This window comes from Moschus berezovskii, chromosome 10 (assembly GCF_049115385.1).
Source record: "Moschus berezovskii isolate FMDL1 chromosome 10, NW_MosBer_1.0, whole genome shotgun sequence".
Lineage (NCBI taxonomy): Eukaryota > Metazoa > Chordata > Mammalia > Artiodactyla > Moschidae > Moschus > Moschus berezovskii.
This window is the reverse complement of record NC_142469.1, coordinates 66,924,053-67,136,550: the sequence shown is the minus strand read 5'-3', so window position 1 is coordinate 67,136,550 and position 212,498 is coordinate 66,924,053. Positions and strand designations below refer to the sequence as shown.

At 44.1% G+C, this 212,498-nt stretch overlaps 2 protein-coding genes, 1 non-coding gene and 1 pseudogene across 6 annotated transcripts; 1 reads left to right on the top strand and 3 right to left on the bottom strand.

Annotated features, from left to right (window-relative positions):
* Nucleotides 1-18,454: 18,454 nt before the first annotated feature.
* On the top strand, nt 18,455-201,568 carry ANKRD6 (ankyrin repeat domain 6). 4 transcript variants are annotated; one of them, XM_055433189.2, is made up of 16 exons: nt 18,455-18,635; nt 141,913-142,176; nt 164,937-165,035; nt 172,749-172,847; nt 173,989-174,087; nt 178,044-178,142; nt 179,852-179,950; nt 182,589-182,687; nt 183,055-183,132; nt 187,455-187,559; nt 188,859-188,993; nt 189,300-189,485; nt 190,415-190,567; nt 197,201-197,314; nt 198,189-198,315; nt 199,486-201,568. In XM_055433189.2, the coding sequence occupies exons 2-16, from the start codon at nt 142,057-142,059 to the stop codon at nt 200,061-200,063; spliced, it is 2,190 nt and encodes a 729-aa protein (XP_055289164.2). In that variant the 5' UTR covers nt 18,455-18,635; nt 141,913-142,056; the 3' UTR covers nt 200,064-201,568. The 4 variants fall into 4 exon arrangements, with proteins under 4 accessions (XP_055289164.2, XP_055289166.2, XP_055289167.2 ...); XM_055433191.2 differs by lacking the exon at nt 164,937-165,035; XM_055433192.2 differs by lacking the exon at nt 179,852-179,950.
* LOC129561375 (U6 spliceosomal RNA) lies at nt 55,131-55,234 on the bottom strand. The gene has a single exon (XR_008686989.1). It is a non-coding gene; the product is annotated as a U6 spliceosomal RNA (small nuclear RNA).
* On the bottom strand, nt 123,097-124,048 carry LOC129560926 (calponin-3-like; annotated as a pseudogene).
* A 2,613-nt stretch (nt 201,569-204,181) lies between the features above and the next one.
* LYRM2 (LYR motif containing 2) lies at nt 204,182-208,449 on the bottom strand. The gene is made up of 3 exons (XM_055433576.2): nt 208,319-208,449; nt 207,699-207,839; nt 204,182-207,006 (listed from the first exon to the last, which is right to left on the bottom strand). The coding sequence occupies exons 1-3, from the start codon at nt 208,361-208,363 to the stop codon at nt 206,926-206,928; spliced, it is 267 nt and encodes an 88-aa protein (XP_055289551.2). The 5' UTR covers nt 208,364-208,449; the 3' UTR covers nt 204,182-206,925.
* Nucleotides 208,450-212,498: the final 4,049 nt, after the last annotated feature.

The window sequence follows — 212,498 nt, the reverse complement described above, 5'->3', positions numbered from 1 at the left end:
TAGAACACCCCGCGGATGCTGAAGCGCCCCAAGAAGAAAACTCGGGAGACATGCACCGCAGAGGCGGCGCTGTCTCCATGGCAATTGCCTTTTAGTGCGCATTTGCGGTTCAAAGTGCTTCCCGCTGAGAAAACGTACCTACTGTAGTCACTAAGCAGGCCTATCCAGCTATAAACATTTCTGAAAAAATAACATGCCTCGTGGCTGACTAGCTTGGATAATTCCTCTACAGCGTTTGGGGGAAGGTCTCAGGTGTATGATACTCGAAGAGGCTATTCATAGCCACCTCCTCTTATCTCATTGTTGCATAGGGTGTAATCCCAAATCCCCAAATAAAATGTTTCAAGGGTTTTTTTGAGGGGGGAGAGAGAAGGGGTTAAGTGGGGAGGGGAGACAGTTCTCGCATAGGAATAGCTGCAGTGTGGGGGTGAGGCTAAAACCTGCATTCCTCTGCAAGCTTTTCACCACAGGACAAACTGTACCCGCCCTTTCTGGATACTGCAAAAAATCACGTGGATGAACTTCCTTCTGTCAAGCACTTCGAGAAGGAAACCAGCTGGCCAGCAGGGTGACCCAGATCCCACAGGTGCCAGCAGCTCAGCAGGTGGTGTGAGAGAGAAGAGGAGGAAGAGCTGAGGTTGGAGGCTCCGAGGGCCTCAGGGTGCTGCCTCTGTAGGAAATTCGGATGGAGAACCTACACTATGCTAGGGACCTGGGCTCAGCGGTGAGGTTGGGGGCCTCCATGCAGGCTCAGCACACTGTTCCTGCCCTGGAAGAAATCCCAGTCTAGCAATTCAAGACTCCTGTCCTGGATTTTGTGTTTTTGCCTGGATAATCCCAGGGACGGGGGAGCCTGGTGGGCTGCCGTCTATGCGGTGGCACAGAGTCGGACACGACAGAGGCGGTTTATCATCAGCAGCAGCATAGGTGGATGTGGTTACATCTTCTAGGAGGTGGCTGCTTCTAATTGGGAAAGGTCCTGGGATTTTCCAGGTGGAGGCAGTGTGAACATGTATGGCTGTTTCAGTTAAAGTCCTTCCCAGGGGAAAAATAGATGGCACAGGCAAATATTTTAATTTAAAAGGCCTTTTAAATTAAAAGGGACAATTTACTAGGCTGTGGACAGAGTTTAGGAATCCACACAGGGATTAGTAACAGTGAGAAGAGATTATCACCCCTAAACTAGTAGGTGTAAAAGAAGAGTCCTGGACAAGGGACACCAAACAGGAGCTATAGCTGATGAAGAAGCAGCCACTGCCGGAGCCACATCGTGTTAAGGGGACAGAAATGAGAAGGAGAACCCTAACCTCTCTCCCGTCCCATTCTCCAATCTCCTCCAAGAGCTTTCCATTGGCCAAAGCCAGCTGGATACCAGAGGGCTGGAGAGGCTGGAACCTAGTTCGGGACAGAGACATAGGGTAGGGAGGGCAGAGAGTGGGTTACAGTGGTGGGGTGAGGGCAAGAAGTATACCCAGCACAAGCAGGCTCTATTTGCTCTTATCAGAGGAAATTATTTAGGGGCAATTTTCCTAGTCTGTTTTCATCCACCCTGTTTAATTCACATCTTCCTCTGTACCTGGGAGGAAGGCTCTAACAGAGTGGGTTTAAGACTTTCAGTTATCCCAGAACAAATCACCAGCCTGAGGAACTGTTGAGCTGGCCTGATTCAAACTGCAGAAGGCCCTACAAGTCAAGAAGGCAGTCCAACGTCAGTCCAGACAGGTAGGACATCCTTTGGGCTGGTTGCTGAGTGTGTGTGCCCTGGGGACCCAGGGGTTCAGGCAGGACAATTCCTAAGCCAAAGCCCTTCTTTGCCTGAGACCAAGATTCCTGAAGGTCCTTTCCCTTCCCTCAAGTGAGAGATCCTGCACGGGGGGTTTACAGAACACCAGCAGTAAACTGGAGCACTTTTCTCAATAGAACATTTGAGAATTAGAACTTTCTTGAGGAAAAAAAAAATCTATGAAAAAAATCAAAAGTCAAATTCTCAGTTATGCTCCACCCAAAGGTAGATATAAAGGTTTAAGAGATTCAAATTCATTGTCCTGGAATTTTCCTGATGGTCCAGTGGTTAAGAATCTGCCTGTCAATGTCGGGGGTGAGGGTTCAATCCCTGGTCTGGGAAGATCCCAGATGCCTCAGAGCAACTAAACCCGTGTGCCACAACTACTGAGCCCTCATGCCTAATGGCAGAGTAGCCCCTGCTCCCTGAAACTAGAGAAAGCCTGCATGCAGCAACAAAGACCCAGCACAGCCAAAAATAAATAAGTAAACAAATTCACTGTTGCTTCAGAAATGTACAGTATTGACGAAGTTTGAGCAAACAGAACAGGAAAAATCTTTATTGCTTTTTTTATTTCAATACTGTCAGCTTACAAATAAGAAACAGGTTGAGGAAAGAGTAACATGGAAATTTACATTACCATATGTAAAATAGCTAGCAAATGGGAATTTGCTGTATGGCTCAGGAAACTCAAACAAGGGCTCTCTATCAACCTAGAGGGGTGGGATGGGGCGGGAGATGGGAGGGAGGTTCAAAAGGGAGAGGATATATATATACCTATGGCTGATTCATGTTGAGGTTTGACAGAAAACAGCAAAATTCTGAAAAGCAATTATCCTTCAATTAAAGGAAATAGGTTGAAAAATATCTTAGAAGTTTTTAAATTGTAAAAGTAAGTATGATTTCTTTAAGAATTTAAATAAAAATGGAAAGACACTGGGACTTCCCTGGCGGTCAAGTTGAGCTTCCAAACTTCCAATGCAGAGAGGGGTGTGGGTTCGATCACTGGTCAGGGAATAAGATCCCACATGTTGCACAGCACCACCAAAAGATTTTTTTTTTTAATGAAAGACACTAAACACTGAAAGCCTTGGAGACATGCAGTGTGGGATCTCCTCAATGAATAGGCTACTGCCTTCATCACTCTGGCCTGGAGCTCAGGCTCTGTGCTGTCTCCCCGGGAGAGTGGTCTCAGGAATGTGAGGATTTGTCTCTGAAGGTACTCATAGTTTTCGCTGCTGTATGTAACCATGGCAGGTTGCCATATACCTGATAGGTACTTTATAAATGTTTATGAAATGAATGAAAGAAAAGAAGGGAGGAAGTTACACAGTAGTCTCTGCACAGACCTGGAATGTTTTTGAGAGAAACTTCAGGAAGAAGCAGAAGTCACATTTTTCTACTTACTCTGAGCTCTGGGAAATGCCACAGTGAGGTAAAATATGAACTATGCACCACAAGCGTGCATCCAGGCTGAGCACAAGTGATGCAAGAGATGATGCCCCTCGGGTCTTCATCCCTTCAGGACTGCCTGAAGATGTGAAGGAATTATAGTATAATGATTATTAAATGTTTATTCTGTTTTTTCTAGGGCTTTCCAGGTGGCACCAGTGGTAAAGAACGTGCCTGCCAATGTAGGAGACGCAAGAGACGCGGTTTCGATCCCTGGGATGGGAAGATCTCTTGGAAGAGGAAACGGCAGCCCACTCCAGTGTTCTTGGCTGGAGAATCCCATGGACAGAGGAGCCTGGTGGGCTACAGTCCATAGGGTTGCCGAGAGTAGGACATGACTGAAGCAACTTAGCACACATTTTTGCTAACCTTTTCTAAAAAACTCTTTAACTTTATAGCATCATGAAAGAAGAGCTTTGTCTTTTGCCAAAATTTTCTAACTAATATTTATTATTTTCCATGAATTAAGAGGCACTCTTCCAAAATAATATGGTCTTCAAAATATTCCCATTAAGTAATATTATTGTTCTTAATTTACAGATAAGAAAAATTTTCCCAAGGTACCACATGAAGTAGATGTTTATATCATTTTGGAATGCAGCAGGCCACTAGATCTTATTCCTATTTAACAACCTAAAGCTAAAGTCAGTTACATTATGGCCTGAAACTGAAAAGGAGAAAGGGGAAGAGCTGGCTCCCAGTCTTCTAGGTAAAGAAGCAGCACACACATAGACACTCAAGAATGAGTCTGTCGTTTCAGGCCGTTAATTTACAGAATTCACTGAAGGGAAGGGACAAAAGAAAAACTGAAAAGCTTCATTAGTAAATTATGTGTCATAATAAAATTGTTATTTTGTCATCAGACCTTTTATTAGGAACACCAATAGCAAATGATTTTGTTCCCTATCTGGTTTATATGCTGAGTTAAAGTATAACATCTAAGTGTTATTTTTGTTTAAAATTTGAATTTTAAAGGCCAGAAGTTTGTGCCCTTATTTTAGTGAATTATTTTGCTGTTACCAGTTAGATGCCTTGTGACAATGAACATAAGAGCTATTTAAAAGAGACCTGTACAATTTAGGCAGAATAATTGCGGTCCTGAATAGGGCGAGCAATTACATGCAGCATGCATCTTAGGGTATTCTGAGGCATCTGATGGCATTGTGCCTGGTTCCTGGGGTTTACATGTTGAAAGCCTTTCAGACTTTCTTTTAAAATAGGTATTTAAAGCCATTAATTCTCTCTTGAAGCAAACAAAGGAAAGAGCCATCTACAGAATCTTGCTGGACTCCTGCTTATCTAAGAAAGCCAAATTTTTCAAGAGGGCACCTCAGAGTCTGTGGTTCTCCTAAGACAGCTGATTCCCCGATGAAATTATTATAAATCATTAAATCATCTCCAGTGAGGCAAACCATTATTTTTTATTATATTTTATAAAATATATTATAAAATTATATTTTATTAAAGTAATGTTTTGATATTATATGAACATGCACATGGTAAACAGTCAAACAGCATAAAAGAATATCCAATGAAATGTTAGTCTCTCCTTCCACCCCACCCAGAGTCTCTTGGCTTCCCTCCACAGAGAGAAACACGTTGCTTTAATGTGCAAACATATTCATGGCCATTACGGAGATTTCTACTTGATAACTTCATCTCTTTTAATAGTCTACAAATATTTTTTTAATGGACATAAGGACAATTATACTTTTAGGTCTGTACTTTGAAGGAGGTAAACAGAGGCAAGAGAGTAACTGGGGATGAAAGAAGCAGCCTGATTTAGATGGGATCACCAGAGAAGACTTTTCAAAGATGGTGACTTTGCTGGCGGTCCAGTGGCTAAGAGTCTGAGTTCGCAATGCAGGGAGTCCAGGTTTGATCTTTGGTCAGGGAACTAGGTCCTATGGCCACAACTAAGAATTTCCTACATGCAACATCAAAGATACCACATGTGGCTAATAAGACCAGGCAGAGCCAAATAAATAAAAATAAATTTTTTAAAAAGTTGACACTTGAGTTGACCATGAAAGAGACAGAGAGCAAAGTCAAAGTCAGAGTGGAGCGTGTTCCCCTGGAAGGTAACTCCACAGTTGGAAAAACCAAGGAGAAGTGAAAGTGTTTGGTATTGGAGGGACAAAATGTCAATGTGATGAGAGAGGAGGAGGGCGGTAGGCTGAGAAACAGGTAGTCTTTTCCACCAGGATAAAGAGTTTAGATTCTATTCCAAGTGCCACTGAAGCACTGAAGAGTTTTCAGAAGAGAGGTGAAATGCATGGCTTACATTTCTAAATGTTCACGCTGGTAGATTGTTTCCAAAGATGGCCACGACCATCGTGTTATCCCACATACCCTCTGCAGGTGTGACTCTGCCACTCCTCCCGCCTGTTTTCCCTTCTTTGAAGTGTGGGCAGGCTCTGTGACTTGCCTTAACCAGTAGAATGCAGCCACAGTGACAGTCACGCTGTGCAACGTCTGAGATTGGGCCAGAAAAGACCATGTTACTTTTTTTTTCACTTTCTTGGTGCCTTCTTCAGCCACCTTGAAAAGAAGCCCAGGCTAGCTTCCTGGAGAGGCCCATGACAGAGAGGCTCTGAAAGATGCCAGAGCACAGGAGTAAAGAGGCCCAGTATCTCAGCCATCCATCTGAGGGGCCAGGCATGTGGGTGACACCCTCTTAGATTCTCTAGCCCCAGTTGCAGCCACATGAGCAAGTTCAGCTCACTCTGGATGAAACACAGACTTGTTATTCTGGCTGAACTGTGCCAGGAAACCCACATAATCATGAGCAAATATTGATAAAAAATAGTTGGTTTTTTAAAGCTATTAACACATGGGTTTGTTACATAGCAGACAATAACTGATGTACATATTCTGGCTGATGCGGGAAAAATGGATTGTAGATTTCAGGATGGAAACATAAATAACAGATCACTTTAGCAGTTCATAAATGAAATGAATAGAGAAATGGAAAATGAGAGAAGTGGATAAATTTTATATAAATTTTGGAGGTAGACTAGATCAGAATTTATTGAAAGCTTAATTAACATGAATGTTCAGCGAAACGATTACTACCAGATATTTGATTTAAGTAACTAGATGTATGGTAATGCCATTTATTAAAAAAGTTAAGACCCAGATAGGAGCAGGATTGAGGGATGGGAGGTGAATGAAGGTCCTTGATTTCTAACATTCTAGTTACCATATATTGTCACAGGGAAAGCTACCTTAATCTTGTAATTTTGGCCATTTTTTAGATGTTTATCACATTGTCTTTGGTATAAATCATGAATTTTTCCAACTACAAGCCATGAATGAACTAAAGATTATATTTGCAAAAGTTCCAAACTAGTGAGACAGAATGGCTACATATCGACTTCCATAAAAAGTTAACTTTCTATTCAGATGGACTTTTACGGACAAGCTTCTGACATCAATAGTGCCATAACATGAGAGCAGAAAGCTCTGGACAGTAGAGTCAGCCAAACAGAGGTTCTAACAGCTTCATGTTTGTAGATCAGTTTGGACTTCACAACCCCAGCCTTGGCTGGGACAGTTACCCTAACTGCAATGAGGTAAGCAAATTCTTCAAGACAAATGACCTTATTTAAAATCCTCAAGAATGAAGGAGTCTCCAGGATGGTGGAGTAGGAAGACCCTGAGCTCACCTCCTCTCAGTTCAGTTCAGTTCAGTCACTCAGTTGTGTCCGACTCTTTGAGACCCCATGAACTGCAGCACGCCAGGCCTCCCTATCCATCACCAACTGCCGGAGTCCACCCAAACCCATGTCCATTGATTTGATGATGCCTTCCAACCATCTCATCATCTGTTGTCCCCTTCTCCTCCTGCCCTCAATCTTTCGCAACATCAGGGTCTTTTTCAATGAGTCAGCTCTTTGAATCAGGTGGCCAAAGTATTGGAGTTTCAGCTTCAACATCAGTCTTTCCATTGAACACCCAGAACCGATCTCCTTTAGGATGGACTGGTTGGATCTCCTTGCAGTCCAAGGGACTCTCAAGAGTCTTCTCCAACACCACAGTTCAGTTCAAAAGCATCAATTCCTCAGTGCTCAGGTTTCTTTATAGACCAACTCTCACATCCATACATGACCACTGGAAAAACCATAGCCTTGACAAGATGGACCTTGGTTGGCAAAGTAATGTCTCTGCTTTTTTTTTTTTTGTCTCTGCTTTTTAAAATGCTGTCTAGGTTGGTCATAACTTTCCTTCCAAGGAGTAAGCGTCTTAATTTCCTGGCTGCAATCAGCATCTGCAGTGATTTTGGAGCCCAAAAAAATAAAGTAAGCCACTGTTTCCCCTGTTTCCCCATCTATCTGCCATAAAGTGATGGGACCAGATGCCATGATCTTAGTTTTCTGAATGTTGAGCTTTAAGCCAACTTTTTCACTCTCCTCTTTCACTTTCATCAAGAGGCTCTTTAGTTCCTCTTCACTTTCTGCCATAAGGGTGGTGTCATCTGCATATCTGAGGTTATTGATATTTCTCCCAGCAATCTTGATTCCAGCTTATGCTTCATCCAGCCCAACATTTCTCATGATGTACTCTGCATATAAGTTAAATAAGCAGGGTGACAATATATAGCCTTGACATACTCCTTTTCCTATTTGGAACCAGTCTGTTGTTCCATGTCCAGTTCTAACTGTTGCTTCCTGACCTGCATACAGGTTTCTCAAGAGGCAGGTCAGGTGGTCTGGTATTCCCATCTCTTTCAGAATTTTCTACAGTTTATTGTGATCCACACAGTGAAAGGCTTTGGCATAATCAATGAAGCAGAAATTGATGTTTTTCTGGAACTCTCTTGCTTTCTCCATGATCCAGTGGATGTTGGCAATTTGATCTCTGGTACCTCTGCCTTTTCTAAAACCTGCTTGAACATCTGGAAGTTCACGGTTCACGTACTGTTGAAGCTTGGCTTGGAGAATTTTGAGCATTATTTTACTAGCGTGTGAGATGAGTGCAATTGTGTGGCAGTTTAAGCATTCTTTGGCATTGCCTTTCTTTGGGATTGGAATGAAAACTGACCTTTTCCAGTCCTGTGGCCACTGCTGAGTTTTCCAAATTTGCTGACATATAGAGCGCAGCACTTTCACAGCATCATCTTTCAGGATTTGAAATAGCTCAACAGGAGTTCCATCACCTCCACTAGCTTTGTTTGTAGTGATGCTTCCTAAGACTCACTTGACTTCACATTCCAGGATGTCTGGCTCTAGGTGAGTGATCACACCATCATGTTTACCTGGGTTGTGAAGATCTTTTTTGTACAGTTCTTCTGTGTATTCTTGCCACCTCTTCTTAATATCTTCTGCTTCTGTTAGGTCCATACCATTTCTGTCCTTTATCGAGCCCAAGAGGCATGAAATGTTCCCTTGGTATCTCTAATTTTCTTGAAGAGATCTCTAGTCTTTCCCATTCTATTGTTTTTCTCTATTTCTTTGCATTGATCACTGAGGAAGGCTTTCTTAACCTCTCACTGCTATTCTTTGGAACGCTGCATTCAGATGGGTATATCTTTCCTTTTCTCCTTTGCTTTTTGCTTCTCTTCTTGTCACAACTATTTGTAAGGCCTCCTCCTCTCAAGGACGCACCAAAATTACAATTATTCACAGAGACACTGTTGATGAGAAAGACCAGAACCTGCCAGAAAAGACCTTCCATAAGATACAAAGAAGGAATCACAACAAGACAGGTAGGAGGGGTGGAGTTGCGGTAAACTGGAGACCCGTACCCTTGGGTGAGCAACCCACAAACGGGAGAGCAATTACACCTGCAGAGGTTCTCCTCAAGGGAAGAGGAAACTGAGCCCCCATCAGTCTCCCCAGCCTGAGAGTCCTGCACGGGAAAGATGAGGCCCCAGATAGTTTGGCTTTGAAGGCCAGTGGTGCTTACTTTTGGGAGACCCAGAGGGCTCTGGAAAATACAGACTCCACTCTTAAAGGGCACACATAAAGTTTCACCTGCTCTGGGACCCAGGGCAGGAGCAGTAATCTGAAAGGAGCCAGGGTCAGAGCCACTTGCCAATCTTGGAGAGTCTCTCAGAGAGGCAGGAGGAACCTAGAACTCATTCTGGAACACAGACACTGGCCGCGGCCTTTGTTGTGGGGCGCTCATTCTACCACGTGGATGTTAGTGCTGGCAGGAAATTTTGGAATCCTCCCTCTAGTTTATTAGCCTCAGAACTCTACCCATCCCCCCTTATTAGCCTGAGGCACCAGTACTGGGATGTTATGCCCAGCAACTTCCTGGGGGCTGTGTCCCCACTCACCAGCAGTCAGGCTGCCTTAAGAGCCCCTGAACCCACAGCTTCCCAGGACATAGTCCTATCCAACAGAGGACCCAGGTCCTGGCCCCACACACCAGGCACAGGAGCTCAACCTGGGACTCTCAGGGCCCTGCAGCCAGAGACTCCCAGACCCGGCTCCACTCACTGGTGGGCAAAGACCCAGGAACACCAGAGTCCTGCAGCCTGCCATGGCAGGACCCGACCAACCCACCAGCCGTCCAATACTAGCTCTGGGACCCCTAAGCCCTGTAGCTAGAGACCCCAGGACCTGGATCGGCTCGCTGGTGGGCTGGCACTATCCCTGGGGCCCAGCTTCACCCCTCAGTAGGTGAGAACCAGTCCTGGGATCTCCTAGACCCCAACCCCATCCACCAGCGTGTGGACATAAGGCCTAGGACCACAGTCCCACAGCCTCCTCAGGACATGGCCAACTCACCAGTCCCAGGACACTTGGACTCCAGACTCTAGCCTTGCCCACCAGAAGGCCAACTCCAGTTCTGGGACACCTTGGGTCCCCAATCCAGGGTCCTGGGATCCAGGACCATCTCCTATGGGCTGACACCAGCTTTGGGACCGCCCAGTGCTCCACAACCAGAGTACCTGAGAGCTGGTGCTACCCACCCAGGAGCTGGCACTAGCCCTGGGCCCACTCACCATTAGGCTAATATCAGCTCTGAGATACCCGACTCCTTAGCCAGCCACTCCAGGATTCAGCTGTACTTAACCAGTGGCCAGCACCAGCTTTGGGAGGTGCTAGCACCCGTGTCAGGAACTGGTCCCTCCCACCAGAAGGTCAACACTAAATTTGGGGATACTAGCCCCACAACCACCCATCCCAGAATCCAACTTTGCCATTGGTGTGCCTGTATTAGCCCCAAGACTTACTGGGGTTCTCCAGCCAGCTCACAAGCCAGACCCTATATAAGGCAGGGCCTGGCCATCAAGCAGACTGGAAGCCAGCCACTGAAACCAGAGCGCCCCTAGTAATCAGCCTACCAGAAAAGGGGGAATCCCTAGACCATGCAGGCTGGTGGCCAGAGGGGAGTGCGCTGCTGGGACACATAAGACATCTAAAAAGGCCAGTTCTCCAAGGTCAGGAAACAGAACCAACCTCGAAGGTACGTAGAAGTAAAACCAGCAAATTAGGCAGAGTGAGGCAATAGAGAATATGTTCCAAATGAAGGAACAAGTTAAAACCCCAGAACGAGAACATAAGTAAAGTGGAGATAGGTGATCTATCTGAGAAAGAGATCAAGGCAATGATGTTAAAGATTATCAAAGAACTCGGGAGGAGAATGGATGGACAGAGTGAGAAGTCAGATTTTAACAAAGAGTTAAAAAATAAAAGAGAAGCACCAGATATGAAAAATACAATAACTGAAATGAAAAATACATTAGAAGGGAGACTTCCCTGGCAGTCTAGTGGTTAAGATGCCCAGCTTCCACTGCAGGGGAGCTGGGTTCAGTCCCTGATCGGGGAACTAAGATCCCACATGCTATGAGGTGACGCCAGAAAAAAAAAATTAGAAGAAATCAATAGTAGTATACATAACACAGAGGAACATATCAGTGAGCTGGAAGATAAGAGTAATAGAAACCATTGAAGCTGAACAATAGCAAAAAAGGATAAAAAGAAATGAAGAGAGTTCAAGAGACTTCTGGGACAACATCAAGTATGTTAACACTCTCATTATAGGGGTCCCAGAAGGGGGAGAGAGAAGGAGAAAAGGGAGAAAACATATTTGAATAGAAAGAGCAAAAAACTTTCCTAACCTGGGACAGGAAGTCTGGGAATTAGAGAGTCCCAAACAGCATCAATCCAAAGACCAATACTGTATAACATCACTTATATGTGTAATCCGAAAAATAAAACAAATGAATGAATATAACAAACCAGAAACAGACTCACAGATACAGAGAACAAACCAGTGGTTACTGGGGCGAGGTGGGGGGGCAAGATGGAGCAGGGGATAAAGAGGTACAAACGATTACTACTACATATAAAATAAATAAACTATAAGGATATATTATACAGCACAGGGAACAGAGCGGATGAATATTTTAAAATAACTTTACATGGAGTATAAACTATAAAAATTTTGAATCACTATGTTGTACACCTATTGGTGAATTCAGAAGTTATGTCATGTTCAGAGGATCCCAGGAATGGTGTCTCCGGATATTTCAGGAGATAAAGCTTCGTTCAAAAGGGAACTTGGGTTTTTCTCCTCTCTGTCCTTCTCACTTTTCTCTCTGCATGAAAACTGGCTTTCTGTGCTTCTCCCAGCAGATGGCAGGAGATGGCTGCCTCACCTTTCAGGCCCAGTGATGGTGGGCTCAGGTTATGGAGCTAGACTATCCAGGTTCAAATCCTGGCTCCAGCACTAACCAGCTGTGTGACTTGGATCAAGAAACTTAACCTCTCTGTGCCTCGATTTCCTCATCTCTCACGAACTGTTGTTAATGTTATATACCTCAATATGATTGTGCTTAGTCGCTCAGTCATGTCCGACTCTTTGTGACCCCATGGACTGTAGCCCACCAGGCTCCTCTGTCCATGGGGATTCTCCAAGCAAGAATACTAGAGTGGGCTGCCATGCCCTCCTCTAGAGGATCTTTCCAACCCAGGATCAAACCTAGGTCTCCCGCATTGCAGGTGGATTCTTTACTGTCTGAGCTATCAGGGAAGCCTTGCCTTTAAAGGTGAGCACTATATAAGTTTTAACTATTATCTTTGATTCCTAGGCAAGAAAATCTGGTTGGGGGACTTCCCCAGTAGTCTAGTGGGTAAGACTCTGCCTTCCAATGCAGGGGTATGGGTTTGATCCCTGGTCAGGGAACTAAGGTCCTATATGCAGTGAGGTGTGCCCAGAATTCAATGGGAATTTGCTATATGGATCAGGAAACTCAAACAGGGGCTCTGTGTCAACCTAGAGGGGTGGGATGGGGAGGGAGATGGGAGGGAGTTTCAAAAGGGAGGGGATATATGTATACCTATGGCTGATTCATGCTGAGGTTTGACATAAAACAGCAAAATTCTGTAAAGCAATTATCCTTCAATAAAAAATAAATTAATTAAGACAAACAAAAAAAAGAGGCACTTGACTGTCAAAGTTTTATAAGCTGGGAAATTGATTACATGATTTACCCGTGATCACACACTCATTTTTCTACTGGGTAGTTGATCTTTATCATAATGATTAATAGAATCTCCTTATACATACATACATATATATATATATATATATATACAAATCTTATTGAGTTTCGGCCAGTGGTCCACTCCTAACGGCCCAATCATACTTTACACAGTACTGTATACTGCTACTCCTTCAGGGCATATATCTAGCAGCTACAATTTAACATTTGATTGAGGACTGTATTTACCACTAGACTTCAGGACCACTGCTTGTGCTCACCATTTTGTTCTCAGCGCCTAACACAGCGGTCAGAATCTCTAGGTACACCATTTACATTATATTTTCTATGCAATATGGTAGCCTGATGGTGGTCCAGTTTCAACAAATATGCTGAATGAATGGTCCAACCCATTAGGGCTGAGGGTGTAGCTAGTGGCTACAAAGGCCTACCTTCATGAGTGGGGAGGCAGTTCTGAGCAAAAGGAGATAAGCTCAACAGAAACTTCCAAATACACCTACCCTTTGCTTCACGTGGCCAGGCACAGGGAATACAAAGTCAAACAGATGTCAGGCAGAGCTTGTGGGCAGCATAATCCCCCTACCACTTTGTCCTTAGTTTGATATCCCTAAGTGTTCTTGAGTATCAACATAGCCGCTGAAATAAGCCCAGGCACAGAGGCTGAATCATGATTGTTTACCCTGGGTATGATAATCACCCCTCATTTCTGGGATCCAGTTATGATCAATGACATGTAAGGAGAAATAAATTTAAGGGGCAGCTGAGAAGACTGTTCTTGAATTAAAACACAGTGGGAAGCACTGTCCCTTTTTCCTGCTTAGATGTCAAGCCAAAAACAAAAGCCAGTAATGAGGTGGTACAGTAGCATAATAAAGAATCTAGGTCCAGATATTTTATTATGTAAGTTTTTACATGTTTAAACTGCTCTAGACAAGCATGCTCTTTCTTGCAGCCAAACACTTTTTAACTGATAAACACAGTCCCTTTATCTTCATAACTGAAAGTGAGCAGGAGAGACAAATCAGATAATCAGTAGCTTAAGATCAGAAACTCAGAAGGATGCCCACTACCATCACTCCTCTTCCACAGGGTACTGTAAGTGTTTAATTGCATAATAAGATAGGAAAAAAGACAACAGTATTGTGACACTAAAAGCATGTACTATCCATAAAAGAAAAAATTAAAAACTTTTTCTCAGCAAAGTGTCTGTTAAGAGAATGAGTGGAGTAAAATATTCATAAACCACATATCTGACATGGGGCTTACGTCTAGAATATGGAAAGAATTTTCAAAACTCAACAGTAAAAAAAATTCCAATTAGAAAATAGGCAAAAGACATGAAGAGATGTTTCAACAAAGAGGCAGGGGTGCCAAATAAGTACATGAGAAGATGTCCAGACTTTCAGCTTCCAGTATTGACCAAAATGATCAGTAAAAAGGGAAAGAGGCAAGGCATCTGTTTGTATACCTTTTAGAAGACGGAAGTCATACCTTTGGCCACACCATGCGAATCTACGAGAAAAGTGATGTTGCAGACATCAAGGGAATGAACCTTGTTCAAAAACGAATGCCCTGCTAAGGTTCTCGATGGCAAAACTGGAACAGTCATGCTGAGGGTTAGCCAGCATGCTGTTGGCATTATTGTAAACAAACAGGTTAATGGCAAGATTCTTGCCAATAGAATTAATGTATGTATTGAACATATTATGCAACCCACGAGTTGAGGTAGCTTCTTGAAATATGTGAAGGAAAATGATCAGAAAAAGAAGGAAGCCAAAGAAAAGGGTATTTACGTTCCACTGAAGTTTCAGCCTGCTCCACCCAGAGAGGCATACTTTGTGGGAAGCAGTGGAAAGGAGCCTGAGCTGCTGGAACCCGTTTGCTATGAATTCAAAACTCAGTGTCTGTTTGCAAACGTAAGATGAATAAAGAAGATGTGGTACATAGATACAATAGAATATTGCTCAGCTATAGAAAGGAATGAAATTGGGTCACTTGTAGAGATATGGATAGACCTAGAGTCTGTTGTTAACAGAGTGAAGTAAGTCACAAAAACAGATATCGGATATTAACACACACAGATGAAATCTAGAAAAATGGTTCACATGAACCTATTTGCAGAGCAGGAATAGAAACACAGACATAGGAACAGACATGTGGACACAAGGTGGGGAAGGGGAGGGTGGGACGAACTAGGAGAGTAGCACTGACATATATTCACTGCTGCTGCTGCTGCTGCTAAGTCGCTTCAGTCGTGTCCGACTCTGTGTGACCCCATAGACGGCAGCCCACCAGGCTCCCCCATCCCTGGGATTCTCCAGGCAAGAACACTGGAGTGGGTTGCCATTTCCTTCTCCAATGTGTGAAAGTGAAAAGTGAAAGTGAAGTCGCTCAGTCGTGTCCGACCCTTAGCGACCCCACGGACTGCAGCCTACCAGGCTCCTCCATCCATGGGATTTTCTAGGCAAGAGTACTGGAGTGGCTTGCCAGTGCCTTCTCCGCATATATTCACTACCCTGTATAAAACAGATAGTGGGAAGCTGCTGTATAACAAGAAGCTCAGCTTGGTGCTGTGTGATGCCCTAGAGGGGTGGGATGGAGAGGGGTTGGAGGGAGGCTCGAGAGGGAGGGGATATATGTGTACATATAGTTGATTCACTTCGTTGTACAGCAGAAAGTAACACAATACTGTAAAGCAATTATATTCCAATTTAAAATACACATAGATTTTTCAGGATGCATGTGACCAGCATAGGGACAGGAAAATGTAACAAAACAGAGCACCTAAAACTGACCCATAAATATTTGGAAACCATTATAAGATAGCTCTGGCACTGCAAATGAGAGGAGAAATTGAATTTCAGATGGAATGTGAAAGGCAAAACTTTACAACTTTCAAAGAAAATATGGGAGAATGTTTTTATATCCTTGGAGCCAAGAAGGATTTCTCAAAACCCATAAATTAGGGCAAAAGACATGAGAAATTAACAAAAGAGAAAACAAGAATAGTTAGCAAATGTTAAAGATGAACAATTATACCTATAATTGGAGAAATGCAAATCACAGTATTTGATTTACAAATTTGTATTTGAAATACAAATTACAGTAAGAAATCATTTTACACCCACAGGAAAAATAAGCACTGGCAGAGATGTAGAGCCAGGGGACTTTCATACATCACTGCAGGAATTAAAATTGGTACAAATGAGTTAGAAAACCATTGGTATTACCTAGTATGTAAATTTGAACATACTTGTACCTTCAGTTCAGTTCAGTCGCTCAGTCGTGTCCGACTCTCCGCGACCCCATGTACCTTAAGACCCAACAATTCTACTTCCAAATATGTATCTTAAAAACTCTTGCACACATACCTCAGAAGAAATATTTAGAAATGTTCATAGCAACACTGTGCAAAAGCAAAAACTGGGACAGTGTCCAACGCACTGAAAGTAACCTGGGCAAATAAACTATGATAGCTTCTCTCAATGAAATACCACATAACAGAGAAACTGAATAGCTGAATCTCAGAAACAGAATGCTAAGTGAAAAAAAGCAAGCTGAACCGGAATGGTGAAGAATGATTCCACTTAGAAAAAAGGTCAGAAACAGGCAAAACAGTGTAGTATTTAGGGCTACATACATTTGTGGTAAGAGAATTATTAACACAGAAATATGGATGGCTGTTGCTTTTGGAAAACAAGGAGGGTATGATCGTAGAGGGGGCATTTATGAATTTTCTTGAATGGGAAGCTTTAGCAAGGGCAGTTTCAGGAATGGAAGGCAGAACGGTGGTCTGAAGGACCAATTGCAGCTAGTGATGCAAAAGAAAGTCAGTGCGGTCAGCTCGTTAAAGAAATGTTGCTGGAAATAGGAGCCAATTAGTTGGTTAGATGGCATCACTGACTCAATAGACTTGAACTACAGCAAACTCCAGGATATAGTAGAGAACGGGGAAGCCTGGAGTGCAGCAGTCCATGAGGTTTCAGAGTGGGACACGACTTAGCAACTGAACAACAACAATATTCTAACAAGGTAGTGAAAGCTATCATTGGTAGAGCCAAACTTTTCCTCATGAAGCAGAAGGAGAAGGTAGTGAGGTGGATGTGTGAGGTTGGCTGAGATGGAACTGGACAGAGGGGCAGAATAAACTTGCAGGCTGCCAGCCTTCTTCGCACACAGGGAGCTTGAGGATTCTCCTTTCACGAGATGCCGAAAGACCGTGTGTCCACTTGGAAACAAGCAAGCATGATCTCCAAACAGCTCACCCACTGTCTGCTTTGGCTCTCATGAGGGCCCTCTGCCAGGAATTCCCATTAATTAAGGTCTGGGAAGAACTGCAGACCAGTCAGCTCCCAGGAGCATTCGAAGGTCTTACAGACTGGCTTCTGTTCCTTTCAGCAGGATTAATGTGTGATTGCTTGACTACCCACGAACGCAACTTCAAACTCCATCTCATCTTCACTCTGTGGTGATCTCATAAAAGCCTCCTAGAGGAATGGAGCACTCTGTTTCTCTGGATGTTTATTCAACGGACTAGCTTGGAAAAGCCTTTAATCTGGAAAAGTGTAAGAAACAGTCACACTGAAAGGTAATGGGTACTTTGACCTTGGGGGATCACCTAGCCCTCACTGGTGACCTATCTGGAGAGAAATTCAGAGCTGATGGGCAAGGAAAAGAAATGTATTCTTCTAATAGCTCGTGATGGGGAATGACAGGGATGGGGACAAATCTGAAGAAGGCCAAAGGACACTCAGACGAGAGGTTTCACATCCTGCCGAGTAAAATTCTAGTTATGACTTTGGGATTGGGGAAGTTCGGAAGTAGTGGAAAAAAATCAGGCACTTACTCTTCCCTGGTGTGCGTAGGACTGTTTAGATTCATTCTGATTGATGTTCCTTGAAGGAGAGAGGGAGACATTTATCTTAGGAAAACGTAGGAGATCATCACGTTTCTTTTCCCCAGGTCTATTTCACAGGGAATAAGAAAAAAAATCCGGTTAAAATCAAGCTCAGGTAAGCCGGAAACTCCATTCTGGGGTTTCACCTCCCTCTCCATCTCCCTGTGTTCAGAGAGGAGATAACCTGTCACGCTTCTTCAAAAGGTTGAATGAGATCCTTCCTACTCATTCACACATTCATTCAACAATAATTTATTGAGCGCTAGCTGTGTTCAGGGAACTCTTCCAGACACGGAAGAAATAACTGAAAAATAGACAAAAACAGACCGAGTTAATAGTGTATGAAGCGTGATTCGAATATAGGAGGCTGGACCGTTCAATGCTTCCTATTTCATTAAAAGATGCTTCCGACAAGCTACTAACCGACAAGCTGTTTGGAATAAAGACTTCCTTTCTTCTCTTCAGCTTTCTAATGAATCTGGATCTTTCATCATTGTTGTCTAGCTGCCGTTGAGACATCTCAGATAAGTGAACCACGAATACATTGAAATACACACTTGGCCACAGGTTGAAGGATGGTTTCTCCTCCCGAATCCCCTCTCCCTCCTAACAAACCTGGCAACCTCTGCTCGGAAAACTTCACCTAATTGCATGCCCCGGCTCCTCTCCCTCTTGATAAGGAGGCCTCTCGCAGGCGCCGAAGGCGCGGCGGCCGGGCAGGGAGCTGGCTGCAGGGCGAGGCCAGCGGGAGGGCTGGGGGGCCCCCTCCTCGCCCCGGGCCGCCGCCGCGCCCGAACCGGCCGCTGCGGGGCGCTGCGGCCCCAGCCTCCGAGCGCGCGCGGGCGGGGCGGAGGGCCGAGCGGGCGGCGGGCGAGGCGGCTCGGCCACAGGTAACCTGCGGAGCGGCGAGCGCAGCCCGGCGAGCGGCGGCAGGAGGCCGCCGAGGCCCAGGGGCCGCCGGAGCCAGCGAGAGCCCGTGCCCACCGGATCCCCTCGCCTCCTACCCGGTCGCCAGCATCGGACCCTGCGGCACGGAGAGAACGGTACTGTGTGACCTCGCCGGCTCCTTTCCAGACCTCTGTTTCTCCGAGGGCCGGCGCCCCCTCCTCCCGGTGTGTGTGGGGGGCTCTGATCCGGGGAGGACGATGTCGCTGGTGGGGGCTCCCCCGATCGCTGTCTGTTGGGGAAGAGTCCCAGACCCAGCGCGACGCCGCCTTTCCTGCGGCCTCCGGGGAAGCCGTCGCCGGAGCTTGGGGGTGGGGGGTCCTCCCCGGGCACCTCCCTTGTCGCTTTCCTTCAGTTGCTTCCCTCGAATACAGAACTTGGGGGAGGGGGCAGAGAACTTTCTCGCCTTTGCACGTCCCCTTCCTCTTGCTCCAGTGAGCTGAAAGAGTTTGTAGAAAGTGGTGGTGGTGGTCGGGGTGTGTGTGGGTGCCTGAGGGGAACAGGGGTCCCCAGGTATTCCGCACGCGGAGACCCGGCAGTCTTGGGGCGTAAAAGGAGGGTCTCCCCTGGTCGCCAGCGGCCCCCGCCGCCCCCGGGCCTGCGGCCGGCTTCGGAGTGACCGGACTTGGCTGGGACGCGCCTGCAGCCTGGTCCCTTCCCTCAGCCCTTCGAGGACTGCAGAGGGGCGCAGGCGCCGGACCGTGGGGGCTCTTCTGCCCCGGGGAGCTCCGATCTGGCTGGAATTAAGCTCTGTGAAGAGTTAGCAAGTGGCATGTCCCAGAGCTCGAGGAAGCGAGCACGTTGTTTGGTCTGAATTTGAGACATCAGTTCACCGACACTTGTCTTGGAAATTTCAGTGTGGCGCTTCCGGTAGATTTGAGGTGGGGAAGGGGAAGTGGCGTCTAATACTTGTTACCAGAGAGGGTCAGTTTCCTAAAGCGGGTCAAGCATGTTTTCCCTCAAGCGTGGTGAGATGGTGTAAGTGGTGGTGGAAGAAGTTCCCTTTGGGGTTATGAGACTGAGTCTTGATGCGTCTTGTTAGCTGTGTGACTTTGGAAAATTCACTTTTTTAAGCCTCAGGTAGACTGAGTGTATTTGTACATAGCCTGGTAGTACTGTTGTAGAAATTAAATGTAAGTGAAAAGCTTGGCATAGAGCTCTTGAACGTTGGGCATCCTTTCTTTGAGCCTGTGGATGAAGATAGTCATTTCACATTTAGGTAACATCTACTAGGCCAATGTTAGTGGGAAGAACTTGGGCAATGAATACAAACACACCTGGGTCCATGGTGGTCCCACAGTGTACTGATGGTCTCAGAGGGGAGGGGGTTCCATCCTTAAAATAGCAATAGCAACCTTGGTTCTCCTGGTGTCCTACCTGCCGACCACACGTGTTTATCTTCCATCATCCTTAGCAGCTGCTTAATATATTGTAAATGAAGAATGTTTTTAAAAATTAAAGATCCTAATTAGAAGAGTTTTCTGCACTCTAGGTCATAAATGAGGAGGGGAGAGAGGAAGAAGGATGGAAAGGAATAAGAGCCCAGGAAAACAAGTGATGGCACATTGGGAGATATAAACCAAAGGTGATAACAAAATGCCAATTCGTTAAGTCCTGGTTCGGTGGTGGCACCAAAAATTAACCTTCGCTTCTCACTCACACCCATCAGCCTCTCCAGAGCCCCTCCAGATAAGTACATAATCCAAGTAAAAGCAGACAGTTTGCTTAGAGACAACTCTGCCTAGAGACAAAGCACACAGCCAGCTCCCAGGGCATGCATATGCTGAAATTCTGGGGCCGCCACTATGAACTATAGCGTGCATTCAGAAAGCAACAAGCGGAGAAGTACAAATTAAAAAATAAGAACAGAAGACACACCCAGGTACCCATCACCCAGCTGAAGAACCAGAGCATCCTTAGAACCTTGTAGCCCCGAGCACTCCTCCCCATGGCATTCCACTTCTCTTTTATCTCCCAGAGGAACCACTAGTTTGGCTTTTGTGTTTATTTCCCATTGCTTTTCACGTTTAATATCTGATATGAGAAACTCTGTGGAAGGCAAGTTTCTAAATAACCATTTTCACAGTAACCTGGAGCCTGTAGAACTTAAAAGCAGGATATGGAGAGTAAGACGCAAACCACAAAAAAGCTGAAAGTATCAAAGTGCTGGGGTGAGCAGTCTCTCTGTCACGCTTTGCCCCTGGTTTCTTTGGCAAGGCTTTGCGGGTGTGTTCTGTCTGTATGGGGGAGGCCCAGTCTCTTCAAACATAGCTTGGAGGCTATAATTTTGAAAGCTTTGCTTGAGTCTTTAAGAATTGGAAAAACAGTAATTTGCATGCATGTGTTTTAGAAGTCTTTAAAAAAATACCAATTATCCAGAGGACATTGTGTTGGGATTTGAAGGATTAAGCCAACTGAGAGTGACCTTTAAAAACGGTTTTAACCTAAATTCTTCTTTTTCTGGTTGTGATGTTTGTGTTCGGGACTTTTAAGTTATTTCTTTGGGTTGACTCACAGCTCTCCTTTGTGAATTGCACACTTTCAGTCACTTCTTGGTTAATCAGAGATTCCTAAACTTGGTTCATGGTGTCCTTTGTATCTCAGTAATTCTTTCACAGTGCCCCTAGTTTTCGGTAGCTAGTAAGTAGTTAGGTTGAAATAACGTAATAAGTATGTATATCCTAACAACATAGAAGCTGTTTGAAGAAAAATGACACTCATAAACTAAGAGAAAGAAATTTATATCATTCTTAAATAACCACAGTTTCAAATGGGATTGTGTGTCTGTGTGTGTGTGTGCACACTTGGAATCAGATTGGATCCCAGTCTCATTTCCTGTCCCACATTAATTTTTCTGCAGCGCTTGCTTTTTATCACAGCAACCACTGAAAACCCACGCTTTGCAGAGATACAATGTCAGTGGTAGGAATGTGATAGGATCTGATTTGGAAACTGTGAACTCCACCAGCCTGTAGGTTCAATGTCCAGCGTGTTGAGTGCGCTGTGTTTCCCTTGAAATTTTCAGAAATCCTGAGTTGTCCCTGTGAATTTGCTACAGCACTCCCAGTGCCGTGGTGAACAGTTGAGGAATTGTTGGTCTAAGATAAAACCAGCTCCCCAGGGGATACCAGTTAACTAAGGAAGGTGTCTGCCTGAAAAAGCCCCAGGTTAAGCTTCTGTGTGGGTTTCCCAGGTGGCTTAGTGGGTAAAGAATCTGCCTTCATGGAGATGCAGACAGACTTGGGTTTGATCCCTGGGTCAGGAAGATCCCCTAGAGGAGGGCATGGTGACCTAATCCAGTATTCTTGCCTGGAGAATGAGAAGAGCGACCTAACACACACTATAGCTTCTGTATGCAGTGGGCTGCATCTTGGTTTTCTCCTATATGACACAGAATTGGCTAGAGCCTTCCTCATAAGACTCTTTAAGAGAATTAAACTAGATAATATACATAAAACCACCTTTTAAAGACCTGGAATACAATGGAGTCTCAAGAAATAATAGCTGTTTTAATGGTTGTTATTATGTATGTGAGTGCTCAGTCGCTTTAGGGGTGTCTGACTCTTGCGACCCTATGGATTGTAGACCACGAGGCGCCTCTGTCCATGGGATTCTCCATGCAAGGATACTGGAGTGGGTTACCATGTCCTCCTCCAGGGGATCTTCCCGACCCAGGGCTCGAACCCTCGTCAGTTACGTCTCCTGCATTGGAAGGCGAGTTCTTTATCACTAGCGCCACCTGGGAAGCCTGGTTGTTACTATGCTGCTGCTGCTGCTGCTGCTAAGTCACTTCAGTCGTGTCCGACTCTGTGTGACCCCATAGACGGAAGCCCACCAGGCTCCCCCGTCCCTGGGATTCTCCAGGCAAGAACACTGGAGTGGGTTGCCATTGCCTTCTTCAATGTGTGAAAGTGAAAAGTGAAAGTGAAGTCGCTCAGTCGTGTCCGACTCTTAGCGACCCCACGGACTGCAGCCTACCAGGCTCAACCATCCATGGGATTTTCTAGGCAAGAGTACTGGAGTGGCTTGCCATTGCCTTCTCCGGGTTGTTACTATAAATAGTACCAAATCAGTGTCCAGTGATGGGTATATGTCATTGCCCATATTTAAGAATAGTGGGTGCTCAAAATCTCTGTTAGTAAACTATGAAGTAGTTTACATTATAGGATGATTTATTGTTTTTTCAAACAGAAAACTCTAGTTTACTATTGTGACGATCTTTGATTTTATTTAGACCATCTTTGGAATACTCATTTTCAGGGACCACCATGAGCCTTGGTTTGGGATGAGCAAAGATTAGTGCACTTCTAAAGGGGGTATGGCTGTCTTATGTCTTGTGAAGTCTGAACATAGGTGATAGGCTGGGAAATGTTTCAAGTAGGATTTAATTTCTGCATATACTTTTAGCACAGAGAGGCAGATAATCTTTTCAGATGATATATATATATTTTTTTCATTGTATTTATTTATTTTTGGCTGTGCTGGGTCTTCATTGCTGCTCACAGGGTTTTTCTGGGCAAGCTGGGCTACTCTCTAGCTGCGGTGCGCAGTTTCCTCACTGCAGTGGCTTTTCTTGTCCCTGAGCGTGGGCTCTAGGGCTCTTGACTTCAGTAGTTAGTTATAGCATGTGGGCTCCGTATTGCGGCTCTCGGGCTCGAGAGCACAGGTTCAATAGTTGTTGAAGCACACCGGAGCAGTTGCTCTGTGGCAGGTGGGATCTTCCTGGATTACAGATTCGAACCCATGTCTCCTGCATTGGCAGGCGGATTCTTTACCACTGAGCCACCAGGGAAGCCCAGATGATATGGATTTTATTAAATTGCAGAGCATCCCACGATAATGCCTATCAATAAGAGATACTTGTTAGTCTTCCAAGGAAAGGCTGACTTGGATAACGATGTCACAGATGGCTGTCATAGTTCCTTTTAAGAAACAGAACTTTCTTCCCTTGTCCTTTGCTTGTCCAGATCCCAAGTCTAAGCTAGGACCGAGTGATATTTTAACAACTTTGAAGAATACGCTCAAAAATACATTCATCATAGTGATGTTTCCTTAGCGTAGTTGTAGATTATTATTGTTGTGTTCTTCAGTCATTTATCATCGGGAAGCCTATACAGAAGCGTAGGTGATACTTCCAAATTGACCTTAAATTTTTTTTTTTCTGTTTGTTTTGGTTTATCATGTTGAGGGTTTTTTCCCCCTCTATAAAATTTGGGTATATTTGTGTGTATGGGAAACTGTTTGAGTCTTCTGAACTGATTATTCTGTTTTTCCTTGTCATGACTATCTATAGATTATCAGCATGATTTTTCTTTTTCATATCTTGCTTTGGTGTTAGGCGGATTATATTTAATACTGAACATCTTTTTAAAAAAATGTTCATGGCTGACTTAGCAATGTTATATTTGTTTCAGGTATACTACATAGTGATTCACGATTTTTATAGATAATACTCAGTGTCTTATGGTTTTAGGGTATAAAGTAGAAAACTGCATTGTAGATATTGAAATGTGGATTAGAATGAATTGCTTTCTTCCTTTTGTCTGCAACTCTTACTTAAAAGAAAATTGAGCCAAGGAGCAACTAAGCTCGTGTGCCACAACTAGAGAAAGCAACAGGCAGCAATGAAGACCTTCACAACCAAAAATAAATAAAATCATTAAAAAAAAAAAAAAGAAAATTGAGAGTCAGAAAATTTGAGCATCAATTTAACTGTTAGAATCTGATATTAGCCACAGAATGCTTTATGAAATGCTTTACTTTTTTAAAAAGGTTGTTATCCATTCATGGTGATGGTGATTTAGTTGCTAAGTCATGTCCAACTCTTGCAACCCCATGGACTGTAGCCCACCAGGCTCCTCTGTCCATGGGATTTTCTAAGCAAGAAAACTGGACTGGGTTGCCATTTCCTTCTCCAGGGGCTCTTCCTGACTCAGGAATCAACCTGGGTCTCCTGCACTGCAGGCAGATTCTTTACTGACTGAGCTACCAGGGAAGCTCCATCCATTACAGTTATTATAATTCTTATGTAGTTTGTTGGCTATATTTCCCATGTTATACAATACATTCTTGTAGCTTATGTTTTACCTCATAGTTTGTACCTCTGAGTCCCCTACCCCTACTCTGCCCCGCCCTTCCGCACTTGCCTATCCCCACTGGTAACCACTAGTTTGTTGTCTGTATCTGTGAGTCTGCTTCTTTTTTGTTTGTTTGTTTTAATCACTAGTTTGTTGTATTTTTTAGATTCCACATCTAAGTGATTATCATACAGTGTTTGTCTTTCTCTACCTGACTTATTTCACTTAGCATAATGCCCTCCATGTTCAGCCATGTTGCTGCAAATGGCAAAATTCCATCTTTTTATGACCAAATAATATTCCATTGTGTGTGTGTGTGTGTTGCACATCTTCTTTGTCCATTCATCTGTTGATGGACACTTAGGTTGCTTCTGTATCTTGACAGCAGTTGTAAATAAGGCTGCTATGAGCATTGGGGTACATGTGTCTTTTTGAATTAGTTTTTTGTGTCTTTCAGATAAATACCCAGGAGTAGAATTGCTGAGTCACATCGTAGTTCTACTGTTAGCTTTTTGGGAAACCTCCATACTGTTTTCCATAGTGAGTGTACCAATTTATATTCCTACCAACAGTGTACAAGGGTTCCCTTTCTTCCACATCCTTGCCAGCATTTGTTATTTGTGTTCTTTTTGATGATCGCCATTCTGACAGGCATGAGATGATATCTCATTGTGGTTTTGATTTGCATTTCCCTGATGATTAGCAATGTTGAGCATCTTTTCATGTGTCTGTTGACCATCTGGGAAATCTTAATATCTTCATATACAATTAGGAAAGGGTATGTAAGGATGAAAAGATTTAATTTAAATTTGGGAGTTTATCGATAGCTAAATGGACTTAATTTCTACATCAGTGATTTGTTGTTTTCAGTTCAGGAATGGAGATTATGGGAAATATTTCTGTCCATGAGAGTAAAAATCATTCTTTTTTAAAAAATTGAATTTAATGGAGATACCAGCAAATAGCAACCAAAAATGGAAAAGAGTCCAAAGTAAACTAGTATTAATAACTAAACAAGAATCAGCAAGGTTTTTTTTGTTGTTGTTGTTGTTGATTTTTGGTAAAGGACATATGCTTTGAGTAATGTTTCTAAAAGGAATAAATACAAAAGAATAAGGTCAATTTTCCTAACAGATATTAAGTAGATAAGAGGTGAAAACAGAACTTAGTTCTCTTTTAGTTTTCCACATCAGCTCTAGGAATCCTGCTGTCCATCATCTTGATGAGTTGGGTGGAGGGGCATGTCCGGGGTCTTGGGGAGGACGGAAGGACATCAGGAAACATGGTGTGGTCCAGGCTGCCAACTCACTGTGGAGCTCTAGACAGTTTCTGAGAGCGTCAGTTTTCTCTTCACTGAGGGGGCTAGACCAAAATATTGCTTTAAAAAATGTATGGTTCTGTGAAATTATTCATATCCACAGGGTAAAATCAACATTCTTTTTCTTCCACACTTCTGAAGGTAGATGCCGTTGAGTCAACCTGATGATCTGTGGACCAGAGAGAACTACTGAGACTGTTAACTTGACGTAACCTGCTGACTTCCTTTTATTATGAGCTTCGGTCGCTTACTGTGTTAAGTCCTTTCAGACTGTTCATGCCTGTATTCACACTCGGGAATATAAATCCAAAATACCATTCTATTTCAAAACCTGATTCCAAGGTCAGAAAATTTATACCTTTATTTCTGTAAATTAGAGTTTTCAGTTTTTAAAAATGTCAGCATTTTATTCTAACTCTGGGCAAGTCCCACAGAAATCTGATATACAAGGAAATTGCCTCCAGGTGACAAGTCTGGCAAGTGTTGGGTTTTTTCCCCCCTTTGCATCTTTACAGGACTTTTAGACTTATTAAAATGAACATATATTCAGTTTATGATCATAAAAATAAATATATCAGGTATTAATAAAAAACTATAAAATCACACAAGAAAATTCAGCATTAATCATATGTATTACCAAAAAAAAACCACTTTGTTCCCATAGTGGAACTATTTAGATAGTCTAGTAACTAAAATATTTGCTTAATAGGAGGTAAAAATGTAATAACTTGAGATGGGCCTATTTTATCATGGTTAAATGGTAGTGATTTGAATTTATTATTGAGGATAAAAATAAACCAAATCATGAACAATTTGACTTGGAAAATTTCAGTTCAGATTTTTCACAAAGCTAAATTTTTTCTCTTTCTTTGTCAGGATAACCTGTCTCATGCCAGTCTTTAAAGTTACTTTTTAGCTAGAAAATACCAAGTGAACAGTAAGTCCTAGCATGAAATTCTGGATTTGACCCAGTTTAGGTAGAATGCTGAAATGCATTGTGTACTATTTTGTATTATGCCATATATAGTCTAAAATATTCAAGTACCACAGAGCAGACTTCTTGAATACACATATATGGATGCATTTGAGTATCCTAGTTATGCCCTATATTTACAGGTTTGGTTAACCTTTGATTAAGAGGCATGCACTTCAGAGCTGATCTTACTGGGTAAGATGCCTGGTTCTGGCACCTATTGGTTGTAAAATTTTTGACAGTTTACTTAACTGTCCAGCTGCCTCAGTTTCCTGACCTGTAAAGTGGAGGTTTGATAGTTTTGTACTCTGACTATGGTGATAGTTACATGAATCTGTGAATGTGATAAAATTCATAGAACTGCACACACACATACATACCCTGAGCTCATGGGAAAAGTGAAATTCAAGTAAGTTCTATAGTTAATAGTATTATACCAATGCCCATTTCCTTGTTTTGATAACTGTACTCTGGTTATGTAAGACAGTTGGAGAAGGAAATGGCAACCCGCTCTAGTATTCTTGCCTGGAAAATCCCATGGACGGACTGTGGCAGGTTTACAGTCCACAGAGTCGCGAAGAATCAGACACGACTGAGCGACTTCACTACGTAAGACGTTACTGTTGGGAGATAGGGTACATGGGCACTCTCTGTACTATTTTTTATTGTGATGTACATGACATAAAACTCACCATTTCAATAGTATTTTAAATATGCAGTTCAGTGGCATCAGTTTCATTCTCTTTGTTGTGTAACCATCACCACTGTCAGTCTCCAGAGACTTTCATCATCCTGAACTGAAAATGGGTACCCACTTAACAATAACTCCCCAATCTCATCTCCCCCAGACACCTGGTAACCACTGTTCTACTTTCTTTCTCTGTCAATTTGACTACTCTAGATGCATTATATAAGTAGAATCATGCAGTGCTTTTTCTTTTGTGTGTGGCTTATTTTACTTAGCATCATGTCTTTGAGGTTCATGTACTATTTTATTTTGCAGCTTATGTGAGAAAGTACTATTGTTTCAAAATAAAGTTTTTCTTCTATTTTCTTTTTTTTGGCTGTGCCATGCAGCATGCGGGATCTTAGTTCCCTGACCAGGGACTGAACCGGTGCCTGTTGCTGTGGAAACACAGAGTCCTAACCTTGGACCACCAGAGAATTCTCTCAAAATAAAGTTTAAAAAAGAAAAAAAGAAAACAAATATTCTATTGATGGTGCCCCACTGCTGTACTGCACCAAGGCATAGAGGTTAGGGACAGTGCAGGATGGCCAGGAAAGCCAGGGAGTGACATTACTCTCTTTCCTTCCTCCTCCTTATCCCCAGTCATAGGAGAAGAGATGAAGGAATAGCTGTGTTCTCTCTTGCATAGGGAAGAGTCTGCATTATTTATTAGTAGATTGCTGTATCAACCTGAGGAGAAGCTTTTAAATCTCCCACTATAATAGGGATTCCTGGGCTTCCCTGATGGCTTAGCAGTAAAATATCTACTTGCCAATACAGCAGACCCAGGTTCAATCTCTGGGTTGGGAAGATTCCCTGGAGAAGGAAATGGCAACTCATTCCAGTATTCTTGCCTGGAGAATTCCATGGACAGAGGGGTCTGGCGGTTAAGAGTCCATAGGGTCGCAAAGAGTTGAACATGACTTAAAGACTAAACAACAACAACAAACTAGGGATTCTTAACCTGAGGTTCAGGACTGATGGACTGCAAAGGCTCTTAACAGCTTCCAGAATTTAGGTGTGAGTAGTTAATGCTCATTTGTATATATGAAAGGGGAAATATCCCATAACTTTCGTTATATTCTCAAATGATTCCCTAATCCCAAACAGTAAACACTACAAGAAAATATAATTTAAATATAATTTATAGAGCTCTTCTCACCCCATAACAAGCTTTTTCACTTGGGTGTCTTAGCCCCTTTCAGTTTTCTGGTGTATCTTTCCCCTTACCGGGCTCCAGAGGCTTTCTTTCTGTTCAAACCTGGGAGAAGCATAAACAGTTCTTTTCCCTCAGAGCTCCAGTGATTCTCTCCTGTGTCCTACAAACTCCAGCATCCTCAAGTAGCCCCAGAGTAAACCATCTTCAGGTTTCCAGTGGGCAGAGGTGGGACTGAGTGGGACTCAGACTCTCTGGAGAAATTGTTGTTGTTCAGTTGCTAAGTCACGTCCTACACTTTGCAACCTCATGAATTGCAGCACACCAGAGGAGCCTGTTGGGCTGCCATCTGTGGGGTCGCACAGAATCGGACAGGACTGAAGTGACTTAGCAGCAGCAGTGGGCTTTGCTGTCCTTCACCGTCTCCCAGAATTTGTTCAAACTCATGTCCATTGAGTCAGTGATGCTGGAAAAATAGGAAGAAAATAATATTTGAGGTACACAGCTATGGAAAACTCAGGAAGTGGTTCTGAATGACTGAGGTTCAGTAGATTCTGCCCCAGGGCGTGCAAATTTAATTTTCAGATTGTTTTCTGGTTTACAGTGTGTTCAGTTCAGTTCAGTTCAGTCGCTCAGTCGTGTCCGACTCTCCACGACCCCATGAATCACAGCACGCCAGGCCTCCCTATCCATCACCAACTCCCGGAGTACACTCAAACTCATGTCCACAGAGTCGGTGATGCCATCCAGCCATCTCATTCTCTGTCGTCCCCTTCTCCTCCCGCCCCCAACCTTTCCCAGCATCAGAGTCTTTTCCAGTGAGTCAACTCGTCGCATGAGGTGGCCCAAGTATTGCAGTTTCAGCTTTAGCATCAATCCTTCCAATGAACACCCAGGATTGATCTCCTCTAGAATGGACTGGTTGGATCTCCTTGCAGTATAAGGGACTCTTCAAGAGTCTTCTCCAACACCACAGTTCAAAAGCATCAATTCTTCGGTGATCAGCTTTCTTCACAATCCAACTCTCACATCCATACATGACCACAGGAAAAACCATTGCCTTGACTAGATGGACCTTGGTTGGCAAAGTAATGTCTCTGCTTTTTAATATACTATCAAGGTTGGTCATAACTTTCCTTCCAAGGAGCAAGCGTCTTTTAATTTCATGGCTGCAGTCAGCATCTGCAGTGATTTTGGAGCCCAAAAAAATAAAGTCTGACACTGTTTCCACTGTTTTTCCATCTATTTGCCATGAAGTGATGGGACCAGATGCCATGATCTTTGTTTTCTGAATGTTACAAATATATTATAAATGTGTCATACAATACATTCTACCTTGTGGCGTATCCAGTGGTTAGGTGAGCTATTGCAATGATGTATTGTTATAAAAGATGTTAGGTATCAGAATTTATTTAATAAATAGAACTCCCGAGTCCTTCAGACTGGTTTTTAACTCATATAAATGGATTGCACAAATGGGAAAAACTGTAACTTGCAAGTTTTTCTTATACATTGATTCTTTAATCTTGGCATTCATCTTAGAAATCCTTCAATAAATCGTGACTTGACTCATTTATTCAACTCAAGTATATTCTGTTAGAGTAGGCTAACTGCTGTAACAGATGTTTCCAAATCTCAGTGGCTTAAGCCAGTACAAGTTTACTTCCATCTCACTAGAAGTCCAAATAGTGGTTAGGCAGCTCTCCTGGTTAGCTCTTCTTCAACTGATTTGCAGATAAAGGGTCCTCCCATCTTGTTATACCGACATGAACAAGGTGATTTCCAGTGTCCCTACAGGGGTGAAGAGAGGGTGGGAAAGGCATACCAGAATAACTCCCTCCACCAGCAAGTAAAAACATTACTTCTACTCACATTCCATTGGCCAGAACCAGCTCAAATCCCCACCTCAATTTATGGAGGCTGGGAAATCTATGTGCCTGGGTAGACAGCTGCTTCTGAGCAATAGTGATTTACTTTAAAAGGGGAACACTCATGTACACCCGGGGTGGATTCATGTCAATGTATGGTAAAACCAACCAATAGAATATTGTAAAATAATTAGCCTCCAATTAAAAAAATAAAAAAATTAAAGGGGAACAGAGCTCTTTGATGGATAAGTAGCCATCTTTTATATTAATATGCTAGTCTTTTAACTGGTCAGTTCAGTGTAACTGCTTCATATGATTTATTTATCACTTTCCAAACAGCTATATATAAAGTGTTATGTCTTTGTAGTGTAAGGTGTGGGTGAGACCTTCCTACAGGAAACAATTTTGTCGTAATTCTTGAGTAAATAGAAATAGGATTAAACCATCTAGTTTCATACATTTATTAGGGAATGAAGTGTATTTTATTTTATTTATTCAGAGTCATCCAACTCCCTAGAGAATTGCACATTTGAGAAAGATGGAACAGAGGAAGATTAGCCAAGAACAAGAATATGCATGTCTCATTGGGTTCATGAATGTTCTTGTAATAATTTACTTCCAGCTGCTGGCAATAGGCAAGCATGAAAATTTTCCTCTTCAGTCTTCACCATGTGAAATATTACGCCGTCATAAATTAAGTGCAACATTTACTTATTTGCTCTTGTTCTTGTTCAGTCACTAAGTCATGTCTGACTCTTTGGAACCCCGTGGACTGCACACCAGGCTTCTCTGTCCTCCACTATACCCTGGAGTTTGCTCAAATTCTTCTCCATTGAGTTGGTTGAGTTCCTCTCATCCTCGGCCACCCTCTTCTTTTGCCTTCAGTCTTTCCCAGCATCAGGCTCTTTTCCAGTGAGTCAGCTCTTCGCAATAGGTAGCCAAAGGATTGGAACTTCAGCTTCAGCATCAGTCCTTCCAATGAATATTCAGGGTTGATTTTCTTTAGGATTAATTGGTTTGATCTCCTTACAGTCCAAGAGACTCTCCAGAGTCTTCTCCAGCACCACAATTCGAAAGTCATCAATTCTTCAGCACTCAGCTTTCTTTATGGCCCAACTCTCACATCCATCCGTCCATGACTAGTAGTAAGTAGAGAACCATAGTTTTGATTATACAGACCTTTGTCAGCAAAGTGATGTCTTTGCTTTTTAATATGCTAAGTTTGTCATAGCTTTCCTTCCAAGGAGCAAGTGTCTTTTAATTTCATGACTGTAGTTACTGTTCAAAGTGATTTTGGAGCCCAAGAAAATAAAATCTTTCCCTGCTTCCACGTTTCCCCCTTCTATTTGTCATGAAGTGATGGAACCAGATGCCATGATCTTAGTTTTTTGAATATTGAGTTTTAAGCAGCTTTTTCACTCTCCTCTTTCACCCTCATCGAGAGTCTTTTTAGTTCCTCTTTGCTTTCTGCCATGAGAGTGGTATCATCTGCATATCTGAGGTTGTTGATGTTTCTCCCGGCTATCTTGATTCCAGCTTGTGATTCATCCAGCCTGGCATTTGGCATGATGTAAATAAGCAGCGTGACAATATAATGGAAACTAAAGTTGTAAGATTTGGCCGTATTTATTTACTTGAAACTATTTTGTGCCTAGGAGGATGCCATTTGACTATATCCAGCATCTGACAGCTAGAAATGGAGAATATTGAGGGATTAGGGAAAGGTTGGGGGCGGGAGGAGAAGGGGATGACGGAGAATGAGATGGCTGGATGGCATCACCGACTCTGTGGACATGAGTTTGAGTGAACTCCGGGAGTTGGTGATGGACAGGGAGGCCTGGCGTGCTGTGATTCATGGGGTCGCGGAGAGTCGGACACGACTGAGCGACTGAACTGGAACTGGAACTGGAATAAAATATCATGTGAAAGATCCCAGTACCTAGTTGGAGTCATAGAGAAAGTGGTCCACAACTTAGTAGTTACATCAATTATACGGGCATATGGGCATATCTTGTTTCATTGCTCTTTGTTTTATTGTGCTTCACAGATACTGCATTTTTTTACAAATTGAAGGTATGTGGCAACCCTGTATTGAGCAAGTCCATCAGCTCCATTTTTCCAATGGCATTTGCTCACTTTGTGTCTCTGTGTCACGTGTTGGTAATTCTTACAATATTTCAAACTTTTTCATTATTATGATGATGTGTGGTCAGTGGTCTTTGGTGTTACTATTGCAAAAAGATCATGACTCATTGAAGACTCAGATGATGATAAGCATTTTTTGGCAATAAAATATTTTAAACTTTTTAAATAAATAAAATACTTAAAATTAACGTATGTATATTTTTGAGCCATAATGCTATAGCACACTAAATAGACTACAGAGTAGTATAAATATAACTTTTATGTATCCTAAGAAGCCAAAAGACTGCTGTGACTTGCTTTATTGCAGTATTCAGTTTATTGAGTGGTCTGGAACCAAATCCACAATGTCTTTGAGGTCTGCCTGTAGTAATGTTTCATTTATCCACTCGTAGTTGTGATTGGGCTGTTTTCCCTAAAGAAGAAGTGCCAATAATTAATATTTACTGCCTTTTAGGTCCTAATTTTTTTGCATTTTTTTTCTTTTTTAAATTATGAAAGTATGGGACTTCTCTGGTGGTCCAGAGACTCAGACTCCACTCTCCCAATGCAGGGGGCTGGGGTTCGATGCCTGGTCAGGGAACTAGATCCCACATGACAAAACTAAGACCCAGTGCAGTCAAATACATACATAAAACTAAAAAAATTAAATTATGGAAGTATGATAACACATTTACAGGATACTTGGAAAATACAGAACAAAGTAACATATAGTTCCACTATATATTACAATTATTTTTTAAGTAGATAAATAAAGATTTTTAGTTGGAGTTTCAATATCAAACTCTCAAAAATTAGTAGGATGAATAGACAGAAAAGTAGAAGGATATAGTAGACCTAGAAGTACCACAAACCAATTCAACATAATTAAGATTTATATAATTTTTACACAACAGTAGGATACAAATTCTATTCAAGTTCCCATAGACTATAAACCAGGAGACACTGGACCATATCCAGGGCATAAACAAGGTGCAAAAATTTCATGGTCTAAAGGTATTGAAATTTATACAGAGTCTGTTCTCTTAGCACTGTGAAATTATGTTAGAAATCAATCAAGAGATATTTGAAAATAACCTGCATATTTTCAAATATAATGTGACATTTACCTAGACAGATTTTTGACTTAGCCATTGAAATCCTCAATAAAGTTAAAAGACTGAAAAAACAGGATGATTGCAGAGAAGAAAGCATTTAAATGAGGAATTAATATCAACCTTATTTTTAAAAAGATAATTATATTTTATGGTGCCGTGTTGGAATTAAAGATGCGCTAGACCAGAGAAGGAAATGGCAACCCACTCCAGTGTTCTTGCCTGGAGAATCCCAGGGAAGGGGGAGCCTGGTGGGCTTCTGTCTATGGGGTCACACAGAGTCGGTCACGACTGAAGTGACTTAGCAGCAGCAGCAGCAGACCAAAGGTCAGCAAACTATAGCCATGGGCCAAGTCTAGCCCACTCCCTGTTTCACAAAATTTTTTAGAACATAACCATACCCCTTGAATTCCATCCTGTCTGTGGCTGCTTTCACACTATACTGGCAGAGTTGAGTAATTATTGTAGAGACTGCATGACCCACAAAATGTAATGTATTTATTTACTATCCCTTTACAGAAAGTTTGCTAACGCTTTCACTAGACTTAAATTAGTATAATTTGGGGGACTTCCCTGGTGGTCCAGTGGCTAAGACCTTGAACTCCCAATGCAGGGGGACCTGGTTTCATCCCTGGTTGGGGAACTAGATACCACGTGCTGCAATTAAGAGTTCCTATGTCACCACTAAAGATAGCTAGAAGATCCTGCATGCCACAACTAAGACCCAAGCAGCCAAATAAATGAGTAAGTAAAAATAAAATATTTTAAAAATCAGTGTAACTTGGTTTGAGGTGACTCTGCTTCTATGGGCTTTCCTGGTGGCTCAGGCTGTGAAGAATCTGCCTGCAATGCAGGAGACCTGGGTTCGATCCCTGGGTTGGGAAGATACCCTGGAGAAGGGAATCCTAGTTAGGATTTACTTAATCTCTGGCCCACAGTTTACCATTGTAGTGGGGATAATAAAACCTACCTATCGAGAATCTGAAGTAGATTTTAAGTGATCTCACGTAAGTTACTCAATTGATCTTCTAGTTAACAATCTGCTAGTCTGTCTTCCAGTCTTTAGATCAATCTGTTTCCAGCTCACCGTGCATAAGAATCATCTGGGAACTCTATTACAGTTCAACGATGCCCACCCTGATTCCTCAGGGTCCTGATTCAGCAGATCCAGGGAGATGCATGCGTAATAAGCACCCCAGATTTTGATGGAGGACCTTAAGTAACTCAGACCCTTGTGGCAACTTGTCTTTGGGTCCCTAAAAATAGTTTCTCTGGTAGCTCCAAATATGCTTCTTGACTCACCCCAGAACTGAAGCCTTGCCTGCTAGATAGGAGAGCTTGGAACTGAGAGGGGAATGCCCAGCGGCATTAGTCATCAGCATTCTGAACACGTGCAGAGAGACCCGGCCGTGGGCTTATCATAGAAATCAAATCATTCACTGCCTGACCGCACCTATACAGCCATCTGCTGCCTTGCTTCCAAATAGAAATAATGATCGGGATGTTGGCACTGGGTCTTCAGAAAAAGTGACTGGTTTACATTGGAGCTCCATATGCCTCTTGATGCTAAAAGGGAACAAATTAAAGCTAAAATTAGCATTGAATCCCTGGGTTAGCTGTCTCTTTTTAAAATTGAAATAAAAGTTAGTAGCAGAAGTTACCATGAAAGGAAGAATCCAAGTGCAGATGTTTTATAGGTGCTTTAGGAACTGATGCTTATTTAATTATTTATAATTTCCTTAATCTCCAGAATGTATTGTCCTAGGTTACCTGATACTTAATGAATGGCTTGCTCACTGAAGTCTTTGTTTTCCTCCATTTGCTGTTCGAAAACTTAGTACAGTAAAGAGCTGTAAAGCCAGTCATGAATAGTAGCAAAATCCCCTGGCACCTGTTGGGTTTTTATACCATATGGAAAAAAGTGAGGACCCCCCCCCTCAAAAAAACCTCCAAAAACAAAAACCAGAAAAATAAAAACTTGAGGAATCGAAGAACTTAGCACTATCAATATTTAATATGAGTGGAGCTGTGTTGCTGTTCAAAAGCAGTTTTAAAACTGAGGGTCATGTGCCTTGAAACATTTTCCATCTTTGCTACCCTGCTGAAACAAATCCTGGATGGTTGATTGGATGTAAGCCAGGGTATTTTGTACTTTGAAATGTAAGAAAAGTAAACACTTTATCATCCAATGAGGGACTTGCAGCTAATTAGATACCTTCCTGTTGGGAGATGTCTTGGGAAACTTACCTCAAAAGCATATGCTAATAAGGATTTAAAGAATCCTATGTAAGATTATCAAAGGATTTCTTTCAATAATGAGTTCCCTTAGACTTGGGATATTTACTATATGATCAGAATTACTAATCATTCAAAATATACCCTCTTTAAGGGAGCCCAGAATTGCCCAGAACGTAGGAATACCATAAAGGAATAAGATTCTCAAAAGGTTGCTAAGTAAATAACCACCTTCTATTTTTATTAAAATGACAATGTTAGATCATTCCTTTTCTTCCCTGCAAAATATGCAACAGGTTTAATTTATCTCTCCATAGCAGAATTTCTTTCCTTCCTATTACTAAACTCTTGAGAAAAGGCCATTTTGAAAAAAAATAAGGCTTCCGTCTTTAAAAATTGATTATTCTGATATACCAAAAGCTAACTGTCTTGATGCTTAGTGCATTTCTGTCTTTTTAAATCCAGAATTCACAAATTTAAATTCTTCCCTTGGTATTTAATGACTCATAAACACTAACACTGTGGTTATGACTGACTGGTTGTGTTAAAAGTGACCATGCTTTTGTGCATCTAGAAATAGAACATGATATACTCTACCAGATTTTGCCCCAGGATGTCTGTGCACTTTCTTATTACGCCTCTCTCTCCTGCTGCCTTTGGAATTCCCTTAACGTCAGAGACATTAACTTTGAGGGTAAGCAGGTAAATCTTAAGAGACTTGGAGTATTTGCTCTGAATTTACTAACCAGCTAAACTGGATGGAGGTTGATATCTCAGTTATATAAGGCATACATTTTGTTATTCAAAATGAAAGTTGTGCTTCAGTTCAGTTCAGTTCAGTTCAGTCGCTCAGTTGTGTCTGACTCTTTGCGACCCCAGGCCTCCCTGTCCATCACCAACTCCCGGAGTTCACTCAAACTCATGTCCATCGAGTCGGTGATGCCATCCAGCCATCTCATTCTCTGTCGTCCCCTTCTCCTCCCGCCCCCAATCCCTCCCAGCATCAGAGTCTTTTCCAGTGAGTCAACTCGTCGCATGAGGTGGCCAAAGTATTGCAGTTTCAGCTTTAGCATCAGTCCTTCCAATGAACACCCAGGATTGTTCTCCTTTAGAATGGACTGGTTGGATCTCCTTGCAGTGCAAGGGACTCTCAAGAGTCTTCTCCAGCACCACAGTTCAAAAGCATCAATTCTTTGGCGATCAGCTTTCTTCATAGTCCAATTCTCACATTGTGCTTACAGTGGAGAGAAAACATATTCCCCAAATCAGTAAGCCGATAAAAGCCATGATGGATTTTGCATGAAAAAAGAAATGTCAGAGCTTGTTAGGGTATTTAAATGAGGGGAAAAATTCTATGTTATAGTAATCAATCTAAAAGGAAAAATGAAAAAGAATGAATGCTTGTACGGGTATAACTGAATGACTGTGCTCTACACCTTAACTAACACATCATTGTTAATCAACTATACGCCAATATAAAATAAAAATTTTTTGTTTAATTAAAAAATAATGAAAGGAATGACCAAGTATTGATTATAACCTAACCAGATACCATGGGGCTTCCCTGGTGGCTTATTGGTAAAGAATTTGCCTGCCAATGCAGGAGACACAGGTTCAATCCCTGGGTCGAGAAGATCCCCTCGAGAAGGAAATGGTAACCCACTCCAGTATTCTTGCCTGAGAAATCCTATGGACACAGGAGCCTGGAGGGCTATGGTCCATGGGGTTGAAAAAGAGTCGGAAACGACTTAGTGACTAAACAACAACCAGACACCATAAATCCACAGCAGCACTGTCTCAGCCCCACAGAATAAATGGCATTCATTAAGTTTGAGTGTATTGTTGCCCTAGGATTAGGGAGGCCAAACTGTTTTACTGTTCTCTGCAAAGCCTAATCTCTACCTAAACAATAATTCAGGAAGAAAAATGTTAAGGTCAGTGACTTTCTGCTTTCCTACGTATTTGTCTTTTTCTTTCTGATTAGCATTAGGAAATGTATCTTAAAGCCCCAGGCCTCCACATTCAAACCTGGCTGAATGAACTCTCCTGGGAATGGACAGTACAGATGGCCTTCAGGAGAAGTCCGCTTCACGGGAGACTGGCAGGCTTTAAAGAGAAGAGTGAGACCTGGCTGCCAGGATGCTTAGGTTCCAGTTTCACATCTGACCAAAGCATTTGTGCCTTCTGCCAAGTCACCTTCTTACTTCTGTGGCTTTTCTTTTCTTTTAGAAAGGTGACCAATGGCCCAGTGCTTCAGATGGGTCCTCATTCACTAGTCCCATGCCCTTATGGGTTTGAGTCACAAAAACATTTTTCACCTTAACAGATTATACCTTTATAACGGCCACTCTCGTCAGGAAATCAGACTTTGCCAGTCACCCCAGAAGCCCCTCCTTGGGCTGCATCTCAATCATAACTCCCTCTCTCCCTCCAAATTAACTACAGGCCACCCTTGCCTGAGCTGTGGTGCTATAAAGAAAATAGAGCAAGCTGAAACCCGGATCCCAAGTGTTATTTCCCCAGTTGTGTCTGACTCTTTGCAGCCCTATGGACTACAGCTCTCCACGCTCCTCTGTCCATGGGATTCTCCAGGCAAGAATACTGGAGTGGGTTACCATTTCCTTCTCCAGGGGATCTTCCTAAACCAGGGATCAAAGCTGGGTTTTCCTGCATTGCAGGCAGATTCTTTACCATCTGAGCTGCCAAGGAAACCCTGATAGGCTATCTTAATAAGCAGTGGGGAAAATTTCGATTTTAGTAGGACCTTTAAATGTTTGGCCAAAACATTAAAAACTATTTTACTGTCTGTTACAATTGTATAGGGAAATTTAAAAATGCCAAAGTTTTGTACACTGTAATTTAAAACATTAGCAACATTGAATATTAGACTTGTATTTTCTTTGTAAAATCTTATCAAGAGTAGTTTGGTTTGCCTTTTCCCATCCTATAACTTATGATACAGAACAGGCAACTTTTCAGAATTTATTTTATTGATATATAGTTTATTTACAATGTTGTGTTAATTTCTTCTACAGCAAAGGAACTCAGTTATACATGCAAACATATACAGACTCCTCTGTCCATGGAATTCTCTAGGCAAGAATACTGGAGTGGATAGCCATTCCCTTCTCCAGGGGATCTTTCCAACCCAGGGATCAAACCCAGGTCTCCTGCATTGCAGGCACATTCTTTACTGTTCTGACTCTGGTCTCTCAGTAACACTGCAGACAGATTTAGCTGGGGCTATGGTCATCTGAGAATTTGGGGCAAGGAGGATCTACTTTAAGATGCTCGCTCACTTGGCTGGCATGTTGGGGATGGCATGTTGGTGGGAGCCCTCAGTTCTTGCTATGTGGCTGCTTGAATGTCCTCACAGCATGGCAGCTGATGTCCCCCTGAGTGAGTAATCCAAGCGATCTAGACAGAAGCTGCAGTGGATTGTCACCTTCACCATGTTCTATGGGTCACATGGATCCAGTCTTGGTTCACTGTTGAAGAGGATTCCACGAGCGCATGAATATAGGAGGTATGGATCTTGAGGACTGGCTGCCATAAATTGGATGGATAATGAATGTCATCCTTTTGGGAAACCTGTTTGCAAATTTATACCTTTCAAATGCTTGCATATCTTACAAGGCATGTCATCAAAGTTAAACATACTAAATGTCTACTTTATGCTTAATGAGTTAATATTTTTAAGAGTTTTCAAGATAACATTTTATTGTTTTTATGTTTGTCTAAAACCATTATCTAAATACATCTATTAGTAGATTTTTCTTCAACTTGATCATTCCTTTGAGATACTTTACTTTGTCTTTAAAAAAATTTTTTTTTTTAACTTTTTAATCTTTAGGCCACCGTGTGTGACCTGTGGGATCTTAGATCCCTGACCAGGGGGAACCCTGGCCCCTTTATTGGCAGCATGGAGTCTTAACCACCGGACCACTTGGAAAGTCCCCTGAGATACTTATCTTAATTGATGGATCCTAAACTCTAAAATGAGAAGGCAATGGCACCCCATTCCAGTACTCTTGCCTGGAGAATCCTAGGGACGGGGGAGCCTGGTAGGCTGCCGTCTATGGGGTCGCACAGTCGGTCACGGCTGAATTGACTTAGCAGCAGCAGCAAACTCTAAAATGTGGGAGTTTCAGATATCACATAAGTCTTTATGTGAAGTAGGAGATTTTACTAGAAATGATAGAACAGCATGTGCTAAGAAGCAGGAAGACTCTATAAAGAGGAGGAAGCAAGTTGAACAGGGGTGAAGGTGAGTAGTGTGGAGAGTGTATCAGTTTATAGGAGAGAATAATATTGGTGTGAGGTGGAATGACTTATGAAAGGTTATAAATTTGTGCTACAGTTTTTATTATGTGCTGTTTGTAGAACGATAGTTACCTAAGTGATTTTGTGGTATGAAGTATGAGATTCATGGCTTTATTAAATCAACTTATGTCCAGACGTAAAGCTAATGATAATGCTTTAAAATTTACAAATAGCTGAGGAAAGAAGAGAAGTGAAAGGCAAAGGAGAAAGTGAACGATGTGCCCAACTGGATGCAGAGTTCCAGAGAAGAGCAAGGAGAGGTAAGAAAGCCTTCTTAAGTGAGCAATGCAAAGAAATAGAGGAAAACAACAGAATGGGGAAGACTAGAGGTCTCTTCAGGAAATTTAGAAGATACCAAGGGAACATTTTATGCAAGGATGGGCACAATAAAGGACAGAAACAGTAAGGACCTAATAGAAGCAGAAGAAATTAAGACGAGGTGTCAAGAATACATAGGAGAATGATACAGAAAAGGTCTTAATGATCCGGATAACCATGATGGTGTGGTCACTTACCTACAGACAGACATCCTGGAGTATGAAGTCAAGTGGGCTTTAGGAAGCATCACTACAAACGAAGCAAGTGGAAGTGATGGAATTCCAGCTGAGCTATTTAAAATCTTAAAAGACAATACTGTTGAAGTGCTGTACTCAATATGTCAGCAAATTTAGAAAACTCAGCATTGGTCACAGGACTGGAAAAGATCAGTTTTCATTCCAATCCCAAAGAAAAAAAGGGCAGTGCCAAAGAATGTTTAAACTACCATGTATTTGCACTAATTTTGCATGCTAGTAAGGTTATGCTCAAAATCCTTCAAGCTAGGCTTCAGCAGTACATGAACCAAGAACCAACATTTGTTGGATCATAGAGAAACTAAGGGAATTCCAGAAAACATCTACTTCATTGGCTACTCGAAAGTCTTTGACTGTGTGGATCACAACAAACTGTGCGAAATTCTTAAAGAGACAGGAGAACCAGACCATCTTACCTGTCTCCTGAGAAGCCTGTATGCAGGTCAAGAAGCAATAGTTATAACTTTACATTCTTTTTTATTGTTGAGTAATATTCCATTGTATAAATACCACATAGGATTAAAAATTTTTTAATAACCCATATTCACTTGTAATTTAGTATTTGTTAAATAAAGATGTTTTGGGTTCATTCATAAAGGAAAATTAGGAACATTGTTAAAATATGATATTAGTCTAAGTACCTTAAGGTGTTATAGTTTGACTCTCTTACAGGACTTCACACAGCTGCAGAAATGAGAGCAGTATCCAATATAGACTCTTGTGAGTACAATATTAGAAATGATGTTATTGAATCTTTATACCCCTGGAAGTTTGTCTGATAAATTGAGTAGTTGTAACACTGAGTTTCATACAATTAATATCACAAAAATAAAACTAAGAACTAATATATGTGTATTCCACCTCACTCTGCAGGCTCATTAGAAGTGATTCGTTGCTAGTTTCAAATATACAGTGAAAGAAGTTTGCAGTGTCTGTGTTCATTTGGGATCAGGCTGTTTTGCAGAGTCAAGGTTATGGAAATTTATCTGTGGCAGAGATGGGTGAATAATGAACAGTTCTTTCTAGACACGTAATACAAGCTCCCTGTTGGCTTGTGTCTGTCTGCCTTAGTAACAAAGATGTCTCTGTGCTATGAGATAAAGACCTGGAGTGAACTGACTGCCTGGTAAGGGCTAAAAGCACTTGTAGGACATGGAACCACAGAGACTCATTATGATGACTAAATTGCTTATGAAATACCAGTACTCTGAAGTCCTGATTGGAGTGGGCTTCACACGTCTGTGTTCTGTCTTTCCTATTTCATATGCAGCGTTTTGATTTAGACATAGAGTGAGGTCTTTGAATCAAACAAAAAATGGTAGTCTTTGTGCAATTCCTACAACAGACTTCTGTTTGATCTTTTGTTATTTGAACCTTTTAATTATTTGCAGAGATATTTTAAAACACAGAAAAGTACACAGGCACTCAGTGTATTGACCACCAAGATGAGTTTTTAGTTTTCAGTATCTTGCTTCACAAAATACAAGCATAACGTCTTTCAACTTGTACGAAACAGGACTAGAAAAGTGAAGAACATAGATCCCTTCCAAGACTAGCTTTTATTTATAGCTGTAGCTTCTAACTTTATTTTAGTGCTTTATAAACTCAACAAATCCCACTACTTAACATTAGCAATAAATTGCACCTTGTTTACTTCTAACCTTTACTTGAAGCTTTTAGTATAATTGATTGGACACCTGCTTTTGCACATCTTCAAATGGTTATAAGTTATATATCAAATCCATTCCAGAGGGGTGTGGAAGAAGAGAAAAAGAAATGGATCTTATTGTCTTTTTAAAATGATCCTTTCTTCTCTATCTGGGCATCCCTGGTGGCTCAGCTGGTAAAGAATCTGCCTGCAATGCAGGAAATGTACGTTTGATCCCTAGGTTGGGAAGATCCCCTAGAGAAGGGAATGGCTACCCACTCCAGTATTCTGGCCTGGAGAATTCCATGGACTGTATAGTCCATGGGGTCGCAAAAGAATCGGACACAACTGAGAGACTTTCACTTCACTTTCTTCTCCAGCTAATGAATCTGGATAATTTTGAAACGTCAACCACTTTATGTAATTGTTTTTTTCCATTCATTGTGCTGAGTGCTTATCCCATTCAATACAGAGACTCATGCCCTTCACTTCTGGGAATTTTTCTTCCATCATTTCTTTGATAATTCACCTTTCTTCTTAACCTGTTTTCTTTTTTAAAACTTCTGATATGGAGAAGACCTATTGAATTGAGACTCTTTTTGCTTAACTCTTCTGTCTCTATTTCTGTCTCTGTCTTTTGGTTGTATTTCTTGGTAGATTTTTAAACCTTGCTTTCATTCCTTCTATTAAATTGAAAAAATTTTTTTTGTCAATAGTAGTTTTATTTCCAAGAAATCTTTTTTGTTCTTTAATTATTTTTTCATTTTAGCTTCTTTTATAATACTTTCTGTAATCTCTGAGGATACTAATTCAGGTTTTTTTTTAATATACATTTATGTGGCAATTTATATAGATTATGTGGCAAAACCATCATAAAGGCAAAAAAAACAAAACACAATATTCAAATAGTGCTTATACTTTGGGGATATGCTTGGAGTGGAGCATAAAGAATATTGTCATTGGTTGTGTCCTATTTTTTAAATTAGGAAATGGTTAATCAGAGAAATGCAAATCAAAACCACAATGAGATACCATTTCACACCAGTCAGAATGGCTGCTATCCAAAAGTCTACATGCAATAAATGCTGGAGAGGGTGTGGAGAGAAGGGAACCCTCTTCCACTGTTGGTGGGAATGCAAACTAGTGCAGCCACTATGGAGAACAGTGTGGAGATTCCTCAAAAAACTGGAAATAGAACTGCCGTATGATCCAGCAATCGCACTCCTGGGCATCCACACCAAGGAAACCAGAATTGAAAGAGACACATGTACTCCAATGTTCATTGCAGCACTGTTTATAATAGCCAGGACATGGAAGCAACCTAGATGTCCATCTGCAGATGAATGGATAAGAAAGCTTTGGTACATATACACAATGGAGTATTACTCAGCCATTAAAAAGAATGCATTTGAACCAGTTCTAATGAGGTGGATGAAACTAGAGCCTATTATACAGAGTGAAGTAAGCCAAAAAGAAAAACACCAATACAGTATACTAACACATATATATGGAATTTAGAAAGATGCAAATGATAACCCTGTATACGAGACAGCAAAAGAGACACAGATGTATAGAACAGTCTTTGGGACTGTGTGGGAGAGGGTGAGGGTGGGATGGTTTGGGAGAATGGCATTGAAACATGTATATTATCCTATGTGAAACGAATTGCCAGTTCAGGGTCAATGCATGTTACAGGATGCTCGGGGTTGGTATGTGAGGATGACCCAGAGGGAGGATAAGGGGAGGAGGGAGGTGGGAGGGGGGTTCGGGAAGGGGAACTCATGTACACCTGGGGCGGATTCATGTCAATGTATGGCAAAACCAACCAATATAATATTGTAAAATAATTCAGTTCAGTTCAGTTCAGTCGCTCAATCGTGTCCGACTCTCCGCGACCCCATGAATCACAGCACGCCAGGCCTCCCTGTCCATCACCAACTCCCGGAGTTCACTCAAACTCATGTCCACAGAGTCAGTGATGCCATCCAGCCATCTCATTCTCGGTCGTCCCCTTCTCCTCCCTCCCCCAACCTTTCCCAGCATCAGAGTCTTTTCCAGTGAGTCAACTCGTCGCATGAGGTGGCCAAAGTATTGCAGTTTCAGCTTTAGCATCAATCCTGCCAATGAACACCCAGGATCGATCTCCCTTAGAATGGACTGGTTGGATCTCCGTGCGGTACAAGGGACTCTCAAGAGTCTTCTCCAACACCACAGTTCAAAAGCATCAATTCTTCGGCGATCAGCTTTCTTCACAGTCCAACTCTCACATCCATGCATGACCACAGGAAAAACCATAGCCTTGACTAGACGGACCTTTGTTGGCAAAGTAATGTCTCTGCTTTTTAATATATTATCAAGGTTGGTCATAACTTTCCTTCCAAGGAGTAAGCGTCTTTTAATTTCATGGCTGCAGTCAGCATCTGCAGTGAGTTTGGAGCCCAAAAAAATAAAGTCTGACACTGTTTCCACTGTTTTTCCATCTATTTGCCATGAAGTGATGGGACCAGATGCCATGATCTTTGTTTTCTGAATGTTGAGCTTCAAGCCAATGTTTTCACTCTCCTCTTTCACTTTCATCAAGAGGCTTTTGAGTTCCTCTTCACTTTCTGCCATAAGGGTAGTGTCATCTGCATATCTGAGGTTATTGATATTTCTCCCAGCAATCTTGATTCCAGCTTGTGCTTCTTCCAGCCCAGCGTTCCTCATGATGTACTCTGCATATAAGTTAAATAAGCAAGGTGACAATATTCAGCCTTGACGCACTCCTTTTCCTATTTGGAACCAGTCTGTTGTTCCATGTATAGTTCTGACTGTTGCTTCCTGACCTGCATACAGGTTTCTCAAGAGGCAGGTCAGGTGGTCTGGTATTCCCATCTCTTTCAGAATGTTCCACAGTTTATTGTGATCCACACAGTCAAAGGCCTTGGCATAGTCAATGAAGCACAAATAGATGTTTTTCTGGAACTCTCTTGCTTTCTCCATGATCCAGCGGATGTTGTAAAATAATTAGCCTCCAATAAAAATAAAAATAAAAAAAAAGAAAAAAAATTAGGAAATGAGTTTTGTTATGACCTTCATTCCTTATATATATTAAATATATTACATAATCTTTTATATGTGTCGAATATTTCATAAAAAATGAGAAAATTTGAAGGAAACTCCTTGTATCCCATCTTGTGAGAGTAGATGTTTGACAGTGTTCTGTACCTGGAATCAGGGCATTGACTCTTTGTAATCATGACCCACCCTTTCAGCTCAACATGCAATTGAGAAATGACAGGGCTAAATGAATCAGCTTAAACAGGGTAAAGTGTAAATTGAAGTGGCTCAGTTGTGTCCGACTCTTCGCGACCCCATGGACTGCAGCCCACCAGGCTCCTCCGCCCATGGGATTTTCCAGGCAAGAATTCTGGAGTGGGTTGCCATTTCCTTCTCCAGGGGATCTTCCCAACGCAGGGATTGAACCTGGGACTCCTGTGGTGCAGGTAGACTCCTTACCATCTGAGCCACAGTGAACACTATAAACAGGGTGGTTATGCATAATTCCTTTGGATACGTTCTTGGCAGGATGCTCCCTGAAGTCACAGATTCTTGCAGACACCATCTAGTCTTCCCCGTGATGTGTAACAGATACCTCCACCAGCTCCTGACTTCAGGCTGGTCTTAAATTTCATTCTTTGCCTTCTCCATGGTGCCTCAGGCACTTTTGCAGCACCTTTACTGTCATCACTTACATATCTCTGTAAGCCATTTTGAGTCAAAACTGTTTAACTGGACAGGAAATAAAGTCAGAAAGAAGCCTTAGCAGAGTAAAAGGGGCGGCTGGTAGGGAAAGCCCAGTACTGCACTCACTGCCCACTGGGGAGAGCTCGTGGGCGGGGCCTGGCCAGGACGTGTGCATCTTCCCTCTGCCCTCACCTCAGCCCGGCAATGATTCCCCTGAGTGCGTCTGTGGATGTGCTTAGGTTTTAGTACTAAAATGGTTGAGCCAGAGGCCATCATGAATCAGAGCGAATGCGGCGCCGCTCACCACATACAACTGTATGTAGTCTTTCAGTTTCTCCCCAGTGTGTGTTTGTGTCCACTCCGGTACCAAGTGGTTCCAAGTCCCAAACCTCAGCAAGTGTCCCCCTCTGTAAACACCAAGCTGAGGCTTCTTCCCCTCCCCCCGATACAGTGGTCACTGCTTTCCCCCTGGCTTTCCAACTTCCATACCTGTGGAAATCTCTCCCTTGCTTTTGGCCACTCCATGTTCTATTCCTGGCCTTCCAGGTGGCGCTCCTGGTCGAGAACCCACCTGCAATGCAGGAGATGTAAGAGAGGGGAGTTCAATCCCAGGGTCAGGAAGATCCCCTGGAGGAGGGTATGGCAACCCACTCCAGTATTCTTGCCTGGAGACTCCCTTTGGATAGAGGAGCCTGGTGGGCTACAGTCCATGGGGTCACAAAGAGTTGGACACAACTGAAGTGACTTAGCACACACCCATGTTCTATTCTTTAATGTGGCTTATCTTTATTCTTTTTCTCTCATGTTAGTGGGGTCTTTGTTGGGAGAGGAGATAGGGGAGGTGTTTCATAAGCTTTCTTTTTTTCTGCCAAGAAATGTTAAAAATGATTAAATTATGTTTTTCTTTTCTTTTTTTAATTGAAGTATAGTTGTTTTACAATATTACATTAGCTTTAGGTGTACGATATTGTTATTCAGTAAGCTTTCTTTAATCAGAAACCAGTATTAACATTATGAGGCATTTTGTCTACCTCCACCTCCATCTTTTTTCTTTTTTTTCTTTAGCTTTATTGAGGTATAATTGACAAAATTGTACTTTATTTTTTGGTAAGATATTTAAAGTGTACACCATGATGATTTGATATACATAGACACTGTGAAATAATTACCATATCCATCACCTTACATGTTAATTTGTGTGTGTGTGTGAGAATGTTTTAGGTCCTATTACTCAGTGAATTTCAGTTATATGTGTTATCAGCCATAGTCACCATGTACATTATTTGATCCACAGACTTTATTCATCCTATAACTGAAAGTTTGTACCGTTTTCCTGACCTCTCCATATTGTATTCACTCTCTTCCTCCTGGCAACCTCTTCTCCTTCTAGGAGTTTACTATTTAAATATCTATTTATTTATAATTTAAAAAAATTTTAAGATTCCATGCGTAAGTGAGATCATGCAGTATTTGTGTTTCTCTTTCTGGCTCATTTCACTTAGCATAATGCCCTCCAGGTTCATTAATGCTGTTGCAAATAACAAGATTTCCTCCTTTTTCAAGGCTGAAATTTATTCCACTGTGTGTTGTATGTATTTTCTTTAACCATTTATCCATTAATGGACACTTAGGTTGCTTGCATATCTTGGCTATGGTGAATAATGCTGCAGTGAGTATGGGAGTACAAATATCTTTTGGAGATACTGATTTCGTTTCTTTAGGATATATACACAGAAGTGGGATTGCTGGATCGTATGATAGTTCTATTTTTATTTTTTTGAGACACTTCTGTACAGTTTTGCATAGGGACTGTCCCAATTTACATTCCCACCAACAATGTACAGTTCAGTTCAGTTCAGTCGCTCAGTCGTGTCCGACTCTCCGCGACCCCATGAATCACAGCACGCCAGGCCTCCCTGTCCATCACCAACTCCCGGAGTTCACTCAAACTCATGTCCACAGAGTCGGTGATGCCATCCAGCCATCTCATTCTCCGTCGTCCCCTTCTCCTCCCGCCCTCAACCTTTCCCAGCATCAGAGTCTTTTCCAGTGAGTCAACTCGTCGCATGAGGTGGCCAAAGTATTGCAGTTTCAGCTTTAGCATCAGTCCCTCCAATGAACATCCAGGATTGATCTCCTTTAGAATGGACTGGTTGGATCTCCTTGCAGTATAAGGGACTCTCAAGAGTCTTCTCCAACACCACAGTTCAAAAGCGTCGATTCTTCGGCGATCAGCTTTCTTCACAGTCCAACTCTCACATCCATACATGACCACGGGAAAAACCATTGCCTTGACTAGACGGACCTTGGTTGGCAAAGTAATGTCTCTGCTTTTTAATATACTATCAAGGTTGGTCATAACTTTCCTTCCAAGGAGCAAGCGTCTTTTAATTTCATGGCTGCAATCAGCATCTGCAGTGATTTTGGAGCCCAAAAAAATAAAGCCTGACACTGTTTCCACTGTTTTTTCATCTATTTCCCATGAAGTGATGGGACCAGATGCCATGATCTTTGTTTTCTGAATGTTGAGCTTCAAGCCAGCCTTTTCACTCTCCTCTTTCACTTTCATCAAGAGGCTTTTGAGTTCCTCTTCACTTTCTGCCATAAGGGTAGTGTCATCTGCATATCTGAGGTTATTGATATTTCTCCCAGCAATCTTGATTCCAGCTTGTGCTTCTTCCAGCCCAGCGTTCCTCATGATGTACTCTGCATATAAGTTAAATAAGCAAGGTGACAATATACAACCTTGACGTACACCTTTTCCTATTATAGGGGTCCCTTTTTCTCTGCATCCTTGCCAACACTTTTTGTCTCTTGCCCTTTTTAAAAAATATATTTTTATTTTATTATTTATTTTTGGCTTAGCTGGGTCTTCATTGCTGTACATGGGTTTTCTCCAGTTGCAGTGAGCAGGGGTTTCTCTTCTTGCAGAGCATGGGTTCTGGGTGGGAGGGCTTAGTAGTTGTGGCACTCTGGCTTAATTGCCCCGAGGCGTGTCACATCTTCAGCTACCAGGGATCAGACTGGTGTCCCTTGCATTGCAAGGCAGATTTTTAACCACTGGACCACCAGGGAAGCCTCTAGATTTGTTCTTTTTGCTCAAGATTGCTTTTGTTATTTGAGGTTTTTGGGGTTTCATACGAATTGTTTTTGGATAAATCTTTATAATTGAAGGAGCTCATGTTAACTAGTCTCATTAGTTAAGGCAATCTTTTTTAGGTTCACTTTTGCAAAACAAATGTTTGATATTATGTATCTATATACTGGAGATATGGTTCAATCTAATTTATGTTAGGTGTAAAACACAGTCCTCTAGTAATAGTGGCTCATCTTTAATAAGCTTTGAGATAGCAGAATAAAATACTTCTTTATGAACTGTATCTGAGGAGATCCATTATTGATCCCTGAAGTTAAAAAGCTGTCATTGTTCTTTAGTAAGATAATTTCATCACTAGTGGTGATATTCTATCTAGTAGTACAAATTCCTACTTTCATTGGCAAAACTTGTAACCTGACCGAGTGTCTAATTTTAGAACAACAGATGGCTGGAGCTTGCTTTATATTGATTAGTAATATTTTTTCTTCTGACACACAGAAAACTTTTCTTTAGTCCCTTGCAACTTGATCATCCATGCACCCTTACAGAAATCTCAGTGTGTCCTATATGGCTCAGAATATTATCTACAAGCACTTACATCTGTCAGGCTTTTGTTTGGAGGCCAGAGCAGGAATGTCACATGATACACAGGAAATAGTCCTCTAATCTTGCCTATTCACACGTGACGCACCATAGTTTGTCATGCATCTTTTGTGTTTTAATTAAAACAATTTTTTTTTCCTATGTTTTGACCGTGAATGCAGCCCTTGGATGTTAGTTCCCCGATGAGGGATCACACCTGTGCCTTCTGCAGTGGAAATATAGTCTCTTACCACTGTCCCACCAGGGAAGTCCTATTTTGCATTTTAACAACGCCTTTCCAAGAACTGACATTGCTTCAATCTAAACGACTTTGTAACTTCCTTAGGGGAAAATTAGTATACATTTTTTTTTTTTTACGAGGGAAATGAAAAATATTTTATTTTACGCTGGATTGTGAGTTAATATGTCTAGATAGACTGTTACTAGCCAGAGCCAGGACCAAACTCTGGTTCAGCTTGCTTGTTGCTCTGGAGTCAATGTTGGAGAGACAGGGGTGATGAGAAAAGAGGCTTTACCTAGGAAGCCAGCACCTGGGGAGATGGTGGACCTGCATTCCCCCAAATCACCTCCCAGCTGTCAGTTAGGGGTCAAAAGGTTTTAAAGGAGAATTTGGGGGACTCACTGACAGTGAGGGTGCCAGATACGAGCAGAACAGCATAGTCAACAACGACTGTCGTCTCGAAACTGGTCATGCAGCAGTCTAATCAGTGTCACCATGATCATTTTAAGCACAGTTAATCTCCAGCCTTAGGGTTGATGTGTTCCTGTTTCCTTGAGGCCTGTTCTTGGAATTGTGCAAGCCACAGACTCAGTACTGCTCAAGACAAAGCAACTTACGTCATGGCTACAGTATGGTCATCCCATGGTTAGTTTTTTCCCTCTGGTGGCAGTTATGCTAAGCTGCTAAGTCACTTCAGTCGCGTCCGACTCTGTGCGACCCCATAGACGGAAGCCCACCAGGCTCCCCCGTCCCTGGGATTCTCCAGGCAAGAACACTGGAGTGGGTTGCCATTTCCTTCTCCAATGTGTGAAAGTGAAAAGTGAAAGTGAAGTCATTCAGTCGTGTCCGACTCTTAGCGACCCCATGGGCTGCAGCCCACCAGGCTCCTCCATCCATGGGATTTTCCAGGCAAGAGCACTGGAGTGGGTTGCCATTTCCTTCTCCAATGTGTGAAAGGGAAAAGTGAAAGTGAAGTCATTCAGTGGTGTCCGACTCTTAGCGACCCCACGGGCTGCAGCCCTCCAGGCTCCTCTGTCCATGGGATTTTCCAGGCAAGAGCACTGGAGTGGGGTGCCGTTAGTATCTGCAAAGCAACGGAGGAATGTGCATCAGACACTCTTATCTGTGTCCTTCAGTGAGGAACTGCAGATTCTGTGACTCTCTTATCTTAATCATTAATTGCTTAATCTTGCTCTTTCGTGACTCAGGGAGGCCTGGGAGACTACAGCTTTTCTACAAATGAGAGACAGGGGATTCAGAAGGGCTTTTGTATATGGGAAGGCCTCCCTGCCCCCACTGTAAAGTCCTGCTCTAAGACGTCTAGGCGTTATTTGTGGGGGAGGAGACCTGGGGGCCTCCTAAGTGGCTCGGTGGAAAAGAATCTGCCTGCCAGTGCGGAGATGCAGGAGATGCATGTTTGATCCCTGGCTTGGGAAGAAGATCCCCTGGAGAAGGAAATGGCAATCCACTCCAGTATTCTTGCCTGGAGAATCCGAGGGGCCGAGGATCCTGGCGGGCTACACACACAGACACAGACACAGACACACACACACACTTCTCAAATTCTCAAACACACACACACACCATTCTCAAATTCTCAAACACAAACACATACACCGTTCTCAAAATCTCAAACTTTGGGTACCACTCTTCTGCTCTCTTCCCAGACCATCACACACACACACACACACACACACACACCATTCTCAAATTCTCAAACACGCACTGTTCTCAAAATCTCAAACTTTGGTACCACTCTTCTCCCTTCCCAGACCATGACAGTTCCTTGAAAATTTCTTTCCTATTCCTAAAAGCCAAGGGGTGTGTGTGTGTGTGTGTGTGTATTGAGGGCAGGGAAGATGGTGATAGAGGAGCAAATACTGTAGGTGACTTTTCACATAATCTTGAGTGAAAACCTGAAACAAAAAGGGACAACCTGGTGAGAAGCAGAGAACATCCCGCCTTACCACCTGTCTCCCAATATGCTCTGAAAATTCTGGCCCACAAAGATATCCTCTTTCTTTAAGAATTGGTAGTGCGTGTAATTATAGATTACCTGGCATTTTACTTGAAATTGCTTTTTAAAGGTGTGTCATTGCAAAGTGGTTAAGAGATCATACTCTGGAGCTAGGGCAATTTAGGACAAATCCTGGTTTTATGAGGTACTAGCTGTGTGACCTTAGACAAGCGACATAACCTCTGTGTGCCTCAGTTTCCTCATATGTAAATTGAGGATAATAATAATATCTACTTTACTGTTTTGTTATGGGTAAATTACTTAGCCAGCAACACTAATACATATTCATTGGAAAAGTAGATAGTGGAACTTCCCGTGTGGTCCAGTGGTTAGTTCTCCATGCTTTCGCTGCCCAGGGCCCAGGTTTAATCCCTGATTGGGGAACTAAGGTCCAACAAGCCATGCTGCACAGCCAAAAAAAGAAAAAAGAAAAGTAGATAGCGTAAAAATTAGCAGAAAAAGAGATAAACATCTTCAATCCTTCCACCTGTAGGTAACCACTATTACTATATTGGTACATACCCTTACATGTTTTTTGTAGACAACATTAAGACCATACTTTCAATGTTATTTGTAACTTTTCCCCTTAATAATATATCATGAACATTTGCCCATACTTTTTAACATCATTATATCTAAAAGAAAACTACATTGAAGCTTTAGGTGGCTTCCAGATTGTCACTTTTACATGAAATGCTTTGGTAAACAGTTTTGTATGTTAATCTCACTCTTTTTTTTTTTTTTGGCTGTGCCATGCAGCTTTTGGGATCTCAGTTCTCTGACCATAGATTGAATCTGGGCCCACGGCAGTGAAAGCCTGGAATCCTAACCATTAGGCCACCAGGGAACTCCCTCATCTCACTATTTTCCTTGAAGAGAAATGAAATTGCTGATTCAAAAGGCATTTGTTTTTATTTTTAAGGCTTTTGACACATATTGCCAAATTGCCCTCCAGAAACGTTCGCTAGTGATGTGTGAGAGTTTGTTTTCTTGTCCTCTTGTCATTAAGGATTGTTCTAAATTTGTTTTTTGGCTGCATTGTGGCCTGTGGGATCTTAGTTCCTTGACCAGGGATCAAATACATGTTCCAGGCAATGGAAGCTTGAAGTCTTAACCACTTATCCACCAGAATTAATTCCCTCTTAATTTTTTATTTTAGATTCAGTTTTATAGGTAAGAATTATGTCTTCATTGTTTGATTATGAAGAAAACTGAACATTTGTATATGTTTTTAGCTCGTGTTTATTTTTCTTTTCTGTGTATGTGAAATGCCTTTGTATTCCTTGTCCATTCTTTTTTTGGGGAAAGTATTAACTTTCTTGTAAAGTTTCAATTTGTAAGAGATCTTTATGTTAAAAGGCTATTGATTGCCTTTATTAAAATATTTTTCTCCCAAGAGGTAAAGTTTCAACAACTTTATTAATCAATTTGATACTCTATGGTTAGTGAATTAAGCTTCATCCATGAGTTCCCTAAGAGAAAAACTATAATCAGTTGATATTTATGTTATCATATATAAGGTATATTATTTATAAACACAATTGGGAAGTCTCTTTATTTTTCCCTTCTGAATATACCATACACTTGCTGGTGACTTGATTTGGAGTTTGCTTTGTGAGTGAAATTACTTCATTCATTCTGATTATGTATTGTGAATCCTGTTTTGTGCTTTATCTGTAATATCTTTTTTTTTTTAATTGAAGTATGTAGTTGATTTACAGTGTTATGTGTTAGTTTCTGGTGTACAGCCCAATGAGATATATATATGTATATATATGTATATCTGAATCTATATATATACACACACACACACATACATATTCTTTTTCACATTTATTTCCATTATGATTTATTACAGGATATTCAATATACTTCCATTTGTTATATAGTAGGACTGATGCTAAAGCTGAAACTCCAATACTTTGGCCACCTCATGCGAAGAGTTGACTCACTGGAAAAGACTCTGATGCTGGGAGGGATTGGGGGCAGGAGGAGAGGGGATGACAGAGGATGAGATGGCTGGATGGCATCACCGACTCGATGGACATGAGTTTGAGTGAACTCTGGGAGTTGGTGATAGACAGGGAGGCCTGGCGTGCTGTGATTCATGACTCTTTGTCGCAAAGAGTCGGACAGACTGAGCAACTGAACTGAACTGAGCTGAGGACCTTGTTGCTTATCTCTTTTATATATAGAGTAGCTTGTATCTGCTGCTGCTAAGTTGCTGCTAAGTCACTTCAGTCGTGTCCGACTCTGTGAGACCCCATAGACGGCAGCCCACCAGGCTCCCCCGGCCCTGGGATTCTCCAGGCAAGAACACTGGAGTGGGTTGCCATTTCCTTCTCCAATGCATGAAAGTGAAAAGTGAAAATGAAGTCTCTCAGTCGTGTCCAGCTCTTAGCGACCCCATGGACTGCAGCCTACCAGGCTCCTCTGTCCATGGGATTTTCCAGGCAAGAGTACTGGAGTGGGTTGCCATTTCCTTCTCCTTGTATCTGCTGCTGCTGCTGCTGCTGCTAAGTCGCTTCAGTCGTGTCCGACTCTGTGCGACCCCATAGACGGCAGCCCACCAGGCTCCTCTGTCCCTGGGATTCTCCAGGCAAGAACACTGGAGTGGGTTGCCATTCCTTCTCCAATGCATGAAAGTGAAAAGTGAAAGTGAAGTCTCTCAGTCGTGTCCAGCTCTTAGCGACCCCATGGACTGCAGCCTACCAGGCTCCTCCGTCCATGGGATTTTCCAGGCAAGAGTACTGGAGTGGGTTGCCATTTCCTTCTCCTTGTATCTGCTAATCCCCCCCAAAATATGGACTGCTTAAGAATTTGCTTATCATCCTTGCGTGGGGGCCATGCTAATCTCTGTAGCATTCCAATTTTAGTTATATGTGCTGTGGAAGTGAGCATTATACTTGTGATATCTTAATGGATTCCTCAAGTATTACCAGATGCTGTCTTGGTGTTTTAAACTCTTAGAGTGAGCCACAGTGCTTATGCCCTGTGTTTATCGAAGAACTTGCTGTGTGGATAGATCAAAAGTTGAGATGGAAGGCCCACAGATTTTTGTGATTCTAGAGCTGAGGTTGTAATGCTTAGTATACAAATAACCAAGTAACTTGAAAGGTGGATTCTTAGAGAGACTGGAACAGTTGCCAAAGATGAAATGGTTGAGCAAGAGCTCTCTCTGTGTAGGGCAGATCGTTGCTGCTCAGGCCTCCTGTGGGTATAACTTCTGAAAGCTCATTGGAGGACTCATCCCTGTAGCTTTCTGAGGCTTGAATGGGAAGTATATATTTTTGCGAAACCTGGAAATTCCCTTAGAGTACAGTTTGAAACTTTACTCATACCTTCAAACACATTCTGGAGTTTAAAATAGCTGTAAAAATTCCTGTTCCCCGACAGAGTTCCCAAGGCAGCGTGTCTCTCCTTCCATATTCTTTACTTCCTAAGCTTCCCCCTCAACCACCACAAGCCCCCCTCTCCGCCCCCACCAGCCATCTGAGGAGACATCGCTGATGGCAGAAAAGCCTTCTGAAAACCACTAGGTAACTCATGCCACGCGTGTGTGGCTTTAGGGTTGACAGATGATTTTTTAAAATAGTTTACCCTTTCACTCTAAGGAGATTTTTGAAGTTCTGATCAGGGAGTCTAAAAATTCACATTTTACCTAATCGATGGTGAGGAGGGTGCCTATCTTACCTGTCTGGATTTTTTTTTCAGTCAAACTTTAGTGAAATATTCTGTATTACCTATAATCTTTTATTTAAAAGTGAGAACAGACTATGAGGAAATATATAAAGTCTGTTTAAATCAGCAGAGCAAAAATCATGTTCTTACCAATGTTATTTATAAATATTGAGATGTTATTTATTTAAGTATGATAAATATATTCTATTTTTGATGGTTGAATGTGAAGCTTGCTTAGAATTAAATTTTTTATTTTCATTTTTCTGAGTGACTATGACTTTTTCTAGCCAGCCTAAGGGGTTTTATAATGTTTCTCTGGCCACTTAATCTGTATTTAGAATTTTTAGTAGTACTTTCTGAAAATTTCCAAGGCATATAAAAATTTGTGTTACAGACGTGTTTCTTCATGATTCTTCCTCCCTTGGTCTCACCGTTCCCCACCTCCATCCCTTCAATTCCTCGACACACACACCCCCTAGACCCCCCAGTTCTGGATCAATTTATTTTTCGCCTCATGTGTCATGATTATTGTACATTCAGCTCTAAGGCTGTCTCTCAGGTTTCGGATTTCCTTCAGGAGAACTGTGCCCTATTCCTGCCTCACTTTCTTATACCCGGCATAAAAGTAAGTTACAGAAGTAGAGGAGGAAACATCTGTTTGTAAAACGTGATATTTGAGTAAAATTCTAAATGCGAACTGGTGAACGGCAGAGCTTCATAGAATCAGGTCAGCCTTTCTTGGTTGGGTTTCCCGTGGGTTTTAATGCTGCATGGTTCAAGCCGTGTGTGGACGCCTTCCATCGCGCTTTCATGCTGCTCTCTCCTTCTGTTGCCACCATTTAAATTCACAACATCAGCTCACATCTCTGGCCCATTAACTGTTCACTGGGTTTTCCCTGCCTCTGTGGTCAAATTCCTTCAATCTGCAAATCCCACAAGTAGCGGTTGGATGTATATGTCTGGACATTGTTAGGAGTGGGCTCACTGTGCTGCCTAGAATACCCCCAGCATGATGGTCCTGACTCTCAGCCTCTTCAAGCCTCTTTGCTGTGAGAGCCACATTAATTTTCTAGTCTTATCACCTGCTGCTCCGTGACCCCCCCCAGATTCTACCCTGTTGATCTGACAAGCCTGACAGTCCCTGAGCGGGTATTGCTTTTCCTCTCACCTGTCTCTATGCTGAGAAATCTGACCCACCTTGGAAGTGGCACCATCTCCTCCTGCATTACTTTCCAGATCCCTGCCGTTGGCAGCGTTCCTCTGCTTTAGGCAGCTCCGGTGTCACTCATCGGGAATTATATTTACATTTGTAGGCTCTTATCTGCCTTGCCGGAGGGTAGGAACCAGCTCATTCCCTGGACACACTCAACCTGCTTGGTCTGCGGTGCTCAGTCTTTCATCCCCTCTGGTTCTTCCCCCCGTCACCGTTCTCATTTCTCCTATTGTAAAATAACAACTACTGCGAATTCTCCTTTTACCCAAATTCCCTTCTAAGTATATTCATCTCTCTCTTTTCTTGCCGCCATGATTTTTTTTAACAGAAGAGACTGGCTTTATTGATTTTCCTGATAAAGTTCATTGGAGAAAAATACAAATAATACAGAATTTGAAGAGGGTAAAAATCATCCAAAATGCCATCACCCAGAGATAAATTGCTTTTTACTAAACATCCGGTCCCATTTCACACATAAACACACACACTCTTGTGTGTGATACACAATTTTATATCAGTGAAATCACAGTGGACATACTGTCCAATGAGCTCCTTAAAAAAATTCAGTATTTTGGGGACATCTTTCCATGTCAGTTCATGTTAATCCTCATCATTTCTGTAAGCAGTTCTCAAGTAGTCCATTGGATAAAAAATTATTTAGCACCTTTTGATGAGGATACCCATTCTTTCCTCATTTTTCATTTGTATTGCTAATACTGTGGTTAGGATTCTCCAGAAAACCAGTCAATCCTAAGGGAAATCAACCCTGAATATTCATTGGTAGGACTGATGCTAAAGCTGAAGCTACAATACTTTGGGCATCTGATGCGAAGAATCGACTCATTGGAAAAGACCCTGATGCTGAGAAAGATTGAAGGCAGGAGGGGGATAACATAAGATGAAATGGTTGGATGACATCATCAACTCAATGGGCATGAATTTGAGCAAACTCTGGGAGATGATGAGGTACAGGGAAACCTGGCGTGCTGCAGTTTTCGCAAAGAGTTGCAAAAAGTCAGACACGACTGAGTGACTGAACAACTCCAGAGTAACAGAACCAGGGGACACACACATGGAAACATTTTTATAATTGTTTTATATATTTTATATATAAATTTTATAATTTAAAAATTTTATATAATTATAAATTATTATTTATAATTGGCTCATGTGATTATAGAGGCTGAGAAATCCCAAGAAATCCCGTGGAAAGCCTGAGAACCAGCAGGTAGGCAGGCCTCAGGCGGAGAGTAGGTTTTCTCTTGCTCATCCTTTTATTCTATCAGACCTTCTAGGGAGTGGATGAAACATTAGGGAAGACCATTTACTTTACCCAGCCTACTGATTCAAATGGGAGTCATATCCAGAAACATCCTCATGACACCCAGAATAATGTTTAACCAAATAGCTGGGTATCCAGTGGCCCAATTAAGCTGGGACAGAAAATTAACAATCCCAGTAGTGAATATCTTTATATAGCTATTCTTAAACTCACCCCTCTCTTCCCATTATCCCTTTAAAAAATATATTATTTATTTATTTGATTGTGGCATGCAGGGTCTTTTGGTTGCAGTTCGTGGGATCTAGTTCCCTGATCAGAGATTGAACTTGGGCCCCCTGAGCTGGAACTGCAGAGTCTTAGCCACTGGACCACCAGCGAAGTCCCCCCATTATCTCTTTAGGATAAATCCTGCATGTGAAATTGGTGGGTCAAATGTGTGTGTATTCTAGATGATTTTATTGCCCATCGGAAAGGTAAAGTTTTCAGTGGCTTTTCCACTGCCCTCACCAACATGAACGTTGCTAAATCATCCTAATCTTTGCCAACTTTATGGTTTAAAAAGATCTTTCTTTTTTTTTTTTTTTGCAATTCTTTCAAGAGTAAGATTGAATATAATTTTGTAAGTTAATGTTTGCATGTATTTGTGTTTTCCTTCAATTAGGCTGACTGCTGTGTACTGGACTCTTTTAGGGTCCTAAGTCGAAATAATTCCAGTCTTTAATGGAGCTTTTGATTTCGTGCGTGTGTGGAATTGCCTAATCAGATCCTCTGTCCATTTTACTATTTGAGTGTTTTGTCTTTATTCATTGACAAGAACTTTTCAAAAATTATGCCTGTAACCACATTTCAAACTCTGGTGCTGGAGAAGGCTCTTGAGAGTCCCTTGGACAGCCAGGACATCAAACTAGTCAATCTTAAAGGAAATCAACTCTGAATATTCATTGAAAGGACTGATGCTGACGGTAGTTCAATAGTTTGGACACCTGATGTGAAGAGCCTACTCATTGGAAAAGACCTTGATGCTGAGAAAGATTGAGGGCAGGAGGAGAAGAGGGCAGAAGAGGATGAGATGGTTAGGTAGCATCACTGACTCAATGAACATGAATCTGAGCAAACTCCAAGAGATAGTGAAGGACAGGGAAGCCTGGTGTGCTGCAGTCCATGGGGTCTCAAAGAGTCTGATTCAACTTAGTGACTGAACAACATTAATATATATTATCACAGTTTAAAATTTTTGGCTTTTCAGTTTTAAGAAAGAAGAATGGAGCTGGAGGAATCAAGCTTCCTGACTTCAAGTTATACTACAAAGCTACAGTCATCAAGATAGTATGGTACTGGCACGAAAACAGAAATATAGATCAATGGAACAAGATAGAAAGCCCAGAAATAAACCCATGCACCTATGGGTACCTTATTTTTGACAAAGGAGTCAAGAATATACAATGGGGCAAAGACAGCCTCTTCAATAAATGGTGCTGGGAAAACTGGATAGCCACATGTAAAAGAATGAAATCAGAGTACTTCCTGACACCATACACAAAGATAAACTCAAAATAGATTAAAGACCTAAATGTAAGAACTAAAGAAATCTTAGAGGAAAACACAGAGAGAATGCTTGATGACATAAACCAAAGCAAGATCCTCTATGACCCACCTCCTAGAGTAACAGAAAAAGCAAAAGTAAACAAGTGGGACCCAATTGAACTTAAAAGCTTTTGCACAGCAAAGGAAACTATAAGCAAAGTGAAAAGACAACCCTTAGAATTGGATAAAATAATAGCAAATGAAACAACTGACAAAGGATTAATTTCCAAAATATACAAGCAGCTCATACAGCTCAATACCAGAAAAACAAACAGTCCAGTCAAAAAGTGGGAAAAAGGCCTGGATGGACATTTCTCCAAAGAAGACATACAGATGGCTAGCGGACACATGAAAAGATGCTCAACATTGCTCATTATTAGAGAAATGCAAGTCAAAGCTACAATGAGATGTCACCTCACACTGGTCAGAATGGCCCTCATCAAAAAGTCTACAAACAATAAATGCTGGAGAGGGTATGGAGAAAGGGAACACTCTTGCACTGTTGATGGGAATGTAAATTGATACAGCCACTATGGAAGACGGTATGGTGTGTCCTTAAAAAACTAGGAATAGAACCACTGTATGACCCAGCAGTCCCACTCCTAGGCATATACCCTGAGGAATCCAAAACTGAAAGAGACACCTGTATCCCATTGTTCATTGCAGTATTTGCAATAGCTAGAACATGGAAGCAACAGAGATTTCCATCGACAGATGAAGGGATGAAGAAGTTGTGGTATATATCCACAATGGAATATTACTCGGCCATAAAAAGAACACCTGTGAGTCAGGTCTAATGAGGTGGATGAATCTAGATCCTATTATACAGAGTGAAGTGAGTCAGAAAGAGAAAGATAAATACCGTATTCTAAAACATATAAACGGAATCTAGAAAAATGGTTCTGAAGAATTGATTTAGAGGGCAACAGTGGAGAAACAGACAGAGAGAATAGACTTATGGACATGGGGAGAGGGGAGGAGAGGGTGTGATGTATGGAAAGAGTAACGTGGAAACTTACATTCAGTTCAGTTCAGTCGCTCAGTCGTGTCTGACTCTCCGCGACCCCATGAATCACAGCACGCCAGGCCTCCCTGTCCATCACCGACTCCTGGAGTTCACCCAAACTCATGTCCATAGAGTCGGTGATGCCATCCAGCCATCTCATTCTCTGTTGTCCCCTTCACCTCCCGCCCCCAACCTTTCCCAGCATCAGAGTCTTTTCCAGTGAATCAACTCGTCGCATGAGGTGGCCAAAGTATTGCAGTTTCAGCTTTAGCATCAGTCCCTCCAATGAACACCCAGGATTGATCTCCTCTAGAATGGACTGGTTGGATCTCCTTGCAGTCCAAGGGACTCTCAAGAGTCTTCTCCAGCACCACAGTTCAAAAGCATCAATACTTCAGCGATCAGCCTTCTTCATAGTCCAACTCTCACATCCATACATGACCACGGGAAAAACCATAGCCTTGACTAGACGGACGTTGGTTGGCAAAGTAATGTCTCTGCTTTTTAATATACTATCTAGGTTGGTCATAACTTTCCTTCCAAGGAGTAAGCATCTTTTAATTTCATGGCTGCAATCAGCATCTGCAGCATCTGATTTTGGAGCCCAAAAAAATAAAGTCTGACACTGTTTCCACTGTTTTTCCATCTATTTCCCATGAAGTGATGGGACGTATGTAAAATAGATAGCCGACAGGAAATTGCTCTATGGGTCAGGAAACACAAACAGGGGCTCTGTATCAATCTAGAGGGTTGACTTTGGGAAGGAGATAGGAGGAAGTTTCAAAAGGGAGGGGATATATGTATACCTATGGCTGATTCATGTTAAGGTTTGACAGAAAACAGCCAAATTCTGTAAAGCAATTATCTTTCAATAAAAAATTAAAAAGAATTTGGGGGCTTTTATGATTAATATGGAAAGGCCTTTGTACTCCTAAAATTGTAAAAATATTAATCAGTAGTTTCTTCTGGTATTTTATGGTTTTCTTTTTTTAATTATCATTTATTTTTTATACTTACAAATGGACATGAGTTTGGGTAGGCTCCGGGAGTTGGTGTTGGACAGGGAGGCCTGGCGTGCTGCGGTTCATGGGGTCGCAAAGAGTCGGAGACGACTGAGTGACTGAACTGAGCTGAACTGATATTATAGATATTGTAACATCTATAATTTTGCTTTCATTTTTGCAATTTCTTTCCTTTTTTTCTTTAGCTGCACTGCAGTGGCATGTGGGATCTTAGTTCCCCAAACAGGAATTGAACCCATGCCCCCTGCAGTGGAAGCATGGTGTCCTAACCAACAGATTGCCATATAATTCTCTATTTTTGTACTTTTTAATAGGTAGTGACCTCTTTGTTTTCAGTGGCTGTTTAATTCATTGGTACTGCTAAACAGATATATGGATTGCATTATTTCTTCTTTATTAGCTGAACTGTAAAGAGAAACTTTATCTCGTTTACTATTTGGTTCACTATTTTGATTACTCATTTACTATTTGGTACAGTTCAAAATAGGACAGGTAGAATAAATCTTAATTCTTTATCAGTTAGATTTTATAGGAGCTTTCTCATGGTAAAACTAGTGTAATCTTAGTCTACTGCACAGAACACAGTGCCTATTGAAATAGCTTCTTGAAATACCTTTCTTTTAAGTAAAGGTGTAGAGATTTGCACAAGATCCTATAGTGGATTAGGTAAGAGGTTGTGTAGTTCCACCTCTTGTTTTTTTCCTAAATGAGAAGTAACCGTCTCTGCCTGCAGTCCATCCTTCCTCCCTCCCTTCCATCTCCAAACACATAAATATAAATGCCTGTATGTGTTATATATGGACATGTTTATCACTTCAAGTTCCAGTCCCATACGGTCAAACTCTAGGTGACTGTGATTGGCCCAGAGTTAGTGAATCTATCGTACATGTCTGCTGGGTGAAGGAGCCCCTTGGAGGAGCAGGAACAGCTAGTTATTGGAGGTCACTGTGCTTCTTGGATCTTCGCTTGTCTTTGGCAATAGTTCTGCTTCACAGTGGACCTGCCAAAAATTTGCTGGGTGCTTTCCTGTCAGTCCCTCTCTGGATAGCCTGCGCCAGGAGTGTGGATACACCACCTGGGGATTCAGGCGGAAAACTTAAGGAGGACAGGTGCTGACACACCTGGCTCCAGGTTAGAAGGGGACGATTTTGCCACCACCGTCTCAGCATCTCACCAAGTCTCCCCATCTCTCGGCATCTCTGGGATATGACTGGCTTCCTCTACAAGACAGGACAAATCACACTGTTTCACGCTGCTTGCTCACTGCCCCCAAACACCCCATCTCCCCAAACAACCAAACTCATTCACTCTCCTGCTCCCACATCTGCTGATTGCTCAGGCCAACTTGTAATGTCTATGTAATGGCTCTGTGAGGAGGATTCAGGTTCCCAGGTACCTGTGCTCACACCTGGCCAGGAAAAGCCCTAGAGGAAGAGAGGCCACTGCCTGCTTCCTGACCTCTCACCTGCCCCCATGGTCACTGGCCTGTCGTTATGCATTGCTTCTACTTCCTTTGTGGTTAATAGAGACTCTTTAAATCAGACATTGTCGATTTTGATATTCCTGATCAGGCATCTCACATTTTGAATTCAGGCACACTGTAAGTTTTTGCTCCCTTGCCTTTGTTTTTCATTTTTATGTAATCACTGCTGTAGGTCTAGAGAATTGACTAAAACTTGTTTTTCTTCATAGATATCACTTCTTGGTTTTTCTTTCCATATAAAATCTTGTCTTTATTCTTATCCTTCTAGAATTGCCTAATCGTAAGTCTCACCAGAGAATGTCTGTGTCCCTGATGTATAGTGTTGATTTTAAGAGAAGAAGGCAATGGCAAGCCACTCCAGTACTCTTGCCTGGGAAATCCCATGGACGGAGGAGCCTGGTAGGCTGCAGTCCATGGGGTCGCTAGGAGTCGGACACGACTGAGCGACTTCACTTTCACTTTTCACTTTCACACATTGGAGAAGGAAATGGCAACCCACTCCAGTGTTCTTGCCTGGAGAATCCCAGGGACGGGGGAGCCTGGTGGGCTGCCGTCTATGGGGTCACACAGAGTCGGACACGACTGAAGTGACTTAGCAGCAGCAGCAGCAACATTATTTTGTAAAGTAACATCTCACATTACCAGTGCGAATGGTGTTTTAAAAAATTTGTTTTCTAAGCAACTGTCAGTCAAGTTAATGGTGGGACTTGAGGCTTAAAAATTGACATCTTGTAGGGAATTCCCTGGAGGTCCAGTGGTTAAAGCTTAGGCTTTCACTGCCGTGGACCTGGGTTCAATCCTTGGTCGGGGAACTAAGATCGCACAAGTCATAGCAGTGCAGACAAAAAAAAACAAAAAAACAATTGACAACTTGTAATGCTGTGTATGAAGAAGATGCAGGAAGTAATGCTTAGCTGCCAGACTTCCCCAGGTGTCCCCCATGAAATACTTTGCAACTCACCCAGCTTCCTTTTATCTTTTGCTTCTCACCTCTAAAGCTGTCATTAGCTTGAGGTCGAGAAAAAAATGTTCAGAATGTGCAGTGGTCCACAAATAGATATGATCAGTGTTCATAAAGATGCTTTCATTGACAAGTTTTAAGTATCAATAACTTGTAAAATTTTTTCTCTTCTTTTTTAATCTGAAAATTGCCCACTACATTGTTAATTGAATATAGTCTAGAAACAAGCCTAATTCATTAATTTCATTTTGGTTTGAAATTATTTGTGCTTTTACTCTGCCTCCTTTATAGCCTACACTGAAGAGATATAATTTAACCTACATTGTTGATCTGATCAGAATATTTGTACTTTGAGTCTACCACTGAGGGAGTCAATGTAAAATGAGAAATTTGTCTTCCTTATAAATTGTCAAGACTCATTATGTAAATACGAACAGATGGATGGAAACACACTTATTTAGGAGACAAACCCTAGGAACCCAAACCTAAAGATCTGGACATTTCCTGTTTAAGCAAAAATAAGAAAAAATGAGAGCATATATGGCTCCCATTCTATGACTGTTTTCAAATAAGAGTTGCTGTACTTTAAATTCTGTTTGTGAAGCTGGGAGCTAAGAAGAAAACAATCTAAAACGTGCATATTTCAACTAAATCTGTATCTTAGCATCTGTACTGGCATGCATATGATTGGAACATGTAGAGTTGAATCAACACCCTTGTTTCTGGTTGGTTGCCAGAAATAAAGACATCAAAGGAAATAGTAAACCGGGCAGTGAATCAAAGCTGCATGAGCTTTCCATTTAGTAGTTATTGTAAGTCTCTCAACTGCTTTCTAACTGAAACTGTACTTCCCATAGCCCCCTGCGAGAAAGGGTCACCCTAGCTAGACCAGGTGTTCATTCTTGTTAACCTTTACTTTGTACATATGTAGAATTGTTTCCTAGATGTGGAAATGCACAAAGGGAGTGAAATGTTAATAGGTTTAACAAATACTGCCAAATTGTCCTTTAGAAAGGGTGTATCCATGTGCACTTCCACCAACAAGTGAAGGTGAAACTAACCTGTGAGTTGTAACAAATACTGTGGGTTGTTGGGAGCCAGACAAGACTGAAGTTTTGCCAGTCATCTTCTAGTCAAGAAGTTGATTCTTGGAATGGCTGAAAGCTATTTCAGACAGTGTAAAAAGATTTACAGATATTCTTAGAAAAGAACATTTTCTAAGAATACTTAGAATACATTTTCATAAATACCTTAAAATGAAAGTATATAACTATATTGAATCTTTAAAAATAACACATAACCCTATTTTCAATAGATACTCATTTTTGCCAATTACTGTCGGCATATGGATATATTTTACTGGTTATAATTCGTATAATTTACTGTGGTACAATTATTTTTTTTTCACTGAACTGTCTCATAAGCTGTTTCCTGTTTCCGTATGTTCATAACTGTCGTTTAAAAGCTAAATTTTGTCATTGTACCATCTAATTCAGCTCTTAATATTGAATATTTAATATACAACCGAATACTTAAACTGCAAGTTCTTAATTAAGATGTATTGGCTTGTTCTGGTTATGAGAGTAATATAATTCATTATTTAAAAATTTGTAAAACACACAAAAATTAGGAAGAAATACCGAAAACTCTTTCTCTAACTTCTGTTAATGAATTCTGTGAGCATTATATATTTTTTCTTTTCTTCCCTAATATTTTATTTTGCAGTTTGAGAATATGCTATTTGTGTAAAACATTCATTTTTACATATTTCTAAACTCGGGTTTTTTGGCTGTACCATGTAGCATTTGGAATCTTAGTTCCCTGACCAGGGATCGACCCCATGCCCCCTGCAGTGGAAGCGCAGATTCTTAACCACTGGACTGCCAGGGAAGTCCTTAAACCTTTAAAAATACCATTTTTCTGTTTTAAAAAAAGTGGAAGGTGCTTTTTTTTTTTTTTCCTGACTATAATAGTACTACTACAGAAAATTGAGAAACAATTCCAGGCATCCATCATATCACCCTGAGGCATATACCACTAATATTTTGGTTTATTACCTTCACATTTTATTTCTTTAAAGAAAATTTGAGATCTTAATTTGGGGATGGTCATGGACTCTAAAAACCATGTTAAGAACTCTTACTCTATACATGAATATACCCCTTTTTAAATTAAGCATTATAAAACAGGCGTTTTAAAATTGTTGTGAACTCTCATAAATCTACACATTTGCTGATAATTATGGGTTGAATTGTGTCCCCCTAAAATGCACTGTGAAAGTCATAACTCCCTTTATCTCAGATTGTCACCTTATTTGTAGATAAGCTCTCTATTGAGGAAGTCATTGGTGTGGGCCCTAGTCCAGCATGACTGGTATCTTTATGAAAAGACGATATTTGGAGACAGACCCAGATGGAGATGCTATCCATTCACAGGTCAAGAAGAGAGACCTAGACTGGATCCTTCCCTCACAGCTCTCAAAAGGCATCAACTCTGCTGACACTTTTATTTCAGACTTGTGACCTCCAGAATCATGAGACAATTTATTGTAACTGTTGTTTAGGTCACCAGGTTTGTGGTATTTGGTTATGGCAGCCCTCAAAGGCAAATATGCTGATTACATATATAATCTTACATAATATAGACGTTTGGATGCTGATTTACTGTGCTGGGTTGGGAGTACTACACCAACAAGTCACGTTCCCTGGCTTTGAGGTGCTTAGACTGGCACATAGGAATTGAACCCTGCGGTCGTGCTGTGGTGGGCAGTGCTCGGCGTCATGGGAGCCCAGAGCTGGCCCAGGGGTGACAGCAGATTTCCCAGGAGAAGTACCACTTGAGCTGAGTTTGGAAGAACCATTGGGAGCTTACTTAACATTTCTATTGTTGAACATTAGGGTGTTTTTACTTTCCTGTGTTTTTCAATTATTTCTTTAGGATAGATTCATGGCAATGCATTACTGAATTGCATAACATCCTAATGTGAAACTTGAAACATCATTTTTAGGGCAGTATAATATTCTAGTGAGAGGATGTTTCCAGGTTTATTGAATAATCCTCTTTTATTGGATAAGACTCTCCCTGATGCTGTTTCCAGTTTTGCTATTATAAATAATGCTGTCAGGAACATCTTTTTGCAGAAAGCTTTCCCCACAATTAGAAGTATTTCCTTAGTGATAGAATCCTAGAAATAGAATTACAGTATCAAAAAAGTCAAATTATTTTTCAGAAATGCTGATTTACATTCCTATTAGTAATCAAGTAAGAATTTGTGAACATATCCGTTTTATTATAATCTTTTATACCCTTTGGGGGCTTCCCTCATAGCTCAGTTGGTAAAGAATCTGCCTGCAATGCGGAGACCTGGGTTCGATCCCTGGGTTGGGAAGATCCCCTGGAGAAGGGAAAGGCTACCTGCTCCAGTATTCTGGCCAGGAGAATTCCATGGACTGTATAGGCCAGAGTGTGTTAAAACAATTCAGTACTTCCCTCTTTTGAAGACTGAAGCTTTCCTAGGAAGCAAAGTGAGATTTGTGTTATTTGGGATGGAACACCCCCTCCTCCTTAGATTCTTTCCTCCCCCTGAGAAAAACCTGCTTAAAGGGCATTGCATCAACACAAACCTGCCCACACAATTTCTGTGCTGGCTTCTCACCAGCAGATGTGTGCATTGGCCTCTGCTTATACTCTCTTAGCTCAGTGCTTATCTGAAATCTAATTGTCCCCAACGATCAGCCTTCCAAGTAGGCTATTTCTGTTCTATTCTGAGCTTTTTTCAAAAAGACTCTTGTCCTCTGCATTTTCTTAGACCCTAAATGTTGGCAGAGTATCTACTGTCATAAACAAAAACCTCACAATCATGGTGACATGCTAGACCTATGTGGGCATGAAGGAACCATATAGGAGTGATGGGGTTCTCAGTGAGAGAAGAGTTTGCTAGCAAGCTTTGTATTGTAGGTGAGGAACTTCCCTGGTGGTCCAGTGGCTAAGACTCCCTGCTTCCAATGCAGGGGGCCTAGGTTCAATCCCTGGTCAGGAAACTAGATTCCACATGCCCCAACTAAGAGTTTGAATGTCTCACACAACTAAAACTTGGTGCAGCCAAATAAATAAATATCTTTTTTGCTCTTTAAAAAAAAGTGTGTGTGAGTATATTTTATTCACTAACTAGATAGTGAATATCAAGGAGTCACCTTAATTAGTTTTGTGTTCTCTGCCCCAAAGGTTGCCCTGCATATTTAATTGATGCTGAATAATCATTGATATAATTTTTAAAAATGCCCCACTAGTTACTTAAAAAACTTTGCTCTTGAAGTCAGGGGAAAAAAACAAAGTTGCATAGTTTAAACACTACAGAAGCACATATGTGGAAAGTATAAATCTCTTATATTCCTATCCCATGAAGATGAACAACCATGATCTGCAATTTAGGATGTTTCTCCAAATTTTTTTCCTAGCATTTAAAAAATATAATGATGCTTTACCTCAGTAACAATAAATGAAATACAGAGTAAACAGAAGCAAGATTCCCCCCATCCTGTTCTCAATGACAAAGCAAAACATAAAAATACAGACTGATCATGTCTGTGTTGTGGTCAGGTAAGGAAAATGGCACACTGGTAGGACAGGGGAGGGAGAGTAAATCTATTTGGAGGATAATTTGTCAGTAATTACCAAAATTTTATCCATACATACCTTGTGCATTTTCTCTGCTGACTTTAGAAAAGGAAGAATGTTGAAGCTGTTTTATAATAATGTTCTTAGGTGATGTGCCAGTGTATTGGTGGTGGCGGTGTGTGCATGCTCAGCCGTGTCTGACTCGGTGAGCCCACGGACTGTAGCCCGCCAGGCTCCTCTGTCCATGGAATTTTCCAGGCAAGAGCACTGGAGCGGGTTGCCATTTCCTACTCGAGGGGTTCTTCCCTATCCAGGGATCCAGCGCTTATCTCTTGTGTCTCCTGCATTGGCAGGTATCTTCTTTACCACTGTGTCACCTGGGAAGCCCAGTGGTGGCGGTGGTGGTAGGGTGTCTACTGTATGAGGAGGCTTGAAATCTCTTCTGAATCTGCTTGGTACTCAGAACAGTGCTGGGGGCAATGTGGGTCAAAGCGGTTCTCTTGATTCTTTCCCAATGTAGATGGAGAGAGAAGCCTTCCTGGGGAAGAGATTTTTAAGGGGGAAACAGTCCCCCTTAAGGAGGTCCCCTCAGTCCCTGCGGACACTTTCTGAAGGCGTTCCCTAGAACTCCCTCCTTTCCTTTGCTTCTCAGTCCTAAATTAGCAGAGAGATCCTGACCTATGAAATATTCATAAGATTCAATTGACCGTAAAACACTTTGTAAATGTAAGTGCTGTAAGTGACCCAGATTATATCAGCAACTTTTTGAGAAATGGGAAGAGGAAGGAGAAGGAAGGTAAGGGAATGGATCCAGGGAGCCAACCTTGCCATTTTCAGACCGTAATAAATGGGTCACGGATCTGCACTTTTGTAATTTCAGAAATGACTAAGGCTTGGACTGTTTTTGAGCATCACAGGAGTGGCTTCAACTCAAGATAAATCAGTCTTTGTACTTTACACAGATTATGCCACTTTTTAAATCCATACATATTGTTTTCGTAGTCATCCTGTTTCCAGCTCGAAAGATCCTGAGAACCCACAGGTAGTCAAGGTGGTCTTCTCACATCAGAGGCTAAGTAAGGAAGTCCCTGAAGGCAGCTGGTTTGGAAGGAGTTTCTGCCATCACCTCTCTTGGGGAGAGGGAGGATGGGGTAGGTCTAGGGGTCTTGCAGGACAGCAGCCTTGGGTCTGACTCTTGGTGGGGTGGGGGTGGGGTGCAGAGGCAGTGTTTGTCACTGTTAGCTCTCCTCAGCATATGCAGATGCTGGCTCCATCAAGCCATCAACTCTTTGTTCTGCTGGCTGGAGCCCCCAGAATAAATCTACTCTGTGTGTCCTTCCCATACCGCAATGGCGTTCCCCGCCCCCACCATGTCTAAATCACTTCTTCCTCGCAGGACAGGATTCCTAGGATTTCTGCCCTCCTGGTTACCCATTCTCCTCTGTCAAATACTCCGTGGACCCTCTAGTCTTCCCCACCCCCCTCCTCGTCCTTACGGCTGTGTTTTTATAACAAATCCTAACACTGTTAAGTTTGTTCAGTTTCTTGTTTCTACATATCACATTGTCTCATATTGACTTATAAGTAAACTAAAACCCCAGAGAAGTTGCTTTTTGAGTCTCAGTGAAAGATGGAAACCTCTATTTCTCGGAACTTTTTTTTTTTTCCTTTCAGCTCATTTTTTTTTTTTCCAAGCCAGACAGACTTCTTTTGGAATTCTGATTCTGTTGGTCTTATCTAAAGCATTCATCTCTCCCAGCGTGGTGTCCGCGGATCATTTGAAAAGCCTGTGATGTATTTACCTAGACTCAGGACTCTGAAGAGGGTGACAAATCCTCCATGACGAGTTTGCCAGATGCCTGCTGGCAGCCAGTGGCTTCCAGGCTCCTTGGAGAGAGAGGACCAAACCCAGGGCCTGAGTGCTGAGGGGCCGGGTCGGGGGAGCTTTGGTTTGACTATTGACATGCAAATGGTGAGAGGGGCCTGAGGCGGATCCTTCCAGACCCTCGCGCCATCCTTCAACCACACAAAGCCCAGCCCTGACTGGCTGCAGGCTGTGCCCTGTGAGGCACCTGGCATCCTGGCTGCAGAGGTAAGTCCCAGATCAGCTCTGCTGTAAAACTTCTGTGTGGGACGGTGACTGTGGACTGGAAATTTCCCCAGGTACATGCAGTGGCAGTGGTCTCTTTGGATGTCGGTCGACAGAGGGTCAATGAAGGTTTTTGAAATGAAAAAGAATACTGCTGCTAAGTCACTTCAGTCATGTCCGACTCTGTGTGACCCCATAGACGGAAGCCCACCAGGCTCCCCCGTCCCTGGGATCCTCCAGGCAAGAACACTGAAGTGATGATTAATTGGATTTGGTTTAAGAAAAAAAATCATATTTGCCCACATGCATGTGCATATACAAAACTTGATGGTAGATGCTAGTTTCAAAGTACTTTTTGAATTTTCCCTGAGATTTCTGTAGCATTGTTTTTGGCATATTGTTTCTATAGTCCCTCGGGCACAGCCCATCCTCCCTTCTTGTTTTTATAGTAATGGTAAATTGTGTGACTCACATAAGGAATGTCATTATGTGCTTTACAAGTTAGAGAAGTGAAGGAAAAGTTATACACCATTAGAAGAATTATATGAATAATTTATGAATATCCTCTACTAACGAATGGAGGTGCTGAAGTCTGTGCTTTTTGCCCCCTCTCTCTCTAAGACTAAAGTGGAAGAATTTATGTAGCTATAGTGAACTAAATTTGACATGTGAATTATAAGAGTTATATGTGCCAACTAAAGAGTGTCTCTTGACACCTAGCTCTGTGGGGATTAAGTCATCAGCCACAGCTGGCGCTGACCTTTAGCAGCCCCCGAAAGGAGTTCAGGACAGAGATCAGGAGCAAGACAGTCTGTGCTCTGGGAGAAGCTCGCAGCATAGGACTTCCTGTAGTTAGGTATTTTCAGGAGAAAATGTTACGAACCCAACTTGGTGCGTCTTCTCATACCTGGAAAGGCACTGAAACTGTTAATGGAGACATCTGCTCCTTGTGACGCAATGGCAGCCTGCAGAGCTGTGTGCTGGATTGCATGACCCGCTCTGTCCCATCGTATTCACTGTGACCTGCCCCCACGCCTCTTCAGAGCAGCTCCTCAGAGCTGGCCGAGAGACCGTCTCCCGGGCTCTCGTCCTCAGAAAGTCCCCGAATACAGCTGCACTCCGAGCTCTTATGTTGTCCATTTTTTCAGTTAACATTGTCACTCTTTGGACTGATTTTGTGACGAGTCCTTTAAGAACTAGCAAGAAATTATTTAAAATATAAGTTGAGATTTCACATTCAGAATGAGTGCTAGTTTGAGTTAGAGTATCTTGATTTAAAAAAAAAAAATCTCAAGGGAATTCCCTAGAGGTGCCTTGGTTAGGACTCTGGGCTTCCACTGCAGGAGCACAGGTTCCATCCATCCTTGGTCAGGGAACTAAGACACCGAATGCCCTGTGGCCACCCCCAAAAAAAAATCTCCAACTAAAAGGTATTTGGTAAAAGCTATTGTCGGTCACGACTGAGCGATTGAACTGAACTGAACTGATCCCATGTAGGGCTCAGTTCCCTGACTGATTGAAGAGATGGTGCTTTAAGGAAAACATTTTGTTAATAAAATGCAAATGTTTCCAGACCTCTCTCTCCTTCTTTGGTACGGATATTCTTGGCAGTATGAGTTATGTGTACAGTGCATCCCATAGCCTTGAATACTGGTTGTTAGTTCAGACACTTCTTGGTCCTATTAGAGTAATTATGATGATAGAATTAAGCTTCCATACCAGAATACCCATAACGAGACTGAAAAAACAGCTCGGGCAGTCAGGCTTAGATCCAGAATCCATAAATCCTATCAGTGAAGTGTGAAGTTTGTTCTTAATTTTTAAGGATCTTGTGCTCTAAGGTGCAGAATTAGGTACAATGGAAAGAACACAAAACTGTTATGAGACATCTAGCTACTTCGGTGGCCTGGGCAAATGACTGACTTCCCTGCCTCAGTGATGGACCAGGTCAGTGGTTCTGGGCTAGGGTTGGCATGTCCTTACAGGTTCCCTCGGGAATGTTGAGGGGGAACATTTCAAATTGTTGCAGTGTATGGAGGCACTAACGGTTGAGGACCCCAGATACTAAAATCCTGAAATGCCACCTGGTCCAGGGAAGAATTGGTCCACTCCACATGCCAGTGGTGCCCATGCTGACGGACACGAACCCAATGTCTTCTCTGAGGTTCTTTCAGCTGTTTCTCTCAAGGTCACAGGCAGAGCATTGAAAGCGTCTTGAATGATGTCCTACTATTACACTTAGCATCTGTATCCCACGTGTGTGTACGTGTGAGCTAAGTCGCTTCAGTCGTGTCCGACTCTTTGCAACCCCAAGGACTGTAGCTCTCCAGGCTCCTCTGTCTGTGGTATTCTTCAGGCAAGAACACCGGAGTGGGTTGCCATTCCCTTCACCACGGGTTCTTCCCAATCCAGGGATCAAACCTGTGTCTCCCATGTCTCCTATATTGCAGGCGGATTCTTTACCGCTGAACCACCAAGGAAACCCCCGTATCTCACATTTGGTGTCAAATGCTGTGTTGTTGGGAGTGAGGACAGATCCAGTCATGCTGGGTCAGGATGCTCAAGCCATGGCAGCTCGGATTCAGAGCTTCGTTGCTGGGGAGTTCCCTGCTCTAAGCTCTTCCCAGACTGTTCAAATGCAGGTACAGAGCTGGTCTGGGTGTTTTGGTTGGCTTTGGATTGCCTTTCATGCCCTCCTGTCCTCAAAGGGAAGAAGACCATTCATTGTGGCCCCAGGCCTGGCCTCCAAGGCCCGGGAGGCTGTTTCAGCCAACTGCCCTGCTTCTGGGCACTATCCCCTCTGTTGGGAAGGGGGTTATCGTGAAGACAGGTGCCGCCCACAGGTCCACCCGCCTGTTGTCACAGGCCAGGCTGGAGGCCCTGATGACACATAACAGGATTTGAGCTGGAGTAAAGATTCCTAGGGAGTATGAATTCTTAGATAGTTTAGTGTGATTAAATTTTTATTTGACAGTCAAGTGCTATTAAATCAAAGTCCCACAAGAAAGCTCTTAGGCTTATCTTTGTGTAGAAAGCAATAGAAGTGTGAGTGACTAATCCTCACTAGAAGTTGGCTGTGATGTTGTATATATGTGCCATCTTTCTAACTTGTAAGATTACCTCGAACGTGTTTTTTAAGTGATGTGTTGTTAAAAACTTAAAATTCAAGTATATAAAAATACCAGTAGTTAACTTTGATATATATCCTGCTTGTTTTTACAATTTTACAAAGTTAGGGTTACAGTATGTGATATTTATAACTTTCCATGTTCATGGCACACTGTCTCATGAAAATGAGATATTTCTATGCTTCTATCACACCTATATTACATCATTTTACATGATTTCTAGTGATCCATTGAGAGGACAGAGCAGAGACCCTAGAGTCAGACTCTGGGTGCATACCTCAACCTTGCCTCTTATCAGCTGGGCAAGTTATTTAATGGCTGTGTGTCTCCCCCTAGTTGTCTGTAAAATGGGGAGAATAATCATACCCGCTCGACTGGTCTGCTTTGAGAATTAAATGAGGAGATAGATGTTGAGTGCTTAGAATAAAGCCTTGCATAAACACTTACTATATAGCATCACCTCCTCAGCATCAGCGGCGTTCCATGGCTGAACCATCTCTACTTACCCTTCTGATATTCTTGCAATTAAATCCTTTCTGATCTCTAGAGTTACTACTTCTGGGTCAGTTTCTGAAAGTGGGATTTCTGGGTCAGAGATCAAACCACAGTTAGAGGCTATGGATATGTATTGCTGAATTCTCCTCCTTTCTCAGAATTCACACCTATCAGCTTTTCTCAGCTGAATTTAAAAAAACATTCAGCTTGGCTTCCTTCTAATATCCTGTGTGTTCTGGGACCTTCCCCTTCCAATAATGGGGAATATAAACTCATATAATATTGCTGTAGGGCGAGTATAATTAAGGAAATGAATTAGCCACAAAATGACTTCCATAAAGCATGCCACAGTCAAATAAAAAAGAAGGCAGTTCACCTCCATTTGGTACTTCCTGTGCTCTGACTTCTCCATTGATCAAGAATTGTTTATGTGTGGGAAAAAGTAATATGAAATGCGTAAGTGTAGTCCTCAAGCTCTCTTCCCCTCCAGCCAAATTTAACTTCTAGACATACCTTAAGAAAAAAAAAAATTAACCTTCAGCAACCTGATAGGAAATGTACATGAAATTAGCCGTATAACTTGTAAAACATTAGATTGGTCCCTTTATTCTGTGTTAATGTGAAAATCACTCACTTATTGCATTTACTTTTACATTTACCATGACAAAATTGTTGTAAGTTGGTGTATACAGAGATGGGATCCATATTGTTTGCTCCTGGACCTGGAAGTGAGAGCTGTGGCCCAGGTTCCTTGTTCCGCAGGCCTGTCTTTGCCAGTTGCTCAACTCAGTTCTCCCACCCGTCGTCTTGGTCAGGTGGTTGAGACCCCACTGCCCAACATGACCTGGCCTGGCCTTTGTATGTTTCATTGCTGGATGAAGCCTGCTTTTGTGTTGTTCTCAGCAGTCCAGCCACCTGCATTAGATGATAAACACGAATGCAAACATGAACGTTTAAACCATGTGACCCAGCACAATTATGAGGAAGATGTTTGATTGATTCTGAATATGTTCAGTTTCAGTTCAGTTCAGTTCAGTCACTCAGTCGTGTCCGACTCTCCGCGACCCCATGAATCACAGCACACCAGGCCTCCCTGTCCATTACCAACTCCCGGAGTTCACTCAAACTCATGTCCACAGAATTGGTGATGCCATCCAGCCATCTCATTCTCTGTCGTCCCCTTCTCCTCCCGCCCCCAACCCTTCCCAGCATCAGAGTCTTTTCCAGTGAGTCAACTCGTCGCATGAGGTGGCCAAAGTATTGCAGTTTCAGCTTTAGCATCAGTCCTTCCAATGAACATCCAGGATTGATCTCCTTTAGAATGGACTGGTTGGATCTCCTTGCAGTACAGGGGACTCTCAAGAGTCTTCTCCAGCACCACAGTTCAAAAGCATCAATTCTTCGGTTCAGTTTAGAATCTCATTAATGTTACCAAATGCAAGTTTGTGTGCCTGACGCACAGTGAGGCCAAACAAACTGAAACGGAGTTTGGAGCAGAGCAAGATTTGTTGCAGGGGCCAAGCACGGAGAACTGGGTGTGTGTGAGGGTGGAAAGGTCTTGTGCTCAAAATACCCTGAGCTCCCCGAAGAGTTTCAGCAAAGCAATTTTAAAACCAAGGTGAGGGACAAGGGGCTCTTAGGGCATGTGGCCCACTCGTGCACAGTTCTCTGATTGGCTGATGTTGGGGTAACTGGGTGGTTAACGTTATCCTTACGCTCCCAAGGGTCTGGGGTCTCATAATCATCAGAGAGTTAATTTCTTCCATTTGTTGGGGGTTTTAGCATCTGTAAAACAACTCAGGAAGTGTAATGATATCAGATATCATTACCTAGACACTTCAGAGAGGAGCTATAGCAGAGGATATGGGGGAGGGGTCTGTCCCAGGCAGATCCCACAGGGCCCTGCACAGTTATATTAGGAGCACAAAATGTGAAAATTCTCATCGAGAATTCCAGATCTCCGAAAATATATCTTAGGACCCCAGAACTATGCTCGAGAAAGGTTGACTCAGTTTGCAGACACTGTCCAAGGTATTTCTGATAATTATTGGCATTCCCAAAAGAAATGTGGGTTACATTTTTATTATTTCTTTGAACAGAACACTTGATTTACTTTTGTGCAAAGATAGTGGCTTTCAGACTTTTTGACTGTGACCCATTAGAAGAGATACATTTTACATAGTGACCTACTGTGTACATACATTTAAACACATGCAAGGAAACAGTTGTTTCCCAAAATCCCTGCACCACACTCTGATATTTCTAGTTCTGTTTTATTCTTTAAAATGGTGTTTATGATGGTACTGATGAACGTATTTCCAGATCAGCAATGGAGATGCAGACATAGAGGACAGGCTTGTGGACGCAGTGTGGGGAGGACAGGGTGGGACGAATGGAGAGAGAAGCATGGAAACATATGTATTACCATGAGTTAAACAGATAGCCAGTGGGAGTTTGCTGTATAACATAGGGAGCTCAACCCACTACTCTGTGACAACCTAGAGGGGTGGGATGGAGTGGGATTGGCAGGGAGGTTCAAGAGGGAGGGGACATATATACCTCTGACTGATTCATGTTGATGCATGGCACAGACCAACACAATATTGTACAGTAATTCTCCTCCGATAAAAATTTTTTTAAAAACTGGTGCTTATGACCCACTAACTTACTTCCATGACCCACAAATGAGTCTGCAGGACCTGCACTTTGGAAGTCCTGTTCCTGAACTTTGTCACGGGCCTTTATCACAGGAAGCCTGTTGCCTTCCTCTTGGTGCTGAGCCCCGGGCATCACCTCTGGTCAGATCTCAGGGCCACAGGGCTGGTTTGGCAGTGGAGATGGAGCCCCATGTGCTGGCCGCCTGGGCACTTGAGCAGCTTCGCTCCTGAGGGCATTCATCCTTCCCTGGACTGACTGCAGCAGCTGACAGCTCCATCTGAGTGGGAAGGTTTAAAGAAAGACAATAATTCAATTTGAGTGCCCCTGAAACACGTCTTTGTCTCTGCTCTTGACAGAACAGAAGGAAGTTGTTCATTATTAAGGATGCCAGCTGCCCGTGGGTTGATGTATCTGTAGCCAGGCTGGCTCACTGTCAAGTCGAGAAGGTAAAGAGCTAGTTTCCCAGTCGGTGTGTTTCAAAGGAGGGCAGAAAGGATTTCCCTAAACATGTCTCCTCAGTCCCTCGTGCCTAAAATTTTACATTTAGAAGTTCATCCTTTTTCAATCTTACAGGCTTTTTGGTTTCCCAGCTCAACATAAAAATATCCTTAAGGAAAGAGAATACCTTAAGATTGCATCAGATAACATTTGATGAGGATTTGAACAGCCACTGAGAGTTGGGGGGCGATGGTGCTGCAGCAGGAGGCGGGGAGCCTAGAGGACTGTGGTCAGAATGGAGGGGCTTCAGGCTTTTGGAAGTTTCTGTGTCTAATGATAATTTGAAAGCTGCTTGAAAGCATGGTGCTCTTTAAATGTTTTTATGGGAATTTTATGAAGACCTCGTGGCTTGGAGCAGCTTCAGCAGGGTTTAGAGATGAGGGAACTGATCCAGATGATGACGGATGAGGGATGAGGGCACCCTCCAAAAGTGACCAGAGCACTTGCCACTCAAGGATTATGTGGCCCGTATAACACCATAACCCATTGAACACAATGGGTTTGTATTTTTGTTTAACAGATTGTCTGCAGACGTGACTTAAGTACGCCATCCAAGGTTCTCATTTTATTTTGTCCAGTGCCTTCCAAACACCTTGTACATATTTAGCCCTTTTTCCTTAATTGTAGCTTTCTGCTTGGTCAGATTACCACAATTTGATTGCATGCCAGTTTACTTTTCCAGCTATTGGTTATGATGGAATTTAGAGATAGAAAAAGACCTTAGTGATCACCTGGGTCAATGTTTTTCAAGCTGTGGTTATCAACCCATTCCCTGGTCATTAAGTCGGTCTCACGGGAGTTACTGCCAGCCCCTGTGGGTTGAATGGGTGAGAATCCTGTAAATATTTATCTTTCCCACCGGGCATTGTGCGACACATAGGTACGCCCCCCGATGAGTAGCAATATACACAACCCATTTCTTGGGATACAGATACATTCTTGCTCTTGTTTGCCAAATATGTTTATCAAATTAAGCACCTGTTTTTTTTTCGGTATGTTGGGGAGGGGCAGGGGGTACAAAGGTGAGGAAGGTGTAGACCCTGCCTTTGAGATGCCCAGGTGGGAAGACAGGCATAAAAGCTTACTGTGACACAGTGTGCTGGCTCCCCTGATGGGAACATGAAATTCCTCCTCCTTTCCTAGGGGAACACCTGCCCCGGGGAGGTCACACTTTGGAAAAGCAGCAGTGAACACAGTGAGAAGAAGCTGCAGGTATAGCTGTGAGAAGGACAGATGAACCATCCTCAGCTTCAGAAAACGAGACCAGGAAAGGCTTCTGGTGAGCGGCGATAGCTCAGCTTGTTCAGTACAGTGGGTTGAATGCTAGCCCTCGAATCTCCATCCATGGCCTAATCTCTGGAGGAGGTGAGGAAGGGATCCTTCCCAGAGCTCCCAGAGGAGGGACTGGCCTGCCCACACCTGGAGTTTGGAGTCTGCCCTCCAGACCCTTGAGGGCATAAAAGACTGCTGTTTTAAGTCACCAGGTTTGTGGCAGTCTGTTATGGCAGCCCTAGCAAACATAGGTAGGAACCACAGAAGTGGGGGTTGTGCCTGGAGAGGGAACAGGGGCGGGAGGCAAAGCCCTGTGTCGGGAGAGAGGCGGGCCGTCCGGCCAGAGCAGAGATTTTGTGAAAAGGAGTAACAGGAGATAGGGCTGCAGAGTTGGTATTGGACTCCTGGCCTTTGTGGTGGTCTGAATAATGCCTTGTTTACAAAGGCTCATCTGATGAGTCATCGTGCTGCCTCTCGGGTAACGGCTCCTAACATCTGATGGCCCGGCAAAAAGCACAGGGTGAGGTTTGCTTATTCCTCTGGCGGCTACACTCTTGTGTGAACACGTGGAAAATGCCAACAGTCACCGCGCGCTGGAGACGGTGACACCCCCCACCCCCAGGGCTGCTTTTTAGTCACTTGTCGTGTCTTATTCTTTTTTTTTCTCCTCCCCTCATCTTGAACTTGTATTTCTCACCGCCTTTTCCTAAAAAGTTATATTTTTACGGCATTTTATTTCCTTGAAATTGTCAGTTAATGTTGAGCTCATTTCTGTGATGTGTAGTGAAAGTGAAGTTGCTCAGTGGTGTCCGACTCTTTTGCGACCTCGTGGACTGTAGAACCCCAGGCTCCTCAGTCCATGGGATCCTCCAGGCAAGAATACTGGTGTGGGCTGCCATTTCCTCCTCCAGGGGATCTTCCTGACCCAGGGATTGAACCCGTGTCTCCAGCATCTCCTGTATTGCAGGTGGATTCTTTACCTCTGAGGCACCTGGGAAAGCCCTTGAGTATATTGCTCCTCAGTATGTTAGCTGGCTGCAAAGCCCACTCCCCACTTTGCTATGGTTTGTACCTCCCCAAAATTAATGTGATGAAACCAAATGCCCCATGTGATGGTCTTTGGAGGTGGGGCCTTTGGGAGGTGATTAGCGTTTGAGATGGAGTCCTCATGAATGGAGCTGCTGCTCCTGCTGCTGCTAAGTCACTTCAGTCGTGTCTGACTCTGTGTGACCCCATAGACGGAAGCCCACCAGGCTCCCCTGTCCCTGGGATTCTCCAGGCAAGAACACTGGAGTGGGTTGCCATTTCCTTCTCCAATGTGTGAAAGTGAAAAGTGAAAGTGAAGTCGCTCAGTCATGTCTGACTTGTAGCGACCCCATGGACTGCAGCCTACCAGGCTCCTCCGTCATGAATGGAGCTAGTTCCCTTATAAAAGAGGCCCAGGGAACTCCCTAGTCCCCTCCATGTGAGGACACAATGAAAAGGCACCATCTGTGAACCAGAAAGCCAACTCTCACCAAACACCAAATTGGCTGGCACCTGATCCTGGACTTCCCAGCCTCCAGAACTGAGAGAAATGCTGTTCTTTAGAAGCTGTCCTGCCTGTGGTATTTTGTTATAGCAGCCCACACGGACTAAGGCATACTTCTCTGCCTACGTATTAGTTTCCTGTGACTTGTTGCAACAAATTCTCACAAACTGGGAGGAGTAGAAGAGTAGCAATGTGTTCCCTCAGAGCCCTGGAAGCCAGGGCTCCAGATTCCAGGTGTGGGAGGGGCAAGCCCCCTCCAGAGGCTCTCGCAGGGTCTGTTCTTGACTCTCCCAGCTAGCTGGGGTGCAGTATTTCTTGGCTTGAGGCCGCATCACTCCAGTCTTTGCTTCTGTCTTCACGAAACTGTTTCCTCTTGTGGTTGACTGTGTCCCCAGACACCCTCTGCCTCTCACTTATAAGGATACATATGATTGCATTCAGGACCCAAAAGGTAACATTCGCTCTTTGGCCATGTGGGGTTATACTCGCAGGTCCCAGTCTTAGGGTGTGGACGTAACTTTTTTTGGGGCTACCGTTCAACCCACTAACCGTTGTTAAAGGAAAGATTATTATGACACAGGTTAAAATGGGAGGAAAGGCTTTATTCAGGAATGTTGTGATAGGTGTCGACTATTACTGTAGGGGAGAGAGACTGGGCTCCACTCTGAATGTGACAAGAACAGATGGGGTTTTATAGCCAAAGCGGGGGTGGAGGGGAAGTTACTAAAAAGAGACATCAAGGGTAGGAGGAATTCTTGCTAAACTAACAGAATTCTTACTGAAGGCCAGCCAGAATGATCAAGTATCACCCAAGGAATGATGGGGGAGGGGATGAAGAATTTGATCAGGTATTGAGGGTGATCAGATATTAAAGTGGGAAGTATTAAGGGTCCTAAACTGACTTGGCAGGCCGGACAAGGATGGGGGAGCACTGTGAGCTTGATGAGGAGAGAGTCTTTGTCACAGTTCTCTTAAGCAGTATTTTCCAGACTCAGAAAGACCATAAAAGCCAACCCAGATTCTCACTGAGCTCGTGCCCCTGGGGGAGCTTCACGCTGCAGCTGCCTAATTGGAAAAGTGGCTCCATGCAGGGTTCTCCTCTCTTGTCGCCTGCAATCAATCTCTCTTGCCTCTCCAGACCCCTTGCCATGTGGACCTGCTGCCTTCTGTAGCAGGATCAGTCTGCAGGACCCTCTGCTCCCCCTCCATGCCAACCCTGCCCCACCCAGCCCCTCCGCCCACCCCACACCTTAGAAAGCAGCACCTGCCTCTCCCTGAATGTTATTGTTCAGATTCAGCCCATGAGGGCTGATGTTAGGGAACTCACTGTAACATCAGAGAGACTTTTAGATAAATCACTGTGTGGGAAGAGGAAACGGATTACTGCTGTGGGGCTCAGCCTGGAAACATTTGGCAGCTGATAAGAAGCCCTGCGGTCATTCTAAGGTCCTGCTTTGGCAGGAACCCTGTGTGTGGCTTGGGGGTGGGGCACAGCGGGTCTTACTTCAAGCCTGGTATCCATAGTGGGGAGGTTGTCTGGGGAGCTCTTCCATAGCAGGAGAGAAAAGGGGTCTGTCTTCAAAATGACCTCATCCCTCTGGGTAGGACCATGGGTGGAACTGCGTCCAAATCTGTTGTTGGACTGACATCTGGGCAGGTAGTTGCTGGCCTGTGTCTTGCCCTGGAGACAGGTAATAAATCATTAAAGGTATTTACAGGTAGTAAATAAATGTCGGCTTAGTGACTCCCTAAATAGCTCTGCTTGTGAGGGGACCAGGAGGCCCTGCTTCACCGTATTTTCCAGGACTTCCACAGGTACCTTTTTTTTACTACAGGATGAGACAATAGTGGTTTTTTTATTGTCAAACCAAAGCTCTCTTCTTGGGCTTTTCAGGAATTCAGTACCCTAATTATACTGTATTCGGCTCATGTTTATTGAACCCCAGCCCTGTCCTGCGGTTTGTCTAGGACACTTCTTTTTTTTAATCTCACTTAGCTTTTTACTGCCTTCAAATTACAGGTATTATTTTCTTCTTTTTTTTGAATGAAGAAACAGGCTCAGGAAGGTTTTGACCTGCCCAGATTCTTAAGTCTAATGACAGTGGAGTCAGGATTGGAACCTGGGACTGGCGACTTCAACCAGTGTGCGTGCTCAGGGTCCCCCCAAGGACCCCCATTAAAGATGGGACAGAGCCTGGAGCTGACTGGGGGCTGCCTTAGGTCTTCAGTATGTCATACTGAGCCTGTTGAAAATGAAAACTCTGAAATTGTCCTTCTCCGGAGGCTCAGTGGGTAAAGAATCCACCTGCCAATGCAGGAGACACAGGAGGCCCAGGTTCAATTCCTGGGTCGGGAAGATCCCCTGGAGGAGGAAATGGCAACCCACTCTGGTATTCTTTCCTGGAAAATCCCCGTAGAGAGAGGAACCTGGTGGGCTGCAGTCCATGGGGCTCCAAAGAGTTGGACACGACCAAGTGACCAAGCACGCAAGGATGCTGAGACGCAGTGAGACAGGCATTCGTGTATGTTGCCGTTGGTGGCATTGGGAGGTCTCAAGAACACTGAAGAGAGGGATTGTTAGCAGGTAGGTTTTTGTTATTGTTGTTTTGGGTTTGTGTGGGGTTTTTTTTGTAAAAACTTAGGAGTTTCATTTGGGAAGACAATAGTTGAATGAATAACAGAAAGAATTGTGTATAGGGAGGGGTGTGGGGTCATCCAGAGTCCTTAGAAGGCGACTTTCTCTTGGTGTGATGAAGGGCTGTCAGAGGGCCCAGTAAATCACAGCCAGGACCCCGTTTACAGCAACCCCGCCGTGTGCAGACTGAAGTCAGTGTGCAGACTCGAGATGTGGGCAGAGACGTGCTGTGAAACCAGGGGTGGGCTGCACCCAGGCCCTGGAAATCTCTCTCCCCTCTTCTTTCCCTTTAGAGGAATATGCCCTGGGGCCGTTTCAAATTTAAATCCCACTATGTGTTTTTCAAGTGACAACAAATAAACATTAAGTTTCAGAATTTAAGAATTTATGAGGTGTGTAAGTAAGAGGTTTGTCCCAACATCTAAGCGTAAGTCCTAGCAGTTATGGTTTGATGGACAATATTGATAAAAAATTAAAATTGTGTTACTTCTCACTTTGCAGCAGATAGAGCTTCTACCCCAAACACAATGCCCCTGCTCTGGAGGACTTTGGAGCTTCCTTTATTCTGTTTTAGCTCAGCTGATAAAGAGTCCACCTGCAATGGACCCAGTTTGATTCCTGGGTTGGAAAGGTCCCCTGGAGAAGGGAATGGCTACCCACTCCGGTATTCTGGCCTGGAGAATTCCATGGACTGTATAGTCCATGGGGTCACAGAGTCAGACGTGACTGAGCAACTTTCACTTACTCTGTTTTGGTGTAAATTCTAAGTTGTCAGAAGTCCTTTCTTTTACCAAAGAAAATGAAATTAATTTTCCTTACTAGGTGGGTTTCAGTTCAGTTCAGTCGCTCAGTCGTGTCCGACTGATGTAATTTTGAATGGATTAAATTCTCCTGAACGTTAAAACAAATAAAAAATTCCAAAAAACAAAAATTGTTGCTGGCACAAGCTGATAATTTAGGATATTTAAAACTGAATTACAACCTTTAAACCACATTTAGTTTTTGCTTGTCTTTTATTCGGCATACTTTGTTTTTCTAATTTCCTACTTTGTGACTTTCTAAACAGAGGGTTTGAATCACCTCCTCCTTGTCTGATAAGTTCCTGCTCTGCAGAAACGCTGAACTCAATGATTCAGTTGCACCAAGCAAAGACTTTGTTTGCTATTTTTCTCTTTCTCATTTTTAGATTTGTAGGAAGGCTACAAGAAATGGTATGTGTCACTAGATGCTGCTTTTCTATGATGTTAGTTCAGAACCACTGAAATCCTTGGAAAGTGTCCTTTTGTCAAAATTGTCTTTTTTTTTTAACCACTTCTGTAAGCCTTATCTTCCTAAGTGTAGTACTGACATGTAACAGTGGTCGCATTTCTCTCTCTTGCTCTCCCTGTCTTTGGAGTTATTTTTGTGATATGTTTATTGAGGTGTGACTCACAAAGCATAACACTTACCCATATGTTGTACAGCCGTCACTACAGTGCAGTGTTAGAACATTTTCCTCACTCCTCGTAGTTTGTGCCCATATGCCGTCAGCCCTCACCCCCACCCCTAGTTGCGGGCACCATTGGTCTTCTTTCTGTCTCTTATGTTTTGCCTTTTCTAAAAATTACGTATAAAATCATATAGTATGCACTTTTGTGTTTGGCTACTTTCATTCAGCTTTTCTTTTCTTTTCTTTTTTTGGCCATGCCCCATGGCATGTGGGATCTTAATTCTCTGACCAGGGATGGAACCTGCATCAGAAGTGCAGAGTCTTAACCACTGGACTGCCGGGGAAGTCCCCCTCATTCAGCTTTTTTTTTTTTAAGGTTCATCTCTCAAGTATGCATTAGTATTTGTTCTAGAACTGTTAAAAAAAAAACAATTTTCTATTGTTTTTTAAAAATCTATTTTCTGTTGTAGCAATTTCAAAGTTAGAGAGACTGGTATAGGTCACCCACGTGTGCCTAACTCCCATATTCAAAAATCAGGGATTTAGGAGTCAATCTTGTTTCATCTTCTGCCCCGCTTCTTTGCCTTTCTCTCCCACACTCTTGGATTGCTTTGAAGCCATCCTAAACGTGCTGTTACTTTGTGAATAGTTTAATATATGCATTTGTATTTATCTCTTGCTTTTCTACAGTTAAGGACCTAATTATCTTTAGAAAAATGTGGGCACTTGGGTAACGGAGAAGATAAAAGAGCTAAATTTGTAGTTTAGCTAAAATATAACACTTCCGCTCTGTTCACGGTGCTTCATGTGGCAATCTCCCGTGTGATGTATAAATCCTGTGTGCCTACCAGATCTGCAGTATATAATTACAACACTTAATTCAGACATCAGTCCATAAGGATAACAGATTTCCCTTCCAACATTTTTAAGTGTGGGATTAACACATGCACACTACTATATATAAAACAGATAATCACAGGGAGCTACTGTATATTGAACTATATTCAATGTCTTGCAAAGGAAATAAAACTGAAAAAGAATATATGTATATGTATAACTGAATCACTTTGCTATACACCTGAAACTAAACATTGTAAATCAACTATAGTTCAATTTTTTTTAAAAAAAAAGTAATATACTTTACCCAAGTTTGCCAATGGTAACACCTGGTACAAAACCATTCCACAGTATCAGGACAAGAATATTGACTTTGATACACAGTACATATATCACCCTCTCCTTAAAATCTAGCAACCACTGGTCTGTTCTCTGTGTCTGTAATTTTGTCATTTCAAGAATGCTGTACACATGGAATCATACAGTAGATGACATTTTGGTTACATTGGCATATTTCACTCAACATAATTCTCTGGGGATTTATCCAGGGTGAAAAAAAAGAGAAAGAGAAATGTGTTACGGAGAATAAGTCTTCTGTTGCAACCTGTTATGCAGAAAGGTAAAAGCAGATAATTTCAAATTTGCTAATCGGAAATGGTGACCAAGGGGAAAATACTCTTTGGTCATAATTTCTGTTGATGAGGGGCCCAATTGCCTGTGGATGAGATGGAGTTTTATTTAAACTGGAATAGGCAAGAAGAAGTAAACTCCTACAGAGCTTTGCTCCTGCATAGACATCCGTTATTTGCAGAATTACTGAATATAAAATAAAGGCTAGCCTCTTTGTGGAATGTGCACACAATTAGATAAAGATTCCTATAGCAGCTGCTTGAGGCAGGCCATCCTGAAGCGCATTCCCAACCACCTTCTCCCTTGCCTTCCTCTGTGATGGAGACTGGAAATTTGAATGTTTAATCTTCCTAACCACTTTCTAGCTAGGGGTGGCCATGTGATGCCGATGAGATAGGGCCAATTCTGCTGAATAAAAATATATATGTAAAGTAGAAAAAGTCTTTGACTCTTTTGCCTTCTTTCTACATGACACCTAGATGTGACACCTGGAGATAGAGCAGCCACTTTGGCATCATGAGCTGATGTGAGGATTAAAGCCGTCACACTGAGCTTGACAAAATATAAAAACAAAGGGAGCTTGGGTCCCTGAGTGTACTATTGAACTGTTGCCCATCTTAGACTGCCTTCTTCAGGGCTTCTTCGTATGGGGTGAAAATAAGCCCCTATGTCACAAAGCCTGGTTAGTCAGGTTATTATTATTGCTATTTTGTTGTTGTTTGCAGCTGAATGCATTCTTCTTCGGTGATATTGGTGTATCTGTAGCTTTTTTGCCACCTCAGAGCACTTTTCACACCTAAGGCCACTCTGGACCTGGGAAATTTTAAGCCAGGAAAGTCCCAGATAATTTCTAGTCCAGCGGTTCTCAACCAGGGGGTAGAGGTCTCAGTATTTGTGGGTGCCACTGGTATTTAGTAACTAGAGGCCAGGGTACTAACAGCCTGGGTGGCGTGGAGCAGTCCCATAGCACAAATGTTCCTGTTCCAAATGCCAGAAATGCCTGGTAAGAAACACTGATGTCATCAACTTCCCTGACTAGTCTTAGGACTGATTAGAGCCAGCCCAGGACTCTGCAGACCCTGCTGCACTGATTTGAGCAACCTGGAGGAAGGCCCCTTCCCACCCGTACCTCTCTTAAGTGTAGCCTGGCTTCCCTCTCACCTCTGTTACAGTGCCCTCCTTGATGCTTCAAGCCTCCAGCATCAGGGTGCTTTTCAAGTGGGGGATTGATGGCCCTGCAAGCTAGGGAGTAAGGGGAAAAGCCTGAAGTGCCACTGAAACCCCTAACGACCCTGCAGAGCCACACTGTGAAGAGTCTGAGGCATCTGGGCCTGGAGTTTGTTAGTTTTAGTGCATTTGTCTTCCAGGCAGTCCTACTATTAATAGTATCATGTGATACTTTTTGAAATAAGTAAAAAAAAAATGCATTAAAGATGAATAGTAGCTGAAAGTGGAAGAGTCCTGGCTCTGGCACCAGGTGCATCTTCTTCCAAGCGTTTTCACAGGTAATAGGGGTGATGGCAGAGCAGCCATCTCCCAGGTCCTGGGTGGAGATGAAAGGGGATGTGGCCTGGGAAAGCACTTTGGGAATGGTAAATGGCTTTATATTCTCATTAGAACAATGATGCTTTTAATGGCTTTGGGCATTAATCATAGACAAGGTCATGTAACAGGACCGTGGGTTGCAGTTTAAGTTTCTGTTGATTCTTGTTTTATTTTGATTTATTAGGTCCAAGGGAATTGATTTCAGGCCAGGGCAATGGGTTGAGTAAGTAATAAAGATGATAGGGACGCACTTAGCAAAGTCAGGACTGTGCCCAGCTTAGTCATATTTTTTCCAGCACAGAAATGCACAACTTTTACTGTATCTGAAAGACTTTGCTGGGAATGTACCTCAAGATGAGGCTTGCATATGGGGCCATTTCTTAGGAGTTGATTTTTCTGCATCCTAATTGCAGAAAGCATTGTAATTAGAGTGCGTCTCCTATTTTTTTTTGGTCGCACCATGCAGCATGCAAAACTTCCCCAACCAGGCATTGAAGCCACACTCCCGGCACTGGAAATGCAGTCTTAACCACTGGGCCACCGGGGAAGTCCCAGAATGCTTTTTACCTAGTACATAAATGCTACCTGCAACATCAAGGTGTCAGTTCAGTTCAGTTCAGTCGCTCAGTCATGTCCGACTCTTTGCGACCCCATGAACCACAGCACGCCAGGCCTCCCTGTCCATCACCAACTCCCGGAGTTCACTCAAACTCATGTCCATCGAGTCGGTGATGCCATCCAGCCATCTCATTCTCTTTTGTCCCCGTCTCCTCCTACCCCCAATCCGTCGTAGCATCAGAGTCTTTTCCAGTGAGTCAACTCGTCGCATGAGGTGGCCAAAGTATTGGAGTTTCAGCTTTAGCATAAGTCCTTCCAATGAACACCCAGGATTGATCTCCTTTAGAATGAACTGGTTGGATTTCCTTACTGTCCAAGGGACTCTCAAGAGTCTTCTCCAGCACCACAGTTCAAAAGCATCAATTCTTCGGCGATCAGCTTTCTTCACAGTCCAACTCTCACATCCATACATGACCACGGGAAAAACCATAGCCTTGACTAGACGGACCTTGGTTGGCAAAGTAATGTCTCTGCTTTTTAATATGCTATCTAGGCTGGTCATAACTTTCCTTCCAAGGAGTAAGTGTCTTTTAATTTCATGGCTGCAATCAGCATCCGCAGTGATTTTGGAGCCCCCCAAAATAAAGTCTGACATTGTTTCCACTGTTTCCGCATCTATTTCCCATGAAGTGATGGGACCAGATGCCATGATCTTTGTTTTCTGAATGTTGAGCTTCAAGCCAACCTTTTCACTCTCCTCTTCACTTTCTGTCATAAGGGTGATGTCATCTGCATATCTGAGGTTATTGATATTTCTCCCGACAATCTTGATTCCAGCTTGTGCTTCTTCCAGCCCAGCGTTCCTCATGATGTACTCTGCATATAAGTTAAATAAGCAGGGTGACAATATACAACCTTGACGTACTCCTTTTCCTATTTGGAACCAGTCTGTTGTTCCATGTCCAGTTCTAACTGTTGCTTCCTGACCTGCATACAGGTTTCTCAAGAGGCAGGTCAGGTGGTCTGGTATTCCCATCTCTTTCAGAATTTTCCACAGTTTATTGTGATCCACACAGTCAAAGGCTTTGGCATAGTCAATGAAGCAGAAATAGATGTTTTTCTGGAACTCTCTTGCTTTTTTTACGTAGTATATAAATGCTACCTGCAACATCAAGGTGTAGACTTGTCTAATTGAGATCCTTTAGGGAAGCACCAGTATGATTCCTATTTTCAGTGTTTCACCCTTTAAGAAGGGGCTTCCCTGGTGGCTCAATGGTAAAGAATCCGCCTGCAATGCAGGAGATGCAGGTTTGATCCCTGGGTTGGGAAGATCCCCTGGAGGATGGCACTCTAGTATTCTTGCCTGGAAAATTACATGGACAGAGGAGCTTGGCAGGATCAGTCCAAAGGGTCGCAAAGTGTCAGAGACGACTGAAGCGACTTAGCACACATGCGCGCGCATTCACCCTTTAAGGAACACGTGCTTATAAAAACAGATGAAAACTTTCAGCAAAACATCTCTTGGGTCTGCTCTTCCTGGAGTCCTTGAGGCTTGATTAATATTTGCATTCAAAAGGGAAGGTCCTTATTGGCAAATAGAGCACGCACACCAGTCCTTGGAGGGTCGATTATTTAGAACTTCTTCAGCTTAAACATTCTCTGGATACATTTCTTCGACTCCCAGCCTTGTGAACGCCCCATCTTATTCAGAGCTCGGCCTGACACCCTTGTCTCTAACCTTCTGTCAACTGTGTATCCTGCAGCATCCTTGCATCAGAGCAAACTATTTCAGTGACTTGAGGAGGGGTTTCAGTGGTGACATTGTCTGGGAAATCCTTGAAAAAGATGTTTCTTACTCTGGAGTGAATGGGCCTTTGTGTGTTGCCTAATACTGAGCGCTATAAAGCAGGTTCTTCTTTTTCATTCCTTTTCATTGAAAGGGCCTCATGGTGCTGAGTCTTTGAGACAGAAAACAACAAAATTCTGTAAAGCGGTTATTCTTCAATCAAAAAAAAAAAAAAGCAAATGGAGCGTAGACTTGAACTGTGTGCTGCAGATAACCCTGTGCCCCAGCACATCCTGACCTGCCCCATTTCTCTTTTTCTTGAATTTAATGGGTCTGGTTTGCAGAATAGATTCTCAGGTATTCGCCTTCATTGGTTTTTGGCTGAAAGTTCTAGTTGGCTGCCGCTGTATATACACAATTAACACCATTACTTAGTCCCTGCATTCTCATTAACATTAAATTACACTTGCCTTAAATTTTAAAAAATTCTATTTCCTCACTGGTTATTGGATGTTAGTAATGTTTTCTAATGAGGTCTGCCACATTTCCTCACAGCAATAATTAGAATCATTACGATAGCAGTCATATCTGGGATTTACACTGCCTATTTACTTAAATTTTTATTTTTGTTTTCATGTGTATAGTCATTTTAAATAAAATAATATTCCAATAATTAATAATAACCATAATAAGAATAATCTAACTGTAATTATCTCAGGTAGAATAACCATTTCAGCATCTCAATAGAGATATGAAAGGATATAAGCCCATATCCCTGGCTACCAGGCTGACAGCCTAGTCTTACTTGTTTTTTGAAACTGTCTGGGCAATAAATAAATATTTTGAGAAAATAGCTATTAAAGCATATGTAGATTCGATCCTCGTGTTCCTTACCTGACAGGACCCTTTCAGAGCTTTTGGCTCTTGTCGAGAAAATATAGCAATTAAATCCCATTATGATAATAGCTACAGAAATGTAGGCCTTACAACGTGGCAGGACTGTTCTAATCCTGTTATTTATTTTAATACACTTAATTAAAAACACAGAGATCTCAATATGTGGTATGACTAGAAAGCCTGCCAATCTCTAGCTAATGGTCTGCCTCCTCAAAGAATTATTCCATTCAACAGAGAGGGGTGCACCTGGGGTGGTTCTCACAGGACCGTGCCCATCCTTTGCTTCCGCTGCTCCAAGTTCACTCCAACCCAGGCGGTAGCCCCTCCATCTCCCTATCCCCAGCTTCCTGCTGATGCTGCAGGAACCCCTCTACCAGCTGCAGCCTGCAGGCACCAGAGGGCTTGGCTTGGACCCATCCAGTCCTTGCAGCTAGAATCTGGAGTCATCTGCAGGAGCCCTCTTGCCGAGGTTAGGGACCAGTTTACAACTGCCATGCCTGTTGGGCCTCCCAGGTGACTCAGTGGTAAAGAATCTTCCTGCCAGTGCAGGAGACGCACGTTTGATCCCTGGGTTGGGAAGATCCCCTGGAGAAGGAAATGGCACCCCACTCTGGTATTCTGGCCTGGGAAATCCCATGGACAGAGGAGTCTGGTGGGCTACAGTCCGTGGGGTTGCAAAGAGTCAGACATGACTGAGCAATTAAAGAACAACAATAATGGTGCCTGTCAGGCGATGCCCAGCTGTTTGCATTAGAACATTGGTTGGCCTGATGCTTTTTAGCTGCTGGGGCTCTTAAGGCAGGACTGGAAAGAGGACAGGGAAAGGGGGTCCCCCTGCCTCTAAGTCATGCTCTCTGCCTGCTTAGGAAGCAGTGTGGACAGGCCCAGGGTGGAGGAGAGGACAGAAAATCTTGAGCCTGCTGCATCTCTAATAGCCCTCTGGAATGTAGAAGGGGGGTTCTGGGTGCCCTGCATGGAGCGTGGACTCCTGGGTCAGATGGAAGCTGAATTTGGCCCCTAGCACTGCTCATCACTACCTCTGCGGACAGGGACAAGCTAACCAGTCCCTTAGAGTCGTCATCTATTTGTTCAATTCAAAACAGTTCCTGCCCTTGTGGAGCTAGAGGAGGCTGAAACACAGCAAACAAAATAAATAAATAATGCTCGGTGCTAAGGCCACAGTCTTAAATGAGGTTGTCAGAGAAGGCATCACTGATGAGGCAACATTTGTGCCAGTCCCTGTAGGGGTCGAGTGGGAGGGCCATGTACATTCTGTATAGAGGGACAGCCATGCAAAGGTCCTGTGGCAGGGGTACCTGGTGTGTAAAAAGAGTAGCAGGGAGGCCAGTGTGGCTGGAGTAGAATGAGCCAGGGGACCAATGGTTGTGATCAGAGAGGAAAGAGGAGGACTTTGATCCTGGAGAGCTCTGTAGACATGGTGCAGACCTGGGCTTCTGGGCCATATGGGAAGCCATGTTCAGGCATGGGGGTAGGGAGCTTGAAAACGTAGAAGAGTAACACGATCTGGCTTAAGGTTTCCTTACCTTGGCAGTTGTGATGAGGGATAGTCGGGGAGAGGGGAAGGGCTCGAACAGGAAGGCCAGGCAAGAGGCTGTGCAGCCCACAGGTGAGACAGGATGTGGTGGGGGAGTGAGTGCAAGTGGTCAGATTGTGGATGTACTGAGTAATATCTGCCTGATGGAGCGGTTGTCGGGTTAAATGAGATGCACACAGCTTCTGCTGGCATGTAGTGGGTCCGTGGTAAAGGCCAGCTGCTATTGTTGCCTGTTTTCTTGCAGGACAGTCCTGACACACACAGCAGTCAGGTCAGGGCTTTGTCCATCTGGTCAGCTGTAGCAGTGCTGGGACTGGAACTCAGAATTGCTGGCTTTAAACCAAATAGAATGCCCCCTGCCTTTCTCTCCCTGCAGATCTAAATCCTGAAACCAGGGGAAGCCCTCGAGTAGATCACACAGGAAAGAACGCTGCTGTCATACCTGACATGGTGTGAGCTTTGACGGTGAAGAACCTGGTTTCCACATCCCGTGTGTTCACAGGCAGTGTCATGGCTGATCGGTCTGTCACGTCTACTTGAGTTTGGCCTTTTCGTTGGGTTTTCCTGGGCATCCTCCACCCACTGCAGGCAGTGGGCCTGACCCTCCTCCAGGACTCTGATTCTTAGGCTGCTCTTCAGCCATGCGCCTAATGGGCAGTTTCAGCGCTTGTCACCCATCCTGAAGTTAAAAGATTGAGCTTTAGAAAGTAAACGGAAGAGGGATAACTGCCTTCCCATTTTTTGATCATGTCAAAAGATATAGGATTTCCGTCATGAATAAGTACGCATTTAGTGCAGGAAACAGAAACCACTCTCAGGACTTCATGCAGGAAGAGATGGGAATTAAGTGGTCACAGACTTACTGGAAGGGGCAGAGCCCTGAGGAGCCCTAGCCTGTGCCCAGGGTGATTCCCAAAAGTTTGAAGAATGGGCCCACCAGCAGACTCCCAGCTCAGAAGATGTTAACTGGGACTGTGGGTTCAGAAACCCACTCCCGGCGTGGGTTTCAGGGAGCCGACAGCCTGAATGGGGAGGGGCCAGCCATCACCACAGAGAATGGTTCTGGAATGTGGTTGCAGAAAACCTCCCATCTTCCCACCTTGCTTCCCAGCCACTGCTGTACAGGGCAGGCCTCTACTTGGCTTCCTATTTTGCGCAGGTGCCTTCAGTTGGATCGCAGCCCAAACTCTAACTGCAGGTGTGGGGTCTGCAAAGTGTGGTTTTTGTTTTCTGCCCTCCAGCCAGGAGGAGGATGAGGTGAGGTCAAACATGCCGCCTCCCCGTCTCCGGTGACATCCCGCTTGCCTGCAGTGGGTATGGCGGGGCCCCTCCTTCCGGTTGTGTTAGCTTGGCCTGTGTTGAGAAGATACCACCCGCAACGTAAAACTCTGCATTAAACACCAAATCCAACTGTCAATATTTTCCCAGCTTATCTTTAGTACAGTGCTGTGTACTTTGTAATGGAGGAGCTCATATAATCAGTTACATTGTGGTGACCCTCTGATGTCTGTAAAATAAACAAAGTAGACCTGACAATCAGATTTTGGTTTATTTAAATTTGGAGAAAGTACTGAGCCTGCATTTCTGTTTATCACAAAATGCTTTTATGGTTCATATCATTGCTTAAAAAGACTAGGCTAGTCAAACTGTTTATCTAAAATGACATGATCAACATTTGGTATGAACAGCACTTTTAGCAGACTGTTTTCACTATAAAAATACGCAGGAGTGAGTGTCAGGTCCAAGTAAAGGTTTAACAAAAACAGGAACTGACATGACACTGCTCTGACCAGTCTGAGTGCTCCGGAGCCCTGAAATAGCCATTTCTTGCAGCTTTGTGTCGAGTTCATTTTGTAAAAGTTAATCAAATTTCTCTAACCATTACCTGACAAAGCAGCAGAGAATTAAGCTGGCCTATTAGTTTGGGAGCTATATCAGACAGAATGAACATAAACCAGAGCCCAGATAGGATAGATGGCTGCTGGTGACCTCATCTGAAGGATAGGTTACTTTTGCTATAATAGTAAGTCCAAGCAGTCATGGGGGCTTCCCAGCAGTAAAGAATCCGCCTGCAATGCAGGAGGTGCAGGAGACATGGGTTCGGTCCTTGGGTTGGGAAGATCCCCCTGGAGTAGGGCATGGCAACCCACTCTAGTATTCTTGCCAGAAAAATCTCACAGACAGAGGAGCCTGGCAGGGCACAGTCCATGGGGTCACAAAAGAGTCAGACATGACTGAAGTGACTGAGCATGCATGCATCAGTCATGGGGTTCCTGAAGAGTGCCCTGGATGATACAACAGAAATTGGCAGATCTATGTCTCTCTGAAAATTGGCGGTTGGGGTAAAAAAAATCAGTAAAATGCCACATATATATCTAATACTACTTTATATACCCAAATAGATAGTTAAATATATAGGGGACTTCCCTGGTGGTCCAGTTTGATTAAGACTATGCTTCCAGTGCAGGGGAGTGGGTTCAGTCCCTTGTTGTGAAAGTGGGATCCCACATGCCACAAGGTCAAAAAGTGAAGTAAAGTCAATAACAGTAAAAATATAAAATGAATCACATTTTAAAGATATCTGTTTCAAAGTACACTGTATTCCTTGGTAACCCTTTTAAATCGTTCTCTTCTGTCGTTCAGGAAACATTACTGCAGTTGCGTCATGGACTTTCAGCCGCTGTTTTTTTCCTGTGCAGCCTGCACTTTCCCTCCAACATTTGATTATGAAAATTGTCCTGTGTACAGGAAAGCTGAAAGAATTTTACAATGAACATCTGTATAGCCACCACCTAAATTCCACCATCAATATTTTATTAAAATTGCTTTTTTCCCTACAGTTATAGATGCGTTACCATCTACAGTCAGGTATTTATTGCTGCATAGCAAATTACTCCAAACTAAGGGCTCTTTTTGGCCAGTCCTCATGGCTTGTGGGATTTAGTTCCCTGACCAGGGATTGAACCTGTGCCTCCTGAAGTGGAAGCACAGAGTCTTAACCATTGGATCACCAGGGAATTCCTGGAGCTTATTTAAAACAATAAGCACTTATTATCTCACTTAGTCCTTATGAGTCAGAAATTGGGGAATGGCTTCTCTGAGTTGTTCTGGCTTGAGGTTCCCTGAGAAGCTGCAGTCTGGACATTGGCCAGGGGTTACAGTCATCTGCAACGTGACTGGTGCTGGACAGCTCACTTCCAAGAGGGCTCACTCACATAGCTGATGGCTTGAACCTTCAAAGATGGCACAAGGCAGTTTCAAGTGGGTGCTGTTCAGACTGGTGGTTGCCAAGGGGCAGCGGGTTAGGGGAGGGATCAAGTGGGAGATGGGGATTAGCAGATGTAAGCTTTTATATAGAGAATGGATAAACAATAAGGTCCTACTGTATAGCTCAAGGAACTATATTCAATATCCTGTAATAAACCCTAGTGGAAAAGAATATAAAAAGAATGTATATATGTATGTATAACTGAATTACTTTGCTGCTGCTGCTGCTAAGTTGCTTCAGTTGTGTCCGACTCTGTGCGACCCCATAGATGGCAGCCCACCAGGCTCCCCTGTCCCTGGGATTCTCCAGGCAAGAACACTGGAGTGGGTTGCCATTTCCTTCTCCAATGCATGAAAGTGAAAAGTGAAAGTGAAATCGCTCAGTTGTGTCCGACTGCTAGCGACTGCATGGACTGCAGCCTACCAGGCTTCTCCATCCATGGGATTTTCCAGGCAAGAGTACTGGAGTGGGTTGCCATTGCCTTCTCCAGAATTACTTTCCTATCCAGCAGTAATTAATACAACATTGTAAATCAACTATGCTTCAATTAAAAAAAAATTATGTGTAACAATCACAACTATATAACCTAATATAAAAAGTTACAATCACAGGGAATTCCCTGATGGTCCAATTGTTAGGAGTCCACGCTTTTACTGCTGAGGGTGCAAGTTCAGTCCCTGGTCAGGGAACTAAGATCCTGCAAACCGTGTAGTGCAGCAAAAAATAAAAAGTTATAAACACAAATGTACACCTAAGCTTGTCATTAAAAATATGAAAACATTTTATCTGGAAGTTTTATACAAATTAAATATTTAGTATCTTTCCTTATTTTAAAAAAATGGGTGCTATTGACAGTAAGTAACTCAGAAATGATGGAGTAGGGCTGGAGGATTCAGGGAAAGCTTTGCCCTAAAGGTGAGACTTGCCTGGTATGGCATTCCAGCCAGGGCTGACGCTAACCCCAGTGCAGAGCGAGAACTTCAGGTGTAGTGGGAAGCAGAATGAGACCCTGCTCCCAGACACACCCCTGCTTCCTGGGACCCTGCTCGCAGACAGCGGGGCAGGAAGGAAACGTGGACTGGATTGCACTGGGGAAGGCAGCTTTAATGGCTCCTAACAAACAGGAGGGGCCTCAACTCCCCAGACTGAAATCTTTAGATGTGGTCGTTAATGTCTGAAATATAGCAGCATCCAAAAACTTCCTTTCCTAATACACAGACATTTTTATTCACACACTCAGTGTATTCCTTTGATGTTGAAATATTGTGGATGGTTCTCTGCTCTTTAAAGCTTCTTTCTATTGAAAGCTTTTTTTTTCCCCCTTGAAGCACATCTTTCTAAATTTTTTAAAAAATTATTTCTTTGGCTGTACCAGTTCTTAGCTGCAGCATGGGATGGCGTTCCTTGACCAGGGATTGAACCTGGGCCCCCTGCATCGGGAGCACAGAGTTGTAACCACTGGACCACCAGGGAAGTCCCCCCTAATTTTTCAATGTGTATTCCTGTTCCTGACCCCAGAATAGGGCCAGACTGGATAACAGAAACATCTCTGGGAATGCTTGGCTCCCTTAAACCAGGAGGATGATAGCTACTGCTCCTCTATCACAGGTGAAGCTCCCACCCAGGACACTGGTGGGGAGGCAAAGACAAGGGGGTGCCTCCTGAGTGCTGTGGGGGGCGGTTTGTTGAGGGTTTTGGGGCCCTCACCCAGCGGTGGAAGGAGAGCTCACCCTGCCCTGGGGGAGGTCAGCTGCCCTCTGAGTGCCTGCCGACCCCCCTCTGCTTTCCTGGGAGGTGAGCCTCTTTCTTGGACATGCACCCAGGATCTGCTCCTCTCCTGGCAGCTTCCTGGTGGTCGGTGGGCTGCAGTGGGAGCTCTTCCAGAGTAGTTGGGGTGGAGAGATTGGCCTTCCTGAACCAGGTAGAGAACATATCAGTGTCCTCTTGATTGAAATGGGAGGATCCTCCTTTATGGTCAAAGAATAAAGAGTACAAACAATGAAAAATACCTTATCAAGCCAAGTCAGTGACCCATGAATCAAAGAATCCCAAGTCTTTAGTGCTGGGGAATGTTGACAATCACCCTGTACAGCCCCTCTTTTAAAGAGAAGAAAGAAACCTGGAAGCCAAGGAATGGGCCAGCTGATTTGAAGCCTAGCCAAGTAGGTCCTGGGGCTCCTGGTTCTCTGCTCATAAAGGCCACTGTTCATTTTGTACCCACTTTTGTGTGTGTTGGCTTCTATGCTGGCACTTCACACAGTGCGCATTCATGAAGTATCTTACCCCCCAAAATAAAAGCATTGCCTTAAGAATTATTTTCCCGAAATAATAGTTACAAGTTGTATAGTATTTATGTAGTGCTTATGTGTAGTACTTATTTGCCAGGCTCTAAATTCCTTCCAGATAAAAATTCTTATTTAATCTTCTAACCATCCTAGGAGGTACGTATGATTGTTGTTGCTGTTGTTGAGTCACTAAGTTGTGTCCAACTCTTGCGACCCCATGAACTGTAGCCCGCCAGGCTCCTCTGTCCATGGGATTTCCCAGGCAAGAATAGTGGAATGGGTTGCCATTTCCTTCTCCAGGGAACTGAGGAATCAAACCCATGTCTCCTGCATTGCCGGCTGATTCTCTACCACTGAGCCACCAGGGAAACTGGTAAATATGATCACTATCCCCATTTTCTGGATGAGAAAACTGAGGCCTGAAGAGATCACGGTGACCTCTCCAAGATGAGCTGGCTGTACTACCCATGCTATTAACCCCACTTGACCCTGATTCCCTGTGCAAACATCAGTACTGTTGACTGAATCTTCAAAGCTTTGTTTTCTAGGCATGTGATAGGCTTGTGCGTCCCACCTCCTTGCGTCTTTGGGGCTATGTGACTACTTGTGGCCACTGAGTTGTGAAAAGTGTGTTGTGTCCCTTCTGCGCTAGATCGTGTTACCACTATTGTATGATCCTCCAGATATGTTTTTCTCTTTGCCCTGGAGACTTGGTGGTTTGTCTGTGAGCCTGGGCAAGTCAGAGAGGAAACAGAGCTGCAGCCAACCCTAGGTGGACAGAGCTGGGGTGTGAAAGAAACCGAGATGTGGGGGCTGTTTGTCACTGAGTCCATCCTGACTGATGTAATCTCTGATGTGCCTAGTATTTCAAGAAGTACCTTAGTAATTTTCCCTGGTGGCTCAGACAGTAAAGAATCTGCCTGCAATGTGGGAGACCTGGGTTCCACCCCTAAGTTCGGAAGATCACCTGGAGAAGGGCATGGCAACCCATTCCAGTATTCTTGCCTTGAGAATTCTCCAACCAAACAGAAAAGGTTCTTTGGATCATTTGATACTTTGTGTGTGGGTCACTGACTTTCTTAGAATGTTGGAAAAGGTTGGGCAAATGAACTCAGGTTATGAGAGTAAGAAAATGTGGTACCTCTTCTCATTTTCCTGAAAGTCCTTCAGCTTCCACCTGTCCAATTGGTTGCATAGCCCACCTGTCCAATTGGTTGCATAGCCCACGTAAACATCAGGCAGTTACCTGCACAGATGCATGAACAGGAGTGTGCTGTGTATGTTTGGCTACAAATCTATCAGCATTACAGCAGATAGCAAAGACTCAAAAAAATATCACAGCAGTTATTACAGCTATGAAAGATGAAAGACAGGTAGGAGTCCAAGGTCACATGAGAATGATCTTCTGTCGACAGTTCACTGTTTGCTGGATTATTAGTGGTTTTTCTGAGCCACGTGGGACCAGATGGCCAGATGAGCGAAGAAGTATTGCCTTCGGATAATCCTCGCAGTTTGGTGATTAGGACTCGGTGCTTGAGAGCCTGGGTTCAATCCCTGGTCAGAGAACTAAGATACCACATGCCTCGAGGTGCAGCCAAAAAGTGTTCCCCTAGACTTCAAATTCCAGGCTGCAGAATGGAAGGGGTGAGCACACCCAGCTCTTGTGTCATGTGAACAGAATGGTGCATGTTTTTAAAAGGCTGCCAGTTATATTAGCTTTGATTATGATAGTGTTGCTGTTTGTTTTGTCTTAGGAGAAAACAGCAAGTATGTAGCTACAAGAAAAATTTGCAAAAATAAAAGTTTCTCCTCCCACATTCTCTTCTTTAAGATGTGATTTCTTAAGTATCACAGTTACAGCATACTGAGAAATATAGGGGTTTTATTTAACGTTGCTCTGGTTTTCAGAACTTCATTTTTTAAAAATTAAAGTATTCAAATTCAGTTTTTTTGGTGGGGGGCTGCGTCGTGCAGCATGAGGGATCTTAGTTCCCTGACTAGGAATGAAACCCAGGCCCTTGGCAGTGAGAGCACAGAGTCCTAACCACTGGACTGCTGTGGAATCCCCCAGATTGAGTACTTTTTGAGCATCTACTATGTGCCTAGATGGGGCTCTAGTGGTCCTTTCCCTCCTGGGGCTCACAGTCCATCCCAGGAGACAGAAGTTAAACAAGAAATGACAAGTCTCCTCAGAATCATGAAGAGAAACCCTCAGCGGATTTCCCTGGACGTGAGGGTCAGGGAGGGTCTCCCTGGGGAAGTGACACCCAGAATCAGGCTTCAGAGACGAGTGAAGATTAAACCAATCAAGGAGAGACAGAGAGTTCTAGATGAGGGAAGCGCACGTTGCCAAGGCAGGACCTGAGAGCGTGGCAAGCCCCAAGAGGTGAGGCTGGGGTCAAGGGGCCAGTGCCTCCTGTTAAAAGTTGTAAGTTGAATCCTAAGGGCAGCCAACATGCTGTGAAAGGCCTTAAGAATAGAAATGACAGAATCAGATTTCTGTTTTTTAAAAGAACACTCCGGCCTCAGTGAGAAGAAACCAGAGAAGGTGAAATAAGCCCGGTTGACAGGCCCTGGGACCGATCCAGGTGAGTGGCAGGATGACGGGAGCCTGGGCCTGGGTAGTTGCAGTGGGGCTGGAGAGAACTGGATGGATCAGATCTTGTTCCCTTTGTAAAAGTAATGCGTTGTTTTTCTCATTACTTAAATATTTTTCTGATTAATTTTTGGCTGTGCTGGTTCTTCTTTGCTGTGTGGCCTTTTCTCTAGGTGAGGTCAATGGGAGCTACTCTGTAGTTGCGGTGCATAGGCTTCTCATTGCGGTAGCCTCTCTTGTTGCAGAGCAGGGGCTCTAGGGTGCTCAGGCTTCAGTAGTTACGTCTCCTGGGCTCCAGAGCACAGGCTCACTAGTTGTGATGCGTGGGCTTGGTTGCTTCTCGGCATGTGGGATCTTCCCAGACCAGGGCTTTGAACCTGTGTCTCCTGCATTGACAGAGTCTTTACCACTGAGCTACTGGAGAAGCCCTTAAAAGTTTTTCTAAGAGAAAATTTTGAGAAAATGTATAAGCACGAAAAAGAAAATCACCTAATCCCGTCTCCCAAGGAGCAGTCTTATTTCTTCAGTATAAACCCTTCCAACCTCTCTTGCAGGCATTTACAATACACATTAATTGGAAAAGCATAATTTATATGTTAGGTATACATTGTTTTATAACCTATACTTAAAAAAAAACTTAATGTACTTATTTTTTAGGCATGCCCCACTGCTTGTGGCGTCTTAGTTCCCAGACCAGGGATTGAACCCAGGCCCTTGGCAGTGAGAGCACAGAGTTCTAACCACCGGACCTCCAGGGAATTCGCTAATCTATACTTTTAATAAAATCCTTTCTAGCTTCCCATGTAAGTTCTTTGGACTGTGTTGGCAGTCGAAATGCCTTGGTGTGAGTTTGTACATTTCTCCAGAAAGAATCCCCTATCAGTGTATATAGATAAACTGAGCGCCTTTTTTTTTTTTTAGTCCTTGTTTTGTTCAGTCGCTCAGTCATGTCCGACTGTTTGCGACCCCATGGACTGCAGCATGTCGGTGTTCCCTGTACTTCACTATCTCCCGGAGTTTGCTTAGACTCATATTCATCGAGTCGGTGATGCCATTCAAATCTCATCCTCTGTCACCCGCTTCTCCTCCTACCCTCAGTCTTTCCCAGCATCAGGGTCTTTACCAGTGAGTCAGCTTTTCGTAGCAGGTGGCCAAAGTATAGGAGCTTGCGCTTCAGCATTCGTGCTTCCAGTGAATATTCAGGGTTGATTTCCTTGGTCCTGAATCTTGTTAATCCCTGGCCTGAAAGAATCTGTACACAACCCTGGGAGAAGCGTCCCTGGGAGATGCTTTGTAGAAGCTGCAGTCCCCGGAACTGTGGTGTAGGGCAGGCAACCACCATTCAGGGTTTCTCGAGGCTGTCGCCAGGGCAGGGGAGGTGCTGATGGCACTCAGCTGCATCTCTGGATGGTCAGAGGGAAAGGGCGTCAGAGACTGAGAACGAGCTGCCAAACAGCTTCCTGCAGAGTGAGCTGAGGCCGGCACCTCTGCTGAAGGGGAAAGTAAGAAATGAAATACTGAAAATAGCACACTGTTATGTATCAAATCTGTCTCAATTGAAAAGGGAAATGAGATAATTTGGGGGTGTCTCCTTGAAACAGTGTGTGTGATGACCCTTCTTAATAGGTCATTAAACAAGCTGATATCCTTCCAAATTAGGAATTGTTTGTCATCCCTGTTCGGTTTGTCACTCTCGCTTTGTCAGATATTTTTTTTGTCTCTGCCAAATCTGTAGAAGGAATTCTAGCTTCCTGGGTCAGCAGTATCCACCAGTGGCCTGGGAGATTTTTATAGGGCAGCCCCTGAAGATTGAGGGACTAGCGTCTCTTGGTTCTAGGAACATTTCTTATAGAATTTCTCCCTCCTTCTCTTCCAGAAGAGTTCAGGAAGGAGAGTCTCACGACCTTGAGCTGCACTTATTTAGATGGCACCCTCCTGGTCTCAGTATCTAGCCCCAGCACTGCATAAGGAGGAAGGGGTCAATTCTGGTGCCCCAAAGCCTGGTCCTGACCCTCCTGAGATGCAGCCTTCAGCACATCAGGGGGATCAAAGATGCACGTCACCAGCATCCCTAGGCAGCGAAGCTGGGATGACCCTCTATGTACAGGGTCCATCTTGGTCATATGGAGATGGCAGGTTTCCCCCTCAGAGCTGGAGTGGCCTCTTTAGCCTGTTGTTTTATTCTCCCACAATTAACCATGTTAATTTGTGCCAGGGCGCTGGAGGGTAGGCCTCAGGAGAGGATGATGTTTAAGGAGCTGCGGCACCTTGGGCAGCCAGTCTTGCATTGGACAAGATTAACATCTTCCTTTTCTTTTCTTTTTCTGAAGCAAAATAGATAACGTATAAGAAATGGACAGGAGTTTGAGCAAACCCTGGGAGATGGTGGACAGGGAAACCTGGCGTAAGCGTGGGGTTGCAAAGAGTGGGACATGAACTTAGCGACTGAACAACAAATTATAAGAAATGATGAAATTCACCTGTGGTGGTGATTACCACCTTACCGAAAAGAGTTGTTTAACTTTTAGGTACACATGTGTCCCAGGTGACCTCTGTTTCTCTTTCCACACTCCCTGGGCATTCAGGCAGGAGGGAAAGTGGTGGCAGCTTTGAGAGGCAGTTTGCCTTTTCGCATTTGTGCGCAGTTGTCTTCGTGGGATTAGCTGGGGAGGGCTGGCTCTTGGTAAATATAAAGAGGGAATTTGCCTTCAAAGATTGTCCTTCAGAGGATCTAAGGAGATGTTTCAAGAAGGCTTTTTCTTTATTTTTTATTGAAATATAGTTGATTTACAGTGTTGTGTTAATTTCTGCTGTATGGCAAAGTGATTCAGTTACACACCAAGTCTTATATATATATATATATGTTCTTTTTCATATTCTTATCCTGGGTGGTTTTTCCCAGGATATTGTAAACAGTTTTCTGGGCTATATAGTAGGACCTTGATGTTTAAAGAAAGTTTTTTTTTTTTTAATTATTTTTAAACTGGAGGATAATTGCTTTACAATATTTTGTTAGTTTCTGCCATATATCAACATGAATCAGTCTTAAGTATACATATGTCCCATCCCTCATGACCCTCTCTCCCACCTCCCACCCTATCCCACCCCTCTAGTTTGTCACAGAGCACTGGATTTGAGTTCCCTGCATCATACAGCAAATTCCTGCAGGCTAATTTTACGTATGGTTTTGTGCCTGTTTCAATGATAGTCTCTTAATCAGTCCCACCTTCTTTTCCCTCCCCTGTGTCCACAAGTCTGTTCTCTGTCTCTGCATCTCCATTCAATTCAGTTCAGTTCAGTCGCTCAGTCGTGTCCGACTCCCCGCGACCCCATGAATCCCAGCATGCCAGGCCTCCCTGTCCATCACCAACTCCCGGAGTTCACTCAGACTCATGTCCATCGAGTCGGTGATGCCATCCAGCCATCTCATTCTCTGTCATCCCCTTCTCCCGCCCCCAATCCTTCCCAGCATCAGTCTTTTCCAGTGAGACAACTTGTCGCATGAGGTGGCCAAAGTATTGGAGTTTCAGCTTTAGCATAAGTCCTTCCAATGAACACCCAGGATTGATCTCCTTTAGAATGGACTGGTTGGATCTCCTTGCAGTCCAAGGGACTCTCAAGAGTCTTCTCCAGCACCACAGTTCAAAAGCATCAATTCTTCGGCGATCAGCTTTCTTCACAGTCCAACTCTCACATCCATACATGACCACGGGAAAAGCCATAGCCTTGACTAGACGGACCTTGGTTGGCAAAGTAATGTCTCTGCTTTTTAATATGCTGTCAAGGTTGGTCATAACTTTCCTTCCAAGGAGTAAGCGTCTTTTAATTTCATGGCTGCAATCAGCATCCGCAGTGATTTTGGAGCCCCCCAAAATAAAGTCTAACACTGTTTCCACTGTTTCCCCATATATTTCCCATGAAGTGAGGGGACCAGATGCCATGATCTTAGTTTTCTGAATGTTGAGGTTCAAGCCAACCTTTTCAGTCTCCTCTTTCACTTTGATCAAGAGGCTTTTGAGTTCCTCTTCACTTTCTGCCATAAGGGTGGTGTCATCTGCATATCTGAGGTTATTGATATTTCTCCCGGCAATCTTGATTCCAGCTTGTGCTTCCTCCAGCCCAACATTCCTCATGATGTACTCTGCATATAAGTTAAATAAGCAGGGTGACAATATACAACCTTGACGTACTCCTTTTCCTATTTGGAACCAGTCTGTTGTTCCATGTACAGTTCTGACTGTTGCTTCCTGACCTGCTTACAGGTTTCTCAGGAGGCAGGTCAGGTGGTCTGGTATTCCCATCTCTTTCAGAATGTTCCACAGTTTATTGTGATCCACACAGTCAAAGGCTTTGGCATAGTCAATGAAGCAGAAATAGATGTTTTTCTGGAACTCTCTTGCTTTGTCCATGATCCAGCGGATGTTGACAATTTGATCTCTGGTGCCTCTGCCTTTTCTAAAACCTGCTTGAATATCTGGGAGTTCATGGTTCACATATTGCTGAAGCCTGGCTTGAAGAATTTTGAGCATGACTTTACTAGTGTGTGAGATGAGGGCAATTGTGCAGTAGTTTGAGCGTTCTTTGGCATTGCCTTTCTTTGGGATTGGAATGAAGATTGACCTTTTCCAGTCCTGTGGCCACTGCTGAGTTTTCCAAATTTGCTGGCATATTGAGTGCAGCACTTTCACAGCATCATCTTTCAAGATTTGAAATAGCTCAACAGGAATTCCATCACCTCCACTAGCTTTGTTCATAGTGATGCTCTCTAAGGCCCACTTGACTTCACATTCCAAGATGTCTGGCTCTAGGTCAGTGATCACGTTATCATGATTATCTTGGTTGTGAAGGTCTTTTTTGTATAGTTCTTCTGTGTATTCTTGCCACCTCTTAATATCTTCTGCTTCTGTTAGGTCCATACCATTTCTGTCCTTTATCGAGCCCATTTTTGCATGAAATGTTCCCTTGGAATCTCTAATTTTCTTGAAGAGATCTCTTGTTTTTCTATTCTGTTTTTTTCCTCTCTTTCTTTGCATCTCCATTACTGCCCTGCAAATAGGTTCATCAGCACCATCTTTCTAGATTCCATATATATGTGTTAATATATGATATTTATCTTTCTCTTTCTGACTTACTTCACTCTGTATAGTAGGCTCTAGGTCCATCCATCTCATTAGAACTGAGTCAGATGCATTCCTTTTTGTGGCTGAGTAATATTCTATTGTGTATACGTACCATAACTTCTTTATCCGTTCTTCTGTTGATGGACATATAGGTTGCTTCCATGTCTTGGCTATTGTAAATAGTGTATGTATGCTGGGGTACATGTGTCTTTTTCAGTTGCGGTTTTCTCAGGGTATATACCCAGTAGTGGGTTTGCGGGGTCATATGGTAGTTTTATTCCTTGTTTTTTTAAGGACTCTCCATTCCCACCAACAGTGCAAGAGCGTTCCCTTTTCTCCACACCCTCTCTCCGCATTCTTCGTTTATAGATTTTCTTGATGATGGCCTTTCTGACCGATATGAGGTGATATCTCATTGTTGTTTTGATTTGCATTTCTCTAATAATGAGTGATGTTGAACATCTTTTCATGTGCTTATTAGCCATCTGTGTGTCTTCTTTGGAGAAGTGTCTGTTTAGGTCTTCTACTTTTTGATTATGTTGTTTGTTTTTCTGGTATTGAGGTGAATGGTATTGAGCTTATATATTTTGGTGATTAATCCTTTGTCAGTTGTTTCATTTGCTGGAAGACTTTTTTTTCTGATAGTGGACCAACTTATGGTTGGAGGACTTCAGGGTCTTTCAGAGATACACATACTTAGGGTATGGACTTCCCAGCTGGTGCTAATGCTAAAGAATCTGCCTGCCAATGCAGGAGACGTACGAGATACAGGCTTGATCCCTGGGTTGGGAAGATCCCCTGAAGGAGGGCTTGGCAACCCACTCCAGGATTCTTGCCTGTAAAATTCCATGGACAGAGGTGCCTGGTGGGCTACAGTGCATAGGACTGTAGAGAGTTGGACATGACTGAGTGACTGAGCAAACACACACACACACACGCACACACACACACACACACATATACTTAGGTATGTCATAAAAAGTGACAAAGCCAGGCACGGAACTTTTCAAAAGAAGAGCTGAGACATTCTGCTCTATGGCCACAAGAGGACTGTTCTTTTTTTATATTTATCATCCTGATAACTCATTCCTTTCCTGCCCAGAGAAGAGTTTCCACTCCTTTCCGGATCTAGAATTCTCCCTTTTAACCGTAAATGAAGCTGCGGAAGGTCTGATGTCACAGGGTCTGTGGTGTGCCAAGGTTGCCACACCCACACCTCTCTCTGCGCAGTTTTCTCAGTGGCTGGAGCAGCTGGTTATCATTTATTCATTTGACAACCACTTAGGACACCACCGTTTTCAGTGCTGAGCTTGTTGAAATAAGTACATTGAGGTCACTACCCTTGAGGAGTTTACTGCGTGAATCAGTCTCTTGGGCTGGTTGGTGTCTAATGTCAGATACTGGTTCTAATGCTACGTGATCTTACCTCTAGTGTCTAATAATGGTGCAGTCTGTTCGGCTATACAGCATGTTTCTGTAATAAAATGAGCTCATATGCAATTTAAAAGTGAATAACATCAGTTCATATGCTTCTCACCCTATGGAAGAAGAGCCAGAGTAGCACTTTAGAATTATAACCTTTATAATTCTCCAACCAGCAGGAAAGGGAAATGCCTTCAGCTGAACTTCTCATCCACAGGAAGGAGCTCTTCCTGCTGTTTTAAGAAAATTAAAAATGGGTGCCTGTGCCCAGAGCTCTGTTCCTAGAGACATGGACCCCTGGCTTTGAGGGCTCCCAGCTGGCAGCAGACTGTACATCCTCCTATCTGGTCTGGCACTGGAAAACCAGCATCTCCATCCTGTCGGGTCTTTTTGTACCTTTAATATTTTCTGCAGTCACCTCTTGCTGCCACAGGCTGCTGGTTTGCTTCTGAGGCACACATATTGTGTGTGCGTGTGTGTGTGCATGCACACATGTGTATGCATGGTCTTGTTACCATTGATATTTTTAAAATTTAAGTATAGTTTACAGTGTTGTATTAGTTTCTGGAGAAAGCTGATCGCCGAAGAATCGATGCTTTTGAACTGTGGTGTTGGAGAAGACTCTTGAGAGTCCCTTATACTGCAAGGAGATCCAACCAGTCCATTCTAAAGGAGATCAATCCTGGATGTTCATTGGAGGGACTGATGCTAAAGCTGAAACTCCAATACTTTGGCCACCTCATGCGACGAGTTGACTCACTGGAAAAGACTCTGATGCTGGGAAAGGTTGGGGGCGGGAGGAGAAGGGGACGACGGAGAATGAGATGGCTGGATGGCATCACCGACTCTGTGGACATGAGTTTGAGTGTACTCCGGGAGTTGGTGATGGACAGGGAGGCCTGGCGTGCTGTGATTCATGGGGTCGCGGAGAGTCGGACACGACTGAGCGACTGAACTGAACTGAACTGAACTGATTAGTTTCTGGTATACAGCAAAGTGATTCAGACATATATATATATGTGTGTGTGTGTCTGTATTCTCTTTCAGATGACTTTCCATTGTAGGTTATTACAAGATATTGAGTACAGTTCCCAGTGCTATACAGTAGGTCCTTATTGTCTATCTGTTTTATGTATAGCAGTGTGTAACTGCTAACGCCAAACTCCTGATTGGTTGCCATAGGTTTTGTTAGTGTATGTGCTGCTGCAGCAAGCCTGGTTACCGTTGGTTCTGAATGATCTTTGAGGGGTCCGATCCATGCTGTATTTCCCCAGTGCCCTGATGCTGACTTCGGGAAGGCCTCGAGGGGTAAACATTCTTACACTGACGTGGGGGTTCTGAGCCTCCCATTCCCTCCGCTCAGCCTGGCCCAGCACCCTTCCATCTGTTAGCCCTCAAGGAATAGAGCGCTGGAAGTCCTGTGCCGGGCTCTGCAGCGTGGCCACAGCCGGAGACAGGGACTGAGGGGTCCTGACCGGGTCTCAGTGGCTGTCAGTCGGCAGGGGATTTTACAGTCCGTTTACCGTTTCCTGAGTGGGGCCCAGAGTGAGGCCTGTAAACTATCTTAATATGTGGGAAGGGAGGACTGTTTGAAATCTTTTTTTGTGTGACCTGATTCTGGGGTGACCTTAAGTGAGTAATAAAACCCTTCAGTGGCAGCAGGGAGTTAAGGAGCCTAGTTCCTACTCAAAGAGACAGAGCATCAGTGGTCCTCACTTGGCACAGTGCCCAGACTGCATCAGGCCTTCCACTTACAGCATTCCAGCTTGGGACCAGGCCAGCCCAGCAGGAAGGGCCCAGGTTGGAGTAATAAGTAAAGGATGTAGGAAACGCGGTCAGGAGGACTTGCTTTTGAAAATGTTCCCAAGATACACGTATAACCTGATGCTGAAAGTCAAACCTTACGCCGGGTGGAGAGGTTCCACCAGCAGCCCCACGGAGCTCTCCTGGTCCCTTCACTCCTCATGCTGTGCAATGGAAGACCATTCAGAAAGCACAGAGGGTGTTCTGAGGAGCAAGTCTATTTGTTCATCTTCTGCATTTGAACGTCAGGGGTTAAAAAGATGGTTGAGATTATTTGCCCCACACAGATCTAAAAATGCCATCACGGGCATTCATAGGAGGCTTTGCTAACCTCAGTCAGTTTTAGGAGTTGTAAGCCAGGGAGACCTGATCTCTGTTGCTTTGTGACCCAGAGAGCTTGTCTGTGGAGACAGGAGGTGGCTCAGTGTGCCTATGGCCGTGCACCCCCCAACCCTGCCCAGTGGATGGAGAGGTGTGCTCCTGTCTGGGAATTCAGCCAACACTGTGATCTGTTCTTTCTCTTGGCTCCTGTGTTCACGGTTATGTCACTGTTAGATAGAGGAATCAATAGAATGGAAGATATGGGCAAATAAATATGTTCCAACTGGAAGAAGCAGTGAATCCATTGTACTAGCAAGTGCTTTCCTTGAAGGAGAATTATCGGATGCTTTATCTCACTTTTCTAAGAGAAAAGACATTATTATCCAATCACACGGATGAAAACTGCTTGATATTTCTCAGATCCTTCTATTTCAGCATCTCCGCATCCTTATCCCAGTCCAAGCCTCTGCATCTGAGATGGTGCAGCGGCAGTTGTCCCGCTGATAACCCTGGGCCCTACCGTTGCCCCGTCCCTCCGCTCTTCATGGCGCACCACGCGGACCATTTCAATATCGCTGATCTGGCCGTGGGACTTCCTCTTAAACGCCTTCCCAGGGTTCACATTGCCCCATACACCTTCCTTGCCTTCTCATCCCGTGACTGGATCACTGGACCTTTGAGTGGCCTCCACCCACAACACCACGTCATCCCTCCTTATTCCCTGTATTAGTCAGGTTCTCCAGAGAGACAGACCAATGGGGTGTGTGTGTGTAAAGAAATTTATTATAAGGATTTTGCTCTTGTGATTATGGAGGCTCGCAAATTCAAAATTTGTAGACTGGGCCAGCAGGCTGGAGACCCAAGAGAGCTGATGTTTCAGTTCCAGTCTGAAAGCAATCTGCTGGAGAATTCTCTTTTTGTTCTAGCCAGACCTTCAACTAGATGAAGTCCACCCACATTATGGAGGGCAATCTGCTATACTCAAATCCCCTGACTAAATGCTAATCTCATCCCCAAACAGCCTTCCAGAAACATCCTGAATGTTTGACTAAATATCCATGCACCCTGTGGTGCAGCAAGTTGACACATAAAATTCACTATCACACTTCTCTTTGCTTTTTGTCATCTGTCCACAGCTTATCTAGTGTGCTACACTAATTCTAGACTCAGGGGCTTTGTGCAAGCTGCTTATTCCACCTGGAGTGCCTTTGCATCTGGAATTCCACTTCCTTAAGGGGGCCTTCCCTGATCTCCCAGGCTAGGTTCATTCCCTCAGCTATACATATTGCTAGAGTACACTAGTTCAGTTCAGTTCAGTTCAGTCGCTCAGTCATGTCCGACTCTTTGCGACAAGTTTCCCTTTAATATCACACTGAGAATCACTTGCTCAGTGCCAGCCTTTCCCACTAGACTTTAAGTTCCATGGAGGCAGGAAGCATTTCTGATTTGCTGTTAACATGCCTGACCTTTATTACCTTTTCAAAGGTCATCCAGTGAATGAATGAAAGAAAATACTAATAGTTTACACTGTATTAAGCACTTACAAGTTATGAGACTCTTAACATACACACATGCAACCCTGTGAAGTACATATGATTATCTTCACTTTTACAGAGGCCCATGGAAGTTAGGGACCTTGCCTAAAGTCATGTCACTAGTCATATAGAATCTGGGCTTCAAATAGAATGATAATAAATGTACTTGCTAGTGCTTACAGCTCTTAATAAGGGTCAGGTGCTGTGCTGTGTATTTGACAACTTGTAGCAGCCTGATGTGGTAAGGAGCCCATATGTGCCCCAAGGTGTTCCCTCCTGTTGGATTCACTCTGGAAGACCCGCTTCCATATGTTTTAGGAACCCAGAATCTGGAATTTGTGGGGAGGCTGTTCCCTCTTAACTCTAGGGTCTTCTCTAGACCATCTTCAGTTGTCTTTTCCTCTGCCCCAGTAAACAGGGGCAAGTTAGCAAGTCTGCTGGCCAAGCCGACATCCAGTTGAGGAACAGTTCTGCTCTGCCCTTCTTGAAGGTATTTCTAGTCTGTCCATGAACCCCCTCGCCAGCACCCACCGTGAACGCATGTGGGTGGAGAAAAGCTTCTCTTCGTGATCACAGTACTCTCCCCAAAGCAACTGTCTCTCCCTGTCTGCCACTTCTGTATGCCTAGTGGGATTGTGGGGTAAGCCAGATCCTTTGAGTGACCTGGACAAAGCGAGTCCAGGGATGTCACATAGTACCTGGTGCCAATAAGTAGTAAGGTTTGGCTTTCTGAAATCCAGTATATATTAATGCATGTATTTTTGAGTCTCTGTGTCTTCTCAAGATGACTTGAAAATACATTTACACCCCCAGGATATGGGGGGATTGTTAGCTAAATGTCTATTTCGTTATGTTAAATTACAGACTGATGTCCTAGGAGATTGAATCCCCTGGAGGATGGAGCAGGTCTTTTTTTGTTCCTGTGTCAAGTTGCAATATTAATAATGCAGCCACGTATGGCTCGACTATAGAAGAGTTTAATTTTCAAAGACAATTAGACACTTTTATGGCTGACTTGAAGCATTTGTCCCCAACCACTGAGTTGTTATCGTGCTGCCTCCCTAACAGGTTCTTGCTGACTGTCAAAGGAGAGATAAGTCGGGGGAGGTACAAAGCTTTTCAATTAATTTATGATCCTGTTAGGTGTCAAGCCTGTAATTACTCTGTGACTATTGCCTTTGCCGAAAGGAAAAAGCAGTTCATTGAAAACCTGTTTTATGGAAAAGTCCTTTTCTGAACTTGAGAGGTTTGTCTATCCCTCCAGAGCTGTGAGTGAGGAGGAATGAAGATTTTGGCCTAATCTTTTTTCTAACCAGTGAGTTTGTACAGCACTTTTTGATGAATAAGAATTTGTTTAACAGAATCTTTAGATACTTTTTATTTTTTGGTCATACCAAGTGACATGCAAGATCTTAGTTCCCCAACCAGGGATCGAACCTATGCCCCCTGCAGTGGAAGCGTGGAGTCTTAACCACTGGACTGCCAGGTTAGTCCCTTATTTTTACATTCTTGACATATCGCAGACAATTCATTCATTCATTCATTCAGCGAATATCTGTAAATGTTACTGTGCCCAGGGACTGTTTGAGGCTTGGGGATAAAGTGAACATGGGAGAGACCCAGTGCATGGGAGAAGCCCCAGCCCCCTTGGAGCTCCCGCTGGATGGGGGTGACTGGAGACAGACAATATGCAAATAAGTAAATTAATGAAAATGATTTCACATGGTGTTGACTGTTGTAGAAAATAGAACTCGGTCATGTGATGAAGTGTGTGCACTTGGGGGAGGGGGTAGCTAGTTCTATCTGAACCACCCAAAATATTGTAGACTTAGGGACTTGCTGCCTGAGGAAGGTTCCCCATTCCCATCCCTGCTGTCCGCACCACTGCAGAGTGGTGCCGCCCACCTGGCGGGTGGGAAAGGTTACCTTTGTGAGATCCTGGCAAACTTTTAGCGGGACTCTCTTTGGATTCCTCTTTCAGCTAAATAGAGCACAGAGCTTCTTTAGGGAAAAGAGAAGAAGGTATTGCAAGTTTTAAACAAGAGTAGGGTTCCCCAATCGCTGCCTCAATCAAGTTCATTAAAACTGAGTGTATATTTAAAACTTCCTTATGATTAACTGTGCTATAATGTAAGTAGTAATACTTGAATGTCTCCACTATGTTGAAAGGCATCTTGATTTAGGAGAAAGGGAGTCATGTACCCTCTAAACTTTTAGCTTTCATTAAGTGTAAGTAGTAAATCTCAAATGCCTGTGGTATAAATAAGGTAACATTTCTAATTGTTAGCCACTCTAGGAAATAAATATTTGGCTTGAAAAGCTCTACTACTGTATACTGTTTGCATGTTTCCCCAGCTGCTGTGTTTTGATAGCTGGGGCAATAAGATTAAACCAGACACAAGTTAAAAACACACACATGCACACACGGAAAGATCAGTGCAGAGATCTGAGTTTGTGCTTTTGGTTTCACTGATAAATACAGAACATGATGTACATATGGTGTCTGGCTGCGTTCCTCCCCTGTGCCTGGTCATAGCGTACCCAGGACCCTTTAGCAGGGTGCTCTACAGAGAACCCCTGGCAGTAGTGACCAGTATGATTTAGGGCCTTGTTCTGTGTGGAGAGCAAATTTAAGTAAAAAATGCATGTATTCTGAAGGAATGCCATCTGTTTGGCCTAATTGGAAAAGTTGATGCCTTCTTTTTTTTAGTATTTATCTATTTAGTTGGCTGCATTGGGTCTTAGTGGCGGGATTCTTCATTGTGGCACTCAGGCTCAGCTGCTCTGCGGCATTGGGAAGATTAGTTCCCTGACCAGGGATCGAACCTGAGTCCCCTGCATTGCAAGGTGGATTCTTAACCACTGGACTATCAGGGAAGTCTCAGTGAATGCCATCATGAAGCTAGTTAGGCACCTTCCAGCAGTTGAGAACAGTTGCCCTAGAGTTTGGCAAGCAGGTCACATCCTGACCCAACCTCTGGCTAGCTGTGCAATCCCAGTTAAGTGGTCTGACCTCTCTTTGGTTTATTTCCTCACCTATGGAAGGTGGGTATTCACAGGGCCAACCCCTGTGCTGTCCAGAGGTCTTAAGTGAAGACCTTATCATGATGCATGGTCCAGGGTTAAAAGGTCCACCACTGTTATCTCTCTTATCATTCCTACCATCATCTCTACTGAATTCCACCTGGTATCCAGATGGGGCTACTTTTGCCCTTTGGTGTTTGCTCTGCTGCTGTGTCTCTGTAAAGCAGCTTAAAAGCTACATCTCCAGAAATGGAGGTGCTCCTTGGAGGAAGGTTATGTACTGATGTGAACTTGCCTCTAAGGGATTCTGCTCCCAGTCTCAGAGCAGTGGAATGCACTCTTGGTGAAATACTGCCCGACAGTCCTCTCTGTGGCCCTGATGTGCAGAGAAAGACACGTCTGGGAATTTTTAAAGGAATGTAGCTGATCCAGTAGGAGTTGTTGCAAAGGCTAACCTGAATGTATGTGCATTCACACACACACACACACACATAAGTGTATTGGAGGGCTTCCCTTGTGGTTCAGACAGCAAAGAATCTGCCTGCAGTACAGGAGACCTGGATTCAGTACCTGGGTTGGGAAGATCCCATGGAGGAAGAAATGGTTATCCACTCCAATAGTCTTGCCTGGAGAATCCCATGGACAGAGGCGCCTAGTGGGTCCTTGGGGTCACAAAGAGTCAGACATGACTGAATGACTAACACTTTCACTTTCATAACTGTATTATATTTATAAAGTTAAAAAATATATTTTAGTATATGTCTGTGTGTGTGTATATATATATATATATAATTTAATGGCATCCGAATTGATTAAGTAAAATGAATGACCTTATGTTGTGTAGGGAGAACCTTGGAAAGTAAGCCAGTAGGCCGGTGAGCTTTCTGTGTTTTCTCTAGTCCATACTGCAAAGCTGGGCAAGATGGGTACATTTTTTTCCTTTGTTCCATCTGAAAATGTGTGTGATGGATGCAAAGAGATATTTGTTCATTGCCACATTATTTGTAACAAAAATAAAAAAAAACTGTAAACAACCTAAATGATTATCAATAGAGGAATGTCTAAATAAACTAATATTCCACAGAATCCTATTACCACAGTTTTTTTTAAAAAAATCAAGTTGCAAAGAATTAATATAATATGATAATTATTAAAATGCACACACACACAGCTGTATACCATTGAGAGAATATGTGTTTGTGCTTTGTGTATATGTGTGTGTATATACATGCCCACAGAAATAATTTGAAAAGGATGTCATCAAACTGGGAATATAGTTTCCTACAGGAAGGAAATTGGGATGAAGAGAAGGTGAAATTCAAGGGGAATTTTTCTTTCACTGTCATATTTGAATTTTAATGTACAGTGAGAAATTACATATGTATTACTTGTACGGTTAAATTTAAAATAATTTCTAAAATAGATGTGAGGACAACTCTCTTAATTCAGGCTGCTATAATGAAAACTGTAAACTGGGCGACTTAAGTAGCAGACATTTCTTTCTCACAGTTTTGGAGGCCAGGAAGTCCAAGGTCAAGATGCTGGGTGATTCTGGTTTTGGCAAGGACTCTCTTCCTAGCTTGTGGACAGCCACCTCTTTGCTATATCCTCAGATGGCAGGGAGAGAGGAGACTCTGGTCTCCTCTTCTTGGAAGGGTACTAATCCCCTTATGGGGCCCCACCCTCATGACCTCATCTAAACCTAGTTCAGTTCAGTTCAGTTCAGTTCAGTCGCTCAGTCGTGTCCGACTCTCCGCGACCCCATGAATCACAGCACGCTAGGCCTCCCTGTCCATCACCAACTCCCGGAGTTCACCCAAACTCATGTCCACAGAGTCGGTGATGCCATCTAAACCTAACTACCTCCCAAACCAACTTCCCAATTCCATCCCGCTGGGGATTAGGCTTCAATACATGAATTTGGGGAGACACAAGTATAGTGAATAGCACCAATCTGCAGCTTTTGAAAAGCTCCATTGCAGAATGTAAAGTCATGTACTTGTGAAGATACCACTTTAATTCTCACTCCAGGACCCTGGTATTTTTCAGATATAACAGCCAGTGAGTGATATTTCTTCAACCAAAATTCATGTTCCATTTAGATTCTAAGTGTTAGGATGACTAAACAAAATGCACAGTGTACCCATAGTTAGACTTTGGTCTGCAAAGGACTGCTTTTCTAGTGGTCTTTTGTCATAGACAAATGGCTCTCACTAACTACATAATGAGTATCTACTTTTTGCAAAGCACTGTGAAGGCAAATAAGGGAAGAATAAGAGTAGAGTATTACTCCTTAGCTGTAAGAATTTTTCTGTGTCACTGTTTGGGTGAACTGTGACACCTGAAATTTTTTAAGATAATCAGTATAAGTAATTCAGTGTTAAATCACTTTGCAACATATTCTTCTTAAGGCAGAAATTAGCTGAAGGTATTCCTAATTATAGCCTGTTAATTTCAATTTCAGAAACTGGTGTCATTTTTTTCCCCCTTTTCTATTTGTCTAACAAAGTTCTATTTCCGGTCATTAAGAAGCGGAGAGTTGGACACAACTGAGCGACTGAACTGAACTGAACTGAACTGAAGAAGAAGGTAACTCTGTGGGAAGAGTAGGGATTTCATTTGCCCAAATGAGTAACTTTTAACTACTCAATTTCAAGTTGCGAAATGTCTATTTGTTCTTGGGTTTTTGTGGTATTTTATATTCAGCTTGCTTGATGTTGGGCAGAATTTAGGTCACTAAATACCATGGAAATGCAAGGAATGTCAGACATGACAAAAAGCTGTTGTAGTTCCTTCATGTGTGTGCTTGCTAAGTTGCTCAGTCGTGTCCGACTCTTTGCGACCTCATGGACTGTAGACAGGCTCCTCTGTCCATGGGATTCTCCAGGCAAGAATACTGGAGTGGGTTGCTATGCCTTCCTCAGGGGACCTTCCCACCCAAGGATCAAACCTTCATCTCCTGCATTGACAGGCAGATTCTCTTACCAATAACACCACTTGGGAAGCCCATAAATGTTCCTTCATACCATCTTCTAAAGGCAAATATACTACTTTTTATTTTACCTTTTTAGTCTGCCAACTGTTATGTCGGGGACAGAGTACTATTTTGTTTTACAGATGTAAGAAAAATAGCATCTGTAGATCTTCCTTTTCTAGAGTTGGTGTCCTGAGTCTTCCTAGGGAGCCATTGTGAGGGTTCTGTTAGTGTCTAAGTTTATCTCTATGTACTTTACAGCTGGAGGCTGGGGAAATACCCACAGATGCTTGTGTGGACCTGCTCGACTCCCTGTGAAACAGATGTGGTCACAACTCCATTTGTCACTGGGACTCTGTAAGCCTCCACTCCAACTGGAGAACTCCCTTTTAGGTCCCATGGGTTCAGGGTCAACTCAGATCCAGTCCAGCACAAAAGATTTGGCATCCACTTTCCCCAGTGCCAAAGATCCTCATAAGCAGTTACAGATCTCTGTAGCAGGACCAGTGAATTCTTTATCATATGTACTCTCTGGACGGGTTCCTCTCCAAGGAGACCTAGCCTCTTCTCTTCCAGTGGCCTGTGAACCTGTGGATTATAGCAGCTGGTGTCAGTCTTCTGTTCTCCAGCTCACTCTCTCTCACTTTTTGATTTTGTTGTCGTTTGTTTTTGTTTACTTTTTCTTTTTAAATTTTATTTATTTGTCTGTGACAGGTCATGGTTGTGGCATGCAGGATCTTTAGTGGGATCTAGTTCCCTGATTGGGGATTGAACCTAGGCCCCCTGCTTTGGGAGCATGGTGTCTTAGCCACTGGGCCACCAGGGAAGTCCCTCCAGCTCACTTGATTTTTTTTTTTAATACAAGTCGAATAACACCCCTAGTCAGTCCACCCATCTTGCCTGCAGCTGATCCATCATGGCCACAGGTTCCTAATGATCAAAGCACCCTGTTTGTCACTCTGACCTTGCTTTTGATTATGGTGTTTACATTCATCTAGACTCTGATGCTTAGTTGTCACCACTTGGCCTCTGGTTTTTTGGAATCCTGTCATCCTCCAAAAGAGCCCAACACCAGGTAGCATCTCCCATGTCAACTCCAGCCAACGGAGACCAGAACCATTGGATATCTCACTGGTGCTCTTACCCTTTAGAGAAGGGAGCAACATCTTTGTTTTTCTAGAATCACGGTCAGCTGTGCATGTGTGTGCTAAGTCGCTTTCAGTTCAGTTCAGTTCAGTCGGTCAGTCGTGTCCGACTCTTTGCGACCCCATGAAGCACAGCACGCCAGGCCTCCCTGTCCATCACCAATTCCCAGAGTTCACTCAAACTCATGTCCATTGAGTCGGTGATGCCATCCAGCCATCTCATTCTCTGTCGTCCCCTTCTCCTCCAGCCCCAGTCCCTCCCAGCATCAGAGTCTTTTCCAGTGAGTCAGCTCATCGCATGAGGTGGCCGTAGTGTCCAACTCTTTGCGACCCTATGGACTGGAGCCCTCCAGGCTCCTCTGTGCATGGGATTCTCCAGGCAAGAATACTGGAGTGGGTTTTCATGCCTTCCTCCAGGGGATCTTCCTGACTCAGGGACTGAACCCAAGTCTCTTATGTTTCCTGCGTTGGCAGGTGGGTTCTTTACCACTAGTGCCTCCTGGGAAGTCCCCATGGACTAATAATTAGCCATGCTGACCATCTTTTCATGTGCCTTTTGGCCATCTGCATTCTTCTTTGGAGAAATGTCTGTCTAGGTCTTCTGCCCATTTTTGATTGGGGTGGGTTTTTTTTTTCATATTGAGCAATATGAGCTGTTTCTGTATTAATGGAGCTTAATCCCTTGTCAGTTGCATCATTTGCAAATATTTTCTCCCATTTTGTAAGTTGTCTTTTCATTTTGTTTCTGGTTTCCTTTTGCTGTGCAAAAGCTTTTAAGCTTAATTAGATCTCATTTGTTTGTTTTTGTTTCCATTACTGTAGGAGACAGAGCCAAAGAGATATTGCTGCAGTTTATGTCAGAGAAGGTCCTATTGTTAATTTTCTAGGTTTCATCACTGTACCAAACTTTTATCACCTTGTTTTCTGAAGGTTATGCTATTTTTTAATTGATGTGTAGTTGATGCATAATATTATCTGTTACAGGTGTACAATATAGTGATTTTGTCACTTTTAAAGGTTGTACTCCATTTATAGTTATTCTAAGATATTGGCTCTGTTCCCTGTGCCGTAGAATATCCTTGTTGCTTATCTATTTAATACATAGTAGTTTATAGCTCCGGAGAAGGCAATGGCAAGCCACTCCAGTACTCTTGCCTAGAAAATTGCATGGACAGAGGAGCCTGGTGGGCTGCAGTCCATGGGGTCGCTACTAGTCGGACATGACTGATTTCACTTTTCACTTTCACACATTGGAGAAGGAAATGGCAACCCACTCCAGTGTTCTTGCCTGGAGAGTCCCAGGGACGGTGGAGCCTGGTAGGCTGCCGTCTATGGGGTCGTACAGAGTCGGACACGACTGAAGCGACTTAGCAGCAGCAGCAGCAGTTTATAGCTCTTAATCCCTTGCCTCTGTTCTGCCCCTCCCCTGTCCCCACTGGTAACCACTAGTTTGTTCTGTGAGTCAGCTTGTTTTTGTTACATGCACTGTTTTGTTGTAATTTTTAGATTCCACGTATAAGTTTGAGTCTCACCAGAACCATCTGAGATCATTATTTTATTATCTCTATTTTACAGTGTAGGAGACTGAGGCTTGGAGGGCTTACTAGATGATCTGTCCCTGCATCATGTATTCAGCAGATGAAAGTCAAATTCACATCTGATTTCAGTAACTTAGTCAAGTTATTGACTCGTAACTTGATGTTCTTTAGAATTGTTACATTTCACATATCATAAAATTCACTCTTTCAAGGCATACAATTTAGTGGATTTTATTATATTCAGAAAGATGTATAACCATCACCAGTATCTAATTTCATCACCTCAAAAAGAAACCCCAAACTCACTCATAAGCCATACCCCATGCTTCTCTCTCTCACCTCCTCTTGCACCCAGCCATCTATTTCCTGTCTCTATGGATTTGCCTATCCTGAACAGTTGGTATAAAGACTAGCATACAACATGTGACGTTCGGTGTCTGGCCCTGCTGGCTCAGATGGTAAAGAATCTATGTGCAAGGCAGGAGACCCTGGGTTCAATCACTGGGTCAGGAAGACCCCCTGAAGAAGGGAATTGTTACTCACTTCAGTGTTCTTGCCTGGAAAATTCCATGAACAGAGGAGCCTGGTGGACTACAGTCCATGGGCTTGCAGAGAATTGGACACAACTGAATGATTGACATTTTTTTTTTCTATTTACTTAGCTTAATGTTTTCAGAGTCCGTCTATGTTATATCAGGTATCCGTGGTTCATTCCTTTTTATGCCTGAACAGCATTTCATTGTATGGTTATGTACAGCATTTATGATTGACATTTGAGTTGTTTCCACTTTTGGTGATGAATAATGCTCACGTGGCACCTGTATGACTTCACTGGGCTTTTACTTGAAAGCTTGTCTTCTTCTCAAAATATGAAATAAAATACAGTAGTTTCTGAGGCAGTGTTTAGAAGACTTCATACTATGGAGAGGCAGGCTCTCTGAGGGGACTTGTCCTTTGGAGCTTTGTTACTATTTTGATGACCTTGTCCAGTGGAAAGCAGTGTTGGGAAACACTGAGTCTCAGCGTGTGGCTGGAGAGCATGTGGTTTACATGGTAATCATCGTTATGTTTCCATTTCCCTTTCATCTCCCATCACTGGAATACATTCAAGTGCTTTTTAAGTCTAATTTGAGAAAAACAAGTCATGAACTAAATGAGATGCCATTCTCAGGGTCCTCTGTTTTCCATCATTTGGGTACTTGCTGTGGGCTCAGAGGATGGATGGGCTTCCCAGGTGGCACTCGTGGTAAAGAAACTGCCCGTCAATGCAGGAGATATGAGATATGGATTCAATCCCTGGGTTGAGAAGATCCCCTGGAGGAGGGCATGGCAACCCACTCCAATATTCTTGCTTGGGAAAATCCCGTGGATAGAAGAGCCTCGTGGGCTACAGTCCATGGGGTCGTAAAAGAGTCAAGACAGGACTGAAGCAACTTGGCACGCAAGCATGCAGTGGGTGGGTAGTTTGTTTCTCTGTGGACAGCGCAAGGCTGCTGTTGAGCTAAGCAGGAGGTCTGCACTGTGTTGGGTCAGCCTTCTCTGCTGGCCGTTTTTCAGTTAATGATACTCCGGCAGTGATTGTTCTTTCTCAACATATTTATTAAAAAATAATAGCAAAAACGAATTAGAGTTGAAGGTTTATTCTGTTTGCATGACTTGTTGATGGCATGGACTGCTTCTCAGTGGTGATAGGAACCCAGCGCCCAGCAGTCCTGCCTCCAGAACTCACGGAGATCAAGAGGGTACATTTGAACGTGAGAAGGATGCATAGAAACATCTGTTAGTGGAACAAATGTTTGTGTACCTGGACCCAACAATTCCACTCTAGGTAAACATGTGTATTTGTGAAGTCTCCTGAAGAAATGAGTGTAGAATGTTTACAGCAGCACTGTTTTCAATACACAAAACACAGAACTACGCAAAAGCTCATCAGTAGAAGAATGGATACATGAACGGTGGAATATTCATTCACACAGTGGAATATAATATATGTCAGTGAGAATGAAAGGAGTTTTCACATGGTGGAATATAATATATGTCAGTGAGAATGAAAGGTGTATAACTACAAACAGCAATGTGGAAGAAGCTCACAAATGTAGAGTGAAAGAAGCCAGGCGAAAAAGAATACGTGAGCAGAATATGAGGTTCAAAAATCGGCAGAATTAAGCTTCACATAAAAATTCAGGACAGTGGTTACCCTTGGGGTGGGGGTTGGTTAGTGGTCAGAAGTGGCATGAGTAGGGCTCTGGGAGGCTTTGCTAATTTATTTTCTTGACTAAGCTGCTATTCACACAGGTCTGTTCTGTTTTGTTTTTTTTAACCCCCACACTGATCAGGACTTTATTTAAAAATTAGTAAACAATACTGTAGAATCATTGATATGTCAATTTCTAAAATCCTGCATCTTAAATTTAGTGGGCAATAGACCAGTTAGTCAGTGGCTCAGTGGTGAAGAACCCACCTACCAATGCGGGAGACACAGGAGACGTGAGTTCAATCCCTAGGTCAGGAAGATCCTGTGGAGAAGGAAACGGCAACCCACTCCAGTATTCTTGCCTGGAAAATCCCATAGGTAGAGGAGCCTGGTGGGCTGCAGTCCACGGGGTTGCAGAGTCAGACTCGACTGAGCATGCTCATACAACTGAGCCTACACAGTTAGCTATAGGCATGAGTTTAGTCTTCCATGTAGAAACCAGATACTAAAATGTAAAGAAAAAAGCTTCCTATTTGAAAATACCAGTTTAAGTAGAGGACTGTAAAAATGCGTAGATGTTTAATAAAAGAATTGACTGTACAGGAGTACTCCCTTTCACATTATTCCTTTTTCCTTCATATGCGAGTTATTGGTTCTGCTGTAGGATTTAACTCTCACGATACTAAAAGGCAGCTATTTAGGGAAGAGGCAGAAAAAGGAATGCACGTAAGGCAATATTTCCGTTAGGTACAGTGAACATAATAGTGTTTTCGGAAGGCAAGATTAAAATTACTCAAGGCTAGCTTGTTTTTCGGAGAAGGCAATGGCAAGCCACTCCAGTACTCTTGCCTGGAAAATCCCATGGACGGAGGAGCCTGGAAGCCTGTAGTCCTTGGGGTCGCAAAGAGTCGGACACGACTGAACGATTTCACTTTCACTTTTCACTCTCATGCATTGGAGAAGGAAATGGCAACCCACTCCAGTGTTCTTGCCTGGAGAATCCCAGGGACGGGGGAGCCTGGTGGACTGCTGTCTATGGGATCGCACAGAGTCGGATACGACTGAAGCGACTTAGCAGCAGCAGCAGTATAGCTTGTTTCTCACTGAATAAAAGCAATAGGCTAAACACAGAGCTCCTCCGTGAATCTAATAATCAGTGCCTTGGTCACCACATTGGTAATCTCTGGGGTAGTCATCTCAGTACTCACTGTGAATATTCGTCCGGGTATTCTGCCTGATAATGACTGTCACTGATTTCCGACTCATCCGTTCCTGTTCCTTGGTTTCCACAGGCTCTGTGGGAGCAGCATGTACTCTTGCTGCCCAAGTCCATACACACTCATTCCTTTCTGGGAAGCAACTTCGTTGGTACCTACCTGTAGAAAAATTGTGGAGTTGCCCACGGGTTGTAATGTTAGCTTCTAGATGTCCCTTTGGGTACCCAGTGCTAACATTCCTGCCTGCCTGGATCCTTTGTTGGTGCCCATTTGCCGACTAATTGTGGTCTGATCCAGAGGTTTGTCAGTTTGCATTTGGGGATCACAAAATGCCACCTCCTCCCATAGACTGTCTTCCCTACTCGCTTGGCGCATTTGTTGGCTCCCATCTACAAACCGGTTACACTTTGGCCAGCTTCTAATTTTCCTTCATCAAAACATCTTGTTTTCCTGCGTACTTGGCTCCAGTATCAATGGTTGTATGGAATCCTTTTGTTTGGGTCAGACCTTCTAGGGCCATGAGCATCGTCTGAACCTGGGTTGTGTTTTCATTCTCCGAAAGATCATTTGCTTAAAATATGTCATGTGGCCTCATGCTGTAAGTTTGAATAGCTTTAATCAAGTTGCCGTATTCTCCAACTGAGGCCAGTCTGATGAGGACTCAGTGACCTTCCCTGAGTCTGGCTGTAGCTTGTTCATGAGTCCACAGAGGATTAGGCTGTGTTTTAAGTACAGCTGGAAGTTGGTGCCAGTGCTTATGCTGTCACCTCTTCTGTCCAGTAGCGAAGATCTTCTTCTGCCCAATGATCACACTTGGAGGCGATCCTATTCTTCCCCTCGGCCTAGAGCCCATGGGAAGGGCGCTTGTTGAAGTGGGTCATGATGATTCGGGCGACAGGACGAGGCTGAGTTCGGGCCTGGGGGTTCCTCGCTCTCGGCTTCCCTGCTCCTGGCCCTGAGGCGTGGCTGCACCACAAGGTGCTCGGAGCCTGCTCCTCTGGCTGGCGAAGGAGTCGCTGGGACTCAGGCGGCAGGATGCGGGCCGCGCCTTGGCTACTCAGTTGAACAAGGTCCTGCAGAGCCTCCTGGTCAGCTTTGGAGTCTCGCACAAACTAGGTCTGTTCTGTTTTTGAAAGTTCAACATGCTGTGCACCTAAGATTTGTACACTTTTTTGGTAAATTATACATTTAAAAATATAGAATGTAATATATGCGTGCATGTGTGCTAAGTTGCTTCAGTCCAGTCCAACTCTTTGTGACCCTATGGGTGGTAGCCCTCCAGGTTCCTCTGTCCATGGGATTCTCCAGGCAAGAATACTGGAGTGGGTTGCCATGCCCTCCTCCAGGGGATCTTCCTGACCCAAGGATCAAACTCAGGTCTCTTACATCTCCTACATTGGCAGGCAGGTTCTTTACCACACCTGGAAAGCCCATAAAGTGTAATGTGTGTGTATATGATTACATATGGATATATTCATATACATAATTGTTACCAGGTTTTCTCCACCTCTAGTTTTCATTCTAAAATAAAACACTGTAGGGACTTCCCTGGAGGTTCAGTGATTAAGACTCCTCACTTCCAACGTATGGGGCAAAGGTTCAATTCCTGGTTCAATCCCAAATGCCACACGGAACACCAAAAAATAAAACATTGTTAAACATGATACACACTATGGAAGTGTGATAAGTACATCCAATCAGAAGGAATCCCTGCATTCATTCAACAAATTCTGATGAGCAGAGACTGGGCCGGGTGGATGGCTCCTAGCTTGGGAAGGAGTGGGAGGTGGGAGGGATCGGGCAGCACCCCCACGTCCCATCAGTGGCTGCATCCTCACCGGGGTGTTCACTGTCTTCTTTCCCTGCTCCTTTGTTCCTCCCTCCCACCTCCCCACTTTTACCCTTCTTTTTCCCTCTATTGCCTTCCCCCCACCATGCTCATTGTTTGACATTAGATATGAACGATCGTTGAAGAGGCCATCTGCCTGAAATTGGAGACTGCACAGTACTAGCCTCGCCCAGGTTTGGGGTAGGGCTGTTAGGACAGGAACTGTTAACTCCGGAGAGCGTCTGTGGATTCTCTCCAGGGACTGGGTCCCAGGCCCCTGAGAGCAAAAAGAGCCAAGCCCAAGAGTGAAAGCTCTGACACCGAGCCTAGTAGTGAGGCCAGGCTCAGGCTTTGCTGAAGAGAGAGCCTGGCCTCGTGCTCTTAGAGACCGTCAGAAGGGGGAGGGCACGGGCTTCACCCGGACCCTCACACAGAGGGGCTCATAGTGTGTCATTCCTGAGGTCATCCATCTCCTGAAGACTGCTGAAGCTCAACTAATTAAATATAGTTCCATTATGGAAATAATCTGACAATAATAATGAGAAAATCCTGCGAGACGTAACTATTTTAAGATTGTTTTAAACTCTTGGAAATGAGTATCTCTGGGGCCAATTCTCAGCATATAATAAGCAAGTCAAGGTCACTGTCGTTGCCGCTGCCTTCACCGTAGGAACCTCTTCTCCTTGTAAAAAGGAGACGCAATTTTAATTTCAAATAATGCACCATGACTGATTATGATGACAATGTGGTGTGTTTATCATGGGCTGTAATTATGGGTGAGAGACTTTCACGGAGCAGACTTGCTCATGGTTCATTTGTGGCTTAAACTTAACAATATGAACACTCACCAATTTGAGAGAAATTCTCAGCTGGGAAATAACCAGAAATACCGAGGCTGAGGGAGAGGTTGGCGTGAGGGAAGCTGACTACCAGTGGGACCTTCCTGGGTAGCCCGCCTCTTCCTCAGTGGCCCTCGCCTCCCTGGGGGTCGGAGTCCCCAGGTGGGATGTGTCTTCTTGAGCCGTGGACTGTGCGTCTGCATGTGTGTGATCATCGGTGTGTGAGGAACGTGAGGACAGGGATAGCTGCAGAGCCTCCCAGGCACCCACTCCACTTAAAGTCCTGATTCCCCTTGTTTACGGAGAGGGACGCTTGCTCCCAGCAAAGCTCTGTGCCCAAGCCAAATGCTGCATCATGCTGTGTGCTGAGCAAGGCTATGGGATCTCCCTGGGGCAGCCCCTGGGAACTCTAAGGAAAGGTGAAGGCGTAAGAGATGCAGGAAGGACTCTAATTAGAAAGTTCGTCCTCCAGTAGGCTTCATACATGCACACAGGCCCACCTGCCTGAGTGCTTACTCTGTGTAAGTACTGTGCTACGTGCTTGCCATCCCCTCCTACAGCAAGCCCTTCTAGCTGCCCCTTGAAGTTAGTTGTTGTTTAGTTGCTAAGTTGTGTTGACTCTTTTGCAACCCCATGGACTGTAGCCCGCCAGATTTTTCTGTCCATGGGATTTGTCAGGCAAGAATACTAGACTGGGTTGCTATTTCCTCCTCCAGGGGATTTTCTCAACCCAGGGATCCAACCTGTGTCTCCTGCATTGGCAGACATATTCTTTACTGCTGAGCCGCCTGGGAAGTGGCTCATGAAGTCAGCAGCTACCATTTTTTCCCCATCTTACAGTCGAGGACATTGAGGCCCAAGGAAGTTCTATAACTTGCCCAGAGTCATGTAGTTCGCTCTGTGGGTGGAGGGTTTCAATAGACCCTCTTCTCCTCTTGCTTCTTCCCAGTCCTGCCCCCACCAGGAGGAATCAGAAGGAAATTGAGATGAGGGGGCCAGGTGTGGAGTTTCTGCAGGCAGGGGTGTGTATGCAGTACCGGCCTTTCCAGACCAGTGGTGATGGGCACTGTTACCATCAAATCACATCTAACCATGACATGCTGCTGAGAGCTGCACATTTTAAGAAGAGTTTTGGACATTGGTATATATAAAAAAGAAAACCAACAAGGATCTACTGTATAGCACAGGGAACTATACTCAATATTTCGTTTTTTGTGTGTGTATATATATATATATATTCAGTATCTTGTGCTTGTGTGTGTGTGTACAACTGAATTACCGTGCTGTGCACCCAAAACTCACTTTATGGTGTAAATCAACTATACTTCAATGAAATAGTAAGTAAAGATAAGAAGTTATTGGAGAAAGCTGTGTGGGTTAAAGGTGATGGGGTGGGGGAGGATGCCATGCATCATAGCATCTGGAGTTTCTAGGATCAGATGGACATATGGTCAGAAATTCTTCAGTGGGGGTCTTCTCTGGTTGTCCAATGGCTAAGACTCCATGCTTCCAAAGCAGGAGGCCTGAGTTTGATCCCTGGTCGGGGAACTAGATCCCACCTGCCGCAACTAAGACCCAGCTCAGTCAATAAGTTTTTTTTTTTAATGAAATACTTCATTGGCAGTGTCATTGCCTAAACTGGGACCCCTGCGATGAAAACCAGGTTTAGCCAAGATAAAAGCAACCATTTCTGGAGGTTCACTTAGTGGACATTGATCGACAAGATCAATCTGCATGTGGCTGGTGGAGTTTAAATGGTTTCTCCCTGAAGGGTCATGGTCTTGAGAGAAGGCTATGTCCTCCAAGGAATATAGCGGAAGAATCTGCTGGGATTACACATTACAGTGGCAAATCACAGTTGGTGTTTACTGCCGAGTAGATGACACTCCTGTTAATCCCAGACTTCCCTTTGCCTTATTTGGGGTCGTGTTTGTGGGGTTACATTTGGACACTTCATTCCTAGCTAGCAGAGCAGCTTCCTGTTTTGTTTTTTTGTGTGCAAAATTGGAAACTGACAGCCCGATGTGGCTTTCTCTCCGTGTCTCCTGTAGGGAGGCTGCGAGGATGCAGCCTCAGTCGGCTGCTGGCTGGAGCGACCCCAGTGAGGGCGGCTGTCCATCCTCGTACGTGAGCCATTGCTTCCTGGCATCCTAGCATCTCCTTCCTGAAAGGGTGGGTGAAGGGTGTTTTGTAGGAATATGTCATCAGTAGGTGGGCTTCCGTCTATGGGGTCACACAGAGTCGGACACGAGTGGGGTGACTTAGCAGCAGCAGCAGAACACTCTCAGCCCCTGGAACCTCATTGTCCCTCAGACAGCAGTGAGGGACCCCTTGGCTACAGTATCATTTATACGTGTTGAAGTGACATAATGGAGTCCTAGCTTTTGGCCAGGAAGGTATGGATGTATGTGAGTGACTTTAAAAAAAGAAGCACAGCCTGTGATGTTGATTGATCCAGACAGGCCATTGGTAAAGAGTTACTAAGCATCCATTATGTATAAGGCATTTGTACTCGTTTCCTGTGGCCATGTAACAAATCACCGCAAACTAACTGGCTTCCTACAACAGAATTTATTCTCCCACGTTCTGGAAGCCTGAAGTCTGAAATCAAGGCAAAATCTTCTGAGAAGGACACCTCGAATCAGGTTTGAAGGATAAGCAGGAGTTTGGGAAAGATCTAAAGGTCATTCTAAGCAAAAAGAACAGGATGGTGCTTTAAGCGAAGGTACAGAATGGGTGGGTGGATGGATTGTCAGAAGAAGAGGTGGTACAGACCGGCTGAGACCAGACCACGCATGGGTTTGTGCATCCCTGAACTTTGTGCAGGGGGACTGTGAGTCACTGAGGATTGTAGCAGAGGAAAAACACGATCACATTTGTGCCGTGCAAAGTGAGTTCTGACACCAGTGATCACATACACCGAGGCGGGGGAGGGAATTGAGCAGGGAGACCAACATGGCAGAACAGCTTCCACCTGCAAACTTTAGCCCTGTGAACTCCAAGTCCCCTGGATGGTTCGTTCACACGAAACTATCTTTGTGAGGAGGAGAGGTCCGCAGACAAGGGAAAATAATTGGCACCAAAGGCCCAGACCCCACCACCCAGCAGACCCCCACCACCCAGCAGACCCCACCACCCAGCAAACCCCTACCAGCCAGCAACCCCCGCCACCCAGCAGACCCCTGCTTGGCAGATAGGCACGGTGTCCACGGCTCCTCCTGCGTTGCAGCTCAGCTGTCTGTGCTCTGACTTTGCCATCTTGAAACAACTGGAGGAGAAGGCTGAGTTTGTCATGACTCCCTTTGTTTTAAAACTAATACATCAGGAGGGGGAACGTACCTGAAGTTGGCTCAGTGTCCTCTAAGAGGAGAGAGAATTTAACCACTGTTGGCTCAGTGGCTGTCTGTCTTTCCTGAGACTCGAGCTTGAGTAATCCTGCCAACTCTCTGGTCAGGTTGGGCTGACCTCTACAAAGTTATCTTTTATCCAAGATACATTTCGGGCCAATGTATGCTGCTGCTGCTAAGTCACTTCAGTCATGTCCGACTCTGTGCGACCCCATAGACAGCAGCCCACCAGGCTTCGCCGTCCCTGGGATTCTCCAGGCAAGAGTGGGTTGCCATTTCCTTCTCCAATGCGTGAAAGTGAAAAGTGAAAGTGAAGCCGCTCAGTCGTTCTAACTCTTTGCGACCCCATGGACCACAGCCCACCAGGCTCCTCCGTCCATGGGATTTTCCAGGCAAGAGTACCGGAGTGGGGTGCCGTTGCTTTCTCCGTGGCCAATGTATACTCACTGTGTGAATCCTGAACGTTAGTCTGGCTTTGGCTTCTAACCAGTTCTTAGGCAAAAACTCATCTACAGAGGCAGATTCTGTTAGGCAACAAAAGCTTATATCACCTCTTTCATCACAACTTCTTAGTTTAGAAGAATTTCAGGAAACACTTTCAGCATCAGTTGGAGACTACTGTGACAGTTCAGGTGAGAAATGATGACAGCCTGAGTGAAGGCTGTGGCAGTGCAGCTACAGATGAGAGAACAAGTCAAGAATAGTTAAGCAATAACTGTACAGCCATGCTTAATATTTACTGAGCACTTTGTATGTGCCAGGCTGGGATAGCCTATGTATTATCTCATTCAACCTTTGCAACAACCCAGCTAGGGGTTATTATTTTCTCTGTTTTATACATGAGGAAGCAGGCTTAGCATCAAGTAGGTAATTTGCCCATTTTAAGTGGCAAAACTGGGATTTGAGCCCAGAAAATCCGACTTCAGAACTTGCATTTTATTTTTTTATAAATACTTGTTGTTTATTTATGGCTGCATCAGGTTTTAGTTGCAGCATGCAGTATCTTTGTTGTGGCATGTGGGATCTTTCGTTGCAGCTCGCAGACTTCTCTCTAGTTGCAGTACCTGGGCTTAGCTGCCCTGCGGCATGTGGGATCTTAGTTCCCTGACCAGGGATCGAACCCACCTCCCCTGCCTTGCAAGGCGGATTCTTAACCACTGGACCACCAGAGAAGTCCCCAGAATTTGCATTTTAAATCTCTGTCTTACTGTCTCAAACCAGGAGGATTTGGTAAGTTGTTGGATGTGGGGGTGGGGAAAGAAGAGTAAGAGGAAAGGTAGGGTGGTTCCAGATGAGGGAAACAGGCAGGCAGATGGAAGACGGGGCCCCTCATCAAGAAGCGGACACAGGGATGGGAATGGGTTTGGACAGAAGAATGGTGATTTGGCTGTTAGCCTGTTGATGGGGAACATCTGAGTAAGATGTCTGTTAAATGGTTGGGCGTTTAAAAAAAAGGGAGCTTTAGAGAGTGATTGAGGCTAAAGAAGATTTGAAGCAATCCGTTTCTAGGCAGCAGAGCAGTGTGTGGGCAGCAGGTGTGGGGGATATGTCGGTACTGAGATGTTCTAGAGAGGAAAATGAGCAGAGAAGACAATACGAGAATCTCAGGACCTGAAACACTTACGGGACCAGTGAAAGAAGAGCCCTTGGATGAAGAAATAGTCCACGGATGGTAGGAGCATGAGGAGAGAGTGTGTCATGGAAACCAGAGGAGGAGGAAGTGTGATGAAGGAGGAATGGTAGCAGTGTCTAATGAAACAGAGAAATCACGTAACGTGAGAACTGAAGGTTACCTTTGCGCTTGGCAGCTGCTGCTGCTGCTGCTGCTGCTGAGTCACTTCAGTCGTGTCCAACTCTGTGTGACCCCTTAGACGGAAGCCCACCAGGCTCCCCCGTCCCTGGGATTCTCCAGGCAAGAACACTGGAGTGGGTTGCCATTTCCTTCTCCAATGTGTGAAAGTGAAAAGTGAAAGTGAAGTCGCTCAGTCATATCCAACCCTTAGCGATCCCACGGACTGCAGCCTACCAGGCTTCTCCATCCATGGGATTTTCTAGGCAATAGTACTGGAGTGGCTTGCCGTTGCCTTCTCCGGCTTGGCAGCTAGTCAATGTAAAATCAGCTGTTACAATGCAGATTATTGCAACAGCTTTGGAAGGCACTACAGCAGTTTCTGGGCTTCCCAGGTGGCGCTAGTGGTAAAGAACAGCCTGGCAATACAGGAGACTTTAGAGATGCAGGTTCAGTCTCTGGGTTGAGAAGATCCCCTGGAGGAAGGCACGTACTCTTGCCTGGAGAATCCCATGACAGGAGCCTGGAGGGCTCCAGTCCATAGGGTCACACAGTCGGACATAACTAAAGTAAATGGGCATGCAGCACATCAGCTTCTTATAAAACTACACACTGCCCTACTGTATGATTCAGCAATTGTATTCCTTGGTATTTATCCAAATGAGATGAAGATTTACATATACACAAAAATATGCATATAGAGGTTTTTAATTGAAATATAGTTGACATATGTATCAGTATTGTGTTCGTTTTAGGTGAGCTATACAGTGATTTGACATTTACATACCTTATGAAATGATCACCACAATAAATCTAGTAACCATCTGTCCCCATACAAAACTATTACAATATTATCGATGATATTCCTTATGCTGTATATTACATCCCTGTGGCTTATTTACCCTTGGATGTTTATAGCAGCTTTATCCATCATTGTGAAAACTTGAAAGCAACCAAGATGTCTTTTAGTAAGTGAATAGATAAACTCTGGTACATCCCTACAATGGAATATTATTCAGCACTAAAAAAAAGTTATCAAGCCATGAAAAGACAGGGAGGAACCTTAAATGCACATTACCAAGTGAAAAGAGCCAGCCTGGAAAGGAGACATATTGTATGATTCCAACTATGTGACATTCTGGAAAAAGCAACACTTTATTAAAGACAGTAGAAGGATTCATGGTTGTCAGGGGTTGTGGGGGAGGGAGGGATGAATGGCGGAGCACTAATCCAATGAAGCTATTATTAATGTATGATACTGCCATGGTGGATATATGTCGTTGTACATTTGTGCAGACCCAAGGACCTGTGCAGCACAGAGTGAACGCTATACAAACCACTGGCTTTAGTTAATGAGTCAATATTGACTCATCAGTTATAACAAATATACCACACTCATACAAGATGTTAATAATAGGGGACACTATAGTGAGTTCGAGGGCCAGAGTGTGGGTTAAGAGCTATAAGGAAGCTCTTTATGCTTTCTGTTCAGTTTTTCTATAAACCTAAAACTGCTCTAAAAAGTAAAGTGTACTAAGTAAAATTGAAAGAAGGAAATGCAAAAGGAATTAAAAAAAGCAAAGGAAAGAAGAAGAGAAAGCTGTATACATTCTTGAAAGTGTAGCATGAACCCATAATTATGACTAATCCAATCCTGTGTATTTGAGTTCCAAGCTGTATACAAATCTGACCAGTCTCTCTTCTTACCAATATCTAGGGTTCCCATCACACATGCAAGTTACTGTCCAGTGTCTTTGGCATGATGTGAAAGTCCTTCCACAACCTGAGTTTTGCACTGTCACCTGTGATCTTTGCCTGTGTGTTATAAACTCCAGCTGCAGCGTCTCTGTTTATTTATATCTATATTTTTTAATTTTTATTTTGGCTGCACCAAGTCTTAGTTGCGGCAGGTGAGGTCTTCAGTTTTGGATGTTTGCAGCATGTGTGGTCTAGTTCCTCGACCAGGGATTGAACCCAGGGCCCCTGCATTGGGAGCGTGGAGTCTTAGCCACTGGATCACTGGGGAAGTCCTGAAGCAAGTCCCTTTGCTCCTCTTCCCTACACTTTCAGACGACTCTGCCTTTGCTCTTGGCTCTTTCCTCTGCCCATGCCCTCCTGCACTTCTCTCCCTAACAAAATCCTCTAGTCCTCCAAGACCCAGCTCAACTCTGACCTTCTCTGAAAGAACGTTCCTGACCTCCTTTCACCCCAGCACACCAGGCAGGAAAGCTCTCTTGCTGAGTTTCCGGAGTTCTTTGTGACTGTCTCTTCAATAAATGCTTCATACACCACAGAATCGACAACCACAGCATGGGGGATGGTTTAGCAAGAAAACTGGGGGTAGAAAGAAGCCAGATCAAAGCAAGTTGGAGTGGGTAAGAGCTGTCATATGGATACATGGCAGGTAGACTACTCTCTGAGGTTGGTTTTACTGTCATTTGGTATTGATTGTGTAGGGTTACCTTTAGCATTTGTGGTTTTACCCAACAGAGGTTGAGGACAGTGAGAAGAAAATTCTGGGGGTGGCTATGGTGCCATCCAGTGCTGACACACCTCTGTCACTTGAGATTGGTAATTCTTAGGGTCCCAGGAGCTGCTGTCCTCTATTTGATGAGGAAGAGAAAGGGAAGAATGAATCCACCCCCCATTTGTTATCTCTTGGAGGTTTTGCAGCCATACCCTGCTTAATCTTTGCGGAAAGGAAAAAGGAAAAAGTCAACCCCCAAAAAAGCAAAACAAAAAACTAGTTGACTTAGTTGGCACCTCCTCTATTTCTTGTGGGATCCACAGACTCCTGAAGACCATTTAATACTTAGGAAAAGCAATTGATTATTAGCTTTTCTAGCATCTGTTGAACAGACATTAAAGGCTAACTATGTTCTGGGAGAAGGCAATGGCAAGCCACTCCAGTACTCTTGCCTTGAAAATCCCATGGATGGAGGAGCCTGGTAGGCTGCAGTCCATGGGGTCGCTAAGGGTCGGACACGACTGAGCGACTTCACTTTCACTTTTCACTTTCACACATTGGAGAAGGAAATGGCAACCCACTCCAGTGTTCTTGCCTGGAGAATCCCAGGGACAGGGGAGCCTGGTGGGCTTCCGTCTGTGGGGTCACACAGAGTCGGACATGACTGAAGTGACTTAGCAGCATGTTCTGGGAACTATGCTAGGCACTGGAGATACAAGATAAACAAAATAGGGTTTCTGCCTTCAAGGAGTTCAGTGTAACCAGGAAGACCAACCTTGAGCCATGCCAGCAAATTACAGAGTGAGGGGAGCTCAGGTCTTAGTCACTAGGGCTACTATTACAAAGTACTGTAGACTGGATGGCTTCAATGGCAAGAATTTATTTCTTCGTAGTTCTTAAGGCTGGAAGCCCCTGATCAAAGTCCAGCAGAGTTTGGTTCTGATAAGGATCTTCCTGGCTTGCAGATGACTGCTTTTTTTGCTCTCCTTACATGGCGTTTCCTATGAGCATGCTTGGAGGCAGAGGTGCAGGTATGAAAAGAGAGAGGCGGGGGAAAGAGTAAACATGGAGACTTTTTGGTGTCTCTCCTTGTAAGGACACTAATCCTATCAGATCAGGGCCCTACCCTTAGAACCTCATTTTACCTTGCTTATGTTTGTGATTCATGGGGTTGCGGAGAGTCAGACTCGACTGAGCGACTGAACTGAACTGAACTGAACTGACTGATGCTTGTGTTCAGTCGTTAAGTCATTTCTGACTCTTTGCGACCCCGTGGACTGTAGTCCACCAGGCTCCTCTGCCCATGGGATTTTCCAGGCAAAAATGCTGGAGTGGGTTGCCATTTCCTCCTCCAGGGGAATCTTTCCTGACCCAGGGATTGAACCCATGTCTCCTGCGTGTCCTGCATTGACAGGAGGATTCTTTAGCACTGAGCCACCTGGGAAGTCCTGTTTTACCTTAATTGCCTCCTAACGGCTCTATTTCCAAATATAGTCACACTAAGGGTTAGGGCTTCAGTACATTAATTTGGGGGTGACACAATTCAGCCCATAGCAGGGCTTACAGAAAACTGTAGGAGAACAGATCAGCAAGTGATCATCTTGTCGCAGGGGAGACGGAGCAGCAGAAGGCTCGCAAGTGGATGACATTGCATCTGGATTGTGGGGCATTTGCTATGCTATGTGAGTGCCCAGCCCCAACTTGGCAGCTCTGGTGATCTAGCAGCACCAGACAACCAAAAAGCAATTATCGTTGCCCTATGTAAAAAGCAGAGGTTTCTACATCACAAGCCCCTGTCAGTCACATCTTTATTCAGTGGTGTATCCTTGTACCGCCGGTAGTATTTTGACATTTGTCAGTAGCTTTTCTTGATGGTGGGGTATGTCATAGGTTTCCTGAATAGTATCCAGATGTCACTCATCTTTCATTGTGACAACCTACCTATGCTTCCTGAGGAGGTGATTACTTGAAAAATCCAGTAAATGTGAGATTCAGAAGAGAATAGTTACTGTACGTGAGATGTTCTCAGGAAATCAGCATAATTGTTCCTTAGCTGTGATGGGCTTGCTCAAGACTCGCATCTCCGCCCCTGCCTTTTGCAGACAGCACGTGTGCACACCAGGCTCATGAGCACCCGGTGTTGTCCCGTCCTCATCAGCAGTGTTGTATGGAGGGTCCCTGACTCTGGAGTCAGCTTTCTTGGAAGGAAACGTCCCAGGACCTCTGAACCGCTCCTCACTTTGAACTTCTGTCACATTCGGTGTACAGCTCTCAGCTGGCATCTGGCCTTTTGGGCCATAATCAAGACTGATCAGGGCCAGATGACGGGTTTCTTCAAAGTAGGGAGCGAGTCACATGCATCTGTGTCCTAAGCTCATTGGTCCTCCAGTAGTCGTTGCAGTAACCCAGCAGTGATCACTTTTGGCCAAACTAGTATAAAGGTCTTGCATGAAAAATAGGAATATCTTTCTACTGGCATTTGGTCTCCCCAGGGGATTAATTTTCGCTGCAGCACACCAGCCATGGTCGCTGGCTATTCTCCTGCCCTTGTATAAGCCGAACACTGGCCAAAGCAGAATCAGCCCCCTGCCCGTAGGAGCTGCTACCCTCGGGGAAATGGGGGCAGGGCTTTGGGCAGAAGGAGTGTTCAGAGGGTTCTTGTTGACAGTCATTTTCCCATCTCCAGGACCAACAATTCTGGCTTTAGAGATGAGGGGGGAAAATAGTAATATTAACACAAGTCAATCTCAACCCCCTCTTCCTTTCTGTGATCACTCAAGTTGGGAAGTTGGTTTTCTGCTGCTTCAACAAGTGGTCTGGAAGATGCACCTGCGACGTGGAGGGCCATTGACAGCCCTTGAAAGAGCTCCTTGTCTTCTCCCTTCCCCTTTGCCTGCAGAGACTCTGTTCAGAGGGGGATTTCTGAGACAAACTATCAGTTCACAAACACTGGGAACAGTTTCTCAACCAGCCCCTAGTCTCCTGTGCTGCTGCGGTCCCTGTGTTGGAACCCTCTGCCTAAAGGGCTGGGTTGAGAGAGTCTCTGGGTCTCTGCTGTTCCCACAAAGTGAACCTTTCCCTAACTGCTGTCCTAAAGGCAGTTCCTTACAGATTCAACTCTTCTCGTATCCCCTCTCCTTTACAACCTGTGCATTCATCTCTCTTTTACTGCTGAAAGAATGCAGACTTCGTTTCTCTGTCGTCTGAACATCATTGACAAGCATTTCACCCATCTGTGAATTATTCCCTGACTCTTTGATCAGAGCAGTGTTATGGGTCCTCTGCTGGCAGGAGGGAGCAGTCCAACAAAATCTGAAGACCCAGGACTTTCAGAAGCTGTGGTGGGCAGACTAGGAAGCCACAAAACATTGCGAGCTAGATGGATGTCCTGGTACGCTTTTCTTTTCGATGTGATGTGGCCAGTGCTGGCTGAGGAAGCTCAAGGGGAAAAGGCAGCGAGCATTGTAACGTAAATCACTGCGGACCCTTGGGCGTGACAGTGCTAGGAAGCTAATGATCTCCAAGAAAGAGCTGACTGTGATTTTTCCAGGAACAGAACACGATGTAGAACGGGGAGGACAGACCCCCCCAGATGTGAGTACAATCTCTTCTCAACGCAGGGTTTGGACCAGTAGCAGCAAAGAGAGTTATCTTAACTGATGGTGCTCTCTAACCAGAGTGCCTGTGGACCATCTCTGGGGGGGCTGTGGGTAATGCCTGGCTGGGACTTTTGTGTGCAGATTTCTTCTAAAATATTTTTGCCTTGTTAGGAGACTGAATGCAGTAGCTTTGAGATATCGGTACCAGGGGACCTTGTTATAAATTTTCAAGAAAGCCCCATAGACCTTTTGCTATAAAAAGAAAACGGATCGCGTCACAGACCAAGCAGCTGTGTGGTCCCCTGGCATTTGATGAGAGACAAAAGCACTGACGAATTGGAAAGCAACAGAAAATGGGGTAGTGGGCCGGGAGGAAGGAGATAAATCTTAGGAAGCTAAATTCCTTTCTCAATTCATGATGCTCACTGCATATTTATGACTGTGCATTTATTTCCTTTCTGCTTAAAGAACTGGCAGCTTGTTTGCATTTAAGTTTTCTCTCCTGTGTAAAATGCTGTGAAAGTGACAAAGAGAGATGTGATTGATAGACTTGGGGCAGAAATTCCTCGCCGCCAGCAATGGGAAGTGTCTTGGATAATAGGTGGTCTATTTGGGAGCGAAAGCTCACATTTAATGAGGGAATGGGGCTGTACAGCCTGGGTACCCAACAGGTAGGCAGTAACTCTTTGATTGCAGACTGCTCACCATCCGTCTATATTCCTCTGCCCTTCCTACTCACTGCTGGGGGTCCGACATCATCTTTACCCCCTTGCCAGCCCAGTCACTTCTGCCTGGTCTGATCTGTCAGTTCAGAGGTGTCAGAGGAAAGGAGAGTATCCCCTCACTGCAGAAGCATGGGGATCATTGTTCTGGAAGAGAGGTCGGGACACCGAAGGTGTCTGGCAATGATCATGCGAGAGGTGGAGAGGAAAATGAGCCCAGGGTGGAAGTCACAAAGGAAGACTCAGCCACTTTGATCCCTCCCTCAGCCCCTCTCTGCTGTGTGTCAATGAAAATGCAGGTGAATGCTGGAGGTCCTTTCAGTGAGGCGATTACTGGATTTAAATTGAGTGTGAACTTGAGATCCCCAAGGTATGTGGGTGCATCCCTGTGGGATACAGGGACGGTGCTGACAGCACAGTAGAAACCAGGAACCTGGAATTCTGTTCCTGCTTTTGCAGGCAGTTTTCTGTGCCCCTCTGGTGGTGGTGGTAGGGGGATCCAAAATTCCATGAGAGACCTGTCCTAGAGGCACCCTCAGCCTCAGGCAGGCTGTGTGTTGGCTGTGGTGGAGGGGGTGGGTTGGGGTGGGGGCATTTCATTCTTAAGTAGCTGCCATTGAATTTTTCTTTTTTTAATAAATGACATTTCTACTTGGCCAACATTTTCTCAGAAAGGTAGTGTCTCTCCCTCTTTAAAAAAAAAAAAAAGGAATAGTGACGTGTGCTGAATTTGTAAAGCGTTCTTTACCAAAGGTAATCACGGGCTATCTCAGTAGCTTGCAACCATGGCAATCCGTGTACCTCAGCTTTTGTCTCAGTGTCTGCGAGGCAGAATTTATTGCATGGGACAGAAGGGAGGGAGGGAGCGGCTGTTAGCATAGACAGGCCCGCTGACCCGTGCTTCCGTTGCTGGGGAGACCGGACGGCACTGCTGTAACCTCAGCTGATGGCCTGCAAGGAGGTCTCTATCCACAGGAGTTATTAGCTGCGGAGTGAAGTGGTGAAATTGTAGCCATGATGATAATATTTGTATGAACTGGGAATTGTACTCGAGACTCTCGAATGCTCGTCACAGGAGAGGTTTGGGAAGGTGAGGGTGGCCTTGTAGGTCGTCTGCACAGAAATGAGTGAGTCAGTGAAGAAGAATGTGGTTGTGAAACAAGAGCATTTAGGCAGCCAGAGCTAATTGTCTGCGTTTTCATGCCATTGGGTCCTGGAGTGCTTCCGCAGGGTTGGGGCAGACAGAGCAGAAGCTCCATGTAATTGGTGTGAAGACAGCACGCTTTACCTGAATAAAGAGACAGCGCGCACAGTATCCTGAGTTGACAAAAGCCACTGAAAGCACTCCCAGACAGGGCGACCTTCTGGGAAGCATAAAGCCCAAGCTTCGGTCTTTCAGGGCAACCCTGGGAATTTCCAAAGACTTTTCCAGCTCCATTTCTGTTTTTCATCTCAACTTTATTCTTTCTTTGGCTTATTCATTCAACAAAGATTTCAGGTTCATCCCAGAGATTTCTGACCATGGCGGAGGGAAGGGGTCTCCTGCTTGTACCTTCTCCAGGTTTGTTGCACTTCTGATGAGCCTGGTGATCAGAACAGCATGGGTTTGTGAGGGTTCCTTCTGCCTCTTTCCAGGCTTTTTTTTTTTTTTTTTTGATGCCTTGCTTCGTGACCTTTGGGATCTTAGTTCCCAGGCCAGGAATTGAACCTGAGCCCTTGAAAGTGAAAGCATAGAGTCTTGACTATTAGACCACAAGGGAACTCCCTTTCCTTGCTATTCTTTACCCACACTTTGGTCAACAGATGGATGATGGAAATTTGGTCATTTGCAAGCTGAGCAGGGGCTTTGCAGGTGGCGCTAGTGGTAAAGAACCTGCTTGCCAATGCAGGAGATATAAGAGATTCAGGTTCGATCCCTGGATTAGGAAGATCCCCTGGAGGAGGGCATAGCAACCCACGCCAGTATTCTTGCCTGGAGAATCCTCATGAACAGAGGAGCCTGGCAGGCTATAGTCCAGAGGGTCATAAAGAGTCGGACACAATGGGTGATTTAGCACAGCACAGCACAAGCTGAGCGGGGATAAGAATAACCTTTCTGAAGTTGTACTAGTCACATTTGACCAATGATTTCACATAATAAAATACTGTCTTTAGTCCCCACAGTCCTGTTGTTCTCCCAGCCACCTGGAGTGTTTGGTGACATGGCCCACCTGGATGTTAAGGTGAGGGAGAATCAGAGCCAATTCCTTACTCTTTAGAGATTGAGAGGAGCGTGGGGTTTGCCTGGAAACCACTGTAAAGAATGTCTGTACCTTCTGGGTCTTCAAAATTAGAATGTGTGGTAGGGCCTTATGCTACAATATTTTCTTTCCATAGCCCATGTTGGTATTTTTAATAAGTACATTTGAAGACAAAAAGAGGCTCTTACTTTCTGCTGTCCTGGTAGGAATGGATCACAGAGTCTTAAGCATCCTTTGGCCCCCAAAACCTTCACCTTTGACATAGTACCAGTGGTTTTGGTTTGCTCTAATAGTGGCCCAGGGCTCCCAGGAGGAGTCAGTCTTTAAAATTCTGTTCATTTGGCATTTGGTGGAAAGATCAGTTTCAGTTTACCGCTAGTACTACCCCCACATCAGTGCTCTGAGCGCACAAACCTGTGGGCGGTTTGTGTTGGCACAACCCCTCCCTAGAGTAACTGTGCATGCTAAGTCACTTCAGTTGTGTCTGACTCTTTGTGACCCCATGGACTGTAGCCCACCAGGCTTGTCTGTCCATGGGATTCTCCAGGCAAGAATAGTGGAGTGGGTTGCCATACTGTCCTCCAAGGGATTGTCCCAGCCCAGGGATCGAACCTGAATCTCTTACGTCTCCTGCGTTGGCAAACAGGTTCTTTACCACTAGCACCCCCTGGGAAGCCCCAGTAGTAACTGTTCAGTTCAGTTCAGTTCAGTTCAGTCTCTCAGTCATGTCCGACTCTTTGCGACCCCATGAATCACAGCATGCCAGGCCTCCCTGTCCATCACCAACTCCCGGAGTTCACTCAAACTCATGTCCACAGAGTTGGTGATGCCATCCAGCCATCTCATTCTCTGTCGCCCCCTTCTCCTCCTGTCCCCAATCTTTCCCAGCATCAGAGTCTTTTCCAGTGAGTCAACTCTTCACATGAGGTGGCCAAAGTATTGGAGTTTCAGCTTCAGCATCAGTCCTTCCAATGAACACCCAGGATTGATCTCCTTTAGAATGGACTGGGTGGATCTCCTTGCAGTCCAAGGGACTCTCAAGAGTCTTCTCCAACACCACAGTTCAGAAGCATCAATTCTTCGGCGATCAGCTTTCTTCACAGTCCAACTCTCACATCCATACATGACCACGGGAAGAACCATAGCCTTGACTAGACGGACCTTTGTTGGCAAAGTAACGTCTCTGCTTTTTAAAATATGCTGTCAAGGTTGGTCATAACTTTCCTTCCAAGGAGTAAGCATCTTTTAATTTCATGGCTGCAATCAGCATCCACAGTAGCATCCGTTTATTGCAGCAGTTATTGGCCAGGGGGTGGCCCGGGCCTGCTCCCAGCTCTCCAGCTGTTCCAGAACTCAGGAACGTGCACTCTGAACAGTGAGAAAGGATGAAGATAGAGAATGGCAGGAAATGCTGGGAGAAGGTCCATGGATATAATCCTGTCCTCAGGGTCTCTGTGGGCTGTGGTCCATGGGCACCCAACCAGCCAGGGGAATAGGCATGTTGGCCTTGGTGAACCCACAGAGCACAGTCCAGAGGGCCCTTTGTGGTCACACTCAGTGTAGTTACCTGCAGAGGGTGAGCCTGGAAACCAGGCTACATTCAGGGGATTTCATCGGGTCTCTGAGACCCTCTGTTTTCTGCAGAGCAGACCTTGCAGTTCTAGCCCTAGTGGTCAGGAGGCAGTAGGGGGTGGGGGTGGGGGATGAGGGGTAGGGTGGTTCAGCACCCTCTTTGCCTTCCACTTGCAAGTTCAGGGTTTGCTCTGCAGAGGGTGCTTCCTGAGTGTCCTGTCTCCACTAGTTCCCCTCCCCAGCAGCAAGCAATCAACAGATTCCCTAAAATCAGGGTGGGGATATGTGGCCTGTCCCAGGTGCTGAGTGGCGCTGATGGCAGCTTTGTTCTGTAACCCCCAGGTCCCGAAGATGGCATAGTGACGAAGTCACCTTCTGATGATCAGAGCGTCTTTACCCGAGGGTGCCTGCCTGGGCCCGTGATGTCGTGTTGAGCTGAAGGAACTTGTCTACCACTTCCCCGAAAACGTCTTTCTCTCCTAATTCATGAGCCAGCAGGATGCGGTCGCCGCGCTTTCAGAACGTCTGCTCATAGCTGCGTACAAAGGCCAGACGGAGAATGTGGTTCAGCTCATCAACAAGGGTGCCAAGGTAGCAGTTACCAAGGTAACGAGAGAGTAAACACTTCAGCCATTCCCTGGGGAAAAGCCCATGTCTTAACCATGGTCCGTAAAACTGTTGTGTTTGGTTCACAGTCTTCAAAGAACTGACTGTCTTTTTCCCCCCAGTGATGGAGGTTTGGGGAGAAAGAAGAAGGATTAAAAATGCTTTCATTGCTGTCTTTCAAATGGAGTCACTTGTAATTAGCATTTGACCCTCTTTAAAATCACAGCAGTCCGTGGGGTTGCAGAGTCAGATACAAGAGTGACTGGGGGGCACACACAGCACAGAATCACAGAGTGGCTTTTTCTCACTTCTTTAGCCAAATAGACAAGAGATCTCTCTGGAGAATTTGGGGCACAGAAATTGACTGGGTAGAGTGTTTACATGTGAATGACATTAAGCCTCTTGGGAAGGTTTGTGGGTGGGTCAGCCACTCCAACCTTGTTGGTCCCGTCTGAACAATGATGGGCTTGGACCAGGTGACCCTCAACCTCTTTGGACTGATTTCACTCAGGTCAGTGATATGTGTAGCAAGCTTTGGAGGGCATTCCTGACCCCTCAACAACAGAGGACACACAGGCCCAGGGGCAGCTTTGTAGCAAAACTGAGGTCAGGCCAATTCTGCCTAGTAGGGTGACAGGTGCAAATCCATGGACGACATAATACTGATGGCAAAACTTAGTATTGCTCTGACCACTCTATAGAACCTCTTAGAAGAGGTTCTCTTTGCACACCCACTTTAGGGATGAGGAAACTGAGGCACAGAAAGATCGCAGTAACTTCAAGGCCCAGGGGCCCCCACCTGCTGATTGGCAGAACTGCAGCTTGGACCCCGTCATGGCTCCAAAGCCCCCTGCTCCAGACCACCCAGAGAGAGACAGAGTTTCTCTGGAGAGAGGCAGAGTTTCATTTTTCAAACAGTAATGTCTGTTAACCTCTGACCTCCTGTGGCAAAGATTAGCCAGCTCACATTTTCAGCTACTCATGTGCAGTCTCCGTATTTCATGCTTCTGACGTGTGCTTTTTCCAGCACCACCAGGCAGTTAACTCAGTTCTGATGGCGTCTCTCTGAAGAGAACATCAGATCTCACGGGCTGAGGACTCAGTCCCACAAAACACCCCACCCCTCACACCAGCCCCTGACACCGGCTGCAAGGCCAGGTTGTCTTCTGTGCTTCTGACTGACTGGCTGGAAATCAGAGGCTTCCATGATCCTCCTTGGGTTGAATTAATTTACCAAAGCAGCTCACAGAAATCAGGAAAACATTTTACTTACTAGATTACCAGTTTATTATAAAAAGATGCAACCCAGGAACAGCCGGATGAAAGAGATGCAGAGGGCAGGGTGTGGGGAGAGGGCACTGGGTTTCCTCCCCCTTCAAGCACACCATCCTTTCAGCACCTCTGTGTGTCCACCAACCCAGGAGTTCCCTGAACTCTGTCCGTTGGGTTTTTATGGAAGCTTCATTACATAAATGTTGTTGACTAAATCATTGGCATTGATGATTGACCACTGCCAGCCTCTTTTGCCTTCCTGGAGGTCAGTTCAGTCGCTCAGTCATGTCCGACTCTTTGTGACCCCATCGACTGCAACACGCCAGGCTTCCCTGTCCATCACCAACTCCTGGAGCTTATTCAGATTCTTGTCCATTGAGTCTGTGATGCTGTCCAACCATCTTATCCTCTGTCGTCCCCTTCTCTTCCTGCCTTCTTTCCCAGCGTCAGGGTCTTTTCCAATGATTTTGAGTCAGTTCTTCACGTCAGGTGGCCAAAGTATTGGAGTTTCAGCTTCAGCATCAGTCCTTCCAGTTTCCTTTAGGAGGGACTGGTTGGATCTCCTTGCAGTCCAAGGGACTCTTAAGAGTCTTCTCCAACACCACTGTTCACAAAATCATCAGTTCTTCAGTGCTCAGCTTTCTTTACAGTCCAGCTTTCACGTCCATACATGAATACTGGAAAAACCATAGCTTTGACTAGATGGACCTTTGTTGGCAAAGTAATGTCTCTGCCTTTTAATATGGTGTCTAGGTTGGTCATAGATTTTCTTCCAAGGAGCAAGTGTCTTTTAATTTCATGGCTGCAGTCACCATCTGCAGTGATTTTGGAGCCCAGGAAAATAAAATCTGTCACTGTTTCTATTGTTTCCCCATCTGTTTGCCATGAAGTGATGGGACCAGATGCCATGATCTTAGTTTTCTGAATGTTAAGTTTTAAGCCAGCTTTTTCACTCTTTCTCTTTCACTTTCATCAAGAGGCTCTTTATTTCTTTGGTTTCTGTCATAAGTGGTATCATCTGCGTAACTGAGGTTATTGATATTTCTCCCGGAAATCTTGATTCCAACTTGTGCTTCATCCAGCCCGGCATTTCTCATGATGTACTCTCATGATGTACTTATAAGTTAAATAAGCAGGGTGACAATATATAGCCTTGACATACTCCTTTCTCAATTTTGAACCAGTCTGTTGTTCATGTCCAGTTCTAACTGTTACTTCTTGACCAGCATACAGATTTCTCAGGAGGCAGGTCAGGTGGTCTGGTATTCCCATCTCTTGAAGAATTTTCCGCAGTTTGTTGTGATCCACATAGTCAAACGCTTTGGCGTAGTCAATAAAGCAGAAGTAGATGTTTCTCTGGAACTCTCTTGCTTTTTCAACGATCCAATGGATGTTGGCAGTTTGATCTCTGAAGGTCCAGAAAGTGGAACTGAAAGTTCCAACCTCCAATCACTGTTGGTTCCTCTGGCAACCCATCCTTAGGGCTTTCCATCACTCAGTGCTCAGTTGTGTCTCTTTGCGACCCTGTGGACTGTAGTCACCAGGATCCTCTGTCCCTAGGATTTTCCAGGCAAAATACTGGAGTGGATTGCCATTTCCTACTCCAGAGGATCTTCCCAACTCGGGGACCAAAGCTGCATCTCTTGCGTCTCCTGTGTTGGCAGGCTGATTCTTCACCACTGCACCACCTGGGAAGCCCAGGGCTTTTCATAAGTTATCGTGTTAACATAAATTCAGGTGTGGTTGAAAGGGATTTATTATGAATAGCACACACCTTTCACACTTATGGCTCTGGAGCTATTTCAGGAACTGACAGAAGACCAGCTATAAGAACAAAAGATGCTCCCATTGCTCTCATCACTCAGGAAATTTCAAGGAGCTGTAAGGAGCTATAAGCCAAGAGTGGAGACTAAGAGCAAATATATATTTCTGATTATAAGTCACAATCACAATGCTGATCTCTAGAGAGAGAAAATCTTTGGCTACTGAAAGGTCTCCCATTGGACTAGCAGCACTCTGACCTAGGTGGTGACAAGGTTGTGTGGAATCCAGGGTGAACCTTCACTCAGGCCCCAGCATGGTCTCCCCACAGCTCTTTAGGCCCCCGGCAGTCACATATGGGAGAAAGTTTAAGAACCCTGTAGTTAGGGCACATGTGCACACATTTTAACTTTGCTGTGTTTGCTAATTGTGCAAGTTGCTTACCTTCTTCGAGCCTCAGTTTTCTTACCTGTAAAATGGGTATAAAAATACCAACTTTTCAGAATTATTATAATAGTAACTTATTAAAGCTCTTAACACATAGTCTGCAATTTCTTTTTTAAAAATTAAAAAGAAAAAAAATAAAAAAATAAAAATTAAAAAGATTTTTTTTGTTTATTTGGCTGTGCCAGGTCTTAGTTGTGGCATTTGGGATCTTTAGTTGTGGCACATGGGATCATGTTCCCTGACCAGGGATGGAACGCAGACCCCTAAATCGCGAGCTCAGAGGCTTAGCCACTGAACCACCAGGGAAGTCCCTGCAAGTTCTCTTTTTTAAACAGACTGCTTTTGCTCTTTAAAACAGCTTTATTGAAGTATAACTTGCATGACAAAAAATTTACCCACTATAAGTGTGAAATTCAATAATTTTTAATGTATCTGCAGAGTTGTGCAACCATCACCATGTTCCAGGGTTTTTAAATTTTTATTTATTTTTGGCTGTGCTGGGTCTTCACTGCTTTGCTTGGGCTTTTTCTAGTTGCGGTGAGTGCGGCCACTCTAGTTGTGGCACTCTCCCTCCTGGCCCCACCTCCCCAGGGTTCACTGCAGAGTGGATGGGCAGAAAACAGCAGGTGGCAACATGGGGGGGGCACAATATGGAGGGTAAGGAAGAAAGTGAGGGAGCAAGGGGTGAAAAACAAACTAAAGACCCTGTGCAAACTTCATAATATCATGTGTATCTAATTTATATAAAATGTTATATTTGCATATATGTTTATGCACAAAAAACTTAGGAAAGAGTCGTATTTATATTGACCAGTTACATCCATTGATAAATGAAAAAGGCAAGTATCGAAGTAGTAAGTGATAGGTATAGTCCGATGCATTTTGGTTAAAGCACAAATCCACTGCTCTCTGCAAACATGCTTGTGTTTGTGTGAATGTGGAGGAAAACTGTGGAGGAATACAGGACACTGTTGATGCTGGTTCCCTGGCGGACAAGAGGATTAGCTTCGCCTCTAAAGATGTTTCCATTGTATTATTTTGCTCGTTAAAGCAAGCATATATCACTTTAGTAATTTGTGAAACATGAAATCAAGTTTAGAAATAGGTGTTGAGTGCCTGTGCCCGCACTGGACCAGTGCTGTATATTTAACACCTTGTTGAAATCCTCACAGCTCAGAAAGCCTGCGCTCTTATCCATGTGATACTTGAAAGGGGCAGGAAGATACTCTAGCAATTAAATTACTTCCCTGGAGGCTCAGATGTAAAGAATCTGCCTGCAATGCAGGAGACCAGTGTTCAATCCCAGGTTGGGAAGATCCCCTGGAGGAGGGCATGGCAACCCACTCCAGTATTCTTGCCTGAAGAATTCCATGGACAGAGGAGCCTGGTGGGCTATAGTCCATGGCGTTGCAAAGGGTCGGACTCGACTGAGCAGAGAAACGAACCAACCTGGGCAGGAACCAGCCTGTCTGGCTCTGAGGCTCACACTTTGGACAGCGCCTGAACTGTTCCTTCAGCACCAGCCCAGGGACCCCTCCCCAGCTGCTTCTCCCCATCAGAGCACACAGGGAAAGAGGCCATCGTGTGGGAGGGACTTTTGCCAGTGGGACTTCTTTCTCCCCATCCCCAGTACCACACTTAACACCATTGCCAGGGTTTTTAAGCAACTTCAGAAATTCCTGGTCAAGGAAATGTAGTGCAGAGGGTGTGAACGTGGACCTAGGAGCTAGACTCGCCTGGGTTCAAATGTGAGCTCACTTACTAGCTCTGTAATCTCGATCCCTTTGTGATTCATATTGTCACCGCTAAAATGAGGATAAAGTAACACCGGCTACCTCATGTGGTTGTTTCAACAGTAACTGAATCCATATGCGCAGGGGACTCAGAACGGCACCTGGCATGTGGCACGAGTTGAAAGTGGTCATTGTTATGAGGTGGTCCTGACGATGCAACCGCCAGCATCTTATGGTCTGAGAGTCAGGGTCTGAGCACCAGGCAGAGTCTTGAGCAGAGGACACAGGCTGGTCAATGTCCTCACCTGAAAAATGAGGCTAAGCCCCACATTGTGGGGTTGATATGAGGATTAAACGAGAAGACAGCTGTGGAGCCCAGTGTCCAGCATTGAACGAAGAGAGAACTCTACTTCCGTCTTGCCTGCCTGCCTGCAGTGATGACTTGCCAGGTCTCTACAATTGGCAAGAGCCAGTTCCTTAAAGTGAACCTCCCCCCATCCAACCTGCTGAATTGATGAACATATTGGGGAGTGCTGTTCAGCCACAGGAAGGACTGAGCTACCAGCAGAGGACAGAGCATGAACGAATCTCAAAGCCATATGCCTTTGAAGCCAGACACAAAAGCCTACATGCAGTGTGATTCCCTTTGTACAACTTTCTTGTTGCTCAGTCGCTAAGTCATGTCCAACTCTTTGTGACGCCCCCCAACATGCCAGGCTCCGCGTCCTTCACTATGTCCCAGAGTTTGTGCTAACTCAAGTCTGTTGAGTCGGTGGTGCTGTTTATCTAATTTTGTCTAACATGCTATCTAACCATTGACTTTACCTTTATCTAACATGCTATTTAACCATTGACTTTTTCAGTTCAGTTCAGTCGCTTAGTTGTGTCCAACTCTTTGTGACCCCATGGACTGTAGCACACCAGGCTTCCCTGTCCATCACCAGCTCCCAGAACTTGTTCAAACTCATGTCCATTGAGTCGGTGATGCCATCCAACTATCTCATCCTCTGTTGTCCCCTTCTCCTCTTGCCTTCAATCTTTCCCAGCATCAGGGTCTTTTCCAGTGAGTTGGCTCTTTGCATCAGATAGACAAAGTGTTGGAGCTTCAGCTTCAGCATCAGTCCTTCCAATGAACATTCAGGGCTGATATCCTTTAGGATTGACTGGTTTGATCTCCTTGTTATCCAAGGGGCTCTCAAGAGTATTCTCCAACACCACAGTTCAAAAGCATCAATTCTTCGATGCTCACCTTTCTTTATGGTCCAACTCACATCCATACATGACTACTGGAAAAACCATAGCTTTGACTAGATGGACTTTTGTGAGTAAAGTAATGTCTTTGCTTTTAAATATGCTGTCTAGGTTGGTCATAGCTTTTCTTCCAAGGAGCAGGCATCTTTTAATTTCATGGCTGTAGTCACCATCTGCAGTGATTTTGGAGCCCAAGAAAATAAAAGTCTGTCACTGTTTCCATTGTTTTCCCATCTATTTGCCATAAAGTGATGGAACTAGATGCCATGATCTTCATTTTTTGAATGTTGAGTTTTTTCACTCTTCTCTTTCACTTTTATCAAGAAGCCCTTTAGTTCCTCTTCACTTTCTGTCATAAGGGTGGTGTCATCTGCATATGTGAGGTTATTGCTATTTCTCCCTGAACAATCGAAATTGTAGGAACAGAAAATAGATGAGTGATTGCTAGGGACCAGGGATGGTGGAAAAGGACGACTGGGAAAAAAAAAGGCGAGTGGGAATTTTGGGAAGCAAATGAAATTCTCTATTTTGCTTATACTAGTGATTTTGTATGATTCTATACATTGATCAAACACATCAAACTGAATGCCTAAAAAGGATGAATTTTATTGAATTTTAATTATGCCTTGTTTTTTTTAAATAGCTGTTCTAAATATAATCATTATTATGTAAGGAAATAAACTTAAAGGGGTTTAATATCATTTGTTTGAGAGGGGTAAATTTCCCTACACCCTCCCCCCTAAATTTTTTGGTTTGGTCTAATAATTAAATTGACACAAGACAGAGTAACAGGAGGAAAAAAAATAACTTAATTCATACACACAGAGGTGTCATAGAAATGGGACACCCCTACCCACCTGCCCCAAAGTGCCCAAAGCAGTTTATGTGTCATTTTTAGACAAAGAAACAATTATCTGTGAAAGTTTAACAAAACAAAGGGGCTTGTGCTTGGGGTAGCAGACTCATGAAGAAGCTTGCTTATACTAAAGCTTCCTTAGCCTAGAATTCTCTAGCTCTGTTGGTAAGGATGCTTTTTGTCCTCCCAGTTTATAGGGAGGATTCCTTCATGTAGATATATTTCCTGCTTGCAGAGAGAAAGAGCAGGGGTCAGCATGTCTTTTGACAGTAATTTCCCCCACCAGCCATTTCTCAAGTAGCTTTAATTCAAAATAATCAATGTGCATTGAGGCATACTTTGGGCAGCCTGTTCTGGGCCTCGACACATTCATAGGTTTGTGGCTCCTGTGGAGATTTCACATCAGGGCTCCCATTACTAGTGAACAACTATGCTCCAATTAATATAAACTTTAAACTTTTAAAAAGAGAGCTGCAAAGGGTTTGAATTTAGTAACTTTCCCAAGCATGACACTTGATCGTGTCTGCATAAATTAAGATGTGCAGGGCTGGTAGACACTTCCCGGCAGCCTGTCCCAAGAAAAGGCTCTAGCTGATCGATGATACATGTTCACAGCCTCAAGAAACGCAGCCGAAACAGTGAAAACCAAGGATCTTTTTTGTTGTTTGTTCATTTGCTTTGGTTTTGAATCCATGAGAGTGTGTTTAATATTGGACTTAATGGAATGAGTGCCTGTTGGTCTGTGGTCCTTTCCTTAAAGCTGCCAGTCCCTAAAAGGCAGGCAATGGGAGAAGCAGACACTTACAAGGCCTTTGGTTAGGTGAAAGTGTCCACCTGAGAGAATGTGTTGTCTGTCATAGGCTTCTTCCAGAAGACTCCGTATACCTGATTAAAAGAGAAAAAAAATTGTTTTTTAAATTTTTTGGCTGAGATGCACAGCATGTGGGGTCTTAGTTCCCTGACCAGGCTCTGAACCCTAACCCCCTGCTGTAGAAGATCGAAGTCTTAGCTACTGAACTTCCAGGGAATTCCCTAAAAAATTAAATATTTTGAACAGGTAATGCATCCATGTGGCTCTAAAACAGAAAGTATGAAATGTTGATAAGTCTTTCTCCCACACTGTCTCCCAGCCTCTCAGTGTCTCCTGTTCTGAAGGCAACCTGTGTTATCTGATTCTTACATTTTTTTCCATGGGATATTTCATGTGTATATGTGTAGATGGATGTGTCTCTATGTGTATCTCCATGAATTGTTTCTGGACAAATGGTAGGATACTATATATATCCTCCTTCCCTTTGCTTTTTCTTTTTTTTAACATTAGTTTATTATTTGCCTGTGCTGGGTCTTAGTGGTAGCACGCAGTATCTTTGATCTTCATTGCAGCATGCAGGTTCTTTTAGTTGTGGCATGCGGGCTCTAGTTTCCTGACCAGGGATCAAACCTGGGCACTTCTGCATTGGGAGCCCAGAGTCTTAGCCACTGGACCACCAGGGAAGTCCCTCCCTTTGCTTTCTTCAGTGAACTGTAATTGGCTTCGCCTATCCCCTGTCCACGGGCATATTAAATTATGTTAATTGTCTGTTCTTGGAAATTACTCTGCAGCGACTGACCTTGTCCTGAGGTCTTCTTGAACAGCGTGGTTCTGTCTGTGGGATGGCTTTCTCTAAGTGGCACCGATGGGGCAAGGGCATGTCTGCACTTGTCATTTTCACAGCCGGAGCAGAATTGCTCTGCATGGAGCTTGTGCTGGTGTCCACTCTCCCAGCGCCGGTAGGCGCTGCCCTTTCAGTGCGCTGTGACCAGTGCTATACTGGCCCCTCCTTCCTCCCTCTCCTCCTGGCCCTTCTGGATTTATCCTGCCTCTATTGCATCCTCACCAGGAGCTTTCTGCAGGGGCTCTATTTGGCTTTTGAACATCTCCCTTTTGGCTTGGGGTTAATAGAATTTTCTCTTTTCCACCTACACTGGGTTGTGTCTAATGACAACCTCCCGGGAGTCAGGGAGAAAAGCAAGGGGTGGCTGATGTGAGACCAGTGGTTGGAGTCCCCACAGTCTCCTCCCCTTCCTCACCCTTCGCTCACAGCCGGCGTCCAGGGTCCCTCCCCAGGCGGCCTGAGACTCTGCATCTCACGCCCAGGAGCCAGTGTGTTCTCATCTCCCTAGTGAGGGCGGAGCCTGCGCAGGGCTGATATGGCCCAGTCCTTCTCTTGGATCCACACACTCTGTAGAGGTCCTGTGGGTGTACACTTACACATCAGGTCAAACAGAAGATGTGCTTTTTGTTCTACAACAGCTAGAAGCATCGCCCTGCGGGAGGAACATCTCAGCTGGGAAAACTCAGGCCTTTGTAGTTTATTGTTAGAAATCAAGGAAACTTGACATGTGGTAGTAATTCTGAGGAACTGTTATAAAGTGAACACATGTTCAGATTTTATTTAATTAATCCATTAGTGAGAGAACCAGTAAGATGTTGCAACTGGTTCAAAAGAGAATGCAAAGAATTACAAATATGCAGGTCTCAGGAAAGCAGAAATAAATTTGCTTATTAGATATAAAATTGGCTGGGATACACTGAATCTGCTAGACATGACTTATTGGCATCAACCTCAGGATTCTAAGACTTACAAAGTTGTGAAATAGCTCAAAGATAAGGAAGATAACCAGGAGATGACCCGGGATAGCGCTGTGCCTGAGACAGGACTCCTAGTCATCTCTCTCTTTTTTACTCATTTTATATTTTAATTTTGTTTAAAATATTTTCATTTCAAAAAATTATAGCAAAATATGCATAACACAATATTTACTACTTTAACTATGTGTAAGTGTTCAGTTTAGTGGAATTAAGTGTGTTCACATTTTTGTGCAGCCATCAGCCCCGTCCGTCTCCAAAATTCGTCTTCCCAGATGGAAGCTTGGTACCCGTTAAACCCTTCCTCCCCATTACCCCCTTGCCCTGGTCGCTTGCAACCACAGCCCCACACTCTGTCCCTGTAGTTTTGTCAACTGTTTAAGAATCTCCCAATTTTTCCTTACCAAGAGTAGAGGCAGTGAATCACATTCACCGTCTCTGTGACCCTGGCCAAGTAGTTAGTAGCCTCCTTGAACCTTGGTTTCTTGTCTGTGACATCAGCCTATCCTCGGGGATTTGTTGTGCAGATCCATCAAGGTAATCCATGCAGTGTGCTTGTATAGTGTAACAAGGATGTCAGACAAGCTCAGGGGATGGTAGTTATTTTGATCATAATCACTGTTTCTTCACTGGGGTCCCCAGAGGCACAGGAGTTCTCTGTAGATAGGTCAACAGTTCGCAGTATTGACCACATGTGTGATCACCTGGAGACCTTTAAAAAATACCAATGCCTGGTTTCTGATTGAATTGGTATGGGGTGTGACCAGGTTTGTTTCAGAGCCCCAGGTAAACGAGTCGCTCACTGCTCCAGGCCTTCCTCCCCAGGCTCAGGAGGGGAGCCCCTCGTGAGTGGTGGGGCAACACTCTGTACTGAGCTGTGGGCGAGTCAGTGGTAGACGCCTGGGATCCACCGTGCTCTTTGTGGAACCCCACAAAACAGTGGTATTCTCAATGCCGTGATACAGGCTAGAAACAAGTTTACTTGCAGGAGGTACCGTGTGTAGGGAGGCAAGTGCATGCTATCCGATGGTATGGCTTGCCTGGGAGACACACCTGGCAAGTTACTGGGTCAGCACCAGAAAAGTCTGGGTGAGTGTTAACTTCTGATGGTGCAGGTGTTAATTAGGCAGGCAGCCTGGGGACTCTTGTTTCTAGCAAAGGTATGGGGTGTCCCCCGGAGATGCTCTTCAGAGGAAGGAGAGGAAAAGGTAAGAACGGCTGTTGTGGGTCACTCTGAAGTCCCTGCCTGGGCCTGAGAGAAGATGAACTGTAATTGAGAGGAATAAGCCTCGAAACTCAGGGATGGATCTGCAGCACTGACTCAGGCATCTCAGGAGAGGCAGCTTTGGAAGGGAGCTCAGGGTGGGCCTCGATTCTCTTGGCTGCTTTCTCAGCCTCTGGGGAAGTTTTGAGAGGGGTGCTGTTCTGCTGCCCTTTTGCTGTGTGTGTCTGCAGTGTGTTCAGCGCCAGTAAAGGTTGGGCCATTTTCCCAGCTCTGGGCCAGCTTGGTGGGTGCAGTGGCCCAGAGACCCACTCCACACCAGGGTGTTCATACAGCTGGTCATCTGCATCCCCCAGCCCTGGGTCTGTCTGCACTGAAAATGGAAGCCTCAAGCTGCACAGCTGACTGTTTTACAGCCTAGATTCATGTGCTGGTAATACTCCTAAAGCCATGTCTTTGATAGATCCTCATCACCTAGAAGAGATTGCAGTGTCATGGCACAGTCGGGTGACAGCATTTGTAAATCCTCCCTGTATCTTTCCTGAACAAAATGCGTAGGAGGATCACTGGTTTTTCAGACCAGGAATCAGCCTGTTGGATGACTTCCGAAGTATCATCACCTAACCCACGCTCTGGGATTGTTGCAAAATGAGGACGCCAGAGAGGAAAGGGGCTTTCGAACCTGTGGAGTTGCCCACTTGGCCTCTGCTCAGATGCCAGTGCAGACGGTCTGTTGGTGGATCCTCTATTAGTTTTCTTCTTTCTCTTTTCTTACTCTTGAAGTTGTAATGACTTCAGTTTCAGAAAATAGATGAAGCCAGTAACTTGTCTAGAGACTGAAAATTCCTTCTCAGCAGGCCTCTTGGTTTGTTTCCAATGAAAGTTGGCTGTTGCATGTTTAAGTTGTTATAAACCAAGGATATAAACCAAGATGGGTGAGGAGGAGGCAACTGTGCCTGATCTTCTTTCAGCTGGTGTTTCCATCAAATAGAGCAATGTATAAAGAATTATGCACCATGAACAAGTGAAATTTATTCCAAGTATGCAAGGCTGATTCTACATCAGTCAATGTAATCCTACTATGTCAATAGGTGTCTTAGTCAGCTAAAACATGATACGATAGACTGAGTGTGAAAATTTTATTTTTCACAGTTCTTACAGCTGGCAAGTCAAGATAAAGGTGCTGGCAGGTTTGGTTCCTTGGGAGGGTCCTCTTCCTGGCTTATCAACTTTTTTTGCTGTGGAATATTATTCAACGTTTAAAAGGAATGAAATTCTGATACATGTTATGACATGAATGAACCTTGAAAATGTTATGCTAAGTGAAATAAGCAAAGTGAGAGGCAAAGGAGAAAAGGAAAGATACCTATCTAAATGCAGAGTTGCAGAGAATAGCAAAGAGACATAAGAAAGCCTTTTTAAGTGAACAATGCAAAGAAATAGAGGAAAATAATAGAATGGGAAAGACTAGAGATATCCTCAAGAAAATTAGAGATACCAAGGGAACAGTTCATGAAAAGATGGGCACAATGAAGGGGAGAAACAGTATGGACCTAACAGAAGCAGAAGATACTAAGAAGAGGTGGCAAGAATACAGAGAAGAACTATACAAAAAAGATCTTAAAGATCCGGATAACTATGATGGTGTGATCACTCACCTAGAGCCTGACATCCTCGACTGTGAAGTCAAGTGGGCCTTAGGAAGCATCACTATAAACAAAGCTAGTGGAGGTGATGGAATTCAAGTTGAGCTGTTTCAAATCCTAAAGGATGATGTTGTTAAAGTGCTGCAGTCAATATGCCAACAAATTTGGAAAACTCAGCACTGGCCCAGGACTGGAAAAGGTCAGTTTTCATTCGAATCCCAAAGAAGGGCAGTGCCAAAGAATGTTCAAACTACCACACAATTGCACTCATTTCACATGCTAGCAGGGCTTCCCTTGTAGCTCAACTGGTAAAGAATCCACCAGTGATGGCAGGAGATCCCGGTTCGATTCCTGGATTGGGATGATCCCATGGGGAAGGGATAGGCTACCCACTCAGTATTCTTGAGCTTCTATGGTGGCTGAGATGGTAAAGAATCTGCCTGCAATGCAGGAGACCTGGGTTCGATCCCTCGGTTGGGAAGATCCCCTAGAGGAGGGCATGGCAACCCACTCCTGTATACTTGCCTGGAGAATCCCCATAGACAGAGGAGCCTGGCAGGCTACAGTTCATGGGGTCACAAAGAGTCGGACATTACTTAGCAACTAAGTACAGCACAGCACATGCTAGCAAAAGTAATGCTCAAAATCCCACAAGCTAGTCTTCAATAGTACGTGAACCGAGAACTTCCAGATATACAATCTGAATTTAGAAAAGACAGAGAAAACAGAAACCAAATGGCCAACATCCACTGGATCATTAAAAAAAGCTAGAGAATTCCATAAAAAAAAATCTGTTTCTGCTTCACTGACTATGCTAAAGCTTTTGGCTTTGTGGATTACAACAAACTGTGGAAAATTCTTCAAGAGATGGGAATACCAGACCACCTGACCTGCCTCCTGAGAAAACTATATGCAGGTCAAAAAGCAACATTTAGAACTGGTTCAAAATTGGGAAAGGAGTATGTCAAGGCTATAAATTGTCACCAGGCTTTTTTAACCTATTTGCAGAGTACTTCATGGGGAATGCTGGGCTGGATGAAGCACAAGCTGGAATCAAGATTGCTGGGAGAAATACAAATAACCTTAGATATGCAGATGACACCACCCTCATGGCACAAAGTAAAGAGGAACTAAAGAGCCTCTTGATGAAGGTGAAAGAGGAGAGTGAAAAAGCTGGCTAAAAACTCAACATTCAAAAAAACTAAGATCATGGCATCCAGTCCCATCACTTCATGGCAAATAGACAGGGAAACAATGGAAACAGTGACAGACTTTATTTTCTTGGGCTCCAAAATCACTGTGGGTGGTGACTCCAGCCATGAAATTAAAAGACGCTTGCTCTTTGGAAGAAAAGCAATGAGAAATCTAGACAGTGTATTAAAAAGCAGAGACATTACTTTGCTGACAAAGGTCCATCTAGTCAAACTATTGTTTTTCCAGTAGTCATTCATGTGCGGATGTGATTGGTGCATAAAAAGGCTGAACACTGAAGAGTTGATGTCTTATAACTGTGGTGTTGGAGAAGACTCTTGAGAATCCCTTGGACAGCAAGGAGATCAAACCAGTCAATCCTAAGGGAAAGAAATCAACCGTGAATATTTACTGGAAGGACTGATGCTGAAGCTCCAATACTTTGGCCACCTGATGCAAAGAGCTGAGTCATTGGAAAAGACCCTGATGCTGGGAAAGATTGAAGGCAGGAGGAGAAGGGGACAACAGAAGATGAAATGGTTGAATGGCATCATCGACTCAATGGATGTAACTTGGAGCAAACTTTGGGAGATGAAGGACAGGGAAGCCTGGCGTGATGCAGTCCAAAGGGGTTGCAAAGAGGCAGACACAATTGAGAAACTGAAGAACAACAAAATGAAATAAGAGAGACAGAAGAGGACAAATATTGTAAAACTCCACTTATATAAGGCCCCTTGAATAGTTGATTCAGTAGAGTTGAGTAGTAGGGTAGAAAGGGAATTCCCTGGTTGTCCAGTTGTTAGGACTCTGCTTTCACTGCCAAGGGCCTGAGTTTTGGGGGAATTAAAATCCCACAAGTTGGCTGGTAGGCCAAAAAAAGAAAAAAGAAAAGTAGTATAGAGGTTAGCAGGCTTCAGGAGAGGGGAGTTATTGTTTAATGCATACAGAGTTTCTGTTTAGGATAATTAAAAGTTACAGAATCGAATAATGGTGATGGTTGTACAACATTGTAAGTATACATAATGCCGCTGAATTAGAAACTAAAAAACTGGTTTAAATGGTAAATTTTATTACATATATTTTACCATAATAATTTTTAGAAAATTCACTCAAGAAGCACCAGAAAACGTAAATAGTTGAATTATCATAGAAAAGATTAAAAATGTGATTAAACCTTTGACGAGTGCTAGGATCAAATGGTTTCACAGCCTTGTTCTATACTTTAACAACAGCAACAACAAAAACAGTTCCAATGTTATTTGAAGTATTGTAAAGCATAGCTCAAAATGGAAGCTGGATTTTATGTTATGAAACCAGTGCAACCTTAATACCAAAACCAGGTAAATATAAATGAGAGTGAGAGAAATAATACAAGAACTATAGAGCAATCTCAAATATGAATTAGAAACAAAGATTCTTAATAGTCCTACTTAATAGAATACAGCACATATCAGAATAGCACACAGTGTGGCCAAGTGGAGTTTGATCCAGGAATGCAAGGATGGTTCCTTAATTCATTACACCAATAGATTAAAAGGAAAACAAACAAATGTATGATTATATTAACAATTGCTAAAAAGGCGATGATTCCAATATAAATCAGGAAATAAGAGAGAGCAGTTCTTATCTCCCAGCCGTAGTTCTTCAGGCACTGGACTGCCATGCTTTGCTCTGTCAGTGTGTCAGCCCATTGGAAATGTAGTCTAAGTAGCTGCCAGTGAGGAGCATGGAGGCCATTAACTGGTACCTTCTAACTTACTACAGGAATCAGTGGGATTCTTAACAGTCAGTTGAGTCTCTTGAATTATTTTGATCCTTCTTCTGGTGGACATTTCTAGAAACAAGCCCAAGCCTGGCAGTTTGTGCATCACCTCAGAAAGAATTCTCTTATTAATTAAGCCATTTTATTTGAATAATTGATTCCTGGTCATACACATTTTAAATCATCTATCCCAATTATTTATGATTATTAGTCCCTCCCCAAAGTAAGACTTAGAAAAGCATTATGAATCTTTTTGGCATAGGAAACTGACGGTTTTAAAAGGAAAGACTGTAGTGACTTCCCTGGCGGTCCAATGGCTAGGACTCCACATTCCCAGTGCAGGGTTCCCTGGTTCGATCCTGCATGCTGCAAGTAAAAATTCCGTGTGCTGCAACTGAGACCCAATGCAACCAGATAAGTAATTTTTTTAAAACTAATGAAAAAATAAAAGGAAGGCCTGCTCTTTCAGAGGACAGTATCCCTGCCCGTGTGCGATTGGACTGTTGATCCCTGGGGCAGGAATCTTACCTCTGTCCCCTGCTACGTTTTGTCTTATTAAAATTAGCCTGTCCTTTCAATCTGACATTATGTTGGATCCTGATTTTTGTTATCCAAGGACTTTATTCCCTTGCTGCATCTTGTCATCTACAGTCTGATTAAAATGTGGTGTGTCACTCATCCAAGTAGACAGGTAGATGAAACACATTTCCAAAATGGAAAGTTCTGAAGGCTTTTTAAACTGTATGTTTTTTAATGTAAAGATTTATTCTCTCACTTTTTTTTTGTCCATGGCACTTTTTTTGGTCTATTTTCTCCCTGAATGTCTTTATAAATTTGTTTTTATTGAATCATAAGCCTGAGAAGGACTTTGAAGTTTTGGACTCAAATCTACATCACTCCAAACAGTTGGAGCTCTGGAAATACTGTTTATGATAAGAGACCCTGGGGCCACCTAAGAAAGTTGGTGGGGAATCTTCTATAATTTTGTGCCACTCTAACTTCACTAAGGTTACCACTTTCTTGCTCCCCATCTCTCTGTTTCCTATTTTCTATTCCTTCCTTAAAGCTTCAGGTAATGCAGACAGACTTTATTGGCCTCAAAAAAGACTGCATGACTCTGATCTATTATATTTCTCAGGATCTGAAGAAAGGAAGACTTATCACTTTGATATTATTACACTGATTTAGGTTATACCTAAATGCTTCTTGTCAAACTGTTTTCCCCCATATGGGTCACATCTCTGCAAAGGCCCTCCTTATAACAATCCCTGGTTAAGAAGGTTCAGTTGTTTTATTTCTTCGAGCTCATGAGCCTCAATTACTTTAGCTTCCCTTTGCCCCATGGGTCTGTTGTGACCTCGAGCAAAAATGTATCATTCAACAAAGTGTTCCAAGAATGCCTAAGCTCCTTCTCACTTCTTGGGTCCACTCTCAGACCAGGTGGCCGCCTTGAGGAGTCGAGACTCAGCATCCATGGGGCAGGCATCCATGGAGCAGGTGTTCGTGGGACAAGCGTTGTCTGTGTGAAAGGCCGGCCCTTTAATAAGGAGGATCAATGATACCTAAGTAGGAGAGAGGAGCTGTGAACCAACCTCCAGGTCCTGGCTGGAGTAATGAGTGACCAGGGTTGTGACCCAGCACTCCCGGGCATCATGGAGTCTGTATGAAGAGAGAGTCTTTTTTTGCCCCCGGCAATTTAATTTTATTTATTTTTTAAACTGGAATACAAATTTTTTACAATGTTGTATTAATTAAAAGCTTTCCAGCTGCCAGTGCAGGAGACATAAGAGGTGTGGGTTTGATCCCTGGGTGTGGGAGGTCCCCTGAAGAGTGCATGGCAATCCACTCCAGTATTCTTGCCTGGAGAATCCATGGACAGAGGAACCATGGAGTCGAAAAAAGTCAGATATGACTGAAGCTACTTAGTGCGCACGTTGTGTTAGTTTCTGCTGTACAATGAAGTGAACCAGCCATATGTATACATATATCCCCTCCCTCTTGGACCTCCCACCCCACCCCACCCCACCCCTTGAGGTCATCACGAAGTACCAAACTGAGCTCCCGGTGTTCTCTAGCAGCTTCCCACTAGCTGTGTAAAATAGCTCTCCCACCTCCAGCTGGGAGTTAGGCTCTTCCAAATGAATAGCAGAGAGAGACTTTTCGTTCAGAGCGCTCTTTATGATACCTGTGAGTATAATTTATGGGTCACCTGCTGGATCGGGAGTCACTCTGAAGTTCCAGTGCAGCAATTCTGCTAGAAATCAGGACCCACAGGGCTCAACCTGCCAGAACAAATCAGCACCCAGACCCGAGTTGTTGACAGTAAGGCCACTTTTTCTGTGGTTGTTGCCTGGCAACGTCTCTAGGCCCTTTGCTGTTGACTTCCCTGAAAGCGAGTGGCTCCAAGCCTCTGCCCCTCCCTGGTCGGATCAGGGAGATGTGCTGCCTTGCAGGGTCCTGCAGCCCCTGCCCCACTGGTCTCAGATGGCCGGTCCTGACCCCAGGGCAGGTTGGAGAACCTGCACAGCTAAAGCCTTCAAGGAGGGACTTATAACCTCCAGGTTCACGTTTGTCAAATGGACTTCGAAAATACCCACGCTGAGACCCCACCCTAGCTTGATGGAATCTGGGCATAAAATTTGAGATTTAAAAATATTTTCAGATGAATCTATGGTGCAACAGTGTTGAAAACCCATCATTTATGTTATAGCTCGAAAAATGTCCTAATACTAGCAGCATCTGCTTCTCCTGGGAGCTTGTTGTTGTTTGTTGTTCAGTTACTGAGTTGTATCCAACTCTTTGTGACCCCATGGACTGCTTCCCTGTCCTTCACTATCTCCTGGAGTTTGCTCAGACTCATGCCCATTGATTCGGTGATGCCATCCAACCATCTCATCCTCTGTCGCCCACTTCTCCTCCTGCCCTCAATCCTTCCCAGCATCAGGGTCTTTTCCAGTGAGTCGGCTCTTTGCATCAGGTAGCCAAAGTATTGGAATTTCAACTTCATCATCAGTTCTTCCAAAGAATATTCAGGGTTGATTTCCTTTTGGATTGACTGGTTTGATGTCCTTGCGGTCTCCAGAGTCTTCTCCAGCACCACAGTTCAAAAGCATCAGTTCTTTGGTGCTCAACCTTCTTTTGATGGCTTATATGGTAAAGAATTAGCCTGCAATGCAGGATTGACCCAGGTTCAATCCCTGGGTCAGGAAGATTCCCCTGGAGAAGGGAATGGCAACCCACTCTAGTATTCTTGCCTGGAGAACCCATGAACAGAGGAACCTGGCGGGCTACCATCCATGCGGTCGCAAGAAGAGTCAGATAGGACCGAGTGACTAACACTTTGACTTTTTCACTTTCAGCCTTTTTTGTGGTCCAATTCTAACATCCATACATGACTACTGGAAAAACTATAGCTTTGACTAGATGGACCTTTGTCGGCAAAGTCATGTCTGTTTTATAATATGCTGTCTAGGCTGGCCATAGCTTTCCTTCCAAGGAGCAAGTGTCTTTTAATTTCATGGCTGCAGTCACCATCTGCAGTGATTTTGTAACCCAAGAAAATAAAATTTGCCACTGCTTCCACTTTTTCCCCATCTATTTGTCATGAAGTGATGGGACCGGATGCCATGATCTTTTTTTGAATGTTGAGTTTTAAGCTAGCTTTTTCACTCTCCTCTTTCACCCTCATCAAGAGGCTCTTTAGTTACAGGAGCTTGTTAGAAATACAAATTGTCAGTCTCCACCCGAGACCTACAAAATCAGAAAGCCTTTAATGGAGCCCAGATAGCTATCTTTAACAAAGTTCTGCTGCCCTATGAAGTTTGAAGCCCACTGGTTTAAGGCTTAATATTAACGCACAAGCAAGCTAGTTTCATGTGAACTGTGAATGTAACTGCAAAAGCACCAATAGAAAAGATGCAGTGGAAAAGTAAGGATAAAAGTGACAAATCATTGTATGGGGTGGGAGAATCGCAAATGATTGGCTTTTACTTTCCAGATTTTTACTGAAGTCATTATTTGTATTTTTTCCTCATTGTCGCACAGAGGCTTTCTCTGGTTGTGGTGAGCAGGGGCTACTCTCTAGTGCAGGCTACTCATTGTGGTGCAGTCCTGCCCACGGGGAGACCATGGCCTAGTTGGAAGTTCAGTCAGAACAGGATGGGTGGTTTCCTTGGCGGACCTGAAGTGCTGTGGGCATGGAGAAGACAGCTGGGGCCGTTCTTGGAGAACAGGAGAAGGATGTTCCCAGTAAAGAAGGTCCTTCCCGAGAGACATGGAGACTGGAGACCTTCGACTGTATTTCAGAAATGACCGTGGGTGAGATCTAGCTGATGGGAAGCTCAACCCTCCAGCGAGGGCCCACTTGGTTACCTAGGGCACCCGAGATCCAGCTCTTTACCCGTGTCTGTGCCGTTCTCAAGATCTCACCAAGGCAAAGGTGTGGGGGGGCAGCAGTTGGGGGTCTTCAGGGGTGAGGGCTGAGACAGAGGGAAGGAAACACGTGATGGATGCTGGGTGTTGCCTCCCTTATCCTACGTCAATGGTTAGTGGAGACTGTTCCTATTTCAGATGAGTAAACGGGCCTAGGAGAGTGGCCAACACAAAATCAACCAGGTGTTATCAGTCCGAGTTGGGATTTGAACCTTGCTCGTTGAGCTCCAGTGCCTCTGACCTTTCCTTTTTTTGGAGAGGGCACTCTGCTGACCTTGGATGAGGAAGGTGCCTCTAGTCCAGGGCCATTCTGTTAACACCTTATAGTTTCTAAAGCACCCTCCAGATGTGATCTGGTTTTAAACCACATCCATGTTTCCTTCTCTGGCCTTCTGATTATTTGTGTTCACTTGGACAAACCCTTTTGCCTCCTTGGGCTTCAGCGTCCACGCAGTAATCCCTGGTTGCTGACAAGGATGTTCCTCAGGGCTCCCCTGACCTGACTCCCGTTGACCTCTTGGCCTATGGCCTCCTTCCCAGCCTCTCTCAGGGCATCTCCTCCGGTCACAGTCTGCACTTTCCAGATGCTCAGAAACACTGTCCTGCCATCTTGTCAGCCTTCCTCACCGCACACGTCTTTCTCCTTATAATCGCGATGGGCTTCCCTTTGTTCAGAATTTTAAAAAATTTTAAAAAATTGTGAAGGTCACTGATCGGATGTCCTGGACAAGGACACATGGTAGGAGGAGCCTGGGGCCAGGCCAGCGAGGGGAACCAGGCAATTTGGCTTCATCTGATCAGCTGTGGACAGTTTGTCGGAGGAATCAAGGTTAACCAGCCCGCATAGAACATAATCGCCAGCCGAGGGAGGTCACGCCTTCATCTCATCTCTGATGCTGCCTTTTTATGAAGGCTTTTTATAGCCTATTTTCTTGGAGAAACTTTTTTCTTAATTAAGAATGCTAATTTTAATGCGAGTTCTGACCTCTTTCCTTCCAGAATCATTCTAATGCTTTGATTGCATTTCACAGGTTGAAATTAAAACCCTCTATTGTCAGCTATCTCTGTTTTCCGGCAAGGCTAGTTACCCATGGCAAACTGGCCCTTGATCGAGAACACAAATGTGTTTATCCTGCTAGAATATCAATAAAGGGCTTTGGGAAGCTCTGTCGAGATGCAAAAAAAGACTCAGGCCATATGAAACCCTTATTCCTCCAGGAGTGTTTCTGTATAGGTGGGGTCTGTGGTAAAATGCTGTTTGGAAACATTTCTTCACAGTGAACTGGAGGGAGAAAGCAGAGGGAGCATAATGTCTCCTTTAGAAGTTGGAGAATTTGGAGCTTGGCAAGGTCAGTTTTCCAGATAGGAATTGACTTACTCTGAAGAGCGCTGTTCTGGGTGTGAGCCTCCGTGTCATGGCTCAGGAGCCCCTGGCAGGGGACAGTCATCTCTATGACCCACGAGCAGGGCGGAGAAGCCCACCCACTCAGGGGCACAGGAGATGTTCTCATACACGTGTTCTGTCACCCACTGGGAACAGCCTGGAACTCGCCAGTGACAGAATGAGTGAATAATGTGACAGTATTTTTTAAAATAAAAAATAGAATGTCAGACCCCCCCCTCAAATTGCTAAATGACATTGTTTAATAACATTTATGTAAGGTTTGAAGACAAGCAGAACAATTTTTATCTGTTGTGCATGGTTACAAACATGCAGTAATGTATAATAACAGGCAAAGGAACGATGAATTCCAGATTGATTGGTTCCCTAGGGGTTGGGGGGAAATGAGACATGGGAGGGGTTCACAGGGAACAGCTGTGGTTTCTTTAGTTTTTTCTTAAAGGGCTTGGTGAAAGTGAAGGTGTTAGTCGCTCAGTTGCCTCCCACTCTTTGCCACCCCATGGACTGCAGCCCACCAGGCTCCTCTGTCCAGAGAATTTCCCAGGCAAGAATACGAAAGTGGGTTGCCATTTCCTTTTCTAAGGGATCTTCCCAACCCAGGGATCGAACCTGGGTTCTTTAGTTTTCTCTTAAAGTTAATGGTGGGTATGTGCATTTTCAAATATTATTCATATTTTTGAATGATTGAAGTACTTGGTAATTAAAAAATTTTTAAATTTGTTTTACAAAGGAGAGAATCTGTTCTGATGGTTCGTTCAGCGGTTTCAGTTTTGAGGAATTACTAGCCAGACATCTCTAAGTAGCTTAACACTTTGCTGCTCTTCCGTCTCTTACCCCATCAGATACACTATGGCCATGTCCCCAGTCCTGACTGTCACACCAGTGGGGAAATCAGAGAAGACGTGAAAGCCCTCAACTTTCTACTTGCCTGTTGGATGAATAGGAGTAGAAATTATGCACTAAAGGAAATCTTCACATTTTGAACAATTTTGTTCGTAGCTCACAATGCCAATAGCCAAGGTTACCTGAGACAAACTTGAATTCTGAGTAAATCTAAGCACTGCTTGCCAAACTGAAGGCGGGGGAGGAACACCGCTGTGCAAAGCTTGCTCTTATGACTCCTTATTCTGAAATCAGTGTTTGCTCTGCATTAACAGCATGGCCGGACGCCCCTGCATCTTGCTGCCAATAAGGGCCATCTTTCTGTGGTCCAGATCTTGCTGAAGGCTGGCTGTGACCTCGATGTCCAGGATGATGTGAGTAGAAGCCATCATTCTGTTGGGGGATGGCTGTCAACCGGGCTTGTCTGCATAGAATCCCACAACGTGTAACTAGCTGTGAGGTGGGGGAGGGACAGTAGTTGTTGCTCTCCAGCACTTTTTAGCTCCACCTTGGTGGGAAGAAGTTCCTCTTGAACCCCTGCTCTGGGACCCATTCTCAGGAGCAAGTGTGGTTTGGTTTCCCCATCATAGTTCCTATCGAGTATTATTATTTCCTATCTATCATTATTCAAGTGCAGGGCCTTGAAGGGTGTTTTGCCTGTTTCCTTGTCTTGGTATGAAGGAGCACACTACACATGCACACAAGTTTGGGCAAGTCTGCTGGAAATGTATCACTGATCAAACTTACCACTGGAGAAAAAGATGAAGCTTAAAAACTTAAATTTTTGTCTTTTCTTGCCTTGATTTCTCTTAGTATACATTTAGTTTAAAAGGACCTATTTAAAGAAAAAAACAGGACATTGATCTTGTGTAATCTGAGAAAAACGATGCCTCCAGAAAGATTCACACTGGTGCTCTGCTTTGATTGAGAGTCTTCTCTGAGTTTCTTCAGTCCGATTATCTAGAAAGAGATTCTGCTTGGCTCTTTTGGGTTCAGGAATCCATTCCTGAGTAAATCAGCAGTGGCTGGCATGGAGTCATGTAGTTGCAGGGGGTAGCCCTATTGGGTTTTTGGGTAGGCTAGATTCTCTAAGAAAGGAATGTGGAAAAGATTATGTAAATTGCTCTCCAGTGGGCTATTAGGAAAATGTCCTAATGATAAGCTAATCCTAATGATGATTGGAAACTCTTTTTGAAAAGTGTCTAACTCTAATTGTGATTTGTACAGTAGAACTCGAAGAGGTAAGAACTTTTATGAGGAACACAGACTCTTGGAGACTTTGTACTCATAAACCCCTTTCTGAGTCACCCTTAATCACTGTGCTTACAGAATGTTATCAAAGTTCAGACCCTCTGTTGGGCTAGAGTGTGGGTCACCAAAGTGCTTCTAGTCTTGAGTCCCTGTGTAATGTCTGAAAACTTGGCGAACACCCAAGTTGAGAAGGACAGCATTCACAGAGCAATAATTAAATGTGTCATATCCATGTGCAGAAGGCTGTCAGTGTCATTCAGAAATTTCTGGTTATATTTGGAACCTGTTGAGTCATCAAGGATATTATTTTCAGAAGATGCTGATCTAGCTTTAAGCTGTTGATTTCTACCCCAGGTCACAATACACTTTTTTCTTTCCCAGCACTGTAGCCATCATGACATACCTGATTATATTTTGTCCTTACATGACAGGAGCAAAAATACAGGGAGCAGGAAGAGATTCTGACCACAGGAAAGGCAGGGCATTGAATTGTTGGTGCAAATATGTTGGGCCAGCATCTGCTCTTCTCTGCATAATTAAAGCCCTTGCTGCCTTGGTGGCAAGGCTGCAGTAATACCAGGGTGCTAACCCATCACGACCCAGCACTCCTGCCTCAGGTCCTGAGCTCCAGGTATCACGTGTTCTCCTGTAGCAAGAGCCATGCAGACTTTCCAGAACTGCTGCTGTTTATATTAGGCAAGATAGGAAGTAAACTAGTCAGGAGTTCTCACAGGGTAGCCAAAGGGGTACTTGTCAGCAGAAGGAAAGCCAGCTTTACCGTTAGAGGGGTACTCTTTATTTATTGAAATTATTAATATATTTTGCATCTTTCCCTTGCCATAGACAATGCATATATTGTTTCAGTTTAAAACAAAACAAAAGTGCACACACAACAACAAAACAGTGTAAAAACAGCTGGAAGTGGAGGTTTCTTGACTCCCACTAGTTCTGAAGTAATGAATTTGTCAGAATATGGTTCTTGTGTGTCTTCTATATATTTACTCTGCTTGTTGATCAGCCTTGAAACCCATGCAGGAATTCGAGGAAGAAAACTCCTTATGGATGGTCTTTAGAGAAGCTGGGAATGGGAGTCCCCTGGTGGTCCAGTGGTTAGGACTCAGTGCTTTCACTGCCATGGCCCAGGTTCAGTCTCTGATCAGGGAACTAAGATCCTGCAATCTGTGAGGCATGAGCAAAAAATAACAAAAACAAAGAAACTGGGAGATTAAGTATTGGAAAAAAAATTTCAGAAGTTACCTGTCTTAGGTGATGGGTAACAATAGAGAATGTTAATGTTATGAAGAATTTACTCCTGACTTCATGTTCTACAGATACTGTGCTTTGTATCATGGTAAAGACTGAGAATTAGTTGAAGAATGACCTCCAGTGCCCTGGAGTGGGATTATTATGAATTTGAACCTGTGGAAACCAGTTCTTTAGAATATGGAACTCCAGGAGCAAATTCCCTCTTGCTTCCTGCCAGCCCTGTCAACGCTCATTGGAGCACTAACGCCATCTCTGATTGGTCGATGAGCAATCACACAGCCCCCACCTCAGAAATAGTCCAGGACCCCGTGGCCACGGGAAAAGGCACGAAGGAAGAGAAAAATAAGAAAACCCAGAGAAGACAGGCTAGGAAGAACCCCAGAAGATCAGAGAGAGAAAAAGAGGTCAGCAATTGTTTTGTGCACCTACCCTGTCTTGAGCTTCCTTGCAATATGGCTGCCTGTGCCACCTGGGAGGGATTCCTCCTGAAGTGGGGCAGGGGCCACCCTTGCATGACGGGTTTCTTCTATGACCTTGGCTTTGGAATCTGCCCACACTATGCTCACTCTTTTTCACCATGTAGGAGGGAACACGTATTTCAGAACCAAGTTTTAGACCTCAGTGTTTGCAAACCTTTTAAAATCTCCAAGTAAGAAACACTGATGTCCTAGAAAAATGGAGAGCTGGCAGTTCATGCACTTTGCAGACAGGTCCCTTTGCAGTCACTCTGGAACATGATGTGCATGTTCCAGATCAAAGTGCCAAACTACAAGTTTGCTGGGTCTTCAAGTTCCAGCTTCAGCGTTTTTCTTCTGCTTCTTTGTAATTAATCATTCAGTAAATACTTCTCAGGTGCTGTACTTGCCAAGGCATTGGGCTAAAGTACTTAGCTTGATGATGCCATAAACAGGCAGCCCCATCCCCCAGAAGCACCTAGTTGTTTTAAAGACCTGTTTAAGGTTAATTGACTTCACAGGTTATAAACCGCATACATAGGGCAAGTGCAAAAAGCCTTGACAATTTGAATTCTGCCCCAACCGTGGGTACATTTGTGCTAAGTCTCCTCCGTCGTGTCCAACTCTTTGCGACCCTATGGACTGTAGCCCACCAGGCTCCTCTGTCCATGGGATTCTCCAAGCAAGGATACTGGAGTGGGTTGCCATTCCCTTCTCCAGGGGTCCTTCCCAACCCAGGGATCGAACCTGCATTTCTTATATCTCCTGCATTGGCAGATGGGTTCTTTACCACTAGTGCCACCTGGGAGGCCCCTGTCCCAACTGTGCTACCCTGAATTAGCTGGTTATTCTAAGGTAGGCACTGAACTGCACTGGACCTTGGCTTTTTGATCACTAAAGTGAGAGAATTAGATGCCACAGTGCTTGGAGTGTAGTAGAGAGTCAGTAAATATTCACTGAATAGATAATGAGTAAATGCTGTTGAACGTGCCAAACTTCTCCCAGCTTTTTTTTTTCTCCAAAATTTCAGAATTTCATGGTTGATCTTTAAATCATAGAGAAGTAAAGATTATGTCTAAGTTGCTGCTTAGGTCTGTTAATAAGTATGTATAGAGGTACATTTTGTTTCAGTATTTGAAAAGTATACTTACTTCCTTTTATTTTTCAACTTTTTATTTTGTATTGGGGTTTAGCCAATTAACAATGCTGTGATAGTTTCAGGTGAACGTTGAAGGGACTCAGCCGTATATATCCATGTATCCATTCTCCCTCAAACTCCCCTCCTATCCAGGCTGCCACATGGCATTGAGCAGAGTTCCCTGTGCTATACGGTAGGTCCTTGTTGGTTATCCATTTAAAATATAGCGGTGTGTACATGTCCATCCCAACTCCCTAACTATCCCTTCCTCCCGTCCTTCCTCTGCTGGCAACCACAAGTTCATTCTCTAGGTCTGTGAGTCTCTTTCTGTTGTGTAGAAAGTATACTTTTGAAATAATACTTTTACTTCCAAAGGAAGTTTTACTTTTAAAGGAGGAAGAATTGATTCGCAAGTCACTGACCCTGTTGCAGTAAAGGTTCTTAGGTGTTCATTTATGTCAAGTTCTGGGGAAGAGTAGGTCTGAGACAGCCCGAGGTGGCCCTTGACTTACCTATTCATGTCTCTCGGCCTGTGATGCTCACCTTGGTGACTTCAGGGTGGCTGGTGTTTATGTGTCAGAGAAACCCAGAACCACCCCACCTCATGTGAGCAGAGCTCACGGTCCCTCTTTAGGGCCATGCAGGGTGGGGAATGGCTGGCTCTGGCCTTCACTGTCCTGTATATCCCACGTGTGAGGCAAGGACCCTGGCTCTGAGCGCGTCTCTGACCGAGAAGTGTGAAGACGGAAGGGTGGCTCTGTCCTGGAGATGGGCAGTGCCGGGAGAAGGGACCTGCTGGAGACGCCTGTGCCAGGGGCACGAGGACCACCACAGGGGGCTCCCACCACAGCCTCGCCTGGGCCGTCAGGTCTCCCGAGTCCTGTTCATCCATCCGGAAATCTTCTTTTAAGGGCTGAACTAGAATGGAGATTTAGCTTCCTACGTTGAGTTAGAATTTCACAAGGGAAAGTTATCCCCACAGAAGCAGGTACAGGAGATTCTTGCTAAAAGCAAGAAATAAATCACGGTGGTGTTCTGGCTCCAAAGTTGCCTCAGCTCATGAGTTAGTGGCAGCCCATGAAGCACAGTAAAACATTTGATCTGAAGCCAGGCCGCCAACAGGACCCACACTTAATGCACAACAAAATGGTTACGTTTGGTTACTTAAAAGGGTTGTTCTAATTGGGCCAAGGAGTGCAGGTTAGTGTGCCCGCAGTGTGTAGGAATGGTTAAAGGCCTCTAACAACTAGAAATCTGACGAAGTCGGTGTTTACTCTGAAGAAGGGGGCTGCACCCTCACCTTTGTTGCTGAGAACAGGGCACCTCCTTTCTCTTCAGATCAGTAACAAGAAATTACACTTGCGGTCCATTTTGGGAAAACCCATCATGATGCTGATCGGGAAACAGGCAGTCTTGAAGATTCTTACAGAAGTTTTCAAAAATTGAGACTGGGGCTTCCCCAGTGGCTCAGTGGTAAAGAATCCACCTGCCAGTACAGGAGACTCAGGTTCGATCCCTGGTCCAGGAGGATCCCACCTGCCATGGAGCAAATAAGCCTGTGTGCCACTGCTATTAGCCTGCACTCTGGAGCCTGGGAGTTGCAGCTACCGAAGCCTGTGTGCCACAGCTAGAGAAAAGCCCTCGCAGCAGCGAAGACTCAGCATTGCCCCTCAAATTAATTTTTTTTAAAAATTGAGACTGGGCAGTTTTTCATGATTATCTGTTTGGGCCTTAAGTACACCTCATCTGGCACCACTTCCTAAGTTGTTTGAAGAGGATGTGTAATGGCTTTGCCCACATCCTGTAACCACTGATCCAGTGGCCGTATTCTTTTGGTGACATGGCACATCGAAAGGGTCCTCTTTGAGTAAGCGGTCTTGGAAAGGTGAGTGAGAAGAAAAGCAAGGCTAAACCTACTTTGTAATGGGAATCATAGCGTAGGATGCTGAGGGGAGGGTTGATGACAGAAGGCATGGACAGTGGATGGAATCATGGTAATGACCACCTCTACCGTCCTGACCCAACCAGGAAGAAATCTCTCAGATTCTACAGAATGAAGAGAAAGAAAAGCTTCTGAGACATGCACAGTCCCATCCCGTTCCTGGTATATCAGTACAGCTTAGACATTTAATAAATAGCAGTTTTTTGATGCTAGAAATTATATATATAAAAAATTGGAAAGAATTAAAACATTTAAAGAGGAAAATAAATATTATTTCCCCTCATGAATTTTTAAAGGGAGTTTTTTTTTTTTAAAGTTTTAAGAATGTGAATTTGGTTTTTAAGTAGGATTAAGTGCTTTTTATTGTGATGAACTATACATAACATAAAATTGACCATTTTAACCATTTTTAAGGGCACAGGTCTTTGGCATTAAGTACATTCACATTGTTATGCAAACATCACCATGTTCTCTCTCCAGAACTTTTTTTCAGATTAAGTGCTTTTAAAGTGCACTGTCATTTGTTACAGATCCCAGGGATATAAGTAGAATCAGTATTTGATGAAGGCTATTTATAGGTAGCAGTGCTGCTGCTGCTGCTGCTGCTAGGTCACTTCAGTTGTGTCCGACTCTGTGTGACCCCATAGACGGAAGCCCACCAGGCTCCCCCGTCCCTGGGATTCTCCAGGCAAGAACACCGGAGTGAGTTGCCATTTCCTTCTCCAGTGCATGAAAGGGAAAAGTGAAAGTGAAGTCGCTCAGTTGTGTCCGACCCTTAGCAACCCCACGGACTGCAGCCTACCAGGCTGCTCCATCCATGGGATTTTCTAGGCAAGAGTACTGGAGTGGCTTGCCATTGCCTTCTCCGAGGTAGCAGTGCAGCCCTCTTTAAAAAGCCTCGGTATTCTCCATGTTCTAGTTGGTCTCTCCTCTCTTGGGCTAAGAAGCAGGAGTACCCCAGGGTACTTTGTCCTTTGTCCCTTCTAGGTTCCACCAGAATATTGTTTATGCAAAACTCTTGCCACCCAGATCATAGACCACAAGAAGGGAAGGGAAGGACCTTGCCTCCTTTCACAGAGGAAGAACTTGAAGTCCAGCGAGGTGACAGGTGTCCCCCAAGGCTTGCACAACTCGCATCTCCTGACCCCCTTGCCCCGCTCCCCTTCTGTCCCACCAGGAATTTTCCACACCATCCACCCATCTCCCTGTTCAAGCTTATACCCCAGCCTGGACTTGATTTCCTGAGTGCCTGTCAGAGATAACATGTATTCTTGGAGACTTCAGGACTATATCTTGCTACGGACTTCACTGTCTTACCTCTGGGATATTAGTCCTCTCAACTGCAATTAGGGGGAGTCAGCTTCCCTTTGGCACCCTGACACAGAAAGAGAAGGCCAGCCATCCCAAGAATCTGATCACAGAGAAAGGGGTCAGATGCAGCCCTAACAGTGAAGATGCTGTCATGGGATGTTCAAAGAGTCTTAGAGATGTGCAGTGACAGCCTGAGTCCCCGAGTCCATCCTCAGATGTCCTGACGTATCCCCCTGCATTGTTTGCTCTAGGCCAGGGCCAGTCAGTCAAGGAGTCCACCCACTCTCGGGCCCTGAGTGCTGCTGAGTGACAGAGTAGGCTAGTGAGTCCTCTGACGCTGGGGAATGAGAGGACTCAGCAGAGAGTAAAGATTCCAGGCATTGCTGGTTACCTTGCACAGCCCACAGTCTAACTTTCAGACCTGCTTATCACAGTTGTGACAGTCTCGTTGCCATCCCCTGGAGTGGCGGGTAAGAGCCTGACCCTCATCCAGAGGTCAGCTCTGTGGCCCTGGGTTGCTCTGAGTTTGGCTCGAGGTTACCACTGAGATTGTGAATATAGTCATTCTTCCCGGCATGCACTGTCTGTTGACTAGATCACTGAGCCCAGCTGGCCCTCGGTGACTGAGGATAATGTCTTTACTTCCTGAACAGTGAAGCAGGGGAGCAAGTGGTGGGGGGCTGGAGAGTGCTGACCACCGTCCCTGCCTTCCCACCGCCTGCAGGGGGACCAGACCGCCTTGCACCGGGCCACGGTGGTGGGAAACACTGAGGTCATTGCGGCGCTCATCCAGGAGGGCTGTGCCCTGGACCGACAGGACAAGGTGAGCAGGGAAGGGGGGGACGCGTCAGCCTGAGAACCCACTCTGGGGATTTCCTACTGCGTGAGACGTTGTCATTCCTGAGGCTTATCGCTCATGATTCAACATGAGGAAATCAGCCCGGAGTTCCTCTGAAAGAGTATCTGATCTCCCAGCAAAAGGAAAGTTTAAAAAAGCCTTTCCCTCTTTTCTGTGGCAGCAGTGAAGAACCACAGAAATATAAACGGTGAAGAAGAAAAGTCCGAAAGTAATGAGCTGTGGAGGCCTGGATGGGGGATTCCACGTCCAGATAGTCTGAGTGGAAACCCCCAGACTGTGTTTCCTTTGAAAAAAAGATAATGGCCTGAAACACCCGGGAGGGCATTTCTACCTCTTCTCTGTGCTTCCCTTTCCTTCACCCTACCTCCAGGTCCCACCCCACTCAATTCATTGCACTTGCTGTTTCTTTTTTTAATAGTAAGTCAAGCAAACACAAGAGCTGTGGAATTGGTTGATTTTTATTTAAAAACAGGGGGGGCACCTGTTTACCATATTTACAAATCACTGCCTTTTTTTTTTTTTTACCGTATTTACAAATCACTGTCCTTAGTGCCTGCTCATTTGTTTGGGGCCCTGAGGATTCTGGATTAAACTACTAATCAGGTTTGGAGAAAGAAAAAAGAGCTATGGAATCCACTTGTCCGCCCAGGGGCCCCTGGAGCTTCTGAAGCTGGACTCTCCATCTGCCTGATCTTTGCAGGGTTCTCTCTGGGGCCAGGAGTGGAGAAGGCCAGCTCCTGGGGTGGTGTGGGTGGGTGGGGGAGGGACGCCACGCCTCCCAATGCAGCTTTCTGTTCAGCGTGAGCGGTGCGTGGGAGCCTTTTTCACCACCCCAGTTCCCAGAGAGATTTAAGCCCTACTGCCTTAAGTCATCCACTGTGCATCATAAAGCTACAGTGCGTCTGGAGTGGTCCGTGTTAGGTACCGTTTCTGGGAGAATGAAGAAACTGGCCACTTAGATCACTCCTTGGGTTCTGTGGTTTAGGTGAGAAACCCCAGCCAAGAGAGGCCCCTGGGTGGGCCTTAAAATAACCTGCGCTGTGCTGACGGTGAGCAGATGGATCAGGCTTGGGTGACAGGGCTTTCTCTCCTGTGTGCCCCCTAGGACGGGAACACGGCCCTGCATGAAGCATCCTGGCACGGTTTCAGCCAGTCAGCCAAGCTGCTCGTTAAAGCTGGAGCCAACGTGCTTGCCAAGAACAAGGTGAGGCCCAGCAGGTGTGAGACCCTCTTGGTCACAGTGAGGACGGCCCAGCCCGCCTTCTTTAAGGGAGCTTCCTCTTGCCGAGCAGAACTAGGGCTCGGGGCCTTGGAACCTGGTGCAATTGAAAGCTTGGAGCTCCTGGAGCGCTCCCGTAGGGCTGCGACTCTCCCTGCTTTCCCGTAGGTCCATGAGGGTGTGGTCACGGGAGCCAGCCCCGTCCTGTGGGGACAGAAAAGGACCACAGCTTCTCCCCTCCCTGCTGTCCTCTGTCACCCTCCACTTCCCTGCCATGTCCCTGAATCAGCCCAAAAGCCTCACAATAGACGGACTGATCTGTCTTATCCCTTCTCATCCTGCTCCTCTTCTCCTCCGGAACTTTCCAGAAAGCTCTTCACCTGTCACTCTCTTGGGCCGCCCCAGAGCAGCCTCAGCCTCTGTTATTGTCTCTCTGGGCAACTTTGGCGTGTGCCTGCCAGGCTTGCAGGGTGGGCCTACCATCTCCTCCTTCACCGCCTCCCTTAGGGGTATCCGATTTCTTTTCTGCCCATTGACCCTCAGGGTGGGGACCTGCCCGTCAGGTGGCCGGGTTTCTCCATCTCCCAGGACTGCACACAGCTTTGTGCTGTGCTGACTGGTGAGATGTTTTCCCTCATGGGCCGAGGTCTTCAGGGAAGCAGCCAGCCCTGCATTGTGGCATCTCCAGTAAAAGCCTGGTTCACTGCCTACAGGACTGGTGGCTCTCCATTTCTTCCAGGTGGGACATGGCCTGGAACAGGAGTTGGTAAGTTTATACCAACTCAAAGTAGGTGGTTCCCAGTTAATGGATGGGGAGGCCTCACCTGAGTCTTATAAGACATATGGTTCGTTTGTGACACAGTTAGAGCTGTGAACTACCCCAGCTGGATCCACTTCACCACATTGCCCTGTCCCCTGAAGCTCCCCCCCATATTGTGTAGGGAGCCACGAGTTCTCTCTCTAGATAGAGAAGCAGAGGTAAGGTGTCATGCCAGGAGAGGGACTTACATGCTCACCAGCCTCAACTTCTAGGAAGCCTCTAGAAGGTCCTTCTCTTTTTCCCCACAAATAAAATTCTCAGATATTTAAAGTCTACAATATCATGATTTGATAGTTCCCAAGGGTTAATAAACTGGCGGCTTCCCTGGCGGCTCAGAGGTTAAGGCGTCTGCCTCCAATGCGGGAGACCAGGGTTCGATCTCTGGGTCGGGAAGATCCCATGGAGAAGGAAACGGTAACCCACTCCAGTATTCTTGCCTGGAGAATCCCATGGACGGAGAAGCCTGGTAGGCTACAGTCCACGGGGTCGCATAGAGTCGGACACGACTGAGCGACGGAACGAAACGAAACGAAGGGTTAATAAACACATCGATCATCCCCACTTATTTACCTTTTTGTGTATGTGAGAGAACATTTAAGTTCTACAATTAGCGAATTTCAATTATACAGGACAGTGTTATCAGCGGTAGTCTGTAGGCTACAGACCCAGACACTGTTATCAGCTGCAGCCCCCATGTCACATGTTAGATTCGCAGACCTTGTTCGTCTTATAGCTGGAAGTTTATCCCCCGTCACCCCCTGCTCCAGCTTCTGGCAGCCACTTTTCTCCTCTGTTTCTACAAGTCCATCTTTTTTTTTTCCAGAGTCCACATAGAAGTGAGATAATAGGGTATTTGTCTTTCTGTCTAACTTATTTCACTTGGTGTATCACCCCCTGCTGCTGCTGCTGCTAAGTCGCTTCAGTCGTGTCCGACTCTGTGCGACCCCATAGACGGCAGCCCACCAGGCTCCGCCGTCCCTGGGATTCTCCAGGCAAGATCACCCCCTAGGTTCATCCATATTGTTGCAAGCGACAGGATTTCTTTTTAAAGGTTGGATAATATTCCATCGCATAAGAAAGGGCCTTACTCAGCCAAGTATAGCAGTCCCTGTCTGGAAATCAGTACTCATTACTCAGGGTGGGAAAAATGCCTGCTATGTATACAGCAGGTCAGTTTTTTAAATTTCAGGTTTGACATTGCAGCCTTTTGTGTCTACTTTCATTTTCCACATTGGAAAGGGTTGGAGAGCCTTCCGTGTTATTGCATGTATGATTAGGGCATTCCTTTTGATCACTGAGTAATGTTCTACTGTGTGATTATACCACAATCTGTATTCTAACCCATGTTTTTTCATTTTCGTCCTCCAAATACTTTTCAGCATGATCGATATTTTCTTATAGACAAAGTAAATTTTGTTGTATTTGTACAGCCATCAGATTTCTTTTCAACATATATTTAACATATTTTTTTTCAGCATATATTTAAGTGACTCCCAGGAAGCCAACAGCTTTGGGAAAACCTTCTCTATGTGTACTGAGAATTACACTAAGCTGAGCCCTGAGCCCTGCCAGGGAATGGAGTGTTTATTTATTTCTTTTTCTTTTTCTTTTTGGGGATGGAGTGTTTAAAGTGTGGGCAGACCCTTTGTTTTGGAGGACTAAGCTACCAGTGCTTCTCTATCTGGCTGCACTTTAAAATCTCCTGGGAAAGTTTAAAAAAAAAAAAAAGCAGGGGAGAGAAGAGGGGAGAAAACCAAACACACATGATGAGCAGGCCTGGGATGACCAGCTGTCCTGATTTTGCCTGGAGTTAGGGAAGGGATGCATCCCAGAATGTAGACCTTTCAAGCACCTACACATGAACAGCCTGGCCCCACCCCCTAGGGTGGGAACACTGAGTTGCATTCATGCACTGGTCTGTCGAAAGGGTCCTCCAGTTGAGTCCAGCCTGCACCTGAGGCTTGATAACCAACAAACTCACTCAACTCTCAGGCTCAGAACTTGCCAAGTTCCTGGCGGTAGCAGTGAGGAAAGAAAGACCCTGCCCAGGCTGGTTAGAGCTAAGGTCATGAGAAGGATGGTAAATGGCCCTGCAGCACACAGCTTTCCTCTGTTTTTAAAAACCCATTCTTCTTTTCAAAGGTAAAGAATATAAACCATCCATAAGTCTGGGCAGACAGTGCCGTGTGATCCAAAGAGGAGTGAACTGGGCCAGGGAAAAGCCATAAACAGGGTGACAGCTCTGAGCCCACAACTGCAGGCCTGACCCAGCTTTTATGCTCAGCAGAACAAACACAAAGCTTATGTGTTTAATCTCACGAATCCTTGCACCAAATCATGTTGCCTGCTTTTCTTGTCACTTTCCTAGGGGTTATCAGCAGTCTTGCAGGCCTTATTCCCCTAGTTTCAGAAAGTTCTCTTCTTGTCAATGAAGTCTTTCTGCAAGATTGCTGTGTATGTGATCCTGACCTTTGGTTGCCATTTGACCTTGAAGGTAGACTCCCAAAAGCAAGAGGGTCTCTATCTGTATGGGAAGTGATAGATGCAGTTGTATTGCATGTCGTGTGGGACCTTGCCCATAGTTTAAATTTTGATGTTTCAAGAAAAACCCAAGATTTGGAAGAGGTTTGCAAATTAAATCTGTTACTGTAGCCTGCTGGAATCGGCCTGTTTTACCTCCAGTGGTAGGCTGTCCACAGCTGTTCCGTGTTCCTCTTATAACTAAGAGGAATAGCCTTGTGCATGTGCCCAGCACTCTGCCATGAAGAAGATGGTCTCCTCAGCACTCCGAATCAACCCTCATTGTGTCAGCACATAGGGGTCATGCTCCACTTTACAGCTGAGGAATTCACGATGGTGCTTATTAAGAGCACTTCCCAGTAGCTTGCAAGCGGTAAGTGGCAGAGCCAGGGCTCGGAACCAAGGTTTTATGACCCATGTGACTCTTCTGCTGGTATGGATTCCCAATTACATGTTCTTGCCTCTGAAGTACCCCAGCTGGATCCACCGAGCAGAAAATAGCGTAAACAGTGACTCCTATAAATCTTGGCCCCCTGTAAGCGTGCCCGGTCTGTAGGAGGTGTTGCTAACGTGTGCTCCCCTCTGTTTGCCTCTCTGCCAGGCGGGGAACACGGCTCTGCACCTGGCCTGCCAGAACAGCCATGCCCAGAGCACCCGCGTCCTTCTGCTGGGCGGCTCCCGCGCCGACCTCAAAAATAACGTGGGTGAACAAAAATAGCATCTCTTGCATTCTCTTCTGCTGCCTTTAGTATGAAAGCATACTATACTAGAGTATTCATGTGTAGAAAATTAAAATTTGTTAATAAATGGGGTTTGGGGACTATCAAAGTATTCATTTGTTGCTAATTCCTAAAGGATCCTTTTGCAGCAGTCCCCAATCTTTTTGGCTCAAGCGACGGGTTTCATGGAAGACAATTTTTTCACGGATGGCGGCAGGGTTGGAGGATGGTTTGGGGATGATTCAAGTGCATTATGTTTATTGTGCACTTTAATGCCACCGCTGATCTGACAAGAGGTACCAGTCCGTGGCCCAGAGGTTGGGGACCTCTGCACTAGGGAAATGGGAAGAGGAATCAGCACTCGGAAACACTGATTTTTCTCCCATGCTTGCCCCTTGCTCCTCAGCCTCTCGGTCTGTTTTATCCTTTTGTACAGCAGGTGTCTAGCAAGTGGGTCTAAGAATGAGTAATTGTTTTCAGGAAGCCTCTGCCCACACAGTGTTGCACTCTTAGTAAATACCGGCTGATGCTGTACTAGGGAGGCTGTCTGATGCTCCATGCCCAGCATCTACAAATCTGTCCCTGAGGCATCCTTGGGATGAGCTGATGATCAGTAGCTGACCTGAGAGGTCCCACGGGCATCCCCCTTCCCTCTACGGAAACTGCATTTCCTTCATGAAGCCCATGCCACGTGGCAAGAGAATCTGAGGCTTCTCTCAAAAATGACTTTGGCCGGGCAACTTCCCTGGTGGTCCAGTGGTTAGGACTGTGCTTCCACTGCAAGGGGCACGGATTTGATCCCTGGTTGGGGAACCAAGTCCTACAGGCTGTGCACCATGGCCAAAAATAAAGGGCTTTTAGCTGGGGTTCCCTGATTGGGGACAGGCTTATCTAAAGTGGTCCTGAGAATGCTCTGAACTTCAGCTTTGAGCTTGGTTCCTTCTTAGTCCAGAGGAAAAGGTCATGCTGAAGTGTCACCATCTCTAGACAGAACCAGAGCTCAAATGAGAAGTCAGGGGAGCTCCGCAAAATGTCACGACATTGTCTCCAGTTCTCTTGTTTTCTCTCTGGGAGCACTTTGGCCTGGGACCAACAAGGAAGACCCTGCTCCTGAGTTTTTCTGAATGTCCTTTTTTATGCCCACTGTGTGCTTCCTCATCAGCTCCCTAGACTGCATTGCTCCCCATGGGATCCTGGGGTACTGCTAGAAATGGGATGCATTTGAATTTTTTAGAGCACGTAATCTTAAAATCCAGCAACTCATCCCACTTTCTTAGTCCATTCAGCCACGATGGATCTGTGATGGGGAAAGTCTCATTTCCAAAGCAATGCTAGAGATCTTAGGCAGTGTAACCCAGAGTCTTTGGGTTGTAGGAGAGGCAGTGGTCAGTGGAGTCTTAGTAAGTGCCTGCTAGGCAGAGCCTCTCAGTTTTGGCGAAGGTCTCTTGGGCAGCAGGCATCCAGGACCTGAAACCATAGACAGAGTCTGCGTGGTGGGAAAGAGAGCTGCACACAGGAAAGGGCTGCAAGTCGTGGAGTGAGCACCTCTGATAAAGGAGATGCTTGTCATTCAGGCCATTACCCTGTGAGGAATATATGCTAGTCTGCTAGCTTTTGAATGGTAGTTTTGTTTTAATTTTCTGTTTTGTAACTGCTCAGACCGTGCTTAGAGTGTGATTTCTGTCCGCAGGCGGGCGACACCTGTTTGCACGTTGCCGCACGCTATAATCACTTGCCCATCATTAAGCTCCTCCTCAGTGCTTTCTGTTCTGTCCATGAAAAGAACCAGGTCAGTGCGTGTGTTCTCCCCATGGTCACAGGCAGGTGCGCTAGCACCAGCGGGGACAGAGGTTGCTGGGAGGTGGTGCCTTCTCCCGGTATGGGACTCGGCCAGTGCTGGCCTTTGAAGGAACCACAGATTTCCTGTGGCCCTGGTTTATCTGGTGTTCTGGAGAAAGTGTGCTCTGTCATTCCAGTGCATATCACCGCATTTGAGTAGTGAACATTTTTGGAACTTCTTGGGGTGGGTTTTGTTGTTAGTATGATTAAAAAAAAAAAAAAAACCCACAAGGAAGAGTGGCTTTGTAAGTAAGCAAGGGCTTTCAGTGTTGTGATTCCTGAGTTCTGTTCCTTGCACCGCCACCTTTATGTGAGCTGAGCTGATGGAGTCTCTTGTTTCTGTAAAGTTCGGTGCATGGTCAGTATCTACACCGTGTAGTGGGGTTTTGAAATAAAGCTGTTGGTTATTACAGTGTTCTGTGGAAATGTGATTTTGCAATAGTCTTTTGGATTTTTAAAAGTTGTCTTATTATTTATTGAAACCTATACCTAACTGATGCATTGTTTGGCTTTTCTGAGTTTGGGTGCATAAATCTGAAATTTAAAAAATCATGATTCAGATTTAAACCCTATAATGGTGATTACTGACCCTGGCTGCATATTGGGATCAAAAGGGAATTTAAATATACCATTCCTGAATCCCACCCCAGTGTAAATGACCAGAACACCTGGGGGTGAGGTCCAGGAAACAGTATTTTTTTTAAAGCTCCTGGTCTAAGTGTGGGCTTCCCTGGTGACTCTGGTCAGTAAAGAATCTGCCTGCAGTGCAGGAGACTTCCTGCAATATAGGAGACGAGGATTCAGTTCCTGGGTTGGGAAGTTCCCCTGGAGAAGGAAATGGCAACCCACTCCAGTATTCTTGCCTGGAAGATCCCATGCCTGAGTGTGCAGACAGGATTGAGAACCATTGACCTAATAGCTAAAGTCTGTCATTCTACAGTCTCCCCGTGGATTCTAGTTTGTCAGATTACTGCAACACAGCCCTCACCAACCAGTGCTTCTCAACCTGGGAGGCACGTTTCAATTACCTGGGAGCTTTGAAAAATCATAATGCCCTATCCATGCTCCAGGCCAATTAAGTCAATGTCTGGGTGGGACTCCGGCGTCAGTAGTTTATAAAGCTTCCCAGCTGATTCCAGTGAGCAGCGGAGACTGGAAACCACAGCTCCAGAACTTCCCCTAACATACAACTACCAGGGAAGGAGGCCCGAGGGTCGCTGGATTTTCATACTTGATCACCTGCCAGGAATGAATGAGTGATTTCACTTCTGTATGCATCTGACTTATTTATGTCATCCAGTTTGGGAATTAAAACCAATATTTGCATTTGGAATTGGCCCACCAAGCTGCATCTGTTCATATCCTCCTTTGATTGTCTGAAATGCTTTTTGTAAAAAATAAAGTATTGGCTAAATCTGGTAAGGAGTTGAAAACAGCTGGTGTTAAATGAACGCTATCTTCAGTGACTCCACCCAAACAGAAAACTCCCTGGCCTGTAGGATGATCCCAGTGGCCCTTTCACATCCCTAAGGGTGGCTGCAGGGCTGGGCTATTACTCTGGGGCCTGTAGAAGTAGCTACCTTAGAAGCTCCTGCTCATTCTAGCTCCGAAACCAAGGGGTTCTCTGCCCATCCCCTGCCAGGGCAGACAGACAGGATCCAGAGCTACCTTTTAAAGTAAAAATTTTAAAAAGTATGAGTTAAAAGAAATATTTAAAATACATGGCTGAGATCCTGCCTTTGTGTAAGGTCAGGGCCTACCATTCCCAGTATCCCAGGCCCAGCAATGCTTTGTCCCCCTGCACTTAATCCTGTCCTGTGATTCCTGCCATCCCATTCAGAAAGGAATGTGGTATTTGTGTGTGGTTCATTCAGTCCCCAAGATCTCTTTTAAAAAAGAACCACATTTAAATAACAGGATCCTACTCTATAGCACAGTTCAGTTCAGTTCAGTTCAGTCGCTCAGTCGTGTCCGACTCTCCGCGACCCCATGAATCACGGCACGCCAGGCCTCCCTGTCCATCAACAACTCCCGGAGTTCACTCAAACTCATGTCCACAGACATCCTGTGATAAACCATAATGGAAAAGGACATAAAAATATATTACATTGCTATATAGTAGAACTTAAGGGTTGACTCACTGGAAAAGACTCTGATGCTGGGAAAGGTTGGGAGCGGGAGGAGAAGGGGACGAACAGAGAATGAGATGGCTGGATGGCATCACCGACTCTGTGGACATGAGTTTGAGTGAACTCCGGGAGTTGGTGATAGACAGGGAGGCCTGGCGTGCTGTGATTCATGGGGTCGCGGAGAGTTGGACACGACTGAGCGACTGAACTGAACTGAATACATTATAAGTCAATTATACTTCAATAAAATAATTTAAAAAATAAAGTATGAGTTAAAAGAAATATTTTAAAGAAATAATAAAAAGAATCACATAGCACTTTAGCCAAGGGTCACTTGTCAGTCTAAGGCAAATTTGAGTTTAACTTTGAAAAGCCACCACCAAGTCATGGGATAAAAAGCTGGAGGGCTGCGGCCACGATCCCATGGGGTTTAGAGGGCTTTCTTCTGATGGATTCCAGGCTGGAGACACGGCACTTCATATTGCCGCTGCCCTAAATCACAAGAAGGTGGTTAAAATCTTGCTGGAAGCCGGAGCAGATGGGACCATCGTCAATAATGTAAGTGGAGTTGCAGCCAAGGTTTCTGAAGCCGTTCCCACCCCTTTCGGGTCAGGGTATGCTGTGGCCGCCTCACCTCCTGTGAACTCGGAGCACACAGCCTCACTCTGAAAGAGCTGCAGCGTGTCGACCCCACGACCCCTGGGGCCCGAGGGGGTGGACTCAAGGGAACCCTGCTCTCAAGAGTTACAAACCCCGAGGGCCCGTCTTCAGATAATTCAGTGAGCACGTCCTGACATGAAAAGGGTCAGGGGTGTCTTAAGTAAACTGGCAAGTAGATGTTACCAGAAATGACTGTCCCGGCTGGCCTGTGCGTATCCCCGGCTGGAGTCCCATACTCACTGGTCCTCCCTGTGCCTTTCCTTAGGCAGGCCGGACTCCGCTGGAGACTGCCCGCTACCACAATAATCCGGAAGTTGCTCTCCTCCTCACTAAAGCGCCCCAGGTAGGATCTGCTGCATTTTCCCTTGTATTGATTATGTGGGGGCTGCAGAGTTGTTGGGATTCCTTGGGTTGTGATCTACTGAAGCCAGATCAAACCACCTTATGTAAGGGTTTCCTGAGCAGGTAGTGGGAAACGTAGGAATCCACGTGAGCCTCCAGGAAACTGGAACCATAGACTTCAGGCCCAGCAGGCTGTTCTCATACATGGGCATCATTTCCTCTCTGTGGCTGGATCATTGTCACAACCAGTTTCCTGGATCATAATTTCCCAGCCAGAGAAAAGTACCAGTTTAAAATGTAGGAGAGACTTCCCTGGTGTTCCAGTGGTTAAGACTCTGTTCCAGTGCAGGGCACGTGGGTTTGATCCTTGGTAGGGGAATGAAGGTCCCATAGAGTGTGCGGTGCAGCCGAAAAATGAAAACAATAAAACATCATAGGAGAAGGTCATGATTGGGAGCTTGGGGCAGATGCCCAAAACAAGTGGGACAGAGGTGCTTTAGGGAGATGGTGGCGTCTGTCTGACCACATGGTTACAAGAGGTATTTCCCAGAGAAAGGTGGGAATGGGCATATGTCTGGGCAGCCATATATGTCCACTAGAGGCAGTTGAGTACGGTACAGTTGTACTCTTTTTACTTAAATATTGCATGATCATATATTGGCCATCATTCAATTTTAATAGATGACTGATATTTGAGGTTGAAACCATCTAAGTCAGAAATTTAATCATGATAATTTATAAGATATTTATGATTTCAGCACCCTGAAATAGCTTTGTTTATATTACCTTCCACAGATACATAATGTTTATATAGCTGTGCCTACTATTTATATCCCCCTTTGTATTCTTCCCTTTATCCTATCTATGATCGGAAACTGTTCTTCAGTCTTCACAATTATTTATCATAATGGAAGCATAATATTCTTTTCTGGTTGCTGACCAGTATTAAACCATTTCCACAATGTTAGACATTTTGGTTATTTCCCAGTTGGAGCTACTCTGTTCCTTTACAGCAAACAGTGATTGGTTTTCCACCTTATTCTGGCTAATGCTGCAAGAAGGCAAAGTCTAGGGGAGCCAAAGGGACAGCCTGGACCCCAGGTGTTGCCCAGGCCCAGCCAACCTCGGGTTCTGGGTGGCCTTGATTCCATCTATGTGTTAAAAACATGCCTGATGTAACTAGCAGTTTCTGGAAGTAGTTAAGATTTTATTTCCTGCAGAATCGATCACCCTCTTGCCCATGAAATAAGTCCTTTTCAGTGGGGTCTGGAGATCCACAAAGCCCCTGAAAGGTATGAGTCGGATGCTCCTTCAGAAAAAGGCTCCACCTTTGTCTAGCTGTTTGCAAACAAATTCTCAGCATAATCACCTCCAGAATCCTGATAGAAAAATGCTAGCCTCTCCTGGATCAAACAGGACAGGGTGCTGTATAAGTGTTAGAATCCATCACAGTTACCTGCGTTTCAGAGTCTGGCAGTTTAATGGACAGCCAGCCCAATTCTCAGCCATATGAAGACCATCAAGTCTTGTGGGGTGGAGGATCCCCCTGGCACACAAGGACTGATGTGTCTTTATTTATCTCCTAGAGCCCAGGGATCTGGATTCCCAGGGATAAAGCTCACTTGTGAACTGTTTTCCTGTATGGGTTCTCCTTTGCTACTGCTAAGTCACTTCAGTCGTGTCCGACTCTGTGTGACCCCATAGACGGAAGCCCACCAGGCTCCCCCATCCCTGGGATTCTCCAGGCAAGAACACTGGAGTGGGTTGCCATTTCCTTCTCCAATGTGCTGAAGTGAAAAGTGAAAGTGAAGTCGCTCAGTCGTGTCCGACCCTTAGCGACCCCACGGACTGCAGCCTACCAGGCTCCTCCATCCATGGGATTTTCTAGGCAATAGTACTGGAGTGGCTTGCCATTGCCTTCTCCTTTAGCCTTTACCATTTAAAAAAATGGCTTGGGACTTCCTGGTGATCCAGGGGCTAAGACCCCGCACTCACATTGCAGGAGGGCCGGGTTTGATCCCTGGTCAGGAAACTAGATCCCGCATGTCACAAATAAGAGCCAGTGCAGCCAAATAAATAATATATTTTTTTAAAAGGCTAAAGCAAGATTTTTCACACCCATACTGAATAGCAAATAAATAGAATTTTTAAAAAAAGTTTTTTCATTTCTTTTTTTTTTTACATAATTGTATGTACTAACCCTTATTTTTCAGTGCAAAGTAAAAGCTTTGGAATATGCATAAAATTGTATGCATACTATTCTGTTGATCTGTAGTTACAGAAATGGCCTCAGTGTTTGTCTTATCTGAAATGAGAAATTCCCTTGTCCTGGCACCTTATTGATCATGGATTTTGATGGTTCACAGCAGTACTAAGAGGGTATTTCCTTCTGAGACTTTAAGATTAATATTCCCTGATTTCTATGAGGGGGAGAAGACTGATGATCCGGGTGGATGATATAGTTCTCTGAGAAAGGCTGCAAGCCATGCAGAGTTGTCACTGGCTAATAATGTGGTCAGTGGAGGGAATTTTTCTGATTATTTTGTGTTTGGTGAACTGAATGTTACTTCTCATTTTTGGCTGATGTGGTTCACAGATGCTTCAGAAAGTGACTTTTAGGCTGATTCTGGAGCTGTGTCCTGCTGTAAGTGTCCATAAAGCAGATGAGCAGCGGGCACTAGTTGCTTCTTTTCATCTGACTCGACTTCCTACTGAGTCTAAATTTAGCTTAGGACACTGGTTCTCAGACCTTTTTTGTCTAAAGGCCCTTTAACTTTTCTTCAATGTTATGGAGGCCCATAATGAACTTTATGTACGTGAGTTTATATCTATCAGTAGTTACCAATTGAAAATAAAGTTGAGAAATATTAAATACTTTATCATTAGAAAGTAAATCCATTTTGTAATAGCATAAATAGCATCATTTTGCAAATGAATACTTTTCAAAACAAAAATTGAGTGTAGAATTGTTGAACATTTTTTGCACATCTTATTGTCTTACTTAGATCAGAATTCTGCCATCTTTTATTTCTGCATGCAATCTATTGTAATATCACTTATGTAGCTTCTGACAAACACCACAGTACACTCATGAGAGAACGAGAATGAAAAACGCCAGTGTTGTTGTAATATTATGAAAATAATCTTAACCTTATGGACACAGGGGTCCCTGGCACTTTTAGCCCTTAGGGGATGAGAATATAATTTAAAAATTCTGTTCAGCTGCAGGCATATATTTTCCATTTAGGTGGTACCCACTGCCTGTTGAGGGTGTTGTTTTTTTTTTTTTTTTTTTGTCCTATAATGTGTCACTTGAATTTAATGAACACAAGAAGAAAGTCTGACCTTAAGATGAAAATCACTAGGCTGAATTTCAGAGAACACTTGTCTATCTATAAAACAATAAAATACTGTTTTATTGCAGAAAGAGTGTGACCGTGAAAGTGCTTCCGACTTCTGGACCTCCTTTGGTTTTTTAAAGGGAGTGAACCCTGGAACTAGGAGTAGGGAGTCTGGAGGAGAAGGGTGTGGGGCTGAGCCAGAGACTGAAGGTTTCCACCAGCTCAAAGATCTGTGTTTTGTGTTTGCTTAGAAGCCTTTCTGCCAACTAAACGACTCTAAGGCCCCCAGGCAGGTGGGAAACACCTGACAGTGACCGATGGACCAGGTGTGCCTGAAGCCAGAGCATAGAAAGGTCAAATAACTTGCTTGAAGATCTCCAACTTGCTGCTAGGCTTCAGTTTGCAGGGCCCCACATGTACTTGCTTGTGTCCCTTCCATGTCTCTGCACTCGAAGGGGCTGACCAAAGGCTGCTTCTGGGGGAAGAGACTCCAGCCCCATGGCTGGTACTATGGCTCGCAGGTGCATCTGAGTTATATTTCAATGAAAGTTCTATTTGAATATGACTTGGATACAATTCGGCCAAGAAGGAAGTCTGATGGGCTAGATCAGGCCCTGTATCCCAAGACAGACTGTGCCTGGCATAGGGCTGCCACATTGCACAACTCCAGGGGATGCTGTTCCTGTCCTTGACTGTGTGAGTGGTGCTTCCTGGAGTTGAGCAGCGCACAACCTGCTCACACCTACATGGCGGCCCTGGCCCAGCACTACGTGCCTGTTAGTGTTATTGTAGACCGTGAGCTCCTCAAGGTCAGGAATGATGCCCTTGCATCTCTGGGACCCTATGTGCCCAGCACAGGGTGTAGGGGACACAGCAGGTGGTCCAGAGGCACTTGTTTGATGTGGTCTCCCCGGCTCCGCTGGAGGCGCCGTCAGGTCCGCGCACACCAGTAGTTTGTAACGATGCCTCTTGCCTCCTTCAGGTCTTGCGCTTCAGTCGTGGGCGAAGCCTGAGGAAAAAGAGAGAGAGGCTCAAGGAAGAGAGGAGAGCTCAGTCTGTGCCGAGAGATGAGGTGGCACAAAGCAAGGTGGGGGGCGGCCCTCCCGCCCACCTGCGGGTGGGAAACTGTCTCCCTGCCTCCTCTGGGCCCGCCTCGGTCTCTCCTTCCTGCTGGGTCCTTCAGAGCTTGTCTTTCCTTCCGGCCTCTTGTCTTCCACTCTCCCAAGATTTCAGGCTTTGGCCCGCATGCCACTGGTCTTTTCTAACACCCCATGTATTTGCGAGCCCTGAGCCTCTGTGGCCTCGTCACTTCCATGTGGACAGCACTGCCTCTGACAGCACACCCTCCGTCATGTAGAGCAGTGGTTTGCAAAATGGGGATCCACTTGTCACCTGGGACCTTGTTAGCAATGCCGATTTCGGGGCCTTACCTCAGACCCACTGGATCAGAAACTCTGAGGTGGGGCCCAGCAATCTGTGGTTGAACAAGCTCTCCAGGTGATTTCAGTCTGGACTAAAATTGGAGGACCACTGGCATAGCTTGCTGCCTCTGTTTCCTCTTAGGGAATAAACCAAGGCAGTGCTAGCCCACATGGCTCGTCATGCAAATTAGAAAAAGATGCCTCCTGGACAGATCAGCCCAGCACAAGGCATTTATGGTGAGAAGAGCCGGAGTTGGACTTCAGCTCTGACTCACTCATGCCCTCGGCTTCGTGCCTTTGTGCAGTGAACAGCTTGCACAACTACTTGGCAGCTCTGCAATGAACCATGCCTTTTAGCTCCCCCAGAGGGAAGAAGTCTAGGAGTTAGAGACAATTTTGGGGACATAAAATTTTATACCAAGTACTTGTTTCTCTGTCCATTTGAGAATCTTATCAATTTCCAGGGTTAAAGCATTGTAACTTTCATTACGTTTCTGTGTATGAATTCTACATGTTAACTTGTAAACATTCTCAAAAGGACTAGAAATGGTGATTTTTTTCCCCCTTCATTTCAAAGGGTTCTCATTCTCCTCTATGAATTGTGAGGGTCCAAGTTCAAAGAATGGGTGGGGTTGTCTTTTTGTTGAAAAGATTAAAAAAACCTCTAATGCTGAAATGTTTCATGTGTGCTAGCTTCCTGAAGTTCTAAAACACAGAATGAGACCCACGGTGATATCTAGTTTGGCACCTAATAAATAAAAAGACAAATATTCAACTCCCCAGGAAAAGCACAGGTGTTCAGTTAGAATCACAAGCAGTGTTCCCTGTGTCTGGAATTTGTCATTTTTTAACAATTCCCAGGGGTCCTTTAAGTGGATGGAGTCTGGGAAATGTTATGCCATGATGGAATAAGCCTGAGGGGTCCAATAGAGGAGGTGTCTGGGTTTGTTTCTCCCCCTCTGTAGGGAAGTGTCTCGGCAGGAGACACCCATAGCAGTGAACAGGCTGCACCCAGGAAAGAAGAGGCCAGAGAAGATGTCCTGTCTGCCTCCCCGGAGCCCAGAGCAAAGGACAGCAGGCAGAGAAAGTCAAGACCCAAGGTCAGGAGGCACGTGAGAGCCGCCGAGAGGGCTGGGAGGTGGGCTGGCGGAGGGCCCTGAAATAGCGTCATGCCCAGCAGTTAAAAAGCCACTTCACTTGGCTTGCTTGCTGCTTTGGAGCCAGAGCGCAGAAATTGGCCCTGGCCAGCTGCAGACACAGGGTTAGCGTGTGACAGCTCCCTTGGCATGTGGTCCCTAGAGCAGAACGCTGCCAGAGAGCGTGGTGGGCCGGGTGGGGGCCGCTGGCTGGGTGTCAGGCTCGCAGATGTCACATGCTCACAGCGGCGGTCTCCTCCTCTCCCACAGGTGTCAGCGTTTTCTGACCCCACCCCTCCAGCAGACCAGCAGCCCGGACAGCAGAAGAACGTGCACGCTCACAATCACCCTAAAAAGAGGCCCAGGCATCGCTGCTCGCCCCCGCCCCCTCCGCATGAGTTCAGAGCATACCAGCTCTACACGCTGTACCGGGGCAAGGACGGCAAAGTGATGCAGGTACCTGCTGGGCCCTGTCAGGACAGGACCAAGGGCTGCAAGCAAGGAGTCTGTGTAACCCTGTTGCTGGAGGCTAATATCCACTATAGGCAGTGACTACAGAAGGCAGGAGCTTTGATGATAAGCCAGCTGGCCCTTCCCACCTAAATAGTACAGTACCCTCTTGCTGCTTAGGCCTGGTGAGCCAAGGGATGTTACAAGGTTTTCTGCACCAGCCTTGTTCAGTCGCTAAGTCATGTCTGACTCTGACCTGATGGACTGCAGCACACCAGGCCTCCCTGTCCCTGACTGTCTCTGGGAGCTTGCCCAAGTTCATGTCCATTGAATCAGTGATGCCATCGAACCATTTCATCCTCTGTTACACTCTTCTCCTTTGCCTTCAATCTTTCCCAGCATCAGGATCTTTTGCAATGAATCGACTCTTTGCATCAGGTGGCCAAAGTGTTGGAGCTTTAGCATCAGTCATCAGGGTTCATTTCCATTAGGATGGACTGGTTTGATCTCCTTGCAGTCCAAGGGACTCTCAAGAGTTTTCTCCAGCACCATCCTTAGGTGACCAGATAATCTTGATACCAGAGAAAGGATAAAAGCAGCTTGAAGGAGTTCCTTGGCAGTCCAGTGGGTAGGACTTGTTGCTTTCACTGCCAGGGGCCTGGGTTTGATCCCTTATCTGGGAACTAAGATCTTACAAGCTGCGTGGAGTGCACACACACACACACAAAGCCAGCTGAGGACTGGGACTGTATGTGGCCCTCTCTGAATCTTCTCAGCATTTACCAGCCCCATAGACTTGGCTTGTTAAACAGTCCAGAGTTACCACAGGGGTGGGTCTCCTCCATCATGTGTGTCCCCCAGGTGTACTGACCAACACAGGATGGGTACCAAGGGATAAATGGGTTGAATGGATTCCTTTCTGGCTTTCCTCTTAGGCGCCAATAAATGGCTGTCGGTGTGAACCCTTGATCAACAAGCTGGAGAATCAGCTGGAAGCAACTGTGGAGGAGATCAAAGCAGAGCTGGTGTCAGTTCAGGATAAGATGAACGTGAAGCTGGGGCACATGGAGAATAAGACCCAGCACCAAGTAAGTGGTCGCCATTCTCCTCATGATGCAGTGTTCTGGCAGAAAATGAAATCGGAGACCTCAGCACGCCTGTCTGTCCTGCAAACTCTACCCTGAGCATGTCGGGCAGACTGTCAGAGAAGAGGCCTGTGTTTTCTTTAAAGCCATTGTGATTTCTTTCTTTTTTAAAAAAAAAAAATTTTATTGGCGTATAGTTGCTTTATAATATTGTGTATAATATTATAATAAACCATAATATAATACAGTTTCTGCTGTACAGCAAAGTGACTCAGTCATACATATACATATATCCCCTCTTTTTTGGATTTCCCTCCCATTTAGGTCACCACAGAGCATTGAGTAGAGTTCCCTGGGCTACACTCATCAGTTATCTGTTTTATACGTAGTAGTATAGGTAGGTAGGTTTAGTTGCTTAGTTGTGTCCAATTCTTGAAACTCCATGGACTGTAGCCCACCAGGCTCCTCTGTCCACGGGACTCTCTAGGCAAGAATACTGGAGTGGGTTACCATTCCTTCTCCATACATTCAGTTCAGTCGCTCAGTCGTGTCCAACTCTTTGCAACCCCATGAATCACAGCACGCCAGGCCTCCCTGTCCATCACCAACTCCCGGAGTTCACTCAAACTCATGTCCATCAAGTCGGTGATGCCATCCAGCCATCTCATTCTCTGTCGTCCCCTTCTCCTCCTGCCCCCAATCCCTCCCAGCATCAGAGTCTTTTCCAGTGAGTCAACTTTTCGCATGAGGTGGCCAAAGTATTGGAGTTTCAGTTGCCATTTCCTTCTCCATACATAGTAGTGTATATATATGTGTAAATCTAATCTCAATTCATCCTACCTCCTCTTCCTCCCTTGCATCCATACATTTGTTCTCTGTATCTCTATTCTTGCCCTGCAAATAGGTTCATCTGTACTGTTTTTCTCGATTCCATATATATGCATTAAAATAGAGAATATTTTTCTTTTTCTGACTCATTTTGCATGACAGTCTCTAGGTCCATCCACATCTCTGCAAATGGTACAATTTCATTCTTTTTCACGGTTGAGTAATATTTCGTCGTATATATATACTGCATCTTCTTTATCCATTCCTCTATTGATGGACATTTAGATTACTTTCATGTCCTGACTGTTGTAAACACTGATGCAGTGAATATTGGGGTGCATGTATCTTTTGGAATTATGGTTTCTTCAGGTGTATACCCAGGAGTGGGATTGCTGGGTCGTATGGTAGATCTCCTGGCAATTTTTCAAGATTGCTGGGAGAAATATCCATAACCTCAGATATGCAGATGATGCCACCCTTATAGCAGAAAGCGAAGAAGAACTAAAAAGCCTCTTGATGAAAGTGAAAGAGGAGAGTGAAAAAGTTGGCTTAAAACTCAACATACAGAAAACTAAGATCATGGCATCTGGTCCCATCACTTCATGGGAAATAGATGGGGTAACAGTGGAAACAGTGACAGACTATTTTTTTGGGCTCCAAATCACTGCTGATGGTGACTGCAGCCATGAAATTAAAAGATGCTTGCTCCTTGGAAGAAAAGTTATGACCAACTTAGACAGCATATTAAGAAACAGAGACGTTACTTTGCCAACAAATGTCCATCTAGTCAAAGCTACGTTTTTTCTAGTAGTCATGTATGGATGTGAGAGTTGAACTATAAAGAAAGCTGGGCACTAAAGAATTGATGCTTTTGAACTGTGGTGTTCGAGAAGACTCTTGAGAGTCCCTTGGACAGCAAGGAGATCCAACCAGTCCATCCTAAAGGAGATCAGTTCTGGGTGTTCATTGGAAGGACTGATGCTGAATTTTCAATACTTTGGCCACCTGATGCGAAGAACTGACTCATTAGAAAAGACCCTGATGCTGGGAAAGATTGAAGGCGGGAGAAGGGGATGACAGAGAATGAGATAGTTGGATGGCATCACCAACTCAATGAACGAGTTTGAGTAAACTCCAGGAGTTGGCAATGGACGGGGAAGCCTGGCGTGCTGCAGTCCATGGGGTTGCAAAGAGTCGGACCTGACTGAGCGACTGAATTGAACTAAACTGATGATAGGTCTAGTTTTAGTTTTGTAAGGAACCTCTATGCTATTCTCCGTAGTGGATACTTCAGTTCACGTTCCCATCAACAGTGTAGGAGGGCTCCCTTTTCTCCACACCTTCTCCAGCGTTTATTGTTTGTAGATTTTTGATGTTGGCCATTCTGACTGGTGTGAGGTGATACCTCAGTGTAGTTTTGATTTGCATTTTTCTCATTTTTAGTGGTGTTGACCATCTTTTCATGTGCCTCCTGGCTACCTGCATGTCTTCTTTGCAGAAATGTCTATTTAGGTCTTCTGCCCATTGTGATCACTTTATGTGATTTCTTGAAAGCCATTGACTTAAAAATTTGTAACAGCATGTTTAAATTGCTTCTGATTATAAAATAATATATACCATTATGGAGCATTTTTAAAACATATGAAAACTAGGAAAGGAAAATAAATCACCTCTGAACCTACTATGATGAAAAAGCACTATTAATATTTGGGTTTATTTCTTCCAGCCCTTTTATGTCTGTGTGCTTTGACCCCCCTTTCCCATTGTACACTGAAGTAATATAATCATGTTTATCTTTTTATATTTTTCCAACTTTATTTTGGAAGTGGTCATACATACAGAAAAGTTGAATGCACATTGACTGAGAATGAGGATCTCATCCTTCCTTACACAATACCATCTGCACATCTGCAAAAAGTAGCACTAATTGTGTAATATGCAGTCCATATTCAGATTTTCTCAGTTCTCCTAAAATATGTGTGTTTTATAGCTGGTTTTTGTTTTTAATCCCAACCTAGGATCCAGTGAATACTTTGTGCTTATATACTACATGTTAGGGCTCCGTGGTCTCTTTTCATCTAAAACAGACCCTGGTTTCTTCTTGTGGCTCTTGTTTGTTCCCATAATAACTTTTTAACAGACAGAGTCCAAGCCATTTGTTTAATCGAATGTTTTATAGTCTGGATTTGTCTGACAGTTTCTTCATGGTATTTTTAACTTGTTCCTGTATGTCTGTAAAGTGAAAGTTAGGTCTAGAGCAGTAATCCTCAAAGTGGTGTCCCCAAACCAGCAGCATCAGCATCATCTGGGGACTTGACGGGGAAAATATGCAAATTCTTGGGCCTCCTCCCAAATCTCCTGAATTTAACTGTAAATAAAGCTCCAGGGGCAGAGTCTTAGCAACCTGTATTTTAACAGAATCTCCAGGTGATACTGGTAAAAACAAGTTTGAGAACCATTAGTCTAGATGCTTATTTAGGTTCAGGTTAAATATTTCTGCAAGACTATTTCATAGTTAATTGTGTAAGCTTTAAATTACATCACATCAGAAGAGACACGTCAGGATGTCTCATTATTACTGACGCTAAGTTTGATGGCTTGGCTAAGCTGGTAACCACTGTCTCTCTCCACTGTAAAGATATGTTTTCCCTTTGTAGTTAATAGATATGTGATGGATATAGGTTTTTAAATATAAAAAAACTTTTAAAAGCTTACAAAGTAACACATACTCATTGGGGAAAACACCTCACATGCAGAACTATTATTGTAGTGACTCTGCCCAGAAATCCTCCCATCCTATGTATTTTCCTGTAGGTTTTTTTCTTTTGTAGATATAACCTTACTAATTTTCACGTTTAAACAAAAAATGGAACTATACCGTGCTTTTTTTTTTTGCAGTTTACTTTTTAAGTTAGTAAAAAAGAGCTAGAGTGTGCTTTTTAATGGTGGTGTACAATTTCTACGCGAGGAAATATAATTTTACTTCCTGCTTTTTTCACTTAATTTTATTTTTGTAAATATAATTTTATTTATTTTTGACTGTGCTAGGCCTTCATGGCTGCTCAGGGTTTTCTCTCGTTGCAGTGACCAGGGGCTTCTCTCTAGTTGCAGCGCTCGGGCTTCTCATTGTCATGCTGTCTCTTGTGGAGCACGGGCTCTAGGGCATTGGCTCAGTAGTTACAGCTTGCAGGCCTAGTTGCTCCACAGCATCTGCAATCCTCCTGGACCAGGGACAAACCTGTCTCTTGCATTGGCAGGAGACTGAGCCACAAGGGAAGCCATTTCGCTTAATTTTGTTTCTTGAGCATTTTCCCACATCCTTGGCTTCATAATATTCCAGCATATCAATACCACATAATTTATTTAACCATACCTTTTGTTAGACACTAAAGTTGCTTATAATTTTTCACTCTACTGAATAAATGGTGTGAACATTTATGTACAGAAACTTGATTGCTTCTGAGGTTATATGCTTAGAATTAGGATAATGGGATCCAGAGTTAAGAATATGTTTAAGGCTCTTGATCAGTGTTGGCAAGCTACTTACTTGAAAGGTTGTACCAATTTATATCCTACAAGCAGGATCTGAGTTTCTGTTTCAAACCTTTGCTATCACTGAATGTTTTTTTTTAAGTTTTTGCCAAATTAACTAAGGACATTTGACTTTAAGTTGTATGTCCCTGTCGGTTGGTGAAATTGAGTATTTTTAAGGTTTGTGGGTTATTTGCATTTCATAAAAAGCCCATTTAAAAAATATCTGGGCCATAATAGATTAGTTAAACTGTTTTGTAAATAAAACCTCACTTTAGCTAGCCCACGCACAGAGGGGAATGCGTTAGGTGAATGTTGAGATGTCTCACGGACCTCTGTTTGGTTCAGAGAAGGTGACAGACTGGGGTGTAGAACCTTAGTCCTAATTCTGAGTCTCAGGGGACTGACTGTAGTGCAGCATGAGTCAGGAGCATGTGCCTGGACCATCAACTGTGCCCCCGAACACAGCTGTGTGTCACTCTGGGTACTGTCCAGTCTAGGCAGGGAGTGGGAGGTGGGAGAGCAGGCTGGTCCTAGGAAACAGGAGGAGAGCAGATCCCAGGAGGCTGTGAGGGATGAGGAGCCCAAGCAGAAGGAGTTCACGACATCTCCAGAGCTGCTGCTTCTCTTTTATTTACGAACATCTGAGCGTGGAACGTCAGCGTGTCCCCAGCAGGAGAGGCACCCGCTGCCAAGCCCTCTGCGTCTAGCGCCCACTCTCAGCGGTTCCTTTCTCTTCTGTGGACCTTGTCATGCAGTGGGAGTTTGTCCAGCTAGGTGTTAGAGCCCCACAGGCAGTGTCTTGCTTAGGGACTGGAGGAGCAGAGAAGGGCACATGATTGCAAGGTGACAGTCACTTGCTCCCCCTGAGAGAGTCAATTCCTAGGCAGGTTGGTAAGAAGTCTGGGGTCCCTGAGAAGGAGAAAGGAGCCTGGGGTTGTCGAGGAGGAGATAGGGGTCTGGAATTCTCAAGGAGGCGGAAAGGACCAACATCTTTTTTTCCCTCTACATTCCTTAGTCTTAGTTACATAAAACGTTTTTTTCTTTAAGCCTGGAACTGATGATTACACAACTCAGTTTAAACTCTGTACCAGGGATTATATAACAACAACGTATCCTGCTTGAGGACAGTTTTCTCCTTCCTGAAAACCTTCTGACTCATCCTGATATTATGTATATTATGGGAGTGGGTCTGGTAGGATATTTTCTATTGTTAAGTCCTAATCCTGTTATCCTAAAATGTAAATTGTGGGAATGGGTCTGGTAATATTTTCACAAACTTGAGATATTCTTTGGATTTATTGTAAATAACTCCCTTGCTAACACTAGTGAGGGGGGCACTCTCTGTCCCCCTTCTGATGTCTATGTCAGAAGCTTTCTCTGTCTCTTTTCATACTTTAATAAAACTCTGCTACACAAAAGCTCATGAGTGATCAAGCCTGTTCCCTGGTCCCGAAGCGAAATCTTCTTCTTCAGAAATCACATTGAATCTGACATTGTTCACCATAAGCTGTCACTCCCTGAAGTGATCCCTTTGAACTCCGTCCACTCCCTTCTTCACAGGTGCTATGACTACTCTCAGTGAAGGATCTGTTCACTGGGAATGCTGGAGGAAAGCTCTGACCATTCGGCTGCTTTCATTTCTTCTCGGACAGCCATCAACATTTGAAAACGGGAAGGGGGGTTAAAAAAAACATTTTTAAAAGGGGAGTTGGACCTAGAGGAGCGGGATGGGAAGGGAAGAGGGAGGGGACATGGGTAAACCTTTGGCTGATCCATGCTGATGTTTGGTAGAAACCAACACAATATTGTAAAGCAATTATCCTTCAATTAAAAATAAATAAATTAAAAAAATTTTTTTTTTACACAAGAGGAATTGGGATAGCTCCATACTCCTTGAAATAGTTTTTTCTTGTAATAATAGTCTTGGAAATAATTTTCAAAGGCCCATACAAATTTTCTTTCACCTACAAGGAATATATTGGCTCAAATTGTATATTTACTGTGTATTTATAGTCTCTGAACCCACTCAGGATTTTAAATGCGAAAAAGAAAGCAGCATTGGCTTACACAGAAACATACTCAGGAATTCTGAAAACTTAAAGAGTTCCATGAGGGCCACACGAAAAGAATAGGGTGAGGAGTAGGGCGTGCTTGCCTTCTGTCTGGTCCCTGCTTGGTACCCCTAAGCCCCTTACTCATCTCAGGAGTGAAGACATCAGGGCCCATCCTTAGATCATCTCAGTCACAACGTCCCCTTTGCCCATTGAATCCTAGATGCGGGTTCTGGACAAGCTGATGGTGGAGCGACTCTCAGCAGAGAGGACGGAGTGCCTGAACCGCCTGCAGCAGCACTCGGATTCAGAGAAGCACGAGGGAGAGAAACGGCAGGTGAAAACCAGCATCTGTCTGTCCTGTCCCCACTTCTCCCCCGAGGCGAGGGACTCAGACCTATCACTGAAAATCCCCAGATCCTCTAAAAGTGTTTGCATGACAGAGCGTGTCATTTTTATAACCTGAAGGTAGGAAGGAGCCTGGAGTTCAATTCCTGTTTGTGGCTGAATATGCTGGTAGGAGGCAGAGGCTGAGCAGTTTGTAGAAGGTGCTGGGGAAAAGGTGGGCTCTGCCCAGGGTCAGTGCTGTGTACTGTGCTTCTGTTGGGCTGTGACTCCGTTGTTTCACAAAACTTGGTTCCTGCCCTCAGAATGTGTGGACCACCCAGGACGGCAGACACGAAGTGAGTTCCTGTGAGTGTATGAGTTTGTGCCCCTAAGCAGCCAGACATGCTTTAGGTGTTTGTGTGTGCTGTGTGCTCAGTCGTGTCTGACTCTGCGACCTCATGGACTATCCCGCCAAACTCCTCTGTCTGGGATTTTCCAGGCAAGAATCCTGGAGTGGGTTGCCTTTTCCTCCTCTAGGGGATCTTCCTAACCCAGGGATGGAACCTGAGTCTCTTGTGTCTCCCACATTGGCAGGCATATTCTTCACCACTGCACCACCTGGGCGTTTGCTTTTAAGGTGCCTCTAAGTCACTTAATGAAGATAATAGTTAGCTATCGGCTTGGGTGCTAGGTGAATCCCAGGCTTTGGGGGGCCCACAGAGAAGGCTGTGTGGCCTTTGGGAGGCAGGTAGCCCACAACTTTGGCACTTGTCCAGATAATAGCCTATCATAATGGAAAGGTCCATTCTTGAGGCTTTAGTTCATAATCTGTGTATCAAAGTCTCCTGATGATTTATGTACTAACTTGTGGGATTTTTTTTTAGATGTCCTTGGTGGATGAATTAAAAACCTGGTGCATGTTAAAGATTCAGAATCTGGAGCTGAAGCTTTCTGGAGATTCTAGGGCCTCCAGGACTAAATCCACACTGTCTACTTGCGAGTCCTCCACAGGTAACCAGCATGCAGTGAGAGCCCCTCCATCCAAAGGTGATGAAACCCCCAGGTCAAGTTCTCTTCTTACATCTGAAGACAGCCCGTGTGATAGGGCTGCATGGAACACCAGATTGTAGCATGAACTCTGTAGGGGCCAGGACCATGCTGTTGCTATTTAATAATAAAGTACTCTTATTTAAGTGTTCAAAAATTTGTTGAATGAAGGAATAAAAGAATCGCTGACCAGTGACAGCAGTGCAATACTGATAGTGTGAAAGTGGACACCCAGAGATTAGGGTGAGGAGGGGACATGTCTGTTTGGCAGGGCACTTGCCCTTGCACCACTTTCCCTTTCTCGTCTGTGATCAGCCTTCCACCTTTGGCCAGCTCTGCACGGGTGCTAAGTCACTTTGGTCATGTTCGACTCTTTTCGACACTATGAACCGTAGCCTGCCAGGCTTCTCTGTCCAGGGGGTTCTCCAGGCAAGAATACTGGAGTGGCTTGCCCTGCCCTCCTCCAGGGTATCTTCCCGACCCATATTAAACCCACATCTCTTTACATCTCCTGTACAGCCTCGTTAAATCACAGATCATATATCAAAGCTGCCCCAGGTGCTGGACAAGAGATGCTTTTAGCAGAGCACCGTTATGTTAGCTCAGTGGTTATACTCAATGATGATCATTTGAGGACATGCACAGTGTTAGTAATTAGACCTTCATGGGGGATTTTGATGTGTTGTATATTTCATGTTACCATGGACCATTTCTGTATCTTTGTGCCTTAATGGTGGGGAAAATCCTGGGCAAGTTTTTCATGCTGGGACTAGTTATGGAACTTGTCATAGAGCTCTGGGTAGGGGGATTAGGACCACCTCTCCAAATTGGGTCAAGGAACTTGTAACTGGGGCTCTGGTGTAGAAGTCATGTAGATTGAGACAGGCTAAAGGAAAGGCCAGCAACATTTTGGCTTAGATGCCATGAGTGGGTCTAACACAGTACCCCTGAAAGCCCTGACAAGCCAACAACATAATCCAGGGAGAAGTGGAAGGAAAGGATGGGAGGAGCTGCACAGGCGGGTGGTGATTGAGAAGTTGGTGGCTTACAGGATTCCCAAGACTCTCCAATGCCAGCCCAAGTGACTGTATGAACTCAGATTCACTCTGACTTTTGTTTTCCTTCCAAAACCAGGTGTGGATCAGTCAGTGGTGACTGCAGGCCCAGTAGCAGCCTCGGACAGTTCCCCCCAGGTGGTCAGGCCCAAGGAAAAGGCCCTCAGCTCCACCACCACCCACAGACTCCCGCAGCAGGAGCTGTCTTCCTCGGACTGTACGGGCTCCCGTCTGAGGAACGTCAAGGTCCAGACAGCCTCGCTCCCCTTGAAAGAGGCAGCCAGATGTGATCCACAGGCTGGGCCGTGTGTTGACAGAGGCACCCAGACCAAAAAGTCTGGGAAAAGTGGGCAGACGAGGCACCGAGGCCAGCAGCCAGCAGTCAGCACTGCCGGTGGGCAGCTGCTGCCTCCAGCAGCAGGCGGCGAGCAGACCGCCCCTCACGTTCGAGACACCTCCCAAGCGCTGGAGCTCACCCAGTATTTCTTTGAGGCTGTTTCCACCCAGATGGAAAAGTGGTATGAAAGGAAGATTGAAGAAGCACGAAGCCAAGCCAGTCAGAAAGCCCAGCAAGACAAGGCAACGCTGGAGGAACACATTAAAAGTTTAGAGGAGGAACTTGCTAAACTAAGGACTAAGGTACAGAAGGAAAACTAGGGCCCAAAGTGAAAGACAGGGGAGCCTGGTGCACTGCAGTCCATGGGGTTGCGAAGAATTGGACACGACCGAGCGACTGAACAAATTAAAAAACAAATGGCCTGAGGAAGGATACTTGAGGATTTCCTGTCCTGCAGCTGCAGAAGAGCTATGTCCAAGGTGTCGGTTATTGAGCACATAGCAGAACTTGCCTTTAAAAAAAACCAAAACGCTAATTTCTAAAATGTGCCAGACACACTTTTCCTACGCCCTGAAGTTATGAAGACTTCAACAATTAGACTGAAACCAGGGGAAGCGTGCTTGGTTTCAGGTTTCATTATAGACTCAAAACCTCAGCCCAAGTTCATCTGAAGTTCAAAAGCTCAAATTAAAGAGCCATGCTAAGAAACTGAAGGATGTATAAGCCTAAACCCTAATATTCCCGATATGAAATAATGTAAATGAAAAGCAAGAAAAAATATTCATCCCTGTGAACTCGAATCAAGCAGTCATTCATAGCAACACAGCTGCTGTGCCTGGACAGAGTGTCTTTCTGAAGAGCTGTAATAGACATACTGAGGAATGTCAAGACCCAGACGGCCTCGCTCCCTCAAGTTCATAATTCTCAAGATGCTTTTAACCAGGGGAAAACTCATCAAACAAATTTTGAGGAGAAGGATTTTCATGATGTCACAAGATCCAGTATATCTTAAAATATTTTGAAAAGTCAGAGTGTATTTAAATAACGAGTTAATTGGCATAATAGCACTGAAAATGTTTGTCAATAGTGAACTCAAATGAGAAAAGTTCAGATCATTCGATCATGGTGTTTGTAACTTTAAGCCAAAATATAGAAATACTGTAATCAATCGTAGTGATTTTCAAGTGGATTAATGGAGAAAACATTTCCATAATAGTTACCTGAAATTTTTATAATCTAATTCCCAGCCAAATTATCTTAGAGCACCTTTCTGAATTTGAGCTTATTGGTCTACATTTTATAAAGACAGTATTTCATTTTGAATTGAGTTCTGTCACTGAGGAACCTCAAAAGCTTCCCACTGCTTTGTAGTGACTATGTCAAGGTAAATAATTCATTAAATTGACTTAGATTCTCCAGCATCATGGAGCCCTAGAATTTTACTCTGCTCTGTGGGGTGTACAAAGTTGAAAAGTAACAGTATACTGAAACTTTGAATTATCTTTTAAGCTTCTTGTCCTTGGAATGTGGCATTGTATTCATCTCCTCAAAATTCCATATATGCATAGAAACTTATATTCTATTTCTATAAACACAGGAACCAAGTACTGTTGTCTGTAATTTTGAATAAAGTTTTGCTCATTGAGCCAAAGAGAAAAATGTGACTTCTTGACTTGGGAGCACCCAGAGAAACAAAGTATGCATTTAGTCCCTGCGTGTTCTGCTCCTCAAGCCCAATTGTTTTGGATTTGTTCTTGTAAATACAATCAATGGATCTAGGCATTCCTAATAAATGTAGATGTATGTCATCGTTGTCATTATTCTGAAACCCGGACGAGGAATTAATTTGGTGTTCTTCCAAGTTTATCTTTAGGTCTGTGAGCACATCTTGTTCCTCTACTACTTGGTCGGGAGACAAGTTCTCCCCAGAGACTCTCGATTGCGAACTGTAGGGGCGCTTTGCTCTCTTCGTTTCCCAGTTTGTTGCCCGTGCAGCATCACAGGATTGTAGGGCTATGTGGCACCTTGAGTTTTCTAAATCTGTTCCCAACAAGGTATCACTAAACCTCTTCAGAATCCTTCCTCAGTATACATCAGTCTATTGAGAGCTGCCTGATACTAAAATCCTGAGTCGATCAGTAAGTTGTGTTCCAAATAGAAGTTATTCTCACCCATTAAGAGATCTGTTACCTCGTGGGGTATCCCTGTTGAGAAATGCTGAAAACATTTTAATTCTTTGGTGGTATTTTGATTGTATAACTCCTGTCCATCAGAAGCAGGCAGCTTACTGTGAACTGGAAAATTCCATCAGAGTCAGGGAAGAGACTAGGGAGAAACGTGAATGGTCAAGTGCACCAAGTATGGCAGATTATGTGGATCTTATTTCCCTGGTGGCTCAGAGGTTAAAGCGTCTGCCTCCAATGCAGGAGACCCGGGTTCGATCCCTGGGTCGGGAAGATCCCCTGGAGAAGGAAATGGTAACCCACTCCAGTATGCTTGCCTGGAGAATCCCATGGACGGAGAAGCCTGGTAGGCTACAGTCCACGGGGTCGCAGAGTCGGACACGACTGAGCGACGGAACGCAACGGATTTCCCACAGAAGGGAAAACCAGTGGAGGCCAGGAAACCGAACAGGGTCCGCCAGCTTCTAACTCAGAGATCACAGCATCTCAAGACAAATGCAGTAGTGTTTTCAACGACTGTGTTTGGTCTGTTTTGTACCTTAGCATTGTCAAAACTCAACTGAGGCTCCCACGTGTATTTTTTCTTTTTTCCCTTGTGCTATTGGCTAAAATGAGCAAATGCCACAATAGTGCTTTTCCTAAGAAGCAGAACTATTAACAACTTAGGACCAGTAATGTAGGTTGTGTTTCAAACTGAGGCTGGAATTTTCAATAGCTGTGGGAAAAATGATGTAAAATACAGAAAAGATGTACAATATTGCAGTATTAATTGTTAGTGCATTATTGCATTGAGTGTAGTAAATATGTGATAAATTGAATATCCTAATTTTACTTTAGACTTTGGGAGCCCAAAATAAAGGAAGGGGTGTTTTCATGTTTATACCTTCTTTTTTTTCAGTCAAGAGTTGATTCAGTCAAAAGTTGAAGATTAAGAAGTATGTTATATTCTATTTAATATTTTTATCACCTTGAACTTATCTCTCTTCCAAGCATTAAATATGGATTTCAACATTATGGAAAATATCCCGTATTTAAAGAATGAAAGTGAGAATACTTTGTTCAGCCTACATTTTCACTTGTGTGGTTGACCAAATTTTATGGTTCCTGAAGGAGTGCTTTCACCTAGCCACACTTCACCTTGTTTTTAAAAGAATGTAATTTAGACTAAATACACTTGCTTTTAAAGGAGAGATCAGGTGTACTGCATGAAAACGTAAAAAAACTTTTAAGCCTGCTGTAACATGAAAAGATTTTTCAGTGCAAGCTTAAACAAAATGATTTCTTTAAACTGTTGACCTTTTGGAAAATATTGAACAAAGGAGGCGGGGACAAAACCTCATTGTGTGCAGGCTAAGATAATGTATTTTTTTTTTACTGTTTCTAAAAGCTAAATGTATTTCCTATGATATAAAAGCCAATCAATTAAGACTTAAAGGACAAATCAGTTTTTTTTTTTAAAAATCTAATGACCTTTTAAAATGTTTTACCGATGAGAAATTTATGAAGAATATTTTTTCAGCCATCATTTTAAGAAAAAATATTTTTTGTCTACCACTTAGCCAAATGTGACTAATAGTGAACACACTGACTTAAATCCATGAGACACACAGAAACAAGACACTGTTCAGCAAAACTTTTTTTTAACAAACAAAATGCACTGGGTAAAAGTGATTTACTCTTCTCAGCAAACCGAAGTAGTAAATTTCATTTAATCCTTAAGGTATTTCTCAAAGGTATGATTTAAGGAAGGAAACAGCCTGAGGTGATTCCCAGTTTGGCACAGGATGACAGCTTGCTTTTGATCCTGTTCCGGCCTTACTCTACATAATCTTTATTTTTTTTTCAATGTAGATGTAAGCTGCTTCCTTTTGCTTGTTTTACTTGAATTTTCCTTCAGTTCAGTTCAATCGCTCAGTCGTATCCGACTCTTTGCGACCCCATGAAGCACAGCATGCCAGCCCTCCCTGTCCATCTCCAACTCCCGGAGTTCACTCAAACTCATGTGCATCGAGTCGGTGATGCCATCCAGCCATCTCATTTTCCTTACTTTTCTATAAACGATAATTGAGTTATTTAAGTTTGGCTCTTCACTGCTCAGCTTCTCCTGAGTAGAGGAGAGGCGTGACTGCAGTAATACAATTTCCAGGAAATAGGATGTCTTGCCTTCCTCGAACATTGGAAAGTCATCTGTCCCAGCAGACACATCTGCAGCAAGGCCTGTGCCATGCAGTTCGGACTTTGATAGCACACTGAAATGGGGGAAATGACACAGGAGGTTAGAAATATAAATAATAGCCTTAGACACTTTTCATGTGCTAGAAAGCTTTTGTATTTAAAAAACTTCTAATATAAAAAGACTGATTTATTGTAGTGGTGGTGGTGGTGTAGTCACTAGGTTGTGTCCGACTCTTGCAAACCTATGGGCTGTAGCACACCAGGCTCTGTTCATGGGATTTTCCAGGCAAGAATACTGGAGCGGATTGCCATTTCTTTCTCCACGGGATGTTCCCAACCCAGGCAACAAACCCAGGTCTCCTGCATTGTAGGCAGATTCTTTACCGATTGAGCTGAGGGAAGCACTTATTGTAGTTGATATACATAAATTGAACGTTCCAACCTTAAACTTTGGGAACAAAACATTCACACAATAGTACAGTATCACTGACTCAATGGGCAGTTACTTGAGCAAACTCCAGGAACAGTGGAGGACAGAGGAGCCTGACGTGATGCAGTCCATGGAGTTGAAAAAGAGTCGGACGTGACTTAGTGACTGAACAACTAGTTTACAGGGAACACCCAGAAAGTTAACGGTAACCCACTCCAGTATTCTTGCCTGGAGAATCCCATGGATGGAGAAGCCTGGTAGGCTACAGTCTACGGGGTCGCATAGTCGGACACGACTGAGCGACGGAACGGAACAGAAAACAGTGATAAAGATGATGAATTTAATGTTGCACCAGAAGTTCTCTTTTGGCCAGTTTCTTAGTTCATGACCAAGGTTCAATGTGTGAGAAGAAATTGCTAAATAAATCTTCCTTTAGGCTAAACAACAGACTTGACTTATAATTCAGAAGAGATAAAGCTGTAACTGAACACATAAAATCAAACAGTTCATCAGAGATGAAGGGAAAAGCTTATCCCTGAGAATGATCTTAGCTTTGGAAAGATGCAAATTCACGTTTTTGTGTGTTTTATCTACTTAAAACCAAGTTAGGTTTTCTTGGGGAGTCTGGTATTTTGATTCTGCAGATACAAACCACAAATGCTCTAACATCTTCCACATACACCACTGCTAGGATGAACATCAAAGTCACTGCCTGCCACACTTCATGGTTTTTAGCTTCAAGATTTTAGATTAACGGAGACACCCTGTATTTGCGTAAGTATGTCAATCGTGCCACACAGAGAAAAGGATAAATATTTCTAAGTTTGTTCTTTGTTCAGAAACTGTTCACAAATGCTTTTCCCTTGGTCATCAGATGGCTGGCCTAAAGTACATCTAGATAAAAACTGGCTCATGCAAGCATTTAAAATGTCCACATTCCCCTGTGGAAGAGTATTCAGAATTATTTTGTCGTGTGGCCTCTGAAGCTGTGGGAGGCGAAGGGTGGGCCTTAGGATGCAGGTTACTGATACACCACCACAGGTTTACACAGCTTTATCATCCTGCAAAAGTTCTCCATCTTTCAGGTGCTGCTCAGATCCTTGGATTAACTTTTTAGATTGTTCTGTAGATGAACTGCCAATCCCAGCCTCTTCGGTGAGCTTTCACCATCACTGAATTAACTGTTAAACATTTGGTTTCTTTCAAGGGTCTGGAAGTCATCTTTATATCCAGTGTATTCTTCAGGCTGTTTTTTCCTGTTACCGGGGCAGAGTCTAATACACCGATGAGCTTCCTTAATGATTTATTTTCCACATGGCTGTTAAGGTAACTGTATTTGTTTTGTCCAGAAACTGCCTCTTCTTTTTGGAAGGTTCACTAAGTTTCTCTTTCTCCTCTTGTGGTGAGCTCTTCAGAGAGTCCTCTGAGTATCAGATATGATACATCTGAACGACATGCCTCAACAACCCTGAGAGATAACACGGAAAGACTTTCCAAGGAAGCTCCAGACTGTCTCCTGAGGTCAGTACACCTCCAGCCCTATGCCTCAACAGTTTATAAAAACAGCTTTACTGACTTACACAAAAAAAATTGGGGTGGGGGGGAATGGCTTTATTGAGAGATAATTTGCATACATGTAAAATGTACAGTTCAACAGATTTTAGTATATTGAGTTATGCATTCATATAAATGGAATCAGACAATATGTAATCTTTTGTGACTGGCCTCTTAATAATGTTTTCAAGGTTCATTCACGTGTAGCATGAATCAGTACTTCATTCCTTTTCATTTGCTAAATAATATTCTATTGTATGGGTATACCACATTTTACTTGGTCCTTAATCAGCTGATAGGCCTTTGGATTGTCCACTTTGTGGCTCTTATGAATAATGCTGTTTTACCTTTTGGGCAACTGGACAGTCTGCTTCCAAAGTGGCCGCACAATTTTATAGATCCACCAGCCATGTGTAAGGGTTCCAATTTCTCCATCCTCACAAACATTTGCAGTTACCTCCCTTTTTAATTACAGTCATCCTAGTAGATGTGAATAGCATCTCTTGGTGGTTTTGATTTGCATTTCCCTGATGACTGATTAATGGTGTTGAATATCTTTTTATGTGTTGACTATCTGTTGCTCATTTTTGCTTCTTACAAAATACTGCTGACACATCCAAAAACATTTTCAAAATACCGGGTGTGTTTTTCCGTGCTAAGACAATTGCTCTGATGCACTTTTCTTGGCTGTCTCTCTGATATGCTATGCTCCATGTTCTGATATTTTGCTCAAGGGTTCTACATATAAACAGTTTCACTTGGCTTTGGGCTGCCCATGATTGGGCCTAAGCTCAACTAAACACATGGAGACTTTGAAAACCTTTCAGAACAATGCTGTAGTTAAGATCTGGCTAAAGCAAGTGTTTTTTGTAATTCTTTAAGCTGCATATTGCCTTGAGTAATCATCATCCGGATTGTATCCTGTAGAAGAAAGTGAAATCTGGTCAGTTTTAATTGGTAGAACAAGGTACAGCTCTACCATTTCATCTGTTAAATTTAAGAATTAATACTGAGAACTGGAACTGCTGTACTTTAGGAAAGCCCAGAATTAACAATCAGGAGTGTACAATTGTCTGACATGCTTTCATATATTCAAAACATACTTCCCAAACCACCGTGCTGTAATATTTATCATCTTTTTGTGTGTGTGCATGCAGATATTTGGTTTAACAGAAAAGTTGGGTGATGCCACGGTAGAGTGTAGATAGAACACTGTAAAATTTAAAATACCAGTGAAGTGAAAAATCAGTGACATTGAGAGCTATGATCAAGATATATCATTTTAGTGACATATTCTAAGACAGCTACTAAATTTTTAAAAAAGCTCACTAATCAAGCATCAGAGGGGGCACTAGTGGTATAAAGAACCCGCCTGCCCATGCAGGAGACCTAAGAGATGCGTGTTTGACCCCTGGGTTGGGAAGATCCCCTGGAGGAGGGAGGGCATCGCAACCTACTCCAGTGTTCTTGCCTGGAGAATCCCATGGACAGAGGAGTCTGGTGGTATTTTCACTAGATATTCCAAGATATTGTATAAACTTAAAAAAAAAAAACACCTCACTGATCAGTACAAAAGGGTCAGGGTCTTCCCTCACTAGTGATCTTGGTCACACCTCTTCCGTGGCACTTTTGTTTCTTTTGAATTCTTCTCTTGCCCAGTCTTTCAGGTATTTGCGATCAGAATCATTTGGAACTTGCCGAATTGCCTGCAAAATCCTTCTGTAGAGGAGGAGAACTTGTTGCCTTCTCATGAACTGTACAGGAGAGGAGAAATAGCAATTACAGCTGCACAATCGACAGTTCAATGGGTTCTTTTCTCTTTGGTCCTCAGTTTTGAAAAGAGGAAAGAAAACCATTTTTTTCCCTAAGAAAACGGCAAGAAGTTTACTTGGACTGTTTACTCATTTGTCAAATACGGGAACCCTTAAATAGTACAAGCGACAGAAGAGTCTTTATAGTGTGTCACAAGGCAATGGAGGTACCCGGGCTAGAGAGCCAGACCTCAGCGAGCCTCTCGCCTCCGCGACCGGAGAGCAGCCCCGCCCCGCGGCGCCTTCCGTCCGCCTGGCGCGGGGCCCCGCCCCCAGCCCGAGCCAATCAGAGTGCGGCGCGCATAGGGGCTTCCTCCCCAGCCGTCCCTCAGTCCCTCTATAGGATGGGTGGAGGGAGCGGTAGAGAATCGAGCTCAGACCCAGAAAAGCTGCCCAAAGAGGCCCGCGAGAACAGCTGGTACCTGCTTGAGCGTTAGCGTCGCTGGGGGCAAGCGGGAAGCGGCCATGTTCTGACAGCGCGGCTCGCCAGAGCCCCGGCGCGCAGGAGCGGAAGTGGGGGGGGTGACGGGGCGGGGCGAACTCGGTTTCCTGGGAGACGGCCTGCAGCGTGTGCGCCCCCCTGAAGAACCTGGCAGTCTATTGGTCGGAACTGAAGCCCGAGGCGGTTTCGCTTTGTCTTAGCCTATTTTCTTACCTGAGAAATGGGATAACCGTTTCTGAGTTCTAGATTGTTGTCAGAATGAAATAGTGGTGAGGCATTTAGCACAGTTCTCGACACGTGTTTGTTTTATTAAGTAAAAGTTAAGGGTTTCGATGGTGAAGGGAGAAAACTGTGTATTCCTTTTGAGATTTAGTGTATATAGCTAAAATTGCAAATGTTAATTTCTCAAAGTTTGTGTTCTGCTCTTCTCGTTTTTGTCCTGCTCTTTTCTGTTGCATTTTCCCTGGCGCTGTAGTCTTCATGATCGTCATTAGTTACAAGGTTTTAGGTGGTTGTCCCGTTGCAGTTTTGAGAACTTTTTACCTCTACTAATGAGGAAACGAATATCCCTACACCTTAAGCTTTTATTTCCCTATACTTGTTTTTATTCTCCCCTCAGTAGAGTCTGTAGACGCTTCAGTTCAGTTCAGTCGCTCATTCAAGTCCGACTCTCCGCGACCCCATGAATCACAGCACGCCAGGCCTCCCTGTCCATCACCAGCTCCCGGAGTTCACTCAAACCCATGTCCATCGAGTCGGTGATGCCATCCAGCCATCTCATTCTCTGTCGTCCCCTTCTCCTCCCGCCCCCAATCCTTCCCAATCAGAGTCTTTTCCAGTGAGTCAACTCGTCGCATGAGGTGGCCAAAGTATTGGAATTTCAGCTTTAGCATCAGTCCTTCCAATGAACACCCAGGATTGATCTCCTTTAGAGTGGACTGGTTGGATCTCCTTTCAGTCCAAGGGACTCTCAAGAGTCTTCTCCAACACCACAGTTCAAAAGCATCAGTTCTTCCGCGATCAGCTTTCTTCACAGTCCAACTCTCACATCCATACATGACCACGGGAAAAACCATAGCCTTGACTAGACGGACCTTGGTTGGCAAAGTAATGTCTCTGCTTTTAAATATACTATCTAGGTTGGTCATAACTTTCCTTCCAAGGAGTAAGCGTCTTTTAATTTCATGGCTGCAATCAGCATCCACAGTGATTTTGGAGCCCCCCAAAATAAAGTCTGACACTGTTTCCACTGTTTCCCCATCTATTTCCCATGAAGTGATGGGACCAGATGCCTTCAGCAATATGTGAACCGTGAACTCCCAGATGTTCAAGCAGGTTTTAGAAAAGGCAGAGGCACCAGAGATCAAATCGCCAACATCCGCTGGCTCATGGAGAAAGCAAGAGAGTTCCAGAAAAACATCTATTTCTGCTTCCTTGACTATGCCAAAGCCTTTGACTGTGTGGATCACAATAAACTGTGGAACATTCTGAAAGAGATGGGAATACCAGACCACCTGACCTGCCTCTTGAGAAACTTGTATGCAGGTCAGGAAGCAACAGTTAGAACTGGACATGGAACAACAGACTGGTTCCAAATAGAAAAAGGAGTACGGCAATGTTGTATATTGTCACCCTGCTTATTTAACTTATATGCAGAGTACATCATGAGGAACGCTGGGCTGGAAGAAGCACAAGCTGGAATCAAGATTGCTGGGAGAAATATCAATAACCTCAGATATGCAGATGACACCACCCTTATGGCAGAAAGGGAAGAGGAACTCAAAAGCCTCCTGATGAAAGTGAGAGAGGAGAGTGAAAAGGCTGGCTTGAAGCTCAACATTCAGAAAACAAAGGTCATGGCATCTGGTCCCATCACTTCATGGGAAATAGATGGGGAAACAGTGGAAAGCTCTTGGCGTGTATTGATTGTAAGAGGTTAGTGAATCCCTCCTGCTTCTGAATTAAAATACAGCCTTAAATGTTCAGTAGTTACTGGTTTGTTTCCTGAGCATCTCTACTTGATATGCTTGCTTGGAATCCTAACCCTAGTTGTGTACTTCAATGTGTGTGTGTGTATCCTTTCCCTAGTTGTGTACTTCAGTGTGTGTGTGTGTGTGTATCCTTTCCCTAGTTGTGTACTTCAGTGTGTGTGTGTGTATCCTTTCCCTAGTTGTGTACTTCAGTGTGTGTGTATCCTTTCCCTAGTTGTGTACTTCAGCGTGTGTGTATCCTTTCCCTAGTTGTGTACTTCAGCGTGTGTGTGTGTACCCTTTCCCTAGTTGTGTACTTCAATGTGTGTGTATATCCTTTCCCTAGTTGTGTACTTCAGAGTGTGTGTATCCTTTCCCTAGTTGTGTACTTCAGCGTGTGTGTGTATCCTTTCCCTAGTTGTGTACTTCAGCGTGTGTGTGTACCCGCCTGTTTTCTCATCTCTAAAGTGAAATGATAGCATCTGCCAGAGTTGTTACTGTAGTATTGTATGTTGTGCACTGAGAACAGAACCTAGCACATGTAAGCACCCTAATGGCTATTACCAGGCATTGTGTGAATAATGTTAATGCCATAACCCACCCTTTTTCAATCCCATGGGCTGTAGGCCACCAGGCTCCTCCGTCCATGTCATTTCCCTGGCAAGAATACTGGGGTGGGTTGCCATTTGCTCCATGGGATCTTCTTGACCCAGGGATCAAACCCGAGTCTCCTGCATGCAGGCAAAGCCTGAAAACTTGTCTACTAATTAGCAATTCATTTTTTTCCCTTTTAACTATTAGTGAAATATCCCTTGTCACTTTCAGTTACACTTATTTTGTGAATTGTTACGACTTTGGTCCCTTTATGATGACACAGACTTTTATTCTAATTTTATATGCAGTTTGCCATATTTTAAAAATTTTGATCCTTTTTTTAAATATAACTTTCTATACACTGTATTTTCTATTACTTTGATTCTTTTCATCTTCTCCCTTTAATTCTTAAAAAATATTCATTGTTCATGTTTAAAATATTTACTCCACCTAGAATTTTGTTTTATAGCATATTGGGGATATAAGTTCTTTTCCAGTTGTAAACTATAGTTTCAGCACCATTTATTAACCATTCATTCATCTTCCTGGGCTTTGTGATGGTCTTGGTAAATTCTTTTAGCATCTAAATGACCCTTACAGCTATTTCATCCAGGTTTTCGTAGTTGTGTTTTCATTAAGCAGTAATACTATCCTGTAGTATCTTGGAAGTGTCTATTAACTTTCTGTATGACCTTTACAAATGTTTTGTCATTTTCCTCTAAATCATCTTAGAATCTTAATCTATAAAGTAACATGAGAACAGACATTTTAATACTATTTCTTCTTTTCATCCAGAAACATCCCCTTATGCCAGACACTGGTAATGCTGTCGTGAGTCATATATGCCTTCGCTTCTCAGAATCAGTCTTAGGGTAGGAAGACATAAGTCTAAGGTAGTATTATAGATGCTGTCAAGGCTCCTACCATGGGAGCACATTCTTATTCTTCCAGGGCTTACGTGAGCTAAGTGTTCATCAGAAAGGCAAAGTGGGTAAGGGAATTCCAGGCAAAGAACACATGGAACGCTGGCAGATTCTAGGGCCCCTGTGGTTTGCTGTGAGCAGATCAAATAGTGTGGTGGGGACGCTGGGAGAGAAGAGACAGGGAGCTAGGCCAAGAAACCACAAATAGTACCTTCTTCACAGGAATTGAGAAAGATCCCCAAGGATGCTGTATGATGGAGTGAAGCTGGCACAGTGATTAGTAGTTTGAGCTACATTTTAAAAGAGATCCAGCTACAGTACAGTACAGAGGGAAGCAAAAGGGAAGGGGCAGAATAAGATAAATGTCTAGAAGTGAGACCTGACAAGATGGGGGTTTGGATGCAGATGGGAGAGGAAGCTGAGGCAGATGGAAAGGCTGAGTTCCACGTGAGAGAGCAAGCATCCACAGTAGCTGCTTCTCTGACTCAGGCATGGCACACTTCCTAATCAACCCCCTCGGTTTCCGTGTCTGCTGCTGCGCTTCCTAACCTTTTCCCATCACAGCACACACTGAGAATGGCACTGCTTGGTGACCTGCTTACTCAAATTCTTCTGTGCCACCTTGTTAGCTATCCTAGGGCCAAGGGGATCACTCATGTTGGTATACCAACTG

What these genes read in the sequence shown, in the direction of transcription:
- LYRM2 (XM_055433576.2), bottom strand. Translation starts at nt 208,363, where the DNA reads ATGGCCGCTTCCCGCTTGCCCCCAGCGACGCTAACGCTCAAGCAG. An exon ending in CGACGCTAACGCTCAAGCAG is followed by an intron (nt 207,840 to 208,318) that starts GTACCAGCTGTT and finishes TCTCCTGTACAG; the next exon opens with TTCATGAGAAGGCAACAAGT. An exon ending in ACAAAAGTGCCACGGAAGAG is followed by an intron (nt 207,007 to 207,698) that starts GTGTGACCAAGA and finishes TTTCTTCTACAG; the next exon opens with GATACAATCCGGATGATGAT.
- ANKRD6 (XM_055433189.2), top strand. Translation starts at nt 142,057, where the DNA reads ATGAGCCAGCAGGATGCGGTCGCCGCGCTTTCAGAACGTCTGCTCATA. An exon ending in ATGGGACCATCGTCAATAAT is followed by an intron (nt 182,688 to 183,054) that starts GTAAGTGGAGTT and finishes GCCTTTCCTTAG; the next exon opens with GCAGGCCGGACTCCGCTGGA. An exon ending in TCCTCACTAAAGCGCCCCAG is followed by an intron (nt 183,133 to 187,454) that starts GTAGGATCTGCT and finishes TGCCTCCTTCAG; the next exon opens with GTCTTGCGCTTCAGTCGTGG.